Raw genomic sequence first — 288,358 nt, forward strand, 5'->3', positions numbered from 1 at the left:
TCTCCCCTCACTTCCCTCCCCTTTGTCTAAACCAAAGTACCTCTATTTTTGCCTAGCCCTCCACCCTCCAGGCTTTTCTTTGTTGGAAATATTTTGTTGTTGTTTTTATGCCATGTCTATCTAATTACTTGTTATTGATCTGTTTAGGTTTTCTATAGCCTTTGGTTCAACTTTTGCAGGTCAAATATGTTTAGAAATATATCTATTTCTACTAGATTTTCCAATTTATTGGAGTATAAATTTTCAAAACAATCCCTAATGATCCTCTGGATTTCTGTGATGTCTGTGGTAATATCTCCATTTTCATCTTTAATTTTAATAGTTTTGGTCTTCCCTTTTTCTTTTGGTTAGTTTGGTTAAGGTCTTGTCTATCTGGTTTATCTTTTCAAAGAATCAACACTCTGTTCCATTGATTTTTTTAAAAATATTTTCCTACCCATTTTACTGATCTTGGCTGCAAGGTTAATTATTTCTCTCCTTCTGATTTTAGAATGGTTTGTTCTTGTTTTCCTAGGGCTTTGAGCTATATAATTAGTTGCTTATTTGGGATCTTTCTGATTTTCTTATGTAGGCACTCATAGCTATAAACTTTCTTAGAACTGCCTTCATAGTGTCTTACAGTTATGTTGTATCACTAGTCTTATTTGATTCTAAGAATTTTAAAATTTTTTCTCAAATTTATTCTATCATCCACTCATAATTCATAAGTGTATTGTTCAACATCCATGTGTTTTTATAGTTTGTGTAGTTTTTTGGGGGTGTTGATTTCTGTTTTTATCCCCTTATGATCTCATAAGATGCAAAGAATTATATCATTTTTCTTATTTTTAAGAGTTGCTTTGTGACCTAAAATATAATCTGTTTTGGAGAAGGTTCCTTGAGCAGCTCAGAAAAAATGAATTTGCCTATTTTTGGATCATATCGTATGTAGATATCTGTTGAGGCTTTTGATTTATGATCCATTTGGTCCCAAACTTTCTTTGTTGGAAGGGTTTTTATTATTGCTTCAATCTCATTGATTTTTATTGATCTGTTTAGATTTTCTATATTCCCTTGGTTCAGTTTTGGTAGGTCAAATGTGTCTAAAAATTTATCCAATTCTTCTAGATTTTCCAATTTATTGGAATATATGTTTTCAAAATAGTCTTTAATGACCTTCTGGATTTCAGTTGTGTCTATTACATTTATCCCAATTTTCGTCTCTAATTTTATTACTTTGTGTCTTCTTTCTCTCTTGGTTATTTTCTTATGAATTTTATCAATCTTATTAATTATTTCTCAGAACCAACTCTTTGTTTCATTGATCCTTTGCATTGTTATTTGTGTTTCTATTTAATTAATTTTAACTCTAATCTTTATTATTTCTTTCATTCTACTTGTTTAAGTTTTTTTTCTTGTTTTTCTAAGACCTTGAGATGCATCATTAGGTATTTATTTGAGAGTTTTCACTTTTTTAAGTGTAAGCACTAAAAACTTTAAACTTCCCTCTTTGAATGTCTTCCCTGAATCCCAGAGATCCTTGAATGTAGTGTCAATTTTTTTATTCTATGGATTTTAAATTCCTTAATTTCTTTAATGATCAATTCACCACTCCAAAGCATATTGTTTAATCTCCATGCATTTATATAGTTTCTGTAGTTTTCTTGTTGATTCCTAATTCCATAATGATCTGAAAAGATGAATGAGATTTTCTTTTGTATTTACTAATGTTGGCTTTATGATCTAATATACTGTCAATTTTGGAGAAGGTCTGTGGCTGAAAAGAAATTATATTCAGCTGTTTTTGAAAAACATATTCTTAGGTGTATATTAAGTCCAACTGATTTTAGAAAAGTTTAAATGTTCTATGTCTTTGTTCATTTTCTGTCTTATGAACCGTGTGTTAGTAAAAGTGGTATATTAAAGTCCCCACTTTAATTGCATTGGGATCTATTAATTTCTTTACATCAAGTAATGTTTTACGAAAGTACACTGAGACAGCATTATTACCCTATGTACATGTATAATTACATGAATGGTGTGAATCTACATTGTACAACCATAGAAATGAAAAGTTGTAGAGTGCTTGCCTTGTAAGCACAAGGCCCTGGGTTCGATCCCCAGCACCCAAAAAAAAAAAAAAAACAACAACAAAAGGGCTGGGGAGATAGCTCAGTTGGTAGAGTGCTTGCCTTGGAAGTACAAGGCCCTGGGTTTGATCCTCAGTACCGCAAAAAAAAAAAAAAAAAAAAAAAAAGAAAAGTTGTACCCCATTTGTATACAACGAATCAAAATGCAGTCTGTAAAAATAAAAATTTAAAAAAGCATAAGCATAAAAAAGTTTTATGAAACTGGGTACACCAAAATTTGGAACATAAATATTTACAATGCTGTATCTTCTTGTTGGATTGTTTTATTTACCAGTATTTAATGACCTTGTCTCTTCTAATTTTGACTTCAAGTCTCTTTTGCTGGAGAGTGACTAATCCTCCTTGCTTTTGAAATTTACATATATCATTTTCTGCCCTTTAACTTTCATTCTGTGAATGTCTTTGCCTATGAAATCTGTTTCTTTGTTTTTTAATCCATTTGTTCAGTCTTTCTTTTAATTGAAGAATTAAGATCATTCATATTCAGTATCATTGTAGTGAGTTATGTATTACTTCCTCTAATCTTGTTTTATTACCAGTGTTTGATTTGTTCTTAATTTTCGTTTATTGATTGTTCTAATATGATTTATTTCCCATGCTCTCTTGCTTCTTTTTTATCTTTGGTGTGATCATTAATTCTTTTAGTTTCAGTTTATCTTGGAAGGTTCTTATTTCTCTTTCAGTTCTAAGGATAGCTTTGCTGGGTGTAGTGATCTTGGTTGGCAGTTATATTTTTCAGGGCTTGAAATACATCATTCAAAACCTTCCTGACCTTTAGAGTACCTACTGAGAAATCAGTTATTCTGATTGATTTGCCTTTATAAGTGACTTAGCATTTCTCTCTTGTAGCTTTTAAAATTCTTTATTCTGGATTTTTTTGTACTTTAATGTGTCACGGAGAGTTTCTTTTCCTTTCTGATCCTGTCTATTCAATCTCTTTTGTTATTTGATCTTTCCTCCCTATTTTGCCACAACACTAAGTACTAAGATGTTCAGATACTTTTATATTTACAGGAGGGAAGTGGAGTAAAGTTGTCAAAGATATTGGTGTAGGAAAAGAAAAATAATTTTCACTCTTTCTCATGAGTTCTTAGCTGAGACTCCCTGAAAGAAGATATAATACAAGAAAAAAACAAACAAACAGATGTTTAGTAAGATGTGTATCTCCTCTATACATGGGAGATAGCCCAGACAGAGGATTCAATCTCTACAGTATATCTTTAAAAAAAAAAAAAAAAGTTAAAACTTCAGGCTTTTGTACTACCACATTCTGGAAAAATAAAAATAAAAAAAGAGAAAGATGTGGGGATTGGTTCAGTTGTGATGGTCAAGAAAAGCACATTAAACAATGGAAAGATTAGTTATGCCGACTAAGGTTCTTGTTTTCTCCCTTGTTTTAGGGTTTCTAGAAATTTAATTATTCTCCTCTCCCTGGTGCAGAGAGGGTTGAGAGCTCCTTTGTAGATGTAAATTTCTCTTACAAAAGCACAACTTTTGTAACTGGGTCTGCAGTTCCTTACAACAAATAGCTCATAATATGCCAGAGAGGCATCATTATCTGTTGATCAGAAAGTGGAGAAAATATCAGCCTAAGGATTCTGAGAATTTCCAGACCACACCACACTGTCTTGTGATCACCAGACTGATGTCATCCCCACATATTTTCCATGCCCACCCTTCACCAAATTTCCTTTAAAACAAGAGTCCAAGAACCCCAAATGCTTGTCTCACACTTGAGATATCTTGCACTCTCCCTTGAATATGTACTCCTTGATTTTCTAGATAAATTCTGTGCCTCAATATCTGACATGTGCTTAAATTCTTTTCCATCCCTTATACAAAGGACCTGTTGTCCTGAGTTGAGGTTCCTCTCTCTGAGATCTCCTCACACCCCCTTCAGTGACAGGATAAGATTTACAGAAAATAAATGAAAACTGGGTTGGGTGGCATATGTCTGTAATCCCAGCAACCCAGGAGGCTGAAGCAAGAGGATCACAAGTTCGAGGCCAGCTTGGGTCACATAGCAAGACCTTTTATCAATAATAAAAAGCTGGGCACAATAAAAAGTGGTGTATGCCTGTAATCCAAGCCACTCAGAAGGCTGAGGCAGGAGGATCATGAGTTCAAAGCCAGCCTCAGCAATTTAGCAAGATCCTCAGCAACTCAGGGAGACCCTGTCTCTAAATTAAAAAAAAAAAAAAAAAAAAAAAAAAAAAACTTTTTTAAAGGGTTGGTGATGTGGTTCAGTGGTTAAGTGCCCTTGAGTTCAATCCCTGGTACCAAAACAAAATAAAATAAAACAAAACAACAACAACCAAAAAAACAATAAAAAGAGTTGGGATGCAGCTCAATGGTAAGGTAATTCTGGGTTCAATCTCTAGGACTCTCCACACACAAAGTAAATGGAAAGTTGGATACTTCAAAGGAGCTGAGAAACAAGTTAGTAGATGTAACTGGGTAAGTAGGCTCAAGTGGCAAGTTGTTGTAGAGTCAGATATTGTAACAAAGACTTAGAGACTGCTTTTATTCTTTTTTTTTTTTTCAAAGCAAAACACTTTTTATTTGTATATTTATTTCTGGAAAACAAGAGTCTTCCAGTCTTCATGTATGCTTTTATTCTTGAATAAGTATTATAGCAGAATGTGATTGGCATCAGAGGTAACCCATTAAAAGACAGAATCTTACCCTTATATATAGCCAAGCAGATGTAACCCATTATATACATGTTTTCAAGATAAATACAATTAATTCGTAAGTAAGGGGAAGACAACATATTTAATCACACATAGTTCATCTTAACCTTACTGTGTTAAGGAAGACCACCTATGTTAGCTGTCTTTATCCAGAGGAAAACAAACTTCTCAAACCTTTATGATAGGGGTGGTTTAAGGTAGCTATTTACTTTGATGTATGCATTTCAAAATATGGCATCCAGGTCCTTGAGAAACGTTTATGAATTGTGAAACTGGTAAGAGGCTTATGTATTCATTATAAAGACATACAAATATTTGAAAAAGATGGAGAAATGAAATTCTGGGGAAGGAAAGAGAGGGATGGAGAAGTTGCTTATTCTTGACAGAGAGAATTAAGCTTTTTATTTTTATTAATATTTACTCTTAAATGTAAGATAACTTGAAGAATTTATCTTAATAAATGAGATGTACAACTTCCTTTACCATAGGAAGGAAAAGTAATTGTTTTAGTTCACTTCAATCTCTGAGGAAACTTGGGCTCAGGGAACAAAGATCTTTTGTTGCTTTTTTTTTTTTTTTTTTGTGGTGCTGGGGATTGAACCCAGGGCCTTGTGCTTCCAAGGCAAGCACTCTACCGACTGAGCTATCTCCCTGGCCCTTTTGTTGCTTTCTTGAGGGCAGGAACTATGGATTAGATGATATCCATCCTAACTCTCCCTTCATATAAGATAGATTTGACTTCCTTACTGCCAAATATTCTTTTCTTGATTAAGATTTAGTCAGGTTCCTGAACCTTATTCTAGGTCCATCTTTGTACTTTCTTGTAAATTTCAGTTTTGGACAGAACTCTACTAAATCTGTTTAGCAAGAGCCACCTTCCTTTTAATATTTGCTCACCCTCAATAACTGCTGATCAGATTCCTAATCTTCTGCCAGATCCCATGTAATGTCTGATCACCCTGACCTGTCTTCAGCAAGAATTCTGTTAGGTTGATTTAGTCAGAATTCCCCTTACCCCAGTGTTTCCTCTTTTGAAAAAAATTATTAATTTTACTAAGGATTGAACCCAGGGGCTTCCAGGGAATTAATCACACTCCCAGCCCTTTTTGTTTTTATTTATTGCGTTTTAAGATTTTGAGACAGGGTCTTGCCAAGTTGCTGAGGACCTCACTAAATTGCTGAGGCTGGCTTTGAACTTGTAATCCCCCTGCCTCCGCCTCCTGAATGATTGGGATTACAGCTGGGCATCACCACACCCAGTTCTGTTATTTCCTTTTATTAATTTTCTATTCACTGACCCTCCTCCATATTTCTTGGCTATGAATTCCCACTTGCCTACACTGTATTTGGAATTGCGCCTAATCTCTCTCTCCCACTGCAAAATTCCACTCCTGGGGCTGGAGAGATAGCTTAGTCGGTAGAGTGCTTGCTTTGTAAGCATAAGGCCCTGGGTTCGATCCCCAGCACCCACAAAAAAAAAAAAAAAAAAAAAAATTCCATTCCTGCCATCCTGATACCTATTACATGGTTCCAAATAAAGTCTTCTTTACTATGCTTTAATGATTAATTTTTTTTTTTACCCAACTCCTTAGACATCCATATTCTTTCTAATTGTGGTTCTTGGTGTGTGGTCCTCAGTTTACCACCACCAGTAGAAGCATTACGTGTGAAGGTACTAGTTAAAAATTTAAGTTTTGAGGCCCTACCTGATGGTTCTACTGAGTCAGAAACTTCAGCAGTGGGCTGAAGCAATCTTTGTCTTAATAGTTACAGCTTATCCTGATGCACTCCAAAGTTAAGGAACCACTACTTTTGAAGAAACATTGAAAAACAAGTGATACCAGTTTGGTGCAGATCAGGAACAGGTTCTTATTCCCTGGTGTTGAAGATTAAACACCAGAGAGATGCCGAGGCAGGAGAGAAAGCAAGTTTTATTTTAAAAAGTGATAGAGACAGACTTCTCTGAAGAGAAGGGGACCTCAGAACTGAAAGACCTTGGGAGTGGGTGTAACTTGCTTTCTTTTAGACCCCAAGATCCCCCCTCTTTCATTATTGTCTTCTTTTTCTTCTCTGAATATGTGACTAGCAGGGAGAAAGAAGGAGCAGGAGCCAGGAGGTTAATTGTTAGCAGCTGTGCCCAGGAGCCCCGTTATGGAGGTTAACACATAGCAATCTATGGCTATCATAGTGGTTGCTAATTGTTATCATTTATCACCTACACTGTCTGATCTTTGCTCCTGCCTCGGTTTGCTTAGGAATGTGTCATATCCTGTCCACTTGGGCCAGGTGGGATTGCAGGTGAATTGCTTTTTGACAAAGAAAGCAAGTGGGGGTCAGAACAGTGGGCCCATTTTATAGAATTAGTCTCTTAACCCTTCACCATTTTCATCTATTTGTCCCCTAACACAAGTAGCTGAAGAGACTTTCCATAGCAAATATGCAAAAATAACATGTTCTCATTTTTCTGTTCGATATAGTTAGTTTAATATTGGGAAATAATATGCAAAGTTGGTATATCTTGCTGAATAACATTGATAATAGTCAATCAATTCCAACTATTTTCCACAATAAATAAGAGAAATCATTACATAGTGATGTCAGAAGGTTTCAGGATTATCTCAAAGGCCTCTGTCAATCTTCGTCAGCAAACACTTCTGGTCTGTAGCTTCTAGCCAAAATGACAGGGATGTCATTTTTGAACATCAAGCTGTAAAGACAGATCAATATCAGAATAAGGGAATAGGTTAGAGTGACTCCTAGGATAGAATGTTTAAAATAAGTTTTGTTTTAAATATGTTGTGGGGTACGACTTAAGAACAAACCCATCGCCACTGAGAAGTCCAAATTTGAGAGTCCTTATTAGCCGGCCAGTTGACTGTCTCATACAACACCCCCAAAATGGCTACTGGGAGAACAGCCCTGACTATAGGGTTGCAGGGGTTTTTATAACATAAGTCAGTACATCAACCATAAGTGTCTATTGCTATGATTTAAAATTACAAACTAACATCATGAGATCTAAAATCATTAGCAGAGAGGGAAGTGGGTCAAAATGACCTTACTTAGGTACAAATTAAAGAATGGTTACTAACATTGAGACAATCACTATTGAATCACTGTTGGCATGGTACATTGTTCAGGAAAAATAAGACCTCTACAATGAGAACTACAGAACAATAAAGAAAGAAATTAAAGAAAACCTTAGAAGATGGAAAGATCTCCCATGTTCTTGGATAGGCAGAATTAATATTGTCAAAATGGCCATACTACCAAAAGTGCTATACAGTTTCAATGCAATTCCAATTAAAATCTCAATGACGTACCTTACAGAAATAGAGCAAGCAATTATGAAATTCATCTGGAAGAATAAGAAACCCAGAATAGCTAAAGCAATCCTTAGCAGAAAGAGCAAAGCAGGGGGTATCGCAAAACCAGATCTTCAACTCTACTACAAAGCAATAGTAACAAAAACGTCATGGTATTGGTACCAAAATAGACAGGTAGATCAATGGTACAGAATAGAGGACATGGACACAAACCCAAATAAATACAATTTTCTAATACTAGACAAAGGAGCCAAAAATATGCAATGGAGAAAAGATAGCCTTTTCAACAAATGGTGCTGGGAAAACTGGAAAACCATATGCAACAGAATGAAATTAAACCCCTATCTCTCACCCTGCACAAAACTCAACTCAAAATGAATCAAGGACCTCGGAATCAGACCAGAGGCCCTGCATCTTATAGAAGAAAAAGTAGGTCCAAATCTTCAACATGTCAGCTTAGGATCAGACTTCCTTAACAGGACTCCCATAGCACAAGAAATAAAAGCAAGAATCAACAACTGGGATAGATTCAAACTAAAAAGTTTTCTCTCAGCAAAGGAAACTATCAGTAATGTGAAGAGAGAGCCTACAGAGTGGGAGAATATCTTTGCCACTCTTACTTCAGAGAGAGCACTAATCTCCAGAATCTATAAAGAACTCAAAAAACTCTACACCAAGAATACAAATAATCCAATCGACAAATGGGCTAAGGAAATGAACAGACACTTCACAGGAGAAGATCTACAAGCAATCAACAGATATATGAAAAAATGTTCAACATCTCTAGTAATAAGAGAAATGCAAATCAAAACTACCCTAAGATTCCAACTCACCCCAATTAGAATGGTGATTATCAAGAACACAAGCAACAATAGGTGTTGGCGAGGATGTGGGGAAAAAGGTACACTCATACATTGCTGATGGGGTTGCAAATTAGTGCAGCCATTTTGGAAAGCAGTATGGAGATTCCTCAGAAAGCTTGGTATGGAAACATCATTTGACCCAGCTATCCCACTCCTTGGCCTATACCCAAAGGACTTAAAATCAGCATACTACAGAGATACAGCCACATCAATGTTCATAGCTGCTCAAGTCACCATAGCCAGATTGTGGAACCAACTTAGATGTCCAATTGATGAATGGCTAAAGAAACTGTGGTATATATATACAATGGAATATTACTCAGCCATAAAGAATGATAAAATTATGGCATTTGCAGGCAAATGGATGAAATTGGAGAATATCATGCTAAGTGAGATAAGCCACTCTCAAAAAACGAAAGGACGAATGATCTTGCTGATAAGCGGATGATGACATATAATGGGGGGTGGGAGGGGTTAGCGTTAGGGTTAGGGTTAGGGTTAGGTTTAGGGTTAGGGTTAAGGAGGGTGGCAAGAATGGAGGAAGGAAGGACTGTATGGAGGGAAAAGAGGGGTGGGAGGGGTGGGAGGGGTGGGAGGGGTGGGGGGGGAAGGAAAAAAGTAACAGAATGAATCAAACAGCATTACCCTATGTAAACGTATGATTACACAAATGGTATGCCTTTACTCCATGTACAGAGAAACAACATGTATCCCTTTTGTTTACAATAAAAAAAAGAGAACAATTTTTCATTATATAAGAATTGCCATTTTGTGTTGCCAAACATCCCATGCTAAGCAACTCTTGATGGGTACAGATGTGGGGTGTTCCCATGAGAGAAGCACTTCCTATATAACATGAAGTCTCAGGGTAAAATGGAGTCTGTTTACTCATTGCCCATATTACCTGGCCTATAACATTTCCATGGAGTCAAATATGTCAGCCCATCACAAATACTAATGTTTTCTGTCTGGAACAAAAATCATGATGCTTTGTAGAGAAAAATAGGTTCTAGATATAGAGAGCTGTTTATCAAAACATGAAAAATACAAAGGTGACAAAACAAATAATTTCCCTTTCTTAGTTCCTTTAGGCTGTTTTTGTTAAAGAAAAAAATTTATTCACTGAATCTTTTTACAGCATGACAAGGAAGACTTAGTCAGGACCATCATAATAGGTATAGGAACAATAGAAAAGATATTTTTACATTGAGGGAGGGAGATTGGTGTTGGCCCTGTAGAGGCAAGTGAAATTTATAGTCAAAGAGTAGGATGGGGGTCAGTGTATAGAAAATTATTAAGAGGAAACATAAAGGAAATGGGGATTCTGATTAAAATAACCTAACAGAATTCTTGCTGAAGATAGGCCAGAGTGATCAGACAATATGGGAGCTGGTGGAATATTAAGAATCTGATCAGGGATGGGGTTGTGGCTCAGTGGTAGAGTGTTTGCCTAGCATGTGTGAGGCAATGGGATGGATCCCCAGCACCCCATAAAACTCAATAAACCAAATAAAGAAAAAAAAAAAGATCAGATATTGAGTGTGATCAGATACCAAAAGGAGACAGTTTTTGTTAAACTGATGTAGCCGAGTTCTTTCTAAAACTGGATTTTTTTTTTGGTATGGGGGATTAAACCTGGGAGTACTTACTTAACCATTGACCCACATCCCCAGCCCCTCTTATTTTTTATTTTGAGGCAGGGTCTCACTAAATTGCTTAGGCCCTCACTAAGTTATTGCAGCTGGTTTTGAACTTGCCAGTCTCCTTCTGCTGCCTCAGCCTCCTGAGCTGCTGGTATTATAGGTATGCACCACTATACCAGGCTTAAAACTGAATTTAGAAGGCAGCACATACAAGGACTTAGGAAAAGGTTCAGAAACTGACTAAAATTTGGTCAAGCAAAGAATCATATTCGTTACAACCAAAAAAAAAAAAAAAAAAAAAAAAACATAGAATAAACAAAAGGTTTATTCCCCATAGTTTTGGAGGCTGTGACGTCTGAGATCAAGGTGCCAGGAGATTCTGTGATTCTGTGATTCTGTGTCCCCACCTGACTCCAGTATTGGGGATTGAATACCAGAGCACTTTCCTACTGAGCTACATCCTCAGCCCTTTTAATTTTTTTATTTTGAGACAAGGTCTAAGTTGCTCAGACTGGCCCTGAACTGGGATCTTCCTGCCTCAGTCTCCCCAGTAGCTGAGATTATAGATATGTACCACCATGCCTAGGAGAGTCTGTCTTTTGAGGGCCTACTTTATGGTTTACAGATGACTATATTCTCACCGTCTTTATATGGAAGAAGGGGCAAGGGAGCACCCTGGGCTTCTTTTACAAGGACAATAATTCCAATCATGACAGTGAATCCCTCATGAATTAATCACCTCCTGTTACTCACTCCCACCTCTAAATACCATTACAAAGTGGATTAGGTTTAAATGTATACATTTTATGGAAGACGGGGCACAAACATTCAGTCTATAGCATTCTCAGAGCAAAGATAGTCTCATTATCAGCAATTGAGTAGAACTTCTTTGTTATTAGTTTCAGTAAGCCAACTTACTCCAGTATTAGCAAGAATCTTGCTGAGTTATTTTACATTTCCTACTTTTAGTATCTGATCACCTTCAACATCTGATTAAATTCTTCTCCCCTGTTTTGGTCAGTTTTTTTTTTTTTTTTTTTTTTTTTTTTTTTTGTTATTGTGACCAAAAGACCTGAAAAGAACAATTAGAGGAGGAAAAGTTTAATTTGGGGCTCATGGTCTCAGTCCATAGATAACCAACTCCATTGCTTGCTCTGGCCTGAAGTGAGGCAGAACATCATGGCAGAAATGGTGTGGCAGAGGAAAGCAGCTCAGAACATGACAACAGGAAGCAGAGAGAAAATAAGTTTGGTGCATTAGGGACAAAATGTACATCTCAAAGGTCCCAATGACCTGTCTCCCTCAGCCACATCCTGTGTACCTACAGTTACCAGACAGTTAATCCCTATGAGCAGATTAATGCCCTGATTAGGTGAAGGTTCTCATAACCCAATCATTTCACCTCTAAACTTTCTTGCCATTGTCTAACACATGAGCTTTTGGGGGATACCATATCTAAATAATAACATCTCTCCATCCTTGATATAATAACCCTGCCCTGTCTTCAGGAAAAGTCCTTCTTACCCCTAAGTTACTAAGTTTCCTTAGTAACTTTTACGTGCTGACTCTCATTTTGCTCTTTGCCTACAAATTTCCACTTTTTTCTTTTTTTCAGGGTTAAGCCTCATCTCTGTTCCTTACTACAAATTCCCCACTATTACTAGATGTTGAATAACATCTTTAACAAGTGTCATGCATAATTTTTTCCTTGAACACATCTCCTCTTCAATCTTTCAACTCCAGCTGAAATGAACTTCTTTCTCAAGCCTCAAGACCTTTGAATAAGTTCTTTACCTATGACTTTGTTCTCTGCTATACATTGGACTGTGATTTGAGTCTAAGTGTTGAAATTTAATCCCCTTTGTGAGATATTAAGAAGGTGGAAACTTAGTCCAACTATAGCATTTAGAGGTGGGACTACTGGGAGGTGATTAGGATTAGATAAAGCCATCAGAGTTGAGCCCCCATCATTGACTACTGGTGGGTCTATAAGAAAGGGGAGAGAGACCAGGACAAAAACTTATGCTGCCTGTCACATCATATGGAGATATGATGTCCTGTGCAACCTCAGGACTCTACCAGCAAGAAGGCCATCATCATATGTGACCCGTTGACCTGGGACCTTCATAACCATGAGCCAAAATAAACCTCTTTATTTATTTATTTATTTTTATGTGGTGCTGAGGATCGAACCCAGTGCCTCACAGATGCAAGGCAAGTGCTCTACCAGTGAGCCACAACCACAACCCCAAATCTCCTTACTTTAATACTTACCCAGCATGTGGTACTCGGTTATTAGCAATCAAAAACAGACTAATATAGTCTCCTGACTAACTATTATTTCCCCTCAAATTAAGCATCATTTTCTTAGGGAAATACATTCTGAATCCCAAAGTTTTTAGCTCTCACGTTAGATATTCTGTGGCATTCCCACCCCTTTTTTGGTGCTGGGGATTGAATCTAGGGTCTTATGCATGTTAATCACGTGTTCTAACACTGAACCATACCTTCAGCCCTGACTCCCATTACTTTTTAACACTCTTCAACTTGAAATTTCTTGTTCATTGTGACTTCTATAAGGATAAAAGCAATATTGACCTTGTTTGTCATTGTGTCCCCAACACTTAAAATTGACTAGCACATAGTAGGCACTCAAATATAAGTTAAAAGTATGAGTGAACACACACACACAACCAACAAATTTAAACAAAAGAAAATAAACTTACAAGGAATGTAGTTAGCTTGTGATATTGTTTTTTATGCTCACTTGTAACTTTATTATGGCATTAATAACATTATATAGAAATCAAAGATTAACTTAGAATTTAATTTTTATCAATTATGGCTTTGATGTGCTATTACACAAAACCACTGCTTTTCAAAAGAAATATCTTCACACTTACTAATACTATAAAATATTAATAATGGAACTGACTTCCTGACTTATCAATAGATTACAAAGTGCTCATGTTCACATTCTAAAAAAAGGTAAATGATCAAAACTCAAGGCAGAACATAATATTGTGTATGAGCTGGAATTTTTCTTTTCCTTCTTGCATCTGTAGTAGCAATGTTGGAGAGGGTCAAAGAAGTCTTAGGAAATATCCCCATCAAAATGCCAATAACATTCTTCACAGACTAGAAAAAACAGTCCTAAAATTCATTTGGAAGAATAGGAGACCCAGAATAGCCAAAGCAATTCTAAGCAAAAAGAGCAATGCTGGAAACATCACAATACCTGACTTCAAATTATACTACAGAGCTATAATAACAAAAACCACATGACACTGGCATAAAAACAGACACATAGACTGATGGTACAGAACAGAAGACACAGAAAAAAACTCATACATCTACAGTCATCTGGTCTTTGACAAAGATGCCAAAAACATGCATTGGAGAAAAAACAGGCTTTTACAAATAGTGCTGGGAAAACTGGTTATCCGTATGTAGGAGAATGAGATCAGACCCTATCGCTCAGCCTGCAAAAAAATCAATTCAAAAGGAATAAAAGACCTAGGAATTAGACCAGAAACTATGCAACTCCTAGAAGAAAACATAGGGTCAACACTCCAACATGTAGACACAGGCAAACATTTTCTCAATAGAACCTCTAAAGCTCAGAAAATAATGACAAGAGTTAATAAATATGATGGTATCAAATTAAAACAACTTCTCAGCAAAGGAAATAATCAATAAAATGAAGAAAGAATGTACAGAATGAGAAAACTTTGCCAGATACTCTTCCAACAGAGCATTAATATCTAGACTATATAAAGAACAAAAAGCAACACTAAAAAATAACCTACTTAATAAATGGCAAATTAATTAAACAGACACTTCTCAAAAGAAGAAATACAAACGGTCAACAAATATATGAACATCATTAGCAATTAGGGAAATACAAATTAAAACCACTCTGAGATTTTATCTTACACCTGTCAGAATGGCAGTTGTCAAGAGTACAAACAACAATAAATGTTGGTGAGGATGTAGGGAAAAGGTACATTCATACATTGCTGGTGGGACTGCAGTTTGGTGTAGCCACTATGGAAAGTTGTATGGAGATTCCTCAGAAAACTTGGGATGGAACCATTTGACCCAGTCATTCTACTCCTAGGTTTATACCCAAAGGACTTAAAAATCAGCATACTACAGTGCCACAGCCACATCAATGTTTATAGTGGCTCAATTCACAATAGCTAAACTATGGAACCAACCTAAGTGCCCTTCAACAGATGAATAAAGAAACTGCAGTATATATACACAGTGGAATGTTACTCAGCCTTAAAGAAGAATGAAATTATGGCATTTGCTGGTAAATGAATGGAACTGGAGAATATTATGCTAAGTGAAATAAGTCAATCCCACAGAACCAAAGGCCAAACGTTTTCTCTGATATGCAGAAGTTAATTCATTATAAGGGGAGGGGGGAGAATAGCGGTAGTTTGGACTAGACAGAGGGGAGTGAATGGAGGGGAGGAACTTGGGGATAGGAATGATAGTAGAATGAATCAAACATTATTACCCTATGTTCATATATGATTACATGATCTGTGTAACTCTACATTATGTACAACCAGATGAATGAGAAGTTATACTCCATTTATGTATGATGTGTCAAAATACATTCTACTGTCATGTATAACTAATTAGAACAAATAAAAATATATAAAAATAAAAAATGAAGAGTACAAGTAATAATAAATGTTGGAGAGGATGTGGAGAAAAAGTAACACTTTTACACTACTTGGTGGAATTGTAAATTAGTACAAACACTATGGAAACCAGTATGGCGGTACCTCAAAAAACTAGGCATGGAGCCATCAAGTGACTCAGCTCTACCACTCCTTGGTCTTTATCCTAAAGAATTTATCATTATAGTATAGTGATAGACGCATACCCATGTTTACAGCTGTATAGTTCATAATAGTCAAACTATGGAACCAGCCTAAGTGTCCTTCAGTGAATTAATGGATAAAGAAAATATGGTATATATATATACACAGTGGAGCCATAAATAAGAATAAAATTTTGTCATTTGCAGAAAATGGATGGAACTAGAGACCATTATATTAAGTAAAATTAGCCAAGCTCAGAAGGTCAGGGTTGTATGTTTCCTCTCATATGTGGAAGCTAGAGAGAAAAAAGAAAAACAAAGGTGGGGGTGGGATGTGGGACGGGTATCTCATGAAAATCACAGGGGGGATCAGTAGAATCAGTAGAGTAGAGGAAAGGAAACACGGGGAGGGAGGAAGGAAGGAAAGGGGAAATACTGGTGAAAGATATTGACCAAATTATATTGTCATATTGTGCATGTAGGAACAGTTAACAAATTCCACCATATGTACAACTATAATATACCAATGGAGGAGAAAAAGAGCATGAAGGTTAACAAAACTGAAGGAGAAAATTCTTTCCTTCTTTTTTTCCCTTCCTTCCTTCCATCCATTATTGTTTTAGTACTAATTACCAAATGACCTATGTTTGTGTATTGTCTACATCCCCCTATTTGAAAGAAAGTTCCATGAGAGCAGGGACAGGGACTTATGTTATTCACTACTTTCTCTAGTTCTTGGAATAGTGCTTGGTGCATAGCAGGCATTTAAATATTACTAAAATTGTAAGGATGTTTTCCAAGGATGTGAGAAAGTAAAGAGCACTTTAAAAGTTATTTAACTATATATATGAATGATGCACATGAATCTTTTGATAAGTGATAGAAGCTGCTTCTGTGATTCTAAAGTTAATAAATGTCAAAGGTCTATGACTTGGGACTGGGGTTGTAGCTCAGTGGTAGAGCACTTGCCTAGAATGTGTGAGGCACTGGGTTTGATCCTCAGCACCACATAAAAAATAAATAAATAAAGGCATTGTGTCCATATACAACTAAAAAATATTTTTAAAAAGGTTTATGAATTAACCTTAGAAAATATCCTACACATTGCGAAAGTTGTCAGAATCAAAATGGAGTCATTTTAGTCAATGACTCCATTGACTAACAACAACAACAACAAACAAAGCTGGGAGTTTATGAAGGAGGACTTTTCATGCACACGTGCCTATGACAAGAACTATCACAGAAGTCAGCTAGAACCACCGCCTTACACAAAGGCCATCACAACTTACACAGAAATTGCAAGGATATCTGTCTGTCCAACCCTGGATGGGAGCCACTGTTGTTCCTGCTCCTTGTAACCAATGATTATTATTTCAAAGCAACTTATCTACTCCTCATTTTGTCTTTAAAAACTTCTCTTTGCCTCAGCCTCCTCCAATATGTAATAGTTTACTATGGCACATGTATTCCAATTACAATGTTATTCCCAAATACATTCTCAAATCTTTGGAGAATTTTTTTATGGTTTTGACATCTCTCTGTATATATGCTTTATCTTTTATGAATCAAGATGATCCATCTCTAGGATCTGGAGGGGTAGCTCCAGTAGAATGCATGCTTAGCATGGATATAGCTCTGGGCTCAATCCTCTGCATTGCAAAAAAAAGAAAAGAAAAAAGTTCATCTTTCTCAAGCAAATCAAGATAGCTCATTAAAATAAGAAGGAGAGAAACTGCTTTTATGCTTAATTTTCTAAAGAATGAGTTGGAATATGATAGTGTAGGGAGAAAAATATTTTTTCCCTTCACAATATAAGTTCTTTGTTGGGATGGACCTCTGTAACAAAAGACAGATGAATAAAAAAAAGTTGATTAATGCATGCAGCAGCACACACTACATGGGAGAAGACGCTACAAAAATAATTCAAAATAATGACTTAGAACTCTGGTTTGTACAGCAACATCTACAAAGAACAACATATTTGTGAAGAAATGAAAGGACATAGGAGAGGGTTTTAAATTTCCAAAGGTGGAAAAATGTGGGAATATAAATATACAGGAAGACGTTAATGCAGTAAGGTTTGTTTGTAGATTTCCTTTGGCTGATAGGAGTCTAGAGTTGACTCTAATAAAGGAGAATTTATGTCCTTCTTTTTGGCAGAAAAGAGGGAGAGAAGAAAAAAGAGATTTCCTTCCTTTTATTGTTTTTAGTTTTTTTTTTTTTTTTGGTACTGGGGATTGAACGCAGGGACACTTAACTACTGAGCCACATCCCCAGCTGCCTTCCTCACTTTTTTTGAGACAGGGTCTTGCTAAATTGCTTAGCGCCTCGCTAAATTGCTGGGGCTGGCTTTAAACTTGTGATCCTCTTGCCTCAACCTCCCAAACTGCTGGGATTATAGGCATGAGATTTACTGCTTCTTCTTCTTCTTCTTTTTTTTTTTTTTGTGCTAGGGATCAAACCCAGGGGTGCTTAATGTGACACTGAGTCACATCTCCAGTCCTTTTTATATTTTAATAGAGACAGGGTCTCACTGAGTTATTCAGGGCTTTGCTAAATTGCTGAGGTTGGCTTTGAATTCATGATCATCCTGCCTCCACCTCCTGAGCTGCTGAGATCACAGGCAAGTGCCACCATGCCCAGTTTTTACTGCTTCTTAATTGCCTTCAGCTCAAAACATAATTTTTATGTCAGAGAGGCAAATTTTGGGGTGATATGTTCTGGCTTACTTCAACAGTTTACCTTCAAGACTAAGACAGTCAAAGCCAAAAGGGTCCTTATTGATATTTTTAGCTAATGTGCTATTTTTTTTTGTCAGTTTTGTCACTGCTGTGACTAAAAACCCTGGCAAGAACTATTTGAGAGGAGGAAAAGTTTATCTTGGGGCTCAAGGTTTCAGAGGTCTCAGTTCATTGACAGTTGGTTCCATTCCTCAGAGCTTGAGGTGAGGCTGAACATTGTGGTGGAAAAATGTGGTGGAGGGAAACAGCTCACACGATAATCAGAAAGCACAGAAAGAGAGTCTTCTTGCCAGATACAAAATGTACATCCCAAAGGCATCCCCAATCACCTATCTCCTCCAGCCACACTCTACCCTCTTTCAGTCACCACTCAGTTAATCCCATTAGGGGATTAATTAACTGATTGAATTAAAGCTCTCATAAACCATCATTCTACCTCTGAATGTTCTTGCATTGCCTCACACATGAGTTTTTGGAGGACACCTCACATCCAAACCATAACATGTGCTTTATAAGTGGAGAAGTTGAGGCTTTCAAATGTAAAATGACATACCCAAAGTAACTCACGTAGCTCTAGGAGCTCGGCAGAAGGTTACTTTCAACCAGTGATTTAAAAATACACTGTATTTGATTTTTTAATTCATTCATTTGCTAAAATTTAGTGAGGACATTTGGTAGGCACTTAGTATCCAGAATTAAGTAGTCCAATCATTTATATAGACCAAAATAAAAAGAAAAAGGATATACACAGTCAACCTTCGTACCCTTAGGAGATTAGTTTCAGAACCTCCCTTAGATACCAAATTCCATGGATGCTCAAGACCTTTATATAAAATGGTATACTATTTGCATATAATCTACACATATCCATATGTGTGTGTGTGTGTGTACGTTGCTGGGGACTGAAACCAGGCTCTGATGCATGTTAGGCAAAACATTCTACCACTGAGCTACATTTCCATACTGTCCCATATATTTTATGTATTTATTTATTGGTACAAGGGATTGAACCCAGGGATGCTTAACCACTGAACCACATCCTCAGTCCTTTTTTATACTTTATTAGAGACAAGAGTCTTCCAGAGTCGCTTAGGGCCTTGCTAAGTTGCTGAGACTGGGTTTGAACTTGGGATCCTCCTGCCTCAGCCTCTGAAGTCACTGGGATTACAGGTGTGTGCCCCTGCATCTGGTTCCCCCTCCCATAAATTTTACATAATTTATAGATTACTTATAATATCTAATATGATGCAAACAGTTGTTATATTGATTATTATAGGAATACTGTCTAGAAAAAAAGTCTACATGTTTAGTACAGTGGCAACCACCAATGTATTCTGTCTCTATGAATTTGACTACTCAAGGTTATGTGATTATCTTTAGAAGAGGGCAAGTGATGCATTATAATCAAAGATACAAACAATTAACATATTTTTATTTTCAAGGAATACCTTTACTCTGTAGGATAATAAAATGTTTATATTTAACATTATTTTCCATTTTCACAGATCATTAGAAAGTCTCTGAAAAATAATCTTATAACCTGAGAAGTTAAGGACCAATTCTGCTACAGAGTGGTACCATTCTGTAGTAATTATAATCCTTTGGTATATTTAATAAAAAGACTTTTTTGTATATTCTATTCTATTAAAAGACAGAGTAGTGGAGCATGATGGTGTATGCCTGTAATCCCAGTGACTGGGGAGGCAGAGGCAGGAGGATGGCAAATTCCAGACTAGCCTCAGCAATTTAGAAAACAAACAAATACCCCCACCAAAAAAAAAAAAATTGTAGCTGGGGGATGTAGCTTGCTGGTAAAGTGCCTCTAGGTTAAATCCCTAGTACCAGAAAAAAAAAAAAAGAAAGAAAGAAAAGAAAAATATTATACAAAATGAACTCTAATTACAAGTAACAAACTAGCTCAATCTCATCCAAGTTGAAATACTATATTGGTGCAATGGTAAGTATAATTTCTATCTGAATAGTTTGATTAACTTCTTAGAAATTCATTTCTCTTAAATCAACTTCTTACTGCCCAAACTGTAGAATAACTTTATGGAACCTGCTAGGTTGGGTAGAAATGAATTACTCCCACTTACTATTTCCTTTTTTATGTTTTCATCTCTCAGCTCTAGTTCCATCTTTTGCAATGCATGTATTTCCTATAATTTTGGCTAATAAATTAAGGCAGTTTAAGAAAACTTAAAATTCAGCTATTCTACAGTAAACATGCCCTCACCCTCCAGTCAGGGATGGAATCCAGGACAAACTAGGTAAGCACTCTTATCACTGAGCTACACTCCCAATCACACGAAGAATGTTTTTGTTAAACAGAAATAAACCAGGGTTTAAATGAAATCCTTATAATGAATTTCATTCTCATCAAACCAGGAAATATTTCTGCCTTTGGTCACTCCTGGCACCAAAGCCCAATACTTCAGGGCACCTGAGGAGCTTACCTACACCTTAGTCCTAATTCCTTCTGGGCTACCCTCTTTACTGACCTTGGTAAAATGTTAAACTCAAGTATTTTTGGTTTGGGACATTTCATAATCATTTTGCCTGATGAGAGCACTTTGCTGAATTTTGTTACATAAACCATCATTAAAGCTTACACATTTATTTTAAAATTATTCAAATATGTACACTATGGTTAATACTATTAGGACAAATTTCTACACTGATAAACTGTTTCAAAGAATTTCAAAAGTTACCAGGTTGAAAGTACCAGAGGTTGGGTTCACTGAGGACAGGGCCCTTAAATACCATAATAAGAATTTGTAGAAGGCATTCCAGATAACACCTACTTACTTTATTGTCATTTCAGTATTTTGTTTCCAAAAGTTGAGATCTAGCTTTTATTTTTTGGGATCTTTTAAAAATGAATTTGAATAAAAATATCTATTACCATTCATCTGCTGACCTACTCTGTTTATTTTCACTCCAAATGCTAAATTATTAACTATGCTGTTAAAGGGTGATTTTGCCATCCTAAAATCTTTTTTTTTTTTCCTTTCTTTTTTTGTAGTTGTAGGGATTAAATCCAGAGGCACTGTACCTCTGAGCTATATCCCCAGTGTCCCTGCTTTTATGTTTAATTTTACTCTGAGACAGGATTTCATTAAGTTGACCTTAGTCTCACTGGCTTCAAACTTGCAATCCTCCTGCCTCAGCCTCCCAGGTGGCTGGGATTACATGAATGAGCTGCCATCTTCCACAGTGAAAACATCTTTTTGTTTCTGAGTTTCAGAAAGCTCCTTGAGACAAACAAAGCTATGGTTGGAATGAAAGTAATACTGCAAAGGGTGAAATTTTATCTTCAGATTTCTGCGACCACCTCACAAGATCTAGTAAATTGGAGGAATTCCTAATGTTTCCCCCTTAATATCTGTCAACCTAATCGTCAAAGTTAACAAAGCACTTTAAGACCCCAGGATAAAACTGCGGAGCCAGTCTCGCTTTCCCTTAGGTGTGGATATTATGAAAAATGCATCAGTAAATAACGACGAGCCATGGCAGACCGCAAAGAAAACAAGACCCAGGAAGCGATTTCCGGGTAGAGGTGGGAGGGGCGGCCAATTTCCGGTCGGAGGGCCGGCCACGGCTCTTGCGCAAGCGCGGTCCTCACTTTCCTCGCTTTCTGTCTCCCCTGCCCCTCCCCCAAGCCGGAGGGGTCTTGAGGTGACAGCGCCTGCAACTGCGACTCCAGCAGGAGGAGGAGAAAATGGACAGGAGGAAGCTCGGGCGACGGCGATCTTCATCCGGTGAGAAAGGGCCGGAGGAGGGCTGAACATACCGTCTCCTACCTGGGAGGCGCCGGGCGTTGTGCTGCGGACCCGAGCTGGAGGGTGAGGGGGAGGGGGAGGCGGGGGCGCGCACAATGGAAGGCTCCGGCGTCGCTCCCGCCCCTCGAGTCGGAGTCGCAGTCCTAGCTGTCATCCCAGCCTCGGCCGCTCTTCGTCCCAACGCCCCTTTGATTTTTTTCCCCTTCTCCTGCGAACACTCACTCTCCTTGAGGCTCATCGGCCCACGGATCTTCCCAGTTGGCTTGCCGCTCCTCTGCCACGCCTTCCTCGTAATTCCTCCAATGTGCCAGTTTCATTTCCAGCTTCTCGGTGCCACTTTTCTCCATTCCTTTGATTCTTGCTTTTTACCTCTCCTCCCCTCTTCCCGCTGGCAGGTAGAAGCGGCTGCACAGAAGGAAAGGCGGGGCTTGATAATTGCCACTTCGTTCCTCAAATAAATGTCTTATTGTGTCTCTTTCTTCTGAGTAGACTTGCTTAATAGCCTGTTTCTTTTTCAGCCTCTGGCATTTCCCAAAAGTGATTCGAAAGTCAAACAAAAGATCTGAAGGCCAGCGTGTGTGTGTGTGTGTGTGTGTGTGTGTGTGTGTGTGGTGTTTGTGTGTGTACTGGTATTGAACCTGGGGTGCTTTATCAATTAGCTACATCCACAGCCACTTTTTATTTTGAGACCGGGTCTCCCCAAATTGCTGAGGCTGACTTTGAACTTGGGATCCTCCTACCTCAGCCTCCGGAATAGCTGGGGTCACAGGCATGCACCACCACACCTGGCAATTATGTTTTTAATCTCACTGTATTTTTTAAAAAATTGTAGATGGACACAGTACCTTTATTTATTTATTTTTATGTGGTGCTGAGGATCAAACCAGTACCTCCCACGTGCTATGTGAGCCCTCTACCTTTGAACCACAAACCCAGCTCCATTCTCACTGTATTTTTGTTTTTGAAATAGCTCTAAGGTTTAAACAATTATTTTAAATTTTGTGTGTTATGTTGTGGCAACACAACAGTGTTTGTAAGATGTGAAGTAGAGCTCCAGTCAACAGATTTTTGTCAAACATGTCATCCATTAAGGGTACCTCAAATTCTTGTGTTAAGTTCTGTAGATTTAGAAGAGTGATAGTACACAGTCTAGTTCATAAACTAACATCTGATGGACCATTTACTTCATTTAAAATTTTTTTGTGCCCTTTAGTTTTGTAGATTTGGAGTTAACAATTACAGATTTATGTAGGAGTACCTTGTGGCTGAGCATCTCAAACTTTTTTTGACCTTAACTGTAAAGGAGAATGAACAGAGATCTTTGGGGATATTGCCTGAGACCAGTGAAACACTGAGATTTCTTTTCTTATATAATGTTAACCACTTTTTTTGTGTGTTCTAGGGATGTTATTCTTTGCCTTTGAAAGTGTATGTCTGATGTAACTGTAGGTTTATATTGTATGTATATGCTTCCAGTAGATCAGTTTTTGTTTTAATATCTCACCCCCTCAAATTTTCAAGTAAAACCAACACATTAGTGTTTATTTGGTGTCATTTGTGTGTTTCTTAACAGAACTTTAGGCTTAATCATACCTACTTTATTTTTTAAAGTAAATGCATTTCATCTTGGCTTACTACATTTGGTGTAGAGCAAAACAGTAGCTTTGGTGTCCAGCAAATCCTGTCCCCTTTTTACCTGATTATACTTAGATTCATTTGTTATAGTTTTTTTTTTTTTTGATGAAAGTAGTAATGGAAAACTAACTTTGAGAATTAAGCAGCTAATCCTTAAAATACATTGACATTTATGTTATATCTGCAGATTTTTTTTCTAATGACTTCCCTTTTGCAACTCTTCTTTCTGAAAAGTATTGTATAGGAACCATTTCCAAATCTAATATTACCTAGGTGTTCTCCAGTATGTGTCTACCTTTATAATGTGAACATTAATTTTAAAGAACACTGCTGCTTTTCCTAATGATGCATTTTAATTTTCCCATATAAATTCTCAGTAATAAAATATGCTCAGTTGGTTGAAAGAGATTCTGTGTAATGAATATATGCATGTAGTTGCTGATTCATGAGAATTTATTGCTAACTGGAACTGAAAGACAGTGGCATTTATGGTCATCACAATTCATAAATTCACAGAGGAATTATTAATTTAAAATTTTTTGTTGCTGTACTGTGGATTGAACTCAAGGCTTTGTGCATGTGAGGCTGGTGCTCTATCACTGAGCTACAGCCCTAGTCTTTTTTATTTTATTCTATTTTGAGGCAGGTCTCCCTAAATTGCCCAGACTGGCTTCTGACTTGTGATCCTCCTGCCTTGTCCTGACATTCTAGATGTGGGTCACCCTGCCCAGCTAAGAAAGAGGGATTTGATTAATAACACGGGAAGAATAGAAAGAAGTGTGGCAGTAGAAAGACAGAAAAGTAAAGAAAACACACATTTTAAAGTTTTGTCTATGAGACGGTGCTAGGCTTCACTGCATTTATTTCTCCTAAACAAGGAAGAACTTCTTAGGTTCATGTAGTGTATTGCTTAGAACTCTTTTGGTTCCAAGTAGCGGAAACCAAATTCCAGCTGATTTAGTCTAAACACAAAATAAGTACCTTCTAACTCATGTAACTGATAATCACAGCATACCAAAGCAGAAAATAGGTGGGAAGGAAGGACATTTAGAACAAATGTGAATAGAAATGAGGAGAAAGTATTCTTTTTTGAAGAATATTATAGATTTTAATTAAGTTGATAGGGAGTAGGAAAGAGGTAACTAGAGAGGGACAGTTTAAAGATACATCAGATAGGAGATAATTGATGCACTGAGGGTCCAGAAGAAATAGGGTGGAGTCAAATAACAGATTGGGTGAGATATGGTGAAAGGAGGAAGGATCCATAAAGATAGATACAATTTGAGAAGTTAAGGATATTGCAGTCATGGCATTTACAAGGTATCTTTTGAGAAAGAGTGACTTTTAAAATAGTTTTGGAAACTCAGGAGATCAGTTAGGGATGAATAAAGGAATAACCAAGTAATTTTGAAGTCTTTAAGTGTAAGTTTATAGTTACTACAACTCGGTGACTTCATTAATGCTAAGCAGTACAGGAACAAGAATTTGGGGGGAAAATGAAGTTAGTTTTACTTAAGGTTAAAGGTTATGACAGGATGTGGGGACAAAGAATGTGTTCAGTGAGAGTGAGGAATTCATGGACCAAAGGACAGAATGTTGTATAATGAGAGGTTCGCATTTGAGAACCTCTTTTCCTTAAATTCACTTGTGAATGTATATTGATGAAATGGGGATATATAGAAGTTTATTGGAGTAAACAGAGATAAATCCATTGTTTCATTCAGGGATATGTTAGTGTTTCAGAATGAAAGTAGATTTTAATGACAAAGCAGAAAACTATGAACCAAGAATTATAGTATGATAGGAACTTTAGAGAGGATCTTGGATTTTGCAAATAGCAGTCACAAGTATGGGTGAGGGAATATATCCAATTTATGGGAATTTTATTTAATTTTTGGAGACATTTATACATCTTTATGAGGCACATTATGGTAATTTAGTACATGTATATGATGTATAATTATCAAATCAGCATTTCTATCACTTCAAACTTGAATCATTTTTTTTGTTAGGAATATCATACTCTTCTAATCATTTTGAAATATAGCTTGTTATAATCAATAGTTATCCCACTGTGCTGTAGAAAAACCAGAATTAATCCCTCTGCTCTGTGATTTTGGACCTCTTGTAGAACTTCCTGTTCCCCCTCTCCCCTGCCCTTGAAATTTATAGGAATTTTTTATTTTTAAAAAGATATTCTTTTTAGATATACATGACAGTAGAATGTATTTTGAAATATTATACATACATGGAGAAATTTATGGGCATTTAAAAGGAATTATTGTAATAAAATTATAATGTTAATTGGAAGTAGTGGTAGTGGGGGAAGGATATTGTTAATTTCTATTTCTGGGTTCATAAAAATTTGTGTGGGTTGATTTGGATTGAGTTAACCTAGATGGAGGAGGTGTTCAAGGAAAATATTCAGAATCTAAGGAGATTGTACAACTTTGAAAAGGATTTTAGTGGACTAAGGGAGAGATGGAGAAACGTAGATGAGAGGTGTTGGTCAGCTATTTCGCTGCTGGGACTAAAAGATCCAACCAGAACAACTGTAGAGGAGGAAAAGTATATTTGAGGGCTCACAGTTTCAGAGGTCATAGTACACAGAAAGTGGACTCCATTCCTGGTGGCTTGAGGTAAGGCAGAACAGCATGGCGGAAGGGTGTGGCAGAGGGAAGCAGCTCACGTGTTGATTAGGAAGCAGAGTCAGTCTCCACTCTCCAGATACAAAATATATACCCCATAGCCATGCCCCCAGTGAACCACTTTCTCCAGCCACACCCTACCTGCCTCCAGTTACCACTCAGGTAATCCCATTAGGGATTAATTTACTGATTAGTTTAAGGCCATGACCCAATCATTTCTCCTCCAAACCTTCTTGCATTGTTTCACACATGAGCTTTTGGGGGACACCTCACATCCAAACCATAACAAAAAGAGTTGGATTACGTCGTAAGAGAGGAGAGCAAGGTAATTGGAATGGAGAGTGATGAATGTGATTCCCAGGCCTGTTGTTGGAAGACAAAAGATTCAAAAGTAGAGTAGAGGAGCATTTTAACAGGGGATGGATTATGAATAAAACTGAATAAAGTCCAAATATCTAGACTGAAACTTTGTTATAATGATGTTGTCTTAAATCCCTGGTGGATTACTATAATCTGGGTCTTCCATAGTTCTGGAGTTTGGCAGTGTGGGCTGTCTCAATCTGCTTTGTGTGTGCTTGTATTCATAACTCTCTCCTAGGTTGCACTTGGCCCTTAAATGTCCTTTCACCTGATTCTGCATAGGATTTCTTTATTTTTCAAAGCTCAAGGTACAAGTTCCCTTGTACCTTTCCAAAAACTGTCTCCCAGTTAACTCAGACTTGAAAAAAAGTAGACCTATTTCTGAAATTTCTTGGATCTTTGTGCTTCTTATAGGATGTTTATCAGATTCCATCTATTCTAGTTTGCTTATTTGTCTAATATCTGCTGATCTACACAACTGAGTTAGAGGGTCTGTCTCCTTCAACTTATAACACCCTAGCATCTGATATGCCCAGAGTGTACTAAGTGTACCTCCTTTGGAATCAGACCCATGGTGAATTATTATGAAGACTTTAGATAATTTGTTTGGATCCCTCAAACCTGAATTTCTTAATTTATAAAGTAGAGATAATACCATTACAGATATCATACTACTTTTGTAAGAATTAAATAAAATAATTTGTACAAGGCACTTAGCATATTGTCTGTCATGATAATTACTATTATTTCAAATGTTTATGAGTGATTACACAATGTACTTGGGAGATGTCATGCTTTTAATTTTTGACTCATACATTTAGAATGAAAAGAATTAGTCTTTCGTGTGTGCTAATGCTAACATATTGTGGTTTCTTAAAGAGAGACATTTTAATGTAAAGTATTTTAGTAATAGTTACCATTAATTTTGTTTTAATTATAGATAAAATGCAAAATACTTTAATATAAACTATCATTTAACAGGTCAAAAGATGACTATCATGTTTTGCCAATGAAAAACTGAGGTTCAGAGAAGTTGTAGCAAATAAGTCAAGATACACACTTAGGTTTTTGACTTTTAAATCTGTACTTTTAAGCAATATGCTGTATCAGACAGTTCAAGTAGAGGCACATCACATGTAAGATGGAACAACTCAAGTATAACTCTCCCTTCCCCCCCAAAAATTGGCAAGTCACAATAGTATTAACTAAAGGATAAACAGGATAGAAATACTTTAAACTCTGTTAGTTCAGAGATAGTAAACCATAAATTGCAATTTAAGCAACTAGTTCACCTTTAAAAAATGGTATGTACTTTGTTAAAATTGACTAGAAAGTGAATTTCTACAAGGAAAGACTCTTATCATTTATTTTAAAAGTTTTTATTATTTTTTGTTATGCTGGGGATTGAACTTGGGGCCTAACCAATGCTAAGCAGGCAGTCTACCACTGGGTATACCCTCAGCCCTAAAAAATTAATTTATTTTGATAGTCTACCTAAGAGTACTACTTTATTGAAATTATTAACTCGGGTGCTTAATGGGCTATCAAAAACTTAAGTATACAGGTTAAAATCAGTTTTTATATCACTGTTTGCTTAGGAAATGCACATGGTGAAACTAATGTTGCATATTATGAACTTAGAAGAAAATATTTCAGCTACATAGATTTCTGGATAAACTGTAGTCCATTAATTCTAATTATTGTTTTTTTAAGTTGAGGTATTACATACATTATAGTGCACATTTCCTTAGTGTATAGTTGGATGAATTTTTATACTTGAATACATATACCTATGTAACTATCACCTAGATCAAAATACCTATGTAACTATCGTGTAGATCAAAATATGGAATATTCCCAACATCTCAGAAGACTTACTGTGGTATATCTTTCCAGTTAGCATTCCTTCTCTCTCTGTATAACCCCCCCCCACTATTCTAACTAGTTTCACCATACGTTTGTTTTAGCTGTTCTTCAGTTTCACATAAATAGAATCATATACTTTTCTGCATATGGTTTTCTTTGACCATGTCTTTGTAATATTATTGAGATGAATCCATATTGTGCTTAGCAGTAATTCATTGTTTTACTGTGTAGTTTCCTTTGCATAAATATGTTTATACATGCTTTTGTTGATGAATATTTGGCTTCTAATTTTTGGCTATTAAGAACAAAGATAACTTGAATATTCTTATTTGCTTGGTTATTTATCTAAAAGTCTAATTGTTGGATGTCAAGTAGGTAGGTGTGTAATGGATACTGGCAAAGCAGATGTACTCATTGCCAGTTTGCCCTCTTATCAGCAGTATATTGTACCAATCTTTCATCAATACTTTGCATTGTCTTTCTTTAAAATCTTACCTATTTCAAGAGCCATTTTTATTTGCATTTCCCTAATGTGAACTGAGTACCTCTTTGTATGTTTCTTTGTATGTTTATTGACCATTTGAAAATTATTTTTTGTGAAGCACCTATTTAATACTTTTCCAGGTTGAAGATTGGGTTATCATGCATTTGCTTTTAGGAGTTTTTTTTTTTTTTTTTTTTTTTTGATGGTAGGAATCAAATCCAGTGCCTTAATCATGCAAAGCGCATGCTTTACCAACTGAACTATAACCTCAGGAGTTTTTTATATATTCTAGTTATGACAAATATATTTAATATAAATAATCTTCTGGTTTGAGGCCTGCCTTTCACTCTCTTAATGATGAATTTTGATGAACATAAACTTTTTTTGTGGTACTGGGGATAAATTCTTCTTTTTAATGAAACAGTTTTATATATTTTTTCATTTATTATTCATTTTTAAATAATATTTAGTATTTAAATGTGTGATCCACTTCAAATTAATTTTTAACCAGTGGTGTCAGGTAGAGGTCAAAGTTGTCCATCCTCATTTGGTTATTGATTTGTTTCAGTATCATTTATTGAAAAAAAATCATTCCTTTTCCACTGAATTGTAGTCATAATGTCATAAATAGATGACTACATAGATGTGAATCTCTGCCATTTACTTATTTTATTTATTTTTAAATATATATATTTTTTAGTTGTTAATGGACCTTTATTTTATTTACTTATTTACATATGTTGCTGAGAATTGAATCCAGTACCTCACACATGCTAGTCAAGCACTCTGCCACTGAGTCACAATCCCAACTCTCTGCCATTTATTTTTATTATGAAATCTGATTAATAATTTCTAAGAAATCTTGGATTGTGTCTAATTGGCTCACTGAACTAAACTCTACATAGCACAATGACAGGCACGTGATCAACATCCAGTAAATATTTGCTGATTGAATGAAAGAATTTGTAAGAAAGAAATCCATAGGAAGTCTGAGAAATGTTTTTGAATAAAGAGTCAAATCGTTCCCAGTTACACAGTATGCTTAGATATGTAGTAGAACTGAAAATGTTTTTGTGGAATATTGCCAACTTCTAAATACCCACCCCACTTCATTAGAATTTGTTTAGTAAGATAATTCTACCACAGGGTGTGGGTCTTTTGCCAGGGAACTCTTGTTTAATTCTTAGTCTACTTTTCTTCTTTTTTTCTGTTGTCACCATACATATATTATTTACTGGAGGTATTTTTGTGAGAAACTGCTACTCTTTTAAAACTTGTAATTTTTAAAATCTTTATGCCTAGCCCTTCAGCTTCCATAAAATGTATCAGTGTAAGTTCTGAATCTAATGAGAAGTTAATTTAGAATGAGGGATAGATGTAAAAGGATCCTTCCACTAATTTTTTAAATCTAATTTTCATATCAAATAATAATTTTTACCATTTTTTTATTTTTGTAGAGATTGTCACAGAAGGAAAAAGAAAAAAGTCTTCATCTTCTGATTTACATGAGGTATGCCTTAATTTTACTTGTAACCTATTCATTGTTCTTGGAGTTACTGAAATTGAAAGTGTTTTGCAATTTTTTTAAAATAAAAATTTAAGAAAATACTGTAAAACTGGAGGAGTATTTTGAGGAAAATGGTATTCTGAATAACTGAGTAGTTTTTAAAAAACCATTACAAGTGACCAGTATACATTTCAGTTTTACATTTTTTTTTAATATATATTTTTTAGTTATTGACAGACCTTTATTTTATTTATTTTTATATGGTGCTGAGGATCGAACCCAGTGCCTCACATATGCTAGCAAGGGATCTACCAATGAGCTACAACCCCAGTCCATCAGTTTTACATTTTCAATTTTATATAAAACCTAACTCAACATTTCATTGATGACTGAATATATTAGCATGCCTCACGTTCATTCATTAATAATAATGTAGATGTAGAAGAGTTGCATTCATGACCTGTACTCAAAATTACTAATTACTGTTCTTTTAAACCTCATTTTTCCCCATTTATTTCTTTCTTAGGTATAAACCAAGAGTTATAAAATAAGCAAAATGAAGTTTCTGCCTATGTCCAGTGTTTTTTTTTTTTTAATTCATCCCTATAAAGAAACATAATCTTTTTTTCTCTAGAATTTTATGACTTAAATGCAGTAATAACTTGATGTATATTATAATGACTTTTTCTGAAGCACTTATGTATGGAGATGTTTAGAACCTTTTTATGTTTTTACAGTTGAAACATTTAACAAAGGTGGTAGAACTCATAAAGGAGGATCGTGGAGTAATGAGACGGAATTAAGAGACTTAGTAGACCATATAGAGAGTATATCTTTGGTACTCTTTCTTCTTTGGCTTAAGATTTGTAGGGTGTGGTTTCGCCATTTAAGATTTTGGATTTAGCTTAAGTAGAGTGATTGAGGTAAGTAGAAAAGAAAATTTTACATTGCCGTAACTACTGTCGTATCCAATAGCTCATTCTGTTTTCTGTTACTATAAAAGAATACCTAAGACTGGCCATTCAAAAAAAACAAAATGTATTTTGATTCATGGTTCTGAGAGCTGGGAAGCCATTGGTACCTGCTTAGCTTCTGATGAGGGCCTTGCATAGCTTCAGATCACAGCTGAAAGCAAAATAAGTGAACTGAAAAAAGGCATGTGTATGAGAGACTCCATGGACCAGTCTGACTTTATAACTACCTGCTTTCTTGAAAACCAATCCAGTCTTAAGTGAACTAACATAGTCTCTTGATAAGATAAAGATCTTAATCTGTTCATAAGGGTGAAGGTCCCATGACCTAATTAGCTCTTAAAGGTTCTGCTTCCCAACACCTTTATATTGGTAATCAAATTTTAGCTTGATTTTTGGTAGGAAAAAACACATCTAAACTCTAGTACCCAGTTTTAAATACCTCTGTGTTGACTATTACTATTCTTAATATTTGTAGCAAAAAAGTGCTTTGTTTTAGGGTTTTATGTCATTCATACAGTTCACTCGAAGTTCTGCTGTTTACATAATACTGAAGCCAGGAGCAATGGTGTGTACCTGTAGTCCCAGCTACTGGGATGATTGGTTGAGTCTAGAAGTTTGAGGCCAGCCTGCAAAACACAGAGAGACCTTATGTCTTAAAAAAGAAAAAAAAAAAAATCATAATAATGAGTTTCATGTTGGTTTCTGTGCTCTTTTGATATGCTCCCAGGGTCAGCAGGGTTGTTACCTTTCCTTACTCTCTGGCACTACAAGAAGCTTGTCTTGTATTTTCCCTACCCATTCTTGGAATTAGCTGATTTCCCAAGGAGCCCTGGTTCTTTTTATTGAAGAATAAAAAACTTACTTTTTCAACCATAATATACATATCAAGTCATACCAATACATTTAAAAAATATAGACTGTCTTATAAACTAGCATATTAAATTCTTGGTAGTAGTTTATATTATTACCTTTTATCTTAAGACAGTATAACTAACTTACTGAAAGGAGAACTTTGGTGGAAATAGAAGACACTGTAACACTTTGAGTTTTTAAGAAATTAAAAGTATTTTTAAGGCAAAATTAGTTTTACTTTTCTTTTTTATTAGGCAATTCTTGTTTTTTATGGATTTTATTAGAAAATTCAATTAAATAAAAAGACTACTCGGACACAACTAGAATTAATACTTTGATATTCTAGTTCATCTGTCAGTGCAGTAAATAAATATTAAAAGTAGAAAACCACCCAATACTGCATTTAATCTACTTTTTCTGTTTAGCTATATGTGTAGACATCATTTTTCCAAAGTCAAATTTATTTAAAACATTGCTTAGTATTTACTGGGTAGTTAATATGTATTGGACAAATTATACTAAGTACTAGGGAAACAGTGGTAAACTTTTTTTTGTTTGTTTTTGGTTTTGGGTACTGAGGATTGAATTGGATGTGCTTAACCTCTCAGGCACATCTCCAGCCCTATTTTGATATTTTAAATTTTGAGACAGGTCTCACTAAGTTGTTTATGTCCTTGCCAAGTTGCTGAGGCTGGTTTTGAATTTAGAATCCTGCCTCAGCCTCCTGAGCCTCTGGGATTATAGGCGTGTGCCATGGCATGTGCCACTGTGCCCAACATGTGGTAAACATTTTTAGTGACTACATCATATTCCATTATTTCCATTATATGCAAGTATCATTGAAATCCTATTATTGTTTTTGAGGTTTTTTTTTTTTAATGTTTTGAATTATAAGCTGTGCTAATTGTTGTATTGGAATTTTAAGTTTTGTACGATCATTGATAGCTTAAAATCTTTGTTGGTGGTATAATAGTTGAAACCATGATTAAAATTTGACTAAGGGCCAGGGTAGAATGTGTGCTTAGCATGCACAAGACCCAGGGTTCAAACCCCAAGACCCCAAATGAAATATATGCAATGGAATATAAAAACAAATAAAATAAAATGTCTAAGAATAGATCATATTGTTGCAAAAGACTCCTAATTATTTTGCTTTTTTGGAGGTAGTAGGAATTTGCTTTTTAAAAAATTGGTCTGTCATAATTATAATGGATTTGTTACATATTTGTATGTGCATATAACAATTTAGATCAGTTAATCATTAAGAAAAAGTGAGTATAGGAAAAATCAACAATAGAGCAATTGAAGCTGAAATTTTGTTTGCCTCACACACATAATATTGGAATGAAAAATCTAGACCTATAATTTATTCACCATAAAGCTGCAGCAGAGATTATTCTGTAGCTTTGAATGTTTAATTTTTCTCTTTCCCTAAATATTTGCATGGTGGTCCCATTTAAAAGAATATATTGGAAAGTAGAACACAAATGTAAAAATAAAAATCATTTCTTATCTCACATCTCAGAGGTAATCATAGTTAAGTATATATTATGTATGTTTCACATTTTCTTTTTTTTTTAAAAATCAATTTATTGAAGTATGATTAACATGAAAAAAACTGGACATATCGTACCTCTTGATGAGCTTGGAGATAAGAATACACCCATCACATTCTTTTTTTTTTTTTTGGGTGGTGGGGATCAAACCCAGGGCCTTGTGCTTACAAGGCAAGCACTCTACCAACTGAGCTATTTCCCCAGCCCCCATCATTACATTCTGTGCTATAAACATCCCCTCCAAAAGTTTCTTCTTTCTTTCATTTCTTTTACTATTAATAGTTTTTGTGTTAACCCTTAACATAAATCTACCCCCTTAGCAAAATGTTTAGTATGTTTTACACTATGGTTAACTGTAAGCATTATGCTGTACAGTAGTTCTCTAGGACTTATTCATCTTATATAACTGAAACTTTGTACCCTTTGATTAATACTCTCTGTTTCCTTCTACCCACAACTTCTGGCAGCTACCATTCTACTTGCTGCTTCTGTGAGTTTGACTATTTTAGATTCTCATGTAAGTGGTATCATATAGTGTTTGTCCTTCAATGTCTGGCTTATTTCAACTAACGTAATATTCTCCAGGTTCATTCATGTAGTCACAAATGGCAGAATTTTTTTTTTTTTTAAAGATTCGGTATTATTATATTACATATTGTATTATACATATATACCACCTTAAAATTTTTCTTTTTTAACCAGTTGTAGGCCTGGAATCATCTTGAAGACTTGTTCATTCACTTGTTTTTGGTACTTATAGGAAGACTCAAACATTTTGGTGAATCTTTATCCCTTTGTAGCATCTTCATGCTTAGTGGCTTCAAGGTATCCAATTTCTTACCTTTGGCTCCGGTCTCCCAAATTGTGTATACTGAGAGGTGGAGGGAGGGAGGGAAGTACATAAGCACATTGGAGCCAAGCTAAAACTAAATTCCTTTTTATAACTAGTCTTGGAAATCACAAGTCTGCCCAGATTCAAGGGGGAAGAAACATAGTTTTGATGTTGGAGGACTGCCTGAGTCATGTTGTGAGAAGAGCATGTTGGGTAGGGAATACTGGTGTGGCCATCTTTGGAAAAGACAGTGTGTCACAGAATCCAGTGCAAACTGTGTGTGTCAGCTTTGCCTTGCTGTGACAAAATAACTGTGGAAATCATCTTAAAGGTGAAAAGATTTATTTAGGCTCATAGTTTCAGAAGTTTCAGTTTATGAAAGAAGATTATGTATGTATCGGGAAGCAAGTAAGCAAGCACAAATGTACATAAACAAGCTGGGGATCAAGTCTTCAACATGTTGGGGGAAATTCCAGATTCAGACAATAACATTACACTAGATAACCTGCTTACAAAACATCCATGGGTTTGAATAGCCTGAATCCCTTGCCTTTCCCCGAGAAAGCAGCTGTTGTTTCCTAGTTAGCAATATAAGACCAATGATTGTTTCAGAGATGATATTATCTTTTGCAGATGAAGAATTATAAAGGGATACCTTTTAATTTTTTTGAATTTTTTTAGATGTTGATAGACCTTCGTTTTATTCATTTATCTACATGTGGTGCTGAGAATCGAACTCAGTGCCTCACACATGCCAGGGAAGAGCTCCACCACTGAACCACAACCCCAGCCCAAGAGATACCCACAGAATAGCAATAAATAAGTTACTGGTATCCAGGAAGATCAATTTTACCTAAGAAGCTAGTAAAATACAAGTTGAGATATATTTTCTTCATATTTATTGTATCTTCTTAACTTAGGTTTTCTTTTCATAGAAATATTTATGGATTCTTACTGGTTACTAGTAGTTAATATAATGCTTTTGTTGTGGGGGGTGCTGGGGATCAAACCCATGGCCTTGCATATGTTGAGCATATTCTGAACCACTGAGCTACACCCTGGCCTGTTATATTTTGTAGATAGAACTTGAAGCGTAATCATCATTTATTTTAATACCAAAGTTAGATGTTTAAGCATTCAAACTTGTAGTTACAATTCATGCATTCATTTACTTATTCTTCTTAATGTGAGCCACATACTTTAGAGATAACAAAAGTAAATTAGGACCTTGTCCTTGAAGAGCTCTACAGTCTGGAGGGGAAGGCAGATGTATTGACAAATAACTTCAATATGATATGTGTAATATGAATATTTTAATGTAAGTGTATCAAAAGGGCTAAATACTTATACCCAGAGAAAGGAATGCTTTTGTGTGAGGGTTATGCTTATGCAGGTAAGAGAATAATTTTGAGAACACTCTGGAGTATTTTACAAGGGAGAAATAGAAGGAAAGGCCTTACAGACTGAGGGAACAATATACAAAAACATCTAGAGATATAATATGACATCTGAAGAGGGTTTAGTGACTCCAAAATGTTGTGCTATAGAATTTTTTTGTGTGGATGATGTGAAAGAACCTAACATGTAAAGAGTTTTATTTATAAAAAAATGGATTGCCATGGTTGTATTGTAAGCATTGCAGCCATAATTAGAATTATGTATTAGAGAACTCTAGCTTGCATTTGAAAGGTTAGAAGGGGAAGAGACTGTCGGCAAGAAAATAGTAGGAAACTGTTGTGATTCTTCACTTCTTTACCTTTATGCTCAATGAGAATTTTTTACGATATTATATTTAAATTGCCTATAAATGAAGCTTGAATATAAAACTTCAAAACTCTTAGCAAAATATTAATGCAGGATAGCATAATGGTTCTGCTAACTGATTTAATTCTTATATTTTAATTAAACTGATTATTTTCTCATCCTAGTTTCAGATAAGAAAGATGTTAAATGTAAAACCAGAGGATGTTCATGTTCAGTCACCACTGTCCAAAGTCAGAAGCTCAGAACGCTGGGATCTCCCTTTGAAGGGGGTAAATAAAACTATTTGTTTTAAGTATATAGTTTTATTTAGTGTGTTTAAAATATTTTATGCAAAACTGAATTTTATTTTCTTAATGTCTTATTTGGTTTTCTGTTATTTCATTTTAGATTTTAAATTAATTTATTTCTGACATGTTAAAATAAACCTTTGAGGTTAGCATCATCTTTAGTTTAAATCTAAGTATGCTGGTTGATTTCTTCATGAAATTTTAAATCTTATTGTAATATTGTATTGTACATATTAAGGTTACTAAAATTTTAAACTTAGTAGAATAATTTGTTCCTTTTTTCTTTTTTGGTACTGGGGATTGAACTCAGGGGTGCTTTATTACTGAGTTACTTCCCCAGTCATTTTTTTTTTTTTTTTTCTATCTTGGGGCAGGGTCTCACTGAACTGTTGAAGGTCTTGCTAAGATGCGTAGGTTGGCCTTGAACTTGTAATCCTCTATTCTCAGCCTCCCAAATCACTGGGATTACAGGTGTGTTCCACCATGCCTGGTTCTTTTGTTCTTTACCCGTTTTTTAAGTTTGAGAAAGTGTCTCTTAATGGATGCTACAGCTATATTTCAAAAGGTATTCTGATTGTAAATCTGAACTTTAATACTATCATTTTTTAGGTATTATTCTAGGTCTCTGATGAATAGAGTATCTTACTATAGCACTTTTTCTTTTTTTAATATAGCACTTTATTATTTTTCTCTTGACTGAAGCTACTCCTGGTCAGTTTTTAAAAAATCAAATTTTTCTGATATTTTCCAGTTTATCTATTTGTAGCTATGTTAATCTACTAGAGCTGTCATAACAAAATACCACAAATTGAATGGCTTAAACAACAGAAATTATTTTCTCACATTTCAGAAATCTGTTAAGTCCAAAATAAAGTGATGGCGGAATTGGCTTCTCCTGAGTCGGTCTCCTTGATTTGCAGATGGCTCTTTCCTTGCTGTGTCCTCACTTGACCTTTTCTCCGTGTGCATGAGTGTATCCCTGGTGTACCTTTTTCTATTTATGAGTACACCAGTGTTATTAGATTAGGGGCCCACCCATATGACCTCAACTTAACTTTAATTAACTTTTTAAAGTCCCTGTGTCCACGTATAGTCACATTGGAAGTAAGGGCTTCAGCTTAAGACTTTTGTAGAGATACAGTTCAGTCCAGAATTGTCTCATTTTAGGAGAACAAATTTTAAGCAACTGTGGATTTTTGGATTTATGTGTTACAGACAGGAAAAAATAACCATTTTTAAAACCTAGAGGAAGAGTTTATCATCAATTTTAATTGTTTTAAAATTAGTGTGTGAGAGACACCTAAAAGTTTTATTATTTTTTAATTTTTTGTGGTACTGGTGATTGAACCCAGGGGCTCATGCATATTAGGTAAGCACTGAGCCACATCTCCATCCTTAAAAGTTTTGTTATTAAATAATATATTTGTTAAATTTATTTTGTAGACAAAGAAGGACAAAATAGGGAAACAATGAAATCAGATGACATTTGTTATCTGTTGACATAAAGAGAAAATAAATTTTCATAAATTTAGAAAATTTGTGCTGTACAGAAAAGTACAAGTAAAGTAAATAAAGAATCCTTTGTCTTCTTTCTCTACAGGCAGCCACTATTAATAGGGTTTTTTTTTCCACTCAAGAAAAAAATGCATATGCCATATGAATTGTATTTTGATCTTTACAGAAAATGGATCATGACCTACTTACTTGCTCTGCACTTCACTGTTTTCATTTAATAAAATATTTTAATTTTTTTCCCTTTTTTTTCTTTTAACTATTGGGGATTTAACCCAGGGGCACTTTACCACTAATCTACATCCCAGGCCTTTTTATTTATTTATTTTTTTTGAGACAGAGTCTTGCCAAGATACTTAGGCTGGAACTCTCTTGCTTTAGCCTCACAAGTAGCTGAGATTACAGGTGTAAGCCACCAAAACTGGCCTTTTTTTTTTTTTCCATTTTAACACATCTAAAGCTACCTCATTTATTTATTTTTAATTTAATTTTTTTTTTTTTTAAATTGAGTCCAGGGACACCTTCCCACTGAGCTACATTCCCCAGTCCTTTTTATTTATTATTTTGAGACAGTCTTGCTAAGTTGCGTAGGGCCTCATTAAATTGCTTAGACTGGCCTTGAACTTGTGATCCTCTTTCCTCAGGCTCCTGAGTCACAGGGATTACAGGTGTGTGCCACTGTGCACAGCTGTATTTTTATTTTTAGTTGACACAGCAGTTGTACATCTTCATGGGGTTCATTGTGGCATTTCAGTGCATGTATATGATGTGTAAAGACCAGATCAGGGTCATTAGCATAACTATTACCTTAGACATGTATCATTTCTTTGGGTTGGGAACGTACAAAATCCCTTCTATTCTTTTGAAATATTCAGTTAATTGTTAACCATCATTACCCTACTGTCCTATAGAACATTAGAAGTAATTTTCTTATCCAGTGCCTCCTTGTGCCTATTTTAAAAAAATATTTTTTAGTTGTCAATGGACTTTTCTTTTTTTAAATTTATATGTGGTGCTGAGAATTGAACCCAGGGCCTCACACATGCTAGTCATGTGCTCTGCCACTGAGCCACAAATTCAGCCCCTCCTTGTGCCTATTAAGTATCTTCACTCCATCACTCCCTCTCCTATACCTTTCCTAGGATCTGGTCACCTCTTTTCTATTTTCTACTTCTTGAAGATCAGCTTTTTAACTTAAACACACACACTATAATTCTGTAGTATTTCATCATGTGAAACATCATTTTTCATATATGGGGAACCTTTTTTGAGTGGGGTTGTTAGTCCTAAGGGAATTTGTATGTAAAATTTTTTATCCATTCTTTTTTTTTTTTGTATTGGAGATTGAACCCAGGAGTGCTCTGTTACTGAGCTACATCCCCAGACATTTTTTGTAATTTTTATTTTGAGACATGATCTCACTGAGTTACTGAGGCTGGCTTTGAACTTGAAGTCCTTCTGCCTTACCCTCCCAAATTGCTGGGATTATATATGCCTGGCTTATATTTTAAATTTTAATGAATACTGCAAACTTGTCTCATGGAAAATCTGCAGTAATTTGTGTTGCTACCATGTAGCATTCCATTTCTCTACAAACATAACAACACTGTATATTATCACACATTAAAATTGTTTCCAATTTGATAGGAACAACAACAACAAACCCCATATTTTTAAGTGAATTGTTTTTATCTCTTTGAATTCATATTTTTATTTTACTTTTTTAGGATATAGGATTATTGTGGGATAAAAATTTTTATGTATGTACATACTGTCTCTTGGGATAGATCCTTTTTGTTTTTTTCCTTTACCCTTTTTTTTTTTCTCTGTATTTTTTCCTTTACCCTTGAGGCATGCATGTCTTTCCTTAGTTTTTGACATTGATGAGGCAGATGTAGAGAGTGCTTTATAGGTATGGATTCTTTGTGTCATAATCCAGTATCTTCTCTTTTTCTTAAATTCCTCTTCATTTCATTATCTCCTTTTCCTGAGAAGCTAATGGCTAATTTTCTTCCTTAGTTCCTTTTAAACCACTGAATAAAACATGGTTCTTTAAAGAACTTATTTTTTTTCCTGTCACTAGCTTGTTATCTTACTCCTTAATGTTACTTAATTTTTAAGATATCTGCATCCTGGTTGAGATAGGAAGTGGTGCATGTCAGTTTTACCTTGCCCCCATATTGCTGTAGGTGGACTTCATAATTTATAGAGTTTAAGGCTGGCTATACCGATATCTTGGTACGTTGTCCCTGCCTACCTTTTTTATTGTTGCTTTTAGAGGAAAAAAAAGAGAAATAAATGACTCTTTACATAGTCCTTAGCAGAATTTTCACTCATTTATTTATTTGTGATTTTTGTTGAAACATAATTTCATTATTAAATAGGCTATACAGATTATAATTGGATAATCTTTGCCCAGAATAACATACAGCCAACATACAGTCATGACGTAGAGCCTTGACATGACCCTAGAAATTTCTGTGTCCATTTTCATTTTGTCTTTTCCTCACTGCCCACACACCCACACTGCTCCTGGCAACCAGTCTTCTCATTTCTATTTCCATGATGTAGTTTTACTGTTTCTTGAACATAGTCATTTGGTATGTATGTTTTTGGCTTCTTTTTACTCCATATACTGTTGTTTGAGATTTATCAATTTTTTTTGTGTATCATTGATTTGTTCCTTTTTATTCCTATGTAATATTACCTTTTATGAATATACCACAATTTGTTTATCTAATTTTCTGTTGATGGACTTTGGGCTTTGTTTTAATTTACCTTTCTTTAGTAATGATATTAAAATATTTTCATGTATTTATTAGCTGTTGTATATCTTCCTTTTTAAAGAGACTTCAAATTTTTTGACCTTTTAAAAACTAAATTTCTTTGAAGATTAATTTGGATTAGTTCAAATTCATCCATTATAATTCTTCCATTTTTAACAGATGTATACATTTTGTAACTACCACAATAACAAAGATGTGTGTGTTTGTATTGATTTATACTTCTTGAGTGACTGTATAGTTCTTTGAGTCAGTCATAATTATCACAGTTAAGATGTTGAACATGTTGCATAACTACAAAAAATTATGTGCTCTCCACTTTTTAGTTAATTCTTTTTTCTCCCCCAACCTCTGGCAACATTGTTGTTTTCTCTTCTATAATTCTGTGTTTTCTTTTTCCTTTTTTTGGTGGTACTGAGGATTGAACCCATGACCTTGGGCATGCTAGGCAAGCACTCTACCAACTGAGCTATATCACCAGCCCTGATTCTGTGTCTTCTCAAATATTACTTAAATGTAATCAAATAATATATAATGTTTTCAGAGTGTCTTGTTTCATTCAACATAATTTCTGAGATTTATTTATATTTTTGTGTATGTAAGTAGTTTGTTTTTCCATCCCCCCCCATTGAAGGACATTGAGTCATTTCCAGTATTTGGCGATTATGAATAAAGCTGCTGTAATATTTGCATGTTTTTGTATGAGCATAAATTTTAATTTCTCTAGAATAAATACCTAGGAATGGAATTTCTGGATTACATGGTAAGTGTATGTTTAATTGCCAAACTTTTCCGGAATGTTTGTATCATTTTATATTTCTAGCCGCATTGCGTGAGAGTTCTAGATGGTCTATCTTGGCTAGTACTTAGCTCTGCCAGTTTACTCTTTTAAAGTATTAGGGTTTATTTATTTATTTTTGTGGTGCTGGGGATTGAACTCTAGGCCTCATGCAGGCTAGGCAAGCACTCTATCACTTAGGAATTGTCTCAACCCTAGACTTTGTTTTATAGAACAAAGGTTTATGGAAAAATTGAGGGGGGAGTACATAGAGTTCCCATGTACATTTCCCCTACTACCCTGATTTTTTACTGTGAACATCTTGCATTAGTGTGTGACATTTTTTTATAATTTATGAGCTAACACAGACATACTTTGACTTTTGCTCTTTGCTTTTTTGCACTTTGAAGATGCAGCACTTTTTATAAATTGAAGGTTTGTGGTAACCCTAAGTTGGGCAAATCTGTTGTCACCATTTTCCCCAATAGCATGTGTTCACTTAATGTCTCCGTGTCATATTTCAGAATTCTCACAGTATTTCAGACTATTTTGCTATTTTATCTGTTGTAGTGATCTGCAATTAGTCTTTTTGTATGTTTGTTTTTGGTGGTGTTTGGGATTGAAGGACCTTGTGCATGCTAGGCAAGTCTCCACTACCAAGCTACATCCCCAACACCTATCAGTTATCTTTGATGTTACTCTTCTAATTGTTTTGGGACTCCCCCAACTGCACCTATATAAATTGGTAAACTTAACTGATAAATGTTGAGTATGTCCTGACTGCTTTCACCAGCAAATCATTCTTCTGTCTCTTTCCTTCTCCTCAGGCCTCCTTATTCCTTGATAATTAGGATATTGAAATTAGACCAGGTAAAACCCCTCAGTGATCAGGTGAATGGGAGAATTGTACATTTCTCATTTTAAATCAAAAGGTAGACTGGGGGTATAGATCAGTTGTGAACACTTTGTAAAGTACTTGTCTAATATGCCCAAGGCCCTAGGTTTGGTCTCCAGCATTGCCAAAAAGAAAAACTATGAGGAAGACATAGGGAAAGCTGAGATAGGATAAAAGCTAGGCCTCTTGTGCCAAAGATTCAGGCAAATTGGGAATGCAAAGGAAATATTCTTAAAGGAAATTTAAAGTGCAAATTCTAGTGAGAAAACAGATGATAAGAATGTAAAATAGCTTTATTGTTGCTGATATGGAGAAAGTTTTAGTGGTCTGAATAAAAGATCAAACCAGCTGTCACATTCCCTTAAGCTATAGCCTAATCCAGAACAAAGCCCTAACCTCTTCAATTCTTTGTCATACTTCTGTGTTGTTTTGGAGAATTTGGAAAAGTTTGAAGTGAGCAGTGGTTGGTTCATAAGGTTTAAGGAAAGAAGCTTTTTTCCATAACATTAGAGTGCAAGATGAAACAAAAAGTTAATCTAGGAGAGCTAACTAAAACATTGATGAAGATGGCTGCACTAAACAAATATTTTTTGTAGAAGAAATAATCTTCTATTGGAAGAAGATGCCATCTAGGACCTTCATAGCTAGTGAGAAGTCAGAGGGTGACTTCTTATCTTCAAAGAGCAGACTGTGACCCTTTTGAAAGGAGTTAAGTCCACTGTTTACTTGCATTTGAAGCCAATATTCATTTACCATTCTAAAAATCCTAGGTCCTTAAATGTTTATACTCAATCTATCCTGCCTGTGCTCCAGAAATGGAATGACAAATCCCGAATGACAGCACTTTTGTTTACTGTGGTTTAGGCCACAATCCCCAGAAATATAATCCCAAATGCCAAATTCTGAATGTTGAAATATCAAAAGAAAAAAAATCTCTGAAGTCTAAAATCCCAAAAATATAATTCTGGAGAGGATAATAAAAATTCTTTAAAAGACATTTATTTTCATTTACTTTTTAATTTTTATTTATTTATTTATTTTTTATTTTTTTTTAATTTTCATTTTTAAATGGGGATTTATTTAGGAACCAAAAACATGACAGAGCACTTTGTAGGCCACTTTACACAATAAAATAGATAACACATTTAAAATGTTTTCAATGGTGAGATGATGTCATTTTCGCAAGCATAAACACATAAGTATACTAATGACAGTTTCACAGGCAGACAAAATGTGTGCATAACTAAATAGGTCAAAAAGTGGAATGTAGAAATGTATTTCACTTTTATTGGTAATTGTGTTCAACCAGCTTTATACCTGCAGTCATTTGAAATATCATGTTAGACAACCTGAGTCTTTTGATCAAAAACTGGTGGGTTAACACCATATTCTCAGGAACCGAAGATCCTAGATTTTGAGATTTTTTCTTTAACAGGTGCAGATGTCTCTTAATTTATTGAGGATGTTTCAGTGGTTTTATGTACATGCATAATTCTTACACACAAAATCAATGTAGTGGTAATGTACTTTCTTGTAGTCAAATTCACAAATAAATTAGAACTCTGAAAGTCTTTACACAGTTTATAATAGTAATGAAAATGATGTGAATATGAAATACATAGTATAACAAATTTTAAAAAATGATGTTGAGAGTTTAAAATTTATGGGAAAATTCTAAATAACAAAAACTACCCTCCCAAAAAAGCTAAAAAAATTGACATATAGCTAATGTATGTTATAGAGATAGATTATGGGCAATTGCATGGAGGTAGTTCATAAAAGCTGACCTGTTTTCACCATCATTAGCTGTATTTGGAATTCTTGCATTACAGTGTTGCCTTTTTCCTTTCTGAACAGTTGTTTTCAGTGAATATATTCATGTTCAATTTCTATGAGATGATGCTCTTTTGAAATTATTCCATCATTTGATATGTACTAACATGATCATTTTCTATTAAAATTTCCCATCTTTGTCATACTTCTGTTTGTTTTGAATAATTTTGAATTATGTTGTTACAATTGTGTTGTTTTGTTTTCATGTGTTTAAGGATTTTTCTTTTACTCTCTACTATTGATTTCTACTTTAATTCACTAGAATTGTCAGAAAAGACTATTGTCCCTACTGTGTTCACACTGTATTTAAATATATTCTGTTAATGGTCAAGGAATATACTGTGTTCTTTTATTATGTTTGAGTGTAGTTATATTAATTTATTATTTGTTTCCCATTTTTATTTCTTTTTGCTCTTTGCAATTTTTCCTGCCCTTTTTTATAATTTGACATTTAAATACTTAGCATTCTATTTCATATTAGCATTCCATTTTAATGTATCTTTTGAGTTATCATATGTACATGTTTGTAAATTCTTTGCATAACATTATGTATACTTTTCAGTCTACTGAGAATTAATTCTTTGGTTTGGAGAAACTACCACCGTATAGGGCTACTGTGGTTTAAATATAATTCATCTCACCAAAACTCATGTTGGGGTTTTGGTCTCCAGTGTAACAATGTTGAGAGTTTGTGGGACTTTTAAGAGATTAGGTCTTCAAAAGGGATTAATGCCTTTTTCCTAAAAGTGTGTTCTCATTCCTGTGGGACTGTTTTAGTTATTGTGAGGGCAGATTTTTAAAAAGAGAATTAGCCTCTTGTCATTCCTCTCTTCTGTACCTGCCTGTTTGCCCTTCCACCATAGAGCCCTCACCAGAAATCAAGTAGTTGCTGGCACTGTATGCTTGGACTTTCCACTTTCCGGAAATGTGAGCTTAATAAACCTCTTGCTTTACTTTCTTACTTGTTTCAGGTATTTTGTTATAGCAACAGAAAATGGTCTAAAACAAGGTCCCTTTATCCTTCATTTGTTAGGATGTAATCATCATATATATTAAAACAGCTTATGCTGAATACCTCCGGACAATGTTATGATTTTTACTTTGGATTTTCATATACATTTTAAAGAATTTAAGATAAAAAATATTGTATTTACTTGCGTATTTACTATTTCTGATCCTCTATTTTAATTCCACAAGTTTCAGGCTTTCCTTTGATGTCACTATCCTTAGATCTGATATGCTTCCTTTCATATTTCATTTAGAACAGGTTTGGTCTCTGAGTTTTTAAATTTACCTTTATCTGAGAATGTCTTTAATGTGCCTTCATTATTGTGGAAACTTACCAAAAGCTCTTCAATTGTGGGTCAACAGTACTTTTCTTCTAGTACTTTAAAAATTTTACTCTACTGCATGGTTTCTAATGAGAACACCATTGTTGCTGGAATCATTTCTCTCATTTAATGTGTCATTTTTCTTTGGTTGCTTCCAAAAATTGTGTCTGTAGTTTTCAATACATTTATCATAATTTATCTTGACTGGGATCTTTGAATTTATTCTGTTGGGCTTTGTGACACTTTTTGAATCTGCAAGTTCATGTCTTTTTAAAGAAATATTTCTAGTTGTAGATGGACACAGTGCCTCACATGTGCTAGGCAAGCACTCTACCACTGAACCACAACCCCAGCCCAAGTTCATGTCTTTTATCAAATTACAGAAGTTTTTAGCTATCAAATATTTCTTTCATTTTTAAATAATTTTTAAAGTTTGTTGTATTTAGGTTATACATGACAGTAGAATGCATTTATGCATTTTGATAAATCATACATAAATGGAGTATAATTTATTTTTTTGATTATACATGTTGTATCAAATACTTCTTTCTGTATACCTTCTTTATTTTTCTCCTAAGACTGCAGCAATATGAATGTTGCAAATTTTAGTGTTGTACCACAGGTTTGAGTCTGAGTCATTTTTGTTTACTTTCTATTTTCTCATTTTGATAATTTGTTGATATTTCTTCAAATTCACTGATTCTTCCCTTTTTATCTCTTTTGCTCTTTAGTTCCTCCAATACAATTTTACTTTCATTTTTTAATTCTAAAATTGCCCTTTGGTATCTCTTACCTATTGTGACTTTCTCTTTTTATAATAGAATTCAACCTCCTCAGAGCATGGATTAAAATTTTTTTCCCCTTCATAACCTGATAATTTCAACCTTGTCATCTACCACCCCCCCCCCTTTTTTTTTAATCATTAAAGGACTTTTAATCAGTGTAGCTATACTGGGGAGATAAAGTGACCCATATCTTTTATCCTGTCATTATGGAGGGGCTGACAGTGACTTTGAGGTTTTATAGAAAGGGGAATGAGGGAAGGGTCGGGGGGTTTGCATAGATATATTGCTAGAATAGTGATAGATTTTGAACTATTGAAAATTATACAGATGTGTTTAGGTTAGGATATTGATAGTAAGGAATTCTGAGAATTTATATAATTCTGATTTAGAGTATTGGAGGGGACACAGGATTTTAGACAGACAGGTTCAGTTGGGCAGGTTTATTCTCTGATCTTCACCGTTGTTTCTTTTGAATGATGTGTTTTATACTAAGTGGGACTGTGGTAATAATAGAATACCTGCAGTATACACAGGACAACCTTTATTGACACATTTAAGAGAGTAGTTTTTCTTCCCATCTTATAAAAACTATTTTAAATTGTCGTAAAATACACATAACATAAAATTTACCATGTTAACCATTTTAAGGGTGTGGTTCAGTGACAGTACTTTCACATTGTTGTGTAACCTTCACCACCATACATCTCCAGTAGTCTTTTCATTTTGTAAAAATGAACTCTGTGTTCATTAAACAATAACTCCCCCCTAACCTTTGCTCCCCAGCACCACAAAACAAAAACAAAAAACTCCCCATTGTCCCTTCCTGCCAGTCCCTGGAAGTCACTATTCTACTTTCTATCTCTATAAATTTAACTACTCTAGATTCAGAACCTGAGGGTTTGTCCTTTCATTGCTGGCTTGTTTCACTTAGAATATGGTCAAGATTCACTCATTTTGTAGCATGTTTCAGAATTTCCTTCCTCTTTAAGGCTGCGTAATATTTCATTGTGTGTGTATGTTTATATGCATATGTATACACCCTTATATACAGACAGCTTTTTGTTTATCCATAAATCTGCTCATGTACATATGAAATGCTTCCACCTTTTGGCTATTGTAAACAGTTCCTACAAATAGCAGATGTACAAATATCTCTTAGATGAAGGCAGTCTTTAAAACTTACTACATGTGTAATCTTTGTACTTGTGTGTGAAGTAGTTACTATTATTATATCAGTTTTCAGATAAGGAAATAAAGATATAGAGAATATAATTAACTGGTACCAGGAATGTGGCTTAGTGGTAGAATGCTTGCCTGGTGAGTATGAGGCCCTGGGTTCAGGCTCCAGTACTGGAGGCAGGGGGCACATATATATATATATGTGTGTATGTGTGTGTGTATGTATGTATAACTTACACTATTTATATACAAGTAAATACATTTTTAACCCTTTTTTTTTTTTTGGGGGGGGGTGATGGGGATCGAACCCAGGGCCTTGTGCTTACAAGGCAAGCACTCTACCAACTGAGCTATCTCCCCAGCCCCCATTTTTAACCCTTTTTCATAGTCATATCAGACCTAAACATATTAGTAAGATATCTATTTGTTTTCCGTTTCTCAACTTCATAGGGAACCGATTTTAATCCCTTCCATGTTTGAAATGCATTTACTTGAGTATCATAGGTCCCATTTAACTTCGCCTACAACAAATACATAGTAATAAAATTATGTGTTTATTTTTGTTTGTTTGTGGTGTTAAGAATAGAAAACAGCCTTGTGCATAGTAGATAAGTGCTGTACCACTGAACTTTGTTTCTAGCCCCTTATTCTTTAAACATTGCAAATTTTTATAGTTGTTTAAACTTGAAAATCTCAAAGTATTTATTTCTCCACTAAAGTTACCTTGACATTTTAAAATTATTTTTTGTGCATTTATATTTCAACACTAGCAAAAGAGGCAGATATGAACTGGACATGTAGAGCACTTGCCTAGGATGTGTGAAGCCTTAGGTTTGATTCTCAGCACTGGAATTAAAGATGTTAGTATTCCATAGATTGCACTTATTTTTTTCTCTGTGTACTACTAAACTTTTGACTGTTTATTTTAGATTTCTAATTAAAAAGAACACTTTAAGTGCCTTCTGTCATATTATTGTTATATTTATTATTAACATTGCACATATTTTTTTTTCCTAGTGGAAAAGAAGCCTGAGAAATAAAGTCATCTCTCTAGACCATAAAAATAAAAAAAGTGTGTGTGGGCATCCTGTCACCTCTAAGTCATCATCAGAAAGGTAAGATACTTATTTATGAGCGAGTATGATATAGGTGGGCTTGTACTAAAGATAGCATGACCACGAGTGACTCACTGAAGCTTTTTGGGACTCATTTACCACAATGTTTAAAACAGAAGGATTGAACTCAATGAGGTTCCTTCTAACTTCTAACTTTCTGTGATTCTAAGTCATCTTAACTTCTTGTTTTTGTGCATTTGGAACTTCTTGATAAGCTTAGCTGATAAAGCAAAAGTTGTATATAGACTAATAAAAATTCTTGATTCATCTTTGATCATTAATGAAAAAGGTTGCTCCATTTAGCTATTATGATCCTATAGTCACAGTGTTAGTGAATTATTGAATATTAGAATTAAATATCAGGAGGACTCATAATTATTTTCAGAAGGATTTCAGAGCATTATAGGATTAGACATCGATAAATGATCAGAAAGTTATTTTAAAAAAGGGCATTAAATTTTCTCTTTTCGCATGGTGAGTGAAAAAAATATAGCAAAGTAAAAACTATAATTATTGAAACATCACACAAATTTAGAAGACTAAATAAAGTCCCACAGTCTTGACAGAGTACTTCTGTAAGTTACTGAGTCCATATCCCCTTTCAAATAAATTGTAGAAAATACAAAAATATATTGGTGACTCTCTATCATCTCAGTAAACCTCTTGACCTTCTGCTGTACTGTAGATTAATTGTCAAGGTGAAAAACAAAGTTCTGTAGGTGTAATGATGATGCTTTGATCCTCAAAACATGAACATACTCAGGTGTTTATAGACTTGGTTTCTCCAAAGATTATTAAGATCATATAAAAAATTTTATTTCAGGGATCATATATTTTCATTAAAAAAATCAAGCCACACTTTCTGAAAAATTTGCATATACAAAGTTGTTTAATTTTTATGGGAGAGAAATCCTGAAAACTTTGCATGGTTCATAATTTATTGAAGTCTTATCTTTCTATAAGGGTGCCTATAAAGTTGTGGGGATAGGTTCTTTGAGGATATCAAGTCAATAATCATCGTGACATATTATTACTTTAATATTACCTTTCGCTCTTGGCATTTTCTCTAATATCTTTCAGTTTGTTTTCTCCTACATTATCAGCTAGCATAAAACTGCAATTGTTTGGCCTTCCTTGTAGAGTTTACGACATCTGACTCCTATTCCTGAGGTAATGATTTTCAGGTATGTTACCAGAGTTAGCACTATAAGGTCCTGTTGATATATACTTAATGACAGAGTTAGAAGATAAAAAGATTTTAAAGTTCAGTAGCAGTAAGTATTGAGAGAAAAGTACAATAATGACTAAAATCATCATGTTTTAATACATAAATATAACAGTGTCTTGAGATGGTCCTGACAGGAAAATGGATTTTTTTTTAAACTGGCAAAAGTGATATAGCCAATAGACAATAGTTTATTGGTTTTATACTTAGCTAGCCAGCTTTGGAGTAATGGAATGTGATTTTTGGCAGATGTTTAAAATTGAGTGCTTTGTATGATTTCAAAATTTATGCCTGAAGACTATTATCAATATCTATATTATATTAGTTTAAATTCACAGACTTAAAATGTTCATAAAGTAATTTATTCATGACATTTGTAGGGACATGTGCTTGAATATTTAAAAGAATTTTTTTGCTTGTTTTGGAAAAATCTCTTATGTAGAATATTGAGGATCTGAATTAAGTTCTCCTGTCTTAAGTCAGAAAGGGGTATCCTCTCTATATTTTAAACAATTTTTTTTCTACCTTTATGGATGATTCTAGAGCTTTTGATTCTTAACGTTTTTCTAAATTTTCTATCTGTTAGGCTCAGATAGAGTGTTTTGAATGATTTGAATATCTGGAAACTGAGAACATGGTGAGCTATTTGGATGAAACTAGGTTGAGAGTTGAATTTTTGGACAGAGGTAGGAAGTAACTTTGTTTAAAACAATGAATAGGGATGGGAAATTTTCATGTATTTGCTTCACATCACAAGCGGCATGTGTTCATATCTGTAAAATTATTTTGGACAGATTAGGTGTTTTTAGAAGACTGTCAGTTTGGTTTACTTATTCCAGTGGGATTTTCTTCTGTTGATCTCATTTTCATTGCTGATGAGCTTATAGAATTTGGACTTATGGACTTCGTTCTCTTGTAATATAATATACATATGAAATTGTACTTTTTTTTTTTTCTACTCCACTAGTTATTCCTTTGGGGGCTTTTGCCATATCAGTCATAGAGCACATGAGCAGTATCATCAGATTGGAACTGAATTCCTTCTGTTTATAATTATGGCAGCTAACACCTTTTGAGTACTTAATAGCAGGCATCAGGCTAAGCCTGAATTAAATCTCATGATTTTCACAAGTCTGTGAGGTGTAAATACCTTTGGCCTTATTTTATAGTTGAAGAAATTTAGGACTCTAATTCATTATAATGTGAGGAATATCGTTACTTAATCTTTGGAAAGCCTATTTTAGCATTTATAGACTTAATGTTTTTGTTTTTGTCACACATATTATTGAGTTCTGTTAGGCTGTCTGAAATATTTTATAAATTGCAGCTGTGTGCAGGGAAGCAAAAACAACAAAAATATATCTGGAAAGGGGGGAAAAAATCCTTCATGTGTGCATTACTTTTGAACTTCTAACCCCCTATCTTTTGTGTTTCTTCTCATTTTAAAGAGTATAATTCCTTTCAGTGTTTTTTTTTTTTGTTGTTGTTGTTGTTGTTGACAGTTGTGTGATAGTAAAATTCACTCATTCAAATTTTATAATTAAATAATTTTTGGTGTATTTACAGAATTGTTTTACCATCACTACAATCTAGCAACAATTACAGAACATTTCCAAGAAACCATGTGCTCATTTATAGTCATAATCAGTCTTACTGTGGCCTCATGCAATCACTAATCTACTTTATATCCCTATAAGACTTGACTTTTTGGAGATGTCATATAAACAGAATCATATAATATGTATGTTCTTTTGTGTCTGGCTTTCTTTTTTTTTTTGGATGCTGGAGATCGAACCCAGGGCCTCGTGCTTACAAGGCCAGCCCCTGTGTCTGGCTTTCATTGATCATGTTTTTGAGGTTATCCATGCTATAACATGTATCAGTACTTTGTTTTTATTGCCAAATAGTATACTATTGTATGGATAAACCACATTGTGTTTATCCATTCACCAGATCATGGACATATGGGTTGTTTTCACTTTTTGAGTATGATGAAGAATGTTGTCATAAACTTTATAGTACACATTTTTGTGCAGGTGTATGTTTTCTTTTTCTTGGGTGGATACCTTGGATTAGAGTTGCTATATCATGTGGTAATTTTAAATATTAAGAAACTGCTGAACTATTTTTCAAATGACTACACTGTTTTACCTTCTCACTAGCAGTGTATGAGAATTTTGTATTTTGTCCCATCCCCACCATTTCTTTTCTTCTTCTTTTCCTCCTTTTTTCTCTCTTTGGCTTCTTTTCCTTCATCTTTCCATCTCAGTGGGTATGAAATGATATTTTATTGAGATTTTGATCTGCATTTCCTAATAACTAAATGACATTGTGTTTTTTTATGTGCTTTTTGATCATTTGTATATCTTTTTAAGAAACATCTTCAGATCCTTAGCCCATTTAAAAATTGGACTGTATATCTTTTTGTTGTTGATGTATAAGACTTTTGGCTATATTTTGGTTGCAAGTCCCTCATCAAATACATATCCATGTATTTTCTCCCATTATTTTTGACCTTTTTACTTTCTCGATGGTGTCCTTCAAAGCACAAAAGTCTTCTTTTACTTTAAAAAAAATCTCATTAACTATTTTTCTTTTGTCATTGTGCTTTTGGTGTTATATCCAAGAAAACAGTGCCTATTCCAAGATCATGATGGTTTATTCCTAGTTTTCTTCTAAGACTTTTTATGGTTCTAGCTCTTAGACTTAGGTCTTTGATCCATTTTGAGTTTTGGGTATGATATGTGATAGGCATCAAAATTAATATTTTTGCCTTTGGGTATTCAGTTGTCTCAACATCATTTGTTGCAAAGATTATTATTTTCCATTGAATTTTCTTTTTACCCTTGTTAAAAATCAGTTGGCTGAAAATGTTATGGTTTATTTCTGGATTCTCAATTTTATTCCATTGGTGGATATATATATATATGTGTGTGTGTGTATGTATATATATATATATATATATATATATACATATATATATATATATCCTTAAGCCAGTACCATCATATCCTCCTGCAACTTTGTAGTAAGTTGACGTTAGAAAGTGAGTCTTCTTACTTTGGTATTATTTTTTTCAAGATTCTTTTGGCTATCTTGGATTCCTTACATGTTCAGTTGAATTTTAAAATCAACTTTTCAAATTTAACAAAATACTTAACAGATTTCCATAGCGATTGTATTGAATTTATAGATCAAATTGGGGCGTATTATCATGTTAACAATTTTAAATCTTCAGATCCACGAACTTGATATGTCATTTCTCATATTTAAGTCCTCTATAATTTCTCCCAACATGGTTTTGTAGTTTTCACCATGTCTTGAACTTTTCAAATTAAGTTTATCCATAAGTATTTCTTTTAGATGCTATTGTGAAAGGAGTTATTTTATTTTCAGACTGTTTATTGCTCGTAAATGGGAATACAATTTTTTTATATATGTTGGTCTTGTATACTGTGACCTTATTTAATTCTTGTGTTAGTTTTTAGTGGATTCCTTGGAATTTTGCAAACACAAGATAATGTCATTGCAAAGACAGTTTTACTCCTTCCTTTAAACTGGATGTCTTTGTATTTTTCCCTTGCTAGGATATTTTTCTTTTTCCTGGGTAGAATATTTATTAAGTACAGTGTGGAATAGAAATGATGAGAGAGAATAAGTAGACATCTTTGTTTTGTTCTCAGAAAAATAAAATGATTCCATCTTTTATCATAAAGTTTGTGATACTTGCTGTAGTTTTTTCAAATTTGCACTTTATCATGTTGAAAGACTCTTGTATTCTTAATTTCTTGGAGGCTTTTTTTTTTTTTTTTTTTTGGATGCAGGGAATTGAACCCAGGGGAGCACTTAACCACTGAGTCACATCCCTAGCCCTCTTTATATATTTATTTTTTAAATTTTGAGACAAGATCTTACTTTGTGACTTAGGGCCTTGCTAAGTTGCTGAGACTGGCTTTGAACTATTGATCCTTCTGCCTCGACCTCCTGAATTGCTGGTGTGTACCACTATGCCCAACTTCTTGGAACCTTTTTATCATGAACATATATTGCATTTTTGTCATTTTTTTCTGCAACTAATATAATTTCTATCCTTTATTCTATTAATGTAGTATATTACCTAAATAAATTTTCAAACATTAAATTTGCATTCTTGGGGTAAATTCCACTTTATCCTGATTATGATAATTTTTATATGTTGCTGGATTCAGTTTGCTTTGATTCAATTGAAAATGTTAAAATTTGTATTCAAGAAGAGAATTCATCTATTGTTTACTTGTGTTTTTGTCTGACTTTGATATCAGGCTAATACTTGGCCTCATAGAATGAGTTAGAAAGCATTATCTCCTTAATTTTCTGGAAGACATTTTGGAGGATTGGTATTCTTTAAATGTTCAGTAAAATTCAGCAGTGAGTGCTTTTTTGTACATGTGTGAGAAAGCTTAATATTATAAATTTAAATTTTGACTGATTATGATCTTTTCAGATTTTCTTTATTTTTGTTAGTTTTGGTATGTTATGTCTTCCTAGGAATTTGTATTTTTTCATGTAAATTACCTAATTTCTTGTCATACAATTGTTCATACATTCTTTTATAATCTTTTTAATTTCTGTGACGTTGTTAGTGATGACCTCTCATTCCCGATTTTAGTAATTTTGAGTCTTCTCCCTTTTTTCCTTTATCTCATCTATCTAAAGATTTGTCAATTTTGTTAATCTTTTCAAAGACGTTTCATTACTTTTTTCTGTGTGTTTTCTCTGTTTTGTTTAATTTATTTGCATTATAGTCTTTATTATATTCTTATTTTGGATATAGTTTTTTATTTTCTTAAGATATATGGTTAGATTATTGATTTGAGATCTTTATTCTTTACTAATATATCCCTTTACAGTTTTAAATTTCCTTGTAAGGACTGCTGTAGTTGGATTTCTGATATATTGTATTTTTGTTTTAATTGATCAAAAGTGTTTTCCAATTTCTTGTATGATTTCCTCCGATCTCCTTGTTAACTGTGTATTGTTGAACTTCTATGTAGTTTTTAAAATTTGAAAAATTTATTGCTTTTAATTTTTAATTGAATTCCATTGTTGTCTGAAAACACATTTTGTATGCTTTACTTATAATTTATTGAGGTTAGTTTTGTGGCCTAGCATATGGTTTATCTTGGAAAATGTCCTACATATGCTTGAGAATAATGTGTATTATGTTTGGTATAGTGTTTTATAGATGTCTGTTGGATCTATATGGATTGGTGAATGTTATTCAAGCCTTCTATATCTTCGTTGATTTTCTAATTGTTTTATTATTGAGAATGGGATATTGAATTATACAAACTTTATTGTTTGTCAGTTTTCCGCTTCTGTTTTGTTAGTTTTTGCTTAATGTGTTTTATAGACCTGTTATTAGGCACATGTGTATATTATAATTAGATTACCTTCCTGATTGATTAACTCATTTATCAGTGAAATATTCTTCATTGTCTCTACTCCCCCCCGCTTTATCTGCATTTGTATAGCCACTCTATTTTTCTTATCTTTGCTGGTAGCTGTTTAAATGGTATAACTGTTTGTTTATCCTTCTACTTTGAATGCACTTAAGTTTTTGAATCCAGAGTCTTTTTCTTGTACAGATCATATAGTTGATTTTTTTTTTAATCTCTTGTGAAAAACTCCACTGTTTAATTGGATTGTTTGAATGAAGGCTTCATCAGAGCCATGCTTCCTCTGCAGCACAAGGAAAGCTCTGTTCTGTGCCTCTCCTGTCTACTTTGGGCATTCCCTGGCTTACAGACATAACATTATGGTCCTTTATGTTAGCATGGTGTTCCTTTTGTGTGCCATCACATTGTTTTCCCTATGTACATGTCTGTTTCTGTGTTAATTTCCCTTTTTCATAAGGGCACCAGCCATATTGAGGTAAGACGGTTAGGACTTTAATGAGTTCTATTTGTAGGACAGAGTTCAATCTATAACAGTCACATTGTAGTAGTAAATGTAGCCCATTTGGGACCAGTAATTTATTTATTTATTTAGGAAATGAAATGACAGTCTCTTAATTTCCCATCTTTCTTTCTCTCTCTGTCTCCTTCTAATAGTACTGTGTGTGGCTAAGCCTCATGCCTGGTAGTCAGGTGCTCTACCACAGAGTCGCACCTTTGACTCGTTCTCATTCTCTATTGCTTTTTTCCCCCCTAGAATTGGGGATTGAACCTGTTGCCTTACATATGTTAGGCAAGCACTGTGCTATATCCCTAGCCAACTTTTTCTTTCCATTTTGAGACAGGGTCTCCCTAATTTGTATAGGCCCGATCTTGAACTTGTGATCCTCCTGGATCAGCCTCTAGAGTGGTTGGGGTAACAGGCATGTGCCACTATATGGGCCATTTATTGCTTCTTTAAAAATTTCTTAAAAATTACAATTATTAATGCATATTTATTGTGCAAATTAATGGGTTTCACTGTGTCATTTCCATACATGCATATATCCTGCTTTTATCATGTCCTGCTTCATTTCTACCTCTCCCTGGACCTCTTCCTAAATATTCCCTCCTTTTTTTTTTTTTTTTTTTTTTTGCGGTGCTGGGGATCAAACCCAGGGCTTTGTGCTTGCAAGGCAAGCACTCTACCGACTGAGCTATCTCCCCAGCCCACCTAAATATTCCCTCCTTGATTTCTAAGTTATCTTTTTTTGAGTTTCTATATAAAAGAAAAAAAAAACTTGTCTTTCTGTGTCTGGCTTATTTAGCTTAACATTATGTTCTTTAGTTTCATCCATTTTCCTGAAAATATGATTTCACTCTTCTTTATCAACAAATAATATTCTATTGTGTGTATGTTTTTCTTTATCCATTTGTCTGTTAATGAGTACCCAAACTGATTCCATATCTTGACTATGGGTGAATAGTGTTTCAATAAACAGGGGTATGCAGTTATCTCTTTTGTATGCTGACTTCATTTCCTTGGAATAAATACACAGGAGTGGTGTATTTTCCATGATAACTGCACTAATTTATATTCCCACCAACAATGTATCAATGTTCCTTTTATCTTCAGATCCTTGATAGGATTTGTTAATTTTTAAAAATAATTTTATTATGATGGGGAGTTGTAAAATAGAATCTCAGTGTAGTTTTGGTTTGTTTTTTCCTGATGTTGCTATAAATACTGAGCCTTTTTCATATATTTATCAGCCATTTGTACTTCTTTTGAGAAGTGTCTGTTCAAATAATTTGTCAATATTTTTATTTAATTACTTGTTCTATTAAATTTTTTGGATTCTTTATATATTCTGGGTATTAATCTCTGTCAAATGAACAGCTGGCACATATTTTCTCCCATTCTGTGAATTGTCTCTTTACTGTGCTGATTGATAACTTTGCAGTACCCAAGTCTTTTATTATAATCTGATCCCACTTAATTAGTTTTTGGTTTTATTTCCTGAGCTATTGGAGCCTGAAAGGAATCATATCCTGTGCCAATATCTTGAAGTCTTTGACCTGTATTATCATCTAGAAGTTTAAAAATTTCTGGTTTTATATTAAAGTCTTGATCCATTTGTGTTGATTTTTGTACAGGTTAAGAGACAGGAGTCAAGTTTCAGTCTTCATGTGAATATACAATTTTCTTAGCACCATTTGTTGAAAAAGCTGTCTTTTGTCCATTGTATGTTTTTAGCACCTTGTGGAGGATCAGTTGGCTGTAGAGTATAGGTTTATTTCTTGGGTCTTCTATTCTGTTCTTTTGGTCTACATATCTGTGCTTAAGCAAGTACATGTTTTTGTTACTATGGCTCCATAGTATGTTTTGAACTCAGGTATTGTAATGCCTTCAGCATTACTTTTTTTTTTTTTCTCAGTATTGCTTTGGCTATTCGGGGTCTTTTATGCTTCAATCTGAATTTTAGGGTTATTTTTTCTAGTTCTGTAAAGAATGTCATTGCTAGTTTGATGGAGATTGCAGTGAATCTGTAGATTGCTTGGGGTAGTAATATTAATTTTGCCTATCAATGAACATGGGAAGTCTTTGCATTTTTTTTTTTTCTTTTTTCAATTCTTTCTTCAGTGTTTTAAAATTTTCATTGTAGAGGTCTTTCACACCTTGGTTAGGTTTATTCTTAGGTATTTTATTTTTTTGATGCTGTTTTTATTAGGATTGCTTTCCTGATTTCTTTCTCAATGAGTTCATATTGACCTATAGTAAAGCTATTTGTGTGTGTGTGTGTGTGTGTGTTGATTTTACGTTCTGCTACTTTGCTGTATTTTTCTTACCAGTTTTAACAGTAATTTGTTATGGAGTCTTTAAGGTTTTCTAAGTATAGAATCATATCATCTGCAAACAGGGGTAATTTTACTTTTTCTTTTCCTCTTTGTATACCTTTTATTTCTTTCTCTTGCCCAGTTGCTGTACCTGTGGTTTCAAGTACTATGTTGAATAAGAGTGCTGAGAAGGGCTAGAGTTATGGCTCAGTGGTAGAGTGCTTGCCTGGCATGTGTGGGTCACTGGGTTTGATTCTGAGCACCACATTAAAATGAATAAGTAAAAAATGGGGGTGTTGTGTCCATCTACAACTAAAAAAAATTAAAAAAAAAAAAAGATTGGTGAGAATGGAACTCTTGCCTTTTTTTTTTTCCCTTGATTTTAGAGAAAATGCTTTTGGTTTTCCCCTATTTAGTATGTTATGGGCTATGTGTTTGTCCTGTGTATATCCCTTATTATGTTGAAGTATGATCCTTCTATATCTAATTTGTTTAAGAATTTTATTATGATGGAATGTTGAATTTATCAAAGGCTTCTTCAGCATCGTTGAAGTGATCATGTGATTTTTATCCTTAATTCTATTTTTGCAATATATTATATTTGTTGATTTGTCTATATCGAGTCATTCTGCATCCCTGGAATGAAACCAACCTGATCATGGTTGTATGGTTTTTTTATTTTTATTTTTTTGGTAATTTGATGTTGAATTCACTTTGCAAATATTTTATTGAGGATTTTTGCATCTCTGTTTGCCATTGATATGAGTCTATAGTTTTCTTTTTGTATGTGTATCCTTATCCAGTTTTGGTAGCAGAGTAATACTGGCTTGGTAGAATGAGTTTGGAAGAGTTACTTTCCTTTCTATTTTATGGAATAGTTTGAGGAACATTGGCTTTAGTTCTTGACAAAATAGGCTGCAATATAATTCAATACCTGTATAAATGTGTATGATCAAGTCAGCTTAAGTAGTATTATGTTCTTAAATATTTATCATTTTTTTGTGTTATGAACTTTTGAACTCCTCATTACTTCTTTTTAAAATACATAGTAAATTGTAGTTTGCTAGTATTGTGTTGAGGATTTTTGCCTCAGTTTTCAGAAGTGATATTGTTTGTTTATTTTAAGTGTCTTTAGCTGGCTTTGCTATCAGGGTCATGATGACCTTATGAAAAAATTTTCTTTCATTTTTGATTTTTTTGAATTGTTTCTTTATTGTTTGGTACATTTCACCAGTGAAGCCATTAGGTTCAGAACTTTTCTTTGTCAGGAGGTGTTTAGTTACTGACCAGTTGCTTTGCTCGTTATTGATCTGTTCACAGTTTTTATTTCTTTGTGTTTCAATCTTGGTAGATTTTGTTTCTGTGAACTTCTGTTTCTTGCTTATCCAGTTTGTTAGCATGCAGTTGTCATAGTTCTCTCTTAAAAACCTTTTAAATTTCTGTAACATCAGTAGTAATGTCCCCATTTGCACTCTTTTTTTGTGTGTGTGTGTGTGGTTCTGGGGATCGAACCCAGGGCCTTGTGCTTGCAAGGCAAGCACTGTACTGACTGAGCTATCTCCTCAACACTCCATTTGCACTCTTATTTTAGTGATTGGAGTCTTCTCTCTGTATTTCTTACCCTATCTAGCTGAAGTTTTGTCACTTTTATTGATCTTTTCAAAGAACTGACAGTTGGCTTGATTAATATTCTTTTATTTATTTTTGCTCAAATCTTTATATTTCTTTTTTCTTTCTTTTTTCTTTTTTGCTACTTTTAGGCTTAGTTCATTCCTCTTCATTTGGTTCATTAAGTTGTAAAGTTAGGTTGTCAATATGAGTTTGATGATTGATTCTTCCTCCCTACCTCCCTCCCACCCTACATTATCCCTTCCTCCCTCTTTTCTTGCTTTCCTTTCTTCTTTTCTTTTTTGTTGCTATGGTTTGAAGCTAGGGACTTGGATATGTTAAGTATGTATTCTACTACCCAGCTATATCCAGTGTGTTTGTCTATCTGTTTCTCTCCCTCTCTCTCTCTCTCTCTCTCTCTCTCTCTCTCTCTCTCTCTCTCTCGGTACTAGGGATTGAACCTTGGGGCACTTAACCACTCAGCCATATCCCCAGCTCTTTTTTATATTTTATTTAGATAAGTTTTTTAGGGCCAAGTGACTAAGTTTCCGAGGCGGACTTTGAACTTGAAATCCTCCTGCATCAGCCTCCCAAGTTGCTGGGATTATAGGCAGGTACCACTGCACCTGGCCTCTTGCTTATTTTTTTTAAAAATAAAAATGTGTGTATGTAGTTATAAATTCTGCCTTAGCACTCCATGTGTTGGTGTGTTACATGTTTTCATTACTCTTAAGTATTTTCTAATTTCCCTTGTGATTCCAGCTTTGATACATTGGTCAACACCGTGTTGTTTAATTTGCACAAATTTGTGGATTTTACAGTTTTCCTTCTGTTATTGATTTGTAACTTCATCCCACTGTGGGTCAAGACAATACATTATATGATCTTTAGTTTTAAAATTCTATCGATACTTAATTTGTGGCCTGGGATACTGTCTATTCCTGATAAATGTCCCCATGTGCCCTTGAGAAGAAGTTTTTTTCCCAGTTGTCATTGGTAGTATGCTCTGTATATGTCTGTTAGATCTAGATAGTTGAGTATACTGCTTAATTTTTCTCTGCTCTTATATTATGTCTGTTTAGTGTGTCTATTGGGATATTGAAATCAGTACTATTATTGTAGAACTTTTTCTCTTCAGGTGTGTTATTTTATTTTTTTACTCATTTATTTTGATGGTGTGTTATTAGGTGTATAAATGTTTATAATTTGTATACTTCTTGCTCTGTTGACATGTAATATATAATGTCCTTCTTTGACTCTTGTAACTTGTTTTGGTTTTAAAATCTGTTTGGTGATGATATAGTACTACTGCTTTCTTTTCATTACTGTTTGCATGTGATATTTTCCCCATCCTTTCACTTTTTACCTATTGTGTATTTATTGAGATAAGAATGGGGTGGGTTGGCACACACCTATAATCCCACCAACTAAGGAGGCTGAGACAGGAGGATTACAAGTCTGAGACCAACTCCAGCAATTTAGCAAGCCCTGAGGACTTGGTGATTATCCTGTCTCAGCCTCCTTAGTCGCTGGGATTATAGGTGTGTGCCACCCCACCCCATGTGGCTCAGTGGTTAAACAACCTTGAGTTCAATCTCCGGTACCACTTTCCCCCACAAAAAAAAAAAAAAAAAAAAAAAAAAAAAAAATGAGGTGAGAGGTAGGAATGGTGTCACATGCCTATAATCCCAGTAACTCTGAAGACTGAGGCAGTGGGATCACAAGGTTGAGGTCAGTCTTGGCAATGTAGAGAGACCCTGTCTCAAAATTTAAAAAAAAGAATTTATAACTACATACACACATTTTTATTTTTTAAAAAATAAGTCTGGAGTTGGTCTCAGACTTGTAATCCTCCTGTCTCAGCCTCCTTAGTCGGTGGGATTATAGGTGTGTGCCACCCCATCCCATTCTTATCTCAATAAATACACAATAGGTAAAAAGTGAAAGGATGGGGAAAATATCACATGCAAACAGTAATGAAAAGAAAGCAGTAGTACTATATCATCACCAAACAGATTTTAAAACCAAAATTAAAATTTTAAAACTCAAAATTAAAAAAAAAGGGCTGGGGATATAGTTCAATGATAGAGCATCCCTGGTTTCAATCCCCAGATAAGCTTAAGAGTTTAGTACATTGCGTACGTAGCAGGTAGTAAGTGCTCAATAATAAGAAGCATGAATTATTATCATCACCATCATTAATTTATTAATCCATGTTGAATTTTTGTTACTCCATTAGATTCTTGTTTGTTCCACAGATTTATCTATGAACTCTTTTTCCTTACATTTTAAAAAATCCTGTTATCTGTTTGATTAATCTGTGACTTTAACTTTATTTATTTTATATTGAACCATTCCAGGTTCTACATATGTTGTAAAAATGTATCATACACACATTTTTTTAAAAATTCATTTTTATTGTAAACAAATGGGATACATCTTGTTTCTGTTTGTACATGAAGTAGAGGCATACCGTTTTTGTAATCATATACCATACACACATTTTAAAAAGAAGAGTCTTGTAGACATTATATAATTGGAACATGTGTTTTTGTCCAGTATGATTATTTCTGTCTTTCTATTGATGAGTTTTAATTCATTGGCTTTTAAAGTAATTACTGAAAAGGAACAATTACGCTTTTTTGTTTTGTTTTGTTTTGTTTTGTTGTTTTGGTACTGGGACTTGGCACATGCAAAGTGCTCTATCAACGAACTACATCCCAGCCCCTTTAAATATTTTTTGAAGTTCTTACTAGTATAGACTTACAATAGTATTATCTTCTTTTTGAATTGATCCTTTAATCATGACATCTTCTTGACCTTTTTTGTCTCTTATAATTTTTGTCTTAAAGTCTGTTTTGTCATATATAAAGCATAGTTTCTCTGGCTTGCTTTAGGTTTCCATCTGCCTGAAGTACCATTTTCCATCCTTTCACGTCAGTGTGTGTCTTTCCTGGTGAAGTGAGTTTCTTGTAGGCATCATATTGTTGGGTCTTCTTTTTTTTTCTTTCAGTGAGTCTTTATCTTTTAATTAGAGAAACCAGTTTATTTACATTCAAGGATATATTAATTTTCCTCTAATTGTTTTAAATATTTTTCGTTCTTCCTTTCTTTTTCATTTTTGTGGTTTGGTAGTTTGCTTTATTGATAATATTTGATTCTTTTCTATTTCTTTTTTGAATGTCTACTTTTCTAGTGGGATGTATATTTTCACAATGTTTGTTATCTTTCTTTTGCTTCCAGGTGTAGAACTCTCTAAAGCATCCAGTGTGGACTGATCTGATGGTGGTGATTCCTTCAAAAAAGTTTTTTTCTTGTCTTTGAATTTCTTCATTTCTCCTCTTTTCTGAATGATATCCTTGCTGAATATAATATTTTTGGTTCGTAGTAATTTTCTTTTAGGACTTGAATTACGTTATTTTATTCCCTCCCGACGTAGGGTTTCTGCTGAAATATATGTTCTTAGTTTCTTAGTCTGATGAAGATATCTTTAATACAACTTAGTGCTGTTCTCTTGCTGTTTTTAATTTTTTTTCTTGTTTTATACTTTTTTTTGGTACCAGGGATTGAACCCAGGGGTGCTTTTACCATTGAGCTACATTCCTAGCCTTTTAAAAATTTTTTTATTTTGAGACAGGGACTCACTACCTTGTTTAGGGCTTCATTGAGTTACTGATGCTGGCTTTAACTTGTGATCCTCCTGCTTCAGTGTCCCTAGTTGCTGGGATTACAGGCATGCACCACCATAACTGGCCATGTCTTGTACTTTTGACAGTTTGACTATAATATCCCATGATGAAGATCTGTAAGCCTTTTGTGTTTGGATGTCCATATCTTTTCTGAAATTGTTAGGGAAGTTTTCTACTGTTATTTCATTGAATTGGTTTTCTGTGACCTTACCTTTTTTATCTTCTCTTTTGGGTAGTCCCCAAAAGGCAGATATTCTTTGCTTAATGTCATCCCAAAGGTCTTCAGTGTTCTCTTCATTCTTTCCAATTTCTTTCTTTTTTAAAATTTGTCTAACTAGGATATTAAAAAGACCCATTTTAAAGTTTAGATATTCTTTGTTCTGCTTGATCTAGTCTGTTGTTGAGGCTTTGAACTACATTTCAATTTATCTTGTTGAGATCTTTCCTAAGATTCCTTTTTGTTTTTCAGAATCTCTCTTTGTGGAATTTATTATTCATATCCTGAATTATTTTTTAATGTCATTTAGGTATTTATCTGCTTTCTCTTGGATCTCATTGAGCTTTTCTTTAATCATTTACAAAATTCTTTATAAAATATTTTGTATTGATTGATTTGGAATCTGTTCCTAGGGATTTATTATTTTCTTTTGGAAGAATCACAATATCTATTTTTTCATATTTTTTATGTTCCTGTATTGAGATTTGGTCCCTCAGTTATCTCTATCACTTTTATGGAATAACCTTCTTAGAAAGTGACTTTCTTCTGAAGAGGTATCTTGGGCATTCATTTGTTTTATAGTGTTGACTTTGTTTCCAGCTGAGTACCATAGTGTGTTCTCCCTATAGCTTCTTTGGCTGCGATGAGTGACTTTGGGCATGGTACGTTTTGTGGTTAATTGGAAAAATCTGCTGTCTCTGTGGGCCATTTAAGAGTGAGGACACTCCAGCATCTCAGGCAGGCATGGTACAGACAACAGAGTGTGTGGGATGGTCACTGTGCGGCTACCCCTACACTTCGGCGATGGAGGGGCATTGTTGACATTAACTCTACTATTGGGAATGTTCTCTGGCACAGGCTGCTCCATTTATGGTGAGGGTCCTAAAGCACTTTACTTCTAGCTAGTCAGTGGTGCAGGTCAGGATACTGCATGGACAGATGTGATGATGGGAACTGGAGCATCCCCTCCTCTGTGGTGCTCACACCTAGCCCTGATATCAAGGAGTAGTCAGATGAGGTGCTGGGGCAGGGCGATGGTGGGAAACAAATAGATGTGGTGGCAGCAGGAACTTTGGTATGTGTTTGTCTTTGCTGCTTTGTTGGCAGCATATGCCTGGGACCTGGTTGGTGACTGCTGCTACTGGATTTTCTCTCAGCCCTTTAAGTGGCATCGCATGCGTGGGGACGAGGTGGTGACTGGAGCTGTGCATCTTTATCCTAGAGCCCTTCAGTTGCATTGTACAACTAGGAATGGGGCTGTGACTGGAGACATGGCAAAGTTTCTATAGGTTCGCTTTGGCCTTGTGCTCCTAGGAACTGGTGATGGCCAGAGCTGCAGAATAGCTCAAGGCTTTCTGCACATATTCCTGTGGGTGGAGCAGCATTGAGGAACAGTGTTTCCTCCCGCCCTGCCGGCAACAGGAATCTAAGAATGGCAAGGTGGGGAGGGCTGGTAGTAACTGTGTGTGTGCCTGTTGCCTGCATTCAGTCCTGGCACAGGTGCAAGTCTGCACTTGGCTGGCAGGTACACATGGCTGGTGTGCCCTTATTCTCAGAAGGCAAGAAAGCACTTTGATCTTCTGGTTCTTAAGGGATGCACCCTCTGTTCCTATCTGTCACAACACCTGTTTCCTATAGCATAGGGCCCCCAGAAGTCTTGAATCACTCACTCTGCTGGATTAAGTTTGGTCCCAGGTAGCTATCTCCCAAGCCAGTGCAATGGAATATCTGTGGAGTCCCAGAGATAGGCATATACAGGGGTTACTGACCTGCTAGAACAGCACAAATTAATAGAGTAACTCATTTCTCAATATGGCTACTGGCTCCAGCAGCCTAGGGGTTCACTGGAACATGATGTGAGATTCTTTTACAAAGCAAGTCTGCTGTACACATTTTATTTTACTTATCTAGGTGGACTGTAAGTTTTTGAGGATTGTGAAACTTTTCAGTAGCTAAGGATTGCCAGCATCCATACTAACAGAGTTTGCTGGAACTCTCCCTGTCATCCTTACCCTTATGAAGAACTATCTCTGTCTCCTGGTTGTGGCGTTGGGGTGGCAGTTACCACCAGTGTTTTTTTTTTTTTTTTTTTTTTTCTTTCTGTGCTGTTTTCCATGGATTTGAATCTTACAAGGTTCCAGGATTCTCTCACAACCACTCACCTGCAGCTCTGTACTTGTTACTTTGGTTCTTCTTTGTGGAGGAAGAGGTGTATGCTAGTGTTTCTATTCAGCCATCATGAGTCCCAAAACATGCATTTTACTTGTACATTCTGTCCCAAAACATGCATTTTACTTGTACATTCTGATGAGTTTTAACAAATGTATTCCCTGTGGTAACACCACCACCATTACAGTCTGTGGAACATAACTAATGCCCCAAAGAGTTTTCATATTCTCCTTCCCATTTGTTCCCCCAAGCCACCCACCTCACTACAGTCCCAGGCAGTCACTGATTACTACAGGTTTATCTTCTAGAGTGGCAAATATATGGGAATATGCAGTGTGTATATTCTTTTGTCTATAGCGTTTTTCTTTCAGCATAATGTTTTGGATGTTTGCCCATGTTGTTGTATGTATAAGTAGTTAATTTCTTTTTATTACTGATTAATATTTCATTGTATGAAAACACTATTTTATCCATTTACCTTTTAATGGGCACTGGGTTACTTCTAGTTTTGAGATTTTAAGAATAAAGCTTTCTGCACCTATTCTTGTATTAGTGCTTTTGTGGATGTATTTTCATTTCTTTTGGATATCTAGGAGTTGGATTGCTAGGTCCTATGGTAAGTGCATTTTTAGCTTTGTAAGAAACTGCTGAGCTGTTTCTAAAGTGATTGTGCTATATTACATTTGTACAACGTAGGCGTTTCAGTTACTCCACACCCCTGCCCCACACTTACCTTGTTGGTCTCTTTTATCTTCATTCATTATAAATAGGTAGTATTATTTCATTATGGTTTTAATTGCATTTGCCTAATGACTGATGAATTAGAATATTCTCATGTATTGGCCTATTTATTATCTCAAAAGTATCTGTTAGACTCTTTTTTTATTCCCTCCTCATGTCCTCTTTTTTTTTTTTTTTAATGCCACGAATTGAACCCAGAGGTGCTTAACTACTGGGCAATATCACCAGCCCTTTTTATCTTATTTTTTATTTTGAAACAGGATCTCATGAGGTTGCTCACAGCCTCACCAAATTTTTGAGACTGGCTTTGAACTTGAAATCATCCTCCCTCAACCTCCCAAGTTGCTGGGCTTATAGGCATCCTCCCTTAAAAAAATAAAACAACTTTATTTTAAAGACCAGAAAAATAAGATTAAAGATTTTGAACATTATTGTACATTGATGTCCTTTTATAAGTCTTTTTTGTAAAGTAGCCAAACCTTTTTGCCCATTTTTTGAAAGTAAAAAATACTTCAAGCAAAATTATGAAAAAAGAAAACAATGCCTTAATTCTGTGTGTTTCTAGAGTTAAAAAATAGAACTCCAGGTCTCACAAAAGATTTTTTTTCTGATTTATGAACTCAGATAGCCAAGTAATATAATTGTCATATTTATATATGCATTGAATAAACTACTTTGTTGAAAAATTTAACAGAATTTAAGCTTTTCTAGAAAAATATGTTGGTTTCATTTATAGGCAAAAAGAAATCTGATTTTTTTTTTCTATTGTAGTTACACTGAATTTTTCTGCAGTTATAGATTTTCACATATTGAAAACAATGCTAAAACAGAGATAGTATATTTCTTATTTTCTAAGAATGCTTATTTTAAAGAATCTGAATATATGGATCATTTTTCCTTGTAAGTGAAATTAAATGAGATGAAATGATTTAGAGAGCTTACAGAGGGACCTTTTGTAAATGGCCAATTGGATCATCCTAAAAAAGGCCAGACAAATAGTGGGAATGGTACATATGTTTTTGAGTTCTCTGTTTATGTGTCCTTTACCTTTTTATTATCAAATATGTAATTTACCAAAAAAATGAACAAAAGGTAAGCAGTTTAATTAATTACTCATTATATTTAATATATTTTATAAGAAATATATATTCATTTAACCATTTTTCAGGTACAAATTAGAAAACTACCCCAGAAGTTCCCATGTACCTTTATAGTCACATCCCTGCAAGGAATAACCCTTAATTGGAAACTTTCACTTTCAAGCAAGTAGTTATTTTTATTTTTCTTAAATAGTACTGCTTCCTAAGTGTGTATCCCTAAATACTTTTTAGATAGTATTACCACCAAGCATGTAACCTTAAATGCTGAGTTTAGGTTATATTTTACCTGGTGGTGAATACTGTTCTTAAGAATAAAATCTTAAGTTTCTATTGTAGTATCCAGTGAAATTTTATGGTATTTAAATGTTGTAAAAATTAAAAAAATTTTATTATTAAAATATTAATTATTTGATGAAAAAATATGGTGACTTCTGCTATACAGTATTTTATTAACCAAGTAATAGTATTTTAAACATGAAGTAAATATTTCCCCAAAGATGCTAAATTGCCCTTCTCACTTAAAGCTTCACTATTAGAATAATCAGTGAAATTACCAATGATTTGTTATTTTCTGATATAAATTCTTATTTGGCTGAGTGAATAAAAAATATTTTTTCCAACCAAGTATTTTTATATTTAAAATTATCAAAATTACAGTTTGAATAATTTCCTAAATAATTTGGTGATTAGGTTATATCATTTTTCCATTAGACTGAATGAAAGCACATTTATATGTCCTTAAAATTTTACATATATTTTTGTTCAATTATTTAGAATTTTAATTTGAATATTCATTAAAAATGTCTAATTTTATCTGTATTAAATATCTATTCATTTCACTAATCAATTGATAGCCTTTACTAGATTAGCATGAACTGTTTACCAATCCTTAAAAAATATTTTGCTTCATATAAATAGTGTTTGCTTAATGCAGAAAACAGAAATAAAAACAAGTAGAAAACAATTAGCAACCCTTAAAATTTAAGTTAGGAGACTTTTAGATACCAAGTAACATTCTGTTAAGTGAATTTGTCATGATTTATTGAACCATTCTTTTGTTGCTGAGCATTGAAGGTTGTGTTTTGTTTTTTTTTTTTTTTTCCTTTTCTTTTACTGTTTTGGGGATCCAAACCCGACCCTTGTGCATGCTAACCAAGTGCTTGATCACTGAGCTACATCCAGTTCTGTTTATTTCTCTCATAAATAATACTGTGATGAGTATTTTGCATATAAGCGTTTACTCCTGTATTTCATATTTGCTTTAGTTTAGGATTCCATACATAGAATTGTTTAATCAAGAGTACACTGAACACCTGTATCTGTCATCTAGTTTCTCTATTTGTTAATATGTTGCCATATTAGGCATCTCTGAATCTTTTTATACATGTATATAAATTGGTATTACATGCATATATGTATACATACACATATGCACAAACACACATACACATTTTTGGGAGAATCATTTGAAAATAAGTTGCAGACATCATGGTATTTCACCTCTACATACTTGAGTTTGCGTTTCCAAAAAGCCAAGGACATTCTTAAAATACACTAACAAGAAAATTAACAGTAATTTGATATCATCATCTACTGTGAAGTCAGCAATCAGAACTCCCTAAATTTCCCCCAAATGTCTTTTATTTTATTTTATCTAGGATCAAATTGAGATTCATGTATTATATTTTGTTATTATGCCCCATTAGTGTCGGTTTAGAACAGTTTTTGCTGGTTTCTTGGTATTCCCATTTTTCCCTTTCAACTGTTAGTTGAGGGATTTTTTGTTGTTGTTGTTTTTGACTTAACTGGGGAATGAACCCAGGGTCTCACATGTGCTAGGCAAACATTCTGCCTCTGAGCTACATTCCCTAGTCTCATGTTATTGAGCTTTGAAGAGTCCAGGTTTGTTTTCTTATAGAATGTTTTGCTTTCTGTATTTTTTCCCTGTGTTTTCCATATTTTTATGATTCTTTTATATTTTTGGCAAGGACACTTCATAGTTGATGTCCTTCTGATTGTGCATATCAGGTGATACATAGTGTATGACTGTCCCAGTGTTGGTAGTCCTATGTTTGATCACTTGGTTAAGGTGATCTCCCCATCATTAGTGCCACTTCCCCTTAGTAATTAGTAATCATCTGTGAACTCAGTGCATTATTTGCGTTGTGCTGACATCAGAGCGAATGAGTACTACTAGCAAAACAAAACAGTGTATTTGTAGCATCATAAATTCATTATTATTAATCTCAGTGGAATTCCTTAACTACAGGACAGTTTTATGTGCCTCCCTAGTAAACTTCCCCTTCTTCACAGTGATTATTTGAAACAGTTTCTCTTCTCAAACCTTTGTTTTGTTACCTTTCCTATCACTTTTAGGAAATGATCTTTGTTGCTTCTGTTTCTTGGAAGGAAAGGAGTGCCCCTTCTCTCATAAACCACTATAATAGAGCAGTGAAGTATACTGGCAGTGGAGTTGAGAGTGATTTTGGATCTTTTTTTCACTATTCATTTTACTTTTGTCTTGAATTTTAATTGTTCTACCCCAGTCTCCTCAAATGCAAAATAATTATCTCAGAGAGTAGTAAATGAAGTTAATCATTGTAAAATAAAAATGCTTAGCAAAGTGCCTAACATATATTAACTTGGTCAGTAAACTTTAACTGTTTTTAGGAATCTTATTGTGGAAATTATTTTGTTTCATATCTTCAGTATTTCCATTTCATTAACCTTCCCATAAACACTTACTTATGTACATTTTTCCTATTTCATATTAACCAACTAACCAACCAGTAACAAGCTAAAATCCCTTTCCTGCACACCACATCTGTAGCTCTTGTCCCATTGCACTATTTCACAGCCATATTTCTTAAATATCTACATTTGCTGTATCCCTTGCTACCTTTCTGTTTTACTTATCCGATTGTCTTCTGGTTTCTGTTCATAGTTCCATTAAAGTGCCTCTGATGAAGTAAGCATTTTCTCTCTTTGAATTCATTTTTATTCCCCTTTCTCCTTAATGCTTTCATTTCATTCTCTGTAAAAGATTAAAATGATCTTTTGAAAATGCAGTTCTGATCTTACCATTCTCTTACTAAAAACTAGTGGATTTCTATTATTGTTGTCATAAAATCTCAAGTACTTCATGTGGTCCACTGTGTCCTGCATGTGGTCCACTGTGTCCTGCCTAACTGCCCATTCTTATCTCATACACATTTTCTTTTCACTCTGAGCACTTGAGCTGGATAAATTGTTTCAATTTTCTCACAAGCTTTATTCAGAGCATTTGTGTTTTGTCCCCTTATTTGGTCTTTTCTCCATCTTTCCACCTGTTTCCTTTCGAGAGTGCTTAGCCTTCTTTAACATGTTAGCTTTAACATGTTTTAAACAAAACCTCTCCTGACTTGAAGAAGTGCAGCATTTGTACTTCTCCTTCTTATCATTTATCACAGTTGTAATTGCATACCAAATTGAGTTATTCTCTGGAATATAAGCTCCATGAAGGCAAGAATTCTATCTTGTTTATTGCTAAGTCTCTGTATCCTACTAGCATTATTGTTTTGCTAGAAGATGTTCAGTAAATACTTGTTGCATGAAGTATTATTAGCTCAGAGTTGTTACTCATCTCTTTATTCCTTGTAACTTAGACTTTTTTTTCCTAATTCTACATGTTTGAAGTTTCAGTGCATTCTTGTAGAAGTTCTATACCCTTCTTCTCCTAGATCATTTGGGAATAAAATCTCAAGTACATTCTGCAAACAGATAATTTGTTTTTGAGATTTCCTGTTTTATCTTGAAAATATATGAAGATTTTGCTTGCTGTTTCTTAATATTCTTGTGTTTGTTAAACAAACAAGCAAAAAGTGTCTAGAACTGCTTACCAGGGAGTAAAATAGTTGCACTTCTGATTAAACATACCTGGTTATTTCAGTTGTTCCTTATTTGACATTGTTTGAAGTTCACTGTTAGCCTGTTCACACCACTGTATAAAGTATCTTCCATGGTTCCAGAACTGAGCATACTTTTTCAAATACTGCCAACACAAAAATGTATTAAATGAGCAAATGGGCAGTATGCGATAAGGCATATCCCTGAAACTGCTTGTATTTATCAGGCTTCCTTTTGAGATTAGTATAGTAAATGTTTTAAATTTACCCATTTTAGAAATAAGGTAAAATTAAATCTGTATCTTAAGACAATGTAGGCGTAAGCCTGTATATGATGTACTATTTACCTCTAGGTTTTATGTTTTCTGAATCAATACATACTAAAATAAAAATGAATTTTTAGTACAGAAAGTAGTTGCATCTGTGATGAGATTTACAGGTGTATATTGTCCTTCAACTGATAGTGTGAATAAGTATGAATGGGTTGTCAGGAGTTCAACAGCTGTATGTATGTGTGACCAGAGTTGTAGTGTGCCTGTCAGAATTCTGACAAAAATTCCAATTTAAATGAAATAGCCCTACTTTTTAATGTATATTTGAGAATGGTTAGGTATTTTTTAAACCTACAGTATTTACTACTGTAATTAATTGCTTAAAAATCTGAAATTTAGATTTCCTAGGATATTAATATGTTAACAGTTTATGATAAATTCATGTATTATATACAATGTTTAGTATGGTGTGTATTAATTATTTATGTGTGTAACAGGCAACTCAAAGTTATGTTGACGAATGTTCTATGGACGGATTTAGGACGAAAATTCACAAAGACCCTACCTAGAAATGATGCTAATTTATATGATGCCAACAAGGTGCAATCAGACTCATTGCCTTCGTCATCTGTTGACAGCATAGAGACATGTCAAAAATTAGAACCTCTTCACCAAAGCCTTAATTTATCTGAAAGGTATGTTGTTCAGTATTGATTTTGTTCAACTTACCACATTTGAAATGATATAAATTCAGTACTCTTAAAAATATGATTGTTGGAAATAATATGAAAGATCTGCATATACAAGTGTGCCCTGCTCTAAAGCAAATCTTGAAACTTTCAGTCTTCATTTAGATATTGGTTCTGTACTTCACTAAGTGTATTGACATGGACTTATATTTAAAAATAATATTCACTAAGTGTATTGACATGGACTTATATTTAAAAATGAATATCCTTAGTACATTTAACTTATTTACTTTATAATAATTTAATTCATGTATACATTGTTTTAGTATATTCTATTATAAAATGAAGATACATATATACATATACATTTATATATAAGCATATACATCATATATACATACACATATACATATTTATATATAAACATATACATGTTTGGGTGTATAAGATATATTTCTTGTTTTTTGAATCTTTAACATAACTTTAAATATTATTTTATCTGAATCCTCACTACCTTTGACTTTTAAACATTCTTGTATTTTTATGTGCATTTAAAAAATGGATATATTAAAATATCACCTCCAGATTTTTTGTACTAAATAGTCGGTTTAATTTTGAAAGCTAAGAAGACCAATTTTACTTTTGGTTTTCTAAAAAGATTGTATATGGAGTTTTGAGCTAACCACCAGGAAGTAGCTCTAGGAATTTGTGATCTATAAAATAATATTTTTAATATATCTCCATTTATGTTTTTAGTCTTTAAATAAATACTTTTGGGAAGGTACTTTATTTTCTGTTAGAATAACCTGCTATTGACTAGACAGACAGTGCTTGATAATGTGAACTTTAATCTGCATGACAGTGTACAAGTGTTTTAGGTGGAAAAAGTTGTTAATTTTGAATAGTTATTTTAAATAAAAGTAGCACTCTTATCAAAACTTCTTAACTTGTTTAATAAGGGTAAAACCAAAAAAGGTTTAGAGACGTCCCATACTAGATCTTCCCTAATGTAAAGTTAACTTTCTAAAATACTGTAAATCTTAAAGAGTTTAATATAAATAATTTTTGAAGCATCTTGCTCCCATTCTCATGGATTTTTAATAGCTTACCCAGTTTGTACAGGAAAATTAAACTTAAACTGTACTGACAGATCTAAATAAAAGGACTAGTTAAAAGAATGATAATATCTTTGATTCTTTTGAAAGGAAACTTTAACTCTTGCAAATGACAACAGATTCTTCAGTTCTCTTATCCTATTACTGTTCTTTTTCCAATTAAAACAGTGTGGTGTTCCATGCTCTCTCAAGAATAGTTTTTCACATAAAGAATTGTTAGCTCCTAAATTTTGTGTTTGTGAAATTTAAATATAATATGAAGTAAAGACTCCTAATAAGATTTTTAAAAAATTGTTTTTAGTTGTTGATGGACCTTATTTTATTCATTTAATTATATGTGGTGCTGAGAATTGAACCCAGTGCCTAACATGTGAGGCAAGCACTCTACCACTGAACCACAACCCCAGCCCCCTGATAAGATTTTAATTTGTTTTTTTTCCCTCTCTGTTTAGATACTAGAATTTAGCTAGTCCAGACATCTTAACTTTGGTCCAAATATCCTAAACTCAACTTGTTTTAAATTGAAATCATTATTTTTATTCTCTTCTGTCCTCTTACTGTTTGAGTGAATGACTTGCTTATAGACCTAGTTCTGCAAATTAGGACTTTGGAATTGTCCTTGTTGTTTTTTTTTTTTTTTTTTTTCCTCTCTTACCCTTATACCCAATTATTTACCATGTCTAGTTGTTTTTTTCTTCTAAATTCATCTTGAAATAATTTCTTCATCTTTACTGCCAGTACCTCAGTTCAAATCCTAATAACTTTGTACTGTTGTTACTATGAGATTAACTAGATGAGGCTTCCTGTGTATAATCTTTTTCTTCTTGGCATATTTCTTTTGTTTTTGTCTAAGTGTTCATTCTTAAAGTCAGATACTGCTTGAGACTCAGTGGTTTAATGTCTTTCTGTGATTCCATGCAACCTTTAAGTTCAAACTAGTTAGCTTGGGGCACAAGATCCTTATGATGATTTCCCTTTGCCTATTTCTATCTAGCTTTGTGTCTTTCCACATTTCCACATTTACAGAATGCTTAATGCTTAGGGAACTATTGGTAGTTCACTGAACATATAATGCTGTTTTATGCGTTCTGTTTTTCCCTTGTCTTAGAAATAATCTCTTTTTCCTTTTTCCTGGTTTCTCTTGGTTTTGAATATTGAGCTCACATGTCTCTTGAGAGCTCTCCTTGAGTTTGTATTCCATAATTACATTTGATCCCTTTGTCTTGCTAAACAGCTCTTCATATATCAGCACTCATCATACTGTTTTGTGATATTTAGTTTCTCTGCCTCTCTTAACAGTAAACTTCATAAGGGTAAGGACTACATTTTATTTCTTATTTTTCTTTGTTCCTAATATATTACTAGGCTTATACTAAATACTGAATCCTGGAAGATTTTTGTTTTTATTTTTGTTTTATTTGGTATTAGGGATTGAACCCAGGGGTGCTTTACTACTGAGCTAGATTTCCAGGTCTTTTTATGTTTTACTTTTGAGAAGGATTTCACTAAGTTGTTTAGGGCCTCACTAAGTTGCTGAGGCTGGCCTCAAATTTGTAATCTTCCTGCTTTAGCCTCCAGAGTTGCTTGAGATTACAGGTGTATACCATTGTGCCCAGCTAAAGGAAGCTTTAATACATTTAACTGTAGGTCTTATCTTCATCTGTTTTCTTGGGATAAAATTTCCAGACATTTTAAAATCTTGGTCAGTAGGCAAGAAGGGGCCTAATGGGACATAATACACAGGGCTTCTGAAGAGATAAACTATAGTTCTTCTGCTTTCATCAGTTGACACCAGAGATTGTTGGAGAAATATGGACATGTTGTATTCATATATAATGACTCTACAATGTACTTAAATATCATGAAAAAGTGTTATATTAGTATTATCCTGGTATTTGTAATTACTCTAAATGGTCAAATGAATTTATTGTTTTCTTTTCCTTTAAATATACATGTGTTTGAAATTTACAGGTGCTTACAAAATTATGTATTCCAGCTGGGCACTGTGACACAGGCTTGTAATTCTGCAGCTTGGGAGACTGAGGCAGGAGGATCAAGTTTGAGGTTGGCCACAGCAGTTTATTGAGGCCCTGATCAACTTTGTGAGACCTTGTCTCAAAATAAAAAATTTAAAGGACTAGGGATGTGGCTCAGTAAGCAAGCAACCCTGGATTCAGTCCCTAGTTCAAAACAAAACAAAACAAAACAACAACAAAAATTTAAAAACCTCAAACTGTATTGCAGTACTGTAATGGAAAACTCTTTGAACATTATGATATTCCTATAGCCTTATGATATTTATTAAGCCAGTAATATTCTTGGTGAGTACTAATCTGTTCAATTAAGATTTAGCTTAGTAAAATCTTAAGTGATTTTAAATCTTAATTTAGAAGATATGTTAATATCTTTAAAAAAGTTATTCAGAAATTAAATCTTTTCCCTACATACCTTAATGTGTTGATTTAGAAGGTATATTTTGAAGTATATCATCTGGGAAAAGAATAAATTTGCCAGGCATGATGGTACATGCTTGTAATCCCAGCCATTTGAGAGGCTGAGGCAGGAGGATTGTGGGTTCAAAGCCAGTCTCAGCAAAAGCCAGGTGCTAAACAACTCAGTGAGACTCTGTCTCTAAATAAAACACAAAATAAGGGTGGGGATGTGACTCAGTGGTTGAGTGCCCCTGAGTCAAATCAATCCCCAGTACCAGAAAGAAAAAAGAATAAATTTATGAGAATCCTATTAAAATGCCATAAACCACAGTTTTAGAAAATCATTAGTCTATAATTAGAGCAAAATGAAACTAAATTAGTATCATAATTTTTTTGTGTGTGGTACTGCCGATTGAACTTAGGGCCTCATGCATGCTAGGCTAGTGCTTTCTACCACTAAGCTACATCCCCAGCTCTTATAATTTTTTATTATATTACAGCTTTATTAGCAGATATAATTGTTATCTTTCAACAAGGACTTCATTTCTTCAAAAAACTTCTTTTGGAATGAAGTTGTATATTAATAGCTCTTACTAGTTTTTCAAAGTTTCCTCCATTTATTAAATTATTTAAATCTTATGGTTACCTTGCTACTTAAGCAAGGTACAGTTTGAGAGAATTAGCATAAAGAGGCACAATTAGAAAATGGAACTATTTTCAGGCCATTATCCTTTCTGGTGTATCTCATTGCATTTCAACATTTCTTTCTTCTTTGATTTAGTATATTTATGATATTTTGAAGTGTTGTTTCATCATATTAGTAAATAGAGTTAAACAAATTGTGTTTTATATTATTGATATTGTTTACATACTGAGAAAAAATTTTCAGGTTGAAATAATATGAGAGATGAAGTATACACATTTATTTACTTAATTTCTTGTGAAAATTTGGAGTTTTTTTGACATGCTAGCTAGCCCTAGAATAGCCTTGGCAAGATGGTTTTGAAGCTGTGAATTTAATTATCACTTTATAGATTTGTATTCTCTAACCCTGTCACTCTTTGTTCCTTTAAGGTACCTAAATTAGATATGTTGTCAATAGGCAATGGAAGGTATTTGGGCCATGGTTGTGTGTTATGAAGAGCTGAGTATACTATAGTCATTGTTCAGTTATACACTTTTTTTGGGGGAGGGGTTCTGGGAATTTAACTCAGAGACACTTTTTTTTTACTACTAAACTGCATCCCCAGCCCTTTTTGTTTTGTATTTTGAAACAGGGTCTAGCTAGGTTGCTTAGGGACTTGCTAAGTTGCTAAGGTTGGCCCTGAACTTGAGATCAACTTCCTGAGTCACTGGGATTTTAGGTGTGGGCCACTGCCCCCAGCTAATCATACACATTTAAAAAAGATATTGTGATTAAGATCGTAGAGCATAATAAATTGTAATAGTTAGTTACTATTTGAAAAGGTAAGTTAAAAAGTTGAGTAATACTTCAATAATATGAGCCTGGTGAGGTGGCACATACTGTAGTCCCAGCCACTTGGGAGGCTGAGGCAGGAGGATTGAGAATTCAAAGCCAACCTCAGCAAAATGGAGGCACTAAGCAACTCAGTGAGACTCTGTCTCTAAATAAAATACAAAATAGGGCTGGGGATGTGACTCAGTGATTGAGTGCCCCTAAGTTCAATCTCCAGTATCAAAAAAAAGAGACTTCAATAATATGAAAATTAGAGTTTCCTTTTATTACATATTTACTATGTGCCAGGAGTTGTGCTAATTGTTTAAACCTGTTATTTAATCTCCACTGCATAAAGCAGATGTTTTTCACATTTTAGAGATGAGGTGATCTGTGCTAAGAGGCAGTAATTATGCTAGGTAACTTCCACTCTTACATTTTTAACTTTTTTTTTTTTTTTTTTTTTGGTACTGGGGCTAAACTCAGGGGTGCTCTACCATCGAGCCACTTCCCAAACCCTTTTTAAAATATTTTATTTAGAGAGAGGGTCTCGCTGAGTTGCTGAAGCTGGCTTTGGATTCTAGATCTACCTCAGCCTTCTGAGCTGCTGGGATTACAGGCATGTGCCACTGTGCCCAACTGAACTTTACTATTTCTCATTAACAAAATAGAAATTGAACTTTGCTACATATTTTATGTTACTTAATTTATTAACCTTTAAATGTTTAACTTATTCTTTTAAGTTTTTCCTGTGGCACTTTTTTTTACATAGTAAGAATGCTTTCATGGACGTGCTGAGATAGTGTCTTGAACCCTCTGATAGTTTCATTGTCCTCAAGGGAACTTTAAGGATGTGCCTTCTAGTGAAGCTTGATATATAATCTTTTCAAATGGTTGGTTTTTGGTTGAAATTTGAGATTTTTTTTTTCTCCTCTAGGAAAAAACTTTTAACTCTTTGTTCAACTTGGAAGGTCTCTGGTTCCTTTTTCATTTCTCTCTCTCTTCTTTTCTTTTTCTTGTTTCAAAATTTAGCAGCAAAACAGACCATGCAAGAATTGATTCATCATGTATTATTCAGAAGAGAATTCCGAATGTCCCCTTTCCTTGCTGGTTTAGTTTCAAATAACTGATTATTTTCAACACTTTGTTTGGGACTAATCTTCTATTAACTCCAAGTCCCCTGTTTTAGAGAAAAAAACTTTAGGAACTCAACATTTAAAAACATATTTAAATTATTCTGTAGCTAAACATTTAAATAAAGATAATAGGAGATAGTTGACATTTCTTTGATGTATTTTTATATACCCCAATTTTTCTCATTATTAAATATTTAAGTGTTTGTAGCATTTTTTATACATAATGAGCAGCATTTAGAATTCAGAGAAGAGAGGGGACCATAAATGAGTTACCATTTTTTAATGAATTAATTAAATTATTTTGGTGGTGCTAGGATCAAAACCAGGCCTTACAGTTCTACCCCTGAGCTACATTTCCTGCCCAAGAATGATCAATTCTTATGTTATTTTACAGCATCAGATACTTACATTTCTTAAAAGTAAATAAAATTTTATTTATGCTAAAATATTTATTTGGGAAAAATGATCCTATCTTGGTAAAATTCTCTCTGCTAATTTTCCTGTTTTTGTTCTAAAGCATTGAGAACCACATTTGAACTTCCTTTTAGTGATACACTTTGTAGCAGTCATAGTATAAAGTCAGATAAAAGGAATCTTGATGTACATTACTGGCCTTTCATTGCCCTCCGTTACCACTCCAAATTTAGCATTTTTTTTTTTTTTTTTTTTTTTGCAGCTATGGAACTTTTTTTTTTTATTGTAAACAAATGGGATACATGTTGTTTCTCTGTTTGTACATGACGTAAAGGCATACCATTTGTGTAATCATAAATTTACATAGGGTAATGTTGTTTGATTCATTCTGTTATTTTTTTCCCTTCCCCCCCCACCCCTCCCAAATTTAGCATTTTAAGGTAGAGTTTTGTCAAGTCTGTCAGGCATCAAGTATATGAAGCAAAAAATAGTAAATAGGATCCTTAGAAATATAAATTATGCTAGGAGGAAGGTATCACTGACCTGCTTACTCACAATTGGAGGAGACACTGTATGACAGACCTCTTTTCTTCATTCTTCCTTCGCAAACTCTTTTTTTTTTATTGTAAACAAATGGGATACATGTTGTTTCTCTGTTTGTACATGGCATAAAGGCATACCATTTGTGTAATCATAAATTTACATAGGATAATGTTGTTTGATTCATTCTGTTATTTTTTCCCTTCCCCCCATCCCTCCCACCCCTCTTTTCCCTCTTATACAGTCCTTCCTTCCTCCCTTCTTGCCCCTTCCCTAACCCTAACCCTAACCCTAAACCTAACCCTAACACTAACCCCTCCCATCCCCCCATTATGTGTCATATCTGCTTATCAGCGAGATCATTTATCCTTTGGTTTTTTGAGATTGGCTTATCTCACTTTGCATGATATTCTCCAATTTCATCCATTTGCCTGCACCTTCACAAACTCTTAAGTTCAGGGAGTTATATTTGCTATTAGTGCTTGTTTTTAGATCATATAATCATTGAAGCATTTCCTTTAATGTTAATTTTGTTAGAAGTGTATATTTTCAAAGGTTTCTTTAAGTATTTTTAGAAAAGCTCAGTTATCTGGAATCCTTTTCAAGTTAGTATTGAGGATTCAGTGTTTTGGAATAGAATAAACAAACAAAAATCTAAAAAAATAATAAGCCCAGTTTCTTCCACTATGAAGTACTATTTATATTTGAACATATATTTAACTTTTCTGAGCTTTTGATTCTTCATGTTTAGAGTAGGGAACTAATTTAAAGTTCTCCTAAGGTTTTGAAATGTTATTCTATTTGGGACATAGTAAAAAGAACATTATGTCTTTATATAGTGAAAATAAACAGGTACCTGTGAGTACTACTACAAATGTAACAAAGTTCATTGAAGGTTCACATTCTCACTTAAACAAAAGTACTAAGTATGTTTCTAAGTATGTTGTTTCTCACAGAGTGTCAGTAAAATACTGTTAGTGGCATATTGATAACAATCAAGAAGATTGAAGAGGCATAAAGAAGAGGCAGGAGAAACTTAAAAATAAACTACATCTGTAGTCCTGGGTATTTGGGAGACTAAGGTAGGAGGATCATTTGAGTCCAAGGGTTTGGAGCTAGCTTAGGCAACATAGTGAGACCTGTGTCTTAAACAATAACAACAAATAAATAAAACTGGTCTGGGAATGTAGTTCTGTGGCAGAGCGCTTGCCTATGACACTGGGTTCTATCCCTAGCACCTATTAAACATAACAAGACAAAACAAAAAAATATAGTACCGAGATCTAAAAAAAAAAAAAATCACAATAATTTGTCTTGGGTTTGTTAGTTCAAGGTCAAATAGTAGTCTCCTTTTTTATATCTCCACAGCTGTCATGCTGGAGATGGAATCCAGGGCCTTGTAAACATTAAGGAAACAGTAGTCTTTGGGGCATTGTTGCAGGGCAGCGGAGTATATCTTGTTTATAATAGCAGCTTTGGCTAACCAAGCAAAGATCATACTACCCTCTTCAGCCTAAGAAGACTCCAGGGTTATGTAGTGCATTTGATATAGCTATAGATGCCACAATTTTAAAAAGTTTGTAGCTTTAAAGATACACTTTGCTTTTCTAAATATTTAATTTATTGACTCTTTCCCTAATGCTATTATAATATTAGCATATTAATCCCATATACATGCTGTTTCATTTATGGAATCTGTCATTACCATAGATGCAATATGGTTGATGTCTTTCTTGTTGAATGTGGTACTTGTCATTTGTCAATTATAAATACACAGTTTCTTATCAAGAACCTTTCTCTTAGGAGAACAAAGATTTGATGAATTGGCTTGATGTAATCTGTGTTTTTAATAAATACTAGAAAAGAAAAAGCATTTTTTGAGAAAAATTGACCAAAATTGTTTAAGTATATTAATAGCATTTATTAGTATACTTAAAGACATTCTCGTGGCATACTGTAATTTATGCCATTGTTTGTAAGAAGCAGTATTTCTAGCAATAAAAGATTATACAAAATTTTGAGTATTCATATGTCAATTTCCAGGGTGATGTAGTTCTAATAGCTTATTTATGCTAAGATTTGACAATGAAAAATTCAACTTCTTAGAATATTTTTTTTTTTTTTAACTAAAAACTCCAGTACAGTACAGTGTTTGTTATTCTGTGTGACAGGATACCCAGAGTTATATTGACGAATGTCCTGGGAACGGAGTTAGGAAGAAAATACATAAAGACCCCACCTGTAACTGAGGCCAGTTTGAGTGATACAGACAACTTGCAATCAGAGCAACTTTCTTCATCATCTGTTGGCAGCCTAGAATCTTGTCAAAATCTAAATCCTCACAAGAGCTGTTTTTTATCTGAAAGGTATGTTTAGTGATAATTTTACTCAAAATAAATATATTTATTCTCATGAACCATCTCTTGTTTTTCCCCCCAAGATATATTATTGATAAATGTGAGGTAAATTGTCTCTTGTCACCATTCTTATAATTTGGAAAAATGGACACAGCCACTGAATGAAATCTTAGTTACCTGTTTCAGTATCTCAATATTTGTCTGGTATACTTGAAATCCATTCCCCTGACATCACTTATTCCTCCCTTTTTCTCTGTTCTATCTGTTCATCTGTCTGTTCATCCATCTGGTCTTATTCATTATGTTATATCCAGATTCTAGAAATCTGTCACTTAGTGCTCTGTCATTTAGTGAATAAATGGCTGAATGCATTCCTCATAAAAGTGGTTTGGGATAGCTGAATTCCACTAACAAATGTGGCTGTGTTAATAAGAGAAATGTAAATCTGAAGTTGCCTTTATTTTAAACACAAGAAGAACCTGTGTGGACTGGAAATAAGAAAAAAATCTGTGGAAAAGGGAATGTCATTTAGTAAATTCTACTAGATTTTTAAACTTTCATTTGCCATGAACTCCTGAAGTTTCTCTTTTTATTTTCTGTTTTAAAACTATAGAGTAAAGCATTTTTATCTCAGTGAAAAGTTGATTTGGTCTTAATTTCCACCAACCCCTGACCTATCCAAAGGTAACTTCTGGTTTGTATTTCCATTATATGCCTAATACATTAAATATTGATAGTTGCCTTTTTTAAGGCCTATAACAAACTTCTTACTTTTCTAATAAATTGTCTCTTAAAACTTTATTTATTATGAACTTCTGAATTTTTCTCCTTTTAGAAAATATTTTGTAGTTTCACAGAAGTGCTACTCAATTATTTGTGACAATTTTAATTTTATATTTTAATAGACCTCTCTAAATTTGCCTCCCTTCAAAATTAGAATTTCAATGGCATTATCTAGTTACTAAATTTAACGTATAGTTGGATATTATAAGTGTGTTTATCACATTTTACTATTGGTGTTTATTTCTGGCTTCTCTACTAGATCTTAAAGAAAAGGCATAATATCTTATTTGCATTTATACCCAGTGCTTAGCTCAGTACATAATGAATTTTGTGCACTTGGGTTAATCTTCATGACATTTAATTTTAAGCCTCAGTTTCCTGAGTTGTAAAAAGAGAATTTTTAATGCTCTTCCTTCCTTACAGAATTGTTGTATTCTCTGTTTTAAATCTTTTTTAAAAAAAATATTGTTTTAGTTGTCAGTGGACCTTTTTATTTATATGCGTTGCTGAGAATCAAACCCAGTGCCTCATACATGCTAGGCAAGCACTTGAGCACTGAGCCACGACCCCACTTTCTTTTAAATCTTGTATGTAAGAATTCTTTGCGCACATATTATACAAATGAAAGTGTTATTGAAGATGCTTTTATAGAAAAAAACTTATTTTTTGTAGAAAAAGCTTAATTTTATAATATTGAATTCCATGTTTATGATTATTTTTATTATGATGTTGAATTCCATGTTTTACCTGGAATTCAAATGACATTATCAGTGCACAGTCATACTGCTAGGAAAACAGCGCTGTTGTGAGTGTTGTGAGGATTCTTTTTTTTTTTTTTATTGGTAGTTGTGGATGGACAGAATGCCTCTATTTTGTTTATTTATTTTTACATAGTGCTGAGGGTCTAATCCAGTGCCTCACACATGACTAGGCAAGTGGTCTGTCACTGAGCTATAGTCCCAGCCCTGTTGTGAGGATTCTTTGAAACTATTCAATTGTAACAGGCTTTATACCAATCTGTGGCTAAAATTTTTTGAATGAATGGATAATTATAGGTAGGTTCCAGAATTTATTCATTGGGAACTCTAGCTGTCCTCAGTTTCTTCTAAATAGTTGTGAAAATCCAGGTTTTTTTGCTTTGTTTTGTTTTGTTTTTGGTACTGGGGATTGACCCAGGGGTGCTTAACCACTGAACCACATCCACAGCCCTTTTTATTTTTTATTTTGAGATTTTGAGACAGGGTCTTGCCAGGTTGCTTAGGGCCTTGCTAAGTTGCTGAGGCTGGCCTTGAACTTGTGGTCCTCCTGCCTCAGCCTCCCACCTCACTGGGATTACAGGCTTGTGCCACCACACCAGGCTCCAGTTGTTTTTGCTGTGCCTTCTGAAAATTCATTCTTTTGGTGGCATTCATCCATTTGGAATAAGCATTAACTTTGGAACCAGACACATGAATTCAGCTCTTACCTATACTGCTAACTGACTTAGCTTGGCAAGTTACTTATCCTGTTTTTAAAACAGGAGTAACAATACATACTATTTGGATTAGGGTACAGATTTGAGGAGATAACCCTTGTAAAGTCCCTAATACAATACCTGGAAATTGGTAACTGGTAGTTACTAGTTTTGTATCTCTCTTATTGCTACTAATATAAAAAAAATGCCATCAAAGGCAATTTCTGGAGTTGAAGCTCTCGAAGTGTTCTCTCTGGAGGATGCCAGTATTTGATACTAAAATTGCTGTTGCAGTCAGCAGTATTGACAAGACAATTTTCAGTCTTATCAGCATCATCATTTAGTTCAAGTAGGAATATGGAGCTCCTTAAATTAAGCTTTAGTTTTCTCTTCCCTTAAAATGTCTTTGTTTTAAGGAGAATCCTGAATACCCCATGGAAGTACATTGCAAATATGGCCATACAACACTTTGGTATCAGTATGTTCCAGTACAACTGGAATACAGGATGAACACAGAGTAGGTGTAAAATGCTATTCCTTTTGTAACCCATCCCCTCCCAACCTCCCTGGCCAAAATCAGAATGAGTTATTGTAAATTATTTAGATATTCCTAGGAGACATGATGACTTGACATTATTGTTCTTCCATTATAGAGAAAGTGGTATGCATCTTTTTAGGAAGATACAGTATCAAGTTAGAAACTCATAGATTTTGTGGGTTCAATGAGGGTTATATGCCCTTGATGATGAATATGAAAAATTGTTATGTAAAGACTAAAAGCTTTACTTTTAGCTTTAGCCTGTCCAAAATTGTTACTACTATTATAGACAACCTGAAAGGAACTATGTAGGAAAAAGTCTCTTTATATCAGAAGTGAAAGAATGATAGAAAAAACACCATTGGTAGGAGAAAATGTAAATTAATCTCTTTGAAGTAGCATATTTAGCATAACAACTTACTAACATTTAAATCTTTCATGATTCAGCTTCATATTAATCCTGTAACAGTTTTTAAGCTAACATTTATTAAGTGTTTAGTGTGATATTACACTATGAAAAATGCTTTTTCTGTACTAACTCTTTTAGTACAGGCTTGAATGCAGCCTGGGCAATTTACTTAACTGTTCTATGCCTTAATTTATGTCATCTGTAAAATGAAATAAGGTATATATATAAACCTAGGTATATTGGAGGAGTAAATGAGAAGATGTCTTTAAGATTCTTAAAACAGAACTTCAATAAATGAGAATTTTTATTATTTCCTATTTGGAATTTCTGATAGATTTTAATTTTCCAAATATCCTTTATAAATAATCTCACTTCTTAAAATAATTCAATTGTTATGAAAATTTTAGCATAGAATATGTCACTTGTTATTTCTACTTCTCGATAATAACTTAATGGTTTTTATATATGTGTGAATATATGTATATATTTATAAGCACACATACACATAAACTTGCATACTTTTAAAAAATGTAAATAGAATTATGGCATAAATTCTCTTTTTTTGGGGGGGGGGGGTACCAGGGATTGAACTCAGGGCCATTTGACCACTGAGCCACAGCCCTGGCCCTGTTTTGTATTTTATTTATTTAGGATCTCACCGAGTTGCTTAGTGCCTCGATTTTGCTGAGTCTCGCTTTGAACTCACAATTTTTTTGCCTCAGCCTCCTGAGCCACTGGGATTATAGGCATGTGACACCATGACTGGCATAAACACTCTTTTAAAATCACCTTTTTTTTTTTTCTCTTGTGCTTGCACGCTTGCATGCTCTCTTTTTCAAAATGGGGTTTTGTCAATTCTTGACATCAATACTTAAAGATCTGCCTCCTCCTCCTCTTCCTCTTCCCCCTCCTCCTCCCCCTCCCCCTCCCCCTCTTCCTTCCGCTCCTCTCCCTCTTCCCTCCTCCCTTCTCCTTTCTTCTTCCCCCTTCCCCCCCTTTCTCCCTTCTCCCTCTTCCTCCTTTTCCTCCTTCCTCCTCCCCTTCTTTCTTCTTTCTTCCTTCTTCTTTTCTTCTTCTTTCTTCCTCTTCCTCTTTTTAAAAAATCCTTTATTTTTTGAATTATAAAATTGACAGAGTACAGCTATATATATTTATTGAGTACAAAGTGATGCTCTGGTTTATGATTACAGTGTGGAGGAATTAAAAGCTAATCAACATCTTTCATTATCAAATAACTTTTTGTGGTGAACATATAAGTAATTACTTTCTTAGTGATTTTGAAATGTGCAATACAATATTATTTACTGTTACCCACACTGGGCAATAACTGAGGTTTTATATTCTTGACCATCATCTCCTGTCTGCTAACCACTGTTCCACTGTCTGCTTCTTTGAGTTCCATTGTTTTAGAGTCCACACACATTTAAGTGAGAACATGTAGTATTTGTTTTTCTGTGCCTAGTTTATTTCACTGAGTAGTGTTTTCCAATTCAATCCATGTTGTCACAATGACAAAATTTCTTTCTTTTTCAATATTGAGTAGTGTTCTATTATGTATATAGACCCCAGAGTTCCATTGTGTATGCAGACTACATTATCCATTCATCTGTTGGTGGCGTCTATGTAACAGCTATTGTGAATAATGCTGTAGAGAACATGGGCGTAGAAACATTCCTTAGGCATACTAATTTTAAATCTTCTGGGTAAATACTCAGAACCTAATTTTAGTTTTTTTTTTAAGACCCTCCATGAAATTTTCTATGTATTCACTAATTTACACTCTCATAAACAGCTTATAAGGGTTCCCTTTTCTCCACATCTTCTCCAACACTTATTATCTTCTGTTTTCAGCAGCAGCCATTCTCACAGATGTGAGGCAATATCTCATATGCTTTTATTTTGTATTTCTTCTGTGATTAGGGATATTGAGCAGTTTAATAGATCTGTGTGTCTTTTGTGTGTCTTCTTTTGAGAAATGTCTTTTTAGTTCTCATGTTCATTTTTAAAATTAAATTGTGTTCTTCCTATAGAGTTAAGTTCCTCATGTATTTTGGATATTAACCCCTTATCAAATGTTTATGACCTGCAGGTGTTTTCTCTCAGTTCTTAGGTTGTCTCTTTACTATGTTCATTGTTTCCTTTCTTACACAAAAGCTTTTTTTTTTTTTTTTTTTTTTTTTTTTTTTTTGTGGTACTGGGGATTTGAACCCAGGGCCTCATGCTTGCAAGGCAAACACTCAACCAACTGAGCTATATCCCCAGCCCCACAAAAGCTTTTTATTATAATGTAATGTCATTTGTCTATTTTTGCTTTTGTTTCCTGCACTTTTTAAGTTATATCTGAAAATATGATCACCCAGACAAATGTTGTATGATTTTACTTCTGTTTTCTTCTGGTAGTTTTAGTTTTAAGTCTTTTGATTAAGTCTTTAATTTGGTTTGAGGTTTGTAAATGGTATGCTATAAGGTCCAGTTTCTTCTGTGAATGAATATTCAGTTTCTTGTGCTAATTATTGAAGAGACTCTCCTTTCCCCAGTGTGTATTCTTGATACCTTTTTCTAAAATCAATTAACTTTATATGCATGGGTACATTTTGGGGATCTCTGTTCTGTTTGTCTATTAGTCTATTGTTATGCCATTATCATGGTGATTTATTATTTGTTTGTTTTTATGTTGATAGGAATCAAACCCAGGGTCTTATGTATACTGGGAAACTACTTTATCACTGAGCAACATTCCTAGCCTCTTTGTTGTTTTAATTATATTGTTCTGCAGTATAATTTGAAATCTGGTAGAGTGATGCTTCCAGTTTTTTCATTTTTGATCATAGTTTTTTTTCATATTTTTGTGGTTTCATATGAATTTTAGGATTTTTTATTTCTTTTTTAAAATTTTGATTCATTGTACACAAATGGGGTACAACTCTCATTACTCTGTACACGAAATAGAGTCATACCATTTGCGTAATCATATGTGTACATAGGTTGATGATGTTTGTCTCATTCTACTATCTTTCCTTCCCTGCTGTCTTCTCCCCACCCCTCATTTCTCTCTACACAATCCATCCTTCTTCCATTCTTCCCTTACCCGCCCTGTTGTGTTTCATCATCCACTTATCAGAGAAACCATGTAGCCTTTGTTTTTTTGGGATTGACTTATTTTACTTAGCATGATATTCTCCAACTCTATCCATTTATCTGCAAATGCCATAATTTAATTCTTCTTCATGGCTGGATAATATTCCATTGTGTACATATACCATGGTTTCTTTATCCATTCATCTGTTGAAGGGCATCTAGGTTAGTTCCACAATCTAGCTATTGTGAATTGAGCTACTATAAACATTGGTGTAGCTGCATCACTGTGGTATGCTTATTTTAAGTCCTTTGGGTATAGGCCAAGGAGTAGGATAGCTGGGTCTATTGGTGTTTCTGTTCCAAGTTTTCTAAGGAATCTCCACACTGCTTTCCAGAGTGGCTGCCCCAATTTGCAATCCCACCAGCAATGTGTGAGTGTACCTTTTTCCCCACATCCTCGCCAACACCTATTGTTGCTTGTATTCTTTTTTTTTTTTTTTTTTTTTTTTTTGCGGTGCTGGGGATTGAACCCAGGGTCTTGTGCTTGCAAGGCTTGTATTCTTGATAATCGCCATTCTAATTGGGGTGAGATGAAATCTTAGGGTCGTTTTGATTTGCATTTCTCTTAGTACTAGAGATGTTGAACACTTTTTCATATATCTGTCGATTGCTTGTATATCTTCTGTGAAGTGTCCGCTCATTTCCTTAGCCCATTTATTGTTTGGGTTATTTGTATTCTTGGTGTAAAGTTTTTTGAGTTCTTTATAGATTCTGGAGATTAGTGCTCTCTCTGAATTATGAGTGGCAAAGATATTCTCCCACTCTGTAGGCTCTCTCTTCACATTGTTGATTGTTTCCTTTGCTGAGAAAAATCTTTTTAGTTTGAATTTATCCCAATTATTGATTCCTGCTTTTATTTCTTGTGCTTTGGGAGTCATGTTAAGGAAGTCTGGTCCTAAGCTGATAGGATGAAGAAATGCATTCCTATACACTGATTATGAATCAGCTGAAAGAGAAATTAGGAAAACTATCCCATTCATAATAGCCTAAAACAAAACAAAACAAAACAAACAAACCTAGGGATTGAAACAAAAAGCCTGTACAATTAAAACTACAGACCACTAAAGAAGAAAATTGAAGAAGACCTTAAAGATGGAAAGGCATCCTGTATTCTTGGATAGGCAGAATTAATATTGTCAAATTGACCATACTACCAAAAGTGCTATACTTGTTTAATATACTTCTTATTAAAATTCCAGTGACATTCTTCATAGAAATAGAACAAGCAATCATGAAATTCATTTGGAAAAACAGGAGGCTCAGAATGCCAATGCAATCCTTAGAAAAGCAAAGCAGGAAGCATCACAACGCTAGACCTTAAATTATACTATAGATATAGTAACAAAAATAGCATGGTGTTGACAGCAAAACAGACATGCAAATGAATCAAACAGAATTGAAGACACAGAATCAAGCCCACATATATACAGTTATCTTATACTAGACAAAGGCTCCAAAAACATACATTGGAGAAAATATAGCCTCTTCAAAAAATGGTGGTGGGAAAACTGGAAATCCATATATAGTAGAATGAAGTTTAACCCCATCTCTCACCCTGCACAAAACTCAAAGTGGATCAAAGACCTAGTTATTAGACCAGAAACCCTACACCTAGAATAAGAAAATGTAGGCCCAACACTCCAATATGTTGGCTTAGGAACTAATTTCCTCAACAAGAGTCCTAAAGTGCAAGAAGTCAAATCAAGAATCTATAAATGGAAAAAAAATAGTAATGCCAAACTTGGACTCAGAGCCTACTAAAAGTTTTAAAATAGTGTTCTTATTTTAGAATAATACTTGAAATTAGATAAGCTCCCAAATGTAAACTCTGCACCTGTTTGTGTCTGAATAGCAGTATGGGTACTGTCTTATAGAACATTACAGACATATAAAAATAAAAATATGTGCCATGCTCAAAGAAACTGCATCTTCAGGTATACACATTAGTATTGATGAACAGTTGCTCTGTACAAAAGAGTGAAATATTAAACAAAAATACATGGTACCAAAAAGAAATAAAAGAAGAATCAATAAATGGATGGTATCAAAATAAAAAAGCTTCTTCACAGCAAAGGAAACAATCAAGAACATGGAGAGAGAACCTACAGAATGGGAGAAAATCTTTACCACCTGTACCTCAGATAGAGCATTAATCTCCAGTATATACAAAGAACTCAAAAAGCTTAAGACTATAAAAACAAATAACCCAACCAATAAATGGGCAAAAGAACTGAACAGGCACTTAACAGAAGAAATATGAATAGTCAACAAATATATGAAAAAATGTTCAACTTCTCTAGCAACTAGAGAAATACAAATTAAAATTACACTGAGATTCCATCTCATTGCAGTCAGTATGGCAATTTTCAAGAATACAAGTAATAAATATTGGCGAGGATGTGGGGAAAAATGTTCACTCATACATTTCTGGTGGGAATGCAAAATGGTGCAACCACTATGGAAAACAGTACGGAGATCCCTCAGGAAACTTGAAATGGAATCACCATTTTACCCATTTATCCCACTCCTTAGTATATACTCAAAGGACTTAAAATCAGCATGCTACAGTGACACAGCCACATTAATGTTTATAGCATCTTAGTTCAGAATAGCTAAGCTATGGAACCAATATAGATGCCCTACAACAGATGGATTAAGAAAATGTACATTAACACAATGGAATATTACTTAAAGAATGAAATTATGGCATTTGTTGGCAAATGGATGGAACTGGAGACTATCATGCTAAGTGAAATAAGCCAATTCCAAAACAACCAAAGACCAAATTTTCTCTTTGATATGTGGATGCTGACACATGATAAGGGGGCAGGGAGGGAAGAATAGAAGTACTTTGGATTAGACAAAGGTGAATGAAAGGAAATGAGAGTGAATGGGAATAGAAAGATAGTAGAATAAATTGTGTATTACTTTCCCATGTGCGTATATGAATACACGACCAATGTATTTCTACATTATGTACAACCAGAAGAATGGGAAGTTATATTTCACATATGTATAATATGTCAGAATACATTCTGTCATGTATAACTAATAAGAACAAATAAAAAATTAAAAAGAGTGACCCTAGCCAAAAAAAGGAAAGAAAGAAAGAAAGAATACAAGCAACAATAAATGTTGACAGGGATGTGAGGGAAAGAGTATACTCATACTGCTGGTGGGACTGCAAATTGGTGCAATCACTGTTGAAACCAGTATGGAGAGTCCTCAAAAAACTAGTAATAGAACCACCACTTAACCAGTTCTACCACTCTTTGGTATATATCCAAAGGAGTTAAAAATCAGCATACTACAGTGAAGCAATTGCATCAATATAAATAAATAGCAGCATAATTCCCAATAGCTAAGCTATGGAACTAACCTTGGTGCCCTTCAGTAGATGAATGGGTACAGAAATTGTGGTATATATACAGTGGAATATTACTCAGCTATAAAAAAGAATGACTTTATGACATTTGCTGGTAAATGGAAGGATCTGGAGACTATCATATGCTAAGTGAAATAAGACAATCCTCAAAAAATCAAAAGTCAAATATTGTCTTTGATATGTGGGTGCTAACCCACAGCAAGGGAGGGCAAGAATAGAAGTTCAGTGGATTAGACAAAGGGAATGAAGGGAAGGGAAAGGTGATAAGAATTGGGAAAGACAGTGAATGACTCTGACATAGTTTTCCTTTGTACATATATGAATATATCACAGTGAATCTCAACATAGTTTACATCTGCAAGACTGGGTTCCTTATTGGAATAAGATATACTTCAAGTTTGTATAAATATGTCAGAATAGACTCTACTTTCATGTATAACTAAAAAGAATAAAAATAATCAGTGGATGAAAAAAACCTAAACCACTAGTTATAATACTTGTTTTTATAATTGTCCTTGTATTTGCCCTTTGCCATGATCTTTATTTGTTTGTCTTTGAATTACTTTAAGTGCCCATCATTTTAACCTGATGGATTCAATTTTAGCATTTATTGAAGGACAGAAATAATGTTAAAAACTCCTTCAGTTTTTGTTTATGTGGGAATGGCTTAATTTCTTCCTTATATTTGAAATATTTTTGTGGAATATAAGTTTCTTGGTTGACCATTTTTTTTCTTACAGCACTTTTAATATACTATCTCACTCCTTCATAGTTTCTGGTAACTGCTTATTATTTTATTGGGAATTTCTTGTTTGTGATGAATTGCTTCTCTCTGGCTGCTTTTAAGATTGTCTTTGCCTTTGAAAGTTTAATTATAATGTGTGTCTGTATGGAGAGTTCATTTTATTTAGAACTTGTTGAGCTGCTTGTATATAATCAAATTGTTTATCAGAATTTAAATATTTTGTGCCATTATTTCCTCTTGTCATCTCTGCCCATTTCTCTTTTCTGGAACCCCCAAAATGAGTATAAGTATAATGGGTAGGTTAGTCTGCTTTATGATTTCCTATAGTTCCTGTGAACTGTTCACTTTTCTTTCATCTTTTCTCTTTGTGTTCCTCAGACTTGATAATTTCAAATGTTCTGTCTTAAAATTTGCTGATTTTTTTCATTTGCCTGTACAAATATGTATTTGAATCTTGTATTGAATTGTTAGTTTTGATTACTGTCTCGTTTAGCTCCAGAATTTCCTTTTGGTTCCTTTTTACCTGTCTCTTTTGATATTTCGTTTTGTTCAGAGATATTTTATTGACTTCTAATTATTTTTCCTCTGTAGGAATATTTAGGACAAGTTATTGTAAAGTCTTTGTCTTATAATTATGCATTATGGTCTTTCTTAGGGATCATTTCTCTTGATTTATTATTTTCCATTTGACCATATTTTCCTAATTTTTTATCTCTGTGATATTTTATTTTTGAAAATTGAACATTTACTATAATGCACCAATAAAAAATATGAGAAACAAAGAGAAAATAAGTAAATTGAACATTTGAATGTATAATATGGTTAATGTGGGAATCAGATATATTCTCTTTTCTCAGGGTTTGTTGGGATTTGTTAATTTTTTTCTGTTTTTTGTTATTTCCATCATTACTTTTTTCCTTCTATTTTTGTATGATCTTTATGCCAGGATTTCGCCTGAGGTATAAATTTAAGGTCTCTTTTTCTGAGCTTGTACCTTTCCCTGGGCATGTGGGATGGCTTTCTGAACTCCTGCATGTGCCGTGGTTGCTTTTCAGTGTTACAGTTCTGAAGTGTTTGACTCCCAAAGGAAAAAAAAAGGAAAAATAAAAGGGGAATGAATAAGTCAAATTGGAGCTCTTTAAATCCCCTTGAAGTCCTTTTGGGTAGATGGGGAGTGTTGTAACAGTATAGGTAGCAGTTAGAACCTTGGCTGCTTTCCTGTATCTATACTTCTATTTATTGTACTTAATGAGAATATGGATCTGAGCCTGGCTTTGTAGTATATACCTATAGTCCCTGCTACTCAGAAAGTGGGAGGATTGATTGAGCCTAAAGTTGGAGACCAGCCTGGGCAACATAGTGAGATATTATCTCAAAAAAAAAAAATCCTCAATATTTGGAGGACAAGATGCTTATTGCCTATCCTGGCTTCTACAGTCCTCATGCCGATTGTTATAGGAACACATATGTGTACTACTGCCTCTCTGTGGCTAGAGGACAAGGAATCTGCTGCTACTTTAAGAGATAAAATTTACCAAATTAACAGTGCCTTACTGTCCAAGCTTCTCTTGGCAAGACTTTAATAGACCCCAGAGTTTCAAAAGAGTTACATAAGACAGATTCTGCTAGTGCAGTTGTTGTCTTGGTGTGGAAATGGTAGATGTTTCCTACTTCACCAACTTCCTAGTTGGTGCTTGGTATATAATGTATTATAGTTCACTGTGTACACAGATCCTTGATTTATTCTTAGATATTTGATTTTTTTTAATGCTTTTGAAAAATGATATTTTAGAAATGTCCATGTTTTAAACTAGTTTGGAAATGTGATAATTCTTTGTAACTTGTTGTAACAAAATGCTGTAATTTAATAATTTTTAAAATTTTATTTAAAAAATTTTACTAACTTAGAAATTACTATAATGATTTATTTCTTTCAAAATAGTTTCATATATGAGATTATTTGAGTATATGGGTTTAAAGCATTCTGTCATTATTCTAAGTACCAAATTCCAGTGATTCGTATCAGTTTAACATGCATCCTAAACTGTGGCCTTATCAACATTTCATATTGCCATGACCTTTATTTGCTCTTTGCCATGGTCTGAATATTTGTGTCTCCCCAAGATAAATGTATTGAAATACCACATCCCATAGTGATGGTATTAGGAGGTGGTGGTGAGACCTTTGGAAGTAATTAAGTTCTGAAGAAGTAGTCTTCATGAATGGAATTAGTTAGTAACCTTATAAAAGAGGCCCCAAAGTGATCCCTTGTCCCCAATACTATGTGAGTTACACTGGAGGCTTAGCTGTCTAATTGTAAGTGGGCCCTCGGTTATTGAATCTGCAGACACCTTGATCTTTGACTTTCCAGCCTCTAGAACTGTGAGAAATAAACTTCTGTTGTTTGTAACCTACCCAGTTTATGGTATTTTGTGAAAGCAACCTGAGTGACCTAAGACACTATTTTTATAAAAGTAAAATGATTCCATTTATTATTTTACTATTTCTTGAGTACTCCCACAGTTGAATCTGGTAGTTTACTGATTTTCTTTTCTCTTGTAAGAATTTGCCTTTCTGGGGCTGGAACCGTAGCTCAGTGGTAGAGTGCTTGCCTTGCACATGCGAGGCACTGGGTTTAATCCTCAGCACCACATAAAAATAAAAAAAGATGTGTCCATCTACAATTAAAAAATATTTGGAAAAAAAAAAGAATTTGCCTTTTTGTCCTTTCCCAATTTACGTTATGATTCTTTAAACTAGAATAAATCATTTATTTATTACACATATTATAAGCTTTTTAGCCAATTTCTCTCATCTATTGATTTTTTAAAATAGATCTTATTTTTTAGAACACTTTCAGTTTCATTGTAAAATCGAATGGAAGGTACAGAGATTTTCCAGAATAGGGTTATCCCCCACATGTGCACAGCCTGTCTCATTATTAACAATGCATAACAGCGTGGTGCATTGGTTACAACTAGTGAGCCAACACTGACACGTTATCACCCAAAGTTCATACTTTATATTAAGGCTTAATCTTGGCTTAATGCATTCTGTGGGTTTGTCCAATTGTATAATGACATATCCACTGCTATGGTTTGGATGTGATTTGAATGTGTCCCCCAAAGTGTCATGTGCTAGAAGCTCCTCAATATGTCGATGTTGAGGGGTGTTGGAACCTTTTTAAGAGGTGAAGCCTAAAGGAAAGTGATTAGGTCATTGTGGGCACTACCTCAGAAGGGATTAATGTAATTGCTGTATGATCTGTGTTTGTTTTTGAGAGAGTAAGTTGTTACAAAAGAGCAAGTTTGGCCCCTGCATCCATTTCTGGCTGTCTGTCTCACATTACCTCTTAAACATGTAGCTCTTTTCCTTTCTGCTTCTCTCTCATGTTGTAAGGCAGTCAGTGGGGCTTTCACCAAGGGCCTAATGTATGGAGTCACCTGATCTTGGACTTTCGTCTTGCAAAATTGTGAACTAAATCAACCTGTTTTCTTTGTAAAATATCTAGCTTCAGGTATTTTGTTATAGCAAACCAAAATGGATTAAGATGTCCACCATTATAGTATCTGTGTTATTTAGCTTTTTGTCATTTGACCAAAATACCTGACAAGAACAATTTAGAGAAGAAAAGATTTACTTTGACTCATGGTTTCAGAGGTTCAGTTCATGGTCGACTGGTTCTAAGGCAGAAATATCATGGCAGTAGAGCGTGGCAGAGGAAATCTGCTCAGCTCGTAGCAGCCAGGAACCAGAGAGAGACAGAAAAGGGACCAGGGATGAATAAATCCCCAGGGCCATGCCTCCCGTGACCTGTTTTCTCTGCCTACAGTTGCCACCTCTCAGTAATCCATTCAAACTATTAATCTATCAAATGGATGAATCCACTGATGAAGTCAGAGCTTTCATGATCCAGTCGTGTCACCTCTGAACATTACTTCATTGCCTTTAGCACATGAGCTTTTGAAGGATATTCCAGATCCAAACCATAATAGCGTGTGTGTGTGTGTGTGTGTATATATATACACACATGTACATGAATGTGTGTGCATATATACAGAGCTCTCTCCCCCCAGTTTGTGTGTGTGTGTGTGTGTGTGTGTGTGTGTGTGTGTTAATAAAAACTGGGGATTAAATCCAGGGCCTTGTACATGCCAGGCAAGCATTGTACTATTAACCTACATTGCTTACTTAGTATCGCGTATTTTTACTGCATGAATAATCCTCTGCATGTTCATCCTGCATTTTTTCCATCCCTTGGTAGCCTGTGATCCTTCTCTTGTCTTCATAGTTTTTCTTTTTCCAGTACATTATATAGTTGGAATCATACAGTATGTAGTTTTTCTCAGATTTTAGTTTCACTGAGTAATACGCATTTGTTTTCCTCATGTGTTTTCATGATTTCTCATTTCTTTTTATTGATGAATAATATTCAACTTTGTTTATTCATTCACTTATTGAAGAATGTTTTGCTTCTTACCATGTTTTAGCATTTGTGAATAAAGCAACTATAAACATTCATATCAGAGTTTTTTGTGTGAAGATAATATTTTAAACTCTTTCAGTGCATACTTAATTAGTATAATTGCCAGATCATATAGAAAAGTATGGTTAGTTTTATAGGAAAGTGAGAAACTGTCTTCCAAAGTGACTGTACCATTTCACTTTCTTGCCAACAATGAATGAATGTTCCTGTCATTCTACATCCTCATCAGTATTTGGAGTCAGTGTCTTAGATTTTGGCTACTATAATAGGTGTGTAGTGACATCTTGTTGTTTTAAATTTCATTAATGACGTATGATGTTGAACATCTTTGTTTATTTTTGAGAGGTATTTTCAGGTACCCTTTTTTTAATTGTTATTTATTTTCTTATAGTTAAGTTTTAATGGTTCTTTATATAATTTGGATACCAGTCCTTTATCATATATGTCTTCTGCAAATATTTTCTACTAATCCATAGTTTGTCTTTTTATTTTCTTGATAATGTCAGAAGAACTGATGTAAAAAGTACTTCATACATTTTTAATTATTTATTGTGATGAAAATGCTTAACATGAGGTCTAATCTCAACACAAGTTCATGTGTACAATATGGTATTGTTAGTTATAGGCAGAATATTGTACAGTAGGTATCTAGAACTTACTCATCTTGCATAATTGAAATCTTATGCCTGTTGATTAGCAATATGCCATTTTCCTCTCCTCTCCAGTTCTTGGTAATCACCATATTCTCTCTTATTTCTATAAATTTGACTGTTTTAGATACATAACTGGAATCATGTAGTATTTGCCCTTCTGCATAGGCTTTTTTTTTTGCTTAGCATAATGTCTTTATGATTCATCTATGGTGATATTTCTTTCTTAAGGCTGAATAGTATTCCATTGTATGGATATACCATTTTTTATTTACCAAGTTATCCTTTGATAGGCATTTCAGTTATTTATACATCTTTTTTTTTTTTTTTTTTGCGGTGCTGGGGATTGAACCCAGGGCCTTGTGTTTGCAAGGCAGGCACTCTACCAGCTGAGCTATATCCCCAGCCCTATTTATACATCTTGAATCCTGTGACTAGCACTTCTTTGTAGAGTGTATAATATTTCTTTGAGACCCTGATTGAAATTAATTCTTTAGAATAAATACACAGAAGTGAGATTATTGAATCACTTGATAATGCTATTTAACTTTTTTATGTAACTTTCATACTGTTTATATAGTGGTGGCACTATTTTGCATTTCTACAATATAAAATATAGGATTCCAGTTTTCAAAATCTCCCACAATGCTTGTTGAACCCATTGTCTCACACATGATAGGCAAGCACTCTACCACTGAGCCAAAACCCCAACCCCTTGTTTGCAAATATTTTATCCCATTCTGTACTTTGCTTTTTTACTGTGTTGATTGTTGTTGATTTTTGTGCAGATGCTCTTTAGCTTGATGTATTACCCATCTTGGCTTTTGTTGCCTATGCTTTTGATGTCATATCCAAGATATTTTTGGAAATGCAATATGATGAAGACTTTCCCCTGCATGCTTCTTGGGTTTTACATTTTAGGCTTTTAAGTCTTTAATCTGTTTTGAGTTAATTTTTGTGTGTGGTGTAAGATATTGGTTCAAATTCATTGTTTCGCATGTTGAAATCTAATTTTCCCATCACTAGTTATTTAAGAAATTGTTTTCACCTCCTTGTGCATTCTTGCACCCTGATCAAAGTAAATTGGCTTTATATGCTTGAATTTACTTGACTCTTTTTTTTTTCATTGATCTTTATATCTTTTATCTGTGCCATATTGTTTTGATTACTATATCTTTGATGTAATATATTTTGAAATCAGGTAGTATGTAGTTCCTTCAGTTTTGTTCTTTTTCATTATTGCTATTCTGGGTTCTTTGGGATTCCATATGAATTTTTTTGGTGAATTCTTCAATTTCTGTTAAAATGTTATTAGAATTTTGATAGGCATCACATTGAATTGTAGATTGCTTTGGGTAGTGTTGTCATCTTAACAATATTAAGTCTTCTAGTCCATTCACATTTGTTTGTATGTTCTTTAGTTTCTTTCATCAGTGTTTTGTACTTTCTCCTCTTATCCCAGAGTATTACATTTTTTGATTTTATAGCAGATGGAATTGGTTTCTTAATTCCTTTTCAAATAGTTCTTTGTTAGTGTATAGATATGCACACATTGATTTTTCAGTCTTTCAACTTTACTGAATTTAGTTCTAATAGGTGTGTGTGTGTGTGTGTGTGTGTGTGTGTAATCATTAGGGTTTTCTCTATATAAGATCATATCATCTATAAATAGAGGCGATTTTACTTTTTCCTTTCCCATTTGAATGCCATGTATTTCTTTTTAAAAGGTAATTGCTCTAGCTACTGAAAATTATAAAACATTGATGAAAGAAAGATGAAACAAACAGAAAGATATTCCGTGTTCATGGGTTGGAAGAATTCAGATTGTTAAAATGGCCATATTACCCAAAGAAGTCCATAGATTAATGCAGTTCCTCTAAAATGTTTATTTTTCACAGAAGTATAAAAACCTAAAATTGGTATAGAACCACAAACAACCCCTAAATGGCCAAAACAATTGTGACCAAAAAGAACAAAGCCATGTCACACTCTTAGAATTCAAAAATACATTATGAAGTTATACTATATATATGGTACAATAAAAAAAAAAAAACATATTGACCAATGGAATAGGATGTAGAGCCCAGAAATAAAATCACAAATTTATTGTCACTTCATTGTTGTCAAAAGTGCCAAGAATACACACTGGGGAAAGGACAGTCTTTTCTATAAATGGTGTTCAGAAAACTGTACATCCACATACAAAAGAATAAATATGGACCCTTATCTCCCCCACTTACACAAGAATTGACTCAAAGTGGATTAAATACTTACACATAAGACCTAAAACTAAAAACTAGGAGAAAATATATGATTAAAGATCCACGATGATGTAAGTTTGTTACTTTTTGGTTGGATTTTTTTTGTGGTATATATTGGTTTATTTAGATTGTGTGTTTCTCGTGTGAGTTTTGGCAGATTGGGTCTTTCTTTTTTTGGTGGGGGGTACTGGGGATTGAACTCAGGGCACCTGACCACTGAGCAACATCCCTCCACCCCTTTGTATTTTATTTAGAGACAGGTTCTCACTGCGTTGCTTAATACCTTGCTTTTGCTGAGGCTGGCTTTGAACTTGTGATTCTCCTGCCTCAGCCTCCCAAGTCAGTGGGATTATAGGTGTGTGCCACCACACTGGCCAGATTGGGTCTTTCAAGGAATTGGTACACAAGGAATTGGTGTCAAATTTGTGGACATAAAGTTGTTTATAATATTCTTTATTACTCTTTAAATGCCTTTGGTATTTATAGTTACATCTTTTCTTTCATTTGTGAAATTAGTAATTTGTGCTCTATTAGCTTGGCTAGAGGCCTATCAATTTTATTTATCTTTTCAAATAAATGACTTCTGATTTTGTGGATTTTCAATTTCTTTTTCAATTTTGTATTTTCAATTTCTTTTAACTTTGGCTCTAATTTTTATCTTTTCTTGTTTGTACTTTTTTTCCTTCTTATTCTAGAATAGATGTGCTTTTTTATATTTTCCTAAGATGGAGAGTTAGATTGCTTATGTCTTTCTTCTTTAATAATATAGGTTCTTAGTTTAATAATAGAAATGCAACTTTTCAAATTTACCTTCACTTATTCCTTGAGTTTTTTTCTTTTCTTCATGTAGATTTGAATTTCTCACTATATCCTTTGCCTTCTTTCTGAAGAAATAACATTCCTTGTAAGGCTAGTCTACTGGCAAGAGTGCTGTGTATTTTTGTTTGTAAGATGTCTTTTTTTTTTTTCTCCTTCACTTTTGATGGGTAATTTGTAGGATACAGAATACAGAATTTTTTTTTTTTTTTTTTTAAGGATACAGAGTTCTTGGTTTCAAGTTTTCTTCTATCAGTACTTTAAAGATTTTATTCACTTTTTTATTTGTTTGTTTACAGAGTTTCTGAGAAGTCAGATGCAATTCTAATCTTTTTTTTCTCTATGTTTAAGGCCCACACCACTTCCTTCTATGAATTTTTTTTTTTTTTTTTTTTTTTTTAATGTGGGAGGGTGGTTTGCTAGGGATTTAACCCAGAGTCTCTTGCATGCTGGTCAAGCACTCTGCTACTGAAATATACCCTCCTAAAAATCTTTGATTTTCTGCATTTTAATATGATATACCTATATATCCCTTTGGGGGACATTTATCCTTTTGTGTTCTCTGAACTTCCTGGCCTGTGCTGTGGTATAATAAATTAATTTGGGGGAACTCTCAAGCACTGTTGTTTCAGATATATCTTCTGTTTCTCTCTTTCTTCTTTGGATATTCCCATTATGCCTTTATTACATCCTTTGTAGTTATCCAAAAGTTCTTTGATTTTGATTTTTTTTTAAGTTTTTCCCCTCCCTTCCCCTCCTCCTCCCCTCTTTCTCCTCCTCCCACTCCTCTTCCTTTTTCTCTTCCTCTCCTCCTCCTCCTCCTGTTCAACCCCCGCCCCATTCTGGAACTTTTTGTTATTATATACTCAAGCTTAGGAGGTTCTTTTCTTCCCATGTACAGTCCACAAATAAACCATCAAAGGTATTGTTTATTTCTGTTACAGTTGTTTTGATCTCTAGAGTTTCTTTTTGATTCTTTTATAGACTTTCCATTTCTGTGATTAAATTGCTCATTAGTTTTCACATCTGCCTGTTTGAGCCCTTAGTATATTAATCATGTTCTTTTAAATTCCCAACAGCCCCTATCAGGTTATCACACTTGCTCTGTCTTCAAACTGTGTTTTTTCCTTTAAAAAAAATTACATACACACAAACACATACACACACACACATTTGTAGATGGACACAATACCTTTACTTATTTATTTATTTATTTTTATGCGGTGCTGAGGATTGAACTCAGTGCCTCACATGTACTAGGCAAACACTCTACCACTGAGCTACAACCCCAACCCTGTTTTTTGCCTTTTAATGTATTTTGTTATTTTCCCTGCTTTGGCTAGTTAGGAATGATGTACTTGATAAAAGCAACTGCTGTGAATATGTTTTTAATAATGTGGTTTTAAAAAGGAGGGCATTGGGTGGCTGGGGATGTGGCTCAGTGGTCAAGTGCTTGCCTAGCATGTGTGAGGCACTGGATTTGGTCCTCAGCACCTCATATAAGTAAATAAAATAAAATAAAGGTCTTTAAACAACTAAAAAATAAAAAATAAAAAAAAGGGATCCGGGAAGCATCCTATAGTTCTAAATTCTGTCTTTTAATGAGCCTTTTCCTATAGCCTGTTAATTTTACAAGTGCTTCTCATCTACCTTAGTTCCCCCACCCTGCTTTAGGTATGACGGCATGCTTAGAATGGGTGGAACTAAGTATTTACCTTCTCCCTCATGGAAGTCTAGATCATCCTGGAGGTTCCATAGTTTCCTATCTGTTCTGGAACAACCCAGTCCTAGAGTTTGAGAACTGACAAAAGAAAAGAGGTAAATAGATCCAGGATTGTACAAAGTGCAGCATATTGGAGACTTACTGACAGAAGTGTGATCCTGGGTAGTGAGACCTGTAGAGCCCTGCATTTTAGGTCGGAAGGAGGACTGTATGAGAAGTGATCAGTACAAAAGTTACTTCATCCAAGCCATACTATACCAGTTTATTTAAAGCTAATATCAAAGAGTCAGGCTCATTTCTGGTGCCAGGTTCTAGTTATAAAGCTCCATATCTCACTCTAATGTTTGTTTGTTTTCCTGTTTATAGTATACTGAAAACCTAGTCAGGGAAAACTAACCAGACTTACTCTGAGGAGGTTATGTCATTTACAACTCAAGATAGCTGTCGTCAGGTTAAGCCGAATCCAGAAACTTCTCTCATGTGGAATGCTAGAAGGAGCTGAGTTGAATACTTCCCTTTCCTTAGGTTGATTAAGCTCTGAAAAAAACTAACAGTTTAGGCTCTGGTAAAATAGTTTTTCTTGAGGACAGTCCTTATTAAGAAGAGCGGAAAAGCTCTGCTGTGTTTAAAATCTTTACCTTTCCCTCCTCTGTTGAACTATGAGGTTCTTTTCTCTAATGTGAGAACTCAGTTAATCTCCCAGAAGTAAAATTCACCTCCTATATGACCAAGTTTCCTAGAACTTTTAACTGAAACCTGTCTACAGTGAGCCTCTAGTAGTTTAAGTACAGTTTAGTTTTAGTTTTTCTTATTCTGGCGGTAGTTCCTGGGAAAGTTTCCACTCTGGAAAGTAAGTAGTAATGCTTTATATGAACTTGACTCTTTCCAATTTGGGTATACCCATGTCTCATTCACAATAAAGAAGAAAGTTGTTAGTTTTTCAGTTTGTTTAGCTTTTTATTTATTGTTTGGACGGAGTGACAACTTCTAGCCTTCTTTGATACAGCATTAGAAACTGGAAGTCCTATCTGTTTCTTCTGTTGATATTTTTTTACCTTATTTGATGCATTTTGGGGTTTAATATTCCTTTCTACTTTGATGATTTTAGTTGATCATATATAAAGTTGACCATGTCTGTGGTTGAGTCTGAGAATATTTTTCTCTATAATTTCTTTACTTCAATTCTCAGGAAATTACTCTTCTACAGAGATAAATATAGTGTTTTGCTTATATTGATTCAGTTAAAGTAAAATCTTACAACTTAAATTTTATTCATTAGCAGATCATTTTTCCTTATAGAATAGTATAGTGTAGTGCTATCTAGTTATCCCATTACAAATTTATTTTAAAACTTTTGTTTTTCTAGTATTTTAAGATAATTCTGTTGTCTAACATATATCAAATTATTATATATTATTTGCCAACTGTTTCTCATATGGTGGTCTGTAGTAGTACTATTCTTGTTGATATTTTGTGGTATATTATGAAACAAGTATGACCAGTTCTTCCATGTCCTTTATTTATTATGCATTTTAATATCTTCTTTTTTGTATTTTTGTGGTAAAATGTATGTAACTCAAAGTTTTCCCTTTTAACTACTTTCAAGTGTACACTTCAGGGGCATTAAATACATGTACATTTTTGTGCAGCCACCAACACCATCCTTTTCCAGAACTTTTGTTTTGTTTTCCGAAACCAAAACTTCCTACCCCTTAAACAAATAACTTCAAATTTCTCCCTTCCTTCAGCCCTTGGTAGCCTTCATTTTACTTTTTTCCTCCATGTTAAGTACCTCATTTAAGTGGAATAACATGTATCTTTTAGTTAGTGGCTTATTTTTTACAGCATGTCCTCAGTGTTTGTCTGCATTGTTGGGCAGCCATCACAAATTTTGATAAATAGAAATTTTGTTACCATTAAAAAAACAACTGTCCATTTTCTTTCCTAAACCCCTGGTAGTTTCTAATCTATTTTCTGTCTCTATGAATATGCCTATTTCAGTTACCTTCTGTAAATGGAATCAGATAATACTTGTCCTTTTGTGACTGAGTTTTTAGCATAATCTCTTCAAAGTTCATTCATGTTACAAGTATTTATGAGAAGTTAATTCCTTCTACAAGCCAAATAGCATTGTCTGTATATACTACACTCAGGTTTTTTGTTCACATGTTAATCGACACTTGGGCTGTTTTCACCTTTTGGCTTTGGTGAATAGTGCTGCAATGAAAAGCGGAATGCACAAATCTGTTCATGTCCCTCTTTGAAAAGAGGGACATTTAAATCCTTTAGGCATTTTTCTAGGAATAGAACTGCTTAAATGACTGGTAATAATATGTTTAACTTTTTGTAATATGACAATTTTGGAACTAACTTTTTTGGCAATCATCCAATTTCCATAATGACTGTGCTGTTTATATTCCTGCCAACAGTGTATAAGGGTTCCAGTTTTTCCACATTTTGTCAGCATTTGTTAATTTCTATGTTTTAAAACAATAACCATTCTAATCTGTGTGAAATAGTCTGTCCCTGTTGTTATGGTTTACATTTCTTTATTGATTAATCATGTATATCTTTTCATGCTATTGGTTATTTTTGTATCTTTGGAGAAATGTCTCTAAGTACTTTGCCAATTTTAAAATTGGGTTCTTTTAGGGGAGAGTGAGTTGTAAGAGTTCTGTACACTGTCTGTTCTTAATATTAATCCCTTATGAGATAATATGATTTGCAGATCTTTTATGTGGGTTATTTTCTTTCTCTCTCTCCTTTGATGCACCGAAAGTTTTAATTTTAAAGAAATCCATTGTATTGTTATGGAAAGTCACGCTCAGCAAGAGACCACGTACCACTCAGAACTCAGGTTTATTTATGCTTGGGGATCCAGATTAGCTAGTGCTCTGAAATTCTGGGCCTGGAGCCTAAGTAACATGGGACTTTTTATAGGAAATTTGACATCATTTCTTAACCATTACAACATTGGTGGGTTTGAATTCTTGGCCCGTGTGACAAAGACCATGCACAGGGAATTTATTATAAGTAGTTCACAGATATAGAACAAAGACAGTAAAACACCTGTGAGTATTATTGCAAAGTGACCTTCACCACAGGCAGCTGTAACTCAAGATGACTTGAGTTTATCTCCTTAAAGAGCTATATTTCTGAGAACTAAGCCTGCGAAGTTATAGTTTAGATAGCAGTTAATTGGCAGAGTACAATTTATACTAGCAATTAAGTGATGTAGCTACATTCCTACAGTTCAGAAAGGTCCCATGTATAAGAAATGAATCTTTTTTTCACAGGCATCTGTTGAACCTGAATTCTGGCACAGGGGTGTTTACATTTCAGGAGGGAGTAAGCAGAATCCTAGAGACAGCTATTTACAATCCAGTAGGTAGTTGAATTAGGTTCCCTGTAGAAAGGTTGACAGGGGAGGAAAAATTAACCTTTTCCCCAGGTGTTGGTTCTTTATCATCATGTTCTTATAATTTCATTTTTTAATCAGGTCTGGTTTCTCCCTCAGAGTATCTTTTCTTTCACCGACTGCTTTTGTTGTCATTTCCAGAAAATCATTGCCAAATCCAGTGTCATAAAGATTTCACCTTATGTATTCTCTAGTAAAAGTTTTATAGTTTCTGTCTTATATTTAGGTCTTTGATCCATTTTGAGTTAATTTTTCCATATGCTATTAGGTAAGAATCTAGTGTCTTTCTTTTGTATATTAGTTACTCTTTTGTGTTCCCAGTACCTTTTCCTCATCAAATGATTTTAGCACCTTTGTCCAAAATTTTTTGACCAAAATTTTTGAGGGTTTATTACTGGGTTCTCTTTTTAATTCCTTTGGTCTCTGCCTGTCTTTTTTCCAATACCACACAGTGTTTTGTGCATTCTTATAACTTTTTAAAAGATATTATTTGGTTTCCTACATTTTAAAAATTTTCCTTATTTTTTGACTAATACATAAAAAATTTAGACATACTAATGGGGTACCATGTAATGTTTGATACATGTTTACATTGCATAATGTTTAAATCAGGTTAAACACATTTATCTCATCAAACATTTATTTATGATAAAAACTTTCAAAATCCTTCTAGTTTTTTGAAATAAACTACTGTTAACTGTAGTCACTATATTGTGCAGTAGTGTACCTTCTTTTAAAAAATAATTCTTAGAATTTTATTGCATTGCAAAACGTTTGTTTTTAAACTTTTAGTACATCTGAAAGCATATGAAGGAGAATACAAAAAGAAAAAGAAAGTGGAGGAAGACTTCAATGGACCAGTGATACTTTATTAAGCAACGGAGAGGCACAAGGGGAAAGTGGTGGTGGGCTGCATCAAGGGTCTGGGTTTTCTAGGGTTTAGCAGGACCCAGTCATGGGAGGAGTTTTGATGACCGAGCTCATTTAGGTAGGGGTAGGAGGGCAGGTAGGGGAATAGTAAGGGAAGTTCCCTGGTGCATATTGTCCATATCCTTCAACATCTATTTATTAACTTGAGTAATGTGCATATATATAGTATTTCTCCTTCAGGGACTTTGAGTATTCCCAGTTCCGTCACTTTCTTTTGTCACAACAGGGTGGAATGTTTCAAAATTGCTATCTAAAAATGTATACCAGGGAGTATCTTTAAATATGTGTGATTTATATCATGTACATTTTAGAATGAGATTGTCAAATTCTACAAAACAACTAGTTGATATTTGTTTTAAATTTTTAAAAATTTTGTATTTGTTCTTTTTAGTTATACATGACAGTAGAATGTGTTTTGTCATATCATACATATATGGAATATAACTCCCATTTTTGTGGTTGTCCACGATGTGATGTTACACTGGTCATGTATGCATATAAGAACATAGGATAGTTATGTCTGATGCATTCTGCTCGCTTTCTAACTTGTTGATATTTTGGTTGAGATGATATAGTTGTGTTTGACTTCATTGTGTATGCTCTTTGGATTAAATGACATTATCTTTTGAAAATTATTGATTACTCATTTTCATTGTTTTCCCGTGACCATTTAATGCTTCTTTTTGGTCAAGAAAATTCCCTACTATTACATCTTTCTTCCATAATCTTACACTTCATAATGTAGTTTACAGTTAAAATTTAATTTTTTTCCAATGTGTATTATGCTAGAAAAATAAGGACTATTACACCATTTGTTCTTGCCTCAAGAGAAGCATGAGTATCTGAGCATTTACTCTTTCCATCATTTAGATCATATTCTACCTTTATTTATAGTGCCTGTAGTGATCATTTTGCTGGGTGTGTGTGTGTGAAATGACCTTTTCAGTAGACCTTCTTCTTCAATAAATGAAACAAAGTCTGTGATAGTGTGTTTAGATCTCTTATCCTTCAAGATTGATTCTTGAGGACTGAGGACTGAAATGAGTTGACTTGGTTGAAGCTTTTTTTGTAGGTGAAAAGTGGCTGAGTCTTATGATTTTGAATATTTGGCATTTAATTTCCAATGTAAAGGTAAAGAAAATTATACCAAAGTAAATATGAAAAGGATAAGCAATGTAATAACAGTAATAAGTATTTCTTTTACCATGATACTACATTGTTAGTATTTGGATACTGTTGCTTTTAAACTTATAACTAATTTTTCCTATTCCCAATCATTACTGTCAAAGAAGCATTTGTATTACTGGTCTTTATAGTAATTTTTTTTTCATTTATTATAGTTACCATAGTTGTAAAATTAATAAAATTAGGTTATTTTAAATATGTAACAAGTACAGAGAATAATATCACAGTACACATTACTCAGATTTAGCTAGTATTTTCCTTTTTTCTATCAAATTTGTCTTTTTTTAAAAAAAGAAATAGAATAGAAAGTTAAGGACCTCATTTATATTGTATTTCCTGAGTCTGTTATTCTCTATCCATAGAGTTATCCGTGATCCAAATAGCTTGAATCCTTTTTGTCTGTATTTTAAATTTGATTTCATGTGTGTACTTACATATGATAGTATATTTATATTGAAAATTTTTATTAGAAATGATATTATGCTTATCATGCCCAAACTTGTTTTTCATTCAGTATTATATATGAAATTATTAAATAGTACCTTAGATTTTAAATTCTTTCCTATAGTTTAAATTTGTTACTCTACTCTGGACTTTATTTTATATTTATCTTTTGATATGTGATCCATGCTTTAAATTTATTAATAATTAGCTTTGGCTTAAGTTTGATTATTAGGAAACTTGTGTTCTTAGAATTCTACTTTTCAAACCTCTTCAACTTATTTAATATTTTTGTAAGATTATTCTTTCACTCATTTTACATGTACATAATCCTATAATATGTATATCCTGTTTTATTCAAAGACATGTGGAACTAAGGTATAACAGAGAGGAGAACTTAACTTCTCAAATCTGAGTTGAGTATTTTTTTTTTTCCCAGATCATTTAGTCTTCCATGTAGGAATATATGTGTAACCTATTGGATTTTTATTTTGAATATATGCCAATTGGATTTTAAGTTCATTTGGGCTTTATGTGAATTGAATATAATACAATTCTGTTTTGCAGGGATTCACAATCAAGTAAGACAGTAGATAACATTTCTGCAAAGCAGGCTGTACACACTAAAGAAAAGCGAAGAGATGATGATGGCCTTTCTCTTATAATATCTGACACTCAGCCTAAAGGTTTGTGAACCTTAGAAAACTGTTGGAATTTGAATTTTTGCATACCGCATTTATAGTACATTTAAGTTATAAATAAATATTTCATCTTACATGGGAAGGATACAAATGCAAAGGGAGATTATTTAGCAACACAAAGAAAATTGCAAATTATACTGTTTTTGTACTTTAGTACATATTTCTTGATTTACTTGCCCAACCCAAAAATTAAATTTGAGTATTGTTGGTTTGTTTGTTTCTTTCGTGTGTGTGTGTGTGTGTGTGGAGGCTAGAGATGTAGCTATAAAGTTGTAATGTTCATTTAGCTATTCTAAGTGTTGTTTTCATGAATATTGATATTATTGCTAACGGAATTTTTATTATTAGCTTCTCACTGTCTATTCTTCTACTATGAAATACATTCTTTATTTATTAGAATTTCTCTCAACTCTAGAAGGATGCCAAACAAGCCACTGTTAGCAAATTTGAAGGTAAATATATCCCAGACTTCTGAAAATTCTTCGTAGGCCTCTTCATATATAGGATTAATGATTTGATGATTTTTTCTCCTTTATCTCTTTTTGAAGATTTAAAAATATTTTACCAAAATTTGTACAAAAACAACTTACTGTATTAGTCATTTGTGAAACACCTCCAGAGGTCTCTTGGATTATACATAATTTAAAACAAGTTAAGGTAGTTTGTTTTCTGAGTTATTTGTAAATTATTTACAAGGTGAAAACTTCCTTTAATCACTATGAAATACTTACGTACTTCATTTCAAACACAGTTATTTAAAATTTAAAAATTTTTTTAGTAACCTTTTTCACAGGAGAGAAAAAGTCAAAAGGAAACTAGACTAATAAATTTTTTGGTATATGAGAAGCCAGCTGAACTCTTATGAGGAAAATCTTTGGAGAAAAATACTCAGTCATTAAGTACTATTAATACAATGAAAGATATTTATTTTTGTATTAAATTATGCTTTTCCTAGAAATAGATACTCTCAAGATAATTTTTAGCCCTCTCCTTCTACTGCTTGCTTATCTAAAGAGAGTAGGAATATTTGAATATCAAGTTTTCTTATTTGTTTCCTTCAGTATAGTTGTCCCCCTGTATCCATAGAAGATTGGTTCCAGTATGTTCATCCCTCCCTCCCTCCCCCATGCAGACACCAATTATCTGTGGAGGCCCATGTCCTACATATGAAATGATGTGTATTTTCATGTAAACTGTGTTCATCCTTCCATATACTCTAATCTCTTGATTATTTGTAATGCATAACATAGTGTAAGTGCTGTGTAAATAGTTGTTGCATTGTATTGCTTAGTGAATAATGACAAGAAAAAGAAGTCTGTGCATATTCAGTACAGATGTAAACATGGGAGGCCTAATCACACAGTACACCCTTAGTTGTTGATTGAATGCATGCATGTGGCTATGAGGGACTGACTGTAATTACCTCAGGGTCACAGGAGAATTTTATAAATGCATCAGGGAAAAAATGCACAATAAAAGAAGCACTTTATAGTGTTTTGAATCCTTAAAGGTAAAATGGTAGGTGAAGTGTTCTTAAAGAAATTAGCTATTGAACATTTATTTAAACTTAGGATATTTGCTCTCCTATAGATAATTGTGTCTAATACTAATTGTTTAATGTAACTGATAAAATAATGAAAATTCTGAATTAAACCCCAGGTGTACCCTTCTTTTTGTAATATGTTTGTCTTTTGGAATTTGCTTTTACCATAAACATTCACTGGAAATATTTAATATTCTTCTCCTTATTTCTCTCTCTCTTTCTCTTTTTCTTTTTGTACTGGGTATTGATACCAGGGATACTTTATCACTGATCTGCGTCTCCAGTACTTCTTAAAAAAATTTTTTTTAAATAAAATTTTAAGACAAGATCTTGCTAAGTTGCTTTGGACCTTTATAAATTTCTGAGGCTGGGCTTAGACTTGGGATCCCCCTGCCTCCTAAGTTGCTAGAATTATAGGTGTGTGCTACTGTGCCTGGCTAATTTTTCTTTTGTTTAAAATATTTTTTTCATTTATTTAATTTTATTTTCTAGGAGTATTCCACATTAAATTGTATTTATTTTAGAATCCATTTTTTATAATATGTAGCTCTATGTAATAATTATTCCTGTTTTTCCTGAGATAAGCTTAACTAATGTGCACAAAGTATATTGTTTAAAGGAAAACTGTAAAACAGTTTCCTCAAGCTCCTTTATTTCCAGTAGTCTTTTACTATAGTGTTTATGTTTATATTATAAAACAATATATTTTGTTTAGAAATAGACTATTTTTATAATTTAAAATATTACAAAAAATTTTAATATACTTTTTAAAATATTGTGTTGATGATTTGGGGGAAGTTTGTTTTCCTGGGAGAGGGAGTAGAATATTTTCTTTGGAAATTGAAAGGCAATTGACTATCTTTGGAGTTTTTATCCTCATTTCTGCCTTGGTACATTCCTTTTATAGAATGATACAGATATATTATCATGGATGTTAGTTATTAAGAGTTGATGAAGATAGAATAAGAACAAGAATAAAGAGAAGGTGTATCATGTCAAATGAACGTAAAGGTCACACTAGTCAGTATTAGACAAATGTAAGTTGTGAATCAAAGTAAACTGCTTTTGACTTGCTGCGTGTAAACTTTGAGTTGGTACTCACATAATATATCTTAGAAACAATAACTCAGGATAGCTTTAATTTATTTAGGTAGAAACTTTTAGAAGATTTTTTTTTCCACAATTATTTTTTTAAATTTTTATTTAGCTTTTAATTTTTTACAGACTGCATTTTGATTCATTATACACAAATGGGGTACATAATTTTGTTTCGGTGATTGTACACAATGCAGATTCATATCATTCATGTAATCATACATGTACTAGAAGATATTTTTATTTAGTACATCTATTTGATAAATGAAAAACCAAGCATTTTTAATGATGATTGGCATGGGTTTTAGAATGATGCTTTAAAAAGATAACTAATTGATAAAATCACAGTGAATTATCAAAATATTTTTAAGACATGAATTTTCTAGATTTTATTAAGATTTTTTTTTTGTCATATTACCACCAAATGAATTCTTAGCAAATGGAAAAACATGGTTTGGTTGCTCCAATTTGATTGCTTCCAAAAAGGATATTCCCTCTTCATGTATTTTCCTCACCTCATATTATATCCATTGCATAATGAACATTTACTTTGTGTAAATAGGTTAATAAAAGATATGCCTTTGGGCTGGGGATATAGCTCAGTTGGTAGAGTGCTTGCCTCATAAGCATGAGGCCCTGGGTTCAAATCCCCAGCACCACAAAAAAAAAAAAAAAAAAAAGATATGCCTTTATATTCATCCAATATCAGCATGGTAATTTAACAGTGAATCTCTGTTATCATGAGCTTTGGAAGTAGTATAGCAGTTTTGATGGACATTTGTTTGAACTCCTCTATAAGGAATTCTTTTTATACTTTATGGCCATATATATGCCTCTTTTTTTTTTTTTTTTTTTTTAAAGACCTTGGAAGTAGAGGTCCTGACTGTCTTGAAGATGACAGCATAAACAAGGATGTTATATATTCTGATTTAAAAATGGAACCCGCTCTGATTTCCAGGAAGACAAGAAGACGACTCAGAAATAATTTATCTGATTCTCATAATTCTACTTCTTTGGATAAGCCAGTAGAACAAACAGTAAGTAGAGGTATTTAGATGTCATAGGAAATAATTTTGTGCAGTGATAAAAATGGGTTCACTCTAGTCCAATAATGTTCTCCCAACTTTCTTCTTTCATCAGCTTCCTTTAATTCTTTTTTGGTTCTTTTCTAGCTTTGTTTTATTTATTGTTATTATTATTCTTTTTTTTTTTTTTGCAGTATTGTGTATTGAACACAGGACCTCATGCATTTTAGGCAAGTGCTCTACCACTGAGCTACATCCCCAGTGCTTTTAATTTTTATTTTGAGACAGGTTCCACGAAGTTGCTCAGCTACCCTGAACTTGTGATCCTCCTGCCTTAGCCTCCTAAGCAGTTGGAATTTCAGGAGTGCACCACCATACCTGGCCTAGCTTTGTTTATATTTAAAAAATATCTTATGTATATCTTTTCTCAGTAATACAATTATTGGAACAAATTCCACATTTTAGGCGAGTGGAAAATGAAAGTTTCTTTTTCTCTGATACTACTCTTTCCTTAGTAATTTGGTATGTATCCATGTAGTTTTTCCTGTAGTTATAAGACCGGTATAAACAAGTCCTTCAGACTTGTTTTCTTTTCCTTTAACCAGCTACTAATCATACTGTCCAGTCACTTGCTCTATAAAATTGTGATTAGACTTTTTTTCCAGTAGCGTTTAAGCTCATATTTATGTAATTTTAGGGAATTTATTGTAAGTAATTGCCATATCTAATACATACAGTTCCTATTTTCAAAGACTTCTTACACATTAAAACTATAACGAGGTAGCTTTTTGATTCCTTTGATTTACAAATCATTTCAGAACCTTACAGTAACTTTGGTTATAAATGTAAACATGATTTAGATTTATACAGTCATGGAAAGGTTGAAGGCAGTGGTTTTCATAATTTTTAATGTTATCCTGTTTGTTTTTAATTTTCTGCTTTTGTTTTCAAAGTAGTTGGTTTTATGACTTATTACTTTTGAAAAAAATTTCTCTCATTCTAAAGTTGTAGATCATGAGAGACCATCTAAACCATTTGTAAAGATGGGCATCTTCGCCTCTCACCCTTTAAAAATTTGTTTAGGCATCAGATTGGACAGGCCAAACCCTATATCTCTATACATGGGAGACACTGCCAAGTATAATAATTGTGTATTTTTCTATCTATGTAGTTATAGAAATGATGTAATATTTTATGTTTTTCTTTAGGAGGTTAAGCTTAAAAAAGTGTTTTAAAGAAGCCAAATTATAAAAATGCTAATTTTTCTGTACATTTATGTTCAGAAAGGACAAGAAAATGACTCAACAGTCTCTAATGAGTTTGAAAAGTCAGGTAAAGATTATCATCAAGCCCCAAAACTGCTTGAAGAAATTACGCCTGAACCTGTAGAAAGTGATTTTACTAAACTGTCATCATGTGGTAGTCAGGAGTTGGATTTGAGTACTTCCTCCAAAAGTGCTGCTGACTATTCAACCACTGAAAATTTTGGGAGTTCTGTTTCCATTAATACAGTGGAGATTTCTTCTGTGATTGAGAAGGATAAGAATGAGTTGAATACAGTAGAAAAGCCTCTCCTAAGTGAACACAGTGAAGGGAATCAATCATTGATCTCAGCTGAACCAAGTAAGTAACAGAAGAATTGTAAAGGAACTTAATTTTTTCCGATTTACTCAGGAGTGTTTTCTTCTCAAACAAATTTTGCTAAGGCAATAAACTGTTATGACATCACTGTAAAATGTAGGAAAAATGTCCTGGGATTTGAGGGTTCCTTCACAAATCTTATAATATCAACTTAGGCAAACGAATGGAGCATTTGGAAGCAAAGTAACTTTTTTTTCTTTTAAACTAATCACTGTGATTCAATTCAGTATTTTAAAAAAGATTCTCTAAGGACCATTAATTATTTTCATTTGGTTGATGAAGCCAAGTTGAAGTGCTATTTAACTATTATCATTAATTTTTATATAATGCATATGTGAATAGTTGATGCATTTACATGGTTCAATAAAATTCATAAGGTTCTAAAGGTTATAAAGTAAGTATTCTCTTGAATCTTCCCTTAGCTATGTATTTATCCCTTTCATAAGCAACTAGTATAGTTGGGCTTAAAGTGCAATTTAGTGTAATGGCACACTATATTGTTAGAAATAGAAGTGTTCCTAAGGTCTTGTATTAGTTAACTTTCCATTACTGTAACAAAATACCTGAAAAAATTAACTTATGAAGAGAAAATGTTTATTTTGACTCACAGTTTTGTGGATTCCAGTGCAAGATTGGGTGGACCTCTGGTGAATGTGGCAGATGGCAATGATAGGGAGTGCATGGTAGAGCAAAACAACTTGTATTATGAGTCACAGAGCAAAGGGAATGACTGGACAGACGGGGCACCACATCCCCTTTAAGGGCACGTCTCAATGACCTAAGGACCTCCCATTAGGCTCTGTATCTTAGAGATTCCCTCATCTCCCAATAATGCCACCTTGAGTTCCAAGTCTTTTAACACAAACCTTTGAGAAATGCTTAATACCCAGACTAGAGTAGTTTTCCTTATGGCTTTAAACATTTTTAAACTTCTTTATCCTATAGAAGGTAAAGTTGCAGGTGATAACTGAATAATAATACTGATATGGAAACATGGTATAGAACTAGGGTAAATAAGATAAAGAATATTAATCTACTTCTAAATTGAATAAGTTAAGACAATTAATGAGATTTTTCAAGATATTGCGTTAATTAGAAAGTTCTTTGACGATTATTGTGACATTCAAAATACATTTTTCCTTTTTAGTTGTTGTTTCCAGTGATGAAGAAGGACCCATTGATCATAAAAGTTCAGGAATTCTTAAATTACAATCTAAAAAAGACTATGAGATTACTAATGAAAAGGAGAGACCTTCTGAATTACCATTGTCAGAACTACCACTGGTTACCTGTGAATCTAGACAGGTAATTTATTTCTGCCTTCTCTCAGACTAACAGTGAAATGTACTTGTTGGATAATCATTATTTCTTTTAATAGGCAGAATATTGTAATACAATTGTAAATTTTCTTAGTTGATATTTTGAGACAACTTTTGTATTAGTTTGAGTGAAATAATTTGGTTTTTTGAAGTGAAAGGAATATACCACTTTTTTTCTAATCATTCATATTTTTTGTCTAAATATTCTTTGACTTAAATACTTTTTTTGATTCTCATTGGACATAAAACTTATCAAAACATTTTGTAGAATAGTGTATAATATTCATTTGGTCTTAGAGTACTGTGGCTACTAGAAATTCCTTTTCCTCACATACTTTTAAGGCAATATGAGATAAAGGAATGGTATGGTTTCTGGAGGTACACAGGTATGTGTTCAAATCCTGGCTCTGGCATCTGAGCAAATCACTTCCTTTTTTTTTTTTTTTTTTCTTGGTACTGGGGATTGAACTCAGGGGCACTCGACTACTGAGCCATATCCCCAGTCCTGTTTTGTATTTTATTTAGAGACAGGGTCCCACTGAGTTGCTTAGTGCCTTGCTTTTGCTGAGGCTGCTTTTGAACTTGTGATTCTCCTGCCTCATCCTCCTGAGCCACTGGGATTATAGGCATGCGCTGGGCTAGCTTCTTATTTTATCACTAAAATAAAGTCATAGTTATTGGTCTGATTGATTGGAGTCACTTGTGGTTGATTTGATTCTCCTTTTTATTTGGGGATAAAAACATAGGAAGCAATAAAAGAAGAGGATGATAAAGCTTTGTGAACTGGGTTAATGAATATTATATATGTTTTAAATGAGGATTAATCACATTTGCTAGAAGGGGAGTGAGTATATATACATAATTGCTATAGTGATAATTTATTAGATCATTTATGATGTTAAAGAAGGATAATGTGGAGACTAGATATATGTGGAGTTGAAAAGTCATCTGAAAGTTGTGAAATTCAGAAGAGATTGTAGGGCACAGTTACTACTGATACTGCCTAGTTGTATATTATTTATATATTATATTTATAAATATATTTATATATTAAAATTATTTTTATATTTATTGGTTCATTTTAGTTATATGTAATAATGTGATTCATTTTGACATATTCTGGTTGTATATCATTTAAAAGCAGAGTTACTCAAGAGTAGGTGGTATGATTTTTGAGACTTTGAGTAACTTTGAGGCATTTCTGGTTGACTGTCTTTAAATGAAGAATCTATAATAAATCAATAGATTTGATGTAACATGGTTCTTGAGCTTACATTCTTTCATTGCACCTTAAAAATGTAATAGCGGCTGGGTGCAATGATGCACATCTGTAATCCCATGCACTCAGAGGCTGAGGCAGGAGATCAGAAGCCAGCTTGGGCAATTTCGCCAGATCCTTCCTCAAAATACAATGAAAAGGACTGGGTGTGTAGCTCAGTGGTAGAGCACCCTGTATTCAATCTCCAGTGTTTCCCTGGTCTCCCACTCACAAAAGTGTGGTAGCAAGAGTACTGTGTTGGTTAATAGAAGCAATTTTGTGTGCTTTAGTACTTGTCCTAGAGTACAAACCTGAGTTTGAGTCTTTCACTCATTACTGACTTGCCTATATACCTAGGCAAGTTACTTAACCAATCGAAACATCTACCAGTTTTAAAAAACGGAAAAAAGAAAATCTATCTATAAGTTGGTTGTAGAGTTTAAAAGACGTATTTAAAACTCATTTAAATTAAAGAACTACATGAATCTAAATTTATCTGTTGACTTAAAACTGTATAAAGCCAATTAGAAAATACTGAATGGGAAGCCATGACTTTGATGCAGATAAGGATATTATTTCTGGTGTTTAGGCCTTTGGAATTAATTTTGGATTTGACTTGAATATTTTCAAGGTAAATAATATACTTTTCAGAAAAAAAAGTGTCACTATTTTTTCACATTAAGAACAATTGAACCAGGCGTGGTGGCCCACACCTGTAATCCTAGCACATTGGGAGGATGAGGCAGGAGAATCACAAGTTCAAAGCCAGCCTCAGCAAAAGCGAGGCACTAAGCAACTCAGTGAGATCTTGTCTCTAAATAAAATACAAAATAGAGCTGGGGATGTGACTCAGTGGTTGAATACCCCTGAGTTCAATTCCCAGTACCCCCCCTACAAAAAAAAATGTAAAATTCTTCACAAATTAGTAGTAATTTTAAGAATTTGCCCTTGATTATTTTTAGCATTTATATAATACTTAGGTTGTATGTATTTTATTATTTATTCTTTATTAGGCATCATCTGAATTATGTCCATATAATCCAGTCATGGAAAACATTTCCTGTGCTATTCCTAATAATGAGACAGATCTAAAACTGGATTTTATATTTACTTCTGTGTATATTGGTAAAATAAAAGGAACTTCTAAAGGTTGTATTACAGTAAGTACCTTTTCTTTATTTTTTTAGTTTTGGATTTTGGAAAAGACATTTTCAGATTTTTATGTTTGTGCAAATGAAAACAGAACTGAGATTAATTTATATAGGGCATTTTGGATATGATGAAAGTCATCAGACTTTGAAATGTGTCTTTAATTCCCTCTCCTAAAATTTGATCTCTTTGTTTACTTGCCAATGAATTGACTCCTCTTGGGGCAAGGAAAAAGATTTATGTGGAGAGTCAGCAAACTGAAGAAGATGGGAAGTTCTCATAAAGACTATCTTAAGCAATTTTTAGTGGCACAAAGGGTCTTTATAGGGAGGGGCAGGAGGAACCAGGGAGCCAATGAGCAGGAAGACTTTTTGCTGAATCCTTTATTATCCAGGACTGATTTTTTTCTTTTTCTCTTCTGCCAGAATATCCTTGAGATAACAATCAGCCATCATCTCCCAGGGTGATTTCTATAATTCATTAGATATTATTTCACTTTAATTAAAGAACAGGATTAGCAAATTCTTAGTCCACACTTCGGTGTTACCTAGAGACCCTCATGTGTTCTGGGTTATATAAATCTAGAGAAAAGTTACTGATTAGTAAGTTTTATGATTTGTATCTTAGTTCCTTTTCCCAGGAATAGCTGATCTTGGCAATTAACCATTAAGCTACAAAAAGCATTTTCTCCCACAGAGAACAGGAGATGGCAAAAGGCAACAGTTTTTACCTGTTAAATGACTTCAGTCAGAGGTGTCATCTACACCCAAGCTAATGAGAGATTAATACATCATGTAGTTGTGTGACCTCCAAAATTACCGATTTTTAAAGTCTACTAAAAGCAATTAAAGGTTGAGGGTTTATTTTGTTTTTTCTTTCAGTTACATCTATCCTAATGAAAATCATGTATAAAAAATCCCATGTAGTAGTTGGTATGAAAATCATGTATAAAAAATCGCATGTAGTAGATGGTATTCTTTGGGTTCTAAAAGTTATCTGGAAGTAAAATAAAATTTTTTCAGGTTATAGTTTGGAGCAAGAACAAATCTCATTTTTCTGCTTTAAACTATTATAGATTTCTCCAAGTTCCTAATCTTGTTATTTAAGGATGTCCAGGAACTGATTATAATCCGTTTTCCCACTAAAAAGATATTCCTTTTCCCAGACTATATATGAATGACAGACTAGATTTCAATCAGATTTGTTTTCTTACTATTTGTGCCTGTTAAAATCCTAATCATCTTTTAAGACTTATTTGAAATACTCCCTCTTCCAGGAAACTGCCTGATCCTTTCTTCCCAGCTGACTAACTTTTCTTTTTATTATGTACTTGTAGCATCTCATTTGTACATTTTTTGAAAACTTAAGAAATATTTGATTTAAAATTAATATTCCCTGGCCACTGTTTTACAAATACTAATGATTTTGGAATGCCTGAGGTAATTTTAAATTTTTTAAAAGAATTTTATTCATTTTTCAGAATTTTCTCCACTGCTTTTTTTTTTTTTATTAATAAACTCAAATTTAAAGTTATTTCTATAGAGTTCTTTGTAATGGAAAAAAAGTTGGACAACCTAATTATATGACAATAATTATTTATCCAAGGGAGAAAAATCCAACATATTCAATAATGAAATTTTCATTAACTAATGTATTAGTTATGAAATTACACAATCAGATGGACTTTTTGTGGGCAAAATGCAAAATTAAATTAAAAAACTGAAAATGAGTAAATGAACAATGTAAAAATTTATCATCTTGCTTCTCTGGAGACAACTGCTAATTCTGTAGTATCATTCCATATTCATATGTTCATAAGTACATTAAAATTAAAGGATACTGTATTATACATGCTGTTTTGTGGCTTACCACAGTTGAATTATTTTAATTTCTTCCTATTTTAGGACATTTGGGTTGCTTTTAACAGTTTCCATTTGTTTGTCATTTCTGTTTTCCAGTGTTTTCTTTTTCATGTCATAGGGGACCGTAGATAATGTTGGTCTTAAATTTTTTTCTCATATTTGTTGGAACATTTCTTATAATTAAAATTAAAATTTGATGTGTAATTATAGGAAGGTAACTTAGTGTAAATCAAAGTAAATGTATGTGTGTGAACAATGACCAGAGAATTCTACAAAAATTCAGAGTTATGATGGAGAGAGTGAAGGCAGCTTTAAAAATTAAAAAGTATTATTGAATAACCAAAAAGGGCAAAGAGTAAAAGTCTTAAAAATTTAAGGTTTTTCAAAAGACAATTTACATATATTTTTTTCAGACACAGTTCACAATGCTCTATAACAGAATTAAAGAACTTATTTTGTATTTTTGGTGGGTAAATATATTAGAAATTAAATTCAGTCATTCTCAAACATTCACTGCATACCTGCTGTATGTTAGACATTGCTATAGATACTGGAGCTAGTGTTTTCAATCTCATGATACTTACAATTTAGCTGAATTAGAAAAATATCAATGGTGGACAATTATATAAGTTAGAACCATTTTTCTCTAGTAGCATGTTTGAGTTAATCTTTTTGCTTTTTAAGTGTAAAGAATGTTGCAATAATGGTAAACATTTTATTCCTTTAAATCTTAACCTTTTTATGGTATGAAAATGTACAAACTATGTTCAGAGACTGGTTCTGGATGTTGTAATAAATTATAAAATCCTAATTTATATTATAAATTAGGATCATCTTTAAGAGTTTAAATCAGTGTGGTAACACTTCATAAAACTGGATTTACCTTAATGTCACAGAAACATTTTTCTCACTTTCTTAACTGGGAATTAACTTTTTGCTGTAAATGGGGTTTTATCTCTGGGAGAAATAACATATTGGCCAAATAGTTGTCATTCAGAGATGTAGATCATTATCATCTACTTGCCAAGTAAACTGACTTGATAGGCAAGAGTTCTTGATGGCATGGAAAGGGGGAGAGAAAGAAAGTATAGTAAGATACATACAGATTCAGTATTTTGTAATAATGGGTATATAAACTGAAAAGGAAGCAACCCCTATATTCGGTTTATAGAACTAGTTGATTACCTTTACTAGTAATATTTTATGAGAATAAAGACCCAGTGAAACATGCCAGAAAGAATTTGGAAAGGGAAAATATACACTAAATATATGTGGCAGTTATGTGACAGTAACAGAATAATGAGTTGTATTTGATTGTATTAAATTAGATAACATTGTTAATGAGATGCTAGTGTCTGATGGTAGAGACCCCCCCTTGCTTAAGGGTCATACTAAAGCTGAAAGAGGTTCAATAAGTTGCCTGTTTACCTACTTATTATTTGTTAGTGGTGAAGATAATACAGACAGGATTTGAACTCCAAAGTCAACTTTACATGCCCTGTTGCATCATTTTGCTTCAGTGGCTGACTTACCTTATAATTATGTGTTTTATATTTGTGAAAATGCACTATGAAATAATTTTTAAATTGAAAAAATGGAGTCAAAATAAACCTGTGGTTTCACTGAACATTGCTTACTACTTACATAAAACTGAAATACCAAGATTATCTTGTTTTTTTTTTTTTTTTTTGTCTTGTGCTCACAGACTAACCCTGATATGGTCAACAACTTCATAAATTTATTGATCAAAAGAGAAACTTAACCAAATAATAAATAAACAGGCACATATCTTTGGTATTAGTGGAAAAACAAACTTCAAAACGTATGTTTTTTGTTTTAGGTGGTACATTTATAATATTTAACCTTGAGAGTTTATTATAAAAGCAACATTTAGGAAGGTCAGATATACAAAAGGTACCTAGAAAAAATAAGTTTCTTGTGACAGAAGGAACAGAAAGAGCAAGAACTTTAGTCAGAAGGGAACTTGAAACATGTAACAGAGAAAGGTGAAAATGCTATGGATAAAAGATGTGGTAGTGCCCATCTAAAGATCATCCAGGGTTGAGGGGGTATTCTGTCTTATAGACTTAATTTATGTTATCATATTGACAAGTGCATCACTGTTCTGAAGTTGGATTTATTAGACTTTTGTAGCCATTCCATATTAAACAACTAATTTTTCCAGTTGTTTTCATGAGGTAAAAAACAGTCTTTTGACTATAATTGGTAGTTCTTCTACAGAAAAAAATTGTTCATTGCAGGTGGGGTACATGTTAATTCTTTTGTTAGTTTTAATGTCTTGTTACAAATTATATATTACGTTGGCATTTTGGTTTGTTCACCAGTCTCTTGTGAGTTTGGTTGCTGTAATTTTATCCTTAAGAGAATCATCATCAGCTTCTGAATCAGCTACCTTCTGTAGTCTCTTGGTAGTTTCTTCTGGACTTTTGTCTTAAGTTTTCCTTAAATTTTTAGAAGTTATCTTCAAAAAATACATTAATTAAAGTCTTAACAGTTTTTATGAATGAGCATATTGAGAATTAAATTATTTGCACAGGGGTCATAAACATCCCTAAAACTAAGTCTCTACAGTGAAATATTTTCTTGGTTTACTGATAGAAGGGCTTGAGCACTTTTCATGTAGACTTTGAATGTTGTCATTATGGTATTAAACTTTTTTTTAGACTTAACACATTTTGGGTAGTAACTCATTTTTTGCTTTTTTATTTTTCTGTAGTTCACAACAAAGTATATTAAAATCCCATTTCAAGGTAAGCTATTATTCTCTTTCCTCTTCACTGTAATTTTGAGCATAAAAATTTGGTTAACAAAAATTCTAAAATGCTTTTTTCAAACAGTTTTTCATGATTTTTTTTTAGTACAGCACGTAAATAAAACTAAGGTAGTTCAATAATGTTTCTCCTTAACATTTTTTGGTAGCTCCACAAGAGAATTAAAATGTTTGAAACACTGAAAATAATAGATTATTGTTTTAATGACTATAAATCAAAACTATTAAAGTACTCATGGTGATGTCTTAGCATTAACAGAAATAAAGTTTTGGCAAATAGCAAGAATATGTTTGGCATTCATAAAAATGAATGAAAATAGGAGCTATAAGGAAGGAAGCACACAGACATGTATTGTTTTTACATAGATCCTAAGAGATTATTATATCCTTTCTTATGTGAGTAAAGCAAAGTAGACTGGAAATATGTACCTGCAACTTAAAGAGATTTGGACTATTTTCTCATTACTCCCCAACTGGAAACCTTTTAGTGTAGATAGAATGACAAGAAAATGAACAGTTCTTTCTTTAGAGGAAGAATAAGAACAAGGGAGAAAAATATACACACAAGTAGCATTTCAGATATGAACTAAAAGAAGAAGCTTCTGTTCCAAGATAGAAGATGTGATCAAAATAACCTTAATTGGATTTTTCAGATATACCATGTTCAGAATCTAAAACCTGTGTCACGATAATGAATCTAATAGATTATCACTTAAGTAGTAAGAATATATAAGGCACAAAATAATACATTGATAATCCTTAGTAGGAAATGCTGATAAATTATTAAGGAATAATACAGTATTAGCTGTTCAGAAGAAATAAAGATGTGTCTTTCAGAAAAGGTAGTGCTACAGTCTATAAAGAACTGGGAAATAAAGAGAGCTACTTGCCATGTTTTATGATACAAATATCAAAAAGTGATATTTTAGGTTTTCATAGTTCATATTTATACTTTGTTTCAAATATTGTTATTTTATAGTTTTTCTATCCCATATTTTTTTAAAATGGTTTTATTAGTGCATTACAGTTATATATAATAGAGGTCCAAATGGTGTTTAAAAGAAAACTTTAATCACAATCTGTGAAAAAGTAGTTTTCAATGACAATAAGTCTTTTGACTTTGTAATGGAAGAGGAAAATATTAATCTTTCTGAAATGCTGTCTGTGCTATTTTCCCATATCCAAAAATCTTTTTAAAACAAAACTTACATATAAAATAGTTTTTTTAGATGGGAATCTTGGGGTCTAAATGTTTACTTTCTCTCATGATTTGAGGGAAAAATTGATCTATCCATATTTATATTTGCTATTAGTTCTGTTTGGCTGTTTCTAAAAGTGGCTTACAGAAAGTAGTTTAATTTTCCCTGACACAGAAGAAATCCAGTGGTAGGCTGCACTGACATCGTATTTCCATGGTGATCAGTGGCTTAGAGTCTTTTTATTTTCTATTCTTATCCTTGACGCATGACTTTCATTCCCTTGTTTGTCTTATGACCAGTATTACTGCTCATACTCCATCATCATGTTAATGTTTCAGGCAGAAGTCAGGAGAAAGGGAAATGGTTATCAGAACACATCCTGTTTCCCTTCTAAGGATCTTTCTTGGAAGAACACGCCACCCTTCTACTTAAATTTTACCAGCTGACTCAGTTATTTGATCATATACCTGTTTGTAGAGAAAACTAGGAATCAAGTTATTCAAAGCTGGGTATCTTGCTTCCCTTAATAAAGTTAGGGTTTTTTTAACTTAGAAGGAATGGAAAAGTGGGTTTAGGGTCGTGGATTACATGAGGAAGAAATGAAGAGCAGTTTTTTGAGGGTTTTCTCCCCTCTTTATCCAATGTTTATCATTGCTATTACTTTACTGTCAGAATGGGGGAGTTATGATATGAAGAATAGAATAGTGAGCTTAGGAACATAAAGATAACTGGTTATTTGATTATTTGAATGTTCTTATAAAATGATTTTTAAACTTTAATGTTCATAATTAATCACCTTATACCAGGCTGTTACACTGTGATCTGGGGTGGGACCTAATATCTAACATTTGTAACAAACTTCCTGGTGATGACTGTCACAGGCTGAACACACTCTGAGTAACAGGTGTCAGGAGGTAATGCAGGGAAGAGTCCTAGAAGGGAGTACCATTTCAGATAGGCACCCGTCTTGATTTTATATTTAAAATGATAGTTGTTTTCCTGTTCAACTGTGTGCTTTCTTAAAATTGGACTAAATGACTTCAGTACTTCTTAAAACCAGTTCTCTGTGGTTATTGGAGTTAAAAAATCCAAGAGTTGTTTGTTTTTTTTTTTTTTTTTTTTTTTTTTTTAGCTAAGAGAAAGAAGACTTAATAATTTAGAGTTATTACTTGGAAGTTTTGAGAAGTAAAAACTGGAATAACTTTAAAAGAAATATATTAGACCATTCAAAACCGCCTATTATTCCTGAGAATTCAGCTTGTCTATGTGGTGAAATGCACATATTTTAGGAGAAGAAATATGGGCAGAAATTGATCTATGATAGCTTTTGGAGTCTTGGCTTATAGTATTGACCAAGATAAGAAAGAAACTAGAATTTTCAAATATATGTTATACTTAATTTTCTGCAGTAGAATTTTTTTTCTCTAAAGACATCAGAATTCTTGGAAGTCTCCCTGCATAAGATTTTTATACTGCAGAAATTTAGCCTCAAATTTTTCTTTTCTGTAAATAACTGAAATCATATAGTGTGAGAGACTATAAACCTTTCTATTTAATTATCATTTAGTAATTATTTAGCTCTTCCTAATTTGTAATGTGATGTTTTTACTCTAATAATACTGCTTGAGGTATTTCAGGAAGGTTTAATGCAGTATACTAGAAATATGTGTCTGAAAGACTTGTCATGTAATTCTTTCAGAAAAATACAGTATATTAGGAAGTGTCATATAGCATATAAATCCTGTATTCCTAGATAGGTTTTTGTCTTCTCTTTGTTTCAGTGTCCCTGAATGAGGTTTCATTGTTAGTGGATACCACGCATTTGAAGAGATTTGGATTATGGAAGAATAAGGGTGATGATCACAGTAAAAGGAGTCATGCTATCCTTTTCCTCTGGGTCTCTTCAAATTATCTTCAAGAGATTCAGGCCCAATTAGAACACTCTGTATTTAGCCAGCAATGTGAGTATAAAATAACTTCAAAATTTCAGGATAAACTAAAAGTCCTCTAAGTAAAGTAATTTTCTTCTAAATAATCTAATAAACTGTAGTTATTTTATTGAATTAAAAATAATTTTATCCCCTAATATTATATAAGATAAATTATTTTATCTATTAAATGATTTCTCATGGTAATTTTATTCAACTTAGTGATATTATTTTTTAAAATAAAAATACCTCAAACAATCCTAATGGTATATAGCTTGAAACTAAAAAGTTATTATGCTCTTAAAAAATAAAAAAAGAATTATCTTCTAGTTGTTTTCTTTGACTACCTTTCTTATGAGTTTCTTGCTATTGTTTCCTAGTAAATTAGTTTAAGACTAAATAAAATATAGATTCCTTTACTTTTGGTATTTTCTTTAGTTTCTGAAAAATAAAATTCAGCTTATATGTTGGATTGAATGTTTTTCTGTAGGCACCCATAACACATATCTATATTGTGCATCTTGAGATATTTATCAACTTTGCTTAGTTTCCAACTCCTAATGAAATTTGGTTTAAAATTAGTTACCTCATATTCATTTTTTTCTTTTATCTTTTTATCTCTTTACCTTTCTTCCCCTACTTTCTTACACTTAAAGATGTCAAATAGTGAACTAAATTTTGTACCTGTAAAATCTGTTATTTTCCCTGTTCTAATTACTTCTAATAGGAACATTCATGATTAAATAGCAAGAAGTTGGGAGAAACGTAGAGCCATTTATAATCATTGTGGAGGAAGACAGTGATTTGGAGACCATTGTTAAAATGATTGATGAAAGAAAATAAAGGATGTTTAATTGGAATACTTTCTTAGTTGTTAGATTCAATCTATGTAAGACTAGAGAAAAATAAGTACTTCCTTAATTATCATTCACTAATAAATGTTTACTAATACTTACTAAATGTTAGGCACTGGAGATACAGCAGTCAATACCATTGCAGAATTTCCATTCAAATGCATTAGAACAGGAGTGCAAAAATTGTGAATTTTGTTTGTAGATAACTAATGGTGTATTTTCAGGTTTTAATTTGCATGGATTGTCACTAACATACAAAATACTTTGTTGGGTTTTATATCAAACTTGCTATTATTCATGATTACATTATTTTAATTATAATTCCCTTGAAAAATAATACTGGTGATAAAAATTGATTTCTTTTTCTTTTGTAGCAAAATCCAGTGAATTCATTTTCCTTGAGCTAAACAATCCCATTTCACAAAGAGAAGAATTGAAATTGAAAGATATTATGATGGAAATAAGTACCAACAATGGAGAATTAGAACTTTCTTATCCATTGTCTTGGGTTCATGCATTTCCATTGTTGCAGAACCTCTCTTCAAAAGAAAGTTCTTTTGTTCATTATTATTGTGCCTCAACTTGTTCTTTACCTGCCACTACTGCTGAAGAAATGAAGATGAAATCAGTATCTCAGGTTAGCATATGATTAATATGATTGGCAGTGGGTAAGTAAAGAGGTAAAAATTCTTTCACCAATAGTAGGCTAATTCCAAAACACAATATTTTGTCAAAAGTGCACAGGAATCAATCTGAAAGAACTCTGAATGCCAAAGTTGGGAAGTTTGTTCCACAGAATCAAAAATGATAGCATGGGTTCATCACCAAAAAGTAATATATCTTTAAATATATACTGATATAAATAGATAACACTTAATGAATGAATAAAAATTAAATAATAAGTGATGGATAGGGACAGTTCTTTCTTAGAAAAGTTTTAGTTAATGCAAAAGCAATAAGAAATATAAAACCAGCACTAAAACACTGTATTTTTGATTGTTGCAGGCAAGGTCTACTGATGGATGCTAAGTTTGATGGGTGAAAATTTAAGGAGAAATAGGATATGTGGATAATCTCAAAGTCTCTTGCCTAAAATATTTATTAATTACAAAAAGAAAGGTAATAAATTTGCAGTGGAGAAACCTGACAGACATCACCTTAACCAAGTGAGCAAAGTTAACATCACCAGCAATAAGATATTGATACAATATACCCCCTGATATAATGCACTAAGAAGGATACATAATTTCTGTGGTGCTCTTTTCAGCAGTGTATCACCCTAATCTAATCATGAAAAACAAAAATACAAAAAAAAACCAGATAAACCCAATCAAGAAATAAACTGAGTAGTACTCTTCTGAAGTATTAAGGTCATGAAAGACAAGAAAATACTAAGGGATTGCAAGAGCCTAAACAGAAAAAAAGGATATTAAGGGAAAAACTAGTGAAATCAGAGTAAAGTCTAGTAGTTTAGTTAATATTATTATATCAGTGTTAATTTCTTTTCTTTTTTTCTTTCCTTTCTACCATTTTATTTCTCAATTTTGTTACATATATTGCCAACAATATTTACATGATTAGACAATGCAAATATTGTCTAATTTTTGTAAGATTTTTGTGATTATAACATTATTGAAGAGTTTTTTGACTTTATTTTGCAATACAAACTTCTGAACATAGAAAAATGTAAATAGCATCAAGCTCAATCATTATTTTTGTATTATTATTTCACTTACGCTCCCCATTTTTTCGTCTATCTGCTGTTATGTTTTAAAACACACTCTACATACCATATTATATCATTTATATTCTAAATATTTACTTAAATAAGCAAAACCCTTTTTAAAAATAAAACTGCAATGGAATTTTCATACCAAACAAAATTCAAAATAATTCATCATTAACATTTTCAAATTCCCCTTGTTAAAAATATGGGTCACTGTACAGTTACATTAGTTAAGTCAAGATCTAAATGAAATCTACTCCATGTATATAACTCAATGCTATAGCTCTCAAGTCTATCAGTGTTAATTTCTTTTTTTTTTTTTTTCTTTTGTGGTGCTGGGAATTTGAACCCAGGGCCTTGGGCTTTCGAGGCAAGCACTCTACTGACTGAGCTATATCCCCAGCCCCAGAGTTTATTTCTTACTGTGGTTGTACGTGATGTTAAGATTAGGTGAATCTGAGCAGATATTTTTTTGGTTTGGAAGCTTCTGTAAGTCTTAAAATTATCTTTAAATAATAGGAAGTTAAAAATACTATTTTTATTTTTATAGGAAGTTGGTAATTTACATGTATCTTGTATGTCTGCCAAATACTTCCAAAAAGAAAAGTTTTTTTTTTTTTTAAGTAGCTGTAGCATACACAGATATGCACATGCCCACAAAACACATACATGAATATGGTCTTAGGCTTATCTTTTATTCAGAAGGCCTTTAGAAAGCCATATTAAATCTAAGAAGATGCTTAAGACTTTGCCATTGTCCTTTATAATAATGTTAGAAAATTTTGCTTCTTATTTAGTTTGTGTATACAAATTGTGTCTTTTCCATTTCATGGTGGAATTGTCAATTTATGATACATTATAAACTCAACCTCTTTTAATTTAAAATTTTATATTTTTAAAAAAAAATTTATATTTTCCTATTATTTACCACATGTTTGAATTATTCTGAACTTCTGAGTTGTCAAATTCTTCTTTAATTTTAGAACCCCATATCTGGAAATAGCACTTCAAGTTAAACTAACCATCATAAAGCATACACTATCTTTTTTGATCACAAGTATTTTTTTTTTTTTTTTTTGGTTTGGTTTGGTTATATCTTTAAAGAAATTTTAGTATAGATTGTTGATGTGGATTAGTCACATTTTCAGTTACAAATTTAGTTTTTACCTATATTCTTTTTGAAGTTATTATGTTTGTATTTTTTTATTGATAAGGTTATTTTTGCCTTGTCATTTTCTTTCAGCCCTCAAATACAGACGCAGCTAAACCTACGTACACCTTTCTACAGAAGCAAAGCAGTGGTTGCTACTCACTTTCTATTACATCAAATCCAGATGAAGAGTGGCGGGAAGTCAGGCACACTGGACCTGTGCAGAAGTATGTACCATGACATATCCTGTTTGTAATAGGTGGGCATATTAGTAGTTTTCATTCACGCTGCTGCTTTTAAGTAGATTAATTACCTTTTAAAGTATTTTGAGTTTTGCATTCATGCTGATGTTTAACAATGAAAAATATGTCATTTTTGAAATTTATGAGGACCTGAGACCTGTTAAGAAAACAAATAGGTGCCATTTCATTTAGTTTCATGTTGGTAAGATAGAAATGGCAGTCCAAATGTAATATTTGGTAAGATTAAGGTGTTTATTGAAAATATTTGAATAGCAGTATATGGCTTTGAAGATTATACATTTCATATCTGAATGTACAGGGAAAGTGAAGTCGCTTACTAAAGTGTATCTCAGTTTAGGTACTTTGGAATTTATTTCAAAGTCTCTTTAGAAGCTACTTCTTTGTTCATATTTCATCTTTTACATGTATTCTCATGGTAGTAAATCAAAAGAGTGTGCATTTGAGATTATTTTCTACCTTCATGTGATTCATTTTCTTTGGTTACTTTTTTTTTTTTTTTTTTTTTTGCGGTACTGGGATTGAACTCAGGGCCTTGTGCTTGCAAGGCAAGCACTCTACCAGCTGAGCTATCTCCCCAACCCCGTTTACTTTTTTTTAAAGCAGCTGAGAAAGCACAGAATAGGAAAATAGCTGAAAAGACAGAAACTATCAAATTAGCATTCAAATTTTTCAATTTTTTAAATTTGAAGTAGATGTCATGGTACTAAGAGTATATCAATTAGCTTCTGGAAGTTTTATGATATAAGAAATACATGTTATACCTTTATTAGTATTGTACTCAAGTACTGCCCTTTACTATTCCAACATTAAACCTGGAATTCAAAGCTGATCTTATTTCTGAGAAGGGAAAAGTGCCAAAAAGATACCTATTAGCTACTTTCTGTTCTCTGCCACTTTCTGGTTGTGATGTAATTGTTTGTTTCCTTTATATTCTCTTAAGTTTTACATTGTAAATACTTTCTTATGAGAAATTTGAAAGCTTCTTAAGCTTCCTTCTTATTTCTTTATTGCTTTACTGCTAGTCACCACGACCAGAGCACAGTTTTTGACTGCTGGTTGTCTGAATGGAAAGGAATTTTTCTTGGGGATTCAAACTTAGAATTTATGACCTTAGTTGTTCCAATTATAAATTATGCATCAACCTAGATATCCTTCAATTGATGAATGGATAAAGAAAATGTGGTATATATATACAATGGAATATTACTCTGCCATAAAGAATGATAAAATTATGGCATTTGCAGGCAAATGGATGAAACTGGAGAATATCATGCTAAGTGAGATAAGTCAATCTCAAAAAACCAAAGGAAGAATGATATCGCTAATAAGTGGATGAGGACACATAATGTGGGGTGGGAAGAGTTAGTGTTAGGGTTAGAGTTAGGTTTAGGGAGGGGGGCAAGAATGGAGGAAGGAAGGACTGTATAGAGGGAAAAGAGGGGTGGGAGGGGTGGGGGGAAGGGAAAAAAATAACAGAATGAATCAAACATTACCCTATGTAAATTTATGATTACACAAATGGTATACCTTTACGCCATGTACAAACAGAGAAACAACATGTATCCCATTTGTGTACAATAATAAAAAAAATAATAAATTATGCAGAAGAGAAACATCCTTAATGGTATCGAAACTGATTGTGAGATAAAATCTATTTTTAGGGGGAGGAGGGTGGGTTCTGGCAATTAAACTCAGGGGCACTCAACCACTGAGCCACATCCCCAGCCCTATTTTGTATTTTATTTAGAGACAGTGTCTCATTGAGTTGCTTAGCACCTTGTCATTGCTGAGGCTGGGTTTTGAATTCAGGATCCTCCTGTCTCAGCCTCCTGAGCCACTGGGATTACAGGCGTGAACCACCACACCTGGCAAAACCTATTGATTAGGCAATTGTTGAGACTAGTATTGAGATATTAGTCTATTGAGACTAGCTCATATGCAAATAATATGAAAGGGAAAGGTGATACTTAATGAAAGAACCATTAGTGGCTTATGAAAATGAAAGAAAATATAATTCCTTTGTCCTGTCAAGTATTTTTTACTCTACAGATTTTATAGAATCTTACTGTCCAGTTTTATTTCATGTAGGAAATCTCTTAGGTAGTAGAATTTTTAATACCAATATATTTTAACGTTATTTTTTCTTTTCTTTTCTTTTTTTTTTTTTTTTAAAGATTGATTGTTTATCCTCCACCACCCACCAAGGGGGGATTAGGAGTAACTAATGAAGACTTAGAATGTTTAGAAGAAGGAGAGTTTCTTAATGATGTCATCATTGATTTTTACCTTAAGTAAGTAAAGTAATAAGTAATCTTACTTGTTTTATAGGTCTTACCATGGAACTTATTGTAAATGTCTTCATCTAAATTATTTTAACACTAGTTAAAAGTAACCTGCCAAGATTTCAGATCTGGAAAATTTTTGGCTTACAAAAATTTTTATCAACTCAGTTTCATTTCTTTATTTTCATAATACTACATACTTTAGAAGAACTAATGCTTCTGTTTTTATATGCTGGTTTGTGATATATACTTCTTTGAGCACTGTATTTTATATTACAGGAAATATTTACATAATTGTGAAGCACTTTGGAGACTGAAAAGAAATGGCTTTATTCAGTTGTCTAGTATATGTTTTAGCACCATGGAAATTAAACTGTCGTTTTAATTAAAAAAAATTATATCACTTTTAGTTTTTCAACTAAACTTTTAGTTTTTAGTTGTCTAACAAAAGCTAAAGGATAGATGTGAAAGCTTTTAAAACTTTCGTACAAAGAAAATTTATTTCTAGCCTTCATTTTGTACTGTATCCCTAGGCTTGAATTGCTAACACTTGATTGAGAGAACTCCTAACTATTTCACAGATCCTTGCCACATCAAACTTTTTGTCATCTTACCAACTGTATTATTTTATTAATAATACTATTTTTATTCTAGCCATCGAAGCTTAAAATCTCACATCATTTATATGTACAAACATAGTTTTAATCTCTAGAAATTCAGTTTGGGTCTTTTTTATACCATACTTGTCACTTTTTGAACATATGTAATACAGTTTTAACAACTATTTTAATGTCCTTTTCAGCTTATTCTAATGTCTATCAATTTCTGTGTTAGCTTCAGTTAATTTTTCTCTTCATGATGAGTTGTAGGGTGTTTTTTTTTTTTAACCTCTTTCCTCATTTGGTAATTTTAAAATGAATGTTGGAAATTTTTGAATTTCTGTAAATATGCTTGAACTTTGTTCTGGGATACAGTAAAAATTACTTGAAAATAGCTTTCAGGTGTCTTGTTTTTAAGATTTGATAAATGAGACCAACAAATTTTTTCCCACCACTGAGGAAAGACTCATGAATACTCTACCCAGTGTCTCATGAATTATTAGGTTTTCCAGTCTGACTAGTAGGAATGGACATCATTCTTGGTCTGTGTGAATGCTGAATATATCCTTTTCTCTGATCAGTTTGGGTAGTTATTTCCCCTGTTTGGGTATTTTCCTCACACACATCCAATGGTCAGTCTGTAGTTGTCTGGAGTTCCCTTTCTATACAGTTTTTCCTTTGTAGTACTCTAGCAAACTCTGGCCACTCAGCCTGCATAAATTGTTACAAATAGCAGTTTCCTAATTATGAAGGGTTTCACTTAAGTGATTGAATTATAACGTTAGGTTGAAGAATTGCTGTAGGATAGAAATAGCCTAAGAATTCAGGTAATAGTCACATCTTAGTTATTAAAGTTTTCTAGGTCATTTAGTAGTGTCATCATTTCAGTCTTATATTTGTTCATCTGATTATTTGAGTAATAATTCCTTCTATCTTTGTTTCTTTGAACTGTGAATTTTCTAGGGGCAGGTACTTTTATTTCCCCTTTTCTTGTGTCTCTCTTTTAAATGTGGTGCTTGGTACATGTTAGGAATTTGATAAATATTGTTAATTAAATCAATGAATAAATTGGGCAATTTCAGTGTCAAATGCCCTTGATGGAAGGTGAGATAACTAAAGAACAAATAGAAAGCTCAAATCAGAGAAAATGCAGGATTACTTTGAATCTAATTGGATAAAACTAACAGTGTTTTCTAGAACATATAAGGTAGTTGGAGAAAACAAGGTAAAATCTAAAAATAATTTTGTGGATGGCTACTTTACAGGTATCTTATATTGGAGAAGGCATCAGATGAACTTGTTGAACGAAGTCACATTTTTAGTAGCTTTTTCTATAAATGCTTAACCAGAAAGGAAAATAATTTAACAGAAGATAATCCCGATCTTTCGTAAGTCAATCCTCTAATGTGCTTAAGTTTTAAGATAAAATATACTATTTTGATACTCCTAATGAAGCTGTTTCTTTATTGTATTTCTTAGAGTTGGCAGTATTACCTCTTGTTCAAGTCCTGGGTCTCTTTGCTTTAGAACCATTTCTTAGCCTTATATTATTCTGCTTCCTATGACAGGAAGGCTAACTCTTGCACACTGCATTTCTAGTTGCATGTTCCATGGGGGTTCTAGAAATTGGAGGACCAGGAATAAAGAAGCCAGGCTATTTTTTCTGTACCCTCTTTGCCTTGAGCTGTGATTTTGTCAGAGACTATTTTTTCTGTGGGATTCTAACTGGACATATCTGCTATCTCTCTTTTCTGTCTGGAGATACTGCTGCTTCCCTTTGTCCTCTAACCAAGGCATAGCAGTTTCCAAATATGCTGATCTTTTGTTGCCTCACTGCCCTCCCCCACTTTCCCACTCTTTTTTGCCCTTTTTCTTTTATCTTTTACTTCCGTATCCAGTTCCCTGTATTACATTGTATCTGTTCAAAAGATAGGATTATTTTTATTTTCCTCATTAGATCCTTACTGACATGCTACTATTTAAACTGATGGAACATGATAGTAAATACATATTTGTTTGCAGTTGGGCTATATTTCTGTTCAAATCCCACCCCCACCCCCACCCAACTGATGTTTGGTCTGATAGGTGTGTGTATGTGTGTGTATACACACACCTCTCAAACCAATCATTAGTACTCACAAAAAGAATCCCCACAAATCAGATTGTGTATGTGTATTTAAGATAAGCCAATAGCAAAGCAGCAAGGGATACAAACTTTAATGACCAATAATAAATCTACTATAAAAGGCTCAAACTTCTAATCTTAAGAAACTACAGAGTAAATAGTAAATACATTCACTACCATAGTATATGAGATCCCATGAGATTTGGCTTCTTTCCATCTCCTTAAACTCATTTCACGTAAACTCCTTACCCTGCTCTCATTTACCATGCTTAAGTTCAACCTACCTCTTTCAGTTTTAAAATATGTTCAGATCTTTTCTACTTACTGGCAAAAATTTCTTATCCTGGTGCTGTTTTGTGTCACAACATGATCTCTCTAATCATATTATTTGCTCACTTATTTGTTTTCTGTTTCTCAACCTAAGGTCTCTGTGAGGTCAAGGACTTCATCTCTCTTATTTTCATCCTATTCCTGATTTCTGTTTCTCAGTTCTTAACTATGTAGAAAATACTCAAATATCTCAGCATTTGGAATATACTAGAGACTCAAAATGTAAGACGATATTAATGCCTATTACTGAATACCAAGAGAACTCTTGGATACTTAATTGAGTATTTTCTACACAGTTAAGAACTGAGAAAAAAAGATCATGTTGTAGCCCTTATATTCTCTTCTGTTTTTCTTGCCTTGTTTTATGTCTAATATAGTCTCAAATAAGGTTAGCATCATCAGGAAGCCTACCAAAAAACAATATAAGGAAACAAATAAAATTAGGTGCCTGTTTTGAAGATTCTTAAATGAAAAATAATAGTTTATGTGCTGGTTGAAAGTAATTATTTATAATTTTATGATGGAGTCATTCTAAAATAAGATTCAATAAACGTGATTCCTGATTACTTGATGTATAGTAGTTCACATCTAATTCTTATTGCATCTTTTTTTAGCTCATTCTGAATTCTGTTTACTCCAAAAATTTATGCCAGGTGTTTTAGTTAGATATTATTCAGATAAACAGTATGTTGCAAAGATGTCTGTTTACTGTATTACTTGTTATATAAGCATATAAACATTTAATAGTTTGTTTTTTTCCCTGCATAAAAAGAATTCCTTCCAAGGCGCAGAGGCAGAAGTCATATGCCACCTCCTTTATGCCCATGTTAAATGCCATTTTAATCCTATAACCTTTTTGTGACATCCAAACTTGGTTTTCTATAACTCCCCTGGTATATAGGTGTGAAAAAAAAGAAACTATTGTGTGTGCACACTAACTTACTTGGAGGTAGCTGTTCTAAATGTTTTATCATAATTCCTTTGTACCCTTATACTGCTTATATTTTATTTATTTGTCTCGTTTTTTTCTTCCTTTGATTATAAATTATTCTAGGGCAGTGTAGATTATTTCCATTATTCGTACTTAGAAACCTCTAAATATTTGTTGAAGCAATAAAAGATGAATGGTGGGTACACTTAGACTTGTTCTGTTGTTTCTGAACTAAAGGGAGAAATGTTTTGTGTTTTAAAATCTTAAAAAAGGGCTCCATATCTCCTCCTCCATTAAGTTCTGATACCTCCTTCATCCCAGATAAAACATTCGGACAATTTTTTAAGGTTATATGATAATTTGCCTTATACCCAGATGGAGCAAAGCAGAATAAATAGATTTAGATATACTTAAAGTCAGTTGCTAAGCCACTTTGGAACCTACAAAGCATTTAATAAATTTTAGTCTTTATTCAGTCCATTTCACTATTAAGTGATCAAATTTAACAACAACTAGGAGTTAATACAAGGGAGTTTATTTCTAGTATGTTAAATTATACATTTGGATGAAGATGCTTAAATAAACTTGGCATTTTCAGCATGTAAAAATGACTCTTAAAGTCTTCATCTTAAATTTTAATTTTTTTTTTACAAATCAAATTATCCATCTTCCATTTCCAGAATGGCACAAAGAAGACATAAAAGAGTAAGAACATGGACTCGTCACATAAATATTTTTAATAAAGATTACATCTTTGTACCTGTGAATGAGTCGTGAGTATTTCCAATTATTTAGAAGCAAATTAGAGATTGTTCAGAAAAAAATATCTGTGGTGTTTTTAGACTAATAAGCAGCAAAAACTATGAGTACATAAATCCCAGGTATTATTTTTAAATTTTTTCTGTGAATATAGCCAAAACAATGAATTACTTACTTTGGATTTTGGTTTGATAATGTTTATGTTATAAATATGTGAGAGAAAAATAAATGACAAATGACTTGCAAGACTGTAATGATCGAGGCATTACTTTTTTTGATTCAAGAAAAGATCTGAATAAAAATCAAAAGACATAAGGTGAATCTTAAAGTTTTTAAGACAACACACTCTTCAAGTACTGATACAGAACAGGTGAATCTGAGTGTTCATTAAAGCAGATCCTCAAAAGAAAGCATTTGACTATATAAAAGCAAAGGTAAATTATTCAGATTTTTACCCTAAGTAGTTTTACTTGTGGCTTTGATTTCTTTGGCTATTTAGTCAGTTTTGGAATGTGTGTTCTACATCATATCAGATATTAAAATGAATGGCTTCAAAATCAGTATGGAGTTTGTCATACCCACTTTCTCAGAATGTTGTTCGAGAACATATTCTTCTACACTGTTTAGATTTTTTATGTTATTAAGATTATAGTTCTTTTTCAACAGGTCTCACTGGTATCTCGCAGTCATTTGTTTTCCATGGTTAGAAGAAGCTGTGTATGAAGATTTTCCACAAACTGTACCCCAGCAATCCCAGACTCATCAATCTCAACTTGACAACAAAACAATAGGTGACATCATTAATGTAGATGGTATTTTTAATGATGACAATAGTAAAATGGTTACAGGGAATAATATGAAGTTAAAAGTAGTCTAGGTATTTATTATTAAACTTACTAGAAGGAAGAGTAAGAAATTTTAAAATTTACATCCTGTTATAATTTCTAAGTTTATTGTTGATGCCAGGTTTTACTGTAGCATTTTTAAAGAGTAACTTTTCTAACCTAACCAAGAATTCATGACATGAATCTTTAGGCATAGCTTGAAATCTCTCACTTCTTATTAATATAATTTAGTGCTTTTGTTATAAACTAGTAATTCAAAGGATCTCTTATAAGTCTTCCATGATTTTCCTTCTTAAAACCTACAATCTTCATTAAGTAAATAAGCCTACTTTCTTTGAGAAAAAATCAAAATTATATAATTTATAACAATAGCCTAACTAATAAGCAGAACTGATAATGGCCATTCTCCCTTTAATACTGTTCAAAATTTGGGTGAGGAGGGAGAAAAACTGATAAAACAACTGATTATTTTCAATTTTCTTTAATCCTTCTGAGCTTCAAAAGTATATTTATGCAAAACTCTTTGGAAATAAAAGAACTGTTTCTTGGCAATTAACTACCCTTCACATTAAAACAGGAAACATTTTGATTAATGAGCTGTTTTTAAAGATTGTCTTTATAGGAAATTGGCCCAACTAACTGGTATTTCAGGTTTTGGCCCTGGGGTTTATGTATTGCCTAAAAGCATCATCAGGTTTTCCATTGACTGAATATTGCTCATAACATTAACCATGAAAAAAACAGATCCCAGGTATTTTTCCTTTAATTTATTACTTTGCATATAATTACAGTTTAAGCTTATCTAAATTATCTGTATTAGACATACAGTGAAGACTCAAAATTGCCTCATTATCTCTTATTAGAAAATGATCTACATGCTACTTCATCACTCTCCTTGAGTGCCGAGGATTCCCAAGTAAGTGTTCTGTACAGAAGTGAAGGAAGGAGAACTCAATGGACAGGAATTGGCTTATAGTTAAATTGTGCTGCTTAAAGATTCTTTGATGATTTTGGGGAAAGAGAACAAGAGAAGTTGTCATTCTTTTTATATCTGTTTAGCTTGCTTTAGCTATCTCTCTTAGAGATTCATCATAATTTTCATAATTAGAAAAATAAAGGTACCTAGAGGGTCCTCATTAAAGAAGTCTATTTAAATTTGACCTCTTGTTTCTCAGATTTATAACCAAAAACAGACATCAACAAAAAACATAATTCCCCATTTCTTCTCCCTTAACAGAGATGAATACTCTGCTTCTTTTGCTTCAAAGGGAAAAAAATGTATCTCTACTGACATAAGTTGGGTTCAAGAATGTATGTAAAGGCAAATTTTCCTCTTTATGATGAAAAGTAAATAGAAGTCAAGTTCCAGATTGTTTTTTAGACCAAATTAAAACTCCAACACTATTGCTCTTTTCAGTATAGGAAAATAAATCAGTGAATTTTTGGAAAATGAAGTTAGTTCACTTCAGATGATGAAAAGAACTTATATATGAAATTTTAATTTCCAAGTTGTTTGACATATTTTGAGGAGTAACTGAATATTATTGTATTCAAACTGACTTTAATTGCAAAGTCATAAAAATTCATGTTATTTCAGAGTACCGAAATGAATATGTCAGTACCAAAGAAAATGTGTAAAAGGTAAGTATGTGCTATAATCACAGTGATAATAATAATAGTTTTTTCCATGTATTTAGGTATACTTCTTATACAAGTATTTCCATCTTGATTCTTCCTTTGCTTTTCATAGACCGTGTATTCTCATCCTAGACTCTTTGAAAGCTGCTTCTATACAAAACACGGTTCAGAATTTACGAGAGTAAGTAATAACAATAATACCATTCAATATATTCCCTAAAATGCCTTGGTGATTTTGAATCTACCTTAAAAGTTACTGAAACTACTTTTATGAGGAATTATATTTTAATATGCATTTAAATGAAGCCTGCAAATCTAATCAGTAAAATCTTGTATTTTGTGTTAATGTTTCTCAAGGACTACATTGAGTAAACTCAGAATTTGTATTCATAATTGAACAAATTTTGTCAATTTATAAAGAGCATTGCTAATATTAGTGATTATCAAAGTGTATTACCTGAGGGCAGGGGGAGAATTCACAAATGAACATCAGTATGTGTATGTACCCTCTGTGTGTATGTATGTATGTGTGTGTGTGTGTGTGTGTGTGTGTGTGTGTGATTTTTGTAATTCACTCTAGGACCTGTAAAACACTTGGAATGAAATTAGTCATTTATTACTTTACCTTATAATATAAATACAACTTTGTATTTGAGTTGTAAAGTTGAATTGTTGAATAAAAACTAGCTTTTAGTCTGAAAATCATGTTATTAAAAATATGGTTTTTATTGTTAAAGTTCAGTCTTTGAAAATGTATTTGATACAACACATCTGGCAGCAAATGCTTTTCTTCATGAAAATATTGCCTGTTGATCAATTCCTACTGAAATCCCTTTGCTTATTGATCATTTCAGGTATTTAGAGGTAGAATGGGAAGTTAAGCGAAAAACTCATCGTGAATTCAGCAAAACAAGCATGGTTGATCTATGCCCTAAAGTTCCTAAACAGGATAATAGCAGTGATTGCGGAGTGTATTTACTGCAGTATGTGGAAAGCTTCTTCAAGGTATGTGAAGATAAAAGAAATTTTTTATTCACAGTTATTAGCATATAACCACAAATTTATGGGCAAGCTAAGGACAGAAAAATGTTACAAGTAGTCAAGAAAAAAGAAAAAACAAGAAAGAAAAGAAATAGAACCACAAATGACCCAGATACTAGAGATAGCAGATAAGAACTTTAAAGTGATTTGATTGTTATGTTAGAAAAAATAAGCCAAATATGAACAAAGTAGATGAAAAAATGAAATAAAAAAAATCAAATGGACATTCTAGAGCTGAAAATGTGTAATGGTATATTTGAAATTAAGAATTTATTTAGTGGGTTTAATAGCAGACTGGATAATGCAGAAGATAGGATTAGTGTATTTAAAGAAAGAAATATAGAAAGTATCCAGTGATTGCTCAGGGAGAAAAAAGAATGTAAGGAAAACCAAAGACTAAATGTTTTCCCTGATAAGTGGATGATGATACATAATGGGGGTGGGAGTTGGGGGTATGAGAATAATGGAGGAACTTTGGATTATGTAGAGGGAAATGAGATGGGGGGAGAGGGCAGGGGTATGAAAGATGGTGGAATGAGACAGACATCATTACCCTATGTACATGTATGATTAAACAAACGGTGTGAATCTACATCATGTACAACCATAGAAACAAACAGTTGTACCCCATTTGTGTACAATGAACCAAAATGCAGTCTGTGAAAATAAAAAAATAATAATAAAGACAAACTGGTAAAATTGGAAAAAAAAAAGAAAACAACATAAGAGACAAGTGTGAAAACAGTTGAAATTTCTATTTTACATGTAATTGGAGAGAATGAGAGAAGAGCACTGGTATGATATTTAAAGAGAATTTCCCCCAAATAAAAGACCCATTTATTCATAGCTGTAGAAATACAATGACAAACATGACTTATTTTCTAACTCACAGAGACTCTGTAGAATGGTAACAGTAGGAAAGACTTATAAGTGGCAAGGAATCACTCTTTGCGTTTTGAACTATCAGCTCATTGGTTCAGCCATTTGCAGTATCATTTACGAAGATGGGTAAAGGAACAAGGCATTATTGACCAGGAGTTGCTTAGAGAATGCTTAAAGGTGCTTTCAAAGCATAATGGTTATAGTATACAGTTAGAACTTTTTGATGTTTTAAATATTGGAGAGGAATGATAATATAGTGTAAAAGATGTTACACATTATGGAGAACATTAAATATCTATTATATTGGTTATTTCCCCCTATTTTAGTCAATTTTTTCACTACTTTGACTAAAAGACCTGACAAGAACAATTTTAGACGAGTAAAAGTTTATTTGAGGGCTCACAGTTTCAGAGGTCTCAGTTCATAGATAGTCAGCTCCATTCCTTGGGGCTCAAGGTGAGGCAGAATATCATGGCAGAAGCCAGTGGCTCATATGATGATGAGGAAGAAGAGAAAGACTCCATTTGCCAGATACAAAATATATATCCCAAAGGCAAGCCCCTAATAACCCAGTCCTCCAACCATACCCTACCTGCCTTCAGTTACCACAAAGTTAATCCTGTCAGATTAATTCACTGATTGGGTTAAGGCTCTCATAACCCTATCATTTCTCCTCTTAACCTTGCATTGTCTCACACATGAGCTTTTGGGGAACACCTAATATTTAAACCAAAACACCCCTCTTTTTAATTCCACCCAGGAACCTCAGGGTAACAGTTCTGGTTCTGGTTCTATAATACTCTTTCTAAATGGATTTGACTTTGTTTAGGGAACTCCTATGCCTTTACATAATACATTCTGATTGTTACATAATTTTATTTCATATAGCTTCAGTCAGTAGAACATACATTAAATACAGGATGAAGTATCATTTAAGATTCCTTAGGAGAAAAACTCAGAAATCTAATGTGTTTTTCATATTTGTACACTATTGAAAACCTATGAATCTTTGTAACAACCCTATCAAAAATAAATTCTAATAAAATACTAGCCAATAAATCTCCACTGATATTTGCTACAAGAAGCAAATCAGTCCATCCTTTCAGCCTTATATCCTGGTGCTATTAATTCTTTCTTCAAGATGGAAGTACTAACATCTGGCCTCTAGTAATATCAAATTTGTAAAAATAATCCAAGGGTAGCTTTCTTTAGCAATTTTTAAAAAATTAAAACACAGGAATACCTTTGCAGTTGCAGTTTGTAATTTCCATTTAAATTTAACATAATGGAAAATGTGGTAGATCTTGAAGCAATTGAATCAGTTATTTCTTAGAATGTCTTTTTGTTGATTTCTCTATTTTTTATCTGAGATTATTTTTCACTAAGACTTTCTCAGTTTTTTGGTGGTTTTTGTTTTGTAATGCTGAAAATTGAACCCAGGGTATTCTACCACTAAGCTGCATCCCCAGCTCTTTCATTTTTCACTTTGAAACAGGGTCTCACTGAACTGCTCAGGCTGGCATTGAACTTGTGATCCTCATGCCTCAGCCTCCTGTGTAGCTAGAATTATAGGCATTCACCTTTGTGCTGGGAAACCAGCTTGATTTCTGGGTTATGCTGAATCATTCTCTGTTTAGCAGTTCTGTTTGTGATACTTCACTTAAACATGCAATGTAGCAGAACAGATTATATTAATTTCAATGATCAAAAGTTAGCAATTTAATGAAAATATTCTAAATTTGATTGTGGTGATGGTTATACAACTCTGAATAAACAAAAACCAATTGTGTTTTCAGGTGAATTGTATGACATGTGAATGAATTATATCTCAATAAAATGTTATTTTTAAAAGTTAGCAATTTTTCATTTCCTGTAAAAATGAAATTAAGACACATTTAAAATTACGTTGCTAAAGTGATTGTTCTCTTTCTTTTTCTCATTAGGATCCTATTGTTAACTTTGAACTTCCAATTCATTTGGAGAAATGGTTTCCTCGTCATGTAATAAAGACCAAACGGGAAGATATTCGAGAGCTCATTTTGAAACTTCATTTGCAGCAACGGAAGGGCAGCAGTAGCTAGTTAATCTGTACAAACATGACACATATGTTCTCTAAGATTACTGGAAAGCCGCTTACCAGCATTTGTGTTAGCCAGCTCACAGAGAAGAAAATAACTTTCAGTAGTTTTATAAGTCATTGAACATTATTTAAAACATATAAGATGTATTATTAGACTTGCTGAACTCTCATAGATGGAGTGGGAATGAGGGTGATATACATAAAACTTACTAGATAGAAATTAAAATTTCATAAATATTTGATATTTTTCTGATTAAATATGCTTGGATTATGCAATAGCATATGTAATGTGGGAATGTTTTTGTAAATAATAAAACTATGTTATCTGTACTTCCACATGACTGGGTGTTGACGGGAGTTAGGTCCTCCCTGGTGCCAGCCCCAGTGCTTGTCAAATTTGTTGACAAGTCATCTTGTATTGTAATTCTGTTCTTTGCAGCTCAAGCATGCAGTATGAATACTGTGTATTTTTTTTTAAAGAATTTAGTATCAAGGCTTCAGAAAATGCCATTTACGGCATCCCTTCTGTATAGTGTAAAAAAAAAATTCATGACGTTAGGAAGATGATAAAAACTCTTTCATAGCGCAGCTTATTGTTGTCAACCGCTAAATGCAATTGCTCTGCTTTATATTTTTTCCCCATTTCTTTTGATGTTACTCACATGTGGGGATCTGAGAATTTAGTTCATTTGTTCAGGGTAAAATTTGAAGCAAAAAAATTAACTGTCTAAAATAAGTTTTTAAAAATTATGTATGTATCCAAACTTAGTTTATTTGAGGTATAGCTATATAAATATCCACTTCTACATTATCACAGAATGTATATACACAATTTCTGTAAGTATAGGAGATAAAATTGGTGTCCTCATATCTTTAACAAAAATACCCTCAAAGTTCTATTTATTATTTAGAACCAAATATATAATTTTATAGCTTAGTTTACCCAGTATTCATCTGCAAAGCCAGATTGCTCTCATTGCTTTTATATTTTTAAATTGTAGTTTTTAGAGCTCTATGATCCCCTATGGATCTTAAACCTATGGCGCTTAATAGTTTATTAAATATTCAGGTAACAGTTTTATTGAATTCATGTGATGATGGTGGTATTATATATGATTAAACACTTTAGAACCTTCTAATGTTATCAGGAATATTTTGAGAGAGACATGTTCGTATTGTATTTTCTCAAATAAGAATAATTTTTTAAGAATATTATTTTGATCTTGTTTTAAGCATCTCTTGGATTTACATTGTAAATCAATAAAACAAAAGCAATTTAAGATGAAGCTAAAAAATCTGAATATTTCAAAATCATGTGAATTGAGGTTGTCAGTTAATCTTCATGTCCTTAGCTTTTGTTATCTTGTCACCACCTTTATATTGTTAAACATATTTGTCTTTTGGAGATTGCATATAAAGATGGTTATAATTGCATATTCCATTCCCAATTTGTGTGTGTTGTTGTAGGGGAGAGACTTTTTTAGGTGACTATCAATTGTTTTGTACATCCAATTTTGGGGAAGCACATATACAAGACATCTAGTGATTTCTTAACTTTCTGTTTGTATGTTTTTCAAAGATACCACTGTCCTTTATTATGTTTTGGAAATTAAAATTAATTTTCCTAAATTCATGTGCAAATAATGCTTTGATGATATCAGTATTTTATATTAAACATTTCCTATTAATTAAATTGAGTTGTATTTTTTTCTAAAGAAGCACAAGCCATTGTTACAAATAATTTTTAGTGTATGATGCCCTGTGAATACCATATAACTGATGCTTACATTAATTTTTCTCTTTACTTTAACAAGTATATAATTAATTTTAATGTCATTTCAGTTCAGGGAAATTTTTTTAGTACAGGTTGAGCATCCTTAATCAGATAGGAAAAATGTTCCAAAAATCCAAAATCCAGATTTTCCAAAATCTAAAGGTTTTTGAACACCAATATAATGCCACAAATGGAAAATTCCACACCTGACTTCATGTGATGGTTCACTGTCAAAACATAGGTGCACTAAAATATTGTGTAAAATTACCTCAGGATATATGTATATGAAATAAAAATAAATGTTATGTTTAGACTTGGGTCTCATCCCCAGATATGTCATTAAGGGTCTACAAATGTTCCAAAATCCAAAACTTAAAGCACTTCTGCTCCCAAGCATTTCAAATAGGGATACTCAACCTGTAACTACTATTACCAGCATTTTGTTAGGCACAAAAAATGAACTTTTAAAATTCTTAAAGAAGAATAGGCTCTTATTTTTGAGTCATTTATAGACATATGAACAATTTTTAACATTCTCTGGTAAGAACAATAGAATCTTTGGAAACTTGGTCAGGTGGGAGTGGGGAGTCATTCACCCTAGAGGGTGTGTGTGCTAGTGCCTGTGTGTGGGTGAATGTAAATGAGAAGAAATAGAGAAGTAGTGAAAGGGTTGTTAGTGGACAGAGAAATCATTTGTAAAGGTTATACTGCTTTTAACTCAGAAACTTTGAGATTAAACAAAAAGGAAGCCTTTTTTGAGTCTTGTCTAGTCTCTGGAGTAGGACTTTGCAAAAGCTTTAATACCTCTTAAAATTAGCTTTTTTTCTTTTTATGTCAAGAAGAAAATGTTCTATGTTCGTCATATAGAGCCCATCCTATCTTGTTCTGGCCTGTATTCTGTCCTCATCTTTCCATTGTCCACTACCTTTTAGTTACACAGAATTATTAATTCATGTTCTAAGTACTTCTCTTGGTGGTCTTATAACTGAGCTTATTCTTGAGGAAGTTTGAGAAGTTTGCTCATGAGCTGTTGAAAGATATGGTTCTGTGTGTATTAGGCTTCCTTCTGCTGCTGGGGTCTGCACACTCACCTGGGTGGACTTTTCTGTTAAAACTGAGTGCATCCCTTCTGGGAACCAGAGAAATCAGTCAGTACTTCTATAAAAATTTCAGATGAAGATGCACTTTATTTAAAATTATCATAACAGTGTGTTAGTTCTACAAAGTGAAACTGGAGTCAGGTTATGCACTGTTGTCCCATGACTGTGAATGTCATTTTAAACCCCAAACCATAGATGGTTGTCTGGAATTGGAATTGTAACATTGCATGTTTACACCTGCAGGCCTTGCACATGCTATTTCCTTTTCCCAGGACACCCTTTCACTACTTCATGTGAACTTTTTTTTTTTTTTCCAAAAGTAATTCTAATGTCACTACCTCCACACCTGTTCAAGCAGAATAATATCTGCTCTCCCATAATAATTTGTATATGTGAATTGCATCACATTTATTATAATATTTGTATACATGTTATTCCCTGTGTGCTATAACCTCCTTTAAGACTAGAAACATTTGATTTTCTGTATTTAGAGAATTGAATAAGCACTCAATAAATGATCCTCATTGGATTTGAAAATAGGTATGGATGAGGCAATTTGGAACTCATCCCCAGAGCAGAGTTTTATGTTTAGTTTTGGTACGTTGGTGATTTGGAGACTTCCCCCCACTTTGATACTGGGGATTGAACCCAGGGGTGTTTAACCGAGCCACATCCCAGCCCCTTTTTTTACTTTAAGACAGGGCCTCGCTAAATTGTTGAGGCTATGAACTTGACAATCTTCCTGCCTCATCCTCCTAAGTCATTGGGATTATAGGAGTGTGCCCCTATGCCTGGTTTGGGGACATTGCTTGATGCATAACAAAGTTCAAAGACCTTCATATAAGGTTTTGAAATATTTCCTGTAAGGAATTTCCTTAAATGGAAATGCAAGAAATATATATTTTTTCTGAGCAATTAAATACTAGAGAGAAAATCTGTTTCATCTTTAGGTAAAAATCCAAAATTCCTGCAAGGCTTTCAAGGTATTCCATAATCAGTTCGCTTCATTCTCAACCTATTTGCCATATGCTCCTATCCAGCTGCAGCAAATATCTTAAATTTTCTGTATTAACAGTATACTTTTCCACCTGTTGATCATAACCAAGAATTTCTTTCCCAACTCAATCCTTACTACTACACCACCATCTCTGCTCACCGAAGTACCAACTAGTCTATTCAAGGCCCAGCTTAAACATTATCTTTTCCAATAAATTCCCTCTACTTTTCCCAGTGGGTGTTAACTTGCTTTTGACAATCTCATGGTGTAAACTTATGGTAGTCACCACCTACTACTCTGTGTCATAAATACAGTTATTCTAAGAATGCTGTGATTAAAAGTTATATCAAATGTCAAGTTAAGTTGAAGTTATAAAATGATGAACCTATTTAGAAACAAATGAATCCAGCTTTAATTTTTTTAGAACAGTATAGATTTCTGAAACGATATGTTTTGTAGAACATAATATAACAGATTTTTTCAAGTTCTAAAATTGTCTACTTGTGCTATAAGTTAGGGAATTTTTTTTTTTTTCTTTTCTGGAACTTGAACAAAGGAGGACTGCAAAGCTTGAAAGCTCTTTAGACTTTATGAATACATGTAATACAACTAATATACCATGCATTAGTTCCCAAAGAATTTTCATATTTCCTAATTCTTACCAGCAACCCCATGACATAGGCAAAGATCATCATACCTAATTTTTTGAGTGAATAAACCAGCTCAAATAGCTTAGATGATTGACCAAAATCAAATATATATTAAGCATTAAAGCCAGAGTTTAAACCCAGGTTTTCTGAACATTAAGTGCAGAAATGTTTCCAATTGTTGTGATTCTGAAGATTTTTTTAGTTTTTTGGACTAGGTCCTCAAAAAGAATAATTTCCTACAAATATTTGTTATCTGAATGTTTCTCTTGTTCTGAATTGTCAACATAAAATATTTCTTAAGACCTTAAAATTGTGTATAGTTAATGTAATTTTCAGGTTGTTTTTTTCTCCCACTCATGAAGTTTGGCAAATAAATTTCTTGTAAATTTACTGATATTTTATAGATGCAATTATGCACATCTATTCAATGGTCATTTAGATTTGTTAACTTTTATAAGAGCAGAAAATATAGTTTGAGACCATCTTGAAAAAACATGCTTGAAATACTGAAATACCGAGTCTATTTTCCTAATCTATAAAATAACATTGACGATGACTTAATACAGTGAAAGATTGTTAAGAAAAATGTTCTTTAGATCATTACAAAACATTTTTTTCCAGAGAACTTTCTCAGAGATACGTAAAATAAAATATAAATTGTTATTTAATATTAAATCTTTGCTTCCACAGGGATTTCAACAAGCTTAACTGCCTTCTACTAGATTTATTTGATGAAAACAACTGTCCTAATACAATTTTTTTCTGATTTCCTCCTAGTAAACAAAAGCCTTTCTTGGTTAAGAGATCTTCATGTAGATAAAAACCCTGGGTCTCACATTCAATAGCAAATTAAGCAACAAAGTTATCTTCACAGCTCTCATTTATGTTAAGTGATTACTGTGTGTCAGGCACTATTCTAAGCAGTGTTGTGAGGTTTAAATTAGTTAATTAGTTTAATCCATCACAACAGCTCTACCAGTAGTTTGCTTTATCGTTCCTATTCCACTTTATACATAAGGAAGAAGACTTAACTGGTTATAATGAATGATTTTCAGATTTTCTTTCAAAAAAGCAAATTTACAAGACAATAACTTTCTTAGAAAAACTAATGATTGTTTTTTATGTAGCTCTTATTGAAGAAGGTAGGTGTGATAGCATATGCAACTAATGATAGTCTGGGCATTTTTATGCTCATACATCTTCAGTCGTAGGAGAAGTCAGAGAATGTGTGGATTTATCAAATTCAACTAGAAGATTCAGAAAAGTTGGAAAAAATCAGTGAATTATACATGAAACATTTGTAAATGAATTGCTTGTTAAAGGCAAGGAGAGTGTTAGTAAAGAGCTTAGCTACCTAGATTAGAATAAAGAAATTGTCTCTCCCCATCTGTTCTAATTAGCTTATCTCTCCTGCTTTCATAGCATGCTGGTTATTTCAGAAAAGAAGTGAGAGCTACTTTGAAAGGACATCATTTTTATTTCCACTAATTTATAATGAGTTTGGAGTGGTTGTCCATTCTCAAACATGAACTTTTAAATATTGGGCCTTTTCTGTAACAATTTGTTACTGGAAATTTCAAGGCTTTGGATGCTCAGTTAAGGTTTTCTCCCTCTTTTTATTTCTTTGATTTTGGCTCAAATGATTATGTTTCCTCTTTTGGGGAAGATTTCTCTGGGTGTTTTGATATTTGTTCTGATAGAAGGAAACCTTCCATCATTATCAGGTAATCTCAAAGTCTTTGCTTTATCTATATAGCTGTAGCATATTTTCTTAAAAATAGTATTACTTGAGGTGATTGAAATTGAATAAATACTACTCTATTAATCTTTGACATTTCTTCATTTAAATTATTCTAAAGTATCTCCAGTAACTGAAGCTTTGAATACTAATTCATGGCTCAAACCCTACTTCCCCTTATTTCTTGTTTTGAAATTGAATATATACTTGATTTCAATAACAATCTTAAAGTAAAGGAGGAGAAATTAAATGGAAAATAGATTGAATACTTCACTCTTTTCCTTCTTAAATATGCAAGACTGTCTATAATCTGAGTATTGATTTCAAAATCCAAATATGGGACAAGTATCAGTTTTGCTTTTAGTTGTCTTTTATGCCCTATCTTATGCCTCACCAAAAGTTTTGATTGTGTTTTCACTCTGTAGTACAAACCTACTTGTTTTTTGAAGAGATTCAAGAAACCAAGAGTGCAGTTTCTTTTCTTCTGCCTGAAGAATCTACAGACCGTTCTCTACCTACTGAAAAGAAGCAGCTTCTGAACCACAGAGAAGCTGAGAGACCGAGGTTTCTTAGGAGGCGACGATCTATTTTGTTACCTAATGGAGTAAAAATCTGCCCAAATGAAAGTGTGACAGAGGCTGTGGCAAACCATGTGAAGTATTTTAAAGTTCGAGGTAAGAAAACATCCTTATCTTTGGGCTCCCATAATGAAATTCAAACATCGTTCCATTACATTTATTGTATCTAATAAGTTGTGACTTAATTGTAAGTCAAAACTTGTGATAATTTAGACAAAACCAATCTACATATTATCTATTTGCTATGAGCAAAGAACTTGCTAAAAATATAGTATTAATATAATTTCAGAGGGCGGTTTCCATCACTCCAAAATAGGACATGTTTTAAATCTTTTAAGCACTTCGAGAATGCTGGTTTGTATCATTGGAGGAATTAATTTTGCTTCTTCATTACAATTATTTACCTAAATACACTCACAAAATATATTTGCCAAGGTACACTCAACCTTCTTGCCTATTTATGAAAATATAATCAATTTATTTTGTAGTTTTGACATTCCACAGACTGCTGTGTCTAGTTAGAACATAGAAAAATTTTATGTCTAAAATGATAGCACTTCTCACAATGGTCCCTGAAGCAATACAAATTGGGTTTTATTTTTTTATTTTTTATTTTTTTAGTTAAACAGTATGAGCCTTGAAGTTATGCCTTTTTGTCATGTGAATTCACTCTGTTTCTTAAATTCACTAACATTGCGTAGTTGACCACACTGTGTCTCCCAGTCCTTTGGAGGATTTCCATGTTCTGTTTTTTGCTGCTCAGCAGCCAATAAAAAGCCATAATTTGGATGTAATGTTAGTAAGCTAAAGGGGAGATAGATGATGAAATGATAATGAAATTAGGCTTTTTCAGGCATACATTCATTCATTTATCCAACAAATGTTTACTAAGCATTTACTGTCTTCTAGGCACTAGGTTAAATGAACCTTCTCTCTGAGCTACTGTTGTCAAATTTGTCCTCCTCCTTTTCCACACCAATATTAATAAAATTAAATAGAAATTTAATGCCAGATATTATATATATATATATATATATATATATATATATATATGTATATATATATATATATATTTGATGTTTTTGTTTGTAAATGTGGTAAAACTTACTAGCATTTTTAGTGTATTTATATCTCTTCATTGTATTTGGGGACGATCAAACATTACTAAGTAATAAGCTTTCCTTTTACTTTGTTCTTTTTTTGTTTATTTGTTTTTGCAGAACCAGGTATCAAACTCAGGGCCTCATGCATGCTAAGCAAGTGCTCTATCACTAAGCTGTGTCTATATCCTTTTTCCTTTTCCTTTTCAGATGAGATCCATAGACCTGACATTTTATAACAGGACATATACCAGAAATAGGAAATTCCAAAGAGAGTAGAAAGGGAGTAAAGGAACTGAAAGTAAATTAGAATTATAATTAATAATTTATGAAGCTATGATTCCTATATATTATATTTAATATATTATATCTATATTTATATCTATATAAATCAGTTGTAGGTGGACACAATACCTTTATTTTATTTTTATGTGGTACTGAGGATTGAACCCAGGTCCTCACGTGCTACCACTAAGCCACAACCCCAGCCCTACTTTGTATTATTTTTAAATAGATAAGCATATCTAGATATCTCAACTGCTGGTTCATAGTGAAGAGGAAGGACCAGTCATTTAAGGAACTGGTAATACTTTGTGGTTGCTTTGCTCTTTTTTTTTTTAGTTATATTTTTATTTTTACAGACTGCATTTTGATTCATTATACACAAATGGGGTACATCTTTTCATTTCTATGGTTGTGCACGATGTAGATTCATACCACTTGTGTAATCATACGTAGGGTAATGGTATCCGTCTTATTCCACCATTTTTCATACCCCTGCCACCTCCTCCCTCTCATTTCCCTCTACGTAATCTAAAGTTCCTCCATTCTTCTCTCCACCCCTCTCTCCCAGTTATGTATCAGCATCCACTTATCAGGGAAAATAGTCAGCCTTTGGTTTTTTGGGATTGGCTTATTTCACTTAGCATGATATTCTCTAATTCCATTCATTTATCTGCAAATGCCATAATATTATTCTTTTTATGGCTGAATATTATTCCATTGTGTATATATACCACAGTTTCTTTATCCATGCATCTGTTGCAGGACATCTAGGTTGGTTTCACAATCTAGCTATTGTGAATTGATTTGCTCTTATTTTTATAAATTCAAGGGATACTATTGAAAAAGAAACCAACAAAAAAGTAAATCATACTCGGAATAATAAATTTTAAAATATAGATGCTGGGACTGGGGTCATTGAAAAGAGACTTCATAAAACTAAAATGATTGGCATAACACATCAAGATTAAAACAGTGTTTACGTAACTGTTACTGTCATGATAAACAACCAATGTTTCATTTGTTTTCATCTGGGGAAAATGAATATTTCAACATAGGTCTTGATTTTGAAGAGATAATTTGGATTATAGCCGTAACATCTGAAACTTAAAGGGAGGGATTTATTTCATGTTCAACCAAAGATCTGAGCTCTTTTCAGCAAGCTAATTTGATCTAATAATTTGCCTAGTTTTTCCTTAGAGAATTTGACATGAATTGCTAGTTGGTGCAACAAATTTGAACAACAACAAACTTGCTTCTTCCATATTAGAAAGCAAGTGCATTTAGCTTAATAGTAAAATCAAATGAATAGGACATTTAGAAAAGAATATAATTAATAGTCTTCTTTTTTAAAAATCATATTTATAACTGAACCTTTTAAAACACAGTTTTATTGAGTTATGCTTTGATGGATCATAGGCATTTAAAGTATAATTTTATTAGTTTTGACTAATATATTTACTTTTGAAGTCACCACTACAATTAAAATAAGGAATTATTTATTTATTTTTTGGTACTGGGGATTGAACCTAGGGGCACTTGTCCACTGAGTCACATCCCCAGCCCTATTTTGTATTTTATTTAGAGACAGGGTCTCACTGAGTTGCTTAGCGCTCGCTTTTGCTGAGACTGACTTTGAACTTGCGATCCCCTGCCTCAGCTGCTGGAATTACAGGCGTGCACCACCACATCTGCCAGGAATTTGTCATCTTAAGAACATTGAGTCTTCTAATATATGAACATGATATATTTTTCCATTTATTTAGATCTCAGCAATGTTTTATAATTATTTCTATTTTAGTTTTTGTTCATTTGTTAATTCACACATGCAACCTTGATTCGTAATGATTCTGCCAGTTACCATAATAACCACAATAATTTAGTCAGTGTAGAGTATGCAGAAATACTGTACAAGGTGTACATGTGGAAGGACCTATATGAGAAGGTTCATCCACGCCTGATGTAGTAGAACCAGTCGACCTGCGTTTTGAAGAATGGATTGGTATTTTCCAGTGAAACTGTGCAGGATCTTGGGACTCACAAACTGAGTATAGTTCCATATATTTAAAACATACTGTGCAAGGGGTAGAGTCCCAAGGGATAAGGCCACATCTGATCCACACATAGGGTTGCCAGATTCAGCAAATAAAAATTTAGGACACTGAGTTAAATTTGAATTTCAGGTAAATAACAATCTTTTTAATGTAAATATGTCCCATGTAATAATATTTGATCTGCAGGTTTGCTGGCTCTGTGTCTTTAGGAAAATTGTTCTATTTTTAAAAATCAGTTTCTTCACTTGAAATAAGAATAATAATAAAAATAATATAATAATAATAATAATGTTTTTAAGGATATATTGGCAGACTTCTAGGGTTATTATAGATCCTAAGTAAATGACATTGTCATTGATTAAATGGAAGAAGTATATAGCTAATGTTCCATTCAGTTTATAGATCTTGCACATTTTATCAGATTTATCTTTAAGGGTTTCACCTTTTTTTCCTGCTATTTTTAATGGTAGCAAGAAAATTTTAATTTCTGATTGGTCCCTGCTAGTATGTAGAAATATAACTGATTTTCATATATTGATCTTTAATCCTGCAACTTCACTAAACTCACTTATTAGTTTAGGACCTTCTTCATATATTCCTTAGGGTCTTCTAAATGGATGATTATTTTATCTGAAGATAGAGTTTTAATGTCTTCTAATAAGTTTGCATTTTATTTCATTTTCTTGCCTTAATGAACCAAAACTGACTATTCCACATGCTTTGGTCTTTACAATTCCCAAAGGAGAATACAGTAGCCCAAAAAAAAATGAATGTTCCTTACTGAATTTTTAGATTTCTATGTTCTAGAAACCCAACCTGAGACCTAGCAATAGAATTAAAGACAGATTAAATGCTGGCATTTCCTTCTTCAGAATACTGTCATTACATTTCTCTTTCTCCACCAGTCTGGGAAGATCTGTCAGAAGAGAAGCAATTTTAGATTGGTTATCTTCTCAAAGACAAGGTTCTTATGAGCAGTAACTAAAGGCTAATGAAACTTCTTTTTTGGCAAAGATGGGAATTTTAAAGATGCTTGGTGATAAGTCAAATGTGAAATATGTGGCATTTGCTGAGCTTTATCTCCAGAGATTAGGTGTATATTTAGTTATATAGTAAACTCTTAATATTTTTTCCAAAGTGGTTGTACTATTTTACTTTCCTATACAAAAAAATGAGGGTTCTGTTTGCGCTAAAGACCTGCTAAACACTGGCATTGCGCATGTAAAAAGTTTCAACCATTCTTATTTGTATGTGGAAACTGTAATTTTCTCTGAAAGATGATGATGGTGAACACTTTTTCACATGCTCATTGGCTATTTTGTATTTCTTCCTTTGTGAAATGTCCGTTTTAGTCCTTTATCTATTTTAAAAATTGCATTGTTTGTTTTTTTATTAGGGAATTGTAGCAATTTAAAAAAATCCCAAATACTAATTCTGTGTTAGCTACATCTATTTTGAATATTTTCCTCCATGTGTAGCTTGCCTATTAATTTATACTAATAGTATCTTTAAAGAAAAATTTTTTTAGTTGTTGATAGACCTTTATTTCATTCATTGATTTATATGTGGTGCTGAGAATTGAACCCCATGCCTTACACATGCTAGGCAAGCATTCTACCACCGAGCCATAACCCCAGCCCAAGTATCTTTTGATAAGGAGAAACTTTACAGTTTCGATAAATTCTAATTAGCCATTTTAAAATAATTGTTGTTTTCTGTGTCCTGTGGAACTTCTGCATATCCTCAAGACATTTAGATATTCTTCCATGTTTTCCTTTAGAAGTTTTATAGTATTAACTGTCATATTTCAATTTTTTGTATGCATAATGTGAAGAAAAGGATATAGATATATAATTATTTGGCCTAACAATTTTTAAAAATAATTTCTCTGAATCACTGCATTTCAGAACCAGACGTTATAGGCATTCACTTTTTATTTGTTCTTACTGGTCTAGACTTTTACCTTTGCATTGTCTTTTGATATGTACTTAACTTTTGTTTGGATTTTTTTTAATAATCCAATAAAAATTTATTTTTATTAATTTAAGACCAATATGAGAAGGATTCAAAATAATGAATAAACAGGTACATGAATAAGATCATTTCCAATAGAAATGAATTCTTGTTTTTAGATTCATTGTGGTATTTTTATGTATGTACTTAAGAAAGTAATGTTGGATTCATTCCACTGTTATTCCTGTTCCCATCCCTATTCCTTTCCCTTCATTCTCCTTTGTCTAATCCACTCAACTTCTATTCTTCCTCTACCCACCCCTTGTTGTGGGTTAACATCCACATATCAGAGAGAACATTTGACCTTTGGTTTTATTTTGGGATTGGTTTATTTCACTTAGCGGGATTGTCTCTAGAGCCATACATTTACTGGTGAATGTCATAAAGTCATTCTTGTTTATGGCTGAGTAATATTCCATGGTGTGTATTTATATATATATAAAACTATACAACTACTGTCTCTCTTCACACAAACACACACACACACACATACATTTTTAGTTGTAGATGGACACAATACCTTTTTTTAAATTTACTTATTTTGTGTGGTGCTGGGGCTCAAACCTAGTGCCTCACACATGCTAGGCAAGTGCTCTACAACTGGGCCATAAACCCAGTGCTAAACAAGTTTTTATTCATTCATATGTTGATGAGCATCTGGTTTGGTTCCATAGCTTAGCTATTGTGAATTGTGCTGCTATAAATAGCAATATGGCTGTATCACTGGAGTATGCTGATTTTAAATCCTTTGAATACATATTGAGGAGTGGATGACTGGGTCAAATGGTGGTTCCATTCCTAGTTTTTGAGGAATCTCCATGCTACTTTTCATAGTGGTTGCACCATTTTGCATTCCCACCAGCAATGTATGAGTGTAACTTTTTCCCCACATCTTCACTAACATTTATCGTTATTTGTATCCTTGATAATTGTCATTGTGATTGGAGTGAAGTTAAGTCTCAGTGTAGTTTTAATTTGCATTTCTCTATTTGCTAGAGATGTTGAACATTTTTTTCATATATTTGTTGACTGTTTTAGTCAGCTTTTTTTGCTGCTGTGACAAAAGATCTGACCAGATCAATTTTAGGGAAAAAAAGTGTTTTCAAGGGCTCCTGGTTTCAGATGTGTTAGTTCATTAGAAGGCTGGCTCCATTCCTCGGGACTCAAGGTGAGACAGAACGTCATGGCAGAACAGTGTGATGGAGTGAAACAGCTCACATGATGATCAGAAAGCAGAAAGAGAGGTCTCCACTTGGCAGATACAAATACGAACCCCAAAGCCATGCCCCCAATTTCCACCTCCTCCAGCCATACTCTACCACTTCAGTTACCACTTAGTTAATCCATAACAGGGAATTAATTCACTGATTGGGTTAAGAGTCTCACAATTCAATCATTTCTCCTCTGAACCTTCTTGCATAGTCTCACATGTGAGCTTTTGGGGGACACCACATCTAAACCATAACACTATTCATATTTTTTCTTTTGAGAAGTGTGTGTTTAGTTCCTTTGTCCATTTCTTGATTGAGTTATTTGTTTTCTTGGTGTAAAGCTTTTTGAGCTATTTGTATATCCTGGGAAATTAACACCTCATCCAAGATTTTCTCCCATTCTGTAGGCTCTCTCTTCACACTCTTGATCATTTTCCTTTGCTGTGAAGAAATTTTTTAGTTTAATACTATCCCATTTATTGATTTATTTTACTTCTTGTGCTTTAGGAGTCTTGTTGAGGAAGTTGGTTTCTAAGCTGATATGTTGGAGTTTTGGGCCTACATTTTCTTCCAGTAGTTGTAGGGTTTCTGGTCTAATACCTAGGTCTTTGATCCACTTTGAGTTGAGTTTTGTACAGGGCAAGAGATGGGGTTGAACTTCCTTCTACTACATATGGATTTCCAGTTTTCCCAGCACCATTTTTGAAGAGACTATCTTTTCTCCAATGTATATTTTTGGCATCTTTGTCTAGTCTAATTTGAGATAACTGTATATGTGGTTTGTCTCTGTGTCTTCTTTTCTATTCCATTAGTCTTCCTGCCTGTTTTGGTGCTAACACCATGCTGTTTTTGTTACTCTGCTCTGTAGTATAATTTAAGATCTGGTATTGTGATGCCTTCTGCTTTGCTTTTCTCGATAAGGGTTGCTATGGCTGTTCTGGTCCTCTTAGTTTTCCAAATGAATTTCTTGATTGCTCATTCTGTTCTACAAAGAATTTCACTGGAGTTTTAATATGAATTGCATTAAATCTGTATAGTACTTTTTGTAGTATGACCATTTTGAGAATATTAATTATGCTTATCTAAGAACATGGGAGATCTTTCCATCTTCTAAGTCTTCTTCAGTTCCTTCTATAGTGTTCTATAGTTTTCATTGTTGCAGTCCTTTACCTCTTTTGTTAGAGTGATTCCCAAGTTTGTTTGTATGTTTGTTTTGAGACTATTGTGAATGGGATAGTTCTCCTCATTTCTCTTTCAGCTGATACATCATTGGTGTATAGAAATGCAATTAACTTATGTGTGTTAATTTTGTATCCTGCTACTTTGCTGAATTCATTTATGAGTTCCCTAAGTTTCCCGATGGAGTTTTTTGGATGTTTTAAATATAGGATCATATTGTCAGCAAACAAATAGTTTGAGCTCCTCTTTTCCTATTTGTAACCCTTTAAGTTCTTTCTTTTGCTAATTGCTCTGGCTAGAATTTTAAAGCACTAGGTTGAATAGAAGTGATAAAAAAGGGCATCCCTGTCTTGTTCCAGTTTTTTGAGGGAGTGCTTTCACTTTTCTCCACTTAGAATGATATTGGCCTTGGGTTTGTTGTATAAAGCTTTTACAATGTCAAGATATGTTCCTACTATCCCTAGTTTTTCTAGTTTTTTAAACATGAATAAATGCTGTATTTTGCCAAATGCTTTTTCTGCATCTATTGAGATAATCATGTATACTTTTCTTTAAGTCTATTGATGTGGTAAGTTATATTTACTGATTTCTGTATGTTGAACCAATCTTGCACCCCTGTGATGAACCCCACTTGATCATAGTACACTGTTTTTAATGTGCTTTTCTATGCAATTTGCTATTATTTTATTAATAATATTGCATTTATGTTCATCAAGTTTATTGGTCTAAAATTTTCTTTCCTTGATATGTCTTTGTCTAGTTTGTTATCAGGGTGATACTAGCTTCATAGAATGAATATTAAAGGGTTACCTCCTTTTCTGTTTTGTGGAAAAATTTAAGGAGGATTGGTGTTAGTTCTGCTTTGAAGGTCTGGTATAACTGAACTAAGAAACTCTTGTCCTGGGCTTTTCTTTGTTGTAGGCTTTTGATGGCATCTTCAATTTCATCACTTGAATTTCATCTGTTTATATTTTCTATATCCTCCTGATTCAATTTGGGTAGGTCATATATCTCTGGAAATTTGTCAGTGTCTTCAGGATGTTCTAATTTATTGGAGTATAAATATCTAAAATAATTTCTTATTATTATCTGTATTTCAGTAGTGTCCATAGTGATGTTTTCATTTTCGTTTCTTTTAACTTTTGTTTATCAAGGAAGATTTTTATTTCATCTTCAAATCTGAAGCTTAATTTTGCTGGATATAGTATTCTTGGGTGGCATCCGTTTTCTTTCAGAGCTTGGTATACATTATTCTAAGACCTCCTAGCTTTTAGAGTCTGGGTTCAAAACTTGGCTGAGATCCAAATTGTGACCATAATTAGAGGATCTGGATCCTCTAATGGATCCTCTAATGGATCCGGATTCTCTAAATGTGATCAGTTGTTTTTTTCTAGCAACTTTCAATATTTTATCATTATTCTGTATGTTAGGAATTTTCGTTTTGTTTTGTTTTTTGGCAGTGCTGGGGATTGAACTAGGGCCTTGGACTTGCAAGGCAAGCACTCTACCAACTGAGCTACCTCCCCAGACCCCAGGAATTTTCTTAATAATATGCCTTGGAGTGGGTCTGTTGCAATTTTGTATATTTGGATTCCTGTATGCTTCCTGTATTTGATTTTTCCATTGCATTCTTAAGTTTTGTGAAAATTTCTGATATTATTTCACTGAAAAGATTGCACATTCCTTTAGTTTGTATTTCAGAGTCTTCATTATTCCTATGAATCTTATATTTGACCTTTTAATATTATCCCATATTTCTTAAAAATTCTGTTCATAGTCTCTGAACAGCTTTTCTCCATAGTCAACTTTATTCTCAAGATTATATGCTTTGTCTTCGTTGCCTGAAAGTCTAAAGGAAATTTCTAAACTCCTGCTCTGAGATTTCCTCCACTCTGTTATCAGTGAATTCTGTTATTGAGGTATTTTGTTCTGTTTGGGATGGTTTGTTTCCTTGCTTTTTTAAAATATTGTTTCTGTCTACCTATCTTTCAGTATGAATCTGAGGCAGCTGAATTTCTATCCTGTGAACTTATAGTGTCACTTAAGGTTTCTAGTACCCCACAGAAAGGGGGAGACAAATATTAACAACTAATGCAAACAATATACATCATTAAACTGAGAACTTGGTTCCTACTATGACATCTACACTGTGAATGGTGCAACAAACAAAAATAGTACAATAAGCAATTTCCAACAGTAAAAACAGTAAGTTAGCAAAAGAGTTTTCAATTTCAAATGGCAAACAGGGAGAATGCCGAAGAGATGTGGGTTGTGATGATTATTATGGAAGAGGAGAGAAAATAGAAGTAAAACATTAAAGGAAGAATGAAAGAGACTGTTAGCAGGAAAAAAAAAAAAAGAGAGAGAGAAAGAAAGAGAATCAAGAGCATTAGGTGAAAACAATACAAAACAAAACCAAAATATCCTAATAAAAAACCCTAGATCTCAAAAGATAGTCAGAAAAATAACTGCCTTCCAAAATGCTAGAAATGCGAATAGAGAAACAAATATGTACACATATAAATATCCATGAAACATTCAGCATACAAACAATCCAAAAAAGAGAAATAAAAAGAAAAGAAGAAAGATAAAAAGTTCTTAATGAAAAATTAAGGATTTGTTTCTGTTGCAGTGTTCAAAAATTATTAGTTGAAAATATATTGTCATTGCTTGTTCCCCAATGTCTTTCTTTTCATTTTTTCTTGAGGTATGTACTATGTATAAGAACAGGGGCTACAGACTGTCAAATCCTTCCTCTGTTTGTGTTGCTTGTCAAGTTGCCAATTGGAGTTCAAAAATTCTTGGTTCCCCTCTCAGCAGTGTGAGGTGGAGAGGGTTGGTGTTGTCTGCTCCACTCTCAGGGTGGAATCACTGTAGAGTTCTGTGAGAGGAGTTCCCAGAGGCAGAGCTCCTGAAGGCAGGGTTAGGTCTAGGTAGGCAAGAGGTGCTTCCTTGAATGGTGATTCATCTGCAGACTTTAAATCAGTGCACCTCCAGGGCCCAGAAGCTGCTGATCCACATTTGGAGACTGTACTCCTGGAGTCTACCCAGGGTTGCACCTATGCCTCAGAGGAGCCAATCCTTTGCCCCATCCTCCACTCATGGATCCTGCCTTTCCTGGCCTCCTGGGCTCATTCCCAATCACACAGTCATTCCTGCCTGCCCAATCAAATCCCGACCTGTCCCAGCTGCTTCTGAGAGCTGCCAGACTCAGGCGGGGGGTGTGGGGAGTGGGTGGGTGGGTGGGGGACCTCAGACCTCTCAGATCTCTACGACTCATATTCTCCTGGTTAAAACACTCCACACTGAATTTTCTCTGGTTTCCTAGGCTCACTCTGAGTTGTGTGGCAGGCGTCTGCCAGGTCTGCTTTTTGGTCCCAGCTTGAATTTCCTAGATATGGGCTCCTAAACTCGCTTCCACAGCCACTGGCCTCCTTAGCATGGCCAAAAGATGGCTCCTGCCTTGGCTATCCACAGACAACTGGGAGACATATGAGGATATAGTATAGTACATCCTATGGATCAGTCAGCTAGTGTCCTTGAGCTCTGAATTCTTCATACCAAGACACACCATGGTGCCATCTTAATGCAGGTTCTCATACTCCCCCACTCTCCACTTTGTCTAGTGTGGATCAGCTCCTGCAGTTGCCAGCATCAGCAGAGGACTTTCTTCTTTTATTTTATTGTATACAACATTCTGAGTCCATAAGCTGTTCTGAGAGTCCAGTATTAAATCCCAGTAAAATCCTTCTTTCACCCACCTTACTGTGAAGCTGTTTATCCTCTTTCCTGGTCTCACGCCACGGAGCAGCTTGGAAAGCAACTTCCGCCACTCTGACAACTTCCCGGTGCCATAAAAAGCCTAATTGTTGAGGTTCAGGGATCCCGGCTATGCCATGGTGGGTCCAGGTAGAGAATCCACAGTAACCTCTGTTTGGAAGTTTTAAGAGGAGAGGAAAAACTGTAATCTGTAAATTGGTCTGCTCTGCCTCACTCAATTCCTACAGGACTCTTCTGTATGCTGATTGGTCAAAAGTTTTCAATAGTGATAATAAGGATGCAGTTAGTTTACCTTTATAGCCAAAGGTTCATATGTTTCATACTGTGTTAATGTTGAAGGGTTGGTTTTTTTTGGGGGGGTAGTTTAGATTGTCTTGTTCCATCAATCAACCGTCAGACCAGAATCTAACATGATATAGGTTGTTCATCTCTAATCTGAAAATTAGAAATCTGAAATTCTCCAAAAATTTTTAAACTTTCTGAGTACTAACATTATGCCACAAATGGAAAATTCAATACCTGACCTCATATGACAGGTTGACCTCATATGACAGGTTGTGGTCAAAATACAGGCACACTAAAAGTATATAAAATTACCTTCAGTCTCTGTGCATAAGGTATATGAGAAACAAATGATTTTTGTGTGTAAATTTGGGTTCCATTCCCAAATTATCTCATTATATATATAAGAAAATATTCCAAAATTACGAAAAAAAACCAGAAATACTTTTGATACCAAGCATTTTGGATAAGAGATATTCAACTGTAATAACATGATATTCATGTAGCACTTCTCAGTTTACAAAATACTTTCCCACATAAGGCAAGGCAGTAATTATTCATTTGATTAAAAAAAAGAGATGTGTATATTGATGCTTTAACTAGGTAGGTAAGCTACTCATGGTTATCGAACTATAGTGCATGGTGAAATTATGGTTAGGACTCTGTGAGTCCAGACTTCACCTAAATATGTTGCCTGATGAGTACTCAGCCTACTTCTATTTAAAAGTACTTTCCTTGACATCTGCTACTTATTTTCTGTCTTACCACTGTCCTTCTTTTCCCTATCACTTTAGTATTCCATTGCCTTGAGTGACCTACACCTTTGAATGGTTGCAGAATAGCAATACACCCAGTATTATACAAAATGGGCAGATACCCTGTTTAACAGCATTTCCATTTCAAATCTTTGAAATAACTTAGCTGATAAATTCAATTAGTTTTTGTTTTAATACAGTAATATATTTTTCCTGAATATTATTTTTTCTTTTTCAGTTTTCCTATATAGTCTAAAATTAATGTACCTTATTTTTTGAGCAGTTTTAGGCTTAGAGAAAAAATGATCAGAATGCCCAGAGAGTTACCACATACTTCCTCAAACTCCCCAGCATTAATAGTTTATATCAGTGTAGTCTATTTGTTAAAACTTCTTTGCCAACATTGACACATTATTATTAACTTAAGTCTGCAGTTTAAATTAGGGTGTAATCTTTGTGGTATATTCAATGGGTTTTGACAAATTATAGTTATGTAAATGCACAATGATATTGTCATACAGACTAATTTTATTGTCTTAAAAAATCTGTGCTCTAACTATTCATCCCTCCCTCTCCCCTAACCCCTGACAACAACTGAGTGTTTTACTGTCTTCATAGTTTTGCCTTTTCCAGAATGTCAGTGGAATTGTACTGTATCATAACCATTTCGGATTAGCTTCTTTCACTTGGTGTTACACATTTAAGTTTTTAAATGTCTTTTCATGGCTTGAAAATTCATTTATTTTTAATCATAGAATAATATTCTGTGAAATGGGTGTACCAGAGTTTGTCCACTCACCTGTAGAAGGAAATCTTTATTATCTCCAAGATTTGGCAATTATGAATGAGGTCACTTTAAATACTTGTGTGTAAATCTTTGTGAGAGCATAAGATTTCAGTTAGTTTAAGCAAATACCAAGTAGCACAACTGATGAATTTTGTTTTTTAAGTTTAAATAAGGGCTCATTATTATCTTTCCTTTTCACTTATGAAATATAGTAGCTTAAGAGTGGTAATCTAGGTTAACATTCCCTTCTTGATTTTATGAAACACTTTCAATTCCCTATAAGCCCTCAGGTGTTTCCATTAATCCTTTTTTAAATTAGAGATATGTGAAGAGTTTTGGAGGAGTAGATATAATGCACTATGTCACTGCAGCTTACCAGAAAAACCCCTGGCTATTTTAAAATGGCATCATTTCCCAAGCCATCTTGAAAGATTGAGAAGCTGATTTTTGAAGCTGTAACTTCAGGAGAACATCTGTAAACATTAAGGAAACTAAAAAATCACACTCTTAGGGAAACTTGATTAAATGTGGTGCATTTAACATCAGGTCCATTTTCGTAAAGCATAAACTTTTTTTTTTTTTTTTTTTAAAGAGATGGGGAACAGAACTCCAGCTCATTAAGAAGCAAATTGATCCCCTTTGCACAGGAAAAGAGTAGGGAGTACAAATCTCTTTAGAACTGAAAAGTTTAAACTGACTTTCAGAAGGGCTTTCACTGAGATACATTTCCATATTCCTCCAGAAAACACAGTGGGCAACGGTGTGTCAGGGTTATCTGAATGAATTGTTTCATGATCACTGTGAGAATCCCAGAGAATGTTACCTTTTCATAAAAACTCTTCTCTGTCCGTTTTCCAGTGTGTCAGGAAGCTGTCTGGGAAGCCTTCAGGACTTTTTGGGATCGACTTCCTGGGCGTGAGGAATATCATTATTGGATGAATTTGTGTGAAGATGGAATCACAAATGTGTTTGAAATGGGCACCAATTTTAGTCAGTCTGCGGAACACAGAAACTTAATCATGAAGGTAAGTGTCACAAGAAGGGGAAGAATTGCTGCTCTGGTCTAGAAGCACCCTGTACACAGCTAAGGCCTATGGAGGGAAAAGCGAGTGACAAAACCCCTTATTATTTTTTGTTGTTGAATTGGGCTGTCATAACGAGCTGTCCTAGGGTGTAGCTCAGTTCTTCATCCCTGTCTTTTATCTTGCCTTTGTAACAAACATTGCTGACTCAAATAACAGCTGCAGCCTTGTTTATAAATGTAAACAATTGGAAGTCAGAATCAACAAAGGCTTAGGATAAAAATATGGATTTGTGAGAGTCAAATATTTTTGAAAAATTATGTGCATTTAATTCAGAGTAATACCAATGGTTCTAATTAAAATAGAAGATATAGTTCACTGAACAAATGTTTAGTGAAGCATAAATGTGATTCTCATTAATTATTTGCTTATTTTCCTTGTTTTAGACTTTAGTTTGTTAGTATAAATAAGCATGCACACTGACAAATTACCTGCCCACTTTCCCCTTTTCATATGCCTATTGCACATGTATTTATAACAAGAAAATGAAACTGCAGGCACATGTGGCAAATTGTTCATGCTCTCTGATGTCTCTTGTATCTCTCTATCTGTCCAAGTTCTGTATGTTTGTAGATCAGGCATAACCTCCCTTGTGAAGAAAAAACCCTTAGCATAGCAGATTTAGTGCCTCTCATTTCCTGAGTTCCCACCCTTCTTTATTTTTCTTAACAGTTCTTACATTTTATTATTACCAGTTGAATATTTGACTAATTACTAGACTATGAGTCAAAAGGCAAGGATTATGTCGTTATATGTTAATTTTTACATTCCCATGATATAGTAAATATGCAGATAATTTGTTTAAATAAAAGTTTAAAAACAATAGCTAAAATGTCTTTTTCCTACCTACCACTATTTATACTTCTTGAACATTATTTCAAATACTAGTTGTATTATGTACTTGGAAGGACTAAAAAATATGTAAATAACAGCTCTTTTTATTTGGATCTGATAAAATCATATTAGTACATCTTAAAGTTGTAAAATAAATTATCATATTCTTTCTGTTTTTGAACTTTTATTTCTAGTAAAGGTGTTCTATTATTTTCTTTAACATTTGATCCTATAGATGATGATCTCATTAAGTGGGCATAGTTGGGGAGAAAAAGGATGATCTGATAAACATGGGTAGACTAAAGACACATTTTGTTGTATCATAAATATTTTGAAGGTATGCAGATTTTTGTGTGTTTTTAAATGATGTGTAGATGTGACAGAGAGAATGGGTTTACTTTTAAATGTGTTTATTTGAGCTGTCAGTGTGAAATGTGAATTGCTTCATATTTAGGTACAAAGCCAAGGAGAGTGGTCTAGGTTGTAAATACAGCTATAGGAATCACCAGCCCTGAGGTAGTAATTGAAATCACAACAGTGGCTGATTATTCTGGAAGAGTCTGTACAGGAAGGAGAGCAGTGAGTTATTTATTAATATCTTCTAGGTATTTAGGGTAATAGCCTCTCCATTTTACAGACCAGAAAACTGATGACTGGCACCAGAAAGATTTAGAGATTTGATGTATTGCTAGGGAGGGGAAGCTGGAACTTGAAACTAGATCTGATTCTAAGTTAGTGTTCTTTTCATCATATTGATCTGAAAATAAAACAACTAACTTACAGGACATTTGGGGACAATTTGTTTTAGAACACCCCCTGAGGAATAACCCAATTACTGATTTGTCTCTTTGTCTACATTCTGAAGAAACAGATTTATCAGTTATTTTATCTTATGTTTGTGCTATTATAGGATGGGGATTATTATAAATTTATTATATCCAAAATTCTTTGATTATAAGTTTATGGCAGGTCAATGTAAAACTCTACCCATCTCTAACTTGCAGACATTTTTTGAATGATTAGCCCGTAAAGACTTAATCCAGGCCCATTAAGAGAGAGCACAGAAACTATTGGGCATATAAACAGAGACTGACTGTTGGGATGTTTTCACAGTCACCAAACAACCTTGGCATTATCAGTACCTGTTCTCATTGTTCGCCTAACCGTGGAGCAGCATAACATATTCTACCATGGCTGGGCATTATGAAGTGTTTGTTATGAAATAAGTTTTATTTACTGCTTTATAACTGTTGTTAACTCATTCAGTCATTTTCATATCTTTGTTTTCTTTAGAAACTGACTTACACAAAGGAAACCACAAGCAGGTGAGGGTCTCCCCCTACCCCTCCACCCAAATTCATGTTTGACAATGTAGATGTGTCATATATACTTTAAGATCCACCCCAAATTTAATGGTTCCTTTTCTGTTTTACCAGTTCCTGCAAGGACCAGGCCTGTGGGTAAGTCTCAAATTGTTCTTCTTCATCTGAGACCACCTCCCTTTCCAGAACACCACCATAGTACCACTATGCTTATTTATTGACTGATTTGATCAAGAAGCAAACTTGTTCCTCTCTCCAGAAAACAGGTTTATGGTTTGACATATGGAGATTGTTGTTGAGGTTTAAGGCTAACAGTGAAATTGTTCTGAAGTGATTCACTTTAGTGGAGGATAGTTTATTAAATGATGGGTGATAGTGTAGATAACTCTTTTGACTATGTTATGATCTTAAAACACAGAAATAGCACAACCTTGATGTACATCAGTGTTATAATTCTTGGCTCTGCTGATATTTAGACATAGGACTAAGATCATTTATGGCTCCTAGTTGTACAAAGTGGATCTCAATGAGCTATTTTTGGCCTCGAGAGAGAAAGAATTTCAGTTCTGTATATCCTCAAAATATCTAGATTATGTCAGCATGTGGGTGATTGGACACAAAAGCACTACTGGGTTGAAAAATCAAGTTAATGAGTCAGTGTCTCAGAGATCCAGCCTGACAGCAGAGTCATGGCAAAAGCATAAAGTATACCTGTGGGTGGTAGTGGAGTATATCTAGATTTCAGATTGAACATGAATGAATTGAAGGGAATGGGATTCTCTGTGGGTCTTCCTCATTCGTATAGCTGATGATAATACCATGTCTATGCTGGGGTTTGGGATTGGGCATCTACTTAGACATGGGGCCTTGTATTTTCTTTGGTTGTGATATCTTCACACTGGGAGGCAGAGCTCAGAGGTTCCTTGTGATTGTCATTGAAGTAAACAGTGGGCTAAATATATGGTGGAGCCTAGCAGTCCCAGCAGTTTTCACACTTGTATGGTAATGGGCTCTGTTGATTAGGACACAGGGGCAAGATTTGAATAGGGGCTTGAGATGATGAGGTGCTTAAAGGAAGTTGGCTATTCCTGGAATCCCCATACCAGTTATTTTAGGGTTCTCAGAGCTGCTTTCCCCCTCTTCTTGTTACTGGAAGAGTTGCAAGGCAGGGGAACAGGAGAAAATGGAGCAGAAGGTCCATTGTGCTGGATTGGGGGTTCTACTTCAGAGACGTGTGTTGATGAAGGGTAGCGTTTGGTGGATGTCTATTTGTTGTCTGTGAATTTGCTGGACTAGTTGATATTGACCCTTTCTTTTCAACCCAATTATTTTTGCTTATTTAGGAAGCTTTAGGTCAGCAGTTTGTAATGCTGACTGTGCTGTGTCCCACTCCCAGAGATTGATTTGCAGTATGGCCTGAGCATGGGGAATATTAAGACATCTTCAGCTAATTCTAATGTATTAGTGATGCTGAGAACCACTGTTTTAGGCTCTTGAAGTTTACTAATGAGAAAATAACCTTACCAGGAAAAAGTAAACACAAGTACAAAGCATCATTCATCTTCTGGAACAGATGTTTCTAGAATGTGTCTAGAAACTCTACCAAAAGAACTTTCATAGACTAGCATGTTCTGAATGGGAAGAAGTCATCAACCTATAAATATTAAAATGAAATGTTGTCCATTGTCTAATATTCTTAAGGGGGAGTGGAATAGTGTTCCAGGTTTATAGCCACATTTTCTACGCTCAAACAAAAGATTATTTTAAGAAAGTGTTTTCTAATATTCCCCCAGGAAATGTATTGCTTGTAAAATATATCCTTTCAATAAACATCATAATATACATTTTTTCTTTTTTTTCCCTCTAAAATCAGTTGATTCTTAGCAACATTCTCTAACCATCTGTAAACCTATGATTCTAATGATAGAGCTAGAGGGAACCTTAAAAGCCTTCACATCCAACTTTCACAGTCTCCTGGGTTCAGAGTAACTTATCTAAGCAGTTAGTTCATTGTGCCCAAAGCAAAGTTAATTCTATCCTCAACAATCTGTTTCTTTTTGTGATTGTCATTGAAGTAAACAGTTAATGTCACCATAATCAACCTAATTGTCTTGTTTTCTCTTTCCCTTTTCTTCTATTTTCTAATTCATTCGCCCACTACCTCTCTCTCTCTCTCTGCTGGGGATTGAACCCAGGGACCCTTTACCACTGAGCCACATCCCCAGACCTTTTTACTTCTATTTTGAGACAAGGTCTCACTAAGGTTCCTACCCTAATTCATAGGACCAACATCACTTTCCTGGTACAACAGCTTGCCAATAGTTCATTACCTTCCCCTGAGTCACTTTCTACACTCTTAATCAGAAATCTTTCAAAAAAAAGAAATATGATCGTGTCTTTCAACTGCCCAATACAATGTAATTGCCCCTTATTCCTTTAAGATCATGCCCCCACGTCTCTTCACAGTCAGGCCTATGCTTCAACATCCAGCCTCATCTGTCTCACTTTCCTTCTCAGACTGCGGTTTGGCCACACTCTTTCTGGGACTACTCTTGTACCATTATGTTTCTGTCTTTGTTGCCTGACTAACTTGCATTTAGCTGTCATTTCCTCTAAGAAATATTCCGTGATTCATGATCCCCTCCCCTCTAAAAATCTAGGCTAAATCTTGTTAATCTTTATATTTCCAGGGCCACAAATACTTTCTGGGCTAAGGATAAATACTTAGTAAATCATTATCGAATGAATAAATGAACAGATACCGGACAACTAAGTAGGTATTAAGATTTGATTGCAGATTCTGTGACTCCAAATTTATAACTTTGTTCAGTCTCCCATCTATTTATATACTGTCTCCCATCTACTTTAAAAATCTGTGTGCAACTTTAGAATATGATAAAAAACAATAAAAAAGTGTAAATGCAACCATCTTGTTGGGCAGATTGTTTCTACTGGAATAATAAACTCCAAAGTAGTTGTGATCTTGATTTATTGGTCTGAAGAAAAGGATCATATTTTGCTACTGTCAGTATTTATTATTAAAAATATTATAATGTTTTTGGGTTCTGTCAACAGTGATATAACCCAGGTTCACCTAGATTATCAGATTATCATTTACTTTATACTTTTGGCCTGAACCAAGAGTAGAAGCTTTGTTTGGGCCACAAAACCTTTGTGTTTGAAAAAGTAGATTGCAAATTTTTTAATAACCCATAAAGATGTAATTGCATAAACAATCATATATATATATATATATATACTAAGCCAATGGTCAATAAACAAAATATATGCATTTACATATTAAAACCTCATAAGGATATCAAAGGGATGTGAGATGACATTTTTTTTCACCATCCTGTCAACAGAATCAGGCTGGTAGGCTCTTCAGTAGACCATCAGGAAAAATAGATCTTGATTTACTTTTCTGATTTAAATGTTGAAAACTAATTTAGTCTAAATTACATTTACTCTAAATTGCTCCAAATCTGGGCCTAGAAACTAAAAATACTAACATCAGCAGTTACTTTGAGTATTATGAAAAGCTTCTTATAGGAATAGATAATGAGTTAGATGTGGTGGTGCATACCTGTATTGCCAGCTACTCAGGAGGCTGGGGCAGGAGGATCTCAAGTTTGAAGTCAGTCTCAGGAACATAGCAAGACTGTGTCTCAAAATAAAAATAAAAAGGGCTGCAGATGTTGCTCAGTGGTAGAGCTCCCCTGGGTTCAATCCCCAGTATTTGGGGGGTGGGGTGGGAAAGAATGGACAATGGAGTTTCCTCTTCAAGCGGTTTAAATGTAATTTTAAATTATATAATTTTAAATTATAATTATGTAATAATGTAATTTTAAATTATAATTATATATAATTATATAATTAGTGACTTTTCAACTTAATTAAAAAATAAAATAACCAACAATACTCTAGCAATTGTAGGCCAGTCATTGTTGTAGGTACTTTATTAATTGTATTAATTTATTTAATCCTCTAAACAGTATAATGAGTAGGTGTTATTATTATTCTGTTTTTTTTAAAGGGAAGGAATATTAAGGCATGGAGAATTTAATGGACTTGTACAAAGTTGCAAAGCTACTAAATGATAGATCCAGTGTTTAGCCCATATATTCTATCTCTAGACACATTATCTGAAATTTTTAGGTCATTTAGAAATAAAAAAAAATGCTTTCCTTTGTTGCATGTATATGTGTGTGAATGAGCAAGGATAAACATGAAGAATGAAAATGAATTTCTAGGGGCTGGGGTTGTGACTCAGTAATAGAGTGCTTGCCTGGCATTTGGGAAGCCTTGGTTTTGATCCTCAGCACTGCATATAAATAAATAAATAAATAAAATAAAAAGTCCATCACCAACTGAAAAAATTTTTAAAAAGAAAATAAATTTCTATTTAAGTAGTTTTAGTAATTTAAAAATGGTGTAATGAATTTTCATGCAGATCTTTGCTACAATTTCAAAAATCTTATCTATTGAAGTTAGAAGAAACTAACTTCAAATGACATTTAGAGAGTAATTTTGTCATATTTAGAAAAACTTCTCCATGTAATGCTTCTTAATTAGCCAGTCTATCATCATATTGAATATCCACCATATGGTCTGAGTCCATGCGAGGCAGTATGTGAAGGGGATAGAACTGTTCTCATAGAAGTTATGGGTCTTGTCATGAACTTATTGCAAGCCTTGGCTGTTTGATTTTATATAAAAATATCTGCTCTTGAGGCTTTGGGGTATCATGACATGATCAAGGAGAAAAGAATTCCTCCTACAAGGTCAGGAAATGCCTCCTCTGACTTTTTGTGTTCCTCTGTAGCACATTCAGTGACTATAGGGGTTCAAAAGGACTGTTCCTTGTGCTGTGCTTTTGTCAGTAAGAATTGGATAATGCAGGGTTATTCTTGTGGTGTGAACTTGCAGTATCTTCAGTTCAAACAGTAAAGGGATGGCAGTGACATTCCCTGACCTTTTATAAAATTATATGTCCCCAAACCTACCTTCAAAACTTACATCAGTATGTATACACATACAGTGCTTTGTATTTTGTATTTTTGCACATTTAATCTTCACAATTATCCTATGAAATTTTACAGAGTGACATTTTCTGAAGTTCTCTGAAAATGAGACTAATTCAAAATTCCTTTTATTTAGTGACAGAAAAATGAAACAATCAAATTAATTAATAGGCTGTAGGATATTCTAGCAATGTCAGGAACAGGAAAGTTAACTAGTTTGGCAGTATAAACGTTTTATGAATTGGAGTTTATTACAAAGCATCCAAATATTCAGCAACAATTCTATTTTTAAAAATAATTTTTATTTAAAAAAAGTTTAAATTATGAAGAATTTCAGACACAGACAAGCACTAAGTCTACCTTGAGTCTGGCCCTTTTGTCTTTGTGAACAAACTTGTGTTTCAGGAAATGATGGTGAAGGTGCATATAGAAGCAGATGATGTTGGAAGTGCATTAACATCCCATGTACACTGCTTGGATAAGTCATTTCATTTCTTAGGAAACTGCTAGTCACAGATTTTGAGTCTTTGCTAATCATACATAAATGATGTTTGTTTGATGCCTAGGCAAGATATTGATACTTTTTCATTTTGCCATTAAAAAATTTGGTTTTTAAAATTTGTTTATATTGAAGAATAGAGCTAGATTTAATTTAATGAATTGAATATCAGAAATTGTTTGCCAGTGAAAGTAATGATTCATCAAGGATTCATTAAAACAATGTTTTTTTTTATTATTATTTTAAATAGAAAGTAATATACTGCCTGGGAAATTTTGCTAGAAATACCACTGGGAGTCAAGAGACCTTTTCTTTTCTTTTAACTGGCTTCATGGTTTTGGCTGAATTGCTTAAGAAATCTGGATTTGGGGCTGGGTATGCATCTCAGGGTAGAGTTCTTCTGTTGAGGGGAGACTTAGAACCAAGAAACAGATTCAGGATCCCAGCAGGTAGAAAAAGATGCAAGATCACTTGGGATAGCAGACTTTTAAAATTTTTTTAGTTATAGATGAACATAATACCTTTATTTATTTATTTTTATGTGGTGCTGAGAATCAAACCCAGTGCCTCACACATGCGAGGCAAGCATTCTAGGAGAGCCACAACCCCAGCCCAGCAGACATTCTTTATTCAGAAGTGGCAGCAACTCCTGTATCCCCACTGCCATGCCCCTGGCCTCAAGCTTCAACCTTATTTTGCCCCAGCCAGTTTCTTTTAGCCTTGTTTTATATATAGACCAAACAAAGAAGGCCCATTGCCAACAGGTTGTATAAGTGGGTGCATGCTCATAAGCAAATGTTTATGACCTTGACTACATACACTGAATCAGTGTGTTCATGACCTTTGCGACATACTAAAAACTTAACCCACCAGAAAACCTCAGTAAGGGAGCCTAAATACAGCCATTTGGGGCCCACCCTAAAGTTTGCCTAGCTTAAAAAAGATAAAAAAAAATGATAGCACAGTCTTCACATGCCACATAGGGAAGAAAACATAAATACCAAAATACATATAGAACTTAACCGTAAAGAAGTCTTAAAGTTGGCTTGTGAAAGTGGGTCTTAGAAAGAATATTCATGAGTCTTAGAAAATAAGGTGTATGTAAAATAACAACACATATGTACTAAAATACACATGAATTTTGAGAATTTGCAAGTTTGTTTCCTTCCCATGATACTAGTGCAGATTAGTTTGGGGTTGGATAGAGACTGGTAACTGTGGATGTTGCTGAAAGAGGGTAACCTGAGTTCAGGTCATCCTGGGAGTGAGATGGGAGTAGTCAAAGAATTCACAAAACCTGTCTTTCTCCAACTTATTATAGTTATCCATTGAAACCCTCAATTAGCCTGCTGATTTTCTATATTCAAATTTATTTTTTGATTTCTTTGAGATTACACTTATATTCTTTGTCTTGAGATTCATGTATCAGTTTTCTACTTTGTTCTAACAAATTTACCCAAACTTAACTTTGTTAAACAACACAAATGTATTATTTTATAGTTATGTAGTTTAGAAGCTTGACATGGGTCTCAAGGTACCAGCAGGACTGCATTCCTTTCTGGAGACTCTGGAGAGAATTTATTTTCTTCCTTCCAAACTTCTCTACTACCCACATTGCTCTACTCATGTACTCTTCCATCTTCAAAGCCAACAATAGCTTGTTAAGTCTCTCTCACACTGCATCATTCTGGCTTTCTTCTGCCTTCATCCTCTACATTTAAAGGTCTTTGGGATTACATTGGGCTCACTGGATAATGCAGGATACTCTGCCTATTTTAAGGTCAGCTGATTAACAACCTTACTTTTAACATGACCTCAATTCCTCTTTGCTATGCATCCTAATATATTCACAGGTTCTGGGGATTACGGTGTGGACTTCTTTGTGAGGTTCTGCTCACTACAATTGTATTTTTTTTCTACATGCTACAAATTTATAGATGCCTTCAAAGATCCTTTCCATCTAGATCAAAGACAGAATCTGCTGCATTTGTGGTCATATTGTGATCCTTTGAGCCCTTTGAGTCTTTTTCCTGTTTTGCTAATGCATACATCTTTTTTTAAAAATTGGAACATAATATCTGCATGTATTTATAGGACAGAGTATGAGAATTCAGTACATGTACATGACATGTAATGATCAAATCAGGGTAGCAAGCATTTACCTCTCCTCAAACATTAATAACTTCTCTGTATCAGGAACTTTTGTATTATTCTGTTATTTTGAAAAACATAACAGATTGTAACAAATAGCTACTCTACTACTCTATAGAAAATCAAAACTAATTCCTCCTAACTGTATTTTGGTGCTCCTTATTTAACTACTTTCCATGCTCACTCTCCTGCCCTTCCCAATCTCTAGTGACCACTGTTCTACTCCTTTCTTCAATGAGATGAATTTCCACCACAACTTTTCTCCCTAATTATAATAGCTTCTTCTGTGTGAACTCTAACCCACCTGCTGATTTATGTCTTGTAGCAAATATTTCACCATATTCTAAGTTTCTCTCACCATCATTTTCCAACTCTCTTAAAAATATATTTTTTCACCTGTACTTATAACCTTGCATCCCATCTTCTGTCTTAGAAACCTCTACCTGTTATTTTCTTTCTTCTGTAGTTTTCAATTTCTCCCTTAGAATAACTCCTTCCCATTGGCATTTAAACATGCTCAAATCTCTCCTGTTATCTATTTTTTGAAAGATCCTCCTCCAACTCTTATCTCCATTATGGTCAGACATCTTCAAAATGCTTTCATATAGCTGGGATCACTGCCTAGCCCCCTGCCATTTGGTTGTACTCTCATAATCTCAGTAACCAGTACAAGGTATGGTCTAGGATCTGCACTCACTAAGTATCTTTTAAATGTATAACTGAATGATTGAATTTCTACCTATGCACCCAAGTCTATTGTCAGGTCTTTGGTGATGTTGTTGTATAAGAACTGGTCTTTGGGATTTATTTATTTATTGTGCCTCAGTTTACTTACATTTGTAGCTGATGATGTTAATCATGGATTGCAAAGCCAAATCAAATTCTTTTTAGCAAACATTTTATTGTGTTTGGGATGACATTTTCTACTCTTCTGCTAACCCCTGTTTTCTCCTATATTTGTGTAGCATTTAGTTCTTTACACAGTGTGTCTGCATGTCATATTTTATTTCATTTTCCTTAATACCTTTGTGAGATAGGACAAGAAGGTACTCATGTTTTAGAGATTAAGCTCTTGAGAGCCAGGCAAACTATTTTCCTAAATCATATACAAAACTAATCATATGCCTGGGATTGGCTGGCTCTTTATCTCTGAGCAAATTCTAACCACTTTTAGCATTCATTTCTTCATCTATCTAAATGGGGATTTAAAATATCTCCCTCTTTAGGTGGTTTCCAGAATTAGGAATTCTCAGGATTCTCAACTTCTTACCTTGAGGTTTTTTGTTTTTGTTTTTGTTTTCTGTTATATGCTGATTATAATAATGGATCCAAGAACAAAGCATAGAAAATCATCAAGAGAGGAGTAATTCGAATATGAACCTATGTTCTATGCTTGACTCGCTTCACATTTTTTGGGGGGAGGCGGCTGTTGGGGATTAAACCTAGGACCTTGAGCGTACCACTGAGTGGTAGCCCCCAGCCCCACAATGTTTTTAAATTTATGTTATGTGTGACTATGAGAATCATTTGACACAGTCCCACCTGAATTCCACTTACATGATTAGGTGGTAGCAGTGAAGAATGAATAATGTACTGAATGAGCTGAGAAAATGAGGTAGTAGGGGATTGTTTGCTTCTGGTATTAAACTAAAGGTCTTAGTTGAACAGTTTCAAATTTGTGGTTTGGCCTAGAAATGAAGTAGTATTTCTGCCTCCAAACTCAACACACCACTGTGTTCCAGTGTTGTCGTGAGTGACATTTTAAGGGATCTTTGCAGGAGATATAACTAACAAGAACATATGAAAGGATTCTTGTTGTTAAGTGTTCTTTACTGTCTTTTGGAAGGAGAGTGAGTGGGAGGGTAAGTGATTTGAATTACCAAGAATTTCCTACTTACCACCATTAAAATAATGTTATTTTGAATTCAGTAAAGCAAAATCTTGTTCTTCTGAAGTAAGAAAGTGTTTCCATTCTGAATGCTTACATAGTTAAAGAATTACTTTAAATTTGATTTCGATGCGGGGACAGTTCGACCCACATCAGGCGAGGTCTGGTTTTTCTGCCATCTCATTCCAACATCCCTTCTGGTAACCTCGTTGTGCTTCCATCTCTTTTTCTTACTATGCTCTGTGTACCTGGTTGCTTTCTAAAAGGTCTCCAACTCTGACCAGGTTCCCTTTCTTCTTTCTGGGATCTTTACACAACTTTTAAGTTATTTAGTTTATGTAGACTACTATCATTAACACCAAGTGAAACTCTTCTGAAGCATATGTGTCATGTAAGGGCCATGCATGAAGCAGTGAACTGAGGTGGGTAAAAATGAGGTTTCTGGAATCAAATGGCTAGCTCTGTAACCTTGAGCAAATTCTTAACCACTTCTAGCATTAATTTCCTCATCTGCATAAATGGGGATAAACATATTTCCCTTTTTAGGTGGTTTCCAGAATTGAGTGAACCAAGATAAAGCACTTAGCACAGTGCTTAACACATGATGAGGACTCAGTAAATTCAGTTGTGATTATTCTTACTCTTATAGAAGGGAACAGGATATAGTTAGAAATTTGTGTGTGACCCTGGGAAACTTCCTACTTGAACCTCATTTTTTTCCGTCTGTGCCAGGAAGGTACTAAAAAGGGTACTACAGCCTTGTGAATAACTGATAAACCCTAGTCAGATCCGACTCTTTTTTTTTTTTTATAATGTTTTTTAGTTGTCAGTGGACCTTTATTTTATTTATTTATATGTGGTGCTGAGAATCGAACCTAGTGCCTCACACAGGCTAGGCAAGCACTCTTCCACTGAACTACAATCCCAGCCCTGATTATGTTAATGTATATTTCAAATGCACCTGAGTGCCATTTTTTTTAGCTCCACCTGCTGCAACCCAACAAGTCTCTTGATACTTTCCCCTTACTCAGTCAGGCCTTTCTGCTTATCAAACTGACTTGTCCAGGTGTCATATTCCTTTAGGTTCCGGATGACAGCTCACTTAGTAAGAAATTTCATGCAAATATGCTCTCAATAACCAATAATGATACTTTTGGTATAATGGTTTAATATGTTACTCTTTAAATAGTATTTTTAAAAACCAGAAGACTCTTTATGGTGAAATTGTTTTTTTAACCTCGGTTTCTCAAATTTTCTACCAAAGCCTGGGCAGGGGCGGTGGTGGTGTAAGGAGCATGTTAACTGACTTTCCCATCTAGCTCCAATCATAAAGTGTCTTTGGTTTATCATATTTAATCTTAATATTCATTTACTTTATACTAATGTTTTAAATTACATATCAATTCTTACTTAACTCTCTGCCTGCTTAAGCTTCTAGTACAACTGATGTTTCAAGATGTATGCCTTGTGTATCTGGTGGCTTCCAGCATACCTTCTCATCTAGTTTACAGCAAGCAGCAAGCTGTCTAAAGGAGTGGTTCTGAAGATGGGACTTATTGATACCTGAACACATCTATGAGGGAGAAATTTATGACTAAGATTAAATCACTTTAGGAAGGTGACTTGTATAACATTGAAGAGAATTTTCAATTGGTATGAATTGAAAACTTGGTATAGTCACCACTGACCAGAGCCTTTGAAAACTCTTTCCCCTTAGGACATGTATATAAAGTTCTGAAATATCTCCAAATTACTATAATTTAACTTTCTTTTTTTTTTTTTTTTTTTTTTTTTTTTGGGTGCTGGGGATTGAACCCAGGGCCTTGTGCTTACAAGGCAAGCACTCTACCGACTGAGCTATCTCCCCAGCCCCTAATTTAACTTTCATACCTTTGAAATGTGTGGAAATTTGGATTTGTGGAAACCTGCTTTCTTTCTTGTATGGGCAGGGACTTTCTCAGATTATTTTCTGGTCTTTGCTTATATTTGCAGGGTGGCATGGTAAAAGGACAACTAGGAAATCTGAAATCTGTTAGCAATGTGGCCTATAGCAAGTCATTTCTTTGAAAGTTTTATGATTATGATGATATTTCAAATGGGATAAGATTTGTGATTATATTCCCCCAAATAATTCTTTCTTCTCTGTACTTACTTGTTGAATTGTTCATTTGGTATAATCATTTACTTGGTAACTATATTTTTCATGAAACTGTAACCTTCATAAACCTTGGGTATTTTACTCACCACTATGTGCCAGTTACCTTCTACACTGCTTGGCACATAGCATTCATTCATTAATTTATTCCAGAATAAATTAATCTAATTAATTAATTAATCTAATTAATGACTGCTAAGTGGTAGGTACTTTTTTAGACATTAGAGAAACAGCAGGAATATGGTAAGCAAGGTCCCTAATCTCACGGAATTTAGAATTGGGTGTGTGGCACTTGGGATTGAACCCTGGGCCTCATACATGCTAGGCAAGCCCTCTACCATTGAGCAGTACCCCCTTGCCACCACCTGGAGTTTCAATTCTTAATGCAGTCTTGTTCAATAGAACTTCCTGAGATGATGGAAATGTTCTATATTGTCTTTTCCAGTATGATAGCAATTAGCCACATGTGATCACTGAATACTTGCAATGTGGCTAGTGTGAACAAAGGACTGAATTTTTAATTTTGTTTAATTTTAGTAACTTAAATTGCTATATAATGGTTGGTGGCGACCATCTTGGACAATACCATTCTAAAGGAGTAGGAGGTTAGAGAAAGATAAAGCAGATAAATAAAATAATTTACATAGTGATTTGAACTGAAAAATAAGAAAACACACCAATAAATGTAAACAAATTATGAAGTTATGAATTTTTAAAACTTTGCTACTTTGTTCTTAGATTTAGGGACCCTTATTTGTGATCTAGTGATTTCCTTTGGGAAAATGAACCCCAAATCTCATAATAAATCTTCACATTTCTATCATTTTATTAACTGAACACATTTATTTTCTAGCCCTGAATCATCATCCCCAGTTCCTGATGGTGATACCTCTACATTAGGAGGTATGCTTTTGTGCTATTATTCACTTTTCTGTTTGGTGTGGTTTAAGGTAATCTTTGAAGCAAGTATGTTTTTTGGCTCAAATATCAAGTTTTCTCTATATATTATTCAAGAGTCTCAAAAATACATAATTTCCCACCCACTTACTACATGGAATTATGTTGTAGGTACTCAATACAAATCAGAATACAGCTTTTAAAAATGTATGACCTGATGAATTATTAAGTACTTGGTAACTACTACTTATGTCAAAGGTAGAAGAACTGTCTAGTGCCACTTTTTGTCATTGTCCTACAGTTTCCCAGAGTAGGGATTTTAAAGACCACATTCTGTGACACATTTTAGCATGTTCCTTTACCTCTGTATTTTTTCTAAACAGGTAGTTATTTCCTTTACTTTTTATTTACAAAATGAAAACTTTTTTGTATTAGAATTTCTAACATATAAAAATAGAATATTGTGATGTGGTCCAGTGTCAGCGTTTGTTAAATCTTGACAGGCTCCAACCTTCATCCCCTTTCTGGTATAGTTAGTTTTTTCAGTATCTGTTCCATTTCCTAGTTATCTCCTTAAGGTAGAAACTTTGTCTTTGTATTCCCAACATCAAGCATGGAGACTGGGATACAGTGGGTGTTCAAAAATTCCTTGTTGACTGAGTCATAATCATTTCTTATTGTGGGAGGACTCTACATAAATGTGCCTGAAGATTAAAATGGACTGAATTTCCAGTATGAAAAAGCAAAGAACTTGTAGTTAGTTCCTTATTTCCCAGATATGAATTCTGGGACTAAATTCAAACATGTGTTTGGTTTTTGCTTAGGTGCTACTCTCAATGTTCCATATCCAGGTGTGGACTCCTATGAAGGTGCCTCAGAAAGCAGCTGGGAGTCTCCAGAGGAGAGTGTGAGTCTTGCTCTGTTTTGTTACTTAGTTTCTATACAGGGAGGACAGGAGTTTAGTTTGTAAACATAGAGGACTGAGTAAAGAGAGTTTATATTCCACTGCTCTGCTACCAGGACTTCATGTGGTACCTGCTATGAAAATGTCATGAATTCTAATACTAGTACATTAAAAAAAAGTCTAATATTGCTTGGAGAACTGAGTAAATCTACTCTCATGGGCAAGTTTGGGTAAGAAAGGGCTTCAAAATGCAAATGAAGTGACTTGGGGCAGGGAACTCATATCATGATAAGCCTATGTTCTTCTAATCCTTAACAGATCATGTCTTAGCTTTCTCTTCTTCAGAGGGAAAGAATATAGGTTTTAAGTAGTTTAAAATTCAAAAAGTACTATGCTTAAAAATGTATAATTATTAACACTAGCCTGTCTACTAAACAACATTAAATCGTATAGCCAAGTATTACAGAAGAAGAAAAAAATTACACACTACCCAGGAAGACAGAAACAGTTTATTAGAAATATTGTTTAATTAGAAGATCTGTATATTCCAGATTATTTAACATAGAGAAAACTGACTGAAAACATACTTCCGTGTGTGATGCAATTTAGTTACCTTACTTGATCCCTTCTCAATATAAACATTTAATTTATAGGAAATCAGACTGAGTCACCCCACTTTGGCTTCCCATTTTCTCTGTCATCAAACAAGTCTGGTGGTAACTTGGGATCCATAGAGTGAATGCCCAAATTAACACTTTTCCACTAAGTACAACTGTGTCCAAAGTAGATGGTGCTAGAACATATTGGCATTCAATAAATATTAGTGAACGAATTGATAAAAGTCATACTGTAGTTCTGGAATTGAGGTAGAATAGTTAAGATTTAGACCTGTAAGCAGTTATAAAATGAGACAGAATTCACAATAATAGAAATGATGGAACTATATGGAGTTCACTGGAATGTTAATATCTAAAAACTAAGAAGATAATCTGAGCCAATTGACAAAAACAACAGGAAGACAAAACAGTATAGATATACCCAACAAGAATTAGGTTGTCTGCACCTCTAGTTCAAAATAAACCCCAAGGTACAGTTGGTTCAGTTTTTTTTTTTTCCTAATGCATTCCCCTATCTATTATTTTGGAAATAATTTAGTTTATTTCTGTTTTATTGATAGTTATCCTATAAACTTTAATGTGTATTTAACCTTATAAAATTTAAGCTTTTCAAAGTCTTCATTCTTATCTTTAGCCATATAGAAAATTAGAAAATTGTAACTGAGATAATCACCATGCTGACTTATATGCTATTTTTCAGTAGTTTTGTTCTCTTTCTCTTCTTCTCTCTTTTTAATTCCACAAATTGAAAATATTATATATGATTTGCACAGTTTGTTTTACATTTACAATTTTATTTCTTAAAATTGTGTTTCTGTATTTTAGGCTTCTCTTCTGGGACAGTTTCTTCCTGAAATATGTATTTTCTGACATTACTTCAGTGGTTATCTCTTACTGGTACAATTTCAGTGTTTGGTCACCTGAAAATTTCTTTAAATCCTCTTCTTCTAGAAAGACATTTTAAATCGATATTCAATTCTGGATTGAGGTTTTTGTTTTTCAAGCTTTATTTCATTGTCAGCTGGCTTTTGCTGTTATTACTGAGAACTTAGCTGTAAGTTCAGTTGTCACTCCCTGTTAGGTACCCTGATTGCTTTGGTGGCTCTTGAGATCTATCTACCATTCATGTATGAGTGTGTATGTGTCCTTTTCTATTTTGGATTCTGCAGTTTCACAAAAATGAGTGTAGATGTGTGCAGGCATATATGTTGGATATACAGTTCTATACCATTGCAATAAAATGCATATCACAATAAAGGAAGTTAAGATGGATATTTTGGTTTCCTGGTACACATAAATGTTATATTTATACCATACTGTAGTCTATTAACTGTGCAATAGTATTATGCCTGAAATAATAGTATATGTACCTTAATTAAAAATGCTTTATTGTTAAAAAAAATGTTAGCAACCATCTGAGCTTTCAGTGAATCATAATCTTCTTGCCAGTGGAGGTTCTTGTTTTGATTTTGATGGTTGCTGACTGACCAGGGTGGTGATAGGGAGAGGCTGCAGTGTGGTGTTGAGATGGCAGATGAAAACAACATTAATCTCATTGTATGTCTCCATCAGAGATCTTGGGTGACCAGGTGCATTTTCAATATTCTAAAGGGAATCCTTCATCTGAGTAGCAGACTCAAAAGTAGGCTTAAAATATTTATTAAACTATGTTGTAAACAGGTGTGCTGTCATCCAGAGTTTGCTATTCTATATGAAGGACATAGGCAGAGTAGATTTAATATAATCCTCAAAGATCCAAGATTTTCAGAATAGTAAGTGAACAGGGCTAGCTGCATTAAAGAACTGAAATGAGAAGCAGTTTTTCCTATAAAGATTTTAAGCCAAACATTGACCTCTCCTCTCTAGCTGTGAATATCCCAGATGGCATCTTCTAGTATAAGGCTATTCCATCTACACTGGAAATCTGTTGTTAAACGTGCCCACCTATCTCAATTATCTTAGCTAGATCTTCTACATACTTGCTGCAGCTTATATATACTTGCTGCTTTGCCTTTTATTTTTTAATTTTTTATATATTTAATTTACATATAGCATTTGTACTTATTTATGTGATAATTTGATGTAGATACATACAATGTATAACTAAGATTATACATGAATAACAATTAATAATATAACTTGATGTAGATACATACACAAATTAAATTAAGATAATGAGCATTTCTGTTCCCTCAAACACTCATTTTTATGTGTTGGGAATCTTCCATCTCTTCTCATTATTTTGAAATATATTATAAATTTTTATAGACTATATTTACCCTACTGTGCTATAGAACATTAGAACCAATTTCTCCTCTCTAATTGTATTTTGGTACCTGTTATCTAACCTCCTTTCTCCCCACCCCCTCCCCTTTCTTGCCTGTGGTGGCCACTATTCTACTCTCTGCTTCTATAAGATCAACATTTTTAGCTTTCACAAATGAGTGAGAACATGTAGTATTTGGCTTTCTGGGCTTGGCTAATTTCATTCAATATAATTTCTCCAGTTCTATTGACTTTGCTGCAAATGACAAGATTTAATTCTTATTTATAGCTGGATAATATTCTACTGTGACTCTATACCATATTAAAAAGTAATTCATTCATTCTTGGACACCTCGGTTGATGTCATAACTTGGCCATTGTGAATAGTGTTGCAATAAACATCGACATGCAGGTATCTCTTTGAGACAATAATTTCACTTTCTTTGGCTATGTACCCAGTAGTGGGATTGCTGGCTCATCTGGTAGTTTACTTTCAGTTTTTTGAAGAAGTTCCATACTGTTTTCCATAATGACTATACTAATTTACACTGCTGCTACTAGCATATCAGAATGCCTTTCCTCCACATCCTTGCCAGCATTTGTTATTATTTTTTTGTTAAAAGTCTTGGATCAGATGATATTTCACTTTATTTTAACTTGCATTTCCCTGATGATTAGTGGTTTTGAGCATTTTTTCACATGTTTTGGACATTTGTATGTCTTCTTTTGAGAAATACCTCTTCAGATCCTTTGCCAATTTTAAAATCAGATTTTTTTGGTTTTGGGGCTGTTGACTAAGTTCCTTATATATTCTGAATATTAATCCCTTGTTAGATGAATACATTTTAAATATTTTCTTCCACTCTGCAGTTTGTCTCTTTACTCTGTTGATTGTTTTCTTGCTGCATGGAAGCTTTTTAACTTGATATAATCCCATTGTCTATTTTTGCTTTTCTTGCATGTGCTTTTATGGTCTTATTTAAGAAATCTTTGCCTATACCAACATCTTAAAGTGTTTTCCCTTTGTTTTCTTCTAGTAGTTTCATTGTTTCAGATCTTACATTTAGGTATTTAATCATTTAAAACTATTTTTTATATGATGAGAGAGAGAGGGTCAAGTTTCGTTTTACTACATATGGATATCCAGTTTCCCAGCACCATTTATAGAAGAGACTGTCCTTTCCCCAGTGTACATTCTTGAGACCTTTGACCAAAATCAATTGGTTTTATGTAAATAAATTAACTTCTTGGTCTCTCTTCTATTCCATAGGTTTGTATTAGTTTTTATGCTTGTACCATACTATTTTTTAAAAATAAATTTTGAAGTCAGTTATTGTGATACCTTCAGCTTTGTTCTTTTTTGCTCCATATTGCTTTGGTTATTTGGGATCTTTTGTGGTTCCTTATGAATTTTATGATTGTCTTTCTATTTCTGTGAACAGTTTTATTGGCATTTTGATGGTTATTGCATTGAATCTGAGATGCTTTGGTAGTCAGGACATTTTAATAATATAAATTTTTCCAATGCATGAACACAGGATATCAAATTTCTTTCTTCAGTATGTTCTTGGGAACCTCTGACCAAAATCAATTGGTTTTATATAAATTAATTTCTTCTTCTACTTACTTTGTTAAATTTAATTCTGGATATTGTTTTTGGTAACTATTATGAATGAGGTTGCTTCTTTCATTCATTTTTCAACAAGTTTATTAGTATGTAAAAATGCTACTTTTTTGTATGTTGATTTTATATACTGCAGTTTTATTGGATTTTCTTAAAATTCTAGCAGTAATTGGGGTGGAGTCTTTAGTTTTTCTTTCTATACAATAATATCATCTGTAAACAGGGATAATTTCACTTCCTCTTTTCCAATTTAGATGCCTTTTATTTCTTTCTCTTGCTTAATTACTGTACTTAAGTCTTCCTGTACAATGTTGAATAAGAATGAAGTTTGCACTTTTATGTTATGGTAATTGCTTCTTTCCTTAAACCTCATGAACCAACTTTTTCTAGCTTCAAACTTTTATTCTACAGCTTCCTCACCTCTATCAGCCTTCATAGAATTGAAGAGAATTAGAGACTTGCCGTGGATTAAGTTTTGCTTTAAGAGAATGTTATGACTGGTTTGTTCTTTTAAGATCACTAAAATTTTCTCCATATCAGCAACAAGGCTGTTTTGCTTTCTTATTGTTTGTGCATTTACTGAAGTAACATTTTAAAGTTTCCTTCAAGAACTTTTCTTTTCCATTCACAACTTGGCTAAATCTTTGGTACAAGAGACTTACCTTTGAGCCCATCTTGGCTTTTGACATGCCTTCCTTACTAAACTTAATAATTTTTAGCTTTCGATTTAAAGTGAGAGATGTGCAACTATTCCTTTACTTGTGATGTTTTAACCTGGCCTAACTTCAATATTTTTGTGTCTCAAGGAATAGGAAGGCCAAGGAAAGAGAGAAATGTGGGGGAATGGCCAGGTGGTGGAGCCATCAAATCACACACATTTATTAATCAAGTTCACTGTCTTTATGTGGATGTGGTTCATGGTGCCCCCAAATAATTACAATGATAACATTAAAGATCATGGGTTGTAGGTCACCATAACAGACATAATAATATTGAAAGAGCTGAAATATTGCAAGACTTACCAGATCGTAACTCAGAGGCATGAATTGAGCACATGCTGTATTAGAAAAATTGTGCTGAAAGACTTGCTTAATGCAGGGTTGCCACAAGCTTTTAATCCATAACAAATGCAGTATCTGCTAAGCACAATAAAGCAAAATACAATAAAATGAGACATGCCTGTATTTCTCTTTATTTAGTTTTATATAGATTTTTGTACTTCCTTAATATGAGGCTTTATGCCTCATCTAAATTCTAAGAAATTCTAAGGTGATATCTCTCATGATTAGATGTCTGACTTCCTCATTGTATCCGTCCTGTCTCTTCATTGCTATAACTTTCATTGCTTTGTTGAAATGAAACTCCATGTTGCATTTAATTCTTTCATTTCACTAATTATTTCTTCAATCTAGCTAATATGTTGTTCAAACATTCCATTAATTTTTTTTTAGAATTCTTGCAATATGTGGTAGTTTTGATTTGACTTTGTCATGTGTACATACCTTCCACTTTGTGTCTTACTCCTTCTAAAGCCTATATCAAGAAGGAAAAGCAGATGCTTCTTGGAAGCTGCTACCTTTAATATTATATTACCTCTCTGGGTTTCCGTAAGCTATCCTTTTTGAGATCTTGGGGTGTATTTCTATTTTTCCTTTGCCTACTTTCTTGCAAACCAGTTAAAAACATTAAAAAACAAACAAACAAACAAAAAACCCCACCTTATTCAGCATTTTTAGGTGTTCTACAGCAGTAAGGTTCTTTTGTAGTAATAGAATGGAAGTCCATTTGTAGAATGGAAGTCTTTATCCCAATTTAGTGAGATAAAGTTTGATATATAAAAATGTAAAGTCTTGTGCAAAATTCCATAAGACTAAGAGCTTTCATTGATATTAATCTCAGTATGAATTAACAATATGATGCACTTAATAAAAAAATATAAGGAAAGCTAGTATCATTTTAGGTTGCATTAATAGAAATACAGAATCTGCTATAAGGACGGTGATAGTCCTACCATATTTTAATTGATTAGACCTCACTTGTGGGTGCTACACTCTAAGGAAAATAATAAGATCCTGAGAAGAGTCTGGAGGAGGGAACTAGTGAAAAACCAGTGAAGACATGGCTACCTGCACATATTTGAAAGGCCCTCTGAAACTGTAGTTCTTATCCCAGGTTGTAGAGCTTGGATCAGTGGTGGAGCTCACAAGAAGGTAAGTAGGGTTTAGTATTAAAAATTTCCTAACCATTAAAGCTTCTTGGAAGTATAATAGTCTGCCTTTGAGAGGCATTCTTGTTTCTTATCACAGCCATTTAAACAGATGGTGAGCAGCCATTTGTCAGGGATATTGTAGAGAGAATTCAAGCACCAGAAAGGATGATGTGATGTTTGAGGTTCTTTTCCATTCTGAAGTTTCTAAGGTTTCTGATTATATGATCCATCAAGGATGAAAAATGATACAATGAAAAAAGCACCTAAATTCTATTCCCAGTTGTCATGACTACAGTTTTTAGGCTAGTCTTTCATCCTTTTCATCCCTGGTTTTCTAATGTATCAAAATGGAAGGACTTGGATTAAATGGACTCAATTGTATCTTGCATACAGCAGTTATTACTGCAGTGTTTTAGTAGTGATAGTAAAATTCCACCATTTCTACATTTATTAAATGGAGTTCTTCTGTAAGAAATATTGTTATTTTTTTATTCAGTGATTTATGTCAGAGTGGATTCATGGATATTTATTTTATTCTTTTCATTATAATCCAGTATTTATTTTATTGCTCAAATTATTTCAGCTTTTGCCATGGGAAGGCCTGGATTAGGGAGAACTTAAAAAATTTATTGAATATATTTTTGACACCACATAGCAATTAACATTTAAGAAATTACCACTTTTTGAGTAGGTATAGTATCAAAAAAGAATATTTATATTTATCTCAAAACACTGATAATATATTCCTCTCTTCCTCAATATATATCTGTGTGGCTAGATTTTTTCCATGTACTTCAATTAAAATAGCATATTGCAATTAATTGAATGCAGAAATATGAGAATTCAGCTATTTTGTATTAAGCCAGGTGTTAAAGAATTTGAAAAAATGCAGAATCACTCTTTCCACTTTTTTATTTTGTAGAATGTTGTGTTTTTTTTTTTACATGAAATGGGTTTATTGTTATTTTTAAATGGACCAATAAATATTTTCAAATTTCCTTTTTTATTTGGTAAATATTTATAGGCACAATACACATAAACCAAAAATTTTATTTGCTCAATTATTTTTAAGAGTTTAAAGGGACTACAGGACCAAAAAGTTTGAGAACCACCATTTTAGGTTATTTTTAAATGATAATTTATTACAGCATGGCCAACTCTTTTTTTACTCACTTTGATGGTTTCCTATGGAAAGATTTCTACCTTCTCTTGAACTGGTTAATGTATGTTTGAAGAAATGTGAAAATGCAGTGATTTTAATATTCGGTCATATCTTAAAGTCTACCCAGTTTGTTCCAAAGTGAACTGCTACATAAAGAATCACCATCAGAGTCAGGCATGATGGTACACACCTATAATCCCAGAGGCTCAGGAAGCTGAGGCAGGAATATCCTAAGTTCAAGGCTAACCTCAGCAACTTGTTAAGGTCGTAAGTAACTTAGCAAGACCCTGTCTCAAAATAAAATACAAAATAGGACTGGGTATGTGGCTCAGTGATTGAGTGCCCCTGAGTTCAATTACCATTACCTGCCCTCCCCCGCCACCAAAGAAAAAGAAGAAATTACCATCAGAAGTTGGCTTTGATTGATAAATATTTGTTGATTGAGTAAATAAACACTGACATTTATTGCTCTTTTCTAAAAATCCAGATTAGTAATGAAATTGAGAATGTGATAGAAGAGCCCACAAAACCAGCAGCTGAACAGATTGCAGAATTCACTATTCACCTTCTGGGGAAGCAATACAGGGAAGAACTACAGGATCCCTCCAACTCCTACCACCAGCACCTTGTAGAAGAGTTTATTTCAGAGGTATGTAATTTGCTGTTTGTTTTGGTAAATGAGATAGTTTCTTAGAGATTAAGTTTTCCATATTCACAATAATATTTATAGATGGTTTAGCTGTCGATCTACTTGGTTCCTTGGGTGGTGATTTAGCTATTTCTTCAGAATGCTCTGTGTAAGGTTCACTGATAAGTTCTTTACTAGAAACACTATCCTGCCATCTGCTAACAAATAAGTGCTCTTTCCAGATTTTGCTGCATAGCCAAGGAAGACAGTTTTATGATCTGGTTTTGACTTGACAACATTAGGAGAAATGAGCATCTCTAAGAAACTATGTACAATGTAATGCTTTTCTTGAGGAAACATTAAATTTGATTTCTTTGAATTTTATCTTTAATATTCTTTTTTTCTTAGACTGAAATTTTTTGAGTAGCTAACACATAAATAATCTATAGTACAAAGTTTAGAGGCACCAAAGGACATAGAGTAAAAGAAATTTCCCTCCTATCTCTGTGTCTTCATGAGGTGTACTTTTTAAAAAGGGAATTATTTAAAGAATGATAAATTAGAACCTCTCATAAATTTACTTTGTGGAAGAATTCTGTATAGGACTTGAACCCAAGATTCTTCCAGTTAAAAATGACACATACTTGGCCTCCTTCTAGTGTATCTTGGTTCCTATGTAGTAAGGTATCAAATGCCCATGCACCTCTCTCTGTCTGATGACAAGGTACATCATTCCTTCCTGTTTATTTCTTTTCCAGTCCCTTTTGACTGGGTTCTCCTTGGCTAAATTTGTCAATTCCCTTACCTTGGATTAATTTCCTTCCCCAGATACTGTGTCCAGATGGGAATAAAAATATGCATCTCTCTGCCAAACAGCATCATTGTAGCCATCAGACATGGGGAGTGGAGGCCAGACAATCCATTTTCCTAGCTGTGTAGCCAAGTTGCAGGCTGTATGGTATGTGGAAGAAATGTCAGCCAGGCCAGTGGCCACCTGGCATCAGATAGTATCTTGGATAGGTGTCTGGTTCTTTTTGCCTTTGGATTAAGGGACTTTTAATAAGTCTTAGTGTTTGGGTAAATAATTGCACAGAATGACTGCAGATTTAGAGAAAGTCTAATAAATACTCTGAAAACACCTCCAGCGGAGAATTTATGATATAGGTAGTTAGTGGAATGAGGCAATTTGAGGGTGATGAAAGGTCTGGGCCCACCATGAAATACCTCTTCTCTACCTCTATACCACCATCCCTTTCTTACCCAGAGTGAAATGTCTACCATTAGTTATTTCTGTGAAGAACAGCAGAAGCAGGGGTGTGTCTCTGAAGGATCTTGTCACAGTATACACTGCAAACTGAAAGGGCTCCTCCAAGTCTTTCCTTTCATGGTATAGTTATACAGATTGTTTTTTCAATATGGCCTCCTAGGTAGTATTAAAAAATACACAAGGAAAAATAAAACCTGTTTGGAGGAGATAAAATTCAGGAGCTATTACAGTTTTTCTTTTCTTTCCTTTCCTTTCTTTTTTTTCTTTTTTCTTTTTTTAAATAAGAAAGGTAAGAGGAACAAGATGCCACTCTGGGCTGGGGGTGTAGTTCAGTGGTAGAGTGTTTGCCTAGCACATTTGAGGCACTGGGTTTAATTCTCAGCATCACATAAAAATAAATAAAATAAAGGTATTGTGTCCATCTACATCTAAAAAAAATTTGTTTTAAAAAGGTGGTATTATAAACTTGGGACAACACCAACTATGATGTCAGAGTTTTGAAAGATAGTGTAATGACCTTGGGAGGGTTGGTACCTGAAGGCAGTCACTGTATCAATGCAATTCCCTAGCATAGTGCTTTTATAGAAGGACACAGTACTTCTACAGGCTGCTTTCTGTTTATCTGTCCACAGCATCCATGTGGATAAGTATTCTCATTTAAGTTCAAGATTGCCAAACTTATTCTTGATTCCTCACTCTTCTCTTGGAGCAGAACGTAAAATCAGGTCTCTTTCTGCCTTTCAAGGAGTTCTGTCCTTTGTATTGTATAGAGCCCCCTCCATTTTAATTCAAGGAAGAAATTAGTGTGAATTTCACAGTTTTTCCAGTTCTGATACTAATTCTAGAATCTGTTCATCATGAATAAGAGAAAAAGGAAGAAGCAGTTTAATTCAGTGAAAAAAATATGGGCTTCAGTAATAGATTTGAGGTTAAATAAATTGTGATTCAGTCACTAAATACGTGATTCTGGCCAAGTTAATTGATATTTTAGTGCCTCATTTTTATCGTCTATAAAATCAGGCAAATATATATGTCTTGGCAGTGTTGCAAGAATCAGAAGTAATATTACAAAGCACAATACTCAATAAATTGTGCCTATTATTAATATTCATGTTAATAAAGTAGAATGACTTCTTGTACTAGACTCTTGCAGTATTAGTGTTATAAGGAAGGCTTATTCATGGCCAAATCTACCCAGCCCTCAAACTTATGATTTCTAGTTCTACAAATTTCACCTCTATCTCCATCCTGCAAGAATTTGCTCTTTTTTTCTACAAAAGCAAAACAAGGTAAATTGCTATAGGCAAAAAGTTTCATGGGTTTAAATTCTTTATTCTTAAGGCATGAAGGTCTTCAGTGAATCAGTTTTTTTTTTAATTCCACTTTCCTTTTTATATGAGAATTTAGTTAAAAGCAGATATTCAGAGATGTTCCAAAATTGGTTCAGAAGGTGTTGAGCCACCATCTGAAATGTTATGGATAAATCGTTCCGTTTTATTAAAATATGTGTTGAGTTTATATGTTTTTGCATAACCTGATCATTTTTAGATCCTTAGTCCAGTCTAGCATTCTTTTTTCCACCTCCTGTCACTAAGCTCACATGGAGTTACATGGCTAGATTTTAAGGACTCAGTATGAAAACCAGCTCCTGTGATTATAATGCTCATAAATTGATATTTTGACCAATTGGGTTATCTGGCCAGTACTTCTTAACCTCCTTCTCAATCGCCAGTTGACAAGGCCTCTGTTCTGGGGCTAACTCAGTGCTCATGCACTCCTTTCAAATGCCAAGTCGTGCTCATGGTTCTCTTGTGTTGTAGGAACAGGAAACAGATGCCACCAGACACTTCCACATTTATAGAAAACAGACACTTGACTCTTTGTCAGTTTGTGTGCTGGTGCCAAATTTCTAATCCAAACAGTATTTTAAAATTCTATTATAGCTACTTTTGAAATAAATGCATTTTTCATATTTACCACATAAAGGAAAAAAATTAGTGCTTTGCCACTAAGAAGTATGCTTCTTTTTAATTTGGAAAAAATTAATATTAAAGCACATTAAATCCTTAAAGGGAAAAATGAAAAAGAAAAATGTGGTAGTATTGTGGTAATTGTTATTTTCTAACATTCTAACTATTGTAATTTTAAAAAAATTGGAACTTCATATCTATCTTTGTTTATATCTGTATATGTACATATGTGTACAAGTGTCTAATTATTGTAAACAGTATACAATTTACTCTACTCTTAAATGCATTTTACATATACTTCCCACATTTCTCATAGTTATAATTTTTGCTTTTAACAGGTTGAAAATGCCTTCACTGGGTTACCAGGCTACAAGGATATTCGTGTTCTTGAATTTAGGTAAATGAATTTACTTCAACACTTCTTGTGTTTAGTAGTACTCTTTCTTCCAATTGGAATATCCCTTGTATTTATCACATATACTCTAACAAGAAGTGATTTAAACGCTATAATTCAATGCTTTATGGCAAATTAGTATTCGTTGTTATTGCTAGATTTTCAAGAGAGGAAACTGAGTTAGAAAAAGTTAAAATAGCATATTTAAGGAAACATACTAGGTTTGTAGTTGGGCTTGTTGGGTCCCCAGCTTTTGCCAACAAGTTATACAATTCTTATTTGGCTCTTATGGGACTTTAGAATCAGGTTGGAAGTGGTCTCAGCATCCTCCTAAAGATTATCAATTTTCTACCAAAGCAACTTTGGTATCTTGGATAAGGCCATTCGGGAAGGGATGCATTAGTCCTCATTTCAAACATAACAGTTCCTAATAAATCAGAGCAATCTCTTTCAAAGACATTTCTTCCCTTCTTAAGACTCATAGCATAATACTTGGGAATATTTATTGAGTGATGACTTTGTACTGGGAACTTCACATGTATGAGATGTTTCAGTCTTTGATCTCCTTAGGACAGATATTTTTAATACTCAAAGGAGGAAAGAGGCTTAAAGGGATTGAAATAGTACACAAAGAGCTTGTCAATTGGAAGTGGAGGAAGGATTCTGAAACAAGGTAGCTGACATTATTGCTTTTGCTCCTAGCCTTCATGTTAGACATAGACATATGACTGTAAGTGAGTTAGCTAGTTGGGTGATAGCTGTAACTCAGTTATTGAATTCTAGGGAGCACAGGTTGGGGAACTGTGCAATATGACAATATAATGAACAGTGTCACCATCTCAAATTTGTCATGTTTTTGTCAAAACTTCTGAGTTTATGAGAAATACCAGTAAGCACTTATACAGTATTTACAGTGTTCCAAGCAATGCGTGTGTGTGTGTGTATGTATGTATATGTACATATATATACATGTATCCATATCCTCATTTTTCTTCTTATATATGTATATATAGCCTCATTTTTTCTTCTTCTGATAAGAAAATCAGAGCACAGAAAATTTAAATAATTTACTCAATGGCCCTCAGCTAGTTAGTGGCACAGGCTTAATGAAGAGAGACCCTGCAAACTAAATTGATCTAACTCCTCTCATGCCAAGAATCAGTTCTCCCAATTCAACTTTAGCAGTTTTCACAGATTGCTGCCTTTGCTTGTGACTAAGCTTAGATGAGAACCTGAGAATATGAGGCCTTTGAAGACCTCTCTCATTTGGCAGCATGTGAAAGGCAACAGGGCCTTTGGAGCGAATTTGCCTGGCTTTGAACCCTGCCTTTGTGCTTCTGGCTGGATAGCTTGGGTATATTATTAGATCTTATCTTTTCTTTTGTAAAAAAAGATAATTTATTAACTCTGCTTTATCTTAAAAATGCTTTTGAAATACTTTGGGCAAATTCTTTAGTTTCTTTGTTCTTAGTTTTTTGTTTTTTGAATATAAAACACATCCTTAATGAATCCTTAAGGATGAGGATTAAGTGAATTAATTTTTCTAAAATGCTTAGCATATTTTTGGCACATGGAAAATTCTATTTTATATAAAATAAATATGAAATGCTAAAAAATATCCTACAAGTTAATAAGTCTGACCTTTTCCTACTCTTATAGTATAGCACCTGATTATCTGATTTTTCTTTTCTTTACATTCATATGTCATTTAAATTTAATGTCATGCTATTGTATGAATGATTCTGTGAAACCCAAATGTCCCTCTATTTTCTGTATTACTCAACTAGGAGTATCCCATGAGAGACAAATTCATGTTTGTCTTCTTTCACTGTATTTGGGAGACCAGTATGTACAGAATTATCCAGCATCTTAAAGTCTCTATGCCTGAGTTACAGGAGATCATATGTGATTCCTTTGTTCTCTGTTATAGCCTATGTAAACTTGTTTCTTGATCTGCTTCCTCATTTTGGTGAAGCATTAAAGAGTGTATGGAAGAGAATTTTATTGCTTTTGTGCATACTTTAAAGTATTCATAATTGACCCTTCTATGGGGTAAATAGTTTGATTAGACATGGAATTCTGGTTGGAAAATAATTTTCCTTTAGAGTTTTAAAGTTATTGCTCTATTTTCTTTGTTATTCTAGAAAAAGTTCATTTCAATTTATGAGTCCCTTTCCCCCAGCGTTATATGATCATCTCTTTTTTAGTAAGGTTCTGAAATTTCTAAATGTCTTATTTTAGTGCAGATTTGCACATTTGATTTTCTTTTCTATTATTCTAAGTCTACACAACATACTGCATTCCCAAAATGTTTTCCAGCTTTAATGCCAACAATGGAAGTCCTCTGATCTACTGAAAAGTTTATTTATAAAGAGATCAACCACACATTAATTATTTCAAATATTTTTAAACAAAGTTTAAAAGACTGAAAAAATTATTGGTTTTGAGTAGAATATTTTCTCCACCTTTATTCACTTCCTTCAATCTCTAGGACTTTGTCAATACTGCTACTAAGCATTTTCATTTAAGAAGGCATTTCAAAGAAAATCAGAAGAAATATATAAATAACTTGTACTTCAAGGAATTATGTGACAATTACAACTGTATTGAACTCTGATTAACACTTGTCATCTTTGTTTTCAGGTTCCCTAAGGAACATGGCAGGTAAAATAACTCTTTGGTACTTTTCTGTGTTGTCCTTCTTATCAGGAGATAGTTTAGAAAACATGTCAGCCCTAGGTCCCAGGGGAGCATGATTCAATACTTCAGTCACTTTCAGTTTCTCTACCATGTCTTTATAGAGATGGCAAGCTTTTTCTGCTGAGGGTCAATGGTAAATATTTAAAACTTTGTAGGCCATATAGTCTCTGTTGCAACTACTCAACTCTATCAAGTAGAAATAAAGAGCCTTGTTGTGTTCCAGTGAAACTTCATACATACTACCATCTGAATTTCACGTAATTTCAAATGTCATAGAATATTATTTTTAAAAATTCTTTTCAACCATTTAACATGTGAGATCCATTTGTTCATGGATAGTAAACTGAATTCCACCTCACGGGCTGTGTAGTTTTTTAATTCCTTGTATAGACTGCTGATTGCCAAGTACTTTAAATATTGAGTTATGCTTAATTTAAAATAGGAATAATAACTTGAATTTTTCCTGCAAGTATATTGTGTCACTCAATAATATAATCAAGTGTACTTTAAGTCATAAATGAAGGTGAGATACTGATATCTATAATAGTCCATTTATGAAAACACCCTTTCTTAAAATTTTTTAGAAGCATAATATAAAAGCACAATCAATATACCTTTGAAGGTTTCTTATCATTTTTGCTTTTGGATTCCACATTTACTTAAAATTTACTTTTTCTTGGAAGCCTAGTAATGGAAACTATGCATACAAAAATGAGTGACTCTTGGTTTCTATTCTCTAGGAATGTACCATCTAATGAAAAGGTCTTTCAAACATGTCAAAGTGCTGGTTCCTTTTTTTTTTCATTTTATCATCTCAGTATCCCTGTGAGATAGTAAAAATGAGAATGAATATTTGTTTTCTTTTAACTTCAGAAAGGCAAATTGATTTGCCATAAGTTATATGACTAGGAGATACCAGATATTTTGACCAAGGTAATCAGAATTTGTTCTTTTAGTGTATGTAAACTGCTCTGTGTATATGTATTATAGGTAAATATACTGAGGTCTGTACTCAGACCAAGGCCTTATTATTTAATTGCTGTCCTCTTGGGGTGATTAGAATGTTAAAACAAACCCAAACCTTGATGTTAACCGTATGATAAAAAGAATGGTATCCAGTTGTTGAGTGCCAATAGACCTGCATAGGGACATAGACCATTAAGTTTTATGATAGAATTGTTCTAACTTTTTGGTTTACTTTATTCTGAGTTGTGTATGAATGACTGTGTGGTACAAAAATGTTCTATTTCTAGGACACATACCCTTTCCCTCTGTCCTAAGCATTTGTACTTGCTTGTAATGTTAGCAGGATCCATTTGAAGTGAATCAATAATGTAAGTGTGGTTTTAAATACACTTTATAACTTCAGCTTCAGGCTTTGAAAGTATACACCTTCTTCCTAGAAGAAGTGTTATAGAAGAAGGAATGTCTGAGTTTCTCTGAAGTTTATTCTTATTTTGGTTGATCTTGATGAGATGTGATACCACTATTTTTCCTTTAAAAAATTTGCAGTCAATCAGGCATTTGAGGTGAGAGAATAAGAAAGGGTGAACTTTCTCCACACGACTGATGTCTCTGGGAATAGCTGTCAGACACACATTCTTTTCTATATGTAGCTGTTTCAGTCCAGTTCAAAAGATGAAACACAATGGCGTGGTGTTGGTTGGTTAACTCGGAATTACTGAGTGCAGAGAGCCAGCACAGCTTTCTTCAGTCAGATAGAGTTTTACCTGCCACTATGTATTCTACTTGTGTGGACTTCCTTGTCCTCTTAGCTTTCTTTTAATCTGTCCTTCATCCTGAGCCATCTTTGTACCCTATTAGTGGGCCAGAACTCAGCCTGTTTTGGGTCACAGTGAAGTTCTTGGCCTTAGGTAAGAATACATGGTTTTTTGGTACCTCAAATATTTCTCGGAGTTCTCTTTCTAGGACAAAAACATGATAATAAATTACAGCACCTCTCTGAGTTATTTTATCTTTTTTTTTTTTTTTTTTTTTGCACTGAAGATTTAATCCAGGGTCACTTTCCCACTGAGCTACATCCCCAGCCTTTTTATTTTATTTTCTTTTACTTTGAGTCACGGGAATTACATGTGCCACTACACCTGGCTTCATTTTATCTTCTTTAATGAATTCATCCTTAATAGACAAGGTGATCATAATAGAAATGTTATTTTGAGGTGTCCAATGAAAACATTGAATGCAAATAATATTTTGCCAGCAAAGAATAAGATTAGTAATCTAAGCTAAACTGCCTGATTTGAATAGATTTCTTCATTCAGGAACATTTTTTTTTACCTCCTCCTTGTAATATTTAAAATCCACATAAAGCGCATGGTAGGCCTCCATAAAATTCTCGGCTCTCCTTGTCTGATGCTCTGCATAACCCAGGAACCAATTAAAGCACTAACTGACATAGCCTTTCCCCCCTTCATCTCTGTTCTCCCTTTCCCCCTCTTCTTCCTTTTTTTTCTCTCTTCCTCCCTTTTTCTCCTTTCTTTCAACACTGCTTCCTGTCTTTGAATTACGTTAACACTACAAATAAGTTAAATAGGTCATGCACACATCCCAAGGAGATAGTCTACTTTTTGGTTATGGTGGTATGGTCTGTCCTACTGAGCTTGGAGAGAAGATGTACATCCTCACAGAGTTGGGTTATGGCCCTAAAATGATGTCTCTAGGGGGCTGGGGATATAGCTCAATTGGTAGAGTGCCTGCCTTGCATGCACAAGGCCCTGAGTTCAATCCCCAACACCACACACATACACAAAAAAAAGATGGCGCTAAAATGACTACTAATAAGGTACACATGTATGAAGGTAATATCCATGCTCTGTAGGGTGAGAAATTGTTCTTCTTATATGTAGAGAGTGAAAAATGCTTCAGATTAATTTGGAAATATTTCATAATGCTATTTAAGTGGCACAAATTCAGTTGTATTATGTACCTGCCCCAGTGAAAAAAATTCACCATTTTTTTTTTTTTGGTTACTTTTCAAAAGTATTTATTGAACCAGTCATTGTTCTAGATGTTTGGGACACAGAGATAAATAAACATTGTACCTATATAGTGGATGGGGAAGATAGAACAGGATCACAGACTAATATCTTCAGTGTTAGAAAGAGGTTTCCCAGGGAGATGATATCTAAACTGAGGCAAAAAAGAAATACCCAGGTGAGAAAGGGTGTGTGTATGTGTGTACATGTGTATGTGAAAGATATATGGGATGGGAGAGCATGGCAAGGAAACCGGACATGCAGAGATCCAGAGACAGAGCAATGTGTGGCACCAGTGGTCATCCTGTATATCAGAATAACAAAGGCTTATGCTGATATATAACTTTGGGGGCAGGGGGAGGTGGCGGGGGTGAGGGGGTGGTATAAGTGAAGAATGGAGGAATGTTGGATTGTGTAGAGGGAAATGGGGGGAGGGGCGGGGGCGAGGGGAAGGAAAGATGGTGGAATGTGACAGACATCATTACCCTGTGTACATGTAAGATTACATGAATGCTGTGACTCTACATTTTGTACATCCAGAGAAATGAAAAGTTGTACCCTATTTGTATACAATGAATCAAAATGCATTCTGAAAAAGGAAATTAGATGGTAAGGCATTTTACCAAAATGTGACTTATAATACTAAGGTATAAATGTGTAAATCATTAACATGTTTGGTCTTGGTCTTAGTTTCATTATTTATAAAATAGAGATAATGATAAATATCTGTCATTAGAAAAATAAATTTTATCATAAAGATTAAATCTTATACTGTATGTAAACAAATCACATAGTAAACACTATTGTAGAAATGACAGTTCTTTTAATGAAGCATAGTAAGATAATCAGGAATCATCAGCAGGTAATTTTCAAACATTTTTGTCAATTTTTATACAATCAGAAGCTATGAAATTGTATAATAATTTCAGAAGGTATTCTTTTGTCTGATATATTTGCTGATCAACTTGGATATTTTTGTCTAATGATTTATTTGTTTGAGTTGTTACAAAATTATAACTTAAAAAAAAAAAAAAAGCAATGGGGAGTATGGTGTGGTAAGTTCTGACCAGTAGGTGTCTCTCATACCATTTGATTCAACCTTGGAACAATCATTTGGTTATTTTAACATATTTTACTGTAAGTCTTTCCTTTTAAAGAAAGATTAGAAATTACTCATGAATCAACATATTTTGATGTGCAAAATTAAAAGACTGTAATTGCTAAAAGGATTAAGGGGAATTCTAGATGCAAAACAGATTTTTTTTTTTTTAAACCACCTAGAGCACTCAGTACTCAGTGTTAAGAGTACTCAGCTACATCACCTCTATAGAAGAGACAGATTTTCAAATCTGGAAGGAAAATAGAATTGAAAAAACTCAGCAGTTCTCTCTGATTAAAACTAACTAACTAACTAACTAATTTACTTACTTTAAAAAAATCTTTCTATGTAACAGGGACAAGTACATCAGAAAGGTCTGACAGTTGGTATAGCAGATAGGGTGTCACCTTCATCCTCATAGCAGCTCCTATAGTCCAGAGTGTCATTGGCACCATGCAATGACAAGTCCAAAATCAACCAGTGCTCTCAGGAAGGAAAAGTCTCTTAAGACCAATTCATGCTTCCCAAGCCATAAAAGACTGTGAATTCTCTAGGATGCCCGTTGAGCTATCTAAAAAGAGGTGTGCATTTGCCAACTGTCCAGTTATAGCACTGACTGGTTCATGCATTCTCTCCCAACAGAAAAATTTGTAAGGAGTTACAATTAAAAGTTTATCTTGCAAACTTGAAATCAGGAAGAGGGAATTGGACAATCCTAAAGACCAGTATCCTCAAGCCACGAGAGTTTGTTGTTACCTGTCTACAATCTAGAGTTATATCTTACATGAAAGCCCCAATACTCTGTTCAGAAACTTTACACTAAATAGTACCATAAATTATTCACCAATTCTTTTTTTTCCTAGTCTCTGTGATATCACCCTCATTCTATAGATACTTTTTCTCTAGATATGTAAATAATTTGAATAATCTGAAGTGTTCTTTTTTATTCAGACAGGTATAGATTTCTGTTCATCGAGTAGATCCTGGTATCTCTCACTGCCAGTACTGAACTGAATATTGAGGGTAGAATCTCAAGAAGAGAAAGGTAGTCATGTTTCTGAGGCCCAGGCCAGAGACTGCTAGAGTCTCAACTAACTGGATTTGGTTGCCTGCCCACATCAGAAATAGAGAAGAAGACATAAAAAAGAAAACTGAATTCAGTCACAGTTTGACTAAAACTTAGCTGTCTTTTCCTTTTCTACAAAGAGGTTACAATTTATAGGAACAAAATTTGGAAAGTATACATATGAAGATTTAACTAGACTGTGCTAGCCAGAGATAGGTTATAATTCCAGTTTTTTTGGCTCCCTCCAGGGTCAGTGGGGCAGCTTCTCAGTTTCCATTCTCAGGAAGCTGGGATGGAAAAAATTCAGGTTACCAGGAAATGGGGGATGAAAAAAAACCAACAATTTGTGGCTTTTAATTTCAAAGGGGCCCCTTTATAGTCACTGTAACAAAATCTTTTTACAAAATCTTTTTACAAAACAATGAAGGCTATAATCAAGGATATATATGAATATATAAATAAGTTAAGAGAAAAATACATTTAGTTTATTTGTATGCTTTGATTTGAGAGTCATTTCGCTGCCATGAAATGTCTGAAGTAGCAAATGGCTTCATTGCACATTTGTCTGGCGTGATTTACCTCTGGAAGGTACTGGTCTCCTTTCCTCTGGAGGGATCTTAGTGTGGCTTGCAGGCTACTGTCTCTGATGGCTGTGTGCAGAGACAGTTTGGCACAGTGGTGACTAGCACAGAGCTGTCTTCATAATGACTTTTTCTGATAATAGTTTTATTAAAGATACTGAGAGTGTAGCATAATAATTCAGAATGCAGGGATTGGAGTCAGACAGATCTGTGTTTAAACCCTGACTCTACCACATCTTTATGATGAACTTTAAAAAGTCTTTTAACTTCTTTAAAGCTCAATTTCTTCAACAGTGTTCTGAAGACAAAGCCTTTTTCTTCAGGTTATTATGAAAATAATAATGTAAAATGCCTGCCACATTATAAGTTTTATAAAATGCTCAATTTTAGTTAGAGAAATCTGAGAAAGAGTTAAGAATATTTGCTTTAAAATTTTGAACTCTGTGTTATTTCTCTAAATGACTATTTAAGAAAATGTCAAATAACATGTTAACTCCTACTTAATTACATATGTTTAACTCTCTTTTATTTTCTTTACTTATGGAAAGGTGGAGAGTAAGAAAGCCTAATTCCCAATGTTGATTTTTAGCACTTATTAAGGTTTTATTTAACTAATTAATGAGAGTCAGCAAAAGAAAAAGAAAAGTTCTAGATAATTTGAAAAGTAGAAACTTATATTGTTAGTTGGGAAAGGATTTGTAAGTTAGATACAAAGCTGTTTAATGTTATGAAGGGTAGCGAAGTCATAAACTTTGGAGTTATCTTTCCTGCCAAGTTATAATTTTTAATTTAAAGGTTTAAACTTTTTCCTCCACAATAGTTAACTATGGTTCAGTACATAATTTTCCAATAACAGTAATAAAAATATATAACATTTACTATGGTTGAGAGGAGTTAGAAAGACTTTTTTTCAAATCAGGAAGGAGAAATGCTAATAGGGAAAGAAGGAAGAAAGGCTGGTAGGGAAGAGAAAGGAGTTGGCTTTGAAGGAGGAGAGAAAGGATAAGAATTAGGGGATAAAGAGGTTCAGGTAATTCTTCAGAGCTGACTGTGGGGCTTCATCAGAACTCTTGCCCTGTTCTTAGAGCTATGATGTTCACACTTTGGAAAGGAACGGATGGCAAGGTGTTGCCCAGCATCTGCAGGGTGTCGATGGGATCCATATCTTTGAGATCCCCTTTTAGGACTAATGTTTGTTCTCTATGAATTCAGTGCTCCTTTCTTCATCCTTCCTTAGCTGACCTAATCTGTTCTCTTTTGACCCATAGTGGTATAGATGTTCATTACGCAGTTACCTTCAATGGTGAGGCCATCAGCAATACCACCTGGGACCTAATCAGCCTCCACTCCAACAAGGTGGAAAACCATGGCCTTGTGGAACTGAATGATAAGCCCACTGCTGTTTATACAATTAGTAATTTCAGAGATTATATTGCTGAGACTCTGCACCAGAATTTTTTGCTGGGGAATTCCTCCTTGAATCCAGATCCTGATTCTCTTCAACTTATCGATGGTGAGTTCATATCCATCATGAAGTCCTTGTATAGTTTTAGTTTGCTCTGGGGAAAACTAGTTTCCTTAGTTATATGTGGTTCTCAGCCTTCCTAGACTATGTAAGACAGGAGCCATCCTGATACACATGGAGCTTTGGTCATGCTGCTATTTTGGATAGATTAATTAGGATTTGGGGAGAATATTTGTAGACAGGAGGGTCACAAAATGGGGAAAGTGGAGAATAACATGACATTTAGAAATAGTTTGGACAAATGGGAGCAAAGTATTTAAAATTAAAAAAGGAAAGTAGTACTTGGAATTATGAATTGAAACAGGCTGTAGAGTTAAAGGTAACCATGGATGAACTCTCCAGAGGAAAGTCAGCTGTTTAAAGCTTAAAAACCAGAAAGTAGAAAAGAAGGAGCAGCTCAGGATAGCTGTTGGGAGATCATGGTCAAAGAAGAGCTGGATCCTGGGCAGAATCCCAGAGAATTCAATACTATGTTTGAATCCAGATGGCTGTGGAGGGCTGGTTCTGATCCATAATGAGCAGGTGGATCCAGGATCATCAAGGAGAGGGTGGCCATTCAGGATTTGGGGACTAAAAGTGGCCCAGGTGACCTGGGACTATAGCTTGCTTAGCATTGGGCTGCTAGTTCTCAATATCTTAACTCATCAGGGATACATGTCCTGTTATTTAGAGAGAAAGAAAAATCTTTTCTTTCCAGGTGGTAGTAGTAGTAAGTAGTAGTAGTAGTAGTAGTGTGTGTGGTATACACTTACATATATGTATTTGTATATTGTATTAGTAAGCTTTGTGTTGCTTTGTTAGTAAGCTTTCTAAGCTTACCTGAGAAAAACAACTTAAAGGAGATAAGATTTATTTTGGCTCACTATTTCAGAGGTTTCAATCCATGGTCAGCCAGCTCCATTGCTTTTAGGTCTGTGGTAAGGCAGAGCATCATGGCACAGAAGGTGTTGTGGTATGGAGCTGCTTACCTCCTGGTGCCTGGGAAGCAGAGAAAGAGAAGATAAATCTGGGGACAAGAGATACCCTTTCAGGGAATGCCCCCAGGGCCTTTCTTCCTCCAACATGGCTCCACTTCCTACAGTTCTGACCACTTCCCAATTGTCCAGTCAGTAATGATTTAATCTACTGATGAGGTCAGATTCCTCATGATCCAACCACTTCCCAAAAGCTCCACCTCTGAACATTGCTGCATTGGGCAACCAATCCTTCATCACATGAGCCTTTGGGGGACATTCCAGATCCAAATTACAATGTGTGTGTAGGGTGTGTGTGTGTATGTGTGTGTGTGTGTGTGTGTGAGAGAGAGAGAGAGAGAGAGAAAGAAAGAGAGAGAGAGAGAGAGAGAGAGGGAGAGAGAGAGAGAGAGAGAAAGAGAGAGAGATTTGCTGTGTGATGTGATCTCTTAGTACCCAAGTACAATTTTTTAAAAAGTTATTAGACTAGACTAAAACTTTATGTTGCTCTACAACTATTTTGGCTGCCAGACTAAAGTTTCTTTAATTTGGCACTGTGCTGAAGAATTCCTTTGTATGAAAGACTTAGGACTTTAAGATGGAGAAAGCGTTCTCTTCAGTGGGTGTTAGTGTCATAGAGTTATCTGTTCTAAAGCATTAGAGAGTATTTGTATTTTGGAGCAGGATGGGCACCCTGGGTTCACTTCCTCATAAACTCCTTTTTCTTTGTTGAATCTTGTTGGAATACTTGGGCCATATAAAATAGCCAATAGAAAAGAAGCTTATAAACTGAAACTGGGGACTAACCCAGGGGATAGCACATGGGCAGAAGACTCCAGAGATTTGGATATGGGATTGAAACAGAGAAAAGATACAGTTATGAAGTGAAGACATTGGGGGATTGAACAGATAATGCAAATACCAAGGTCAGCAACCAAGATGATAGGAGCATGCCGTGAGGATTAATGCATGTAATAGGCAAAGTGAGATTGTTTAGGAAGCTAAATCCACAAACAATTGCAAGATCTTCCTTTTATGTGGAGTCTGGAAGTAAAGCTACCTCCTAAAAGGTATCCTAAAAAGAGTCATCGGCTCTCTTAGAATTGGAAGCAAGTTCAACAGAAGTTTAAGATACTCAGTACCAACTTATTCGATTGCCTTGGTCTTTCATTAGATATAGGTTTTAATTATTCAGAATTTTGTTCTTAGAATACATTTCTATTGTCATACCTACTTCAGAGTTCTATAACTCTCTCTAGGTAATTTGAATGTGATTATCATTGTTCTTTTTTTTCTAGAGAAGATGAAAAAATGATATATACATTTGAAAAGAATTTTGGAAAATACTTAAACCAAAACCAAGGGTTTTGTCTTCTGCTTTATCCCTGTATGACAGGCCAGTGGGAACAGGTGAATAAAGAAATCCTGCTCCTGTTTTATCAGGATACACCAAAGCATCCTCCTTGCAATCCCCCTCTTTTTTTTTTATCGATTCCTACTCTCCTTCAGACAAAAAACAAACAAACAAACAAAAAAACAAAAAAACAAAAACAACAACAAAAAAACCCAATAATTTTTCTTTGTCCATATTCTCATACATTTTTTATATATGCCCCTCACATTACTTTACAATTTCCAATTTGTATTTATCTCTCTGACAGTAATTCCAGAAGAGAAAGTCAGTTTTATTAATATTTATAGCTTTAACTTTGGCAGAGTCTGTAACTAGCAAGGATTCAGTAAATCTTTGTTGAAATAAATTATAAAATCTACTCTTTTCTTTATTGCCCTTTATTATTATTATATAATAATCGCTTTTGGTTTTGTAGCCCATTTTTCAAAGTTGCTTTCAGGCAAAAAGGGAATAATTTTGCATACTTTTCTACCATTCTTGCATTGTTCAAATGAATCAAGATTTCAGTTTAGCTTTCTTAAAACGAAAAAAAAAAATCAACTTGAAAATAACTGTTTCTTAGGAATCTGGAAAGAGTGAAAGCTGTCATGAGAAAGAAGAGGAAATAATACAGGAGTGTCCTAAATGTAATAATGGGAAAAATGATCTTTGTTTTATGTTAGATTCTTATAATTCAGATAGATTGTGCTAAAAAGTAAAATACCTAAACAATTTTGCAAACATTTTGTGAGTTTGCCACTTCTGTTCTACTAAAATCTCAACTATAAAGAGGAAGAACTTGGTTTTTAGTTGTTGCTGCACCTCAATCAAATAAAATAGTGTCTCAACTAAATGCTCTTTATTATTGTTCTTTCCTTAGTGAGAGGAGTTTTGCTTCCCCAAACTGAAGACCTAGTTTGGGACACCCAAAGTTCAAGTCTTCAGGGAACACCTCCATCTCTTCTGGTATGTTTCTATGTCTTGCCTAGACCAGGCCCTTACAGTTTTCTCTTTGGTATTTTCACCCGTTTACTTTGGCATCATGAGCTTCCCGATGAGCTTTGCTGTTCTCATTGCAAATATTCTCTTGCATCATCCCTGGAACATTACTCGTAGTTGTCAGCTCTTGGGTACCAAGTGTTGGTTCAGAAAATTTAAGCCTTCCGCAGTAGTAAAATGAAGTCTGCATTGCCAAACTCCACACATGGTAGAAAAGTTATTATTTATGGTTCATACTTGTTTGGTGATAATTAAGCTATACATGTCCAGTGAGTTGTTTTTTAAGTTATTCAGAAATAGTTTTTTATAGATAAGACTGTAAATTGATGTCCAGGTTCAGAGTATTGACTTTAATTTCAAGGATTCTATTGTGAAAGCTTGGACACCAAAGCATATACAATAGTGAGTATGTGGAAGGGAGAGAAGGAAGAGTGAAAATATCAATTAATTGACAAATGACAGGGACTCTAAATCAGGCCTCCTTTTCAACTGGATTGAAAACATTTCCATTTGCACATAAACAGCATGGGATGAATTTTCCTTTCTGTTCTTTCTACCAACTCCATCAGGAACTCCTCTTCCATCTCTACATCTCTACTTTCCACTTCCCTTATAGGGAGGCATCCAGTAGAAAAGAAAATAACACCCTTAAGTACAGTTAAAACATTGAAAATGCAGTCACAATGGCAGAACCTTACCTGTCTATAACAAGTTCAGGGATCTGTTATAGTCACAGATACCAGAGGGGAACTCCTCATCTATGCTCCCCACTCTTTCTATTCTCTTAAGACTTCTTTTTGTCTCTTGTCAGCTGTAGGATATACTTGTTTCTTGGCATTAAGTTGCAATGGAAATTTGGAAAGTCTGTCCCCAATTAATTTAACCCTTGATTTATGCAGCCAATTCTTCTACCCAGCAATAGAACAACTTAATTTTGAAATGTGGAGTCTCTGCAAACTACTTTTTCACAGAGACCCGTATTGGAGAAAAAAAAGGATAGGGGCATATTGACATCAGAGTGGACATTCATTTGGTGTCTGTTTATTCATTCATTCAAATATATTTATTTTGTACTTTTAATGTTCCAAGTGCTGGGGAAACTTAGATGAACCAGGTGTGGCCCTGCTTCCCAGAAGTTTCCAGTCTGGTAGTAGACAGACTTCTAAACAAACAAGTTGATGAGGATGCTGTCCTGGGTGTCCATCCAGGGTGCAGTGGCAGGGAGAGTTGAGGTAACCACTTGTCTTCGCTCCTTCTAATCACATTCACCCTGGGACTTCTGTAACCACAGGTGTGTGATGATATTTTACAATCATAGTGTAAAGACAGGGATTTCTATAGCAGGCAGAAGTTGTTAACTGGAGACCAGCTGGCTGCATCCTGTTGTAGACATACATTTTGCAATGAAGTTTTAAAAATAAGCCAGCACCTAAAAATTAGATTTCTATATGAAAATGCAGATTTCCAGCTTCTTTTGAAAACCAGGAAGATTCGATGTTATGAAGTTCACATTCTCTTGTGTCAGAAATAGCTAGAGTTTGATCCTGGCTGCCACTTTAATGATGGCCAGCAGTGATTAGCTGAACTTATTGATCATTTATGTTGCTGAGGTTCCCTTTGCATTTAAGCTAAATCCTTACCTTTATGAACAGTGATAACTGCAGAGCACTCATTAACAAGTTTAGGAGACATTGGAATATTAAAAAAATTTTAATTGATATGTAATAATTTTGCATGTTTATGGGGTACAGTGTGATATTTTTATATATGTATGCAATGTGATCAAATGGGGGCAATTATACCATCACCTCAAATTTTTCCATTACTTTGTGTTGAAAATATTCAAATCTCTCTTCTAGCTGTTTTGACCATAAATTATTTATTTTATAAATTAATTATTTAACCATAAATTATTGTTAACTGTTGTCACCCTACTGCTACAGAACACTAGATATTTCCCTTTTATTTAACTAACTTTAATTTGGTACCTGTTAATCAACCTCTCTCTCCCTGACTACCCAACCCTCCTACCTTTCCCAGCCTCTGGTAACTACTATTCTACTTTGTATCTGTGAGATCAACTTGTTTAGCTTCCACATATAAGGGAGAACATGCAGAATTTGTCATTGGAATGTTAATGAGTGATAATAAAATATAAACAATAATGAATTAGAAGTTTCTGGTCTGTCTATCCTCCTTCCCTCCCTCCCTCCCTCCCTCCCTTCCTTCCTTCCTTCCTTCCTTCCTTCCTTCCTTCCTTCCTTCCTTCCTTCCTTCCTTCCTTCTTTCCTTCTTCCCTCCCTTCTTCCTTCTTTTCTTCCTTCCCTCTTATTTTAGCAAGATTTTACTGTATTATAGAAGTGAGCTTTTTTTTCAACTAAACTAGATTTTTTAAAGAATTATTTTAGAGTTAGGGATTATTGCATGATTGAATTTGACAATTTTCTGGCATCCCACTTTGAAAATCCTCATTTGTTGTACAGTATGCTTTCTGTAGTAGTAGCAAGCTTTTTAGCTGGCATGAGCAGAAGTAAAACTGGCCAATATAATATTAAACTTGTCAGTATACTACATTGAATTTAAAAAAGAATTCATAAATTGAATTTGTTACTATGGGGATGTCTATCAATTTAAAAATAAATGAAGTACTATTCCTGGCATGTATAAAATTCACCTTTGAAAATGTATAAGAAAGCTTCATTACCATGCAGGTTTTTTTTTAAATTTGTAGTTGTAGATGGACAGCATGCCTTTTTTGTTTGTTTATTTTTATGTGGTGCTAAGGACCAAACACAGTGCCTCACATGTGCTAGGCAAGTGCTCTGCCACTGAGCTACAGCCCCAGCCCCCATGCAGTTCTTTAAAGGAGTATTTATTTGGAATAGATGCTCTTCCTTCCTTATTTGAAAAGTCATATTGTTTACTTTTATACTTCATGTTGCCTGTTAATAACTGACTCTTATTAAAGATATTGTATATTGTTCTACTTTTAATTTCTATGAAATTAAAAGGTATTTATTTTTATTTTTATTTTTGTAAAAATAATATTACATATAAGAAGGATCGGAGCCTTGCCCAAGTTTCCATAGCTGTCAAGTGGACATGGCCCATTCACTTAGATATGCTAAGGTACTCTGCTTTGAGGACTTCTTTTTTTATCAAGAATTTAGCTGACTTCCCTAATAAGCATCAGGCCCTGTCTCATAAAACTTAATTCCTAAAGCATGGGCTGAATGACTTATGCCATTTCATTTGGAATATTTTTTAAAGCATGTTCGGAATTTCTAAGAATGTAAATATGCCTGATTCTGCTGGGAGCATGAGTAACTTTGACACATCTCTAGAGATAGTTTTAGAAAACTAAGAGGACAAAAGGGAATTCCCTGATGTGGCATCATCATCTTCAACCTAACTGTTTTTTTGAAGAACAAAACTTGGTATTGAGCAAATGGCTTTCTTTTTGTGTGCAAATGGCTTTCTTTGTGTGTGTGTGTGTGTGTGTGTGTGTGTGTGTGCACGCGCGTGCACGTGCACACACACATATATTATATATATATGCATATATATATATATATATATATATATAAAATTTTTGAACATAGAAAAAAATGGGGGTAGGAAAAGAAAAAAGGAAATTCTCTTTATATAAAAATTACCAACCTATTCCATAAAGCAGACATTTAAATATTAGAAAATGGCCTCTCTGTCTCCTCTACCTCTGTGTTTGCCTGGGTCTGGGAAATGCTAAGCCAATATGCATGGACAGCCAAGTCTGTTCTGGTTTCTCCTTCAGGAATCCTCTCACCATCTGGATATATGCACTCATAGAGACCTCTGAATGAATAGCCTGTGGTAGTGGGGAAAATACTGAGACAGGAAAATCCAGATGCTCAGCTCCTAGTTCTGAATTATTTTTTTCAGGTTTTGCAGTGTTAGGCATTTCACCCACATGCACCTCAGTTCTTTATCTTAAATAAAGAATGAGAATTCCTATCTTAAATAGGAATGAGAGGATTATATGATTCTTAAGAGTCTTTCTAATTCTAAAATTTGATTAACCTTTGTTATGCTCACACATGTGCATGCTCAATCCTTCTTCCCACATAAGATTTTTATAACCCATAGAATGACCTGTAAAACACCTGAGCCTTTGGAAAAGACAAGTTGGTATTTTCACTTAATTTTTTCCCCTCTCACATTCTGAACTTCAATTTGTCTTCTTATTTATCTGGAATTGAACTCCTACTCTGTCCATCAGGAATATTCTTAAGGACACAGAATAACTTAGATCTGATAGACAGAAATATGAGGCAACTTTGTGTGTCTATTTGGTGCTAAGTTATGTAGGAGCACTACACCCAGGCCAGTGATCTGCAAGGTGCCTCTACTGTGTGTAGTTATGTAAGGTAAACTCTGCTTCAGATGATTACATACTCTACTCTTAAGATACTAAAATTTACTAGGTAAATGCTGGAAGCTTTCTTCTTGTTTTAGTCAGCTTTTTTGCTTCTGTGACTAAAAGGACCTAACCAGAACAACTGTAGAGGAAGAAATGTTTATTTGGGGGGGGTCATAGTTTTAGAGGTCTCAATCCATAGACAGTAGGCTCCATTTCTTAAGGCTCAAGGTGAGACAGGACATCATGGTAGAAGAGTGTGGCAGAGGGGAGCAGCTCATATAATTATCAGGAAGCAGGGAGAGACTCCACTTACCAGGTACAAAATATGTACCTCAAAACCATGCCCCAATTTCCACCTCCTCCAGTCACAACCTACCACTTCAGTTACCACTTAGTTAATCCCTATCAGGGGATTAGTTCTCTAAGTAGGTTAAAGGCTATAACCCAATCATTTATCTTCCAAACCTCTTCCATTGTCTCACATGTGACTTTTGGGGGACACCTTACATCTAAACCATAACACTCCTGGATTAGATCCTATCTATTGACCTGACTCAGGAACCAAGTCTTACTATCCTCAGATTCACTTCGGATGGAGGATTCCTCAAGGGGGACTTTATCATCCCAAAATCAATCTTTGTAACTCAATTGCAGTTGCATTTAGTCATTTGAGGGTGGCTTTCAGCTTCCTGTTTCTTTATGTGTAGCATACTTCTCTCTAATACAGTTTGTTTACTTCAACATTAGACTCCAGTGTTAATGCCAACATAGATTAAAATAATTAAAATATATCAATTTCCACAAATGCCATGGTCATTTTACTTTAACATCGACTACTCTTCATAAGATTAAGTATTTACAATGGTCAAGAGTTGCATTTCTGTTTACTTCTATTTTTTTTTTTTTTTTTTTTTTTTTTTTTTGCAGTGCTGGGGATTGAACCCAGGGCCTTGTGCTTGTGAGGCAAGCACTCTACCAACTAAGCTATCTCCCCAGCCCTACTTCTAGTCTGGAAGCTAAGTTTAAGATGAAATCAATTCCACATTGGTAAAAAATTACTATTTTGTAGTTGTGATGCCATTTCACAGCATGGTTGTTTATTTGAAATAGACCCTACTTTGCTGTGGTAATTTTTCTGATCAAATAGAGGACCTTAAGTATCTTTCAGAATAATGAATGAAATTGCTAATTGTTCCTTCCCACTGTGAGCAATGAGCTTAGGTCTTTGCTGACAAATTACAGATTAATAGTTTCTGTGTATTAAAGACATTTAAACTAAAAACATGGTGGGAAATGAACCATCTACAGCAAAATATAAAAAGTATTTTCTTCTACAAATGCACTATTTAAGTTCTTTTAAATAGATGATCTCATCTGTGCCCTTTTTACAGGTGAGTTTTGAGGGGTTACATAGTTTTTTTTTTAGATTTTCCAACCAGTAAGTGACCAAATTGGGATTTGATTATAGATGTTTGATTCTGGAAACTTTATCTCTCTCCCCTTTAATATTATACTGCCTCCTTGCTCCTAGAAAATTCAAGAATATGGATAGATTGGTGGTATTTAAAATTATTTTTATGTGTGTTTTATGTATGATATGATTTAGCCTTTTTCTTCCCCCAGGATAATACCCTTCAAGCTGAATGGCCCTCAGCAGATGAATCCACCATCATCAATAATTCACCACTTGATTTCAGTTCTGGTCCTTCCTCAGCCATTGAAAGGGAACTCTGGTCAGAAGGTCCTTTGGGTGATTTAGTGTCTACACCTAAATTAGCCGTTCCCTCGAAGGCAGTCCTCAGTTCTTCCCCAGAGGTGTTAGAGGTTAACAACTTGACTCTTCATTCCATCACCCCAGCAATGCTTCAGACTGGCTTGCCTGTGGTTTCTGAGGAGAGGACATCTGGATCCCACTTATTAGAAGATGGTAAGGAACTTTAATCACTTTTCATGCTTTTTTAAAAAATTTTTATCTATTTTTGAAAATTTGTATTGGTGCTTGTAATTACACATATTAGTGGAATTTGTTTTATATATTCATACATGCACACAAAATAATTTTGTCAACTTCATTCCTTCAGTACCTCCTGCTTCTTCATGCTTCTTTATGTGTCAAATGGCAAGGGTTTTGAAGAAAGGAAGAGACTATGGTGAAAAGAAAAGCATAGTATTATTCATATAGGAGAAAATGTCTTAGGAAACCTGTGTTAGAGAGGTAACAGATTTAATTGTTTAAATGGGAGTCCATATCCATAAGTAATAAAAAATGAACTTGAAGAGGTAGGATAGAAATCACTTAGTAGATATGTTAAAGGTCATATTGAAAACTATGTAAATTATATATAAAACTATATAATTTAAATTACTCTTACCAAAACTATTAAATAATTACTTTGCTTGCTCGAATATTAAAGTGGTTAAAAAAAAAGCATCAAAGAAGATTGTTCTGGTAGCTTCTAATAGGATTAATATGGGGTTCAAGTCTATAGATTATAAAACAATATTAGAGAAGATGAAAAGAAGTTAGAATGATCTGGATGTTGTGGAGAAAAGGAAAAATCAATGTTGCTTAGGGTTGGTATCTACTTGTGAAAAAGGTTTGTGAACAAAGATAAATAATGAGTTCAAGATTTTGAATACAGTGAATCTAAAGGTTGATGGACAGTAAATATAATAGAGAAAATATGAATTCAAAGAGATACCCAATTTCCAGTAAAATTTCTCTCTAAATTCCCAGAGAATTTAGTTTTTGTTGTAAATATGCCTACTAGCAGTTCATTATTTTAGTGAGAAAAAAGTCAAGTGTTTGAAGATTAATTATTTCAATAGTCAAAGTTTTATCCTCAGAGAAACAGGATATATTCATGAGTGATTGCCCCACATTACAAACACATTACCGTACCTTCTTGTTTGTGAGACTTAAAAGTCAGCAATGGTCCCTGCTAACTTAACTAGAAAAAATAGAAGAGAACTATGAATATATTTTTGCAACTTTGTAGATTAATGAGTGGAAAACTTTATTTTTAGGATTAGCCAATGTTGAAGATTCAGAAGATACTCTTTCTATTGATCCATTGCCTTCAAGTTCCTTCATTCAACCTGTGCCAAAAGAAACAATATCATCCATAGAAGATTCTGGTGTATCCTCACCTTATCTGACACCTTCTATTAAGTTAGATCTTGCTAAAGAAACACCTTTTGGCTTGGACTCCTTGGTTTCTGAAGTCAAAGATCAATTAGAAGTGAGCACTTCATTTTCAGATATATCCATGGAAAAAGAGTTCATATTTGAGAGTGGATTAGGTTCAGGGTCTGGGCAAAGGGTGAATGTGATTACTTGGCCATGGAGTGACACTTTATTGGAGAATACTGAATCACTGTCCAGGTCATGGCTTGAAGATGAAAATTCACTTTTGCCAACTGAAGGTATAGACGAGAAACTAGTTCTGGATGACAAAATGGATTTCACACACCAGATTATTGAGCATTCAAAGCATTGGCCTGAGGATAGCTCCCCAAACTTTGCAGAGGAAGAGCCCCTTGGTAGACCTACTGTGCCTATCTTTACAGAGTCTGCAACTCAATCTGCATCTCATTTTTCCAGTCACACATCAGAGGTACCTGACATGGATTATAATTCAGTTACAAAAGCACCTCTTTTACTGGCATCTGTAGAAATTTCTGCTTCTACTGATCACATGAGCGCCTTCCTAAAAGATAATACAGAACAAACTATAGATTCATCTAGTCCTGAGCAGTTTGACAGCAAGAGTTCAGTGGTAAAACCAGATATACAGCCTGTGTGGACCATATTGCCAGAATCAGATATAGCTTGGGCAAGAACTTCTTCTCTAGAAAAATTGTCCAGAGACACACTGGCAAGTACCCCACAGAGTCCTGACACATTCTGGTTGAAAGCTTCCATGACACAGTCTACTAAATTGCCTCCAACCACAAGCTCCACCCTGCTGGAGGATGAAGTAATTATGGGCGTACAGGATATTTCATTAGAACTGGACCGGGTAGGCACAGATTACTATCAGCCTGAGCTAATCCAAGAGCAAAATGGCAAGGTCAGTGGTTATGTGGAAATGTCTGCAAATGTTCACCCCACAGAGATGGCTATTGTGGCTCAGCCTACAAAAGAAGGTGACTTGAGTCACACCCCAACTGCAGGAGCTTTGGTGGTTTTCTTCAGCCTCCGAGTGACTAATATGATGTTTTCAGAGGATCTATTCAATAAAAACTCTTTGGAGTATAAAGCCCTGGAGCAAAGATTCTTAGAATTGGTAAGCTCAAACGTGAAACATGGGCATTAGTGAATAATCATGTTGACTCCCTCCAACCCCTGGCACCCCAAGTCTGAGCCCAGGATCTGCTGTGTGCGTTCATTTTTTCATCATCCACAGATAGCATCATGGCCTTGGGTTGATAGTAGATGCATTCAAGAAAGGGAAAGTACAAAGTGCCATGAGAGTGATGTGATAGGCTAGATAGTTTAGATACTAAAGATTATATTCCATGAATTCTGAGCCTGAAATAACATGAGAAAAAACAATCTCAAACTTATTGTGAGACCAATGTTTTGTGGGCATCTATTCCCAACTTTAGTGAAATAAAGGAAATAAACTTCTTGGGTGTCTAAGGCTATTTATGAGTTCTGTAGTGTTCCTAAATATCATTATGAAAATCTCATGACATTCTTAATTTATACTCTCAAATAATTTCTAACTTACAGCTTTGTTAATTAATAGTTCAAATGTAGATAGAATACAACCAGGAAAAGAGGGACAGGGGCTCATCTTTGTTGTTTTTTGTCTTTTGTTATGTATTTTTAAAAATGCAAAACTATTTTAATAAATTTATCATTTTTCATGTATTATAGTTGGTTCCCTACCTCCAGTCAAATCTCACAGGGTTCCAGAATTTAGAAATTCTGAACTTCAGAAATGGCAGTATTGTGGTGAACAGCCGAATGAAGTTTGCTGATTCTGTTCCTCCTAACGTCAACAATGCAGTGTACATGATTCTCGAAGACTTCTGTACCACTGCCTACCACACCATGAACTTGGCTATTGACAAATATTCCCTTGATGTGGAATCAGGTAATGATAGTGCCCACCATGGGGGTTTCTTAGTGGAATACAGTGATTATTCTTGTGTTTTCTTTTTCACTGGATCAAAGGGAAAAAAAGAATACTATTCTTCCAAGGACATCAGCATTCATTTTTCATACATGTTATCTTTACTGGTTCACCTCCCTCCCTTTTCTACGACTCTGCCTGGGTTTCTCTTTGATTTATCCATTGGGGACCTGCTCTTCCTGTATCTTTATGTTGCCAAGCACCCCTAATCCAACTGCCAATTTGGATATATAGATATAGATATAGATATATAATATTCATTCCCATTGTTGTGTTTTATGGACATGTCATTTATTCTCTGCATTTTAATATAAAGAGCAACCTTCCCTTTTGAGCTCCAGAATCATTATCTAACTACTTAGTTGACAAACTGCACTTGAATGTATTTAATATATTCTATGTGCATCAAACTTAAGATATTTAAGAGTGAGCTCTTATTTTCTGTATCTCTCTACTCTCTAGCTAAATCTACTCCTTCTCTTAACTTCTTCATATCAATAATTAGATTTATGGGCTGGGGATATAGCTCAGTTGGTATAGTGCTTGCCTCACAAGCACAAGGCCCTGGGTTTGATCCCCAGCACCACAAAAAAAAAAAAAAAGACTGGACTGGTCAGAATATTATCTACTCAGCTACCAAAGCTGGAAACCTAGAACGTCACTCCTGATATTATAGTGTTCACCCCACCCCCACAACTTTTACTCAATCATCAGATTTATATTGTTTCTAAATTCTAAATATATCCCAAATCCAAATTTTTCTATCTCCACTGCTGCTACTCTGTCTGAATAACCATTATCCCTCGTTTGGATCCTATTTCTCTTTTTTTTTTTATTATTATTGTATACAAATGGGATACATGTTGTTTCTCTATTTGTACATGGAGTCAAGGCATACCATTTGTGTAATCATACGTTTACATAGGGCAATGATGTTTGATTCATTATTTTTTTTCCCTCCCCCCCACCCCTCCCACCCCTCTTTTCCCTCTGTACAGTCCTTCTTTCCTTCATTCTTACCACACTCCTTATCCCTAACCCTAAACCTAACCCTAAACCTAATGCTAACCCTTCCCACCCCCCAATATATGTCCTCATCCGCTTATCAGCGAGATTATTCGTCCCTTTAGTTTTTTGAGATTGACTTATCTCACTTAGCATGATATTCTCCAATTTCATCCATTTGCCTGCAAACGCCATAATTTTATCATTCTTCATTGCGGAGTAATATTCCATTGTATATATATGCCACAGTTTCTTTATCCATTCATCAACTGATGGGCATCTAGGTTGGTTCCACAGTCTGGCTGTTGTGAATTGAGCAGCAATGAACATTGATGTGGCTGTATCTCTGTAGTATGCTGATTTTAAGTCCTTTGGGTTTAGGCCAAGGAGTGGGATAGCTGGGTCAAATGGCGTTTCCATTCCAAGCTTTCTGAGGAATCTCCACACTGCTTTCCAGAGTGGCTGCACTAATTTGCAACCCCACCAGCAATGTATGAGTGTTCCTTTTTCACCACATCCTCACCAACACCTATTGTTGCTTGTATTCTTGATAATCGCCATTCTCATTGGGGTGAGATGAAATCTTAGGGTAGTTTTGATTTGCATTTCCCTTATTACTAGGGATGTTGAATATTTTTTCATATATCTGTTGATTGCTTGTACATCTTCTTCTGTGAAGTGTCTGTTCATTTCCTTAGCCCATTTGTTGATTGGATTATTTGTCTTCTTGGTGTAGAGTTTTTTGAGTTCTTTATAGATTCTGGATATTAGCGCTCTATCTGAAGTATGATTGGCAAAGATTTTCTCCCATTCTGTAGGCTCTTTCTTCGCATTGCTGATAGTTTCCTTTGCTGAGAGAAAGCTTTTTAGTTTGAATCTATCCCAGTTGTTGATTCTTGCCTTTATTTCTTGTGCTTTGGGAGTCCTGTTAAGGAAGTCTGATCCTAAGCCAACAAGTTGAAGATTTGGACCTACTTTTTCTTCTATAAGATGCAGGGTCTCTGGTCTGATTCCGAGGTCTTGATCCATTTTGAGTTGAGTTTTGTGTAGGGTGAGAGATAGGGGTTTAATTTCATTCTGTTGCATATGGTTTTCCAGTTTTCCCAGCACCATTTGTTGAAGAGGCTATCTTTTCTCCATTGCATATTTTTGGACCCTTTGTCTAGTATGAGAAAATTGTATTTATTTGGGTTTGTGTCCGTGTCCTCTGTTCTGTACCATTGATCCACCTTTCTATTTTGGTACCAATACCATGCCGTTTTTGTTACTATTGCTTTGTAGTAGAGTTGAAGATCTGGTATTGCAATACCCCCTGCTTCGTTCTTGCTACTGAGGATTGCTTTAGCTATTCTAGGTTTTTTATTCTTCCAGATGAATTTCATAATTGCTTGCTCTATTTCTGCAAGGTACATCATTGGGATTTTAATTGGAATTGCATTGAATCTGTATAGCACTTTAGGTAGTATGGCCATTTTGACAATATTAATTCTGCCTATCCAGGAACATGGGAGATCTTTCCATCTTCTAAGGTTTTCTTTAATTTTTTTCTTTAGTGTTCTGTAGTTCTCATTGTAGAGGTCTTTCACCTCTTTTGTGAGATTGATTCCCAAGTATTTTATTTTTTTCGATGCTATTGTGAATGGAGTAGTTTTCCTAATTTCTCTTTCTGAAGATTCATCACTTATGTATAAAAATGCATTGGATTTATGAGCATTGATCTTGTAACCTGCTACATTACTGAATTCACTTATGAGTTCTAAAAGTTTTCTGGTGGAATTTCCAGGTTCCTCTAAATATATAATCATGTCGTCAGCGAACAGGGATAGTTTGAGTTCTTCTTTTCCAATTTGTATCCCTTTAATTTCTTTGGTTTGTCTAATTGCTCTGGCTAGAGTCTCAAGAACGATGTTGAATAGAAGTGGTGAAAGAGGGCATCCCTGCCTTGTTCCAGTTTTTAGGTGGAACGCTTTCAGTTTTTCACCATTTAGAATAATATTGGCCATGGGCTTAGCGTAGATGGTAGATGGCCTTTATAATGTTAAGGAATGTTCCCATTACCCCAATTTTTTCTAGTGTTTTGAGCATGAAGGGGTGCTATATTTTATTGAATGCTTTTTCTGCATCTATTGAAATAATCATGTGATTCTTAACTTTAAGTCTGTTGATATGGTGAATGACATTTATTGATTTCCGAATGTTGAACCAACCTTGCATCCCTGGGATAAAACCCACTTTTTTTTTTTTTTATTTATTTATTTATTTTTTTTTACGTTTACATAGGGTAATGATGTTTATTATATTTTTCCCCTCCCCCCCACCCCTCCCACCCCTCCCACCCCTCCCACCCCTCTTTTCCCTCTACACAGTCCTTCTTTCCTTCATTCTTACTGCTCTCCTTAGCCTAACTCTAAACCTAACCCTAAACCTAATGCTAGCCCGTCCCACCCCCCATTATATGTCCTCATCCGCTTATCAACGAGATCATTCGTCCTTTAGTTTTTTGAGATTGGCTTATCTCACTTAGCATGATATTCTCCAATTTCGACCATTTGCCTACAAATGCCATAATTTTATCATTCTTCATTGCGGAGTAATATTCCATTGTATATATATGCCACAGTTTCTTTATCCATTCATCAACTGAAGGGCATCTAGGTTGGTTCCACAATCTGGCTATGGTGAATTGAGCAGCAATGAACATTGATGTGGCTGTATCTCTGTAGTATGCTGCTTTTAAGTCCTTTGGGTATAGGCCAAGGAGTGGGATAGCTGGGTCAAATGGTGTTTCCATTCCAAGCTTTCTGAGGAATCTCCACACTGCTTTCCAGAGTGGTTGCACTAATTTGCAACCCCACCAGCAATGTATGAGTGTTCCTTTTTCACCACATCCTCGCCAACACCTATTGTTGCTTGTATTCTTGATAATCGCCATTCTAATTGGGGTGAGATGAAATCTTAGGGTAGTTTTGATTTGCATTTCCCTTATTACTAGGGATGTTGAACATTTTTTCATATATCTGGTGATTACTTGTACATCTTCTTCTGTGAAGTGTCTGTTCATTTCCTTAGCCCATTTGTTGATTAAAACCCACTTGATCGTGGTGCACTATCTTTTTAATATATATTTGTATGCGATTTGCTAAAATTTTGTTGAGAATTTTTGCGTCGATGTTCATTAAGGATATTGGTCTGAAATTTTCTTTCCTCGATGCGTCTCTGTCTGGTTTAGGTATCCGGGTAATATTGGCTTCATAGAACGAGTTTGGGAGGGTTCCCTCCTCTTCTATTTCATGGAATAGTTTGAGGAGTATTGGAATGAGCTCTTCTTTAAAGGTTTTTTAGAATTCGGCTGAGAACCCATCTGGTCCCGGACTTTTCTTTGTTGGTAGACTTTTGATGACTTCTTCTATTTCATTGCTTGAAATTGGTTTATTTAAGTTGTGTATGTCCTCCTCGTTCAGTTTAGGTAATTCATATGTCTCTAGAAATTTGTTGATGTCTTCGAGGTTTTCTGTTTTGTTGGAGTATAGATTTTCAAAATAGCTTCTAATTATGTTTTGTATTTCACTCGTGTCTGTTGTGATGTTTCCTTGTTCATTCTGAATTTTAGTAATTTGAGTTTTCTCCCTCTTTTTCTTTGTTAGTGTGGCTAAGGGTTTATCAATTTTGTTTATTTTTTCAAAGAACCAACTGTTTATTTTGTTAATTTTTCCAATTGTTTCTTTTGTTTCAGTTTCGTTGATTTCGGCTCTGATTTTAACTATTTCCTGTCTTCTACTACTTTTGGTATTGGTCTGCTCTTCTTTTTCTAGCGCTTTGAGCTGTAGTGTTAAGTCGTTTATTTGTTGATTTCTACTTCTTTTTTTGAATGTGCCCCATGAAATAAATCTTCCTCTAAGTACTGCTTTCATAGTGTCCCAGAGATTTTGATATGATGTGTCTTTGTTCTCGTTTACTTCTAAGAATTTTTTTATTTCCCTCCTGATGTCTTCTGTTATCCATTCATCATATAATAGGGTATGATTTAATCTCCATGTATTGGAGAAGTTTCTGTTTTTTATTCTGTCATTTATTTCTAATTTCAATCCATTATGATCTGATAGAGTACAAGGTAGTATCTCTATCTTCTTGTATTTGCTAACAGTAGCTTTGTGGCATAAAATATGGTCTATTTTAGAGAAGGATCCATGTGCTGCTGAGAAGAAAGTGTATTCGTTCTTTGTTGGATGGTATATTCTATATATGTCGGTTAAGTCTAAATTGTTGATTGTGTTATTGAGATCTATGATTTCTTTATTCAATTTTTGTTTGGACGATCTATCCAGTGGTGAGAGAGGTGTGTTAAAATCGCCTAGTATTATTGTGTTGTGGTCTATTTGATTTCTGGAATTGAGAAGGATTTGTTTGATGCACGTGGATGAGCCAATGTTCGGGGCATAGATATTTATGATTGTTATGTCTTGCTGATTTATGCTTCCCTTAAGCAGCATGTAATGTCCTTCTTTATCCCTTCTGACTAGTTTTGGTTTGAAGTCCACATTATCTGAAATGAGGATGGATACTCCAGCTTTTTTGCTGTGTCCGTGTGCATGGTATGTTTTTCCCCATCCTTTCACCTTTAGTCTATGGGTATCTCTTTCTATGAGTCTCTTGCAGGCAGCATATTGTTGGATTTTTCTTTTTAATCCAATCTGCCAGTCTATGTCTTTTGATTGATGAGTTCAGGCCATTAACATTCAGGGTTATTATTGTGATATGATTTGTATTCCCAGTCATTTGACTCATATTTGTTTTTTGACATGATTTGGTTTCTCCTTTATTTGGCTATTCCTTTAGGCTAGCGCCTCCTGTTGCTGATTTGCATCATTGTTTTTCATCTCTTCCTCATGGAATATTTTTCTGAGAATGTTCTGTAATGCTGGCTTTCTTTTTTGTAAATTCCTTTAGCTTTTGTTTATCATGGAAGGATCTTATTTCATCGTCAAATTTGAAGGTAAGTTTTGCTGGGTATAAGATTCTTGGTTGGCATCCATTTTCTTTCAGGGCTTGGTAAATGTTGTTCCAGGCCCTTCTAGCTTTTAGGGTCTGGATTGAAAAATCTGCTGATATTCTTATTGGTTTCCCTCTGAATGTAATTTGATTCTTTTCTCTCACGGCCTTTAAAATTCTGTCTTTATTTTGTATGTTAGGTATCTTCATAATAATGTGCCTTGGTGTGGGTCTGTTGTAATTTTGTATGTTTGGAGTTCTATAAGCCTCTTGTACTTGGTTTTCCATTTCATTCTTCAGATTTGGGAAATTTTCTGTTATTATTTCATTGAATAGATTGTTCAATCCTTTCGTTTGTTTCTCTAAGCCTTCCTCAATCCCAATAATTCTCAAATTTGGCCTTTTCATGATATCCCATAATTCTTGTAGATTCTGTTCATGATTTCTTACCATCTTCTCTGTTTGGCCAACTTTGTTTTCAAGATTAAATATTTTGTCTCCAATGTCTGAGGTTCTGTCTTCCAGGTGTTCTACCCTATTGGTTATGCTTTTTATGGAGTTTTTAACTTGGTTTATTGTTTCCTTCATTTCAAGTATTTCAGTTTGTTTTTTTTTTTCAGTTTTTTTTTCAGTATCTCTAACTCTTTATTGAAATGATCTCTTGCTTCCCATATTTGGTCTTTTAACTGTTGATTGGTGCGATCATTTAATGCCTGCATTTGCTCTTTCATCTCCTCCTTCAATGCCTGCATTTGCTCTTTCATCTCCTCATTTGCTTCTTTGATTGTTTTAATTATGTACATTCTGAACTCCCTTTCTGACATTTCTTCTGCTGTGCTGTCATTGGGTTTTATTGATGTAGTATCTAGGTTTGTTTGGGACACTTTCTTCCCTTGTTTTCTCATATTGGTCAGATGTCAGTGGGAATCTGAGATATTGCAGATTTCCTCTTTTGGCTTATAGTGTCCCGGTAGATTTCCAGTGTATCACCTCCCAGCCTTCAGTAGCCTGAAGTCTTGGAGGAACTTGATAATGCAGTGCTTCCGAAGAAAGTTGCCCCTAGCCCCTACTGGTTCCAGGGCTTGGAGCTGGCTCTGTCGGAAAGGCTCTCGCTGGGGGCCTGCACTGTGCAGCTGGCCATGTGGGGGGAGCCCACCGGGTCTGTCTTGCGGGCCAGAGTATGCCGCGCTGGCTCCGGCACTTGGAGCTTGTTCTGATCAGAAAGGCTCTCAGTAGGGGGCCTGCTTCGAGAACCTGGAGAAGCTGGCTGTGTGGGAGGGGCCCAGCACCGGAGTGCACAGGGCTGCCTGTGGAAGACTCTAGCTGCCCTGCCCTTCTCCGATAAGCTACCTCTATCTGGGCCTGCCACCCGGGCCGAGCTTTACCCAGTGGGCAGACTCACCCGTGGCTCTATTTCAGTCCGAGTCTCTCAATGCCTCCCCTTCTTAACTCTTGGGTTCTGGAGCGACTGTGGGTGCAGTCTCCCTCTAGGCCGCCATCTTGGATCGCCCAGTGAAGAGAGCCTGCAGCCAGAGTGGGCAGAGCCGCCTGAAGAGGTCTCTGGCTGCCCTGCCCTGATCCCAGAGGCTGCTTGCGGATCGAAGCTCTCCGTTGGCTCAGGGACTTGTGGCTGTCTCTATGTAGAAAGGCTCTCACTGGGCGGTCTGTTCCAAGAAGCTAGCCTTGAAAGGTACCTCCCACCGCAGGGGTCCAGGCTGCTTGGGGAGGTCGCTGGCTGTCCTGTCCTGGTCCCTGAAGCTGCTTGTGGGTCAGAGTATCTACTTCTTCTCTTTCTAACTGTTCTTCAGACAGCAGCCATGATATTCTTTTGAAAACACCCATCACATTATTTCACTTTGCAGTTTAAAACCTTTCAGTGGCTGCCTGGTTCAGTAGCCACAAGACCTGGTCCCCAACTTCTTCCCCAATATCATCAAATAAAATAACTCTCTGCTCTCCATTTTCCAAACTATCTTGCTTTGGTTTTCTTATATGCCAAAAACATTTTGTGGCCCAAGCCTTTGCACATACTGTCCCCTTTGCCTGAATCTCTTTCTTTTCTTGGCTGACTCCTGCTCACCCTTAATGTTTCAGTTCAAATATTGCTTCCTCTAGACTTTTGATAATCTACCCATAGTAATCTAGATTAGTTCTTTCCCCTTTAGTCTGCTCTTTTCCCCTATGAAATTTAGCACTGTTTGCAATGTTAATTTACGTACGTAGTAGCTTAATGGCTATTTTTCCCAGGTGAGCTTTTCACAATGTTTTAGTCAGTGATTTCACTGTGTGACTAAAAGATCTGACCAGAACAATTTTAGAGGAGGAAGAGTTTATTTGAGGGCTCATGGTTTCATAGGTCTTAGTCCACAGATTCCTTGGATTCAAGGCGAGGCTGAATCCTTGGCAGGAGAGTGGGGGGGAGGGAAGCAGCTCACATCATGGTGATTAGGAAGCAGAGAGAGAGGTCTCTACTCACCAGATACAAATATATACCCCATAGCCATGCCCCAAATGAATTGCCTCCTCCAGCCACACCCCAAATGAATCGCCTCCTCCAGCCACACCCCACCTGCCTTCAATTACCACTCAGTCAGTCCCATCAGGGATCAATTCACTGATTAGGCCAAGGCTATAACCAGATCATTTCTCCTCCAAACCCTGCATTGCCTCACATGTGAACTTTTGGGGGACACCACACATCCAAACCATAACACACAAGGACTGAGTATTAAGTACTTTCTAGACAGACTTTAGCACAGTGCTTTGAACACAGGAGGTACTCAGAAATACTGTGAATGAATGAAATGAAATGTTATTTTGATTTGGAAGACTTGGCTGCAGAGTATACTGTTGGAGCCTGAAATTTTATTCTTTTTTCCCTTCTACATACCAGCGGACAGTGGTTTTGAGTAGGAGTGAGGTGGAATGTCTAGGTTCATATTTCTCCAGTGACTTTTATTCTCAAACTGGTTTGAAAGTCAGCCCTATTTTTCAACTGAGAAAGAAGCAAACATTCTTTCCTTTGAAATCCTTGAAGGACCATTATTCACTGAAAGTGAGGAAAATGATTTAGTTAATCCCCCCATATCTAAATCTCTTGCCACTTGAGTTCTCTAAGATTGCATGCACATTTTTTGCCATGTGGTGTAGTGGAAGAAGCAATTAATTATAATTTGGAAAGCTGGGTTTCTTGACTCTGCTCTGCCCTTGATCATTTGTGTGACTTTAGATGAGCTATTTTATCTTTGAGCTGTAGCCACTCATATATTATATGGGGATAATATTACCTGACCTGTGTATTTCATGAGGCTAGTCTAAGGATTAAACAACATATCCAAAAGCTATTGACTAGCCTTACAAATACAAGTAGTTTGACTTATAAAATATTTGCAAAAGTCCATCCCCCCTTTCTTGGGTGGCTTTGGGGATCAAAGCCAAGGCCTTACACATGCTAGACCAGCACTGTACCACTGAGCTATATCCCCAGTCCCTAATCCACTGCTTTTAAAAGAGCATTACAATAAATAAGTGCATTTGCTTCAGTTTATTATGTAACTCAACATGTAACTGCATGCCAAGTCATCCAGTTTTATAAGGTCACCTTTTCCTTTAATATTCAAATGAACAGGCAGTAGTCTCTCCTATGTACAGTACAAAACATTCAATGTTCCCCCATCCCTTAATACCTCTAGGCATTGTTAGGGAACTTAACTATCTCATAATCACCTCCATCTCTGAGTTTCTTTTCTGCTGAATTTTTAATCTCATATGTGTCTTAACTCTATGCCTGTTCTTCATGTTAGTCTAAAACACTTCTTAGTCCATTTTATCATTTCTCCAAAGCATCTCCAACGCAAGGCATTGATTCTATTTGCTGATGGTGTGAAAATCATGAAGAAGGCTTTTTTGAAGCACAGCAAATGGTTAAAAATATTACCATTAGGTATAACCTTCCTAAGGTTCCTCAGTCACCCTCTCAAGGTCATCTCCTACTGACCCATTCCCCCCTCCCCCGCCCCAGGATCAGCCAGCTCCCCATGTTGCTCTGGCCATGAAGTTTTCTTTCCAGACCTTCTTCACATTCCCTCCACTCTCATTTTCCTTGACCCATCAATCCTTTTCATAGGTGGCTCCTGGAAAGTCAGAGTGTGTGTAATTCATGGTACAATTTAGATCCCTAACTCCCATTCCAAACTAACCTTCAGATCTACCTTTGTTTCTCCATATATTAAGGTACTTTCCCACAGGTGCAAGCTGTTCTCCACATCCACTTTTAGCCTGTATACAGGACAGGAAAGAGACTCTAGTTTTTTATTTATATGATTAAAATATTAGACTTGACCTCTGGAAGCAAAAGGGGATAGCATTTATATTTTCCTTCTATCTATACCTTTGCTCCCAATTTACAGAAAATATAAATTGTTTTTTTTTTTGCCCTCTTACCCATCCACAAAGTGGCCACAAAGTTTTTAAATTTTCAAATAGAATTTTCCTATTACATGTGTACTTTTGTTTAATTGGTTAAAGGTCTTCAGATTATCATTTGTATGTCAAGAGTGGCTATTATAAGACTTACTTATCATTGGGTCCAATGTCACATGCCTATAATCCCAGCAACTTGGGAGGCTGAGGCAGGAGGGTTACAAGTGTGAGCAACTTAGCAAGACCCTATCTCAAAAAAAAAAAAAAAAAATTAAAAGAGCTGGGTTCAGTTGCCACTGTGCCAAAACAAAACACTGACTTGTCTCTTTCTTTTGCACTATGCCAAAACAAAACACTGACTTGTCTCCTCCCACCCCCATATAGTGTCTCAGAAAATTTTGCTTTCATCAACAAAGGGGATCTATAAAATACCATTCTCCACACCTACTATATACACCTCTATTCCTTACTGCTAGCTCAAGATTAGATTATTTTAGTAACAAAATGATCACTAGGACAAGGATGTGAAGACTTAGGAAATACACAGTGGAATCCGGCTGCGCAGTCTCCTTGTCAGTGAACATCAGCACATCTGAATGCTCTCTTTGTTACATGAGCTTCTTGGCAGTGTCTGCTATATTGTTTTCCTAAGGCTGTTTAACAAGGTACCACAAACTGGGTGGCTTATCACAACAGAAATGTATCTTTTCACAGTTCTTCAGGCTAGAAGTTCAAGATGAAAGATTGACAGAGCCATGCTCCCTCCAGCAGTTCTAGGGAAAAAACAATCCTTCCTTGCTTTTTCCTAGCTTTTGGTATTTTCTGGCAATCTTTGGCATTCTTTGTCACTCAAATCTCTGTTTATGTAAAGTGTTCTTCTGCGTTTGTTTTTATCTTTGTGCCCAGATTCCCCTTTTCTTTTAAGGATATCTCAGTCATTAGATCAGGGACCCTCCCAAACCAATATGACCTCTTCTTAACTTAATTATTATCTGCAAAGACTATTTCTACATAAAGTCCTATTTTGAAGTTCTGGATGGACACAAATTTTTAACTTAATACATCCCATCTGTTCCTACCTGGGAATTTTGGAGACTGGCTTCAGAGATCCTCCTCTAAACTCCAAGGGCACAAACTTATACAGAATCATCTTTAATCTCCAGAGCAGCAAGAAACTCATTGCTTTTCAAAGCAATATTAATATCTCTGAAAACTAAGAGTCTATGTTCTTTTTCTTTTTATTCTCCCTTTCTTTCTAGGTCAGCTTTATACTTTTTCATGTAGATGAGTCTATGGATCATTTCTACGAGTTTCCTTCTTTTCCAGTATCTACGTCACCATTTGCCCATTTGCCATTCATAGATTGAAGAGTCTATGATGAGACCATGATGGGTGGAAGGCCCATCACGGTTAATGACTTGTATCAGTTTTGATGGGTTATTGTCCATTGATACTTTTTGTCATTTTTCCTTATTCCATCAGTAAAAAATGAAGTTACTGAAGCCAAGATATTATTGAGAATGGCCTGAGGAGGTGTAGGGATGGTTTATTTTTCTAACATTGGCTTCCACAAATCTAGACTGTCCCTTAGACTTCTCTTATGGGGCTATACCCATCCTGAGGCTCCTCCCAGTTCTCCTCTGGGCACTCTCTTCTCACCTTGTGGTCTCAGTGTGGGGCATGCACATAGCAGTGTGTACAGGTAAACTAGAACAGGATAGATTTGGTGAGAATGAATGGTATGTGAACACTGTGTGTAATTTAGATCTACACTTACATGACTTTGGTTTTAAAGCTTCTCTGAACTTCCTAGATAAAACATGTAGGGGCTTGCCCAGATCATGGCTCTGACTTGGCTCTGAGTTTCAGAGAAACTGAAAAACTTCTCAATGCAGGATGTATCAGAACTTTTGGTGGTACCTACCGGTCAGGTGATGGTGTACTTTGATGGTCCAGAATGGGGGTTGTCCTGTGTTATTTGAGGGAGGAGCTTTAATGAGGGGCTTCCTGTGCCCCATTTCCTATGCTTTGCCTTTCTTTGCATCATTTTCTGGTTCATTTGATGTTTCAGGTGACGAAGCTAATCCTTGCAAGTTTCAGGCCTGCAATGAATTTTCCGAGTGTCTGGTCGACCCCTGGAGTGGAGAAGCCAAGTGCAGATGCTACCCTGGATACTTGAGTGTGGATGAACTGCCTTGCCAGAGCCTCTGCGACCTACAGCCTGACTTCTGCTTGAACGATGGGAAGTGTGACATTATGCCTGGGCAGGGAGCCATTTGTAGGTATGCTGTGATTAGAGATTTGGGCTTCAGAGGTTATAGATACGTCTGAAGAAAATGGGGTAACACCTATAATTTTAGGGTGATCCTTATGATATTTATTATAGAAATTATTTCCAGACAGTAGATGAATGCTGTCTCTTGTAAAGACTGGGTCATTTAATAGCCCTGAATTATATACCCAGTTATTTTATTTTGGAGCTTTAAAAATTTTGCCTAAATATGTGCTACTGAGAGTACTTAGAGTACCTGCGTTAGGGTTTTCAGTGATCATTATAAGGCTATCAGTGTTAAAAATGAAGTTTATTTATTTATTTTAAATTTAAATAAATTTTTAAATTTGTCCTAGTTATATATGACAGTAGAATGCATTTTGACACATCATACATAAATGAAGTATAACTTCTCATTCTTCTGGTTGTACATGATGTAGAATCACACCAGTTGTGTATATAGTGTAATAATGTCAGGTTCATTCTACCATCCTACCCCCAAACCTCCTCTCCTTCCTTCACTCCCCTCTGCCTAATCCAAAGTAACTCTATTTTTCCCCGGTCCCCTGGCATTCTTACTGTGAATTAGCAACCACATATCAGAGAAAACATTTGGCCTTTGTTTTTGGGGATTGGTTTATTTTTTTTTATTTTTTTAATTTTTTATTAATTTTTTTTTATTGTAAACAAGTGGGATACATGTTGTTTCTCTGTACATGGAGTAAAGGCATACCATTTGTGTAATCATAAATTTACATAGGGTAATGTTGTTTGATTCATTCTGTTATTTTTTCCCTTCCCCCCAACCCCTCCCACCCCTCTTTTCCCTCTATACAGTCCTTCCTTCCTCCATTCTTGCCCCTCTCCCTAACCCTAATGCTAAACCTAACCCTAACCCTAACACTAACCCCTCCCACCCCCCATTATGTGTCATCATCCACTTATTAGCGATATCATTCGTCCTTTAGTTTTTTGAGATTGGCTTATCTCACTTAGCATGATATTCTCCAATTTCATCCATTTGCCTGCAAATGCCATAATTTTATCATTCTTTATGGCTGAGTAATATTCCATTGTATATATATCACAGTTTCTTTATCCATTCATCAATTGAAGGACATCTAGGTTGGTTCCACAATCTGGCTATTGTGAATTGAGCAGCTATGAACATTGATGTGGCTGTATCTCTGAAGTATGCTGATTTTAAGTCCTTTGGGTATAGGCCGAGGAGTGGGATAGTTGGGTCAAATGGTGGTTCCATTCCAAGCTTTCTGAGGAATCTCCATACTGCTTTCCAGAGTGGCTGCACTAATTTGCATCCCCACCAGCAATGTATGAGTGTACCTTTTTCCCCACATCCTCGCCAACACCTATTGTTGCTTGTGTTCTTGATAATCGCCATTCTAATTGGGGTGAGATGGAATCTTAGGGTGGTTTTGATTTGCATTTCTCTTATTACTAGAGATGTTGAACATTTTTCCATATGTTTGTTGATTGCTTGTACATCTTCTGTGAAGTGTCTGTTCATTTCCTTAGCCCATTTGTTGATTGGATTATTTGTATTCTTGGTGTAGAGTTTTTTGAGTTCTTTATAGATTCTGGAAATTAGTGCTCTATCTGAAGTATGAGTGGCAAAGATTTTCTCCCACTCTGTAGGCTCTCTCTTCACATTACTGATAGTTTCCTTTGCTGAGAGAAAGTTTTTTAGTTTGAATCTATCCCAGTTGTTGATTCTTTCTTTTATTTCTTGTGCTATGGGAGTCCTGTTAAGGAAGTCTGATCCTGGGATTGGTTTATTTTGCATAGCATGATATTATCCAGCTCCATCTATTTACCAGAAAATGCCATAATTTCCTTCTTCTTTAAGACTGCGTAATATTCCACTGTGTATTTTACTTTTTATTTTTTTATGGTGCTGGGGATCAAACCCAGGTCCTCACATGTATCAGGCATTGAACCACTGAGCCACATATTTGACTCGTCAGTGAAACTTCACATGGTTGGCATTTATGTCTATACCTTTTCCCAGTCCTACTGAAAGTTCTGCTGTTCATTTCCACTTTGAACAAAGTCATTCAGAGTTTGGATTTGGTGATGGTTCATTACAGGTGCCGGGTGGGTGAGAACTGGTGGTACCGAGGTGAGCACTGTGAGGAGTTTGTGTCTGAACCCTTGGTCATAGGCATCGCTGTAGCCTGTGTTGTTGGACTTATCCTCCTCTCTTCCATCATCATCTTCTTCCTCGTCAAGACTCTTCAGGCTCAGCATGTCCCAAGAGACGGAGAGCGGCCTTTCAGGTAAGTAAAGAAGAGAACTCTCTGATGGACGAAAATGTTCTCTTTGCTTGTTTACTTCGCACTTACTATGTGCCCAGTGTTGGACAGAGAGCTGTAAAGTTGAATAAAAGTATGGTGCTTGTCCTCAAAGGAGTGTCACATTGAAAAGAAACAGAAGTTTACACTATCAGTGAGATGCTAACAGGCTTAGATGAGGAATGAACTAAGTTTTGTTGGGGGAGAGAGTTTTAAAGGTATTTAAATATTGTGATATTTATCAGACAGAAGAGTGGACATTTGCTGGGAGTAAGTGAGACTTTGCAGCTAATTGAGTGAACATGAGCCAAGTCAGGGCCTGAGCCTCCTGGAGGACACCTTGAATGTGGCTGGAATGCCTGTTTCTTGGTGGAGGAGGTGTGGAGTGGGATTGATGGAGACGAGATGGAAAAAAGTGAGTTTCCCTTGTTGAGGGCCAGATCTGTTACAGTTTGTTCCCCTTCAGCTCATACCTGGGGGTGATTAGCCAGAATCTAACAAGAAATGAAATCTGGTTCTCTGTTTAATTAAACATAGCTTCATTAATGGGAGAAATAAAGCCTGATTCACGTGCTAGACTAGGGATCCAAGGACCCTTTGGGTTGTTTTGTGGTCACAGTCCCTGGTTGTAATTGACACTGCGCTTCTGGAGTGTATAAGAGCTACCTGAGAGCCGCCTGCCTTCCTTCTCCCACAGTCTTGGCTTAGGAGGCACCCCTCCTAGGTACCTAGAGACCCAGGACATACCTCCATCATTGTTCTTATGCTTCTTATTGACCCTGAGTTTTCACCAGACTATAATCTTATCAGGACAAAGATGTCAATGGTATTTTTGTTTGTTTCATTAGCATCTAGAACAGTCCTAGGTGTGCAATCAATGCTCATTACATATTTGTAGACCTGAATTGAATTTGAGGACCAGATCTTCCCATCCCCCAATATTTGTATTTTTGTCAGAGTTTGGGTGTGGTTATACACTGATTTTTGATATGTTTAAATTTGAGAATGATGGAGCTGCATTTATTTAATGAAATACTATTCACTGGCAGACAGTTCCCAACCCACATGTACTGAATCTCAGGCACTGTGGGAAAATAAGATGAATGAAATATGAAACAGTGCCACAGGGTGCTTGCCATTTAGTTGAGGAAATAATAATGATGATACTTTACAAAGAATTTTTGAGATTGATCTGGATATTTCACAGATACCCCGCCCTATTGCCTTTCTTTTTCTACCTCAACAGAGATTTTGTACCAAACAGTCTTCCAAGTAGTTAAGCATCCGAAGAACTTGAATAAGTCCTCTTTCTTTCTGTGGTTCCAGCAGGCAGCCTGACAGCCTCTCATCCATAGAGAACGCTGTGAAGTACAACCCTGCATATGAAAGCCACATGGCCAGGCGTGTACAATACGTGGAACCCTATCCTCGGCATCCCTTCCGCAGCTCTGCTAATGAAGCAGTGATTGGTGGTTTGAGCAGAGAAGAAATCAGACAGATGTATGAGAGCACCGACCTTTCCAAAGAGGTAGGGATTTTTGTTGTGGACCAGTAGCTGCTGTTGCTGCTGATGGATGTGTGTGTGCATGCGTGTGCACAGACTTCAAGAGAGGATGAAAAATATTTCACAATTCATTCTTACCTCATGATATCTCTCAGCCAACATGGTATGCAGAAAGTATTCAACTTTGAGCTGTACCTTATTCCCCACCAAGTGACTTATTTCCTTTATTAGTACATACTCTTTCCTTCCCCAGTTCCTTTTTCAGAAATATATGTTGGGGTTAGAGCAGTCATGTAATATCTAGCAGTATATGCAGAACTTTCCATTTTGCAAATACTTTCCTTTTTGGGGTGGGCAGGTACCAGGGATTGAACTCAAGGGCACTTGACTACTGAGCTACATTCCAAGCTCTGTTTTGTATTCTTATTTAGAGACAGAGTCTCACTGAGTTGCTTAGAACCTCAGTTTGGCTGAGGCTGACTTTGAACTCACTATCCTGTCTCAGCCCCCCGAGCCACTGGGATTACAGGTGTGTGCCACCATGCCTGGCTGCAAATGCTTTTTTATAGCTCTTCCTTGGATAGCCCAGAATCTCACAATTTTTTATAATAATTAGATCTTCCAAAAGGCTGATGAAGTGTTTCTAATGCAGTATGTGACCTCTTTTTTGTTTGTTTAAGGAAATTCAAGAAAGAATGAGAATTTTGGAACTGTATGCCAATGATCCTGAGTTTGCAGCTTTTGTCAGGGAGCATCAAATGTAAGCATTTACCACAGCCCCTTACCTATGGTCTTAATAGCTGGTCTTAGAGTAGTGCAGCCAGAATGTGCATGTAATTCCTGTTCATGTGACAGAGGTCTTGGTGACAACCAACATTTATGGAACTCTTTATGCATATGAATAATCGCATTATTCCTTATAATGACTGTATAAGTTGAGTGTTCCTTAATTGAGGAAAGGAGTCTTGGGGATATGAAGAGATTTACTTAAGATGAGAGTGATAGCAAGTGGCAGAGAAGATTTCAAACTAAGACCCTATCTGTTTTGGTGGAGATCCCTGGGGTATGTCATAATTTCTCTCTTATCAGCATAGACCTTGCCAGTAATCCATTGCTAGAAAGTAGTTTTCATAGATGGTTTCTATGAAAGGCATTTGAGTAGCCATAAATTCTCACATATTTCAGCACACCCTTCCATTTCCATCTCTATAAACTTTTCAGTATGCTTTGACTCATAACTCGTTAAAGTGTACCTCCTGCCTCTATCAAGGGTATTGTAGTTTCATTCTGTCTCTTTCCATTTACTTTACTCAGTATGAATTTTAAGCAAGTTCCTATGAGTTTTTCTTTGTTCTCCAGAATTTGCAATAAGACTTAGTTTACAGAAATAAACTATCATGAAAAGAGACCACTGTGGGCATTAGTTGACTGTCATGGGTGAGATTTTTAATTTGGTGTTGATATTTGGTCCTGCTGCTGCCCTCACAGAAGTGCTTGCTCATGGTCCTAGACAGGCATCTTCACCAGAGCAATTTGTGTGTATAAGAAGTCATCTGAAAGTTAGGTAACAGTCATGGCCCTGAGAAGAGCCTCTGCTCTTTTACTCCAAATCCTTTTCCTCCAATAGGCAGCCCCTTGAGTCATGACCCTCTTTTCTAGAAGGAACAAATGGCCACCTAAGTAAACTAAGTAAGTTGCTTTTTAAATTCCATATGCGTGGTGGAATCACCTCTAAAGATCTCTAGACAAATGGCTTGGCTCCCAGGAAGTGCTGAAAGCTGTCAGAGCAATAATACTGGTGCTGCCTTTCAAAACCAGGACATTCACTCATCTCTGCATCTGTAGCCAGCAAATGGCCCATTGATCTGTTTCAGTAGTATACAACAGCAAGAATATCAATGATGTTTTTGTCTTTTCTAAAACCCATTGTAAGTCCTTCAGAACCATCTGCCCAACTGTGCTACCTGAATTAAAAATACATCAGCTCTTGGCCAAGACATCTGAAGGAAAGGATTCATCCTAATTAGGGATAAGCAGATGATGACATGCTTGTTTCTTCTGATGGGCTGCCTCACATTAAAATACACAAAAAAATCCATGAAACAGATTTAAACAAGAGGACCTTGTGAACCAAAAGAATTCCCATACAGATTCTACAGTCTTTGGGAGGATGTTCAGAGGGGAAGATGACTTTTAAAAGATGGAGGCACATAATCCATACAGCATTCTCAGTTTTTACTTAGTCTCAACATTCTCATACACCAAGTAGCCCAATAAAACGTTAATGAACTTAATTTAGGATTCTGAAAAAGCATTACATGGTCTCGCAAAGGTTTTTGTTTTATTTTGTTTTTAAACTTAGCAGAGTACAAAAAGATGTCCTCTAAAGAAGAAAATAGAAAGCACTGGTGACTTTAGGACTGTAGGTTTGTGGTGTATTACAACAAAAACACATTTCAGTATATTCTTCCTTTTCCAATGAATCTCTCTCTCTCTTCTTTTTTTTTAATGACAGGGAAGAGCTTTGACCCAAACACCTGTTTTGACACTGATTGGCGCCTAGAGAAGATGGAGACCACTTGTTACCTGTTTCATATAATTCACCTGGATTTTGAATACTGTTGAAAGAAGAATTTGCTATTAAAAAATTTAGTAAATGTGGAGCATACTTTTTTCATAGCTTAAATTTTCAGACTATAGTGAAGAGATGTGACAATTTTTATTTCTACAAAGACCAAGAGCTGTATTTCAAGAAACTCAAAGCTGCACACATTCTGGAAAGTATTCTTGGGGAAAAAAAAATCAGACCTGGGAATCAGGGCTGTAATTGCTGTCTGCTTCTGTATCTTTGAGGGTGTCTACTAAGAACTGTGCCTCAGGTTTCCCAATAGGAAAATAAGGTGAGACTGTTACAAGAAGTCAAGCTTAGTAGGTCAGTATTTTCTAGCATGTTTGTTATTGTCAGGTTGAATGGGAAAAACTTTTAAGTAGTTTTAATAGAAAGTCAGACATTTATTTAAATAGGAAGTTTCTTTTTTCTTTCTTTCTTTCTTTTTTTTTTTAAACAAACTGCCGAAGAAACAAATAATCTTTTGCTGCAAAATAGAATTAGGTGTGTATTTGATGCTTCTACAAGAATTTTGAATTTCCTGGGCATATTTATCAAGACCACAGTATTATTATTTAATTTACCAATATCCTGTTTTTTAAGCTTTTAGGAATAGTACATATGAATAATGTTTAGACAGTTGCCATTAGTATAAAGAACAATTTAATCACATGGGCAGGGAGAGGGTGGGTGTGGGATCAAGGTCACAGCATTGACAGCATATTTTGCTGATCAGTTGATGAAGTGAGTTAGTACTGACAGGTTCACTGATTGCTTCTGAGATCAAAAAATGTCTTGGGCAAACCCTGATTCTTTTGTAGTTGCTGGCATATTAATTTGGAAAACAGCACTTCACTACCTCATGTTAGACTAGCTCACTTGTGATGCTTCTCTTTTGTATAATACCTCCTGTCTAAATTCCTACTTACACAAAACAGGATGAGACTTTTATTGCAATTACAATATTCTTTTGAATAATTTTATTCAAAATTAAAATGGTACAAGTTGGAAAAGTCCACACATTATGTAAATTTTGACTGAAAATAGAAGTCTTCCTCTTCTTTGATAGGTTTTTTTCCTGAATGGGTAGTTTTGGGAGGGGGCAAGGAGAAGGCCAAATAATTAATACAAAATTGCATAGAAAGTAGGTTATTAATGCAAACATATTATGTTGGACGCCTTCATGTTTGCCAAAAACAATATTAAACCTTTTGATTAATTTCCTGACCAGATATAATTAACCAGAGAGAATAACCATAAGATAAAATACTTGGTTCACTTTTTCTCAATTTGATTACTGCCAATTTTACTCATTATGAGATCAACACAAACTAAATATTAGGGCTGGGTACATACTTTGTTAACCTGGGGAAAGCCTTAAAGATATCCAGGTATTTTGCAAAGTACCTATGGGTAACATGTCCCTCACCCCACCTCCGTGTGTGTGTGTCCCTTATCTCCATATTCCCTTTTGTTTCCTACTCACAAAATGGATCTCAAGTAGTTTAACATAGGTACAAGCTACTGATGGGACATTTTCTTCTAGACTAATTTGAAAAGTAATTGATAAGTATTCTTAAAAACATTACAAGTATTATAAAGATATTTGTCACAACTAAATGCTTGATTTTATTTGTGAAACTTGCCAAATTTTCTGCTTAAATTTTAGTTTTTTTCCCCAAAATTTATTTATTTTCAAGAAATTAAATGAAAAAAAAATTTTTTTTTGTTAAGTCACAAATTAACCCTAGACAGCAACTCTTTGAATGAGTGCTTGCCACCCACTTGAATTCTAGATGGACATAAAGGTTGTCTAGAGCAGGTCACCATGTGAAACGCTTTGGAGAAGCACAGACTGAGCCAAAGTAGGATGATCGTTTTCCACAAGTCAAGCAGTGAAGAGGGGATTTGGGAATTCTGATACACATCACTGTCTCTGATTTCCTTTTGCATGACCTTGTCATGAAGGAGCAAATTGCTTAGCCCTGCATTAATGTCTGTTCCACACCAGTGAAATTGAAGAGTAAAGGAATCAGGAAAAAACCAGAAGTTCCCAGTTTAGGAATAAAGACTTACATCCTACCTTTTCTCTGTAGCTGAACCACAGTGGAAAAGACTGAAGAATGCAATTTCCCCAGCAATGATCCACTGCTGTTGGAGTTCAAGAGCTTCTTTTGAAAAGAACTTCTTTTCCCAAGGCAATTTAAGTAGTCATTTAAAAGTCAGGCCAAACTCTTGTTTAGGCTATTTGATTGAGGATTGAATGCTGAATATTGTCATTATCCTAGCAATATGATATTTAGTAAGACTGCCATTTTATTTGACAACAATAAAATGAGCAAAATACTAAAAAATGTATGGTAAATAACTCAAGCTTAATTTTTTCCAGATTCATAAGATACTGTCTAGTCTTATAGATGTAGCCTTTATAATTGAGTTACATGATTCTTGTTTTCATGGCTTCTGGGTAAATGAATATTTATTTAATAGGGTTCCGTTTTCACCATTGCAATAACTGAAGGATATTTGTTCACATTTATGTGGCTTAATGTCATATTTACTTCACATAATAAAACAAGTACATATTTTACCTGATTTTATTCCCACCTCTGTTTTTAATTCTTCAGTATTTAGTCACCCTGGATCGGCTTCCCACAACCTATTTTTTGTTTTGTTTTGTGGCCACATAGCAAATTGTAATGTAGATGAACAACCCTGACGAAACAATAGAAACTACACACGTATTTTTTTGTAGAGTCTAAAATTTGTCCACTTATACGATACCTGAGCTAGTTATTCATTTGTGTGCTTGTTTTACAAGTTTGCCTTCCATTTCATGATTTTTTAGGCAGCTGGTGTCTTTGTGTCATTTTCATGTTTTCAACAGTGGGTATCTTGACATCTCTCAATCCCAAAGTGGATTTCCTTTTGCAGTGGAAAGGGAAGACAACAGATTTATTTCATAAGGAAACAACTGATTTAGGAGAATAACTTATCTTTATTCAATTGAGTTGTTTTAGCCAAAAAAAATGTGGGTCAGGTTTTTTTTTCCCCCTAAAATGTTTCTAACAATTCCCTGTAGAAATGGGTGGGGCCAGTCTTCATTTATAATCCAGCTGCAGTGAGTCAGGATCCTAGCTCATTCTGTTCCCAAATGAGTGATGAATGCAGAAAAGTGATGTGAAGGTCACACAGACTTTAAGTCAGTTTGTTGCATTGTTTTCCACAAACCATCATGGCTGGAGGTGGGAAGGTGGGAGAGTACCATAATGTAATGGATGATTCAAAGAATTTGCCTGGCAATTTCCATGACCCATGAGTTTTTAAAACCTTGCACTAACTCTTTAAGAGTTTAATAAGACAAAGGTTAAACCACTCCCCTCAGTATAGGTTAAAACCTTTCCCTCAACCACACAGCTTTACTATAGCTGAGATTAAATGATTCCTCATCCCAGTTTTCTTCCTCTCTCTCTCTCTCTCTCTCTCTCTCTTTCTCTCTTTCTTATATTCTTTAGTGATTAAGGGTATGTACAGGAAAAAATAATCATGGCATCAGATGATATAGGTATAATTACATATCAAGACTGTGATTCTTGTGCAATAGTGTACACACCCTACTATATGTTCAATATGGAGTATGGGTAATGAAGGACTTTTTTCATCTTGTTTATAATGATATTTTATCCTAAATGGGATGAAATAAATTCATGTTACTGTATAATTTTCTTAAAAATGTCTAGTCTTAATATGAGCTAATCAGAAACAAAAATTTTCTTTACATTTATAAACATGTCTTTTCTTGTATATATCAGTGTGCTATTTTAATTAGTAATAAATGTGTTTCAAGAACTCATGTATACATTTTTTTCCAATTAGAAGAAAAACAGTAAACTTAGCAACAATGAAATTGCAGTGTTCAAAGGTACTATGCAGACATGGTGTGAGAGTGAGAAGCGTTCTTTCCTCGATCTTGGTGTCATAAGGATTAGGAGAATTGGAGACAAATCTGGAACCCAATTGTGGCCTCAAATTTTGTTGATAGTTAGTGATCCTGAGTCATTATTTGGCCTCTCTTGAACTTTACTGTTTTAAACACTTAGACATTTTCATTTTTTCCTCCTCTGCTTAAGGCAGGGATGGAAAGAAAACTGATGAAGATGATTAAAGAAAGATTAGGTGGGGTGGCTGGTACCAGCTGTCTTTTGAGAAGAAGAGAAATTGGTGATTGTCCAAAGAGAACTGAGAGGACATGAAGATGGAAACAGCAATCTAAAGCAATGCTGTATGGGAGGGGTAGGAGGAAAATCAGCTAAAGACTCTGAGCCAGCAACCTCTGAATGCATTGGCATCAGAAATCTGAGTTTTTTTTTTTTTTTAAATTATGTTTGCATGATATATTTCTGTCAATGGGATATGAGGAAATCTTCAATCAGTCTTAGGAAACAGAAAGGAGGGAGGGTGGTCTTGATTTGACTCCAAAGACTATATTATAAAAACATAATGTGAGAGAAACGTATCTAATAAACATCTGTCGATTGATTAATTAGTGATCTAATTTTGGGAGAAACAGTGAGTAATAGCCTTGTTTTTAAAAAGTCTGGTCTGGGCAAGCCCTAGTCACTCTTAGTTCATACCCTCACAGTGCTGGTTCATTTTCTAGTCCTGAATGTATGCCCCATTTGAACTGGACCTCAATGGAAATGTGCCCATGAGTTAGCCTTTAAATTATCTTCTCACCAAAGCACACATATCTTGTGTCCTCCCCATTCTCAGAATGAGTGAATCCATGTTAATATGAGAATGGGTGTTAATTGGCATTAGCCTTTCCTAAGTAACACCAAATTGTATTCGAGCTTTGGGAGACAGCTAATTACCCTAAATGATTAATTCATTGTCAATAGTGCACAGTAGCATGGCAGATTTGGGGAAGAATATGCTTATTTTTACCAGATGGACTTGCAGTGAGCCTCAAATAGGCAAGCAAATGAACAAAACTACTTTCATGCCTTTCTATACCATATATAGATTTCTGTTCTGTTATTCAAGCCAAGACTGTACAGTAACTTTTTGTTTATATCACTGACTTTACCCCAAAGTGAATTCTTTGACATTGGAACCATATCTTGTTCACCTGTTGTGAAACCAAACAGTGCTTGATGCAGAGTTGGTCTACAATAATAAAATTCAGTTGTCCTGAGACAATGGGTCGTATGTAGATATCTATTTTATGACTAGTAAACAAATGATTATTTTGTATTCCAGAAACAAATTATGTGGACCTGAGTAGTTTATAAACTACTTTTACGGAAATGGTTTACAAAGATTTTAAAAATAACCGTTTCCAAAGATCATATTCATAATTTTATTATATCTATCTTATTTCATTAAGTAATTCATGGGTCAAAAACCTAACAGTGTATGGACCACTATATCCAAGTACAGTACCTGTGTGAGTTTTTTAACCATAGACCCAAGGAAGAAGACAGAGTATGGAAGTGCATGGTGTAGGCAGTACTGCTAGGGTCCTGGAAGGAAGCTTGCTGTGGTGCCGAGGGCTGAAAACAGGTGGATTTATAGGAACAAATATTCAACAACTCTGCTCTCTGTTGATGAAGTTGGAAGTATAGTGCACATAGCACTTGTTTGATCTCTTAAAGGTACTTATAAAAATATGATTCATTCCTCATTTATTTCTATGTTGTATACAGAAGAATAAAATAAAAGCGGCAGAGAGAGGGCATGAGTAAAGATATCACTCAGTTCTTCCCTTTGCTGAGGAAAACATTGTCACATGGAGGGATGCATAGTTGGCTAAACTTGTCCCTGCATGATAAAACGAATGCTAACTATTTTCTCTAATGAATGAGGAAAACTTATTTTTGACTATAAATGGCTCTTGCTGGAAGGTACAGAAAAATATAGTAGATTAGAGAAGTTTTACAGTTTGAAGAAAAACTAAGTTGTAGTTATTTGAAAACAAATATTAGTATAATTTCTAATTTCTTTTTAATTTAAAAATTTTTTTTAAATTTCTAATTTCTAATTTTTTTTAGGATAATTGATTTAGATGCACCTTTATCACCACTGTTCCACTTTTAAAGATATTATACAGAAAACTTTTGAGAAATAGTTTTTCCTCAAAAAGTTTTTGCTTTCTGGTATCTAGTGTCTTATTTCCTACAAACAAGACTGATGATCTAAAGAAAAATTGTTCTTTACCTAAAAATATATATATACTATTTGAGTTTGGAGCACCACAAATATAACGAGCATCTACGTCTTTTTCTCCCATGTAGTGACAATTTAATTTGAGGTAAATAATCAATCAATAATCCATGTTTTCTGCCAGGAAAATTGATTAAATGGCCTATTTCTAGAATATCTGATACTCTTCAAAGTATACAGAGAAGGAGATTAAGTTAGAATTGCTCTGAATGTTGTCTGTTTCTTTTACAAATGCAAAAATAAAGGTAACTTACTTCCAGAGAAATTTGTTTTCCTTATGAAGTGATCTCCATGACACAGTTATGGAATGATCTTTCCTCCTCATAAAAGAAAGTTCTAAAACACATGTTGAGGATTGGAAATACCTTCTGTTCAACACTGTGAGCCAGGGGAGGTTTTTCCATTGCTTCACTTTTTCTTATTTTACTTTCAGATTTGCCAGTGATGTTTCAAAGTCAGGATTTAACTTGGAATGGCAAAGTTGCAAGCCTAAGTAGACTTTCCATTAATGAGCAGGTTTGGACATTTTTCTACTTTGAAGACAATCTTGATTTTGACTTAAAATATACATTGCTGTTTTGGAAAGATCTATACAATCAGGCAATTCTTCTCAATTTTATAAAACCATGCTGGAGAGAATAAGAATCTGATAATGTTAGTGAACATGTTATAAAACACTAGATTTTCCAGCATTTTTGCAGTGCCCAGGCAGGAGCCACCCTGACTGGGGTATTTAATCATTTATTTTTTTTCCTGGCCATGGACACATTTACATCATGACAGTGACCCCTCATGTGCCATATCTTAGCTGTACAGCAAGTAACGTCCTGGCTCTCTGTTCCAGAGCCCCCTGGGGAAAAACAAGAATGTGGTCTGGCTGCCTGCAGAGACAAACGCGCTAACTTGCAATTCTGTTGCTCCAGTGTTTCCATACAATTGTCTTAGAAAATTTTGTCCCCAAATAATATTGTTTGATTTAAAGTGAGGGTTAGGGTTAAATGATTACCTAAAATATTCATCATTGACATCATTTTTTATTCACAAGTTATGTGAAGTGAAATGTAATGTTTTAAAAATCCCTCAAGTTTTGTCCTAATTTAAGGAAGACATAATATTACTACCTATCCCCAGGTATAGAACTGTTCCTCAGAAGTAGAAACAGGGAGTGAAATATCTGGAGAACTCAGTCACTTTAAAGCTTCTTTTTATTATCTGGAAGACTGAAAAATACAGCAATTCTAGTGACAGAGATAGACTTGATTTTCTGGAACTCACCTGCTTGACCAAACCTAAACCATGACAGTAGAGAACTCCCAAGCCTGCCCAGGCCTGGGAACCTAACTCCTATTTCAGCATCACTGGGGAGGGATGTGCCTTTGTACTGGGACATGCAGTGCACCTTACCCTTCACCTTAATTCGACTTCTTGTTCCTTTGTGCATTGTGAGTTGCCGATGGCTTCTAACTCTGGCATCCTTTCCTCTTCTGGCTATGGAGACCTGTGTGTACTCATGGTTACTATGTGAGCTCAGTGTCTGAGATTCAAAGTCATCACCTTCACAGAAGGCTTGTGTCTGAGGTTGTCCACAGTGCCAAGTGAACAGGAGAGCCTGCTGGGCTGAATGACTGGAAACAGAGGCTGAGAGTGCCACCGTTGTTGAATTGGCTGGTACAAATGTGGCAGATAACACTGTATCTTTCCTCCTAGTCCAGAAACTGGACACTCTTGTTAAGTTGGAAGCTAAGTAAAATCAGTTGATCTATATGTGAATATCATCATTAATGTACATCCCCTAAGATTTTTTTTATGAGAGTACTGTTCTTATTCTTATGCATTTTGATCTGCTACTTTTTTGAGATTCTGAAATTATTGAAAAACATGACAACAGGCAATTCACATCCACCCATGGTAAAATTTCGTATCTTCTTGACAGGCAAGTGAATTTCCTCTCACTGTTATTTAGCTTGAGTTTGGAGAATTTCTATATTTGGCTAATGCAAACATAAAAGTAGCTATGAATAAATTTGTTTTGTTAAAAGTCACCTGATTATCTCAGGGTTATCTAGTATATTATCTTAGTAATTCCTGGACATGTTTACATCAGAGACCACACTCTTCTAAGTGTCTTAAACACCTTTGTTTCAAAGAGTTCTAAAATGGTACAAAGTAGATAATAAAGACTAGAGATAAGTCATAAACTTTGATCAAACAGCAGAAACAGAAGAAGGGAAACAGGCTATGATAAGTCTATATCTTAAAAACTTATGGCCAATATTTGAGCTAACATTTCCCAAAGGAGTTACATTTAGAATCACATTTTATTGCTGGATTGTGAGAAACCAGGAATTAGGGATTTGGTCAAGAAGAACTAAAAGGATTAGGGACATGATTTCCACCCAACCAGATGGGTTAGAATCTGAGACACAGTAGGTTCATGTATGGAGTAGGTGGAGATGGCTCAGAAATGTGTGGATGGTTAAGCTAGTAATTGAGTCATAGATAATGGTTTCAAGGTCAGGATAAGCCAAGGTCAGCATGGTGCTGGCAAGTTAAAGGCAAGTTAATGGGTGGGAGCCAGAAACTACTACAGAATGCAGGAGCCCAGAGTCCAAGTCTGCATCTGAGATGGAAGAGTCCATGGTTGGCAGAGGGAAAATGGATCAGTGAACAAAGGGGCACTCTGTCAAGAGTAGACTGTTCATGAGGGAGTTTCTTGTCCTTGCTCCTAGGCTTACGTGACTCTTACTAGAACTGCTGTCCTGGTGCTGCCAGGGCATTGCCGAAGAAGCAGACAATAAGAAGGGCCCAGCTGAGGCTGGAAGGCAAGGGCAAGGAAAGGCAGTGAGAAAACAACCAGGGATGCCTGCTTTCCAAGGGGTAGTCCTGCTGGCCACTGTGTTATTCAGCTAGTTTCTCAATTCTAAAATGTATATCAAGCCATGTAGACTTAGTTGAAAGATTCTTCTTTGGGCTGGGACTATAGCTCAGTGGTAGAGCTCTTGCCTAGCACACTTAAGGTCCTGGGTTCTTTTTTGTAAATTCATCTAAATAAAACTATACCAAATGTGGCCCTTGAATGCAATGGAAAACATTCATTTCAAATATGCATATAATTCTGCCTTATAGTAATAACCTCTGAGTATAGGACTGAAAAGTAAACCTAAATCAACCTCTAATTGATGATATAAAAAGTAACTGCCGTTGCATCTTGTTCCTCCTCTCTTTTGAAAACGATTGATCCAGTTTGTTTATAGGCATTATATTTCTGTTGACAGTTACTCATTTTATCAACTTATTCCTAGCTTTGCTATAACATTTCTATTGTTAGCCTCAAAAAAGTAATGCAATCCTTCATTTTTAGTTCTCATTTGAGAATAAGGCACCTCTAGTCCCTATGAATTCTGAATATTTTGAAGTTACCATTTATTTATTGTCTTTGGGATAATTGCTTTATATGTAATACTTCATTGCATTATTTTTACAACTGCTTTAGCAGTGTTTCTAGCCAGTTAATGATATTACATTAGGCAGTTTTGGAATGATTCAAAACAGTGGGATCTCATAATCATATACACACAAAATTTAACATAAGAGATTGGAAAAATAAATAGATGCCAGTCTTTATAAGTTGTCCCTTTTTATGGGCATCACCCAATCAATGATTCAACCTTAATGTCGAACCCATAGGAAGGGCTCAGCAAACACAATTTTCTTTCTTTATGTTGCCTGATTCTCAATGAAGATGCCAAAAACATACACTGGAGACAGGGCAGCCTCTTTAATAAATGGTGTAGGGAAAACTGGATATCCACTAGCAGAGGATTGAATATTTACCACTACCTTCCACCCTGTATAAAATGGTTCAAAGACCTAAAAGTAAAACCTGAAATTCTGAAACTATTGGAGGAAAATAGGAGAAACACTTCAAGACATTAACATAGCCATGATTTTCTGGATAGGATCCTAAAAACATAGTAAATAAGCAAAAATGGTATTCCATCAAACTAAAAAGCTTCTGTACACCAAAGGAAACAATCAACAGAATGAAGAGATAATCTATAGAATAGAAGAAAGTATTTCCCAGTTATTCATCTAACAGAGGGTTAATATCTAGAATACATAAAGAACACAAAAAGCTTAATAATAAACTTAAGGTAATACAATTGTGAAATGGACAAGTGATCTCAATAGATACTTTTAAGAGAAGAAATACAAATGATAAATAAATACATGAAAAAAATGCTCACTACCATTAACCATCAGGAAAGTGTACATAAAAACTAGAATGAGACACCATCTTACCCAGTCAGAATGGCTTACAAAATAAATAAATAAATAAATAAATAAATAAATAAATAAATAAATAAATACATGCTGGTGAGGATGTGGAGGAAAAGGTACCCTATACACTTGTTGAGAATGTAAATTAGTACAAACACTGGAGAATAGTATGGAGGATCCCCCCAAAATTAAAAATAGATCTACTGTATGATCCAGCTATCCCATTTCTGGGCATATATCCAAAGGAAATGAAATCAGTGTATCAAACAGATACCTGCACACCCATGTTTAATGCAGCACTATTCAGCTGAGATTTGCAATCAGCCAAGGTGCACATCAACTGGTGAATAGATGAACGTGGCATATATGCACAATGGAGTATTATTCAGTCATTAAGAAGAATGAAATCTTGTCATTTGCAACAAAATGGGCAGAACTAGAGAATATCATGTTAAATAAAATAATGCAGAAGTGGAAAGACAAGTATTGCATATTCTCTCTTCTATGTGGAAACTAAGAGAAGTCAACCTGAAAATTGAACACTGATTACCAGTGATTGGGGAGGGTAAAATAAGAGTGGTTACATGTGATCAAGGTATGCTATATGTATGTATAGAAATATCACACTGAACACCATTAATATGTACTGTAAGTAAATAAAATTTTTTAAAAATTTAAATAGGGTAATAAGTCCTTACTTGAAGAGAATTTTTAAATTACAGGAAAGTATAAATAAAACAAGTCATCCATTATCTCCCTTCACATATAGCTATTATTTTGGTATCTTTCCTACTAGTCATTTTTTTCTATACATATGTATTTTAAGTAATTAGAACTATTCTCATTTTTCCTAATATTAATCAAATAACATTTTCAAAAATTATTTGTTAAATAATTTTTAGAAACATTTCACCACATATATCATAGTAGCAAACTGGCGATGTATAGGCCACTTTTGGCCCTTTGACTTATTTTATTTGGCTTTTAAAATATTAAAATTTTGAACTAGTTTCCCATATTTTAAAATCAGGTTTCACATCAGCTGGCTTACTTCACCTTGTCCAGGTGAGTGGTCTGATCCTGTGGTCATGTTTTCTGAGAATTCTGGCATGGCTCTACTGAAATTTATACTGGCTATTAAGATATTGTGATCTACTTTAGATTATTTCCAATTTCTTAATGGTTAAGATGAATACTGCAAGAAATGTCATTGTATTTTCTGCATTTCTGAATGTGTAGTAGATTTATTGAGGCTTCATGTGTTTTCTTATCATTTCTTGACATTCACTTCACAGTGTTCTCTCCATTTGGCCCATCTGCTCAGACTGTCAGCTAGCAGACTTTCAGACTTGCTGCTGGGCGTTCCCAGACTGGGCCTCCTGTCTGCCTGGTGTGGAGGGGCTCCCGGCCTAGGCGTGAGAGCATGTCTGGGTCTGAATCTCCACTCACCTCTTTGCACAAGTTAATTTGGCGCAGTTTTCCTTTAATTTATTATTTAAAAAAACAAATATGAGTTAGTACAAGTGAGTTTTGTGATGCTTAGTCACTCTTTACTTGATCATAATATCGGTTTAAAAATGAATTTTTAGTTTCGTTATTTAAAATGCTCTTTTAAGAAATTTATTCTGAGTTATAAACTTTTGGGCGTTGTTTCAGTGTATGACTATACTTTAATGCTTAGGAAAATATTTATTTGAATGAAGTCCCTATTGCGCGAAGATTCATAAACACTACACTCAATGAGAAGTCAGTAATAAGTGTATAAAAGAATTAATACAGAAAGATGAACAACTTTTTTTTGACCTTGATAAAGGAAAAACTCTGTGTTTAGCTCTTCCCCTCAGCTCCTCTTTGTTAATTAATTAATTAAAATTATTTTGTGGTCCTGGCATCCAATAGAGGGCCTTACACATTAGGAAAACTTTCTACCTCCAGCTATATCCTCTGTTCCTCTCTTCAGTAATTTAGATTATATTTCAAGACTCATCTTCGGTTAAAATTTTTTTCCAATTTGTTGCTTCAAGAAGATAGTGACTGTTGTGGGGAAGTCAAAGATGTATGAAACACAATCCTTGTTCTTAGAGAGTTTTCAATCTAGTTGGAACGATAGGACCCAAATATGTGAAATGATTCTGAAGATAAAACCAAGTTCTGGATTGAGACAGAAAGTCTACCTGTGCTCAACAGCATCAGGGGAAGAGAGAATTCATTGTGACACCAATAAGCTGGACCAGGGAGATCTGAACATGACTCCGCATAAAGTTTAGGTTCCCATGGACATTGCAGGGGAGTAGAAAAGTCAGTTGGGGCAAGTAACTCGGCTGAGTGTTTGGGAATTGGTGGATCAATTTACGTGGATACAAAGAGCAGTGGATTTTGGATGTGGAGTAACAGAGCATTTTTAACTTGTTCTGATAGACCATGAGAAGCCTTTTATGGGACTCTTTATTTTTCTCCCCACGCGCCATAGTATGTAATATTAGAATAGGTGGAAATGGAATGAAGAAGGACAGATAAAAGACTGTTGTCATACTGCAGCCATGATGAGATGAAGATGTGGAAGCAGAAGATTTTTAAAGAAAAGAAATGAATACATTTGAGAAACGCACCTAATAAAGGTGAAAGTTGGCAAGATTTGAAGATTGGGTAAATATGGAATAAAGGGAAAGGGAAATAATTTTAAAATTTCAAGTTTAAAAAAATCAAGAACATCAAAGAGTTTCTAACTAGAAATAGGGAAGCTCAGACAGTGTATCACTTTATGACTGGAAGAAGTTTAGGTCCAACCTTAGAAGTGGTTTCTGCTTTCTCAGGGCCTCTCTGTGCTGAGTCTCTATTTTGTTCTTTGGATATGAGAATGTTAGATGATAGATTTTAGAGTGAGAAGAGAGTTGAATGGTGGGTGAACTGTTCAGTCTCAAAAGATACAAGGTTTTCTTTTAACATTCATGAGCCATTGATGGTCCAGCCTAATTAGCTAATTAGCATAGTATTACTGAGACAAATGTCATTAGTTTTATTTCCTTTCGTTTCACTCTGGACTAGTTCTGCTCTTTGGTAACAAACTTTGCTCCTAGTTGTGAACTCACCGATTTACATATTCATGCTGTTGACATCAGAGAGACTGGGAGTCTTGGAGAAGGGATCAATAAAAAATAATTTCTGCTTTTGAAACATGCATGTGTCCACACCTCTCCAGGTCCAGGCCTTATCCATCATATATTAGTGCATTTTTTTTAATGATCTTCACCACATATTTTTTCATTGACTAGTTTACCCTTCAATAATGTATATCAATGAAGGGATAGGAAATGATTAACAAATTAGTGCTGTCTTACTATTTAAAATGTTAGGTTGGGTTGTCAAAGACAAGATATGGTTAAACAAACCCTTATTGTTCACATTACTTTGGATAACAATATCTAAAATCACCATAGCATGTTACTGCAAACACTTAAGTGGAACCAAACTTTTAATTTTGAATTCTTTGGCAAAGAAATTAACTTCATGAGCATGTCATTTGTTGTTGCTGTTGTTTAAGAGCATGTCTTTTAATAAGCATGTTGGAATCCCTTTTCTAGGTTGTTCCGATGTTATCAGATGAATATAAAAGAAGCATCAAATATCTCTATTACCTTCAACAGTTGTAAAAGGAGAAACAATGACATCGTTCTTCACTTTTGTGGACAGATGAATTCTTGGTTGGTGTCAGTGTAAAAACATCACCAAACAGTAATGGTAGCCAAGTCTTCCCGGGAGGGAAGGATGACTTCACAGCTTATAAACATGGCATTGCCACACACTGACCTGTCTGCAGCCTTGACCAAGTGTGACATATTTTAATCCCTCTCCAGGAGGGTTTTGGGTTCAAAGGAATGACAAATAAAAGGGTGAGTGTGGGCACATAGGGCTAAGAGGATCCCTTACTTTAAAGAACAGCAAAGATATCAAATTGGTTAAAACAAAGTTCGTCATGGAGTGACAATGGTAAGAAGAAACTGGAAACTGCACCAAACTGGGATAGAACAGAGCTAGAGCAAGATTAGAAACCAAACAAAGTGATTCCAGGTTCACAGAGTAGGATTGCCTGGGACTTGCTTTTGATTTAAAGAAGGGGTGGGTGGCCAGGTGTGGCTGCACACATCTGTAATCCCAGCAGCTTGGGAGGCTGAGGCAGGAGGATAGCAATTTCAAAGCCAGCCTCAGCAACTTAGACTCCCTAAGCAACTTAGTGAGACCCTGTCTCCAAATAAAAAATAAAAAGAGGCTGCGGATGTAACTCAGTGGTTAAGCTCCCTTGGATTCAATCCCTAGTTTAAAAAAAAAATGGAGTGGGGAACACTAGATTGAGAAACTAAATTATTACATAAGCAAAAACCAAAACAGGGCAATGTGTTTTAATTTGCGTGAAACATCTTCAGCCATATCTGGAAGAGGATTGATAGCTAAGTCAATTTTTGACTCATGTTGAATAGGAGATTAAAAGATTGGCAACTAGATTTGTATGACTGGTATTCATACACACGAGTTTACTGAACTCATCTCTCTGCCTTTAAATTTGTCCATAATTATCCATGATAAAAATAAATAACTGGAATTCACATAAAAAACAAAAAACCAAATAACAACGTCATCTTACCTCCTTTCTAAAATCAAGCAGTTTGAACCAAATGATAATGTCTCCTTTATTCTCAAGTTCATGATGTTGTACCTCTGCAAGATGGAAGTAGGACTGTTCCAAGCTGTTTTGAGGAGTCATAGTCAATCCCAAATTTCTTCCCCTGGAATGATTTTTTTCCAAATCAATAGTACATTCTTGACCATGTTTGCTTTGTCAATTTACATGGAGAAGTGTGTATTTCATGGGCTACACTGAGGACCTTACATGTTTTTCAGCAATTTAGAGTCTTTTCATATCAAAATCGATATCAGGTTTCCAGATAGAATTTGAGGGAGATACATCCATGTGAACGATTCCAGAATGCTCTGAGAATAACAGTCTTTTGAACAACATGATTTCCCAGAAGTGGTGTCCTTAATGGACAGGTGATTAATGCTCACTATTTGAGAAAATGGTAACTTTTCCACCAGTTTTTTCTACTAGAATCCTCCAACCACACTCAGCTTAAGATAGGAGGCAGTCAACCAATGATTCGATCAGCATGCAAGGGTGGGTTTGATAGTTTTTCACACACAAAGTCTTTCAACTCAGGCCGTAGTTAATATGGCAATGTGGTGACTTCAGTAAGCAATTCTACCCTTCCAGGTTTATATATAAGCACGAAGTCCTGGGCCCTGAGTAAAAGACTCCAGGGCAGCCTACACAGTCATAAAAAGGACAGAAAAGGCTTGTTTTTTAGAAAAATCATCTACCAATAGCATGATGACAGAACAAACTGTCAAGACTTGATATTAGGATAATTTTGGAAATTCTTGCTTCCCCATGATAACCACAAAAGCTTCTTTGTCAATTTGAGGATAATTTCTTATTAAATGGGACATTATTTATGAATAGTAAACACAGATTGCTCTATAACAGTTGGCATTTTGTGGCTAAACTCAGTTCCAATGTTACCAGATGAAATGTCAGAGTAAAAAATAGAAATTTTTATTTATGCTAAAATGCTATTGCAGAATTTGAAGTAAAAAAATGACCTGACATTTTGGAAATTGTCCTCAGACTGAACAACTTGCCAAGGGCAGCTTTTCCCATTTGGTGATGATGACTTGGCAGTAGCGCCTTTTGTGAAAGGAACATGTAGTAGAAATAAAGAAACATTAGGAAGCCCAAAAACTATTGTTTCAAGGAATGAGCACAAGTGGCATAGTTATGGTTTTATATATCTTTTGCTTTAACCTGCATTTTGAAAATACTGTATAAATGCTTCTGAATTGTTCTAAAATCTTTCCACCATCTCATCATTGGTCAGAGGCAATATGGTGTAAAGAAAAGGCCAAATAATTTTAAGTAGACATGAACTTAAATCTGGTGAGCTTTTCATAGTCTGTGCCATATTGGAGAAGATAATTTACCTCTCTGAGCCTCCATGTCCTCATGTGTTAATTGGGAATAACAATAAGTCCAGCCTCAGAAGTGTTAAATGAGATAATATTTATGAGAAATTAGGTCATTAATTGCAGATGCTATATATTGATAATTATTATGATTTATTACATCATTGGTAGGTCTGGAATCTTAGAAAACAAAGTTTCTACAAAGCAATGGAATATTTAAGGGACAAAGGGAATTTCTAAGTAAGGCATTCCTTAACTCGGAATCCTCTTCACAGAATGAGCAGTGTTTATGTATTCGTTAGAGTGTCCTGTATTTGTTATCTACTTGGGTATGGCCAGGTCTCACAAAGATTCCAAGAAGAACAATTTAGAGTTGGTATGTTGGGAAGGTGTTCTACACAAGGGCCTTGTTCCCAGAGTGTACCTTCTTCCCTCAGAATTGTTTACCACCAGTATTTGTTGACTGTAGGTCGAGTGTGATACCAAATATAATCAACTGATGTTCAGGATTGGCTTCAATTTTTTCTTTTTCTTTTTTTTTTCTTTTTTGGTCCTTTTTAAATAAAATTAAGTAAATTGAAAAATAAAAAAAAAAGAAGCTTGATTGTAGTGAGCTGACACCATTTTCTTCTTTCATGTGTTTGGAATTCCTTTGAGAAAACCTTGCAGTGTTCATTTTCTGTTCCTGAAATACCACGCCAGCATCGACACAGTATTATGAAATTGCTGCTTCTTCAGGGAGTTCTGGAAACATCTGTCATAAGGAGTCTCTCCCCACTGGAAGATACCATATAATCACACTCCAAGTTTATGGTATAAATGGGAAGAGCTTTGTAATGGTAGAGAATGGCTGGTGAGCTTAACATTTTTGATGTGCTGAGTCTTGTAAAAATGGTCTACCACTGTGGGAATGACTTCTACTTTACCCATGGATATTTATGAGTCTGTTACACATTCAACCTCATGCTGGGTAGTCAGTCTGCTTAGTTGTATTCAAGGCCACTCACCAACAGTTAAATGCTATGAAAATTCTTGACATTATTTTGCTGACTGTAAAGACCGTACTTCTCTGAAGTACTCAGACTTGATTGTATATGCAAGCAGAGCAATCAGGTTCAGTTTGGATAGGGCTTGGTGTTAACTTATCGTCTCCAGATATCCCACAATTCCTCTGTTCTGTCCACTCTGCTGAGTAGAACACTTTACCTGGTTTTCGTGGTTGGCGTTTATGTTAGTTCCTTCCCCTTTAATTTCTGTGATGTGTAAAGACATTTCAGACCTTTTCTTGAGTCATTCCATGTCAAATTGGTTTAGCCAAGTGGCCCTGTCTGATGTACTCTGCATATGAGATAATCCCTTAACGAAGTCATTTAAGGAACTCCTTTAGTTCCTCAAAAATGACCCCACATTCGTTTCACCGAGGAACAGGGACACTTGCAATATTTCAATACATGAATCACAGTAATAAGTAATAAATAGCAACAAGAGTCACTAGATACCAGGTGGTTACCATTATGTCTCATGGTTCCCACTCATTCTTTTTCATTTTTATTTTTTATTGGTTCTTTTTATTTATACACATTAGGATTTATTTTGACAAAATTATAAAAGCATGGTATATAATTTGTTCTAATTCGGTCTCCATTAATTTTCCTTCCTTCCCCTCCTCCTTCCCCCATTCCCTTCCCTCTACTCACTGATCTTTCTGCTATATACTTATAGTTTTGTTTTTAAGTTAGTGTCTTGTGGATGTACATGATGGTGACATTCACTGTGGTATATTCATATATGCACATAGAAAAGTTAGGTCAGATTCATTCCAAGGTTCTTTTCTTATCCCATCCCTCCTAACTCCCTTTCAATCCCCTTCATCACTGATCTTCCTTCTATATTTTTATATCCCCTCCACACTTATTTTGGATTAGCTTTCACATATCAGAAAAAGCATTCGATCTTCAGTTTCTTGTGACTGACTCATTTCACTTAGCATGATAGTTTCCAGCTCCATCTATTTACCAACAAATACCATAATTTCATTTTTCTTTGCAGCTGAGTAATATTCCATTGTGCATATATACCACATTTTCTTTATCCATTCATCTGTTAAAGGGCAACTAAGTAGGTTCCATAGCTTAGCTATTGTGAATTGAGCCACTATAAACATTGATGAGGCCTTGTCACTGTAGTATGCTGATTTTAAGGTCTTTTATATACTGAAGAGTGGGATAACTAAGGTCAAACAGATATTCCATTCCAAGTTTTCTGAGAAAGCTCCATACTGCTTTCCAGAGAGTTGCACCATTTTGCAGTTCCACCAGCAGTGTATGAGTGGACCTCTTTTCCCAAATTCTCACCAACATTTATTGTTACTTGTATTCTTGTTAATTGCCATTCTGACTGAAGTGAGATAAAATCCCAATGTAGATTTTATTTGCACTTCCATGATTTCCAGAGATGTTGAACATTTTTTTACATATTTTTTGACCATCTATATTTCTTCTTTTGAAAAGTTGCCCATTTATTAATTGGTTTATTTATTTATTTATTTATGATGCTGAGATTCTTTGGTTGTTTGTATAGTCTGGATATTATTATCTGAGGAGTAGGTGGCAAAGATTTTCTCCCATTATGTAGGCTCTCTCTCTCTCTCTCTCTCTCTCTTTTTGTATTTCTTGTTAGTAGTTGATGAACCTTTGTTTTATTTATTTACTTTCTATATGTGGTGTTGGGAATTGAACCTAGTGCCTCACTCTTGCTAGGCAAGCACTCTACAACTGAGCCACAACCCCTGCCCTAGGCTCTCTCTTACACTCTTGTTTCCTTTGCTGTGTGGAAACTTTTTAATTGATGTCATCCCTCTTATTGAGGAAATTGGTTCCTGTGCTGACACATTGGAGTGTTGGGCTTACATTTCATTCTTGCAGATGCAGCGTTTCTGTTCTGATTCCTAGGTCTTTGATCCACTTTGAGTTGACTTTTGTGTTGGGTGAGAAAGAGGGGATAAATTTCATTCTGCTACATATGGATTTCTAGTTTCCCCCAGCACCATTTGTTAAAAGCTATTATTTCTCCCACTATATTTTTGACACCTTTGTCCAGTATCAGATAACAGTATTTATGTGGATTTGTCTCTGTGTCTTCTATTCTATTCTGTTCTGTTGGTCTTCATGACTATTTTGGTGTCAGTACCATGCTGTTTTTGTTACTATAGCTGTGTAGTATAATTTGAGATCTGATATTGTGTGGCCTCCTGCCTTGCTTTTCTTGCTGTGCATTGCTTTGGGTATTCTGGTTGTCTTATATTTCCAAATGAATTTTATAAGTGATTTTTCTAGTCCTTTGAAGAATGGCATTGGCATTTTGATGGGAATTATATTGAATCTGTATAGCACTTTTGGTAGTATGGCCATTTTGACAATATTCTGGCCATCTAAGAACATGGAAGATTTTTCCATCTTCTAAGGTCTTCTTCAATTGCTTTCTTTAGTCTTCAATAGTTTTCATTGTAGAGGTCCTTTACCTCTTTTGTTAGATTGATACCCAAGTGTTATTTTTTTTTGAGGCTATTGTGAATGAGGTAGTTTTTCTTATTTCTCTTTCAGTTGATTCGTCATTGATTTGTAGGAATATAATTGATTTATGGGTATTAATTTTATATGCTGCCACTTTGCTGAATTTATTTATGAGTTCTAGAAGGTTTGTGGTGGAGTTTTCTGGGTCTTCTAAATATAGAATCATCTTATTAGCAAATAGGTATATTTTGAACTCTTTCTATTTGTATACTTTTAATTTCTTTTTTCAGCCTAATTGCTCTGATTAGGGTTTCAAGGACTATGTTGAATAGAAGTGGTGAAAGAGGGAATCCGTGTCTTGTTCCAGTTTTTAGAGGGACTGCTTCAATGTTTCTCCATTTAGAATGATGTTGGCCCTGAGTTTAACATATATAGCTTTTTCAATGTTGAGGTATGTTTCTACTATCCCTAGTTTTTCTAGTGTTTTCAACATGAAAGGATGCTGAATTTTGTAAAATATATTTTCTACATTTATTGAGATAATCATATGATTCTTATCTTTAAGTCTCTTGATGAGGTGATTACATTTATCGATTTACATCTGTTGAACCAATCTTGCATCCCTGGGATGAACTCCACTTGATCATGCACTATCTTTTAATATGTTTTTGTATGTGATTTACCAGTATTTATTAAGAATTTTTTGCATCTATGTTCATCAGGGAAATTTGTCTTTCTTTCCTGATGTGTCTTTGTCTGGTTTTGTTGTCAGGGTGATACTAGCTTCATAGAATGAGTTTGGAAGGGTTCCCTGCCTTTCTATTTTGTGGAATAATTTGAGAATGATTGGCATCAATTCTTCTTTGAAGTTCTGGTATAATTGGGTTGAGAATCCATTGGGTCCTGGGCTTTTCTTTGTTGGTAGACTTTTTTGGCGTATTCAGTTCCATTGTTTGAAATTGATTCATTTATGTTATGGTTTGGATGTGAGATGGCCCCTGAAAACTCATGTGTGAGACAGTACAAGAAGGTTTAAAGAAGAAATGATTCGGTTGTAAGAGTCTTAACCCAATTACTGATTTAATCCCCTGATAGAGATTAACTGAGTGGTAACTAAAGTGGTAGGGTGTGGCTGGAGAAGGTGGGAACTGGGGCATGGCTTTGGGTATGTATTTGTATCTGGTGAGTGGATTCTCTCTCTGCTTCCTGATCATGATGTGAGCTGTTTCCCTCCACCATACTCTTCCTCCATGATATTCAGGCTCACCTAAACCCCAAGGAATGGTGGTTGGACTTCTATGAACTGAGACCTCTGAAACTGTGAGCCCTTAAATAAACCTTTCCTCCTCTACAATTGTGCTGGTTGGGTCTTTAAGTCACAGTGGCAGAAAAGCTGACTAAAACAGTTTAAATTTTCTATGACTTCCTGATTCAATTTGGATAGGTCATATGTCTCTAGAAATTTGTTGATGTCCCCCAGATTTTCTATTTTATTGGAGTATAAATTTTCAAAATAGTTTCTGATTATCATTTATATTTCAGTAGGGTCTGTTGTGATATTTGTTTTTCATCATGGATTTTAGTGATTTGAGTTTTTTTCTCTCTTGGTTAGCTTGAGTAAGGGTTTATCAATTTATTTTTTCAAACAACCAACTTTTTGTTTTGTTGATGTTTTGCATTTTTTTGTTTAAATATCATTGATTTTGGCTCAGATTTTAATTACTTCATGTCTTCTACTGCATTTGGTATTGATTTATTCTTCTTTTTCTAGGGATTTGAGACATAATGTAAGGTTATTTATTTGGTAACTGTCTATTGTTTTAATGAGTGAATTCAAGGTAATGAGCTTTCCTCTTAGAACTACCTTCATAGTGTCCCAGAGATTTTGATATGTGGTCACTATTCTCATTTACCTCTAAGTATTTTTTATTTCATCCCTGCTTTCTTCTGCTATCCATTGGTCATTCAATAACATATTATTTAGTCTCCAGGTATTAGAGTAGCTTCTGTTTTTTTTATTTTATCATTGATTTCTAATTTTATTTCATTATGATCTGGTAGAATACAAGGTATTATCTTTATGTCTTTGTATTTGCTCAGAGTTGCTTTGTGGCCTAAGATGTGTTCTATTTTACAGGATGATCCATATGCTCCTGAGAAGAAAGTGTATTCAGTCATTAATAGATTAAATATTCTACATATGTCTGTTAAGTCTAAATTATTAATTGTAGTTTTTAGTTCTATACTAAACTAAATGTAAGGCAAGCACTCTACCACTGAGCTATAGCCCCAGCCCTATAGCATCTTTATTTAGTTTAGTTTTTTGTTTGGAGGATCTATCCAGGGATGAGAAAGGCATGTTAAAGTCACCCAGTATTATTATGTTGTGATCTATTTGATTCTTGAAATTGATAAGGGTTTGTTTGATGTACATAGATGCTCTATTGTTTGGGGAATAAATTTTTATAATTGTTATGTCTTGTATAATTCCCTGAAGCAGTATTAAATGACCTTCTTTGTCCCTTCTGTTTAACTTTCACTTGAAATCCACTTTACCTGATATGAGGATAGAAACCTCTGCTTGTTTACAAGATCTATGAATGATATGTTTTTTTTCCCATCCTTTTACCTTCAGTCTACAGATGTCTTTGCCTATGAGGTGAGTCTCTTGGAGACAGCATATTGTTGGGTCTTATTTTTAATCCAATCTGCCAGTCTGTCTTTTGATTGATGATTTTAGGTCATTTACATTCAGTGCTATTATTGAGACATGATTTTTATTTCCTGTCATTTTGATTTATTTTTGGTTTTTAATTTGAATTTGTTTTTCCTTTGATCAACTGTTCTTCTAGTGTAGTTCTACCCTTTGCTGGTTTTTACTTTATTTCTTTTTCATGAAATATTTTATTGAGTATGTTTTGTAATGCAGGCTTTCTAGTTGTGAATTCTTGAAACTTTTGTTTAACATGGGAGATTTTTATTTGTCAATTCTGAAGCTTAATTTTGCTGAGTATAGTATTCTTGACTGGCATTCATTATCTTTCAGAACTTGATATGTTTTATTTTAAGACCTCCTCCTAACTTCTTTGAGAGTCTGGGTTGAAAAATCAGCTGAGTTCTGGACTGATTTTTCTCTAAATGTAACCTTTTTTCCCTGCCTCTGGCAGCCTTTAAAATTCTATCCTTATTCTGTAGGTGAGGCATGTTCATAATAATATACCTTGGTGTGACTCTATTGTAATTTTATGTATTTGGGGTCCTGTAAGCCTCCTGTATTTTATTTTCCATTTCATTCTTCAGGTTTGGAAATTTTGTTATTATTTTATTGAAAAGATTGTGCATTCCTTTGGTTTGTATCTCCAAGGTTTCATCTATCCAGATAAATCTTATATTTGGTCTTTTCATGTTATCCCATATTTCTTAGAAGTTATATTTATGGTCTCCTAACATCTTTTCTCCAAGGTCAACTTTATTTTAAATTTATACATTTTGTCTTCATTGCCTGAAACTCTGTCTTCTAAGTATTCTAGTCTGCTTGTGATACTTTCCATTGAATTTTTAATTTGGTTTAATGATTCCTTCATTTTGAGGATTTCTGCTTGAATTTTTTCAGAATCTATGTCTTTTTATTGAACTTATCTTTCAATTTCTATATTTTCTTTTTGATTTCATTTTCTACATCATCCTTTACCTCACAGATCAGTTTAACCATGAACATTCTAAACTCCTTCTCTGTTTCTCTGACATTTCTTCCACTGTGGTGTCAATGGATTCTATTATTAAAGTATTTTGGTTTGTTTGGGGTGATTTGTTTCCTTGATTTTTCATGTCACTTCTGTGTCTTCTCATCTAACAGTATGAATTGGAGGCAGCAGATTTTCTATCCTATAAACTTAGAGTGTCTCTGAGGTTTCCAGTACCTCACCATTTATGGGGAAACAAATAATAACAACCAATGCAAACAATATACAACATGAAACCAAATAGTTCCTGTCATGACATCTACAGTGTTGTCACAATAAACAGAAATGATGTGATCATTTATTGCCCATAGTAAAAATAGTTTACAAAAGGGTTTATAATTTTGAATGGTGGACAGGGAGAGTTTTAATCAGCTCTTTTGCTGTTGTGACAAAAGGACCTGACAAGAACAATTTTAGAGGAGGCAAAGTTTATTTAGAAGCTCACAGGTTCAGAGGTCTCAATCTATAGAAGGCCAACTCCATTTCTTGGGGCTTGAGGTAAGGCACAACATCATATGAAAGAAAGTGGCAGAGAGAAGCAGCTCACATGATGATGACAGTCAGCAGAGAGAAAGACTCTATTCACCAGATACAAAATAAATACCCCAAAGGCCCGGCCCCCAATGACCTACCTCCTCCAGCACACTTACCCACCTTCAGTTTCCACTTAGTTCATCCAATCACAGGACTAAGGCTCTCATAACTCAATCATTTCTCATCTAAACCTTCTTGTATTGTCTTATATGTGAGCTTTTGGGGGATACCTGACATCCAAACCCTAAGAGAGAGAGAACAGGGCTGGAGTTGTGGCCCACTGGTAGAGTGCTTGCCTGACATGTGTGAGGCCCTGGGTTTGACACTCAGTACCACATAAGAATAAATAAATTGAAAGATGGGTTTGCAGGTGACAGAGGGGACTAAGACAACTAAAATATTTTAAAAAGAGGGAGAAAACAGATGTGATGTAGAATGTAATGATTACGAGGGAGTATAGAAAATATAAATAAAAAATAAAAGGAAGAATAAAAGAAAGAACAATAGAGATTGGCTTTTAGCAGAAAAAAAGAGAGAAAGTTAATTAAGGGAAGCATAAGTGAGAGAAATGAAAATATACAAAGTGAAAATTTTAAAAATTAAAAATAAAATTAAAGAATACAAAACAAACTAAAATAACTAATCAAACATCCTAATCCTCAAAATACTGATCCATGAAAAATAACTGGCTTCAAAAATGCTAGAAATGAGAAAAAAAAACCAAATATGAATATATATAAGTGTCCTTGAACCATTCCTATCACACGCAATTAAACATATGAAAGAAAAAAATTAAAATTAAAATTAAAAAAACTCAATGAAAAGTTAAAGAATTGTTTCCATTGGATTTCAAAAGGTTCTCAACTTCCCTTCTCAGCAGTGTTCGGTGGGGTGGGTGTAGCTTGATGCGTGCTCCACCCTGAGGGTGGGGTTGCTGGAGTGTGAAAGGAAATTCCATAGGGGAAACTCCTGGAGTCAGGGTATAGGCCTAACTAAGCTCCAGGTTTTTTCATTGAATGGTGATTGGTCAGAAGATTTTTTTTTGTAACCAGGGATTGAACCCAGGAGCACTTAACAACTGAACCACATTCCTAGCCCTTTTTTTATATTTTATTAGAATCAGGGTCTCCCTGAGTTGCTTAGGGTCTTGCTAAGTTGCTGATGCTGGGTTTGAACTCCAGACCTCCTTTCTCAGCCTCTTGAGCCTTTGGGATTATAGGCGTCTACCACTGTGTCTGGCTTCTGGTCTGAAGATTTAAAATCAGTGCACCTCCAAGGCCCAGCAGTTCTCAATACAGGCTGGAATACTACACCACAGGGATCTTCTCTGAGTTCCAGGAGGAGCCAATTCTTAGTCCCCTCTGTCACCTGCAGATCCCATGTTTCCTGGTGTCTTGGGTTCAGTCTCCAAACTCAATCTGTCCCTTCCCTGCTCTTTCAAATTCCTGGCCAGATATGTCTCTCCCTGCGAGTCCTTCAAGTAGCTGGATTGGAGAGAGAAGAATGAGCTGGATGGGTTCCCCCAACCTATATTCCCCTGTGTAAACTTTTCTCCACATTTAATTTTCTCCTGGTCACTTAGGCACTGTCTATGTCATGCAGTGTGGGTTTGCCAGGCCTATATTTTGGACCAAATTGGATTTGCTAGGAATCAGCTCCCCCAGCTGCTAGGTCCCCATGCCAGAATAGTTTCTTCCTCTGTCCTCCATGGGCAGCTAGCAGAGATGTGGCTTCTCTCCCATTCAAGGATATTGTGCAGCACACCTTTCAGTTTAGTTGAGCAGTTTCTTTGATCTCTGATCTCTGCTCTATCCATATCTAAGCATGACTCAGGTCTTCCAAAAATGCAAGTTCCTTTAATTCCCCTATCCCTCCACTTTACTTGTGGAGGGACCACTCTGACTGGTGCCTCTGATGGTGGCAACAAATGCGGTGCTGGGATTTCTTTATTCTTTGATTATATATAACCTCCTGAGTCCTTGATCTACTTTGAATGTCCAGTATTAAATCCCAGTAAAGACCTCTTCCCCCCAACTTTTTTTTTTTTCTTCCACCATGCTGAGACACTGCCTATCTACTTTTGTGGTTTCATGCCATGGAACAGCCAGGAAAGTGACCTTCTCTATTCTGCCATCTTGAAACCTAGTTTCCCTAATTTCTCTTTCACCCAGATTCATCTTTGGAGCATAGGAACATGATTGATTTATGCATTTTGATTTTGTATCCTGCTACTTTGTTGAATTTATTTATTTATTTATTTATTTATATCTAGAAGTCTTTTGGTAGAGTTTTTTGGGTCTTGTAAATATAGGATCATGTCATCAGCAAACAGATAATTTGAGCTCTTCTTTTCCTATCTATTTCTATTTTATTTCCTTGTCTTGCCTAATTGCTCTGGCTAGAGTTCCAAGGACTATTTTAAATAGGAGTGGTGAAAGTGAACAACCCTGTCTTGTTCCTATTTTTAGAGGGAATACTTTCAGTTTTTCTTCATTCAGTATAATGTTCCTTGGGTTTGCCATATTTATCCTATCATGTGATTCTTGCCCTTGTCTTTTGATGTGGTGAATTACAATTTTTGATTTCCATATATTGAACCAACCTTGCATTTCTTGGATGAAACCTACTTGGTCATGGAATATGATCTTTTTAATGTGTTTCTGTATGCAGTTTGCCAATATTTTATTAAGCATTTTGCATTTATGTTCATCAAGGATATTAGTCATAAGCTTTCTTTCCTTGATGTGTTTTTGTCTGGTTTTGGTATCAAGATGATACTGGCTTCATAGAATGAGTTTGGCAGTGTTCTCTTTTTTCTATTCCATGTAATAATTTAAGGCAAATTAGTATTAGTTCTTCTTTAAAGTTCTGGTAGAACTTAGCTGAGAATCCATTCAATCCTGGACCATTTATGTTGAAAGGATTTTAATAGCTGCTTCAATTTCATTTCTTGGGATTGATCTGTTTAAATTTTCTATATATTCCTGGTTCATTTGGGTAGGTCATATGTCCCTAAGAATTAGTCAGTATCTTCAATATTTTCTGGTTTATTGGAGTATAAATTTTCACAATAGTTTCTGATGATTCTTTGGGTTTCAGTAATGTCTATGGTGGTATTTCCTTTTTCTTCTCAAATTTGGTAATTTGTGTTTTCCCCCTCTTTCTTTATTTTTCCAAGGGCTTATCAATTTTCTTTATTCATTCAAAAAACAACTCTGTTTCCTTTGTTTCACTGATATTTTGTATTTTTTACTTTCAATTTCATTGATTTTAGCTCTGATTTTAATTATTACCTGTCTCCTACTGATTTTGGTGTTGGTTTGTTCTTCTTTAGAGCCTTGAGATGTAATGTAGACTATTTATTTGGTATCTTTCTATTCTTTTAATATGTAAGCTCAATGCTATGAACTTTACTCTTATAACTGCCTTCATACTGTCCCAGAGACATTGATATGTTGTATCCCTATTTTCAATTACTTCTAAGTATGTTTTATTTCTTTTGCTTTTTTTTTTTTGCTATTCATTCATCATTTGAAAGTTTATTATTTAATAATAAAATGTTAGTTTCTATTTTTTATTTTATTATTAATTTCTAATTTTATTCCATTATGATCTGATAGAATGTAAGGTATTATCTCTACTTTTTTGGATTTGCTGATTAGCTTTGTGACTTAAAATATGGTCTATTTTAGAAAATGTTCCATGTGTTGCTGAGAAGAAAGTGAATTCAATCATTGGTGAAAGGAATATGCTATAGATTATTTTAAGTACATATTATTAATTGTATTTTTTAGTTCTGTAGAATTTTTACTTAGTTTATATTTGGATGATCTATCCAGTAGTGAGAGAGGCATGTTAAAGTTGTCCAGTATTATTGTATTGTGGTCTGTTTGATTCTCTTTAAAATTAGTTCTTTTTAGTTATACAGGACAGTAGAGTCAATTTGACATATTTATACAAACATGGAGTATATCTTATTGTCATTAGGATCCCCATCTTGTGGATGTACATGATGTAGAGATTTGTTATGATGTATTCACATATGTACATAGGAAAGCTTGTCAGATTCATTCCATTGTCTTTCCTATTCCTAACCCTCTATCTTCCCTTCCTTCTCCTTTATCTAATCCACTGAACTTCTATTCTTCCTTTTCCCCTTATTTGATTCTTAATATTGAGAAGGATTTGTTTTATGTATGTAGATGCTTTGTTGTTTGGAGCATAAATTTTTAAGATAATTATATCTTAATTGTTCCTGTATGATTCCCTTAAGCAGTATGAAGTTTCCTTATTTGTCTCTTCTGATTAATCTTGACTTGAAGTCCATTTTATTTGATATGAGAATAGCTACCCCTCCTTGTTTATTGGATTCATGTGAATGGTATGTCTTTTCCCATCCTTTCATCTTCAGTCTATGGATGTCTTTGCCTATGAGGTGAGTCTCCTGGGGACAGCATACTGTTGGGTCTTGTTTTTTTTTTGGGTGCTGGGGATCGAACTCAGGGCCTTGTGATACAAGGCGCGCACTCTACCAACTGGGCTATCTCCCCAGCCCCGGGTCTTGTTTTTTAATACAGTCAGCCAGACGATGTCTTTTGATTGATGAGTTTAGGACATTTACATTCATTATTATTATTGAGAGATGGTTTTTATTGCTGCTATTTTGATTTTTTTTAATGTTTTAATTAGACTTGATTCTCCTTTAATTGACTATTCTTCTAGTGTAATTCCTCTCTAAGCTGGCTTTCATTGGTTCTTCATGAATTATTTTATTGAGCATGTTTTGTAATGAAGGCTTTCTAGTTTCTAGAATTCTTTTAGATTCTGTTTATCATGAAAGATTTTTATTTCATCATCAATTCTGAAGTCTAATTTTTGCTGAGTATGGCATTCTTGGTCGGCATGCATTTTCTTTCAGAGATTGGTATGTTTTATTCCAAGTCGTTCTGGCTTTTAGGGTCTGGGATGAGAAGACTGAGAAATCAGTTGAAATCTGAATTGGTTTACTTCTAAACATGACCTGTTGCTTTTTCCTTGCAACTTTAAAAATTCTATCCTTATTCTATATGTTAGCCATTTTCATTATGATGTGTCTTCTATTATGGTTTTGTATATTTGAAATTCTATAGGCCTCTTCTATTTGAATTGCCATCACATTGCTATGGTTTGGAAATTTTTCTGATATTATTTCATTGAAAAAAATGTGCATTCCTTTAGCTTGTATTTCAGAGTTTTAATCTATCCCAAGAAATCTAAAATTTGGCTTCTTAATATTATTCCAGGTTTCTTGAATATTCTTAAGATTTTTTTCTCCATATTAAATTTTATTTTCAAGATTATATGCTTTGTCTTCAAGGCCTGAAAATCTGTCTTTATAGTGGTCTAATTTACTGGCGATACTTTTCATTGAATTTTTAAATTGGTTTACATTGGTTTATTGAGTCCTTTGAGAATCTCTAGCTTTTAATAAGTGATTATTCACTTCCTGCATTTCCTTTCCAATTTTACTCCTTTCATCTTCTTTTAGCTCATAGAACATATTAACTATGAACTTTCTAAATTCCTTCTCTGACATTTTTCTCCATTGTGGTGTTGATGGAATCAGTTATTGAAGCATTATGGGCTGATCCAGGTGGTTTATTCCCTTGATTCTTCATATCATTTGTAAGTCTACCCATTTATTGGTACAGTTCTCACCTCTTCTTTCAAGTGAGGGACTACTTTGTGAGCATCTTTCTTTAAAGAGCCCTGGGTTGAGTAAATATCCAAATATTGAAACTTTAAGTCAATGTGTAACCTCTGCAGATCCCAGTATCAGCACCACTTCAGAGTTGCCACTAAACCCTATTTATAATCACTTCAGAGCTAAGTTTCATTGTATCCAGCTTTGTTAGAAACAAAACTTGTTGCTGTTGTTCTCCATGGTTCTTCAAATCCAGGTATAAACTTGTAATAAAGCTCTGAAACAGGTCAAAAAATTAGTTATTAAATTTAGTAATTTTACTCTAAACTTAAATGAAGGCAAAAAAGTGGGAGGAGGAAAGACTGGGTAAAGGGAGAGGGAAAAAAGAAAGAGAGAAAGAGAGAAAAAGACATAAAAGAATAATTTACGCCAAGGTTGAAAGGAGACATAGGTGAATGGTGGGTATTTGAGGTAGTAGCAAATAATTCAAGAGGAAGAATAGGGGAAAGGAGGAGAAAGTATAAACTAGAGCTGGGAAATTTATTCCAACTAATTCTTTAAACCATTAGATGAAATATGTTGAAATGAGCTGAAGATACAATGTTGATTATTAGCATAACAATTATCATTCAAGTTAAAGGGTTGTTTATATGATCAAATTGATGTTAGAGTTACTCATAGTAAACCTTGTCAAGTTGAAGAAAATTATTGTTGAATCTTGGTTTGGATTTCACTGGTGTTTGGACTTTTAGCAGATGTCCATCAGTCTTTGGCTGTGGATCTCTCCAGAGTTACAGGGCCGTGAGAGCCAGTTCTTGAGTTGCTACGAACCTCTCAACGGCAGCTTCTTGTGTATCATTTCAGGGGCCTACAGCTGACTGCTCAGAGGGTGCAGTGTTGTGACTTGCCTGTTTCTGTTTTGTGCAGAAGTTCAGGATGCAGGTTCTGGAGTGTCCCTGTGTTTGCTGTGGGTCACTCTGTACCTGTTCCCCTCTACTTGATTCTTTTTGTGGTGGTGAAGATCCTGATGGCTGTCTGTGAGTGCAGGAACTCTGGTTGTGGGGTTTTTTGTGTGTGTGGGTGTGTGGGTGTGTGGGTGTTCTGTAGTGTAGACATATTCCCCTGGCCAATGCCACTCCCTGGGTTACTGTAGTGAAGGGATTCAGATGGCTCACCTGGTTTGTAGTTTCCACTGTCCCAGGTTGTGAGTGCAGGTGTTGATTTTCTCTGTTGACTGTGTTTGATGCAGGGTCCTGCCAGTATCCAAACAATGCCCCTGTCCTTACTGGTTGTAACCACAGGTCAGGCTGAGCACCGGGTAAGGTTGGGAGCAGCCACTTCCTATTTTCTTGGTTCTGTAATTTTCCATCTTAACTCAATTCTTTCTGGCTATCTTTGTGAGTGCCTTTGACTTAGGTTTCCTGGGGCGTTCAGGGACCTTCTCTTTGCAGCCTTCTATACGTGGCTGTCACCATCCTGAAATCCAGTCTCTATGACACTGATTATTCAGGCCCATCCTGGGGACAGGGCCTACGCTTCCCATGGTGCCTTCCCCCAGTGTCAGTGGTCAGGGCTGGTGCAATCTGGAGAATTCACTTTCCTCTGGGGCCTAAGCTGTTGTGTTGCTCTGTCTCTGAGTGGAGCAGACCCTGTGCAGAGCTTTCCACCCTTGCTTTTTAATTCTGCTTTCTTTCATTACCTCTTTTTTGTGTTGTGAGGAGACTGAGACTTGCCATCTAGCTCCCTTCTGAATTGTTTCCCAACCTCCTCACTCATTCTTTCAAAATTGTCAGAAATGCGTGTAAAGTCATTTTGATCATCACTGGCCAAAGGGAGTGGAAGGTATATAGCTGTCTGAACTCATGGGGGCAGACAATGTTCCAATCAGCAGGGAAATCACAGAAAGAATTAGGATAAATGACAGAAAGAACCAGAAAGTTACAAGGACCAACATTGTGTTAAGATAAATTTCTTTTATTCTACCCCAAATCTCACACACACTTAATAGAAAGAATGGGCTTTAAGAATATCATAAAGAAATAACAGATCATTACTGAAGAAATTAGTCCTGATGGAAAAACATGTGCTTTCTTGTTTCTGCAGCTTGGATAGGTTCTGTGTTCTCAGTGCTGCACGTACTGTTTGAAGCAGAAGGGAAATTGGTCTGAAGTTTGTACAAGTCCTATTTAGTCCTGCTCAAGGTTGAGGACTTGAGTGCTCCGGGAACCTCACATCTTTGGAATATGTGAAAGAACAAAGGAGTTTCTGCCAACATTGGCTTTCCTTTCAGACTTTCCCTTTGCTTCATTCCAGAGCGGAGAGCTGTGGTGTTGAAACAGATCCACTGTTGGTTTGTTTAGAATCGCATGGCAGTGTGTGGTAGGTTACGAGGACTGGCAGTTCATCGCTACTTTTTATTCACATTCCATTCTGAGTATTTGGTAGTTTGAGGAGTTTTGGTTCTTCAAGAGCAGATTTAATTCAGAGTATAAAGGATTGAAACTGTTCTCTGCATCGAATTATCATTGAATCCCTTCAATGCCTAAGCTACTTCACAGTTTATAATTTGAGCTAGGATGGAAAATGAAAACTCTCTTGTTATCCTCTGTCATGCCGTGATGATGTTCATTAATTACTCATCAAGTATTTACTTAGCGACCAAAGAACATTCATGTTTTGGTAAGTACTTGAACAAACAAATTAAAGATTAATAAGTCTGGGAATCTGAAAGATGTCTCAGTTTTATCCAGGGAAGAACTTGGGCCCTGGAAGAATCAGCTGATCCTTATGCAAACATACTTTTCTAGCACATGAGCAGGTATGTTTTTAGTTTTGAGTACCATAACTGGAATGTGATATGCCTCTTGTCACTTTTAGAAACTTCCGATACAGAAAAAGGAAGGTATGCACAAGGATTTCCACAAGTGTGAGCTAAACTACTTCGACAGTTGGAGAACAGAACTGTGGAGAGTGCTTCAAGAGAGCCATAGTCCATAGCTAAGAGGCAAGTTCACATGTTAGAAGTCAGGAATTTATCTAAACTTTACAAGCTGACAATGTACTTGAACTCTGAAGTTAGACTGCCTCTGTTCACCCAGAAAATTATGTCTGCTAATGATGTTTCCAGCATAATCGCAAGAATTCTAAAACTTCTGAGAAGAAGCGTCCCAGTATTTTCCTTCATTCACAAGGGTTGTTGAATGTCTGCTGTATGTTTGCACTTGGCAAGGTTCATAGGGAACAAAAATGGATGAGGTAGAGTTTGACTTTAAAGAGGTCAGAGACTAAGTGGAAGAAGATATGTTCATAACTAATGAAGAGAAAGTGTTAACAAATCCTGCAATAGTGATATGAACAAAGTGTTGGAAGCACAGGGGAGAAAACTGAGTGATAGTTAGCAATAGTAAACATTTTTTTGAGTTGGCAGGATCTTACAGGTTACCTAGTTTCTCTGCATAGTGCAGGGATACTCACCACAACATCTTGGAAGATGATAATTTATCCTGTGCTAAAACCAACCAACCAACCAACCAACCGATTAAAAAAAAATCCTATAGAGGTAACTCACTGCCTTTACAGGCATCTCTATTAAATTGATTAAAGCTAAAATTATTTAAGCAGTTGTCAGGATTTCTTCTGAGTCAATTATATCTGTTATCTCATTTAATCCTTACCTAAAGTAAGTACTTTGAAAGTCCTCTTTTCAGATGAACAACTATAGTTAACAGATGTTTACACATCCAGCAATGACTAGAATCAAATTTGAATCTATAGTCTGACTTCAAAACTGTGTTCTTAATTTTCCTGATACTCTCATGAACTCCTATTCTGCCTTTGCAGAAAAAAAAGGAGAAAGTTAACTCTCTCAGCTGTTTGAGCACTTCAAGAGAACATTCTCCTATCTCTCCTCCAACACCCAACTCTTCTCCAGACACTCACTTCAAGTTCCTTCAAATGTTCCACAAAAGAGTATTTTTCAAACCCTTCACCGTTCTGACCATTTCCGGGGCCTCTTTGGTTTGCTGACGACTCTAAGATGTTTGCAGACTCAACAAGGCACAGCATTCCAGAAGTGGTCTGTCTTCCTCTGAGTAACATGTGTGTTGTACTTCTTACCCAAAGAATTTTAATTTTCACATTTTTTGTTTTAAATAAAGTTTATAGGTTTATTTTATTCCTTAATTTTTTGCCTTTACTAAATTTATACCTATTTGTAGCTTTTTAAAAATGTGCTCAGTTCACTAATTTTTAAAGTAGATAACTATTAGAATAATTTTGGCATCACATAGCGAGCAGCTGGGTAAGTTCACCCTGAAGAGGCAGGTGGCTTGGCTAAGCAGAGTTTCCAAGGGTGTTCTTTCTACCCTTGACCCCTTGCTGTAGTTGGATCTCAAATGTCCCTTAAAGGCCCATGTGTTGAAGGCTTGGTACCCAACCTGTGGCACCTTTGAAGGTGAAGCCTAGTAGAAGGAAGTTAGGTCATTGAGAGCATGCCTTGAAGGATACATTGGAACTTGGTCCCTCCTCTTCACTCCCTTTACTTCCTGACTGATTTTAGGTGAGCCAGTATCTTCTGCCATGCAGTCCTGCCATTCTGTACAACCTTGCCCCAGGTACAAAAGCAATGGATTAACTGACCATGGACTGAAACTTCTGAAACTGTGAACCAAAATAAATCTTTTCTTATTATCAGTTGATTATCTCAGGTATTTTGTTATAGTAACTGAAATCTAACAACCCTCTTAAGTTTTTATCACATAAATGAGGCATTAAGAGAGTCCCTGGTGTTAGGTCATCCAACTTCAGGGAGGACAGGCTATGTTCTGTTCAGGTACTTCATTGTGTTTCATTTGATCTAGCCATCTTAGTATTCTGCAAGAATAAAGAAGGTGGAAGGTGAGAGAGTGTTTTTCTGGCAGAACTTTGCCATGTATTCTGAGAGCCATATTTTAAATATCATTTTATAAAGATTGCTTAAACCTTAATTAGCCCTTATTTGGTGATATTAGGCACCTTAGTATTCATTAGTGGCCTGTGTAAATGTTTTAGTGGTAATTAATTTGAAAACTTGAATATCTAGACTTACAAAAGTTATTAAGTCCTAAATTACAATTCCTAAGTCCGAAGTCTTTTTCTTTAACATTTTTAGTTGTAGTTGGACATGCATCTTTATTTTATTTATTTATTTTTTTATGGTACTGAGGATAGAACTTAGTGCCTCACAGGTACTAAGCAGATGCTCTACCACTGAGCTACAACCCCACACCAAGTCCAAAGTCTTATAAATGTTACAAGTTCTAAGGATCACTGCAAAATTTAGATAACTTAGAAAAGCATTTGATTTTTAAGATGAACCAGATTTTAAATATAAATCCTAGGTGCATTTCACAGTATTGCAAAATTATTTTCTTATAGCGCCTTGAAGCTAACCGTATTCAAGCCTAAAAATATGTCTTATGAGAACAAAAAGTACCATTGAATTATGAAATGGGAATTATTATTTATGCTGATTAAAATTTGAGGAATACATTTCATTTTCCCAGGGCTTTCCCTGCTGGAAATGATCACCATGGACAATGGCTGCATTTCAACTCAAATGTTATTATGGTCAACACTTGCAATTTAATAATTTAATCAAGTATAGCAAAACCATCTCTCTGAACCATGTTAAACCCTTAGGCTGAATATTTTGCAAAATGATCTCAGTAAGTTGTTTGAAAAAGTTTTCAGAGTAGAAAACTCAACCTGAATCCTGAAAGAACAGCTTTCACTCATGTTTATATCTGTACTTCCTTGTTAGAATAATCTGTATCTAAATCAGTGGCTCCTCTAGTGTAGTCTCTGGACCAACAGCATCAGTATTGTCTAGGGCCACATCAGAAATGCAGATTCTCAGACCACCCCAGACCTGCTGGTTGAAAACTACAGGAATGAGATCCAATGCTATGTGTCTTTTAAGCAATTCAAATACTTGCTAAAGTTGAGAACGACTGAGCTGGATTAATTCAAGTTACATATATTATTTGATAGTTTGTGGCCAAATTCTGATGAATATTCCAAACAACTCTACTTTTTAAATTTTTTTTATTTTTTATTTTTTGGTACCAGTGATTGAACCCAGGGTGCTTAGCCACTGAAAAACATCTCCAGCCCTTCTTATTTAATTTTTTGAGATAGGGTTTCACTAAGTTGCTGAGGGCCTTGGTAAGTTGCTGAGGCTGACTTGAAACTTGCCATCCTTGCTTCCGCCTCTTGAGCTGCCAGATTTCAGGTGTATGGCTCCACACCTACACAACTCTGTTTCTATTGTGATTGGAAGTGGTCAGAGCACTTGGTCCATAAAGGAGACAGGTACTGACAAAGAGAAACCTCACTGCTGTGTTTTTCCACCTGTAGAAAAGATGATTTGTTTTTATTCAGGGCATCAAACTAGATTTTCTAGAATGCCTAGAATTTGTACTGATAGAACAATGCTTACATCAGTAGTTCAAAGTCTCCATCCTAAAAAAATAGAAATACCCTTAAGAATGAGGATAAAGAAATTCTCACTCCTTATAGGCCTGCATGAAAGAGCTCAACCACCTTAATTTGTGTACCTGAACTGATCTTAGAGGACTTGTTTTATTTCATTCTCCTTAAAAGGGATATTCTGCCCCTCAGGAACATCTTTCCTTAAAAGTATTAAAAGTATTCAAAGAAGATCTCAGTCAGTTGTCATTACTTCACTACTAAGTTTAAAGTTTAATAGCTGTGAAAGTCAGGAAATGCATTTTTTATATTTCCCATGCTATTTGCTATGTGAAAGGATCACATGACAATTCAAACATTGCCTAAAAAATTTTGATTGTTGAAATTTTGGACACATCAGTTTAAAATTCTATTATTAGAAATATCTCTGGCTTAGCCACAGCCTGGGAGCTGATGGCCCTTCAGGGTCATGAAGAGGGGCCAGATCTGACCTTGCCCAAATCAATACAGATTCCTCTTAGTTCAACCCAAATGGAGCAGGAGAAATTCTTGCAGTTGGTTCATTATCCTGTGTGTGGGCAGGGGAATGGGCAGTACAGCTAGCTCTGAGTAATAGGAGTCACTCATGAGGCTGCGTACATTCATGACTGCGAATAAAAGGAGTGAAGGGAATTGATTCCATGTTTTGCTCACTGTCTCAGGACTGTTCAACAAACCAGTTAAAAGGCTTGGACTCTTTAAGTACAGGTACAATTTCAAGTAAATTGTACTTTCAATTTAAAAATAAAAAGATTTTTAAGAATAGAATTATCACTGTGTAACTTAGGGATTATACTTGTCCAAAATATCATAGGCATTTTTAATTCAAGTCTTGTTGATTTATGTAAACCTAAAAAAAGGTTTTTAAGTGGTTATTAAGATTTATTGTTTTGCCTATCAGGGAGCTTCTGAAAACATATTTTCCTTTATTATTTTTAGCTGTGACAATTCTTTAGATATCCTATGCTGTAGGGTAGTGTCCAGTAGAAGGTAGTGACCAGTCCAACTGATCATTTCTGAGCCAAGGCAACTCTGGCTGTGTATGTCTCTAGAATAAGAGGAGTCTATCCTGAGGAGAGGCTCATAGCATGCCTATGTGCAGGTAGAGAGAAGGAGAAAATATTATTTATGATATTTATATTTCACAGTCAAGGGAGCCAACACAGATACAAGTATTACAAAAGAATAAAACAGGACCCAAATTATAAAATAAGTATTTTGATTTCTACCCTAAAAGACCAGATTTTTCAAATCTGTGTCTCTCTAGAGACATTATTACATTGTTCTGGCAAAATTGAGAGAAAGATAAAAAAAAAAAAATGTGTTCTCTAGAACAATATGCTGTTCAGCAGAAAGGTACTGTGAGCTATATAAGTACTTTTTTAAAAAAAATATATATCTTTTTAGTTGTCAATGGATGTTTTATTTTATTTATTTGTATGTGATGCTGAATATTGAATCCAGGGTCTCACACATGCCAGGCAAGTGTACTACCACTGTGATACAACTCCAACCCCAGTAAGTACTTTAAATGTTCTAATAAGCACATTAAAAAGGTTAAAAGAAACAGGTGTGATTAACTTTTATGATCTATTTTCTTTAACTCAATTGATAAAAGATATGATTTTACCATGTAATCATTATAAAAATTAATGAGATTTTACATCCCTTTAATTTTTCATATTAAGTCTTCAAAATCACAGTACATCTCATCTTGCAATAGCCATATTTTAAAAGCTCATTGCCACTGGTGGCATCTACTGACCAGCATAACTCTGGAATCTCCCTTTTCTATGCTTACCTACTGCTCCAACATCCTTCCCCAATAAAACCACAAATGTCTTTGCAGATGTTGAATACCCTGTGTCTGGAATTGTTTGGATGTGGATGATCATTACTTCGTGGAAATATTGTGAAACTCTGAATAAAAATGATAAAGATGGACATTTGGACAAGAAAAGACAAAAAAATTCCTTTCAGTTGTTAAATTCTATAATGCTATAATACTAAAAAGTACTGAAATAGAAGATATGAAATTATGTTTTTGGAAAGAACCTCTTTCCTTATTAAATATGGTCATTTCCTGCCAATCTCTTGATTTGGAATTTACCTCTTCACCACTTCTAATATGAATAAAATGACCATTTGTAAAATGTTTTATAGCTTGGAAACCACTTTCATAAATACTAATATTTAATTCTTTTATTGCCTCATCATTTGTGAAAGCATACTGAGTCTTAGTCTCTGAACCAGGAACTGGGATGTGTTAACCACAGTGGGTAAGGCAGGCAGAACCCTGGGTTCATTCAGTATTCAAGCATTGTATTTGTGCTTTACTCTTCCTTATCCCTAGTTTCTGGAATCTCTCTCCTTGTTGGTGCGAGTCATCAGGGCCACAGACCTACTGATACAACAGCAGTAGTCTGACGCTGCCTCTTACTTGAAATGTCAGTCTAACCTTGAAGAACCTTTTCAGTGCTGAGAAAGCTGAAGTCGAGGTTCTCTGCTTCTCTGTAGTGGTTAAAGCCTTAGAAATAAGAATTTGTTTTTTCAGTACTAAAGAGAAGTAAAATCTGCTGATGTTCAGGTGCATACACCACTTGGAATTATAATTTGCATGATAAACCCTTTTGCTGTCAGTCAACTGCCAGGTAGACACTTAATCTCTATTGATTCTCTGTTGTACCTTTTCATGCCAGAAGTTGTGGAAGAATTAAATTTTTTTTCTTTTTTTTTTTTTTTGAGTCATGGTTCATCAATTTTTTTTGCTTCTGTTTAGAGGTGGGGGGAAACAACGCAAAACAGAGGAGTTTCAAGTGTTAGAAGAACTGATGCTTGGGTCTCTATGGAAAAAAACGAGGATTTACAATGACGGGCAACTATTCAGAGAGGCATTTCAGGGATTCAACTATCATTCTGCCTATTAAATTTGAAAACACTCCAACTCACTCTTATTTAGTTCTTTTGTCTTCCAAAACATTTTGTGAATTCTACTGTATACAACGTATCTGGAATGTCTTCTAGTGGCTTTATGTTACCACGAGAGAGCAGCAGAGATTTATAGATAGTTAACGAAAACCTTAAAAGCTATTATGCAAGAAAGCTTGGTCATTCAATTCGATCTCATTAATTAAGTGCCTAAGGAAAAAAGAGGCAGCTGATTAATAACCAGAATGCTTACCTATTTCCCACTTCCCAACTCTTTCATCCTTTCACCCTTTTACTCTCTTGGTGTTGTGCATATGATTTTAATGATATGACATAGTTGAAAAGGGTTTTCTGACTTTTCTAGAAACTCTGGAAACATGGGCCAAAACACAACTCTGTTCTGTGCTCATCCATGCGATAGCCTGAACAATAAAAATGAAGACAGTGAACAAGAAGTTAAGGAAGTACAGTACTGTTTCTCTAAATCAGAAGTCTTAGAACAATCAAGTCTGCTGCTTTTGTAAATAAAGTTTTATTGAAACACAACCACAACCATTTGTTCCTGTTTTCTTTATGTTCATTCAAAAATGGCAGCATTGAGTAGTGGTTTTGACCATATGACACCATATGGCTTTCAAAGCCTAAAGATTTTACTATCTTGCCCTTTACAGGAAACAACAACAACAACAACAAACAAACAAACAAACAAAAAACCAAAAACCATTTAAAATCCCTGTTCTACACTATATCAGTATTTTGAATTAGGGAAAATATGGGGCAGCAGAAAGAGTCCTTGACTGAGACTTCACTGACCATCGTGTAGTCCTAGATCTGGTTCTTATTAGTTGTGTATACTTGGGTAAGTTCCTCAACATTTCTAGCTCTAGGAACCCTCTTCAGTAAATAGGTTTGGGCTTGAATGTAGAAGCTTATTGAATTTGGTAGTACCTATGATCCTTTCCAGATCCAAAGTTCTATAACTTTTTGGTTATCTTTGATTTTGACATAATATGATACACAAATTCCTTAATGACAGTATCATTTTTCTATGTCCCTGAGACTTTAGTCTTTCCTTGGGTAATCTTTCCAGTGGATAAGTTTTGTAGGTTGGCATGAATACCTTAACTTACACAAGATCTTTCCCTGTTAACTAGTGCCAGTTTTCCTGGTTTCTTGACTGGATTTTTACTCCTTCATGATTTCTATTCTTTATGTTGGGCCTTTGTTTGAACTCTCTACTTTGATTCCTAATGAAACTGGAAGCCCAATTTAAAATTTTTTTTTCTCCTGCTGCCTACACCTACCCTAGGGGAAAAAGACATTCTGCCTCCATGTCTCTTTCCCCTTCCTATTGTCCATACTCTAAATTTAATGCTATAGAATTTGACAGCTGGGTTGGCTTATGTTAAACATTGGGGAAGGCCAGCATTCGACTTATGTATCCTTGGAAATTATCTAATTTCACTGAGCAGAATAGAAAAAGGGGTCAGGTCAGTGCTTAGATTTCTTTCCGTAGGTGAAGCAGGACTCTCATTTTTTGAAGTCTGCATTTTCAACTTTATTTTATGTACAGTGCCAGGAATTGAACCCAGGGTCTTACACATGGTAGGCAAATGATCTAACACTGAGCTGTACCCTCAGTCCCTGAAGTCTAAGTTGGAGACCTAAAACCTGCATTTCCTAACCACGTTTTTTTTGACAACCTTTTTGTTTTTAGAGTACAGGTCTTAAATGTCACACTAAGAATAAATGCAACATTTTCAATAATTTTGCTTTTTAATTTTTGTTAGAAAGTTATAATCTGAACCAGGGTTGATTTTCAAAATGTTAACACAAAGAAAGTATGTGCAATTAAAATGTAATACCATATGTAAATTTACTTTGCATTATTAGTTTATTTCTCTATTTTTGATTTACTTATTGGTTCATTAACTTAAATGTTCACTTGTTAGCCTCATTAGTATTGGGAATACAGCAATAAAGAAAACGAATAATTACACAGAAGTTGCTTACTGTGAAAATTTTAGAAAACACAAAGAATTATAAATGGAACCTGGTCTAAGTATATATACCTATGCATGCTTTTTTTCCCCCCCCCCAATGTAAATATTTATGTAATGAAGACCCTTTACTATCAAGCCTAATGTTTGCATTTCTTGATTCATTCACCCTTAATAATTAGAAAAATGCCTTTTAAGTCTTCTGGAAGTCACTGATCAGGTTTGTATGCACCACATTTCTGATGTTTAGGAACATTTATGATGATGTTGTATATAAATGTGTTATTACAAGTATTATCTTAGGGTCTTTTAGCTCTGTGTTGCTAAGATGGTAGCTAAATTCTGTGTCAAGGAGGGTCTTTGAGAAGTAGATATTGTATATTATGTAAGCATATGGTCCTTTGTAGATGCAGATGATGCTGTTAACATCCTTAGCCACTCATATCCTTTTTGGAACAACTGCTAGATGAGTCATCTTACAGGCACAGTCATTTCCTAGCTGTTTCTAGGCTCAGAGATATGCAGGAAATTTAGAGTCAGAGTTCAAATCTCCATCACCACCTCACTAGGTGATTTTGGCCAAATACCTCAACTAAATGAATGCCAATGTCCTCATTCAAAAGAAAGGTAAAATGTCTGCCTTGCCTATCTCATGGGACTGCTGAGAAGGTAAAAAATAAATTTGATGGTCTTAATAAAAGCTCTAGTCCCCCAGTGCAAATGCAGGCTCAAGCTGAGGTTAAAATGAAGCCCTGCAGTCAGCATATGACCACAGCCCATAAGGTTGGACTAATGACCATGGGGCCTTAGGCCTAATTTAGTCAGTTGGACTAGATGGCTTTGCCGAGTTTACTAATTCACTAACATGGATTAATGAGCTCTTACATTAGTCAAACCAACAACTATGTTTGGTATTAACTCTGTACGTGCCAGTGGACTGTATTGTGAAAGATGTAAAGAAATTGCCTGTTGGTCAGGCACAGTGGGGCATACTTGTTATCCCAGTGACTCAGGAGGGTAAGGCAGGAGGATTACAACTTTGAGGCCAGCCTTGACAACTCAGAAAGATCCTGTCTCAAAATAAAAAAGTTAAAAGGGATGGGAATGTAGCTCAATGGTAGAGTGCCAATGTTTCTAATCTCTAGTACAACATAAAATAAATAAATAAATAAAAATAGAGAAGTTGCCTGCCCACTAGAACTTATTATTTAGAAGATAAAGGTATCAGTCATGTATAAGAGGAAAACAAACCACTTAAAGTTTTTGAGAGAGAGATTTAAAATTTTTTTAATGATCACAAACTTTTTTAAAATTAGAGAATTATAGGTTACATATAGTAATTGGGTCCATTTTGACAAAATTATACATGCATGGAATTTAGTTTCAATCTCTGGTCCCTGCCTTTTCTTCCTCTCCTCCCCTCCCTTATTCTCCTTTCTCTATTCTACTGATCTTCCTTTTGCTTGTTTATTTATTTATTTTGGATAGGTACTTTCTACTTATACATAAAGGAGAAATCCCCTATGGTATGTTTTTATGTACACGTAACAATTTTGTTAAACTCATTCCATATTTCCCCTCTTTCCCATCCCTTCTTCTTCCCTCTTGATGTCCTTCTACTACACTGATCTTCCCCATATCTTTATGATATCTGATTTCCTTCAACCCACTTTTTCCCCTTATTTTTCTCTAGCTTTCACATGTGCAAGGAAACATGCAACCCTTGATTTTCTGATTCTGGCTTATTTCACTTAGCAGGATGCTCTCCATTTCTATCCATTTAGTGGAAAATGCCATTATTTCATTTGTAAAACTCCATTGTGTAACCACATTTTATTGATCCATTCATTTGTTGTTGGATATCTGGTTTGATTTCATAATTTGGCTATTGTGAATTATGTTGATATAAACAACTGGTGAATGTTTTGCTAAAGTATGTTGATTTTAGTTCTTTTGGATAAATACTGAAGAGTGGGATTGCTGGGTCATAAGGTTGTTCCATTCCTAGATTTTTGAGGAATATCCATACTGCTTTCCAAAGTTATTGTACTAATTTGCAGTCCCACTAACATTGCATAATGTACCCTTTCCCCCACATCCTCACCAGCATTTATTATTTATTTTTTTTGAAGTATTTTCCAACGTTTTTTTTTTTTTTAATTTTTTTTACGTTTACATAGGGTAATGATGTTTATTTTATTTTTCCCCTCCCCCCCACCCCTCCCACCCCTCTTTTCCCTCTACACAGTCCTTCTTTCCTTCATTCTTACCGCTCTCCTTAGCCTAACTCTAAACCTAACCCTAAACCTAATGCTAGCCCCTCCCACCCCCCATTATATGTCCTCATCCGCTTATCAGCGAGATCATTCGTCCTTTAGTTTTTTGAGATTGGCTTATCTCACTTAGCATGATATTCTCCAATTTCGACCATTTGCCTACAAATGCCATAATTTTATCATTCTTCATTGCGGAGTAATATTCCATTGTATAAATATGCCACAGTTTCTTTATCCATTCATCAACTGAAGGGCATCTAGGTTGGTTCCACAATCTGCCTATGGTGAATTGAGCAGCAATGAACATTGATGTGGCTGTATCTCTGTAGTATGCTGATTTTAAGTCCTTTGGGTATAGGCCAAGGAGTGGGATAGCTGGGTCAAATGGTGTTTCCATTCCAAGCTTTCTGAGGAATCTCCACACTGCTTTCCAGAGTGGCTGCACTAATTTGCAACCCCACCAGCAATGTATGAGTGTTCCTTTTTCACCACATCCTCGCCAACACCTATTGTTGCTTGTATTCTTGATAATCGCCATTCTAATTGGGGTGAGATGAAATCTTAGGGTAGTTTTGATTTGCATTTCCCTTATTACTAGGGATGTTGAACATTTTTTCATATATCTGGTGATTACTTGTACATCTTCTTCTGTGAAGTGTCTGTTCATTTCCTTAGCCCATTTGTTGATTGGGTTATTTGAATTCTTCGTGTAGAGCTTTTTGAGTTCTTTATAGATTCTGGAAATTAGCGCTCTATCTGAGGTATGGTTGGCAAAGATATTCTCCCACTCTGTAGGCTCTCTCTTCACATTTCTGATAGTTTCCTTTGCTGAGAGAAAGCTTTTTAGTTTGAATCTATCCCAGTTGTTGATTCTTGCTTTTATTTCTTGTGCTATGGGAGTCCTGTTAAGGAAGTCTGATCCTAAGCCAACAAGTTGAAGATTTGGACCTACTTTTTCTTCTATAAGATGCAGGGTCTCTGGTCTGATTCCGAGGTCCTTGATCCATTTTGAGTTGAGTTTTGTGTAGGGTGAGAGATAGGGGTTTAATTTCATTTTATTGCATATAGTTTTCCAGTTTTCCCAGCACCATTTGTTGAAGAGGCTATCTTTTCTCCATTGCATATTTTTGGAACCTTTGTCTAGTATGAGAAAATTGTATTTATTTGGGTTTGTGTCCATGTCCTCTATTCTGTACCATTGATCTACCTGTCTATTTTGGTACCAATACCATGCCGTTTTTGTTACTATTGCTTTGTAGTAGAGTTGAAGATCTGGTATTGCAATACCCCCTGCTTCGCTCTTGCTACTGAGGATTGCTTTAGCTATTCTAGGTTTTTTATTCTTCCAGATGAATTTCATAATTGCTTGCTCTATTTCTGCAAGGTACATCATTGGGATTTTAATTGGAATTGCATTGAATCTGTATAGCACTTTAGGTAGTATAGCCATTTTGACGATATTAATTCTGCCTATCCAGGAACATGGGAGATCTTTCCATCTTCTAAGGTTTTCTTGAATTTCTTTCTTTCGTGTTCTGTAGTTCTCATTGTAGAGGTCTTTCACCTCTTTTGTGAGATTGATTCCCAAGTATTTTATTTTTTTCGATGCTATTGTGAATGGGGTAGTTTTCCTAATTTCTCTTTCTGAAGATTCATCACTTATGTATAAAAATGCATTGGATTTATGAGCATTGATCTTGTAACCTGCTACTTTACTGAATTCACTTATGAGTTCTAAAAGTTTTCTGGTGGAATTTCCAGGTTCTTCTAAATATATAATCATGTCATCAGCGAACAGGGATAGTTTGAGTTCTTCTTTTCCTATTCGTATCCCTTTAATTTCTTTGGTTTGTCTGATTGCTCTGGCTAGAGTCTCAAGGACGATGTTGAATAGAAGCGGTGAAAGAGGGCATCCCTGCCTTGTTCCAGTTTTTAGGGGGAACGCTTTCAGTTTTTCACCATTTAGAATGATATTAGCCATGGGCTTAGCGTAGATGGCCTTTATAATGTTTAGGAATGTTCCCACTACCCCAATTTTTTCTAGTGTTTTGAGCATGAAGGGATGCTGTATTTTATCAAATGCTTTTTCTGCATCTATTGAAATAATCATGTGATTCTTAACTTTAAGTCTGTTGATATGGTGAATGACATTTATTGATTTCCGAATGTTGAACCAACCTTGCATCCCTGGGATAAAACCCACTTGATCGTGGTGCACTATCTTTTAATATATATTTGTATGCGATTTGCTAAAATTATGTTGAGAATTTTTGCATCGATGTTCATTAAGGATATTGGTCTGAAATTTTCCTTCCTCGATGTGTCTCTGTCTGGTTTAGGTATCAGGGTGATATTGGCTTCATAGAACGAGTTTGGTAGGGTTCCCTCCTCTTCTATTTCATGGAATAGTTTGAGGAGTATTGGAATGAGCTCTTCTTAAAGGTTTTGTAGAACTCGGCTGAGAACCCATCTGGTCCTGGACTTTTCTTTGTTGGTAGGCTTTTGATGACCTCTTCTATTTCATTGCTTGAAATTGGTTTATTGAAGTTGTGTATGTCCTCCTCGTTCAGTTTAGGTAGTTCATATGTCTCTAGAAATTTGTTGATGTCTTTGAGGTTTTCTGTTTTGTTGGAGTATAGATTTTCGAAATAGCTTCTAATTATGTTTTGTATTTCGGTCGTGTCTGTTGTGATGTTTCCTTGTTCATTCCGAATTTTAGTAATTTGAGTTTTCTCCCTCTTTCTCTTTGTTAGTGTGGCTAAGGGTTTATCAATTTTATTTATTTTTTCAAAGAACCAACTATTTATTTTGTTAATTTTTCCGATTGTTTCTTTTGTTTCGATTTCGTTGATTTCGGCTCTGATTTTAACTATTTCCTGTCTTCTACTACTTTTGGTATTGGTCTGCTCTTCTTTTTCTAGTGCTTTGAGCTGTAGTGTTAAGTCGTTTATTTGTTGATTTCTACTTCTTTTTTTGAATGCACCCCATGAAATAAATCTTCCTCTAAGTACTGCTTTCATAGTGTCCCAGAGATTTTGATATGATGTGTCTTTGTTCTCGTTTACTTCTAAGAATTTTTTTATTTCCCTCCTGATGTCTTCTGTTATCCATTCATCATATAATAGTGTATTATTTAGTCTCCAGGTATTGGAGAAGTTTCTGTTTTTTATTCTGTCATTTATTTCTAATTTCAATCCATTATGATCTGATAGAGTACAAGGTAGTATCTCTATCTTCTTGTATTTGCTAACAGTAGCTTTGTGGCATAAAATATGGTCTATTTTAGAGAAGGATCCATGTGCTGCTGAGAAGAAAGTGTATTCGTTCTTTGTTGGATGGTATATTCTATATATGTTCGTTAAGTCTAAATTGCTGATTGTGTTGTTGAGATCTATAGTTTCTTTATTCAATTTTTGTTTGGACAATCTATCCAGTGGTGAGAGAGGTGTGTTAAAATCGCCTAGTATGATTGTGTTGTGGTCTATTTGATTTCTGTAATTGAGAAGGATTTGTTTGACGTATGTGGATGAGCCACTGTTCGGGGCATAGATATTTATGATTGTTATGTCTTGCTGATTTATGCTTCCCTTAAGCAGCATGTAATGTCCTTCTTTATCCCTTCTGACTAGTTTTGGTTTGAAGTCCACATTATCTGAGATGAGGATGGATACTCCAGCTTTTTTGCTGTGTCCGTGTGCATGGTATGTTTTTCCCCATCCTTTCACCTTTAGTCTATGGGTGTCTCTTTCTATGAGGTGAGTCTCTTGCAGGCAGCATATTGTTGGATTTTTCTTTTTAATCCAATCTGCCAGTCTGTGTCTTTTGATTGATGAATTCAGGCCATTAACATTCAGGGTTATTATTGTGATAGGATTTGTATTCCCAGTCAATTGACTCATATTTGTTTTTGACATGATTTGGTTTCTCCTTTATTTGGCTATTCCTTTAGGCTAGCGCCTCCTGTTGCTGATTTGCATCGTTGTTTTTCATCTCTTCCTCATGGAATATTTTGCTGAGAATGTTCTGTAATGCTGGCTTTCTTTTTGTAAATTCCTTTAGCTTTTGTTTATCATGGAAGGATCTTATTTCATCGTCAAATTTGAAGGTAAGTTTTGCTGGGTATAAGATTCTTGGTTGGCATCCATTTTCTTTCAGGGCTTGGTATATGTTGTTCCAGGCCCTTCTAGCTTTTAGGGTCTGGATTGAAAAATCTGCTGATATTCTTATTGGTTTCCCCCTGAATGTAATTTGGTTCTTTTCTCTCGCGGCCTTTAAAATTCTGTCTTTATTTTGTATGTTAGGTATTTTCATAATAATGTGCCTTGGTGTGGGTCTGTTGTAATTTTGTATGTTTGGAGTTCTATAAGCCTCTTGTACTTGGTTTTCCATTTCATTCTTCAGATTTGGGAAATTTTCTGTTATTATTTCATTGAATAGATTGTTCATTCCTTTGGTTTGTTTCTCTAAGCCTTCCTCAATCCCAATAATTCTTAAATTTGGCCTTTTCATGATATCCCATAATTCTTGTAGATTCTGTTCATGATTTCTTACCATCTTTTCTGTTTGGCCAACTTTGCTTTCAAGATTAAATAATTTGTCTTCAATGTCTGATGTTCTGTCTTCCAGGTGTTCTATCCTATTGGTTATGCTTTCTATGGAGTTTTTAACTTGGTTTATTGTTTCCTTCATTTCAAGTATTTCAGTTTGGTTTTTTTTTCAGTATCTCTAACTCTTTATTGAAATGATCTCTTGCTTCCCGTATTTGGTCTTTTAACTGTTGATTGGTGCGATCATTTAATGCCTGCATTTGCTCTTTCATCTCCTCCTTCAATGCCTGCATTTGCTCTTTCATCTCCTCATTAGCTTCCCTGATCATTTTAATTACGTACATTCTGAACTCCCTTTCTGACATTTCTTCTGCTGTGCTGTCATTGGGTTTTATTGATGTAGTATCTAGGTTTGTTTGGGACATTTTCTTCCCTTGTTTTCTCATATTGGTCAGTTGTCAGTGGGACCCTGAGATATTGCAGTTTTCCACTATTGGCTTATAGTGTCCCAGTAGATTTCCAGTGTATCACCTCCCAGTCTTCAGCAGCCTGATGTCTTGGAGGAATCTGATAAAGCAGCTCATCCGAAGAAAACTGCCCCTAGCCCCCTACTGGTTCCATGGTTTGGAACTGGCTCTGTGCGGAAATGCTCTCACTGTGGGCCTGCACCGTGCAGCTGGCCGTGTGGGAAGAGCCCACTGCCGGAGTGTGGAAGGCTACCTTGGGAATACTCTAGCTGCCCTGCCCGGCTCTGCTAAGCCACCTCTATCTGGGCCTGCCACCCGGGCTGAGCTTTACCCAGTGGGCAGACTCACCCGTGGCTCTATTTCAGTCCGAGTCTCTCAATGCCTCCCCCTCTTAGCTCCTGGGTTCTGGAGTGACCGGGGGTGCAATCTCCCTCTAGGCTGCCATCTTGGATCGCCCCGTGAAGAGAGCCCGCAGCCGGTGTGGGCAGAGCCGCCTGAAGAGGTCTCTGGCTGCCCTGCCCTAATCCCAGAGGCTGCCTGCAGATCGAGGCTCTCCGCTGGTTCGTTGCCGGAGTACACTGCGCTGCAGCGGCTCTGGGACTCGGAGCCTGCTCTGGTCAGAAAGGCTCTCACTAACGGGCCAGTTCCGTTCCGAGAACCTGGAGAAGCTGGCTGTGTGGGCGGGGCCCACCGCCGGAGTGCGCAGGGCTGCCTGTGGATGACTCTAGCTGCCCTGCCTGGCTCCGATAAGCCACCTCTATCTGGGCCTGCCACCCGGGCTGAGCTTTACCCAGTGGGCAGACTCACCCGTGTCTCTATTTCAGTCCGAGTCTCTCAATGCCTCCCCTTCTTAACTCCTGGGTTCTGGAGCGACCGGGGGTGCAGTCTTCCTCTAGGCCGCCATCTTGGATCGCCCCGTGAAGAGAGCCCGCAGCCGGAGTGGGCAGAGCCGCCTGAAGAGGTCTCCGGCTGCCCTGCCCTGATCCCTGAGGCTGCTTGCAGATCGAGGCTCTCCGCTGGTTCTTTGCCGGTGTACACTGCGCTGCAGCGGCTCCGGGACTCGGAGCCTGCTCTGGTCAGAAAGGCTCTCACTAGCGGGCCAGTTCCGTTCCGAGAACCTGGAGCATTTGTGTTCTTGAAATGAAACCTTAATGTAGTTTTGAGTTATATTTTCCCTGATTGCTAGAGATGTTGAACATTTTTTCATATATTCATTCGCCATTTGTGTTTCTTCTTTAGAGAAATCTGTTTAGTGCTTTTGCCCATTTATTGATTTTTTTTTGGGTGTTTTTTGAGTTCTTTTTATATTCTGGATATTAATTCCTGTCAGAAGAGTAGCTGGCAAAGATTTTCTCCCATTCCATAGGTTCTCTATTCACATCCTGAGTTATTTCCTTTGATGCGCCAAAGCTTTTTAATTTGATGGCATCTTACTTATTGGTTTTTGGTTTTATTTATTGAGCTTTAGGGATTTTGTTGAGGAAATTGGTGTCTGCACCTGTGTGATGAAGTGTTGATCTTTCTCCTAGCAGTTGCATAGATTATGGTCTAAACCCCTGATCCATTTCAATTTGACTTTTGTGCAGGGTGAGAGATAAGGATCTAATTTCATTCTTCTCCATGTGAATATCCAGTTTTCCTAGAACCATTTGTTCAAAAGACTGTCTTTCCTCCAACATGTATTTTTGGCATCTTTGTCCAATATCAGGTGACTATAAGTATTTGGGTTTGTCTAAGTGTCTTCTATTCCATTCCATTGATCTTCATGTCTATTTTGATGCAAATACCATGCTGTTTTTGTTACTATATTTCTGTAATATACTTTGAGATCAGGTATCCTGATGCCCCCTGCATTTCTCTTCATGCTCAGTACTGCTTTGATTATTCTAGGTCTCCTATTCTTCCAAATGAAATTAAGGTCTCTATTTTCTAGTTCTGTGCATAATGTCATTGATATTTTGTTTGATATTGTACTGAATGTGTATATTGCTTTTGGTAGTATGGCTTTTGACAAGATTAATTCTGCCTATTCAAGAACATGAGAGGTCTTTCTGTCTTCTAAGTTCTTCTTCAATTTCTTTCTTCAATGTTCTGTGATTTTCATTATAGAGATCTTTCACCTACTTGGTTAGATTAATTTCCAAGTATTTTTTTAGGTTATTATGAAAGGGATGGTTTTCCTGATTTCCTTCTCAGAAGAATTGCTGTTGGAGTAAGGGAAAGGAATTAATTTATGAGTGTTGATCTTGAACTACTTTTCTGAATTCACTTATCAGTTCTAAAAGTCTTCTGGTGGAGTTTTTAGCGTTTTCTAAAAATAGGATCATGTCATCAGTGAACAGTGATAGTTTGGCTTCTTTTTTCCTATTTGTATTCCTTTAATTTTGTTCTCTTGCCTGATTGCTCCAGCTAAAGTTATGAGAACTACATTGAATAGAAGTGGGGAGAGTGGACATCCTTGCTTGATCTTGATTTTAGAGGAAATACTTTCAGTCTTTCTCTGTTCTGTATGATGTTGGCTTTGAGTTTGTCATGTATAAGCTTCATAATGTTGAGAGTTTATCAAAGGTCATTTCTGCATTTATTGAGATGACCATGTGAGTTTTATCCTTAATTCTATTTAGGTGAGGAATTACATTTATTGATTTGTGTATGATGGACCAACATTGCATCCCTGGGATGAAACCCACTTGATAATGGTGTGTAATTTTCTTGATGTGTTTTTAATGTGGTTTGATAATATTTCTTTAGGATTTTTGCATCTATGTTCAGCAGGGATATTGGCCTATAGTTTTCTTCCCTTGATGTGTCTTTGTCTGGTTTTTGTATCATGGTTTTTGTACATGGTTTCACAGAATGTATTTTGGAGTGTTCCCTTTCCTTCAATTTCATGGAATAATTTGAGAAAGACTGGTGTTTGTTCTTCTCTAAAGGTCTGGTAGAACTCAGCCGAAAATCCATCTTGTCCTGAACTTTTCTTTGTTGGTAGGTTTTTAATTGCTGTTTCAATTTTGTTACTTGATATTGGTCTGTTCAGGTTTTCTATATCTTTCTTCCTGGTTTAATTTGGACAGGTCCTATGTATCTAGAAATTTGTCAATGCCTTCTAGAGTTTCCAGTTTATTAGAGTATAAATTTTCAAAACAATTTTAATATCCTCTAGATTTCAGAATTATCTGTGGTGTTATCTTCATATTCTCTGATTTTGTCTTCTCGCTCTTTCTTTTGGTCTGGCTAAGTGTTTATCTGTCTTATTTATCTTTTTGAAGAACCAACTCTTTGTTGCGTTGATCCTATGTATTTTTTGATTCTCTATTTCATTGATCTTGGTTCTGATCTTTATTACTTCCAATCTTCTACTGATTTTGAAATTAGTTTTTTCTTCCTTTTCTAAGGTGTTGAGGTGGAGTATAAGCTTATTTATCTGGGATATATTTTTTAAATGTAGGCACGCAATACTATAAATTTTCCTTTAAGAACTGCTTTCAGAGATTTTGATATGTTGTATCTCTGCTCTCATTTATTTATAAGAATTTACTGATTTATTCTCTTGTTTATTCTATGATCCACTCTTCATTTAAAAAGTATTGTTCAGCTGGGGTTGTGGCTTAGTGGTAGAGTGCTTGCCTAACACATGTGAGGACTGGGTTCAATCCTTAGCACCGTATAAAAATAAATAAAATAAAGGTATTATGTCCACCTACAACTAAAAAAATATTTTAAAAAAGTATTGTTCAATCTCCATTAGTTTGTGTTGTGGCTTCTATTATTTTTCTTGTTGATTTCCAGTTTAATTCCATTATGAACCTAGGTAAATATCCTGTTGCTCATCAAACTTTTTTCTTTCTTCCTTCCCTCCCTTCCTGTTTTCTTCCTTCCTTCCTTCCTTCCTTCCTTCCTTCCTTCCTTCCTTCCTTCCTTCCTCCATTCCTCCCTTCCTTCCTTTCTTCCTTTGCTGGGATTGAACCCTGGCCCTCTCACATTATGATGTGGTAGGATGCTTGGGATTATATCAATTTATGTATGTGTGTTTTCTAAGACTTGCATTGTGACCTAAAATATGGTCTAAAATGATCACAAACTTAATAGTTTATTTATATATAAGATGCACATATGATACAGAGAGCAAGTAGTTGACTTAATGCCTCTTCCTTCTTTCAATGTGTATTTTCTATAAACAAGTGTGCTGTCCTACATAAGGGTAGTACAGTCATTAGAATCAGAAATCAGCTTTTCTATGCCACTACCACAGGCTCAATTCAGCTGTATAATAACCAACTTGTAGCAAAAGGATCCAAGGATTGAGTTTAGAATCACATATTGGATTCAGATGGCAGGTTTTCTAGGCTTGACTTTCATGAACTTGGTCACTTTTGAAGATTACAGATTATTTTGTAGAATATTCATTAATTTGGCTTTCTCTGATATTTTCTCCTAGTTAGATTCAGGTTATGCCTATTTGGAGGAATATCACAGAAATGGTGCTGTTTATTTCAAAGCAATAAGTGGAATGCATTTTTTTTTGAGAATTTTTATTTTTATTTTTGGTACTAGGAATTGAACCCAGGGGCACTTAATCTTTGAACCACACCCCCCAGCCCTTTTTATATTTTATTTTGAGACAGAGTCTCTCTAAGTTGCTTAGGGCCTTGCTAAGTTGCTGAGACTGGCTTTGAATTCACAATCCTCCTGCCTCAGCCTCCCAAACTGCTGGGAGGGAATGCATTTTGATTCTTGATAATTTTCAATTTGATCACTTTCTTAGGGTAGTATCTGCCAGACTTCTCCACTGTAAAGTTAACCTTTGTGGTTAATAAGTAATTGAGGGAGAGGTT

At 34.7% G+C, this 288,358-nt stretch overlaps 2 protein-coding genes across 8 annotated transcripts; both read left to right on the forward strand.

Annotated features, from left to right (window-relative positions):
* Positions 1–21,820: 21,820 nt before the first annotated feature.
* Positions 21,821–145,353, forward strand: Senp7 (SUMO specific peptidase 7). 7 transcript variants are annotated; one of them, XM_047564076.1, is made up of 24 exons: positions 21,827–21,996; positions 30,468–30,520; positions 36,660–36,764; positions 48,896–48,993; positions 72,648–72,845; positions 82,104–82,298; positions 109,218–109,336; positions 112,851–113,026; positions 114,298–114,637; positions 115,803–115,960; positions 118,246–118,392; positions 122,981–123,014; positions 126,015–126,194; positions 127,390–127,652; positions 129,985–130,118; positions 132,329–132,445; positions 134,301–134,423; positions 137,102–137,194; positions 137,847–137,971; positions 138,889–138,941; positions 139,623–139,666; positions 139,776–139,844; positions 140,518–140,668; positions 143,530–145,353. In XM_047564076.1, exons 1-24 carry the CDS (start codon positions 21,957–21,959, stop codon positions 143,665–143,667), a joined length of 3,153 nt encoding a protein of 1,050 aa, XP_047420032.1. In that variant the 5' UTR covers positions 21,827–21,956; the 3' UTR covers positions 143,668–145,353. The 7 variants fall into 7 exon arrangements, 6 of the variants coding, with proteins under 6 accessions (XP_047420033.1, XP_047420032.1, XP_047420034.1 ...); XM_047564078.1 differs by having other exon boundaries at positions 21,828–21,996; positions 72,789–72,845; XM_047564077.1 differs by lacking the exon at positions 36,660–36,764 and having other exon boundaries at positions 21,826–21,996.
* A 4,473-nt stretch (positions 145,354–149,826) lies between these two features.
* Impg2 (interphotoreceptor matrix proteoglycan 2) lies at positions 149,827–235,189 on the forward strand. The gene is made up of 19 exons (XM_047564789.1): positions 149,827–149,911; positions 150,351–150,599; positions 164,805–164,971; positions 167,156–167,187; positions 179,755–179,804; positions 180,623–180,705; positions 189,067–189,228; positions 192,783–192,841; positions 195,482–195,502; positions 202,549–202,793; positions 206,032–206,117; positions 212,173–212,476; positions 213,577–214,838; positions 215,435–215,654; positions 228,181–228,391; positions 230,490–230,678; positions 231,996–232,221; positions 232,878–232,957; positions 234,713–235,189. The coding sequence occupies exons 1-19, from the start codon at positions 149,827–149,829 to the stop codon at positions 234,723–234,725; spliced, it is 3,744 nt and encodes a 1,247-aa protein (XP_047420745.1). The 3' UTR covers positions 234,726–235,189.
* The last annotated feature ends 53,169 nt before the right edge of the window (positions 235,190–288,358 follow it).

Source organism: Sciurus carolinensis, chromosome 9 (assembly GCF_902686445.1).
Source record: "Sciurus carolinensis chromosome 9, mSciCar1.2, whole genome shotgun sequence".
Classification (NCBI taxonomy): domain Eukaryota; kingdom Metazoa; phylum Chordata; class Mammalia; order Rodentia; family Sciuridae; genus Sciurus; species Sciurus carolinensis.

Bases quoted from the DNA above. Each gene is read 5' to 3' on its own strand.
- Senp7 (XM_047564076.1), top strand. From the start codon at position 21,957: ATGGACAGGAGGAAGCTCGGGCGACGGCGATCTTCATCCG. The intron at 21,997-30,467 runs GTGAGAAAGGGC...TTATTTTTGTAG, and splicing joins GCGACGGCGATCTTCATCCG to AGATTGTCACAGAAGGAAAA. The intron at 140,669-143,529 runs GTATGTGAAGAT...TTTTCTCATTAG, and splicing joins ATGTGGAAAGCTTCTTCAAG to GATCCTATTGTTAACTTTGA.
- Impg2 (XM_047564789.1), top strand. From the start codon at position 149,827: ATGATTATGTTTCCTCTTTTGGGGAAGATTTCTCTGGGTGTTTTGATA. The intron at 150,600-164,804 runs GTAAGAAAACAT...TCCGTTTTCCAG, and splicing joins GAAGTATTTTAAAGTTCGAG to TGTGTCAGGAAGCTGTCTGG. The intron at 195,503-202,548 runs GTAAAATAACTC...TTTGACCCATAG, and splicing joins TTCCCTAAGGAACATGGCAG to TGGTATAGATGTTCATTACG.